Source organism: Synchiropus splendidus, chromosome 4, assembly GCF_027744825.2.
Source record: "Synchiropus splendidus isolate RoL2022-P1 chromosome 4, RoL_Sspl_1.0, whole genome shotgun sequence".
Classification (NCBI taxonomy): Eukaryota; Metazoa; Chordata; class Actinopteri; order Syngnathiformes; family Callionymidae; genus Synchiropus; species Synchiropus splendidus.
The window spans coordinates 2225450-2495203 of NC_071337.1; the positions used below are offsets into that span (position 1 = coordinate 2225450).

The following is a 269754-nucleotide window of genomic DNA, read 5'->3' on the forward strand; positions in this document are numbered from 1 at the left end:
CTTTGGGGAACTTAAGTTCATGCTTCAACCCCCAGCGCTACAGTTATCTGCGAGACGCTGGGAGAGCGCCGCGGGTTTGCGTCAGCCAAGATGGCGTCACTCCGAGCTGCAGCGTCCTGCCCAGGCTCTGCCGGATCTCCTGCATCCTGACACCGTAGATCAGTTCTACGAATATGTGCGGAGCCCTGTACGTGGCTGGCCAGCAGGCCTGTCTTCGGCGGCTGAGCTCCAAAGAGGCTGAGCAGCGGAAGATGAGGGGTGTCATACACTCTAGGCGCTGCCTTCCTGGGCAGAAGTCTCAGGCCGTTAGAGGGCTCCGCACACATTCATAGAACTGCGGTTACATGAGGTAACCAGGACCTCTACAGCTGCATCCATTCCGTGCTCAGGTCAGGCTGTAACAACTAACTGCTGCCACCTATTGGTTCCTTCACCAGCCTCCCTGAGAGAGCAGGAGAGAGCCACTGCAGAGGTCTGTGCACGGCCATGAAGCCTGGTCAGGTGTGGGACAGGTGAAGCAGATGCACCCAGGCCAAGTCCTGCTGCTGCACACTCACATGTTCATATGAAGGATGCGCTTCATGATGGATTTGTGCTACATTCATGTGACGAAGCTGCGCGACGTCATGTCCGGTTTTCACCTGCGTGGAGGAGAACATGGCGCACTTGCTGTTCCTTTAAACCATCGAGTCTCGTGCACAACGGATTCTTTTATTGTCATAGGCCTGATTGATTTTGTTTTTCAGGTGTATTTTTGTTGCATGTATCATATCGTGAGTGTTTCTCTCAATGAGTAATGGATGTGTCATCCTCTTATCTGACTTCCTGTTGTGTTCACTTGCTCGCCCTCATCACTGCGCGGATGCCAGAGAGGGACAGTTGCAGCGTCTGGTCTCTGTCAAACATCCCTGTCATTTATTGCTTGAGTTTCCAATGTGGCGTGTGTGTTGTGTGTCCAGCGTGTTGTCAGTGCTGTATCTTGTCGGCGATGTGGAGTGTAATGTGTCAGTGATGTGTGTGTGGGTGCGGTGTCCTGTGTCCGGACTTGACTCGCTTCATTCCCATTGTTGTTACTTTGGCAGGTGACTTTTCACGCCCGACTCTTATTGCTGTCACCTGAAAGGAAGAGTGTGCGACTGAGGACAGGGAAGCACAGCAGCACTTCTGCAGTGGGTTTCCAACCGCCTTGTGTCTGTGCTTGTGACGCAGCAGTCAGCCAGAATGAATGAATGGCCTGTGAACAGCTCCAGCCTGGACCTCTCTCCTCATGACGTGTCAGGGGGAGCTGATGGCTCTTGGCTCTCAGTGAGTCCATTTGATTCATCTGCTTCCAAGTGGGTCACTGTCAGGTCACCTGACCACCCTCCCACTCTCCTTCGGTGTCTGACAGTCAGGCAGCGCCCCCAGAGCATCTTCAGCGTCATCACAACTGTCCAGTGGCTTGTTCTGCCGCAGCCTCCACTGAACCAACAGGACACCGTCCTTTCTTCACCAGACATGGGACGAGGTGCAGTGTGTTCCTGCAGACGGCTCTGTTCACTCTTCAACTCCGCTCCACCACTGGATGTTGTCATCCTTGATCAAATGTGTCTTTATTGTGTTGTGCTTCAAACCAATCCTCAGCGCTGAATCGTCATCGACATCTTCAGGTTTCCAAATGACGACTTGAGGCTTGTGACGATGATGATGACGATGACGATGACGATGATGATGATGACGATGACGATGATGATGATGATGATGATGATGATAAGGACCACACACATGATATACAGATATATACACATGATATATCTATCTATCTATATATAGTGTATCTGCCGATATACAGGATCCCAGAGGCCGGAACAAGGGAGCAGCTCATACATCTGTGCTGAGTCAACGTCTGCAATTCACTGAAATCCTTCTTCTGTCAGAGCTTCTGTCTGCAGAGGCCAACAGCTGCTTCGTTCTGGAGGCAATGGCAATTGAATACACATTTATTTACTATATGACAAAAAGAAATCCCTCCATCTCTCCCTCCTCTCTCCTCACTCCTCCTCATCTTCCTCCCTCCATCTCCCCTCACCATCCCTTCCTCTCTGCTCCACTCCTTCCTACCATCTCTTCCTGTCTTCTAAACCTCCACTCTCTCCTCTCCTCTCCTCCTCCTCTCCTTTCCTCATCTCTTCCTTTGTCCTCCTGCTCTCTGTCCTCTCTCCCTCCTCACTCCTCCTACTCCTCCACTCTCTCCCTCCATCTCTTCCTCCTCCTCCTCTCCCTCACCTCTGCCTCCCTCCATCTCTCCCTCCTCTCTCCTCACTCCTCCTTCTCTCCCTCCCTCTCTCTTCTTCCTCCTCCTCCTCTCCCTTCCTCATCTCTTCCTCTGTCCTCCTCCTCTCCTCTCCTCTCTCCCTCCATTTCTTCCTTCTCTCTCCTCACTCCTCCTCATCTTCCTCCCTCCATCTCCCCTCACCATCCCTTCCTCTCTCCACCACTCCTTCCTACCATCTCTTCCTCTCTCCTTCTCCACTCCCTCCCTCCATCTTGTCCTCTCTCCTCCTCCTCTCCTTCCCTCCATCTCTTGCTTTCTCCTTCCTCCTCCTCCACTCCCTCCCTCCATCTCTTCCTCTCTCCTCCTCCTCCACCCCTTCCCTCCATCTCTTCGTCTTTCCTCCTCTCCCTCCCCCATCTCTTCCTCTATCCTCCTCTCTTTCCTCCACTCCCTCCCTCCATCTCTTCCTCCTCCTCTCCCTCACCTCTGCCTCCTCTGCCTCCCTCCATTTCTCCCTCCTCTCTCCTCACTCCTCCTTCTCTCCCTCCTCTCTCTTCTTCCTCCTCCTCCTCTCCCTCACCTCTCCCTCATCTGCCTCCCTCCATCTCTCCCTCCTCTCTCGTCACTCCTCCTCCACTCCGTCCCTGCATCTCTCCCTCCTCTCTCCTCCATCTCTCCCTCCCTCTCTCTTCTTCCTCCTCCTCCTCTCCCTCACCTCTCCCTCACCTCTGCCTCCCTCCATCTCTCCCTCCTCTCTCCTCACTCCTCCTTCTCTCCCTCCCTCTCTCTTCTTCCTCCTCCTCCTCTCCCTTCCTCATCTCTTCCTCTGTCCTCCTGCTCTCTCTCCTCTCTCCCTCCATTTCTTTCTCCTCCTCTGCTTCCCTCATCTCATCCTCTCTCTTCTTCCTCCATCTTTCCCTCCCTCCATCTCTTCCTCTCTCCTCCTCCATACATGACTGTAAACTGACCAAAAGGAAAGTGACATTTGTAGTTTTGAAAAAAGACCTTGAATGTTCCATGTCAACAACCAACGGTTCACTGAAACCTACAACAATGTAACAGTAAACAGTAGATGTTTGTCATCAACTGAATATATTCAACTCAATCTGTGGATTTTATTCCATCGCCTTCTTTTCTTTTACTTTTCTACCAGAGCCGCTGCTGTGGGCGGAGTCTGGACAACTGTTGTTTGATGTCCACGGTTCACCGTGTTTGTGATTTAGAAGGGATTGTCGGTGGTGACTTCCGTGACATAAGTCACTTGTAAAGACCAGCAACGTGTGCAGAACCTATCATTTATTCATGTCAAGCTGTAACGTCCTGGAGTGGCTGAGACGCCTGGGTCCCACAAGGACAGAGACACCAAGGTGTGTGACTGTGTGTAAGCATGTCTGACCGTACTTGTGAGGACGTTCTGAGGGTGAAAACTTCAGAATAACTGGCTCACGATCAGGACTGAAAGATTGACTCGCCGTTTATTGAGACAGCGTTGCGTTTTGGGGGGAAATGTGTCACTGAACACAGGCAGCGAGATGGTTTCCTGTCGGCAGAAACCAGATGCTATCGTCAGCGAGCGCCTCTGCCTCGACATGAGCTCCAGTGATGCCATGTGAGGCACGTGACTTCACCCAACTGGGGAAAGAAACACTGTCAATCTCTGCAGAATATCCACTTCCAGCCCGCGACACACCAGGGATCCTCCTCATTCTCCTCATTCAAATCCATCACCGCTGCAGACAGGACGCGCTCTGACGACAGCACTGCGCTCAAGCCATGACGCCAGTCTTTACGGTAGATTGCCAACGTGCGCAGCAGAAAGTGGCAGCAGGACTCGCGCGGTGGTTTCATGTCCTTGAAAGATTCCCTGATAGCTGACAGAAATGTGACTCCATGTTCATGTGCAGCAGGTCTTCTCCTCCATGTCTGCACAGTTTCATGTCACGTCAGCAGCGCAGCTTGCAGTGAAGCTCTGAGTGTGTGTCAGTGTCATGAGGGCTGTTTTTGCAATGTGATATTACAATTCAGACATAGACTGAGATCCAAAATGGGTACAAGCAACACAAACCGCCTCAGTGTTAGTGGCACCAAAAAATAAAAACAATGCGCAGCACTTCTTGTTTGGCCAAAGAAAGAGTGAAAATGAATCCAAAGTGCGTCACTGACCTTCAGCTCAAACAAGGTCAACAGTGTGCGCCTCTTACTCTCAGCTCAAAGTGACAACAGAAACAGTGTGTGAGAGTCGTAGTGCACAGGTGAGAAGAATGCAAAACATGCACTAACATGGAGCTCTGACTAACAACTCAAACCACTGAATAAAACCGAGATTAAAATGTGATTCATTCATTGCAAAAGCCGTCATTATTTTGGTTAAAATCTTGGAGTCTGCAAATGTGTAGTTTGATGCACAGATGTGCGACTGGACTTGCAAGTCAGCAGCTTCACCTCCATGAATGTGACACGTGAATAAAGAGTCCGTGTGTTGGTCTGATGCTGCGGTGCTGCCTCCGCTCTTCACACCTGATCAAGCGAACAGGAAGTGTTCCTCTCGTCACGTCCTGCTGATGGTGTTGAGATAGAGAGGATGAAGCAGCCGTTGCAGCAGAGTGTCTCACAGACGACACCATGGCTGCACTGCTGCTGCTGCTGCTGCTCTGCTCCAACATCCAGGCTCAGGTCATCAAAGAAGCAGGGGGGGAACATGAGTTCCCCCTGGACGACACCGCTGACTTCTGCTCCGTCTCCAGATGGACCACTGAGGGGACGCAGCTCCTGTTCAACTCTTCAGCCTCCTATTATGAGATACACCCTGTGAATCCTTCCCACTCGGGTCAGTACCAGGAGCAGTGCTGGACTCGGGGCAGGGTGACCCTGGACAGGAACTCCACGCTCCTGGTGTGTGACGACCAGAAGATGATACGTCATGATGATGTGGTCCTGACTGCTGGAGAGACAGTGGAGCTGAGCTGTGACGGGGTGGGACCAAACCAGAGTGTTCAGTGGGCCCATTGGACATACCATGGATTAGTCTCAGTAGAGGACAGAACACCTCACGGGCACCAACTCCAGCTGCTGCAGAACAAAGCTTCCCTCCTGGTCACTGCTGACAGACCTGCTGGTTCCACCATCACCTACTACTGTCTGGAGAAGCAGCAGCTCAGGTGCCACCTTCACAGTCGTTTCCCTGTTGAAGTCTCACTAGACTATATCCTGCGCTGGGTGGGAGAGAGTCTGGAGCTGAACTGTTCTGATGGCAGCAGGGACCAAACACACAGGTGGAGGATGTTAAATTCACTGAGGTCTGAGAGAGAGAGTCTCAACTCCACTCTAATGTTTCCATCTCTGACACTGGGCCACACAGGTTTATACACCTGTTACCTCAGTGATGCTGATCATGAGCTTTATCACCTGTTTGTGTGTCCTGAGCCTGAGCCTCCTGCTGTGCAGCTCTTCACTGAGGGGGAGGAGCTCACTCTCCACTGTGGGAACTGGAGTCAGACTGATGTGGTTCACTGGTTCATGAGGTCCAACAGAACCAGAGGACAGGTCTCTTATGTTCATGAGGATCATCAACCAGACAACGTACATCTCTCCAGCAGCAGCCTGGTGATGAGGAACGTCTCTCTGCAGGACAGTGGACAGGTCTGGTGTGTGGTTAGGAGAGACCTTCTCTGTGTGTTCAGCTCTGAGACCCTGGTGAAGCTGAGAGAGCCAGAGGAGGATCACCTCCTGCTGAGGTCCGTGCTGCTCAGTGCTGTGGTGCTGGTGCTGATGCTGTGTGTGGGGGGGGTGGTGGGGCTGGTGTGGAGGGGCAGGAGGAGAGAGCAGCTCCCAGCAGCTGTGGAGGAGATGGAGATGTCCCAGCTGTCTCCAGAGTCAGACGCGCAGGAGGAGACTCCGGTCTGAGCCGCCGCGATGCTTGTAAATAACCGCTGACCTTTGACCTCTCTGATGAGGAAAGTGTGCTCTTGATCAGCTTCAATAAACGTGACATGCTTCTGACACACTCTCTGTCTGTGTGACTCACTCACTCACACTCACACACGTGCACGAGCTCCAGGAAACTCTCCGTCCAGTCGACGTGGCAGGTCACGTGATCAACCCGTGCGTGGTTAAGGTGTGCACTGAGGAGTGGAACGGGAGTTCGTTTTTCCTGTTCTGGAAGAAAAGGACTGCTCGCTTTCCTAATCCTGACCCCTGTGTCGCTACAAGACCAACTTGGTCCAACACCTTCCACGTGTCCTCGGAGCAGGCGCTTCAGGCTTCGGAGTCACGCGCATGAATGAAGCACGCGAGAACGGAAAATAACGATATAAAACATGACAATCAAAACTGCTGAAGCCGAAATATCAGGCCTCACATGGCGACAACAGCTCGTCTGGTCTCCTCACTGCGACTGTAGCTTGATTCCAGCGGGTTACAGCAGTGTGAGTCCACAGTGTGTCTCTGTCTCCACCTTGTTACGGCCTGTTCATGAAAGGCACCGTGACTCTACACGCTTGCTGCTGTCATGTGTAGCCTTGGCTGGTCAGGCGGGGCGGAGGAGAAGCCACGACCGACTTGGTGGAGACGCTCTCCATGACATTACGGCTCCATCCTCTGAAGACAGGTGCTGCTCCCTCAGGTGAATGGGCGTCCGTGTTTGATTCTGAGCGAGGTCACGTGACTCTGGGACTTGGTTTGGATTTGTTTCCGAAGCTTTGAATGGTCTGGCTTTCACCGGTGGTACACTTAAGGTCAGCTGACCCGCTGAGAAGACGGGGCTGACTCAGCCTGTGGAAGCCTCCTCCCCAATAAAATACACTTCTGAAAACACTTCTTCTTCTTCTTTGGCTTGTATCCTGGCTCGCTGCTGATCTTGTTAGTCATTTGATCTGGGCGGCTTTCAAGTCGCTGCAGCCGAGTGTGAAGCGGCCGGCGTGAGGATCAGCACCTCCAAGTCTGAGGCCATGGTTCTCGACCGGAACAACATGGTTTGCTCTCTCTGGGTCGGTGGAGAGTTCTTGCCTCAAGTGGCGGAGTTTAAGTATCTCGGGGTCTTGTTCTCGAGTGAGGGAAAAGGGCAGCGAGAGATTGATAAACGGGTTGGTGCAGCGGCACCAGTGATGCGGTCGCTGTATCGGAGCTCTGGATTTACCGATGGATCTATGTTCCCACTCTCACCTGTGGTCACCAGCTTTGGGTCATGACCGACAGGATGAGAGCGGCTGAGATGAGTTTCCTCCGCAGGGTGGCTGGGCGTCACCCTTAGAGATCGCGTGAGGAGTTGGGTCATCCGGGAGGAGCTCGGGGTGGAGCTGCTGCTCCTCCACATCCAGAGGAACCAGCTGAGGTGGCTCGGGCATCTGATCCGGATGCCCCCTGGAGGCCTCCCTGGGGAGGTGTTCCGGGCATGTCCTACCGGGAGGAGACCCCGGTGAAGACCCAGGACTCCTGGAGAGATGATGTCTCCGCTCTGGACTGGGAACACCTCGGGATCCCCCGGGAGGAGCTGGAGGAGGTTTGTGTGGACCGAGAAGTTTGGGCTTCCCTGCTCTGAATGCTGCCTCCACGACCCGACCCCGGATAAGAGGCAGAAGAAGGTGAAGGTGAGGGGAGGAGTCACCGTTGTCAATGTGCAGAAGAAAGTAAAAAAATCACGACAACCGACAGGACACACAATAATAAAGGTCTAATAAAGGTTCTTGACAGGGAACATTTATCAGCCTGATTCAGCTCCTTATGTCTGTTCGCAGCGTACTGACCTGTACATCATCATTACAGAGCATTGGCTAGTGTCCTGCGAAGACTGACTGGATTTGACCTTGGGAGAGTCAGCGAGAGGTCACTCGAAACAACACCATAATTACCCCGTAATAACAGTAAATAAGCGTGTTATTAGTTATTATTGGGTTATGTTTCCCCCAATCTGAATCTTGAACTGTTGAAGTGAAGTGGGTGAATAATTCACGTTTTTATGTTTTAAATGTCTTTGATGTCATGTTGTTTTAAAATGGCAAATGTTGGCGATACATTTCTTCCATGTTTCAGCTGTGTTTTACGTCACCACAGTTATTCTTTTCTCGGCTCTCGAAAATCAGCTGTAGCAATAAAAGCAGTTGGCAGATGCCTGAACAGGTTCATTTGAATGTGTCCATCCCTGTCCCCCTCCCCTCTCGTGCATTGGTGAATTCTATTTGGTTTCACTTAATTCCATTTCAAGCTATGTGGCTGACTATGGATTTTGTACATTACACTAGAAAGTCTATTTGTGCTTTGTTTGTTGCTATAATAATAATAATAATAATAATAATAATAATAATAATAATAATAATAATAATAATAATAATCAATATTCCGGGTATTTTTGTTCATTCACACGGAGTGGTTGTTGAGCGCCCTCTTTTGGCTGGAACTGAATATTGTGACTTGACTCGACTCATCCGGCACAAAAATTTGGTTTGAATAAAAACAATGAAGGAATAGACGAGCAATCAAAGGCGGGAGTGTCTCCTGTTGTTACGTCAAGAAAGTCAAATATACTGAAGACGTTCGGCTCACCGGCCTGATGGATGGAGGTACAACAGGGTCAAGAGTTCTGAGTCTGAAAAGGCTTTGAGTCCTAGTGGTTGAAATTGGAAATAAATACATAATAATAATGTTTTGAAAGCGGAAAAATGTGAAGTGGAATTGAATGAGTCATGGATTTTAGTTTTTAAATCTAAAAAATGTAGACAAAGGAAAACAGAAAAGAAGTTTCAAATGGAGAGAAAAAAATGTTTTTTTTATTAAATAAGGTTTCCTGTATTTTATGTCTAAATATAATCTTTTTTTTCAGTCATGATCAAACCAGCATTTGTCTTTTGTTGCAGTTATTTTATTGACATGGAAGAAACATTTGTGAGACAAAAGCTTTGACTTCAATCCTCTTCATACTCTCATGTGACAGTTGTAAACAAACAGCAGATACTGTGTCCAGACGTGTTTGAGTCACATGAAAATGCATAAATATGTGAAGGGCCACATCAATGTTTCAAGAAAAGCAGAGAAAGTCAGTCAAATCACATGTGAACCTGTCACAGGGACCTGGCAGAACTTCATTCTCAGAGCTCAGCAGGGGGCGCCCATCCCGGCTCTGTGGTCCAGAGTTCAGTAGAAGCGCAGGATCTGCGGGCCCCTCAAGCACCTGAAGGCCCGGGAGTCCAGCCGGCCCATGTGGCTGAGGTTGTGCTCCAGCCGGACCTGGAGCAGGCCGCTCAGAGCCACCTGGCCCCAGCAGAAGGCGTCGGGGGACACGCTGTGGATCCGGTTGTGGGTGAGCGCCAGTGAGCGCAGGCCGGGAGGCAGCTGCCGAGGAACCTGCCGCAGGCGGTTGTGGCACAGCTCCAGCTGCGTCAGGCGGCTGAGAGACCTTCTGCCCACGGACCAGATGAGGTTTCCCTCCAGGTTCAAGGTCTTCAGGGACTGCGGGAGGTGTGGCGGGACCTGCTTGAGCCGGTTTCCCTCCAGGTTCAGGCTCTCCAGGTGGGTGGCGTTGAGGAGCGCCTCCCTTGGCAGACCTTTGTTGGTCAGCCTGTTGGAGCTCAGGTCCAGCAAGACCAGCTGGGAAACCCCCCTGAAGACGCCGTCCCGGAACTCCCGTATCAGGTTTGAATTTTACAAAATAGTAAACAAAAAGAGAGCTACAGGTTTTAGTTTTATTTTAGTTTTATTTACAAGTTTTATTTTCAAAGAAACTTTAAATCTGAAAATAAATTAATATTTAAATGTAAATAAATATGTAAATGTAGAAAAGTTTAAAATCTGAAAAAACATCAACAACAACAAAAAAAATCAAAACTAAAACTAAGATTTAATGCTTTTGTAGATGTTTATCTACAACAGCATTAAATCTTACTTTAAGTTACCAGCACAAAAAAAACGAATCTGAAGAAAAAAAACCTTAAATCATTCAGCGTCAAGGATGAAACGTGAGTGATGGTGCTTTCAGTGTCTGAGACAGCGGTGGGAATTTCAGCATGCAGTTTGTGGCTCACACACCGTGAGATCATGGAGTTCTTTTCTACCCTGGTGGATCCAGGACGGAGGGTTCATGTGAGCAGAGTGAGGTGCAGGAGCAACATCCCATCTTACCGTCCGTAGCAGGAGCAGTCGGGGGGGCAGTCGTCGTCTGAGAAGAAGGGGAAAGGGGCCTCTGTGGTCCGCTGGATGCTGTGGTCCGTCTGGGGCCTGCTGACCTGGACCTTCTGCCTCTGACTCCCGTCTTCTGCTCCGGCTGAGGAAGGTCGACCGACCGAGTGGTTGGAGCGCTGGGCTGCCGTTGGCTCCTCAGCCTCAGGTTGAGCCACAGTTTCAGAGGTCTGAGGTGCTGCTGTGGTCCAGGGGGCGTGTCCCGTCTGCTTCTCCACTCCCGGGTCTTCCAGGTGCTCCGGCCTGAGGAGCAGCTCTGGAAGCAGATCTTCAATGGGCTTTAATTCGGTGACTGGTGGAGTGACCTTGGCAGAGCGAGAGGTCGAGCCTCCAGGGAGGGGCGTGGCCATCACTCTCCCGGGTGCTGACAGGTCCTGCAGGTGAAGTCCAGCCACCAGCCTCCTCTGCCTCTCCTCCTGCTCTGGAGCTGTCCTCCTCTTCCTCTCCTTCTCAGGATGGACCTCCAAGTAGCTTCTCGCCTCTGGATCCCAGCTGCCCACCTTCCTCTGGAGCGCCCTCTCTGCTCCAGCTGTGGACCACGGTGAGGTCCATCATCTGCTGCCCTCTGAAGCCAGTGGCCTCCACTGCAGCAAAGTCGCTCTCCTTCCGTCCTGGAGGCTGAAGAACAGAGTTACTGACCCACGTCCCTCACAGCCACGTGTGAAGTGGCTGAAGGAACCTGTCAGGAGCTTCGCGTCCTGCTGCGGCGCCTTTCTCTGCTCAGTTGGAGACCAAGGCTGCCATCGGACCAGAACACTGAGGGTCCAGACCCGGGCCGACTCCAGAGGGTTTCATCAAGAGAAGCTCATTTTTGTTCCCCGCAGGAGCAAAAACAGTCCTGAGTATGGAACATCTTCCTGTGTTCCCACAGCTCTAGTGACAGACCGGGTCAGAACCAGGTTGAAGCCGTGTCCAGGTGATGCATCATGGAGGTCAGTGAGGCCAAAACCATCTCACCTGCTGCACCTTCAGTGTCGAACCTACACTGTCTGGCCAAACATGTGGAACATAAAACTGATGCTCTGATCTCAGTCTGGAGCTTTATTTTCACTTACCACAACTCCTGAATAAAAAAAAAAAAACCTTGAAAAAACAACAACAAAAAAAGGATAAATCTGGAGTAAAACAAGGTTTGATGATGTTAAGCAATTTGAATTCACTGTTCAGATATCATTGGATACATTTAATGTAAAAATGGAAATGGTTGATAAAAAAATCGCCACAATAAAAACACATTATTACTATTATTATTATTATTATTATTATTAGTAGTAGTAGTAGTAGTAGTAGTAATAGTAGTATTTATTATTGTACTCACTCACTCATAATTATTATTGTTGTTGTTAATAATAATAATAATTATTATTATTAATAATAATAATAATAATAATAAAAATCGGACTCAGAAAAAAGCAGACTATAAAAAGGTGAAAAATAAATAACATAATAATTTAATAATTTACTTAATGACATTGAGACTGAGAAGGGGGAAATAAAGACTGTTTAAATGTTATTTTATCATATATATATATATATTTTTTTTAATTTAGTCAAACATTTATTGTGATTATTATTATTATTATTTAGTGCTGTGTTTAAAAAATCGATTTTCCGATTCTGAATCGATTCGTACATCAAGATCGATTCGTAGGTCCAAAGATCGGATTAATTAATTTACGTTTTAACATATTCCCCGGGTGAAGTGCGCATGCGCACACCTTGGACACCAAAGTCAAAACAACATGCCTCCTCACAGTGGCAACACGAGCAACGTTCAGACGCGACCAAACCAAAAATGCGCTCGACAAAAGCATAGCAATTAGCATGTTATGCCTAATGGAGGTACTGGAAGTGTTGCAGTATTGCGGAAATACGACCCACCTCACGAGTCACGTGACGCGACATCACCCAGCGCTCCTGTCCAAGCCATCCACCGGGCCGCAACAAATGAAACTCGAGCGAACTTTACCACTAGCGGGTAATTCTGCACGCTCTGTCAAAATAACTGAAGCGATCGCGGGCTTCATTTGCAAAGATATGCGCCCGTCTTCCGTCGTTGGAAACGAGGGCTTCAGGCGGCTAATGAAAGTAACAGAGGCTCACTATGTTACGGTGTCTCGCAAACGTCTGTTATCCCAAACATGCACCAGTCAGTCAAAGAAAACGTGAAGAGTAAGCTTCAGTCAACAGTCAGGGGGGCATTACAAATGATGCGTGGACATCTTCGCAATCTTACACGAATCTGACAACTCACTATATTGATGAGGAGTGGGACCTCTTGTCGTACGTACTACAGACCACATAGAACTGTTCACATACTGAGCAATGACCGTCAGGTTGCTGTGAAGTCAGTAACCAGCACTCTGTTTACATTTTCACTGGCTGAGAATATCTTTTTTTCATTTTGGTAATAAAATAAAAATGCATTAGTATTAAACGGCAGCATCTTTTGGGTGAATTTTTCATGTCATATTTCTAATAATGCACCAGTCCCATGAGCAGTCACATCTGGATCTTTATTATCATTTACTATCAATCCTTCATTCTTTTCCTGTTGAATGTCAATATGATACTAGTATTAATACGTTGTGTAACTTGTCATGTGATCATGCCAACAGTTCAGAAAATGGTTTAAATACTAACCTGAATCGAGATCGGATCGGATCGAATCGTGATAATCGATTCTAAGTCATGAGAATCGGAATCGAATCGATTCTTGAAATTAGAATCGATACCCAGCCCTATTACAGACATAGAAATTCTGTCAAAGAAACAGTCGAAGAAAGAATCTATTTTTGAACAAAAATCATTGAGATCCAATGTTGCTGTGTGTGTGTGTCCATCGTATCCACGTCTTCTCAAACACCATTATAGCATTGGCCCCATCTATGTCTTATGTTGTTGATGACAATCCCACTGAAAGCTTTGGGGAACTTAAGTTCATGCTTCAACCCCCAGCGCTACAGTTATCTGCGAGACACTGGGAGAGCGCCGCGGGTTTGCGTCAGCCAAGATGGCGTCACTCCGAGCTGCAGCGTCCTGCCCAGGCTCTGCTGGATCTCCTGCATCCTGACACCGTAGATCAGTTCTACGAATATGTGCGGAGCCCTGTACGTGGCTGGCCAGCAGGCCTGTCTTCGGCGGCTGAGTTCCAAAGAGGCTGAGCAGCGGAAGATGAGGGGTGTCATACACTCTAGGCGCTGCCTTCCTGGGCAGAAGTCTCAGGCCGTTAGAGGGCTCCGCACACATTCGTAGAACTGCGGTCACGTGAGGTAACAAGGACCTCTACAGCTGCATCCATTCCGTGCTCAGGTCAGGCTGTAACAACTAACTGCTGCCACCTATTGGTTCCTTCACCAGCCTCCCTGAGAGAGCAGGAGAGAGCCACTGCAGAGGTCTGTGCACGGCCATGAAGCCTGGTCAGGTGTGGGACAGGTGAAGCAGATGCACCCGGGCCAAGTCCTGCTGCTACACACTCACATGTTCATATGAAGGATGCGCTTCATGATGGATTTGTGCTACATTCATGTGAGGAAGCTGCGCGACGTCATGTCCGGTTTTCACCTGCGTGGAGGAGAACATGGCGCACTTGCTGTTCCTTTAAACCATCGAGTCTCGTGCACAACGGATTCTTTTATTGTCATAGGCTTGATTGATTTTGTTTTTCATGTGTATTTTTGTTGCATGTATCATATCGTGAGTGTTTCTCTCAATGAGTAATGGATGTGTCATCCTCTTATCTGACTTCCTGTTGTGTTCACTTGCTCGCCCTCATCACTGCGCGGATGCCAGAGAGGGACAGTTGCTTACTCCTCTCTCCTCCTCATCTTCCTTCCTCCATCTCCCCCTCACCATCCCTTCCTCTCTCCTCCACTCCTTCCTACCATCTCTTCCCCTCTTCTACTCCTCCATCTCTTCCTCCTCCTCCTCTCCCTCACCTCTCCCTCATCTGCCTCCCTCCATCTCTCCCTCCTCTCTCCTCACTCCTCCTTCTCTCCCTCCCTCTCTCTTCTTCCTCCTCCTCCTCTCCCTTCCTCATCTCTTCCTCTGTCCTCCTGCTCTCTCTCCTCTCTCCCTCCATTTCTTTCTCCTCCTCTGCTTCCCTCATCTCATCCTCTCTCTTCTTCCTCCATCTTTCCCTCCCTCCATCTCTTCCTCTCTCCTCCTCCATACATGACTGTAAACTGACCAAAAGGAAAGTGACATTTGTAGTTTTTGTAGTAAAAGACCTTGAATGTTCCATGTCAACAACCAACGGTTCACTGAAACCTACAACAATGTAACAGTAAACAGTAGATGTTTGTCATCAACTGAATATATTCAACTCAATCTGTGGACTTTATTCCATCGCCTTCTTTTCTTATTTTACTTTTCTACCAGAGCCGCTGCTGTGGGCGGAGTCTGGACAACTGTTGTTTGATGTCCACGGTTGATCCGTTCACCGTGTTTGTGATTTAGAAGGGATTGTCGGTGGTGACTTCCGTGACATAAGTCACTTGTAAAGACCAGCAACGTGTGCAGAACCTATCATTTATTCATGTCAAGCTGTAACTGTCATGACTCCGCTTCCAGGCTCCGAGTCCTGGTTTTGCTTCTCTCCCTCTGTTCCTTTGGCACACGGCTGGAGCCGATCACCCCCTGATTACTGTCTTCAAAAACACCTGGGCTCCAGCAACGTGTGCCAGATCGTTGTCTTTGTTTCCTGCCACTTCTCCTAGTCCCTGTGTGTTTCCACGTTCCCTGTGATGATTCCTGTGATTTTGGACTCCTCTCGTTCCCCTGTGGTATCTCCTGGTTCTCGTATCTCTCCCTGTGTTCGGCTTCTCCTGTTCTGTTAGCTATCTTTTTGGATTTCTCTGTGTTAAACTGAAGTGCCTGAGTTAGTGTTTTCTTCCTGTTTTTTCCGTGTGCTCCCTGGTTTCTTTTGTAGTTTTCTCCCGGTTCGGTGACGCTTTCTGTTTTGACTTTTCTCATGTTTGTGCACTTCTGTTAGTTTTGTTACTGTTTTTACATTCTGCGTTTGCTCTGTTTCTTCCCGGTTCGGTGACGCTTTCCGTTGTGTTTTCTTGTTTGGTTAATTATTAAATATTATAACTCGTTCCTGCCTCAGTGTGACTTTCACCACTCGCGTTTGGGTCAGTCTCCACGTCCTCTATACGTGGCTTTAGCTCCCTCGTCCCTTTGACTCGTGACAGTAACGTCCTGGAGTGGCTGAGACGCCTGGGTCCCACAAGGACAGAGACACCAAGGTGTGTGACTGTGTGTAAGCATGTCTGACCGTACTTGTGAGGACGTTCTGAGGGTGAAAACTTCAGAATAACTGGCTCATGATCAGGACTGAAAGATTGACTTGCCGTTTATTGAGACAGCGTTGCGTTTTGGGGGGAAATGTGTCACTGAACACAGGCAGCGAGATGGTTTCCTGTCGGCAGAAACCAGATGCTATCGTCAGCGAGCGCCTCTGCCTCGACATGAGCTCCAGTGATGCCATGTGAGGCACGTGACTTCACCCAACTGGGGAAAGAAACACTGTCAATCTCTGCAGAATATCCACTTCCAGCCCGCGACACACCAGGGATCCTCCTCATTCTCCTCATTCAAATCCATCAGCGCTGCAGACAGGACGCGCTCTGACGACAGCACTGCGCTCAAGCCATGACGCCAGTCTTTACGGTAGATTGCCAACGTGCGCAGCAGAAAGTGGCAGCAGGACTCGCGCGGTGGTTTCATGTCCTTGAAAGATTCCCTGATAGCTGACAGAAATGTGACTCCATGTTCATGTGCAGCAGGTCTTCTCCTCCATGTCTGCACAGTTTCATGTCACGTCAGCAGCGCAGCTTGCAGTGAAGCTCTGAGTGTGTGTCAGTGTCATGAGGGCTGTTTTTGCAATGTGATGTTACAATTCAGACATAGACTGAGATCCAAAATGGGTACAAGCAACACAAACCGCCTCAGTGTTAGTGGCACCAAAAAATAAAAACAATGCGCAGCACTTCTTGTTTGGCCAAAGAGAGTGAAAATGAATCCAAAGTGCGTCACTGACCTTCAGCTCAAACAAGGTCAACAGTGTGCGCCTCTTACTCTCAGCTCAAAGTGACAACAGAAACAGTGTGTGAGAGTCGTAGTGCACAGGTGAGAAGAATGCAAAACATGCACTAACATGGAGCTCTGACAAACAACTCAAACCACTGAATAAAAGAAAGATTAAAATGTGATTCATTCATTGCAAAAGCCGTCATTATTTTGGTTAAAATCTTGGAGTCTGCAAATGTGTAGTTTGATGCACAGATGTGCGACTGGACTTGCAAGTCAGCAGCTTCACCTCCATGAATGTGAGACATGTGAATAAAGAGTCCGTGTGTTGGTCTGATGCTGCGGTGCTGCCTCCGCTCTTCACACCTGATCAAGCGAACAGGAAGTGTTCCTCTCGTCACGTCCTGCTGATGGTGTTGAGATCGAGAGGATGAAGCAGCCGTCGCAGCAGAGTGTCTCACAGACGACACCATGGCTGCACTGCTGCTGCTGCTGCTGCTCTGCTCCAACATCCAGGCTCAGGTCATCACAGACAGAGTCTGGAGCTGAACTGTTCTGACGGCAGCAGGGACCAAACACACAGCTGGATGATGGGGAATTCACTGTGGTCTGAGAAAGAGAGTCTCAACTCCACTGTGATGTTTCCATCTCTGACACTGGGCCACACAGGTGTATACACCTGTCTCCTCAGTGATGCTGGTCATGAGAGTTATTTCCTCTACGTGTGTCCTGAGCCTGAGCCTCCTGCTGTGCAGCTCTTCACTGAGGGGGAGGAGCTCACTCTCCACTGTGGGAACTGGAGTCAGACTGATGTGGTTCGCTGGTTCATGAGGTCCAACAGAACCAGAGGACAGGTCTCTTATGTTCATGAGCATCATCGACCAGACAACGTGCATCTCTCCGACAGCAGCCTGGTGATCAGGAACGTCTCTCTGCAGGACAGTGGACAGGTCTGGTGTGTGGTTAGGAGAGACCTTCTCTGTGTGTTCATGTCTGAGACCCTGGTGAAGCTGAGAGAGCCAGAGGTGGATCACCTCCTGCTGAGGTCCGTGCTGCTCAGTGCTGTGGTGCTGGTGCTGATGCTGTGTGTGGGGGTGGTGGTGGGGGGGCTGGTGTGGAGGGGCAGGAGGAGAGAGCAGCTCCCAGCAGCTGTGGAGGAGATGGAGATGTCCCAGCTGTCTCCAGAGTCAGACGCGCAGGAGGAGACTCCGGTCTGAGCCGCCGCGATGCTTGTAAATAACCGCTGACCTTTGACCTCTCTGATGAGGAAAGTGTGCTCTTGATCAGCTTCAATAAACGTGACATGCTTCTGACACACTCTCTGTCTGTGTGACTCACTCACTCACACTCACACACGCGCACGAGCTCCAGGAAACTCTCCGTCCAGTCGACGTGGCAGGTCACGTGATCAACCCGTGCGTGGTTAAGGTGCACACTGAGGAGTGGAACGGGAGTTCGTTTTTCCTGTTCTGGAAGAAAAGGACTGCTCGCTTTCCTAATCCTGACCCCTGTGTCGCTACAAGACCAACTTGGTCCAACACCTTCCACGTGTCCTCGGAGCAGGCGCTTCAGGCTTCGGAGTCACGCGCATGAATGAAGCACGCGAGAACGGAAAATAACGATATAAAACATGACAATCAAAACTGCTGAAGCCGAAATATCAGGCCTCACATGGCGACAACAGCTCGTCTGGTCTCCTCACTGCGACTGTAGCTTGATCCCAGCGGGTTACAGCAGTGTGAGTCCACAGTGTGTCTCTGTCTCCACCTTGTTACGGCCTGTTCATGAAAGGCACCGGACCGAATCTACACGCTTGCTGCTGTCATGTGTAGCCTTGGCTGGTCAGGCGGGGCGGAGGAGAAGCCACGACCGACTTGGTGGAGACGCTCTCCATGACATTACGGCTCCATCCTCTGAAGACAGGTGCTGCTCCCTCAGGTGAATGGGCGTCCGTGTTTGATTCTGAGCGAGGTCACGTGACTCTGGGACTTGGTTTGGATTTGTTTCTGAAGCTTTGAATGGTCTGGCTTTCACCGGTGGTACACTTAAGGTCAGCTGACCCGCTGTGGAAGCCTCCTCCCCAATAAAAACACTTCTTCTTCTTCTTTGGCTTGTATCCTGGCTCGCAGCTGATCTTGTTAGTCATTTGATCTGGGCGGCTTTCAAGTCGCTGCAGCCGAGTGTGAAACGGCCGGCGTGAGGATCAGCACCTCCAAGTCTGAGGCCATGGTTCTCGACCGGAGGGGGGAGGAGTCACCGTCGTCAATGTGCACAAGAAAGTAAAAAAATCACGACAACCGGCAGGACACACAATAATAAAGGTCTAATAAAGGTTCTTGACAGGGAACATTTATCAGCCTGATTCAGCTCCTTATGTCCGTTCGCAGCGTACTGACCTGTACATCATCATTACAGAGCATTGGCTAGTGTCCTGCGAAGACTGACTGGATTTGACCTTGGGAGAGTCAGCGAGAGGTCACTCGAAACAACACCATAATTACCCCTTAATAACAGTAAATAAGCGTGTTATTAGTCATTATTCGGTTATGTTTCCCCCAATCTGAATCTTGAACTGTTGAAGTGAAGTGGGTGAATAAGTCACGTTTTTATGTTTTAAATGTCTTTGATGTCATGTTGTTTTAAAATGGCAAATGTTGGCGATACAGTTCTTCCATGTTTCAGCTGTGTTTTACGTCACCACAGTTATTCTTTTCTCGGCTCTCGAAAATCAGCTGTAGCAATAAAAGCAGTTGGCAGATGCCTGAACAGGTTCATTTGAATGTGTCCATCCCTGTCCCCCTCCCCTCTCGTGCATTGGTGAATTCTATTTGGTTTTACTTAATTCCATTTCAAGCTATGTGGCTGACTATGGATTTTGTACATTACACTAGAAAGTCTATTTGTGCTTTGTTTGTTGCTATAATAATGATAATAATAATAGTAATAATAATAATAATAATCATCATCAATATTCCGGGTATTTTTGTTCATTCACGCGGAGTGGTTGTTGAGCGCCCTCTTTTGGCTGGAACTGAATATTGTGACTTGAGTCGACTCATCCGGCACAAAAATTTGGTTTGAATAAAAGCAATGAAGGAATAGACGAGCAATCAAAGGCGGGAGTGTCTCCTGTTGTTACGTCAAGAAAGTCAAATCTACTGAAGACGTTCGGCTCACCGGCCTGATGGATGGAGGTACAACAGGGTCAAGAGTTCTGAGTCTGAAAAGGCTTTGAGTCCTAGTGTTTGAAATTGGAAATAAATGCATAATAATAATGTTTTGAAAGCGGAAAAATGTGAAGTGGAATTGAATGAGTCATGGATTTTAGTTTTTAAATCTAAAAAATATAGACAAAGGAAAACAGAAAAGAAGTTTCAAATGGAGAGAAAAAAATGTTTTTTTATTAAATAAGGTTTCCTGTATTTTTATGTCTAAATATAATCTTTTTTTTCAGTCATGATCAAACCAGCATTTGTCTTTTGTTGCAGTTATTTTATTGACATGGAAGAAACATTTGTGAGACAAAAGCTTTGACTTCAATCCTCTTCATACTCTCGTGACAGTTGTAAACAAACAGCAGATACTGTGTCCAGACGTGTTTGAGTCACATGAAAATGCATAAATATGTGAAGGGCCACATCAATGTTTCAAGAAAAGCAGAGCAAGTCAGTCAAATCACATGTGAACCTGTCACAGGGACCTGGCAGAACTTCATTCTCAGAGCTCAGCAGGGGGCGCCCATCCCGGCTCTGTGGTCCAGAGTTCAGTAGAAGCGCAGGATCTGCGGGCCCCTCAAGCACCTGAAGGCCCGGGAGTCCAGCCGGCCCATGTGGCTGAGGTTGTGCTCCAGCCGGACCTGGAGCAGGCCGCTCAGAGCCACCTGGCCCCAGCAGAAGGCGTCGGGGGACACGCTGTGGATCTGGTTGTGGGTGAGCGCCAGTGAGCGCAGGCCGGGAGGCAGCTGCCGAGGAACCTGCCGCAGGCGGTTGTGGCACAGCTCCAGCTGCGTCAGGCAGCTGAGAGACCTTCTGCCCACGGACCAGATGAGGTTTCCCTCCAGGTTCAAGGTCTTCAGGGACTGCGGGAGGTGTGGCGGGACCTGCTTGAGCCGGTTTCCCTCCAGGTTCAGGCTCTCCAGGTGGGTGGCGTTGAGGAGCGCCTCCCTTGGCAGACCTTTGTTGGTCAGCCTGTTGGAGCTCAGGTCCAGCAAGACCAGCTGGGAAACCCCCCCGAAGACGCCGTCCCGGAACTCCCGTATCAGGTTCCCCTTCAGGTACAGCTCCTTGAGGGAGAGCGGCAGACCCAGAGGCACGGAGGAGAGTCGGTTGTGGTCCAGGTTCAGAGTCCGCAGGTGGGTCAGAGGACGGAGGACGGCCTCGGGCAGGGAGCCTGAGCTGCCCCCCAGACTGTTGTTGCTGAGGCTCAGGACCAGCAGCCCGGGGCACCGTGTCCAGGCGGCTTCTGACACGGCCCTCAGCTGGTTACCCTCCAGACGCAGCTCCTCCAGACCGGGAGACCTGCCGGGACGCTGGCCAGGAAGTTCCCGTCCAGGAAGAGGCGCTTGAGAGCGGGGGCGCCGTCAAAGGCGCCTGCGATGGCGCCGTCGGTCAGGCGGTTGTTGCTGAGCAGCAGGAACTCCAGAGAGGAGAGGTGCTTCAGGAGGTCCAGCTGGATGCCCTGGATGTGGTTGTTCATCAGGAGGATGTAGCGGGAGTTGGACGGGATGCCGTCGGGGACCTGCTCCACTCATCTGGACCACAGCACTGGACCACACTGGGAACAGGAACAGCAGAGGGAGACATTGGGGACCTGCTAGGACTGTGGAGCGGGATGTACAGAGCCACACCAGGGTCACAAAGCTTTGCCTCCGGAAACAGTCATGAATGAAATAAGATAAATAAAAAAAACAAGTTTTTCAACTGAAAAAGAGTTTCTCAAAAATATAATCTAAAAAAAAAAATAAAAGTTTGAAACTGGCAAAAATATGTTGAAGCCAGAAAAAAGAGTTTTGAATATTAAAACAGTTTTAAAATTGAAACGATATCATAGAAAGAGAAAGGAAGTTTGAATATGAAAAAAAAAAAGATTATACTTGAGTTTAAATTCAAAATAAAAACATTTCAATCTGAAAAAAAAGGTTTCAATTTAATATGCGGAGAAAAAGTCTTCAATCCAATGGTTTTTTTTTATTGAAAATAAACAAATAAAACCTTTCCACTCACAACAAAGTTTTGAAACTGAAGGACTTGTGAATTTAAAAACAGTTTTGAATTTTACACAATAGTAAACAAAAAGAGAGCTACAGGTTTTAGTTTTATTTACAAGTTTTATTTTCTAAGAAACTTTAAATCTGAAAATAAATTAATATTTAAATGTAAATAAATATGTAAATGTAAAAAGTTTAACATCTGAAAAAACATTGAAAAAAAAATCAAAACTAAAACTAAGATTTAATGCTGTTGTAGATGTTTATCTACAACAGCATTAAATCTTACTTTAAGTTACCAGCACAAAAAAAATGAATCTGAAGAAAAAAAACCTTAAATCATTCAGCGTCAAGGATGAAACGTGAGTGATGGTGCTTTCAGTGTCTGAGACAGCGGTGGGAATTTCAGCATGCAGTTTGTGGCTGTCACACACCGTGAGATCATGGAGTTCTTTTCTACCCTGGTGGATCCAGGACGGAGGGTTCATGTGAGCAGAGTGAGGTGCAGGAGCAACATCCCGTCTTACCGTCCGCAGCAGGAGCAGTCGGGGGGGCAGTCGTCGTCTGAGAAGAAGGGGAAAGGGGCCTCTGTGGTCCGCTGGATGCTGTGGTCCGTCTGGGGCCTGCTGACCTGGACCTTCTGCCTCTGACTCCCGTCTTCTGCTCCGGCTGAGGAAGGTCGACCGACCGAGTGGTTGGAGCGCTGGGCTGCCTATATTACTATTATTATTATTATTATTATTATTATTATTATTAGTAGTAGTAGTAGTAGTAGTAGTAGTAGTAGTAGTAGTAGTAGTAATAGTAGTATTTATTATTGTACTCACTCACTCATAATTATTATTGTTGTTGTTAATAATAATAATAATAATATTAATAATAATAATAATAATAATAAAAATCGGACTCAGAAAAAAGCAGACTATAAAAAGGTGAAAAATAAATAACATAATAATTTAATAATTTACTTAATGACATTGAGACTGAGAAGGGGGAAATAAAGACTGTTTAAATGTTATTTTATCATATATATATATATATTTTTTTTAATTTAGTCAAACATTTATTGTGATTATTATTATTATTATTTAGTGCTGTGTTTAAAAAATCGATTTTCCGATTCTGAATCGATTCGTACATCAAGATCGATTCGTAGGTCCAAAGATCGGATTAATTAATTTACGTTTTAACATATTCCCCGGGTGAAGTGCGCATGCGCACACCTTGGACACCAAAGTCAAAACAACATGCCTCCTCACAGTGGCAACACGAGCAACGTTCAGACGCGACCAAACCAAAAATGCGCTCGACAAAAGCATAGCAATTAGCATGTTATGCCTAATGGAGGTACTGGAAGTGTTGCAGTATTGCGGAAATACGACCCACCTCACGAGTCACGTGACGCGACATCACCCAGCGCTCCTGTCCAAGCCATCCACCGGGCCACAACAAATACCGGGTAATTCTGCACGCTCTGTCAAAATAACTGAAGCGATTGCGGGCTTCATTTGCTCGCAAACGTCTGTTATCCCAAACATGCAGCAGTCAGTCAAAGAAAACGTGAAGAGTAAGCTTCAGTCAGCAGTCAGGGTGGGCATCACAAGTGATGCGTGGACATCTGCGCATTCTTACGCAAGTCTGACAACTCACTATATTGATGAGGAGTGGGACCTCTTGTCGTACGTACTACAGACCACATAGAACTGTTTACATACTGAGCAATGACCGTCAGGTTGCTGTGAAGTCAGCAACCAGCACTCTGTTTACATTTTCAGTGGCTGAGAATATCTTTTTTTCATTTTGGTAATAAAATAAAAACGCATTAGTATTAAACGGCAGCATCTTTTGGGTGAATTTTTCATGTCATATTTCTAATAATGCACCAGTCCCATGAGCAGTCACATCTGGATCTTTATTATCATTTACTATCAATCCTTCATTCTTTTCCTGTTGAATGTCAATATGATACTAGTATTAATACGTTGTGTAACTTGTCATGTGATCATGCCAACAGCTCAGAAAATGGTTTAAATACTAACCTGAATCGAGATCGGATCGGATCGAATCGAATCGTGATAATCGATTCTAAGTCATGAGAATCGGAATCGAATCGATTCTTGAAATTAGAATCGATACCCAGCCCTATTACAGACATAGAAATTCTGTCAAAGAAACAGTCGAAGAAAGAATCTATTTTTGAACAAAAATCATTGAGATCCAATGTTGCTGTGTGTGTGTGTCCATCGTATCCACGTCTTCTCAAACACCATTATAGCATTGGCCCCATCTATGTCTTATGTTGTTGATGACAATCCCACTGAAAGCTTTGGGGAACTTAAGTTCATGCTTGCAGAAGCTTATATTGACTGTCCACAGCGCAAATGAACCCTCTAGAAGAGTCGACTCATGAGTCGAGTCAAGTCCTCTAGATGCCTCGGTGCTTCAGGACGCCTCATCTCAACATCAGAGATGGTGGCGGGGCGACCGTAAACAAGCGCCTCTCAGCCAAGATGGCGTCACTCCGAGCTGCAGCGTCCTGCCCAGGCTCTGCTGGATCTCCTGCATCCTGACACCGTAGATCAGTTCTACGAATATGTGCGGAGCCCTGTACATGGCTGGCCAGCAGGCCTGTCTTCGGCGGCTGAGTCCCAAAGAGGCTGAGCAGCGGAAGATGAGGGGTGTCATACACTCTAGGCGCTGCCTTCCTGGGCAGAAGTCTCAGGCCGTTAGAGGGCTCCGCACACATTCATAGAACTGCGGTCACGTGAGGTAACCAGGACCTCTACAGCTGCATCCATTCCGTGCTCAGGTCAGGATTCTTTTATTGTCATAGGCCTGATTGATTTTGTTTTTCATGTGTATTTTTGTTGCATGTATCATATCGTGAGTGTTTCTCTCAATGAGTAATGGATGTGTCATCCTCTTATCTGACTTCCTGTTGTGTTCACTTGCTCGCCCTCATCACTGCGCGGATGCCAGAGAGGGACAGTTGCAGCGTCTGGTCTCTGTCAAACATCCCTGTCATTTATTGCTTGAGTTTCCAATGTGGCGTGTGTGTTGTGTGTCCAGCGTGTTGTCAGTGCCGTATCTTGTCGGCGATGTGGAGTGTAATGTGTCAGTGATGTGTGTGTGGGTGCGGTGTCCTGTGTCCGGACTTGACTTGCTTCATTCCCATTGTTGTTACTTTGGCAGGTGACTTTTCACGCCCGACTCTTATTGCTGTCACCTGAAAGGAAGAGTGTGCGACTGAGGACAGGGAAGCACAGCAGCACTTCTGCAGTGGGTTTCCAACCGCCTTGTGTCTGTGCTTGTGACGCAGCAGTCAGCCAGAATGAATGAATGGCCTGTGAACAGCTCCAGCCTGGACCTCTCTCCTCATGACGTGTCAGGGGGAGCTGATGGCTCTTGGCTCTCAGTGAGTCCATTTGATTCATCTGCTTCCAAGTGGGTCACTGTCAGGTCACCTGACCACCCTCCCACTCTCCTTCGGTGTCTGACAGTCAGGCAGCGCCCCCAGAGCATCTTCAGCGTCATCACAACTGTCCAGTGGCTTGTTCTGCCGCAGCCTCCACTGAACCAACAGGACACCGTCCTTTCTTCACCAGACATGGGACGAGGTGCAGTGTGTTCCTGCAGACGTTCACTCTTCTGACAGGCTCTGTTCACTCTTCTGTCCATGAACTCTGACCTGGACAGGACCGTGTGCTGTGAGGCTGCAGTGACCTTGATGTCTGATGTTTTGACCTTGTAGAGCTCAGAACAGGGATCCACCATCCGTCGGTTTCTCCTCCACAAACCTCTGCAAATTCCTGTGGAGTTTCCATCCTGATGGTAAAACTGCTGTGTCATGGGTTTTCTTCTTTTCCTGTGTGTTTTCAGGAAAATGGACAAACCTGTTGGTCTCAGCGTCTGAACTCCGCTCCACCACTGGATGTTGTCATCCTTGATCAAATGTGTCTTTATTGTGTCGTGCTTCAAACCAATCCTCAGCGCTGAATCGTGCGTTTTACACGCTGGAATTGAAATCTTCAGGTTTCCAAATGACGACTTGAGGCTTGTGACGATGACGATGATGACGATGCCGACGACGACGGCGACCACACACATGATATACAGATATATACACATGATATATATGTCAGGAGACAAAGGGACGAGGGAGCTAAAGCCACGTATAGAGGACGTGGTGTAGGACCCAAGTGCGAGTGGTTATAGGCACAGGAGGCAGGAGGGAATTATAAATAACATTTAATAATAAAACAAAACAACTGAAAGCGTCACCGAACCGGGAGAAACAAAACTCAAATCACAGGAAACTAGAGGAGATGAAAAGCACCATGAACCGAGAGTAAATGACAAAAGAAACCAGAGAAGCACACGGAAACAGGGAGAAACTAAACACTAAACTCAAAGAAAAATCCAAAAAGCTAGCTAATAAAACAGGAGACCGAAACAATGAGAACCAGGAGTTAAATGAGCTAGCTAGCACACAAAAGAAGAAGCTGAACAGAGAGGGAGAGACACAAGAACCAGCTAGTTACCAAGGGAAAGGAGAAGTCCAAAAAGCACAGGAGCGAGTGGACACATCACCGGGAGCATGGAAAACAAAGAACAACACTGGGAACAAACCATGGGAATAAATATAACGGTCTGGCACACGTTGCTGGAGCCCAGGTGTTTTTGAAGTCAAGTCATCAGGTTAATCGGCTCCAGCCGTGTGCCAAAGGAACAGAGGGGAAAAAAGCAAAACCAGGACACTAATCCAGGAAGCGGAGTCATGACACTATATCTATATATCTATATATAGTGTATCTGCCGATATACAGGATCCCAGAGGCCGGAACAAGGGAGCAGCTCATACATCTGTGCTGAGTCAACGTCTGCAATTCACTGAAATCCTTCTTCTGTCAGAGCTTCTGTCTGCAGAGGCCAACAGCTGCTTCGTTCTGGAGGCAATGGCAATTGAATACACATTTATTTACTATATGACAAAAAGAAATCCCTCCATCTCTTCCTCTCCCTCCTCTGCCTGTCTCCATCTCTCCCTCCTCTCTCCTCACTCCTCCTCATCTTCCTCCCTCCATCTCTTCGTCTTTCCTCCTCTCTCTCCCCATCTCTTCCTCTATCCACCTCTCTTTCCTCCACTCCCTCCCTCCATCTCTCCCTCCTCTCTCCTCACTCCTCCTTCTCTCCGTCCCTCTCTCTTCTTCCTCCTCCACCACTCCCTCCGACCATCACCTCCTCACTCCTCCTACTCCTCCTCTCTCTCCCCATCGCTTCCTCTATCCACCTCTCTTTCCTCCACTGCCTCCCTCCATCTCTTCCTCCTCTCTCCTCACTCCTCCTCATCTTCCTCCCTCCATCTCTTCCTGTCGTCTGCATTTCCTTCCTCCATCTCCCCCTCACCATCCCTTCCTCTCTCCTCCACTCCTTCCTACCATCTCTTCCTCTTTTCTACTCCTCCACTCCCTCCCTCCATCTCTCCCTCCTCTCTCCTCACTCCTCCTTCTCTCCCTCCCTCCATCTCTTCCTCCTCCTCCTCTCCCTCACCTCTGCCTCCCTCCATCTCTCCGTCCTCTCTCCTCTCCTCTCCTCCTCCTCTCCTTTCCTCATCTCTTCCTTTGTCCTCCTGCTCTCTCTCCTCTCTCCCTCCATTTCTTTCTCCTCCTCTGCTTCCCTCATCTCATCCTCTCTCTTCTTCCTCCATCTTTCCCTCCCTCCATCTCTTCCTCTCTCCTCCTCCATACATGACTGTAAACTGACCAAAAGGAAAGTGACATTTGTAGTTTTGAAAAAAGACCTTGAATGTTCCATGTCAACAACCAACGGTTCACTGAAACCGACAACAATGTAACAGTAAACAGTAGATGTTTGTCATCAACTGAATATATTCAACTCAATCTGTGGACTTTATTCCATCGCATTCTTTTCTTATTTTACTTTTCTACCAGAGCCGCTGCTGTGGGCGGAGTCTGGACAACTGTTGTTTGATGTCCACGGTTGATCCGTTCACCGTGTTTGTGATTTAGAAGGGATTGTCGGTGGTGACTTCCGTGACATAAGTCACTTGTAAAGACCAGCAACGTGTGCAGAACCTATCATTTATTCATGTCAAGCTGTAACGTCCTGGAGTGGCTGAGACGCCTGGGTCCCACAAGGACAGAGACACCAAGGTGTGTGACTGTGTGTAAGCATGTCTGACCGTACTTGTGAGGACGTTCTGAGGGTGAAAACGTCAGAATAACTGGCTCATGATCAGGACTGAAAGATTATTGAGACAGCGTTGCGTTTTGGGGGGAAATGTGTCACTGAACACAGGCAGCGAGATGGTTTCCTGTCGGCAGAAACCAGATGCTATCGTCAGCGAGCGCCTCTGCCTCGACATGAGCTCCAGTGATGCCATGTGAGGCACGTGACTTCACCCAACTGGGGAAAGAAACACTGTCAATCTCTGCAGAATATCCACTTCCAGCCCGCGACACACCAGGGATCCTCCTCATTCTCCTCATTCAAATCCATCAGCGCTGCAGACAGGACGCGCTCTGACGACAGCACTGCGCTCAAGCCATGACGCCAGTCTTTACGGTAGATTGCCAACGTGCGCAGCAGAAAGTGGCAGCAGGACTCGCGCGGTGGTTTCATGTCCTTGAAAGATTCCCTGATAGCTGACAGAAATGTGACTCCATGTTCATGTGCAGCAGGTCTTCTCCTCCATGTCTGCACAGTTTCATGTCACGTCAGCAGCGCAGCTTGCAGTGAAGCTCTGAGTGTGTGTCAGTGTCATGAGGGCTGTTTTTGCAATGTGATGTTACAATTCAGACATAGACTGAGATCCAAAATGGGTACAAGCAACACAAACCGCCTCAGTGTTAGTGGCACCAAAAAATAAAAACAATGCGCAGCACTTCTTGTTTGGCCAAAGAAAGAGTGAAAATGAATCCAAAGTGCGTCACTGACCTTCAGCTCAAACAAGGTCAACAGTGTGCGCCTCTTACTCTCAGCTCAAAGTGACAACAGAAACAGTGTGTGAGAGTCGTAGTGCACAGGTGAGAAGAATGCAAAACATGCACTAACATGGAGCTCTAACAAACAACTCAAACCACTGAATAAAAGAAAGATTAAAATGTGATTCATTCATTGCAAAAGCCGTCATTATTTTGGTTAAAATCTTGGAGTCTGCAAATGTGGAGTTTGATGCACAGATGTGCGACTGGACTTGCAAGTCAGCAGCTTCACCTCCATGAATGTGAGACATGTGAATAAAGAGTCCGTGTGTTGGTCTGATGCTGCGGTGCTGCCTCCGCTCTTCACACCTGATCAAGCGAACAGGAAGTTCCTCTCGTCACGTCCTGCTGATGGTGTTGAGATAGAGAGGATGAAGCAGCCGTCGCAGCAGAGTGTCTCACAGACGACACCATGGCTGCACTGCTGCTGCTGCTGCTGCTCTGCTCCAACATCCAGGCTCAGGTCATCAAAGAAGCAGGGAGGGAACATGAGTTCCCCCTGGACCGCACCGCTGACTTCTGCTCCGTCTCCAGATGGACCACTGAGGGGACGCAGCTCCTGTTCAACTCTTCAGCCTCCTATTATGAGATAGACCCTGTGAATCCTTCCCACTCGGGTCAGTACCAGGAGCAGTGCTGGACTCGGGGCAACATGACCCTGGACAGGAACTCCACGCTCCTCGTGTGTGACGACCAGAAGATGATACGTCATGAGACTGTGGTCCTGACTGTTGGAGAGACAGTGGAGCTGAGCTGTGACGGGGTGGGACCAAACCAGAGTGTTCAGTGGGCCTATTCGACAAACTTTGGATTAGTCTCAGTAGAGGACAGAACACCTCACGGGCTCCAACACCAGCTGCTGCAGAACAAAGCTTCCCTCCTGCTCACTGCTGACAGACCTGCTGATTACTTCACCTCCTACTTCTGTCTGGAGAAGCAGCAGCTCAGGTGCCACCTTCACAGTCGTTTCTCTGTTGAACTCTCACGAGACTATATCCTGCGCTGGGTGGGAGAGAGTCTGGAGCTGAACTGTTCTGATGGCAGCAGGGACCAAACACACAGGTGGAGGATGTGGAATTCACTGTGGTCTTGGAGATACAGTCTCAACTCCACTCTGATGTTTCCATCTCTGACACTGGGCCACACAGGTTTATACGCCTGTCTCCTCAGTGATGCTGGTGATGAGAGTTATCGCCTGTACGTGTGTCCTGAGCCTGAGCCTCCTGCTGTGCAGCTCTTCACTGAGGGGGAGAACCTCACTCTCCACTGTAGGAACTGGAGTCAGACTGATGAGGTTCGCTGGTTCATGAGGTCCAACAGAACCAGAGGACAGGTCTCTTATGTTCATGAGCATCATCGACCAGACAACGTACATCTCTCCGACAGCAGCCTGGTGATGAGGAACGTCTCTCTGCAGGACAGTGGACAGGTCTGGTGTGTGAGGATGAGAGGCCTCGACAACTGTGTGTTCAGCTCTGAGACCCTGGTGAAGCTGAGAGAGCCAGAGGTGGATCACCTCCTGCTGAGGTCCGTGCTGCTCAGTGCTGTGGTGCTGGTGCTGATGCTGTGTGTGGGGGGGGTGGTGGGGGTGCTGGTGTGGAGGGGCAGGAGGAGAGAGCAGCTCCCAGCAGCTGTGGAGGAGATGGAGATGTCCCAGCTGTCTCCAGAGTCAGACGCGCAGGAGGAGACTCCGGTCTGAGCCGCCGCGATGCTTGTAAATAACCGCTGACCTTTGACCTCTCTGATGAGGAAAGTGTGCTCTTGATCAGCTTCAATAAACGTGACATGCTTCTGACACACTCTCTGTCTGTGTGACTCACTCTCACTCACACTCACACACGCGCACGAGCTCCAGGAAACTCTCCGTCCAGTCGACGTGGGACGTGATCAACCCCAAACTACACCGAGAGAATGACTTCATGAAAACAAGATCCGAGGGTTGGGCCGGATCCAGAACCGTCTCTGGTTCCGGTCCGGATTTCGAGGGAAAGGTCAGGCGTTTTGAAGGAGTCACGTGACTTCTGGGACGCGCTCAGAGGTCCGCCGGATCTGAGAAGGTCCAGGACCCAAACTTCACGCTTCCATGGCCTCAGCTGGGACTCGCGCAGGTCCTCTCTAAACTGACAACAAGCGGTCGGTGTGTTTTGTTTTTGTTTGTGGAGGTGACGTGCAGTGGCGCTCGTGCACTGAAGGACTCCCAGGGCGAACATTTCACCAAATCATCATCAAAGTGTGAAAAACGTGGAAAGACTCTGTCGCTGAACATGATTGTCCAGCATCGACATGAAGTGCAGAAGGTCACAACAGGCCACAAAAGATCAGGTTGTTTCTCTGGTGGCTTTGAGGGTCAAAGGTGAGGGGTGCGACTCAGGTGACACGGGTGACCAGGAGCGTTTCCGTGGTGTCGGACACTCCTTCACCGCAGCGGTGACTTTCATCCAGCCCCGTGTTTAGCCAGGAATGCCTCCAACACGGCCGCTCCTCGGTTTGTTATGATTGAGTCCAAACAATGTGACACGGAGAACATGGCGTCGTTACTTGAAGTAACTCCGGCCAGTCTTGTCTTGAACAGGGAGAGTTTCATACTGGGGGGGGGGTTAAGGTGCACACTGAGGAGTGGAACGGGAGTTGGTTTTTCCTGTTCTGGAAGAAAAGGACTGCTCGCTTTCCTAATCCTGACCCCTGTGTCGCTACAAGACCAACTTGGTCCAACACCTTCCACGTGTCCTCGGAGCAGGCGCTTCAGGCTTCGGAGTCACGTGCACACACATACACCGTCACATTCCACACAAGCCTCATAGTGCCCCCTACTGACTACGTGAGTTGAACACAGGTGTCCCTGTACAACATCACCGCATGAATGAAGCACGCGAGAACGGAAAATGACAATATAAAACATGACAGTCAAAACGTCACCATCCACTGGGACGCGTCTTCTTCTACGTCGCCACGCTGCCCGCCATGAGCTCACCACGCTCACGTGTGTGGCCTGTGAGTGAAGGGGTCGGAGGTCACGGACGTGCGTCCTCAGGCTGAAACAGAGGTACGGGTCGGACACCACAGTGTGGCAGAGTGCTGCACGAGGACCGGCCTCGGCTTCAGAGCAAGGTCATCAGAGGTCGCCAAAACCAGGACTGTCAATCACTGTCCTTCACTGAAATATAAATCAAAACCAAAGTCTTTCATCAACGGTTGCTGAAACTGCAGCGTCTGTTCTCAACACTGAAACTAGGAACTCAGATGCTGGTGAAACTGTCTTTGTTGAGGTGGAGGTGATGCAGAACCCATGGACCTGGGCTGGTGCCACCACAGCTGTCGAGTCCGTGACTCGTCACTGGTGTTGGCGACCTGCTGACGCTGACCTGATGCTGGTGCAGAGTTTTTACGACTGTTCTGTGACCGGTTTCCTTCTGAATTACTTTATTGAAATTTCAATACAAAGGACAAAAGGGACACATCATTACAAAAAAAATGTAAAATACAGTTTAAACCACCACATTAAAACACACAGACGCGACCAAGTGATGTTTGATATACGCAGGAACGGAGGACACAAGTGGAAAAGACTTGGCTCTGACTTGAGTCATCTGGCAGCGAGTCCATGAACAGCGCACAGAGAAAAGCTCCAGTGACGGAGATGAAGCCGGTGGAAGCCTCCAGCTGGCCGTACCATGTGACCGCTTCAGGAAGTGGATCGAGCAGTTCAATTCCAGATTTAAGCGGCAGGAAACACAACGGAGGTTCCCCGGTTTGTCACGTTTAGTGAGCAGCTGCGTGTCGATTATCGATGACTGTTGTCATGGACCCATGGAGAAGGAGAAAGTGTGATCTTATCTCTGCCAACAAGGTCAGTACGATGGGTTACAGACATAGAAATTCTGTCAAAGAAACAGTTGAAAAAAGAATCTATTTTTGAACAAAAATCATGGAGATCCAATGTTGCTGTGTGTGTGTGTCCATCGTATCCACGTCTTCTCAAACACCATTATAGCATTGGCCCCATCTATGTCTTATGTTGTTGATGACAATCCCACTGAAAGCTTTGGGGAACTTAAGTTCATGCTTGCAGAAGCTTATATTGACTGTCCACAGCGCAAATGAACCCTCTAGAAGAGTCGACTCATGAGTCGAGTCAAGTCCTCTAGATGCCTCGGTGCTTCAGGACGCCATATCTCAACATCAGAGATGGTGGCGGGGCGACCGTAAACAAGCGCCTCTCACTCCTGACTTGCATCAGCTCCAGCAACAAGCCCAGCAGAGCCCGGACCCCCAGCGCTACAGTTATCTGCGAGACGCTGGGAGAGCGCCGCGGGTTTGCGTCAGCCAAGATGGCGTCACTCCGAGCTGCAGCGTCCTGCCCAGGCTCTGCCGGATCTCCTGCATCCTGACACCGTAGATCAGTTCTACGAATATGTGCGGAGCCCTGTACGTGGCTGGCCAGCAGGCCTGTCTTCGGCGACTGAGTCCCAAAGAGGCTGAGCAGCGGAAGATGAGGGGTGTCATACACTCTAGGCGCTGCCTTCCTGGGCAGAAGTCTCAGGCCGTTAGAGGGCTCCGCACACATTCATAGAACTGCGGTTGCATGAGGTAACCAGGACCTCTACAGTTGCATCCATTCCTGCTCAGGTCAGGCTGTAACAACTAACTGCTGCCACCTATTGGTTCCTTCACCAGCCTCCCTGAGAGAGCAGGAGAGAGCCACTGCAGAGGTCTGTGCACGGCCATGAAGCCTGGTCAGGTGTGGGACAGGTGAAGCAGATGCACCCGGGCCAAGTCCTGCTGCTACACACTCACATGTTCATATGAAGGATGCGCTTCATGATGGATTTGTGCTACATTCATGTGACGAAGCTGCGCGACGTCATGTCCGGTTTTCACCTGCGTGGAGGAGAACACGGCGCACTTGCTGTTCCTTTAAACCATCGAGTCTCGTGCACAACGGATTCTTTTATTGTCATAGGCCTGATTGATTTTGTTTTTCATGTGTATTTTTGTTGCATGTATCATATCGTGAGTGTTTCTCTCAATGAGTAATGGATGTGTCATCCTCTTATCTGACTTCCTGTTGTGTTCACTTGCTCGCCCTCATCACTGCGCGGATGCCAGAGAGGGACAGTTGCAGCGTCTGGTCTCTGTCAAACATCCCTGTCATTTATTGCTTGAGTTTCCAATGTGGCGTGTGTGTTGTGTGTCCAGCGTGTTGTCAGTGCTGTATCTTGTCGGCGATGTGGAGTGTAATGTGTCAGTGATGTGTGTGTGGTGTCCTGTGTCCGGACTTGACTCGCTTCATTCCCATTGTTGTTACTTTGGCAGGTGACTTTTCACGCCCGACTCTTATTGCTGTCACCTGAAAGGAAGAGTGTGCGACTGAGGACAGGGAAGCACAGCAGCACTTCTGCAGTGGGTTTCCAACCGCCTTGTGTCTGTGCTTGTGACGCAGCAGTCAGCCAGAATGAATGAATGGCCTGTGAACAGCTCCAGCCTGGACCTCTCTCCTCATGACGTGTCAGGGGGAGCTGATGGCTCTCAGTGAGTCCATTTGATTCATCTGCTTCCAAGTGGGTCACTGTCAGGTCACCTGACCACCCTCCCACTCTCCTTCGGTGTCTGACAGCCAGGCAGCGCCCCCAGAGCATCTTCAGCGTCATCACAACTGTCCAGTGGCTTGTTCTGCCGCAGCCTCCACTGAACCGACAGGACACCGTCCTTTCTTCACCAGACATGGGACGAGGTGCAGTGTGTTCCTGCAGACGTTCACTCTTCTGACAGGCTCTGTTCACTCTTCTGTCCATGAACTCTGACCTGGACAGGACCGTGTGCTGTGAGGCTGCAGTGACCTTGATGTCTGATGTTTTGACCTTGTAGAGCTCAGAACAGGGATCCACCATCCGTCGGTTTCTCCTCCACAAACCTCTGCAAATTCCTGTGGAGTTTCCATCCTGATGCTAAAACTGCTGTGTCATGGGTTCTCTTCTTTTCCTGTGTGTTTTCAGGAAAATGGACAAACCTGTTGGTCTCAGCGTCTGAACTCCGCTCCACCACTGGATGTTGTCATCCTTGATCAAATGTGTCTTTATTGTGTCGTGCTTCAAACCAATCCTCAGCGCTGAATCGTGCGTTTTACACGCTGGAATTGAAATCTTCAGGTTTCCAAATGACGACTTGAGGCTTGTGACGATGACGACGGCGACCACACACATGATATACAGATATATATGTCAGGAGACAAAGGGACGAGGGAGCTAAAGCCACGTATAGAGGACGTGGTGTAGGACCCAAGTGCGAGTGGTTATAGGCACAGGAGGCAGGAGGGAATTATAAATAACATTTAATAATAAAACAAAACAACTGAAAGCGTCACCGAACCGGGAAAAACAAAACTCAAATCACAGGAAACTAGAGGAGATGAAAAGCACCATGAACCGAGAGTAAATGACAAAAGAAACCAGAGAAGCACACGGAAACAGGGAGAAACTAAACACTAAACTCAGAGCACCAGGGTTTTACAAAGAAAAATCCAAAAAGCTAGCTAACAAAACAGGAGACCGAAACAATGAGAACCAGGAGTTAAATGAGCTAGCTAGCACACAAAAGAAGAAGCTGAACAGAGAGGGAGAGACACAAGAACCAGCTAGTTACCAAGGGAAACGAGAAGTCCAAAAAGCACAGGAGCGAGTGGACACATCACCGGGAGCATGGAAAACAAAGAACAACACTGGGAACAAACCATGGGAATAAATATAACGGTCTGGCACACGTTGCTGGAGCCCAGGTGTTTTTGAAGTCAAGTCATCAGGTTAATCGGCTCCAGCCGTGTGCCAAAGGAACAGAGGGGAAAAAAGCAAAACCAGGACACTAATCCAGGAAGCGGAGTCATGACACTATATCTATCTATCTATATATAGTGTATCTGCCGATATACAGGATCCCAGAGGCCGGAACAAGGGAGCAGCTCATACATCTGTGCTGAGTCAACGTCTGCAATTCACTGAAATCCTTCTTCTGTCAGAGCTTCTGTCTGCAGAGGCCAACAGCTGCTTCGTTCTGGAGGCAATGGCAATTGAATACACATTTATTTACTATATGACAAAAAGAAATCCCTCCTCCTCTCCCTTCCTCTCTCCTCCACTCCCTCCCTCCTCTCTCCTCACTCCTCCTTCTCTCCCTCCATCTCTTCCTCCTCCTCCTGTACCTCACCTCTGCCTCCCTCCATCTCTCCCTCCTCTCTCCTCACTCCTCCTTCTCTCCCTCCCTCTCTCTTCTTCCTCCTCCTCCTCTCCCTTCTTCATCTCTTCCTCTGTCCACCTGCTCTCTCTCCTCTCTCCCTCCATTTCTTCCTTCTCTCTCCTCACTCCTCCTCATCTTCCTCCCTCCATCTCCCCTCACCATGCCTTCCTCTCTCCACCACTCCCTCCTACCATCACCTCCTCACTCCTCTACTCTGTCCCTTCATCTCTTCCTCTCTCCTCCTCCTCTCCCTCCCCATCTCTTCCTCTATCCTCTCTTTCCTCCACTCCCTCCCTCCATCTCTCCCTCCTCTCTCCTCACTCCTCCTTCTCTCCCTCCCTCTCTCTTCTTCCTCCTCCTCCTCTCCCTCCCTCCATCTCTTCCTCCTCCTCCTCTCCCTCACCTCTGCCTCCCTCCATCTCTCCCTCCTCTCTCCTCTCTCCTCCTTCTCTCCCTCCCTCTCTCTTCTTCCTCCTCCTCCTCTCCCTCCCTCATCTCTTCCTCTGTCCTCCTGCTCTCTCTCCTCTCTCCCTCCATTTCTTTCTCCTCCTCTGCTTCCCTCATCTCTTCCTCTCTCTTCTTCCTCCATCTTTCCCTCCCTCCATCTCTTCCTCTCTCCTCCTCCATACATGACTGTAAACTGACCAAAAGGAAAGTGACATTTGTAGTTTTGAAAAAAGACCTTGAATGTTCCATGTCAACAACCAACGGTTCACTGAAACCTACAACAATGTAACAGTAAACAGTAGATGTTTGTCATCAACTGAATATATTCAACTCAATCTGTGGACTTTATTCCATCGCCTTCTTTTCTTATTTTACTTTTCTACCAGAGCCGCTGCTGTGGGCGGAGTCTGGACAACTGTTGTTTGATGTCCACGGTTGTTCCGTTCACCGTGTTTGTGATTTAGAAGGGATTGTCGGTGGTGACTTCCGTGACATAAGTCACTTGTAAAGACCAGCAACGTGTGCAGAACCTATCATTTATTCATGTCAAGCTGTAACGTCCTGGAGTGGCTGAGACGCCTGGGTCCCACAAGGACAGAGACACCAAGGTGTGTGACTGTGTGTAAGCATGTCTGACCGTACTTGTGAGGAGGTTCTGAGGGTGAAAACTTCAGAATAACTGGCTCATGATCAGGACTGAAAGATTGACTCGCCGTTTATTGAGACAGCGTTGCGTTTTGGGGGGAAATGTGTCACTGAACACAGGCAGCGAGATGGTTTCCTGTCGGCAGAAACCAGATGCTATCGTCAGCGAGCGCCTCTGCCTCGACATGAGCTCCAGTGATGCCATGTGAGGCACGTGACTTCACCCAACTGGGGAAAGAAACACTGTCAATCTCTGCAGAATATCCACTTCCAGCCCGCGACACACCAGGGATCCTCCTCATTCTCCTCATTCAAATCCATCAGCGCTGCAGACAGGACGCGCTCTGACGACAGCACTGCGCTCAAGCCATGACGCCAGTCTTTACGGTAGATTGCCAACGTGCGCAGCAGAAAGTGGCAGCAGGACTCGCGCGGTGGTTTCATGTCCTTGAAAGATTCCCTGATAGCTGACAGAAATGTGACTCCATGTTCATGTGCAGCAGGTCTTCTCCTCCATGTCTGCACAGTTTCATGTCACGTCAGCAGCGCAGCTTGCAGTGAAGCTCTGAGTGTGTGTCAGTGTCATGAGGGCTGTTTTTGCAATGTGATATTACAATTCAGACATAGACTGAGATCCAAAATGGGTACAAGCAACACAAACCGCCTCAGTGTTAGTGGCACCAAAAAATAAAAACAATGCGCAGCACTTCTTCTTTGGCCAAAGAAAGAGTGAAAATGAATCCAAAGTGCGTCACTGACCTTCAGCTCAAACAAGGTCAACAGTGTGCGCCTCTTACTCTCAGCTCAAAGTGACAACAGAAACAGTGTGTGAGAGTCGTAGTGCACAGGTGAGAAGAATGCAAAACATGCACTGACATGGAGCTCTGACAAACAACTCAAACCACTGAATAAAAGCGAGATTAAAATGTGATTCATTCATTGCAAAAGCCGTCATTATTTTGGTTAAAATCTTTGAGTCTGCAAATGTGTCGTTTGATGCACAGATGTGCGACTGGACTTGCAAGTCAGCAGCTTCACCTCCATGAATGTGAGACATGTGAATAAAGAGTCCGTGTGTTGGTCTGATGCTGCGGTGCTGCCTCCGCTCTTCACACCTGATCAAGCGAACAGGAAGTGTTCCTCTCGTCACGTCCTGCTGATGGTGTTGAGATCGAGAGGATGAAGCAGCCGTCGCAGCAGAGTGTCTCACAGACGACACCATGGCTGCACTGCTGCTGCTGCTGCTGCTCTGCTCCAACATCCAGGCTCAGGTCATCAAAGAAGCAGGGAGGGAACATGAGTTCCCCCTGGACGGAGATGGAGCACTGAGGGGACGCAGCTCCTGTTCAACTCTTCAGCCTCCTATTATGAGATAGACCCTGTGAATCCTTCCCACTCGGGTCAGTACCAGGAGCAGTGCTGGACTCGGGGCAACATGACCCTGGACAGGAACTCCACGCTCCTCGTGTGTGACGACCAGAAGATGATACGTCATGAGACTGTGTACCTGACTGTTGGAGAGACAGTGGAGCTGAGCTGTGACGGGGTGGGACCAAACCAGAGTGTTCAGTGGGCCTATTGGACATACCATGGATTAGTCTCAGTAGAGGACAGAACACCTCACGGGCACCAACTCCAGCTGCTGCAGAACAAAGCTTCCCTCCTGCTCACTGCTGACAGACCTGCTGATTACTTCATCACCTACTTCTGTCTGGAGAAGCAGCAGCTCAGGTGCCACCTTCACAGTCGTTTCCCTGTTGAAGTCTCACTAGACTATATCCTGCGCTGGGTGGGAGAGAGTCTGGAGCTGAACTGTTCTGACGGCAGCAGGGACCAAACACACAGCTGGATGATGTTTAATTCACTGAGGTCTGAGGACGAGAGTCTCAACTCCACTCTGATGTTTCCATCTCTGACACTGGGCCACACAGGTTTATACGCCTGTCACCTCAGTGATGATGGTTTTGAGTATTATTTCCTGTACGTGTGTCCTGAGCCTGAGCCTCCTGCTGTGCAGCTCTTCACTGAGGGGGAGGAGCTCACTCTCCACTGTGGGAACTGGAGTCAGACTGATGAGGTTCACTGGTTCATGAGGTCCAACAGAACCGGAGGACAGGTCTCTTATGTTCATGAGCATCATCGACCAGACAACGTGCATCGCTCCGGCAGCAGCCTGGTGATGAGGAACGTCTCTCTGCAGGACAGTGGACAGGTCTGGTGTGTGGTGGAGAGAGGCCACTTCAACTGTGTGTTCAGGTCTGAGACCCTGGTGAAGCTGAGAGAGCCAGAGGAGGATCACCTCCTGCTGAGGTCCGTGCTGCTCAGTGCTGTGGTGCTGGTGCTGATGCTGTGTGTGGGGGGGGTGGTGGGGCTGGTGTGGAGGGGCAGGAGGAGAGAGCAGCTCCCAGCAGCTGTGGAGGAGATGGAGATGCCCCAGCTGTCTCCAGAGTCAGACGCGCAGGAGGAGACTCCGGTCTGAGCCGCCGCGATGCTTGTAAATAACCGCTGACCTTTGACCTCTCTGATGAGGAAAGTGTGCTCTTGATCAGCTTCAATAAACGTGACATGCTTCTGACACACTCTCTGTCTGTGTGACTCACTCACACTCACACTCACACACGCGCACGAGCTCCAGGAAACTCTCCGTCCAGTCGACGTGGGACGTGATCAACCCCAAACTACACCGAGAGAATGACTTCATGAAAACAAGATCCGTGGGTTGGGCCGGATCCAGAACCGTCTCTGGTTCCGGTCCGGATTTTGAGGGAAAGGTCAGGCGTTTTGAAGGAGTCACGTGACTTCTGGGTCCGTTGGATCTGAGAAGGTCCAGGACCCAAACTTCACGCTTCCATGGCCTCAGCTGGGACTCGCGCAGGTCCTCTCTAAACCGACAACAAGCGGTCGGTGTGTTTTGTTTTTGTTTGTGGAGGTGACGTGCAGTGGCGCTCGTGCACTGAAGGACTCCCGGGGCGAACATTTCACCAAATCATCATCAAAGTCTTAAAAACGTGGAAAGACTCTGTCGCTGAACATGATTGTCCAGCATCGACATGAAGTGCGGAAGGTCACAACAGGCCACAAAAGATCAGGTTGTTTCTCTGGTCGCTTTGAGGGTCAAAGGTGAGGGGTGCGACACTCCTCATCATCATCAGCTTCATCATCACCATCATCACCATCATTACAAAAAAATGTAAAATACAGTTTAAACCATCACATTAAAACGTTTGCACTAAAAAAACCTTCATAACATTAAAACATTCCACAGTCGATGCATATTTTCCCTCGTGTTTACGGACCCCTGCCTTTTCAGCTCCATATCTGTCTGGTTGGCCATGACGTCACTTGGGGTCACCCTGTTATGTAAGACCAGCATGCACCTGGTCCTCCACAACCTCAGGCAAAATGAGGACACAGTTTCATGCTCAGAGTAGAGCTGGGCCTCATCTGCGCAGGAAGCTTTCTGGCGGCCTCCCTGAGGCGGAACGTCCAGTGAACCCCTCACTTCTGGAGAGGCTCTGAGGCGGCAGGTCCGGGTGTCCTCGCCTCAGCTGCTGCCCCCACGACGCGTCAATGGGAAGGAGACATTTGGAACCACAGAGAGACCAACAGAAGAGTGGCGCAGGACGCATCACCGTGTGGTGAATCCACTCCAGGTCTTGCTGACGTCCACTTTGTACAAAACCCGCATCATTTCCAGGTTACCGTTTGAAATAATCGTCTGGAACCAGCTGTTTCTGACACGACCTTCTCACCTCAGGCGCAAACGTCTTCCATCATCCATCTAATGGAGAGCCTTCTGGCACGCATGTGACCTCAGGATGACCCCTGTGTGAGACCCGCGAGGGTTAGATGATGTCATCAGTGACTGGGGTGGGTGCGTGAGACAAGGCATCTGAGAGCTGCCGAACCGGGCCGGACGCAGAACCGGATCAGGGGATGGAGCCGTGAGCAGAACAGAAGTATAAACTCTTTATTGCCACATGACAGTGAAGCAGGAGCTGTCAGGTCGCCGACATACAGGGAGCAGACATGGAAATCTGGGGATGAAGGCAGAACAAAAAAGCATGTGACCCAGCAGGACCCAGAGGACTGAGACCTGCCGGAGCTAAAACACACACAACCCTGGTGACAGAAAAAAAAAACATGATTTGAACACGCAAAACCTTCCACTTCCCTCCGGAATACCGGACACACGACAAACACCGAACCTTCTCAGCTCAGACTCCTACATTCATATAAAGGAAGGTCATGAAAACCTTCAGAAAGTAAACCTTCACCTCCAAAGTGGCCATAGCAGGTGTGTAGTGCAAGACTGGTTCTGTCGCTTCACAGCAAGTCAGTGATCTTCAGAGTCCAGAGGATTGAAGCTTCAGAAGCTCCGAGCTGCCGGCGGGAACACAAGATCCTGGGCTCAGTGTCAGGTTCTTCTGTGATCATTGGGACCTCTTCAGACGCCACAGACTCAGGGGAATCCACGTGTGGAGGTCTGGATCAAGTCCATCAAACTTGAGACGTGTTAAGATCCCGCAGCCTCGGTCCTGCCTCCACCAGAGTGAAGACAGAAGCTGGTCTCTTAACAACATGAGCTTGTTTGGTTGGAGCTAAAACCTGCGCCGGCTCTTCGTGGATCAGCGATCATCCTTGCCCATCCTCCGGGAGGCGCTCCAACACACCTCATGTGACACACACTCTATTCCCGGCCGGGAGCTCGGACCTGCGACTTCAGTTCAGCGAGACAGAAGGCGGCGCCGGCGCGCCACTGGAGAGCCAGTTGCAGCTCTGACACGACACGTAGCTGCGCGAGTAGAAAGCAAGAAGCCTGGCGACGCCTGGCAGACGCTGGAGGTCCTTCTGATGGCAAGTGCACTTCAGGGGCAGAAGACGGGCACCAGCATGCAGCGTGATGGACCTCCCATAGCAAGGGCAACAATAGATCAACAACCTGGCCGCTGCTGCTTGGAACAGCAGGGGCGTCTCCTGCCGCGCCGGGCCGAGCCAAACAACCACAGGCTGGACGGAATCCTGGCGGCGCGGCCACCATTGGCCCCGCCGCCCCCGGTCAGGAGCCGTAGTGATCCTAAACCAGAGAGAGTGTGAACACGGGAGCCAGGACCAGCAGGTGGGAGCGGCGCACCTGGATGGTGTGGACCACGCCGCTGGCCATGACCGAGAGCTTCCCCGCCACCGAGCGCACGCCGTACTTGAGCTGGGACATGTTGGGGGCGCTGGGGAGCACGCTGCTCAGCTGGTAGGAGCTGCCTGGGAGCAGAGGTCACACAGAGGTCACGCGTGACGGCGCCTGCTGCTGGAGCTTGGTCCTACCTGCCGCCTTCTTCTCGTCCTCGAACAGGTCAGCGGAACTGATGGCCGAGTTCCCAGCGAACCTCTCCAGCCGGGTCCTGGCTTCGTACTGGACCCCACAGAGGAGGAGATGGTCAGAGCGTCTTCAGGAGGCCACACTCGACGCACCACTTCCATTCACTTCCTCCTGCTCCCAGCCTCCAGTTACACCTCTCCACAAACATCTGTCCTCAAACCTGACCCCTCCCAACCGAGCCACCCTGCTGCACTCACTTCCTCTCCTCTCTGAAACCATTTGCTCGCAGCAGATTCCAACCAAATGATGTCAGCAGGCCGACTAGCCCAGGGTCAAAGTTCAAAGAATGCAGCGACAGGAAAAACGGGTTCAGAAATTACCCCGGAGTTGTCTTGCTTCCCGAAATACATGTCGGAGGAGATGGCCTTCACGTCGCCCCCGAACTTCCTGGAGGCTTCTCCGGGTTCTGCAACTGGCAGCGGCTCAGGCTTCCTCCGGGACGCGGTTCTGCGCGGTAGCTACGGCATCAGGTGGTGTTTACAGCCGACAGGTCGGGCGCCGGCGCCGCAGACACACCTGTCATCCAGCGATGTCACAAAGAAGTCTGGTTCGGGACTCTGGGTCTCCTTCGGCCACCCGTCCGTCCACCTGGAGGCCTCGCCTGCATCCTTGCGCTGATAGCTGAAACATGTTTTGGGAATGAGGACGACCAGGACGGTCTGTCACTGCCTGATGCGGTCCGCAGGAAGTTCCAGTACTGGAACCAGGTGTTAAAAACACGTACGCACAAGGTCTACGAATTGTGTTTACTGGTTATATGGTGTAAAGTTGTGGGTTTTTTTTTTTTAATGGTTATTAAAATAGGAAATTAGGGTCCGTCTGCCTGACGTGGTCCGCAGAAATGATGGTGCTGGAGCAGGAAGTTACCAACTAACCGGTTTACCGGTGAGTGCAACGTGCAATTATGTGAATTGATTTTTTACTATTAAAATAAATAATATATTTGTACGTTTCTATCTGCTATGATATTTTTTAAATCCAGTATTACTGAATCATTCATAATTTCAAACTCCTCCAACACATTTGACCTGCGCTGTGCATTGCTTCCCATTTCTCCTAGAATTTGTTTCACATTGATTTAAGAGGAGCGGGAGTGAGCTCATCTGCCCCTGAACAGGTTTATGTTGACCGTGGTGCGGCGCTTGAGTCCGTTTATGTTGTTGGATTAAAAAAAAAACAAAACTAGAATATCATGTACAACATACAATTTCTTAATCTAGACTCTAGAAGTAAAAAAAAAAAAAAAACTTCATCGCCTGTGCGCGTCATAACCATAGACGCATGCGCTTGATCAGTAAACGTCAGTTGGTAAACCACGTGACATTTCCGGTCCCAGCACCAGAATTTCCGGCGGACCGCATCAGGCAGTGACACTGTCCACAGGAGGAGCCCCACTCACCTGGAGCTGAAGGAGCCCACGTCCTCCTCCTCCTCCTCAGCGAAGCGGCGAGCCCTGCTGGTGGCGCCCCCCTGTGGGCTTTCCTGCTGGATGATGTGCATGTCTGCCGTCACCGAGTGGGACACCCCGCTGCAGGAGGACAGGGGAAGCATGAGACGTGGCGCGGCCGCCCAGGGGACGCTCCGGCGGAGCCGCACCTCCGGCCGCCCAGGCCCATCCCCAGCCTCTCCGCCTGCCCCTTCTTCCTGTCGTCCAGCCCCCGCAGCTTCTGCTCCTCCAGCTTCCGCTGCTTCTCCAGCTCCTGATAGGCCAGCCGCATGGACGGAGCTCTGCGAGGGAGAGAGAAAGCTGACGGCCCCTGAACGCCACGCCCAACCTGCAGCTGCTCTTACACCGTCTCTGACGCGGGGGCGCTCTTCATGCAGCTCGCCGCGGCGTCTTCCTTCTCTTTCAGCCGGTCAGCAGCTTGAGCCTTCTTCTCCAGCTCGGAGAAGCTCCTGCTGCTGACCTTCTGGGCGCCCAGGCCTCCTTTCTTACTGGCCAGCTGCGACACACACACACACACACACACACACACACACACACACCGTTCAGACATTTCAAACTTGACTCAAGCTCGGAGACACCAGTGATCTGCTGAGTCGGGAGGTAGCGTGGGTCACACCGCCGCCGTCCGTGGTCTTCTCCTGAAACACACCCTGCTTCTGCTGACGACACTGGAGTTACACCCTGATATAGTGCGACTGTTGAGCCAAGCTGTGCATCCTTCATTCTGGGGTCACGGCTAGTCATTTTGGGGTCCCAGAGCCAGATCAGTTGAGAATCATAGGTTTGTTTTTCTTCCACTTAAAAAAACATTTCTACTGGACAAAACATTGGAAAACTTCCTTTTCTACCTCCCCAAGAAAAACAAACTCAGAGAGTGCAACCCTCCAGCGAGAAGCTCCGCCCCCTCCCCGTGACAAAGTAACTCCTTGATGTGGACGGTGACCCAGGTCACTCCCACAACTGGGTCACTTGTTCCACATCCCATTTGACACACTTCCAGGAAACTCCATCCAAATCCCTCCATCTAAATTTTCAGCACAGACAAACCCAAAACTTAAGCTGAAAGGCTCCATGAGCTGCAGCATGTGGCTGAGTGAGCTGGCAGACGTGTGTCACTGTCTGCTCAGATGAAGGTCCCTGGTTCAATCCCGAGTTTCTGCATTGACAAGCCCCCAGCCTTCATATCGGGGGGCTGTGTTACTGAGGCGGCTTGGCGGAGGTCTGCACTCTCCGAGTGCTCTCATTCCCAGCGAGTGGCCAGAGGGCAGCTTCAGTTCTTACCGTTTTCTTGGTGGCTGGCTTCTTCTTGAGAAGAGAAAGTGGTTCTACAGGAGAGAACAAGAGAGGGCATCACATTGCTGGTCGAGTGAAGCCGCACCGGAAGCACAAACCTGGATGAGCCTTCGGGGAGGCGCTCAGCATGTCCACGCTGGGGCCGTACTCTGGGTGACCTGAGAGAGAGAGAGAGACACGGCTACAGTGAGAGAAGCTCCAGCTGCTTGGTGCTCGTGAGCAGGAACCTTGGCTACCAGGGTCGTCGTCCTTCTCTGAGAAGCCGCTCAGACTCATCTGCGCCATGTTCAGGGAGTCGCCGTCGCCCTGCAACACAGTCAACACAGCTGACGCCCACAGAGATGAGCGCAGAAGCCGGGGCGGGCGGCTGCCTACCTGGGTGTGGATGTGGAAGAAGTCCAGCTGCTTGTCTTCAGGGGACGCGGGGGAGAGAGGACCCTGGCTGTCCAGCCACAGCTGGCAGGAGGAAGAGGGAGAGGCGTGAGCCGGGCGGCCGGCGTGACACAGGAACAAGCGAGCGAGCGGGTCACCTCTGTGCCGTGGCGCCTGGTGGCCTGCGTCGCCAGGGTCTTGACCTTGTCCCGGTACAGCTGGGCGGTGCGACTGTTGTACTTGGTGTTGGCCGCTCCAGAGGTGCAGCCATGTTGGTTGAAGAAGGAGGTCTCTCATGGGGAGGTCAGACAGAAGTCAACGGCGCTGTGTCCCACCCACAGTCCACCCACAAAAACACTCACTGCATTTGCGTTGCCTCCCACTTGCATGCACCTGAGCTGGAACCAGGACCAGTTGAAATCCAGCTCAGTGGACCTGCACGGCCAACACACCGTGGAAAACAGAGTGACTGGAGGATGCGAGAGACAGGCGCGCGCCCGGGGTGATGCTGCCGAGCCAACGGTGTCAGAGGGGGGCACCGTTTACACAGCTCCACGATCAGACAGCACACACCCAGCACAGGCCCTTTATCAGCCTCAGGCTCACGGCGACGCACGGCACAGGTTCAACACACAACACAACAGATAGGACTCCAAACCTAAACTGGTCGGTTAATAAGACCTATTTTTCAGGAGCAGAAGTAAAAAAAAACATATCATAAAGTTGCGTTTTTGGGGAGAATTTCTACAACAAAATCTGTACCATGAAGCAGTAACACCAGGTAAGTCATAGACATTTGTAAACATCGCTCCTGACTTTACCTGTGGCGTGGAACACAGCCGAGAAGCGAGTCGACAGAGAAACAAGGAAGCAAGAGGAGTTCTGACACGTACTCCGTCCGAGCCTTCAGGTATCCGGGCTGTACACTTTTGAGCTTTTAGTTTAGTTTAGAGCAGCGCTGGTCCGAATCCAGACGATCAGAACGATATTTACTCCGCTGCCAGGGCAGGAAGTGACATTTCGACCGTATATTTGAATACAGTCATTCTTCACTGCTCAGTTCCAATACATTTGCCACATATGGTGAAGTGACTTGGCAGCTGCAAATTGACGATAGTTTCCAACTATGGAGGACTTGTTGTGATAAATGTTAAAGAAAGTGCCCAACAAAACAAAAATGTATTTGTGATACTTTCATTAACACTTATTTCTTCCTTAAAAATATATATTATTTTTATTTGAAGATATTTTTTACAGTTTTATTTACTTTACCTGACTTCACTATATTTTATTCATGATGTACAGTTTTGGGTTTTTTTTTCTTCAAAGTTTCTTGACAGTTTGCATCAAGTGTATTTTCTTTCTTTTTTTTTTCTTTAGTCAACATGACTTGGTTCTACTGCTGGTTGGTCATTTCCATGACAAATATCTTTGTGATGATCGCATGGTTTCATGTCATCTAACAGGGTTCTGCTTTGTTTAGGTGTCAGTAGGTTAAATATGGTCATTGTTCACAAATGACGTCAAAAGTCATGAATCAGTTCGGTTGCTTGAATGGGTCCCGGACCATTTGTTTCAGGGAAGATGGGCCCTGAGATCCGAAAGGTTACGAACGCCCTGCTTTAATACAATAAAAGGAGCTTCCACAGTGGTTTCATCCCATCCCCACACGGACATTTGGGACCAGCTGTCGGGTCAGTAAACTTTCATGCTCAAGTTTGAACTGACTTTTAGATCCGATTCCAGCCTCACGAGCGTGAGGGGGTGAAGAGGTGCGCGCAGGGAGGCGTCTTGCTTCAGTACCTGATGAAGGACAGGTGCACCCCGAGAGAGCGGTGGGTCCCGGAGCAGTCGATGCACAGGAACACGCCGTAGGTGACGCTGGCCCAGCTGGGGTTCTTGGCCGAGCAGTCGAAACACACCTGCCGGGAACAGCGAGGTTCAGCGCCACTACAGGCAGAGTCATTCGTCTCACGAGGTCATTAAAAAAAGCCCGAACTGGGCTCGCGACTACCCCAGTGGGACGATGTTATCACACACGTGACGCCGCGTCACAACACCAACGTCACCGCGGTGACACGTGTTGCTTCACTATCATGACGACACGACAGGAGACAAGTGGCGTTAGCTCGGGGCTAAGCTAACACCACTTGTTTGCGCTGACAAACAAACAACACAGCTCCACAACTCGCCCGCCACCGTGACGCGTGAGACGACACGACAGACAAGTGGAGTGTGGTGTCGGGTTTCGGCGAAGCGACGTGTCCGATGTTGACTTCGGCGACTTCCTTGTTGTGACTCGGACACGCGCAGAAACGCACCTTATTGGTCTGAACGGAGCGCAGTCTCTTGAAGATAGCCGTGATGTCCTGCTTGCTCGGCTCCATGGTTCTCCTCCCAACACTCCGAGGAAAAGTTCCCGTAGTCCGTGTCTCGGAACTGACAGACCCACGTCAACACACTGACGTGGGCACTTTGTTGTGATTGGCCCCGGAAGAAGAGGGGTTCCATGGGTAGTGTAGTTTTCACTGTTGCACATCGGGATGGAGGAAGTCGAGCAGCGAACTTCGAGAATTATGTCTTTGTTTTTCAACCGCTTTTTACGTTCCTTCGTTTCTATAATATTGAAGGTTCTCTTTATCGCGATCCGTGAAATAAATTGGGCTCCAACTGCCTCAAAACGGATGCGTTTTGGAAAGTAAATGCATTTGTTTTTATTAGCATGCTTTTTATTAGCTACCAATGACGTCATGGGCGTGTCACAGGTGCGCCGGGTTCAGGTGAGGGGAGGGAGGGAGACGCCCCTGTCACTGCCCTATTTGCTTCTTCATCCCGTTTTGCTTCCAGGGCTCAGTTTTATGTCGTCATTTCCTGGCCGCATGCGCACATTGGAATTTCAAGACGTAATTTCCTGTCCACGTGCGCACATGGGTGTCGCTGCTTGACACATAAATTAGAATAAAATTAGCAACGTCATTGCGCCACGCCTCACTACACACTCGTATTTCATCAAGAGAAGCAGAATTTGAATTACTAAAGTACTACGCCGACGCATTAACTGTATTTTAACCTTATTTTATATATATCACTACATTTGACTTGTATTCAACAATTCGGATATTTTAACAAGATTTTGTTTTGTTTGATGAATCGTCCAAAGGAAACTTTTGTGATGGTCACCTTGTTTATTTGTTCATCTTATAGCCTGTTAGGCCTTCTTCTTGTTTATTTCTTTTTCTCTATCGACACCTAGTGGTCATTTTACAAACATCACTGATTGTCACAGATTTCAGATAAAATAATTGGATCTTTCTGCGCAATTTGCATGCAGTTTTCTATCTTGCCTACGAGGTCTCAGTGGTTCATTTGGTTTATTGCAACCAAATAAACAACAGGACAAACGTCTTTTTCATTGAATCACAACTTTTCTGAGGATTACATTTTATTAACAAAACATGAAAACACACCAACATTATTTATAAATGACTAAACTTATTTTATATACAAAACATTGTGTGTTTTCATGTTTTGTTAATAAAATGTAATCCTCAGAAAAGTTGTGATTCAATGAAAAAGACGTTTGTCCTGTTGTTTATTTGGTTGCAATAAACCAAATGAACCACTGAGACCTCGTAGGCAAGATAGAAAACTGCATGCAAATTGCGCAGAAAGATCCAATTATTTTATCTGAAATCTGTGACAATCAGTGATGTTTGTAAAATGACCACTAGGTGTCGATAGAGAAAAAGAAATAAACAAGAAGAAGGCCTAACAGGCTATAAGATGAACAAATAAACAAGGTGACCATCACAAAAGTTTCCTTTGGACGATTCATCAAACAAAACAAAATCTTGTTAAAATATCCGAATTGTTGAATACAAGTCAAATGTAGTGATATATATAAAATAAGGTTAAAATACAGTTAATGCGTCGGCGTAGTACTTTAGTAATTCAAATTCTGCTTCTCTTGATGAAATACGAGTGTGTAGTGAGGCGTGGCGCAATGACGTTGCTAATTTTATTCTAATTTATGTGTCAAGCAGCGACACCCATGTGCGCACGTGGACAGGAAATTACGTCTTGAAATTCCAATGTGCGCATGCGGCCAGGAAATGACGACATAAAACTGAGCCCTGGAAGCAAAACGGGATGAAGAAGCAAATAGGGCAGTGACAGCCCCAACTCTTCCATCAGCTTGATCTGAGTGATGGAAGAGGAGCAGAGGGAGGAACAGTTCCGCTCCGTTTGTCATTTCTTCTCTCGAAAACGTCTGTATCCGCCCGCTCTTTTGGTCCCAATACCGGGTTCAACGAACCCGTCTGGTGTCTTGAGTCGCGCTTTCACTCCGCTCACGTCATTACCGTCGATTCGCATGTCCCCAGGTGCATTCTGGGTATCAAGTGTCCGGTCAGCGAGGTCACGATTTGAAGTTGTGTAGCTTCGTTTAACTGTAACGTGATTGACAGCGCCCACTAGAGGGCGCGGTCTGCTCTAAGAGCATTGATTTGAACAACCAACTGCGCCACCTAGTGGACGGTGAAATCAGGACACCGTCTCTCGGAGATCCATCAGGATCTCACTCATCAGCACATAGCAACTGTTTGATCGCCTGCACAGTGAGACTGATGGTGGCAGCGCCTCCTGCAGGCCAGTCGCGTCACCTTCACAGTTCCAAATGATTATTTACTTCCAATTTCTTCTTATTAAAATCATCACCTGTCTGTCATATGACTTGTCAGTGACTCGCCTCATGCTTCAGATGGACTTGAAGCTAAACGCAGGAGAAGTGGATCCATTCCAGCAGGTGAACTATGAAGCCACTATGAAGCTGCAGCACCACACTATGGGAGCAGAGCCCAGTGTGAGGCCTGACACTGAGCAACGAACCAAGGTCAAACCACTGAACCCTGGCAGGGGAGGGGTGTCGACGAGCCGCTCGGTGGAGGTCTGCGCTCTATGCGCTTGCTCGTGTGCTTCTCCTGCAGCAGAGGGTTTCAGGGTGTGAGAAAGAAGTCCTGAGAGGAAAGAAAACTCCAGAGGTGGATTTGAGCTCCCAACAGAAGGAGTGGAAACTTCTATTGACTTTAGGTAAAATAATCATGTGCACAGGAGAGTTACAGATTCCAGGAGGATAAAATCTCAACAAAAGAGTTTCAGTCACATCATCATCATCATCATCAGAACAAGAGTGGCATCATAAATTAACTTTGCGTGTCTGCTGCAGATGCTCCAGTTCATCCACAGTGACCAGTGTTAGCAGACCCAGTCACAGTGGTGGTGAGGGCGGAGGTGAACGCGTGAGGCTACAGTACATTCACTTCCTCTTGATTGCAGTGGAGCGGCGGCCGGATGGATAAAAATCAAAACGTAAATCATCTGAACCAGAGGTCTCCTTCAGAGGAGCACGACAACTCATCTGCCCAGTGTTTCCGGAAATACAAACCTTTCATTCTTCAGGGAAAGTAATCGAGTGTTAATGTAACAGAAGGAGAAGGGGACGGGACGTAAGTGGCGGCACCCGCTGGTCAGACCTCGCCCTCTCTCCCGCTCAGTCCCAGCCTCGCCTCGGGCGCCGCACCTCACTGGATGTCCTCCACGTAGTTGGCAGGGTAGAGGCCCACCTGCCCGTCCTTCAGGCGACCTTTGCACCAGCCCTGGTCGTCCTCCTCGCCCGTCTTAGTGAATTCATCCCCTGCACAAGAGAGAGCGGCTTGACTTCTCTATTTCTGGACGTGGCCCCGGTCTGTGCGTGTGCGTGTGTGCGTGTGTGTCTGTGTGTGTGTGTCTGTGTGTGTGAGCCACGCTGCAGACTGGAGCGTCTCATCTTCACTCCACTGAATTCAACGGACCTCACCACCATCAACATCCCAGGCACGTTTAGTGACGAAAGTGAGTGGTGAAGTGACTCCATTGGAGTTGCAAGGCTGGTTGGGCAGTTTCCTGGGAGGCTGACTCTCTCAGTGACTGCAGACTGAGAGAGAGAGAGAGACCAACAGGCTGCTCGCTCCCACCACAGCAGCTGAAAACATCTGGACAATACACTTCAGACAAACTAAAGAATATTTGTCCAGGACTGCATATGTGTTGCAGTTATCAAGTGAAGCGGATCTCAGCTGGTTCTTACCGTGTTATAACACAGTCACAGTCATGTAGAAGAGGTTTAAGATCTTAAAGGGAAAAAGTGCTGACTCGGCTCTTTACTCAACATTCGAGGAACGGTGATCTATACTGGGTTCAAATGTTCTCGGGCAGTTATTCCTCCTCTGATTGTGAGTCTCCACCTGCCCGGTGCGTTTGGCCACCATTGGCCCACTCCGCAACACACGCAGGGTCACGTACCTGCTTTGAAGCTCAGCTCGTCCTGCTCCTGACCTTCATAGTCGTACAGGGCTCGGACCGGCACTGAAATGACCGGAGAAGTGGGCTCATCCTCAAACGGGTTCCCGTCCCCATTGGTGCTGAAGGGGTTGGCAGTGGTGTCCTCGTCGGACCAGTCAGGGGGCTTCTCCGCGCTGCTCACGCTGGACACACACACACACACACGCAGGAGAGGCGCGTCAACACCGGGCAGCCGCGCTCACACACACACACGGGTCGGAGGAAGGAAGAGTTAAGAAGCCAGAAGAGCAGAGAAGTCAGCGGCTCCTGCGACGGTGCTCCTGCGCTGCGGCGGACCTGCCAGGCTTGATTTGAGTTACGACAACACAGAGATCAAAACACAGAGCCGGAGACCCTCACTAGAACATGGCACATCATCACGAGACAGATCACTGAGGCCGACAGAGGGCACCACCTACACAAAGGCTTTGCAGTCAGACATGCCAGCAACTTGATGTGAGGAGGAGATGGACCTAATCTCAACATTCATCTGCCACATTCTGAGCACTACAGCACTACACACTGGTGCAGGTGACTAATGTGTGTGTCCTGGCTGCAGTCTGACTGTAAACAAACACATCACCGCACACATGCACCCGAAGTGTCCTGCAGGAGGTCAAGGACAGACACACACCGTGTTGGGGTGACATGCCGTTCAGTTCATGCAGAGCAACACAACCTGAGGCAGCAGAGGGTGCAGGGAAGGAGGCAGCAGCACAAGCCAAGACTAGATCCATCAACCAGAGACAGAGAGAGAGAGAGAGAGAGAGACAGACAGCCAAGGTCTTCAGGTCACCAACGTTTTTATCTCCTCTGATTTGGCACTGACGTGGTTGACCGCAGTCTCCACCCTCAGCTCCTCCTCCTCCTCCTCCTCATCTTCCTCGTCGTCTTCAAAAGGGTTGGAGCCCGCTGGTGCCTCTTTCAGCACCGACAGGCTGATAATATGGAGTAAAGCAGGACACGGTGGTTGATACATCCACACATGAACACACAGCGACACACACACCGCTGGGACGTACATCAACATCTCAGGATACTTTCAGTATCGCTCCCTTGGCTGCGCCGCCAGCTTTAACCATCACCTAACTATAACATTTGGAGAGCTTATGCATGAATAGGAAGATCTTTTCTCATGTTAAATAAAATGACATATAGTTCCTTGATGAACATTTGAAACCTTTGTTACAGAACATTTGTTATATGATCCGCATTGAGATGAGTCTGGTGAGGTGGCATCTCGGGATCCCCCAGTCGGTGAAGGCTGTTTGGAATGACCTTCTGAAGCTGCTGCCCCGACGACCCACAACGGACAAGCGGATGATAATGGATGGAGGGATGGGAAGAGGACATTTTTCTGCTTCTGCAGTGAACCATGGCAGCACAGACGACATCTTGGGTGTGAAGCCAACGCTGTCACGCTACTCAGCAGTATGGCATAGAAATGCTGGTTACCTGAATGTAACTTCAGTACTATGAATATGTGCAAGGCACTCCAGCTGGTCAGTTCAAAGGATGGCGAGTAGCGGCTGACAGGGTGTTCTATGGGGAGAGGTGGAGCCTTCCTGGGTGAAGAGCCAATCAGTCGAGTCTCAGGTGGTCAGGCGGGGCCTCAGAGTAGAGGTAACTATACAATAGCGAAGCCCATTAGAGGGCCTGACACGTATTCATAGTACTGAAGTTACATTCCGGTAACTAACACTTATCACTCTAAATAACTCTTAAGTGGGAGAACGCCATGTTGCCTGGTGTCTCTCAACAAACATCACAGCTGACCACGGTCTGCGGAGGAAGACCAGCGAGGCCTGGACCCACACGAGTGAGTACACGAGTGAGTCATCACAAGTACATGAAAGAATCTCAAGCAGCGGCTCTACTGCGAGTCTCAAGCGGACGACTCGGGCCACTTGTTTCTTTGAACGACCTGACGGTCATGACTCAGACGGGGAACTGAGAAGAACAGTGAGAGTCTTTGAATTAGCTGCAACCTCAGATGAAGAGGGTCTGCATCACTCCGCCTTTGCATCAACATCAAAGTCAATAACTAATGAAGCCATGTGTTGTGGGTAACTCGAAAAAACCTGAGTCTTTGGAGCTATTTTTGTTTTGTTGGTTTAAGCTATAGTCAAAAAAAAAAAGAACACATATCGAAGCACATCAGCAGAGGAGGGGGAGGGGTTATCCTGCCAGCCCACACTGAAGGCAAATAGTTTCCATGCCTGACATTCCCTTCGGTAACTCCTGCTCACTCCTCCAGCGCTCCATGACGCACACACATGCACACACGTGTCCACGCCAGCCAAGCTTCAAGTCCAGCTCTTTCAGCCTAAATCACACACTTTATTTATAGCTGAGATTCATGATCAGCAGCTGCTGGCTCGGTTACTCAGGCTGTTGCCACAGCAAGAGGAAGCTATCAGCTGAGGAACACACATCATCAACGCCCACGTGTATGAGTGGCAAGGTGTGAGTGAGCGTGCGTGCGTGCATGTGTGTGTGTGTGTGTGTGTGTGTGTGTGTGTGTGTGTGTGTGTGGGGGGGGGGGGGGGGGGGGGGGGGGGGGGGCACCTTTTTGTCAGTCCCCACAAGGTTAAGCTTCAATTTGAGGGTTCAAACTTCAAAATAACTGGGTGACCTCCAGTTTGGTTCAGAGACCTGGTTCAAGTTAGCCATGTGAAAGGTCCTCACAAGCTCAGAACCTGAACACAAACACTGGTCATGAAGGAAACCCAGGCGTCACACCAGGAAGTGGGATTACGTAAGCTCAAACATTCCACGCCACGAAGTGTGATGAAAGGAGACGTGGCGAGTTCTGACTCAAATGTACCTGCTGCTGGTCTTTGTGTGCGGAACGGGCTGGTCCGACCCGGTCTGGCTGATGCCCGTTAGTGTCACACCTTCTGACGGCTTCTTCTTCTCTCGCCGGCTGAGGGTCCGGTTCAGGTCTATGGACCAGTCCTGGGAGGGAAAACACAGGTCAGTCTCGAGCACGCCTATGAAAAGACACGGCAGATCAAAGCCGGCTTTTCACATCATTTCATCCAGACCGTGACGCTGACCAGAGGGACAACAACACATTTGAAAAGCCCAAAAACCTGCTCCAGAACGACCTCAGCCTCATGAGAGTTTGCAATCTGGAGAAAAGAAAGTGGTTGTGTTTGAATTGGATCAATTTTCATCCTCTACCATGTGTTGGGCACTACAGTCTCTCTTGAAACTGTTTTAGGATGAAACTCAGGAGTGAAGTTTGTGTCCAACACCATGGTTTGTTGATGTCTCAATAGAACAGTGAACTCAGCGCAGAGATGAGAAACTCCATGTTTCATGTCTCTGGTAGAAGCCGCTGGTGTCTGACAGGCTGCTCTGCCAGCTTTATTTAGGGGTTAAATGGAGCCGTCTGTCTGCTGTATCTCATGTCTCTGAACAGTTGACTTGAACTATGGAGCAGTCTGGACACATTTCCTAGATGCTATTGAAGAAATATTAGAAATAATGTGAAGAAATGACAACTTAGTCATATTCTATTCTCCAAATCATCCAAATGTCAGTCCTTTGTCTTGTGTGATGACACATGTTCAAAACACACAGAGTGCAGCGCCGTCACGGTCTGGTCCTGTTCACGTGTGCAGGTCCAATGCAACGAGTGAGCCGCATGTTTAACAAATTTATTGTGAGATGCAGAATTGTCATCGAGGAGATTGCGTTTTGGCGGGATATCATGCACAATAAGATTATCGCCCACCCTTACACCAACAACCTGTTCCTGTAATGGTGAATTTCTCCTGAGTGAGATCAATAAAGTCTATCGTATCTTATCTTGTCTCACTGGTGGGTGGTCAGGGGTTTGGGGTGGAGCCTCAGGGAACCATTTGCAAGTGCAGTTTAGTATCTATAACATCCTGGATGAGCCCCAGTCGGTGAGAGTCTTAGGGACCAGTGTCGACTGACAAGTGCTGGACACCTCGGGTTGCTGACGTGGGGTCTCCCCTCCAGCTTCACGAGCAAAGACTCTGGAACTGTGCTTCGTCAGAGACAAGCATCAATAAATATACAGAGAAGTCTTTGCAATGTGTTTTTAACAGACTGAAGGAATAAGAGCAGATTTGAAAGACTTTTGATACTGTGAGGCGTCAAGTCAGATAAAATGACATCCGTTGTCTGTGGACAGGAAACAACCCTCCACCAGAGCAAACACACACAGACGACTCAACACACACACAGACTGATGCTGAGCATCACCAAAACTGTCCTTCCCCTCACCGAGAGTCTAATGAGTCAAGATCCAAGAGTGCAAACAGACACACCTGTGCAGAGGAGTGAAAGGCTGGGGAGTCGGACTCCGGCAGCCCAGGACTCGTGAGAAACAAACGTCACAGAGCAGAAGGAAACCACAGACACACTTCAAACACACACCAAGCACAGGGTTAGCGGGAAGCCGAGCCCCTCCCCAGACGCTGCTCTGACCGAACAGCTCTCCCATGCAGAACTCACTACAATGGACCTTCTCTTAGAGGGCCGAGGATGGGACCAGTCCAAGTTCTGTCAGACGAGGAGGGGAAATGAAAGCAGTGGTGAGGGAAGCAGGTGTGAACAGCCTCAATGGAGAAGCGTGACGTTAGAGAGCAAATGTTCTGGTGAGTGTTCAGCCACACAGATGGAGAATCAGGTGACTGTGATTCTGGCTTCTGAACCTGGAAGCAACAGACTGGTGACTGTGCGAGTGCAGCTGCCATGAAACAGAAATCACAGTTGAAGCTGAAGTGAAATCAAACCATGGACCAGAGCAAGGCCTTCAGTGAGGCTCTCTGCCCCCCTCCATGATGGACGGAGAAACCAAACACATTGTTATTAAACCAAAGTGGAACAGAAGGTTGAGCAGTGATGAAGACACTGAAGCCGTCATGTGGCCGTCTTCATCACAGAGTGTCATCATGAGTCTCACTCCTGTTAGAAGTGCAGCAAATTTCTGTATTCCTCGTCTGATTCACAGAACTAACTGTTGATTCTGAATGAAGAGAGGTGTGTTGTGAGCGCGCTCTGTACCAACTCCGTCGCTGTGGAGAAGCTTAAATCAGTGCAGGTCAAGGGTCAGATACCTCAAACTGAGGCCAGTTCATGGGCATGCCGGGCCCCTGCGTGGATCGGAACCACTTCAGGTCCTCCTCTGCGTCTGTGGCTGAGATCGTGTCTTCCAGTGTGTGGTACACGGTCTGGAACCTGCGAGAGTGAAAGAGAGAACCGTCAGAGCTCCGAACAGTCAGATGGGCTGACCAACTTTAGACCTGTGGTTGGTGGACAGGTCAATGTGCTGCTTGACTTCCAGCAAAACGTCCCGGAAAAAACAAATGCGCTTGTCCTCGAACTGCTGCCACTGCTCGAACACCTGCTCCATGTTCTCCATGTACTGCGGCGTCAACTTGTCCAACTCCTCCAAGGACTTCTCGTAACGCTCTTTCGTCTGCAGGAAACATCACATCAGCCATCACCGATGGGATGCGCTCACTCACATGGCCAAGATGAACCTGCACTCTGGCATTGGATCTGCTCGACAGAAACTGGAGAATAACTCCAGTCTGAAGAAGAAGGTCTCAGCCCCTAAATCTGGCGCCTGTCATCACACTTTGAGTTTACGGACACCGTGCATCTACATTTCCCCACCTTGTGCACCTCCTGCTGACACTTCTCCACCTTCTCCTGAAGCTTCTTCTGGGCGTCAGGGTTGTTGTTGCTCTCCAGCTTGCTGTTGGTCTCCCTGCTGGCGGCCAGCTTCTCCTCTTTGCAGGCCGAGTGGTAGGCTTTCTTCTGCGTCTCCACCTGAAGGTTCATCAGCAGAAAAGAACAGTCCATGAAACCCTCCTGTTCTGCGACACAGTTGACCACCTTTATTCAGCTCAAGTCAAGAGAGATCGCATCATATATCAGAGGGTCCCTGGTTCCTGCTGTGTGAACACGTAACGGAACCCCTCCTCCACAAAATGCATCCCAGAACTGAAAACTGTGAAAGAGGCTGCAGGTTTCAGCTTCACACATTTGCCTGCAGCAAGAAGCTGTGGCAAAGTGATCCTCAGGATCCCAAGCGCCCTTCAGCGGCAAACACAGAACTGAAACACATTCAGCCAAGACCCAGGAGACTCGGGTAGACCGGTGTCATCGTTGAGACCACCCGACCTGGATCCAGAATGCTGGATCCAGAATGCTGAAGCATGAGACACACATTTGTTTCTCACGTCATGCTTTCAAAGAATCAAGAAGTGAAGTGCAGTTTGATCTGGATTCAGCTCAGTCTCCGTCTTGGCCCGGGCCCTTGGTGGACTGGTCTGGTCTGGCCTCAGGCTCACTGGTTCCCACTACATCACTTGTTTTGATGATCTGACAGTCAACCAATAAACCCTGTCATGGACTTCCTTCAGTGTTCAAACTGTACAGTGGATCACTGTGATTTGCAGGGGATCCAGTTGGAGGACAGACCGCGGGGATCAGTTAAAACCAGCCTGCCTCAGACCTCTAATGAAGACAAACAGTTTCGAGTATCATCCTATACATGTGATGAGGCGGACACGTTGATGCACCTCAGGTCTCTTGAGCAAGGTCTAAGAAAGATCTGCACCTGTGAAGTGGGGCAGCGGGCAGGTTGGCGCCGTCGCTGGGGCCGGCTTCCCTGTGGAGGATTAATCTTAATCCCAGTGGAACAGTCCCGTGACTGCGTGACTTTCCTTCATTAAAACGCGTCTAACACCTTTTTAATTAAATCGAGACTGTGATCCGCTGGGAGACCACGAAGCAGCACACACTAGTCACAACACTAGGACCGTTCACCAGACCAGCAGCAAAACAAGCTTCTCCAAGTGTTTCTGCGCAGCTTCATGAATGAGAAAAAGAGAAAATGTAGATTAGAAGCAGGGCGACTGCGACTGGATGATGGCCGGAGCAGTGACTTGCTCAGTCAGTGTGGGCGGGGCTTACAGTTAAGAGAACACACACCCACATGTTCCTCCGCAGGTGAGCGTTGTCAAGCCACGATCCAGGACCAGGTCGAATGTGTTTCAAAACTCCATCTGGTGACAGTGACACACTGAACCGCCCCCCCCTCCCTCGCTCCCGCCCTTTTTTCTGGTCCACTTGATAAAGCTCATTTCCTCCTCCGTCCTTCCTGTCTGGCTGTTGATCAATAATACATCTCCATGGCAACAGCAGTGTATCGCTCCTTCAAAACAACACAGCCCAAATGCCAGTGCCCCTCTGGTGACATCACAGGCAGGAAATGAGAGGCTGAAAGTTGCAACACACTCGTACGTGCACGCACTCCGGCAGATACTCAGAGGAATGTCCTCCTCCCTTCAGCAAGAGGATCACTTAACACCACAGAAGGACAAAGACCAGTTTTGTCGTACACAACAGCAAAAAGAGTGGACGGTAGTGAAGCTGCAGCAATGCTGAGGCAGCACTTATGGAGTCATGAGCGATGAAAAATTAAACCGATCCTCACAGCCGCTGAAGACCGTCAGTGAATTCAGTTCTCTTTACCGCCCCTTTCACATGCTATGAAGGTCTTAAACAAGGAGGTGAAAACAATAATAGTCATCAGCGGTGCCGAGAATGCAAATATACTGGGCACGTACAGCGCTAACTACAGTCTAATGTGGGTAATAATTGTCTAATAGCTACATAAGAAAGAAGGAACAAGAGTCTGTGAGCTTCCCATCCTTTGGAATGAAGGAGTGAAGCAGAGTGGTAGTTGTGTCGCCTTTAAACATGAAACTTTGGCAGAGAAACGCACCTCAATAGGACAACTGCCAGAACAATGGCAGCGAAAACTGACTACTGTCATGTTTAATGACTGAAGAAGTCATCCATTTCCGTCTGTAATGGGGCTGGACGATTATGGCAAAAATCATGGTGATTATTTTGCTTCATATCATAACCACACAGGAGACAATATTTTGAGCCAAGCTTGTGATGTTGTGAGCTGTGATTTCACATGCCAATCTTTTCCAGTCATTTGTCATGAGACCATGGGAGAAGAAGTCACTCCTTTAATTATAAACTTCCATATTTGACTCTGCAGCGTGATGAATGACAAGGTTTCATCAGCCCTGTCTGAGGTTGAACGATTGTTCTTGTGCATTTATCTACTTCCAAATAATCATTGGTTTTCGAAACATCTCCAACAAGCAGCCATCACTGCTGTTGTGACTCAGAAGGCTGGATGAGCGTCTGTTCTGATGCAGTAGTACAGACGACTGAGTCGACCAGCCAAATTTGCATCCAAAAGTGCAGAATAAGAATAACAACTGTGTTACTCTCATGCTATCAGTAACCAGCACCTGGCTGAACCAGGAAAAACGTCTTGAACTAGGCATAACTGGACCCTGCAGGACTGTTGCCAACTTTCGGTTAACTGGACTCTAGTCAGGAGAATGACTAAACGGAGCCATCCAGTGAGTCACTGTCGCTGAATCTGGTGGAGAAAAAGCTTGGATCCAAACCTCTTTTAGTTTCTTGGCCCAGGGTTTCTGAGCTTTCCTGAAGCCGTCCTCCGCCTCTTTGGTCTCCTTGAAGCCTCCAATCATCTGTTTGTGGTAAAAGTCTTTCTGCCAGTTCTTCAGCTTCTCGTAGTCTTCTCCCATCAGCGCAGCCTTCACCTCCATGTGGAGCTCGCTCACCTTCTCCGCTTCTGTGCAGAGAGCGGACCACGCTCGCTCCAGGGTGCCGTACTGGGGACCTGAGGGGACAGACGTGCTCGCTCATCACGGTTTCACGGCTGACGTCCGGATGGGGCCTGTCGTCCTCGCACCTTTGTCGATAAGCTGCCTCCATCGCTTTCCCCACTCCGTCAGCTGCTGAGCGTACGACTTCTCGATCCGCGCCCGCTCGTGAAGACAGTTCATAAGGTCGTTACAGAGTCGGTTTCCATCGTCGACTCGCTTCACCGCACGCTTGTAGTTGCCAACCTGAGAAAACAGGGACGGTATCAAGGACAGCCCTGAGTGTGGTCAGGTGGTACCTCTGACTTGTTGTGTTTTACCTCCCAAAAGCTGTCGCTGGACACGTCAAGCATGGAGCCATCGCAGGAGCCCGACATGGCTGCCTCACCCGGTGAAGAGGGCCTGAAACCAGCACAGTTCAACCAACGTCACAGTTCGCACTGAAACATGCACAACCAAACCCTCGACGTACACGTCTCACTCGCGGTGGGGAATGGCAAATACACAGCAGTTTAGTCCTAAAACAAATTGTGAATGAAAATAGTGATGAATAAGTACTTGTCAGTACAACATTTCTTCACGGTCCGGTGGATAGTTTTTCTGTCACCTCATAAGGGGCGCAAAAATGACAGACGAAAGGCTCCATGGTTTAGGAGGAACGAGGGAGACTGCTCGTCTGTCTCGATTTTTTTGTTTTTATTCAAATGTAGAATTACTTTTGCACTGATCAAGTGATCAGTGGGTGAGAAAGTTGTCTGGTTTTATCACCTTTTCCATTTAGAAACTGCAGGAGTTTCATGTGTGTCTCATATCAATGTTTAAATTTCTTTATTAAACTGTGTTTAATTACATGTCGTACCTTTAGCAAGTCTCATTTGCTCTCACCATGTGAAATACTTGTATCGCTACTTTAAGATATTCACACTAAAATCATGAATATATTTTAATAACAAAATGAATTTGAATTAATTTATGGTATAATTACACAGCTGGCAGGACCTGATCTTTTGCTCCTCGCTACATTAGTGTTCCTTTGATCACATTCACTCTTTAGGTGCTGAAGTTGCACCAGGGAGCGACGCTGCGTTTAAGCAAGCCCTGCTGCAGATATGAAGTACTTCCTACTTCACACAAGCAGGTTGTAGCACCAGCCACTTCAATCAGATTTGTCAGCGAGTTTCTATCTAAATTTGGAGTAAATCAAGAGTGAAAACAGTCCCCAGTGTAAGAGACCGGGGAGGCCGTCGTTATGTTGTAGGAGCGCATCAAAGAGTGTATTTGAGTCAGATTCTGAAGAAGAATCTTAATCCTCAGATGAAGATTTTAACCCATTCAGTGTGACAGTTGACACTCCACAGCCAGTGCAAATTTCGAGCTGACACTTAACCGTCTATCGTGAGTGAAAAAAAAATGGTGAACTAGTGGCAGATGCTGTAGAAGGCGCAGAAGAAAGTACTGCGAATAGCAGTGGATGCAGCAGAAACAACAATGATGAAGCCCAGCAATGCGGAGAAGTATCTCCAGTGGATCAGATAAACTTCTGTAAAAGTGATGCAATTAACCATGGCCATAATATACGCATCCGATGAGTTTAAGTTTAAGGCTGTGTCTCATGTCTAACCCCCTAGCACCAGCACTCAACACTAGCACTTGGTTCTGAGCGCCCTCCACTGTGAAGCTCCCTCCACTGTGAAGCTCCCTCCACTGTGAAGTGCCCTCCGACGACCAGGTCAAGTGACTGACGTCCCTAAGAATTGGGACGACACTTGATGATGTCACGCGTAAAGACAGCGTGTCATTGGCTGCCGTGCTGTGTTTTGTTTCCTGCATATCCAGTGTTGGAGACAACATTTGGGAGATGACAGCTCCAGCGTTTCCACAACCTCTTGCATCGGCGCTGATCATCTCACTTGGTTTGGTGAACCAAAGGAGAAGAAATGGGTGGAGCCTATGTTGCGGTGATAGATGTGTTAGAGGTGTGAGGATGCTAACGTTAGCCTGGATGCTAGCCCACTGTTGTTTGTTCAGAAGAAATCCAAACCTACTGTTGAACATCCATGTTGTATTGTTCATGTTGTGGGACACGGTGGAGCATTTGGCTCGCTGACGTGTGACACCAGAGAAAGTCAACAAACGGAAGAGTAGTCCTGGCTACTAACATGTCCCTGTTGTCCTTTATTTGAAATAAAGTACTTTTCTGTCCCAAACTCTGTCTCACACAGAAGACTCCCCTCTTTCTTAGCACGCTTTCATCTGTAACAGTTCTGAAGCTACAGCTTTTGAAATGGTGACATCAGAGTGGAATATTTCATGAAAAAACTGTGGTTAACACTGCATTTAATGCCCCCGTTTTGGCTTGACGGTCCTCACAAGAGTCAGAGTTTGTGGCTCCTGGGGAAGCCTGTCCCATGCAGACCAGTCGGGCGGTGACATAGCTTAGAGGAGCTCAGACAGCAGAGGGCGAATGTTGTTCACATGGGCTGAACTAGGAAAGTGGGGAAGCTGCAGTTCAGTTTGATACATTTGGAGCAGTCTGAGTCCATCTGGAGGGTCTGCATCACAATCTGAAACCACATTGGTTTATGACAGCATTGCGGTTCTTCTCTCTGTGTGTGGTGCAGTAAAAGAAGAAGCAACTACTGAGACACACACATCAAGCTGCTTCCGCTTCCTCTGGAGTGGGATCTCAGACAGGCCTCTGTTGATGCTCGTCCCCTTTCCTGTCACGTCCTTCGCCACAGCTCCCTGAAGCAGTCACTCATTCACCGTCTCCAGCATCCACATCCTTCTGCTGACTCGTCCCACATCTCTCATGAGCCTCACACATTAAACCGAGTCCTACAGAGACAGGTCCTCGACACTAAAGTTCCAGCAGCTTCACATGGTGAAGGGATGAGAATGTGTTTGTCTGCCAAACGTGAACAGAGCCTCATTCACATTATGGAGACGAGGAGCACAAGCATGTGAGTGTGTGTGTGAGTGTGTTGCTCAATGGTCAGTGGCCCATACCCTGAAGGGCAGGGCCTGGACACAGGCTCGTATTGTGGTCATCACAGGGTGGGGGGGGGCATCGAAAAATTCTTGTTTTACTCCGATGATAGTTCACAATTAGGTCAGCCACACAACAAACTCAGATGAGCAACGCTGTGTTTGTGCCCTGCACATTTGCAAACCAGACCTAATGAACTGTGAGCCAACGTCTACTGCAAGTGGAAAACCACAGTCATCAACAGCTGCGCCCTTCTGCTGGTGAAGAGTTTCTGACGGCAGGTTTGGGCAGAAACTCCTCAGCTACACCGAAAACTATCTGCTTCCTTCATCCAAAGCAGAAGTAAAATGGGGATATGAACTTTGACAACAGGACTCGACTGCACCTGAAGATCCTGGATTCCGCATCACTGAAATGCTGCTGCTTAGTTTCCCTCAAAGCTGCCAGCTGCAAAATAAGTATTGAAGTTGAATTGAAGTTACAACAAGATCGGTGCCAGTTTCAGTACTTCAGCTGGAGGAGATGGTATAAAGTAAGAGCCACAGCAGCAGGTTTGTCTCCACTTGTGCTTCAGTTGTCTAAGTCCAAAGGAGAATGGCTGTAACTCAACTTCACTGCTCAGCCTCCTAATACCAAGTAACACCTCCCATCTTCCACGTCTGGTAAATACACAGCCGTCTGCACACACATTCCTGTGACTGAAAATAGAATCCTACTGAGTCGGTGGAGTCGACTGAAGCCGATATAGAATTAGATATTGGTCTGAGGTGAAAGGTCAGCAGGTCAGCGCTGAAGTTCTTTTAACCAAATCTCCGGGTCATAAATACTTCACTTAAAACTGCTGATTCGACTCTTCCCACAGGAAGTCTGGAGGCACCAGAGTTTTTTTAAACTGTGGCAGAAGCGTTTTCATCGTCACCATTGAATTGGTGACAATAAAAATGCTCAGGTAGCCAACAAATTGATAATGTGTTGCCAAAGCCGAATAAAATGCTTTAAAGCCGAGCCGAATTTCCAATGTGCTTACGTTTTTTTACTATTTTTTTTAAATGTTGCATGTTTTACAGATGTGTTTGTCAAAGAAAGTTAGTTAAGATGATTTTTGACATTTTTTATGTGAGGGAGGGAGGACTTTCCTCTTCAAATGATAATAGTTACAATAATAATTAAAACAACATAACAGAAATTTCCCTTTATATAATAGTCTGCTAATGTAAACAGAAGGTTGCAAACTGCGAATCCATTGTCGCTCTGCAACACTTCAATACCGAATGCAGACTTTGGATCACACACGCCAAGAGTAATGATGAATTAAAGAGGAGACGTGTGAGATGAGGGTCAGACAGTCAAAATCATTTCTACTTGTGTTGAATGGCTCCTGTTCCGTCACCAGCTGACCAGGCAGCGTGCCGCAAAGTCGGTGCTGTCACTGCTGAAAATGGAGGACTCTGTTGCCAGACTGGGGGAGTGGGTTGCCAGAATTTTGTCAGCAGACTTGTAGAGTTCATATTGAAAAAAAAATAGTGAAAATGAATGATGAGGTTTTGTTTGTTTTACTGTGTGGCACGACGCGCCACACATTATCCGTTTGTTGCGATGTTCTACTTTGCGTTTGCTCACAAGAGAGTTCATCTTTAAGAAGAGGTCATTGTTCTGACGGCGTGGATCCTGATACCCAGTGTTTGCAGAAAGCAGCCAGTATCACCGTCTTCCACGTGCGAACCGTCGGGATGACTGAACTCCCTTGATATCAGGGCAGATACCTCACACACAGTGCTGTTAATGATTGTCTGCTACAGACCAGGACACAAATATCTGCCCCAAATATTCATCCCGGCTGCTCACGTCAAACATGAACTGATGCAAAAGGATTTCAGCAGAGTCGATGAACAAATGACGCCCTAATGTGTCCATAACGTTGCCACACTCTGAGCACACAGGAAGTCAGTCAGCCGTCCAAAGTGTTGGCTTGAAAACACATCAGTTCGTGGTCACACAGATGTGCGATACAGACCAGACCTGTTGTCTGTGATCACATCAACCAGGACCAGAGATGCCCACAGTACGGAGCATCTGGTCACTTCAAGTCTGTGACGGACAACTGAACCCTGTCTACATCTGCCGAACAGCTCAAAAAAACACCACCAAAGATCGAGTGGAAAGCAACGTTGAGACCAACAGCTAAAAACCATGTGGAAATCTTGGTGCTGTGGAACGTGACTGCAGTTTAACAGGTGACCCAGAAAAGCAAACACAAGTGTTGACCAAGCACAAGTCTGAAGTCCACCTGAGTCCTCCGCGCGCGCGCGCACACACACACACACACACACACACACACACACACACACACACACACACACACACACACACACACACACACACACACACACACACACACACACACACACACACACACACACACACACACACACACACACACACACACACACACACACACACACACACACACACACACACACACACACACACACACACACACACACACCAGCTGACCACAGTGGAGGATGATCAGAGACTATTGATGAGGCAATGAAAGGATTTAACCCAAGCATGTCAGGTGACACTTGATAACCACTAGCTTCCTCTGCACACACACAGCTTGCACAGGAGGTGTCGCAACTCACAGCACATTCACCTGCACTGAGAAGCCCAGAAGATTCTCGAGCAGCAGAGCAACATGCTGCTGCAGGACTGGCATATTAGCCGGTGTATGATTGGAGAGGTGCGTACAAATCACCACAAAGACCCCAGTGTTGCTCTCCCGCAGCAGCCATGACGGAGATGAGCGCATGCAGAGCTGACAGGCACATGCTTGCCTGGAAACGCGCACGGAATGACAGAGTAGCGAACAAACACGACATAAATCACATGCGCACTCGGACGGTGGGAAGAATAAACTCAGCCAGGACTGTGGCTGAGTTCACTGTGGATCAGGGTCTGGCCTGCTCAGTGGAAACTCCACCTGAAGACGATCTCCGCGGAGTTTCAGGATTACAATGACGTCTCTTTCCCTTTGGTTGTGGACTTACTTCATCCTCTTTCGTGAAATGGAGACATGGCTACTACATCACAAGCTGCTTCAACTGTGTTAGCAAGATGAAACCTGAACAGCTATTGGACAGTGAAGAACCAGGTTCATCACTAAGGAGTTATTCAGTTTTGAAATAAACCTAAAGAGTAGTCTGACATGGTTCTACAGATGTCGATGAAGCCACACAGGCTTATGGGATGGATGAAACACCTCCATCACTGCACTGACAGACCTGATGGAGCCACCTCTGCCATGTGGCTCTCCATGTTCCTGAGAGAGGAGGAAGTGTGTTGGTGACTGTGAGGGAGAGGGTCATGGCTTCCTCTCTCCTGGAGATGAAGGCGCTTCTTTCAGCTGCAGCAGGTTCCACCCAGCTCTCTCTTCACAGCTGTGATAGGAAACATCTCCATCAAGGAGCTTTTCCAACCTCTGGCCCTGGATCTGAACTTTGATGTCAGAATCTGTCCATCATCTTCCTCTGGAGCTGCTGTCACTCAAGTGAAGATGTGATTCTGCCACGCACTGAAGCACCAGCTAACTCCTCTGGGAGGAATAAGGACCAACATGGGAACTGAGGAGCAGAGAACACCTCCACAGAAGCTCCTCACTTCAGAATCTCAGTCAAGAGCTCAGCAGAGAGCTGACACACTTTTATCACACACTCAACAAGGGGCAGGTGAGGTCCTAATGTGTTCTGATCTGAGTGCCAAACTCTTGACAGAGGCTGCCTGGTGCAAAAGTGAACGGTCTCATTTGTCTCGTGGTTCGTAAAGAATCACTCAACCATCTGATGCTCTGATCTTTTCATTTCAATAACATCTGCTTAAAGCCGACAGCTCACACTAGAAGACACTCACATGAAGACAATGAAAGGAACAAACTTGGAACCTCACGAGTCACTAAGAAATGTTCTCACAGCAGTCACAAAGGAAGTTGTTGGACACAAACCACATCTCTCTTTAGAAAGAACTGTCTGATAGGGGGTGGGCGATAAGTCACCGTGCATGAAATACCACCAAAAACACTCCTCTCACAATAAATTCAATAAAAACGCCGAATTGGACTCACATACATGAATACGACAAGATGCGCCGCGCTCCCCAGCTCCACAGCCAACACCGCCGTGTGACACTTGTGGAGAGTGTGGTGGACTTTGGTTCACCACGGTAGTTTTAAACTTATTTTTAATCCAGGAAACTGACTTTGGTTGGGTCTCTGGATTGGTGTTGGTTTTATGAGACGGAGTGGTCCTCAGAGGTTTCCAGCTAACTGTGTCCAGACTGCTCCATAGTTCAAGTCAACTGTTCAGAGACATGAGATACAGCAGACAGACGGCTCCATTGAACCCCTAAATAAAGCTGGCAGAGCAGCCTGTCAGACACCAGCGGCTTCTACCAGAGACCTGAAACATTGAGTTTCTCATCTCTGCACTGAGTTCACTGTTCTATTGAAACATCAACAGATCATGATGTTGGAGACAAACTCCACTAATAAGTTTAATCACAAAACAGTTTCAGCAGACTGCAGTGTCCAACACATGGAAGAGAAATGAAAATGTCACCGAAATGACAAGATTTATCATGATTTTTTTCTGTCCATGTCACCCATCCCTAAAAACAAGCATGAGGAGCTCAGATGGGAAGCCAAAGCGAGAAGGTTAGGTTACTCGAAGGTAAAGCTGCAGCTCACTCACAGCGCCATCGTCACATGAAGATTGATGACTCAGTTTCCAGCACGCAGAGGAACCTCCGTTTCCATTTCCTTATTTTGTTACATAAAATTCCGGCGTGTTAATCTCACTTCAGTCCGGCAGTTTCACAGAAGGGCCTCACAAAAACCCCAACTGTGAGAAGAGTGCGTTCTTTCATAGAAGGTCATCGGTTTCCACGACGAGCTGAGGTCACACTCGGACAGAGTCCTGCAGTCGGTCACCTCTGGCCCGGATCCTGCGGCCGACAGCTGCGTAAGAAGAGCTCTAAAGTGGAGAGGGCTGAGCTTTGGCTCGCACTGCGGTTCATAAAAACAATCGGCCCATTAGGACCGGCCCCGGAGAAACAATGGCATTTGTTTCACTGGTTCAGGCACTTTCCACTGGACCTGCAGCAACATAATGGAGGGAAATTGGGTTTGACAGCTAAGGGAGGGAGATCCTGACATCACCAACACTGCTTCCTTTGGAAGTCCCTCTCCTGCCCGTCAGGTGATGTGGTCTAAAGGCCCAGAAGAGTCTGGGGCGTGCACACAGGCGACACATGGACCCAGGTCTTCGCTACACTGTGGAGGTGCGTAAAGCACCTGGTGACACTCCAGAGTCAGGGACACCTGTGTCCATCAGCAACTTTAACAGAGGGCCTTTTAAATTACTTAATAAAGCTTACATCTACAGTATCTTATGATTTAAAACCCACATTTCTCCCCGCAGTTCTGCTCTAACTCACCAATAATGTAATAAAGTCTTTAGATTAGGACGACCTGTTGCCATGAATAGAATGCTTTCTCATTATTCCTCTTGAAGTAAACCAAGACTGTATTTCGACCAGGCTGTTCACTAGGATTTTGAATCAGGGCGTCCAAAGCCCCGCCCCCAGCCCACCAGACACGCCATGTCAACGACTGACTTTACAACTTGCTTTTTAAAAAAACAAGCTGTAAACATCTATTTGTCGCAAAATAACTTTTTATAAAAAACACCTGAGTCAAATAATGGTTAACAGAGATGAATGAACCCAGTAACTGTTGCCACGTTAACACTCTCAGATGCAGGAGTCTCCTGGGCAGCTGTTTGACTCAGCTGACCGTGATTTATTAAAAAAAAAAAAAAAAACACCATATTTTAATCATACTTACTACAAGCTAAGTGTCTACAGTTTTGTTCATCTTCTTTCATATATTTACGCAAGCAAAGCAACAGTTGTATCGGCTGTGCATCTGTTTTCTAAACTTTCACATATTCATTCAAACCACATATTACATACTACATATGAAGGCTCTGTTTCTTGATTGAATGCATAAAACCATGTGAATTTTGATTCCTGTTCAGCTATTTTGCTCACATTTGGCACGGCATGTGCTGGTTAGCGGGGGGAGGCGCTTTGTGCCAAAAAAAAAAAACACCAATATAATTTAAAAAGCTATAAGTTAGTTTAAAGTCTGAGATTCTTTTAAGTGTGGAACTTATCTGCGGTTTCCTCCTGTCACCAGCGTCAGACATCCAACCAATCACAGCGCTTCCATGCCGGTAGTGTGGCGACTCGCCAGATCTGGATAACCACCAGATTACGCCGGTAAACAAATATGGTGGCCAAGCTACTGCTGCAAAAGGGTTGAGAATCTGCGAATTTCGATCATATTCTGCAAAATTACCCCTTTTCATGGAAACCAATGTAATGACACTAAGAGTGGGGCATTACACAGGTACTAATGATGGGAAGTGCTGAGAGAAACTGGGCGCGCTCCTTGCTAACAGCCTGATTTCCACCCTGGAAATGTCACTGAAAGCTCACTCTAAACGGCACCATAATTATGGCCATGGGTATTCACCATAAACAAGCAGGTAATGAGCTTAGTGACAGTTTAAATTTGTTCCCCATCTAAAGTGTGAATAACAGAGCTGTAAATATAATTCCAAACCAGGCGATCCGGTCCCAAATGATGTCTGAGCCAAATGAAAGTGCCTCCAGTGTCAACGGTGAATGTTGAACAGTACCATTTCCAAGAGGCACTCGTCCCGGTTAGATGGCCTTTATTAGTCCCCCAGTGGGGAAATACAAGCGTCACACAGCCAAAGTCACCTCAGCAATACCCCCTCCACACTCCTGAACATATTAGCATGAGCAAATAAGAAGAACTTGTTTGCAGCTGAGCGGTGAGAGTCGGGAACAGGCAACATGGACGCAACATACCAGAGATTATTTCATGAACGTGTTTCATCAAGCCGACCAGCGAAGCAGGCCGTGTCTCACCGGTAAACCCTTCTGAAGCTGTATTAAACTGAGCGCTCTGACACAACACACGCTTTTTTATAGAGCCAGACTTTCATCCTGATTTGGAAAGCTCTAACTTTAGCTGCAGTCTATTTCAGTTGAATCAGTCCACATGGCGCCCTGACAAAGACACTGGCAGCTATTTAACCGCTGCGTCACCATAACCTGTTTTATCTGCTCTGTGCATCAACCAGGTCCACTGATCGCCATCACTTCCCCTTCCACCAGCTCTCTTTTGAATACATGTAAAAGGGAGCCGCACCAGAGGCCACTTCCTCAACAGCTACTGACGGCACTTTCCACGACAGAACTGCATACAAGCCGGGCCACGGACTTGGCCCCGGGCCTTGAGCAGGGGACACCATATTATCATTAAAGAGGGATGTGGGGGACCGTCAAGGCAAGGGGAAAAAAAGAAGATATTTTATAAAATAGTAGCAGTGTGATAATGAAATCAAATGCTTAAAATGTGTCACTTGGTGGTTTACTATTTCCTTTTTTACACGCTTTAAGATTCTCAACACATATCTTTAACATTTGATTTTTAACTGGTGAATATCTAGTGCTACAGTGCGATTGTTTGTAAGTTAATGCTTAAAATACTTCTGTATGTAAAACAGTAAAAAAAGGAGCAGTGGTGTAACACAAAAGAAAGTTTTTATGAAAAGGCTCAAATGAAAATATTACTTTAACTATTTTGAACACATAAGATCAATGTCTGGTTATTGAGTGGTAATGATGATTTGATTAACATCAAATCATCATTACCACTGTAAAAGAACTTAACTACAGGGTATGTTTTTAATTATATTTTATTATTGTTTTTTTATAATGGATTTGTTTTGAGGGACAATTAAATAAAATGAGCACTGCAATAATACATAATAATAAAATAATCTTTATCCTTTAAGAAGAAAGGGTAAAAATAAATGACAATAATAAATAAAATTATAAATTAAATAATAAAAATATAATAAACATTTTTTTATATCAATAAAATCTTAAAATATAATCATAGTTAAGACTGTTGAGAAAACAATTTATTTTGTAGTTCTGAGGGCCGCATAAACACAGGCAAAGGGCAGCATGTGGCACCCAGGCCCTACTTTGCCCAGCGCTGGCCTAGACAGAGGTTACAGACCTCATTCCGTATTCATGGCCACTGGCCAGCAATTATTCAGATCTGAGTCTTATAAAGTTGTCGCTGTATAAAACAGAAACGAGTCAGTCAAGGTTTATGTTTTCAGTCACATGATGTTGTTGGTGTTGTAGGTGTATGATGAGACGTTTAGCAACAGAAAACCCCAGGTTCCACATATTGTCCACAGCAAAGTACTCCCACAGGATTCATGTTTTCTTATCTATACTTTACATAGCTTCAGCGGAGCAGCTGGTCTGTCGCTGGCGGCCACAATCATCGACACTTAACACCTGAATCATAACTAGCACAAGACACAATTTGACAGACGGTTTAATGGGGGAGCAAGAAAACGGCCGCACTCTGAAATATTGCAATATTTGATGATGACATTTTATGAAATGTCTAAAGACTTGAAAACTTGTTGGATGGTTAACAATACCGACGTTAACCTTCTGTACATTGGAGTTATTTTACTGTTTGAGTTTACTTTGTTGGACAGCAATATTGAAGCAACTCGTATTCATGTGCATCATATCTGAAGTCTTCTGTATCCAGTGAACAAACACAATACCTTACAGTATCGCAATACATCAAGTGTGTAATCTATCATCACTCCGGTATCGGGACGGGTATCGTTTCGTCCGATACCCGCCAATACACGGCACCAGTGTCGGACCAAAACCGTGTCATCGTCTGGAGATATAGTGTCAGCAACAGCGTTCTTTCTCTCTGACAAAGACACAAGCGTTGCCAAAGACGGAGAGCGCTTCGTTAACTCGGTGTTTCATCACAGATGTGCGCAGAGAGACTTGGCGAGCAGCTGCCACTGCGGGAGCGGAGGGACGAACCTTCCAGAGACAACAAGCCCCGGCTCACCCAGCCACTCAAGCGGGGACCCTCCGTCATGTAAGGTTATCTTTCTTAGAAAGTCAGCCCCACCCTTCTGCTGTCCGAGGACTCCAACACTGCGTGAATTGCCCGAACCGGAGACACACATGGAGCGACGGACCGAGGAGAGGACTTCACCTCCGGGACCAACTCGTGAGGTCCCCGCGGGTCCCCCCGCCTCAACACACGCGGTGGGTCCGATGGGAAACAGCGGGAAGCAACTTTCACCGCTAGCCCGGTTAGCTTCAGAGCTACTGCCACTCTGTTTTCAAAAGTGTCGAATGTTCTTCTCGAACGCGCCGGCGAGTGCTCACCTGAGCCTGGTTCACAGCTGCTGGGGTCTCGGGTGTAACACTACGGTTTATCCCTTCGGCGTCGCCAGTTCGAAATCTTTCCCGAGTTAGTGAGCAAGGCACAGCAGCGGCGCCTCCGGAGTGACACGGACGTCAAGTGCTCGCTGTTGGACGGGGCTTCCGGGAGGTGGGTTTTTCAGAATAAAACAAATCTGTCAAGTGGTGATTTTTTTTCCCCCATGCAAATAAAATCTCTTCAAGACAAAATCTAATCGTATGGTGATTCTGTTTTTCAATTTTGGGAAATACATAGCAGCCTCATTCCTAATTTTCTAATGGTTTTGATATAGTCTTTTTACATTGTTTGCACCACAGGAGTAGCGCTCAAATCTCGTTGTGCACTGTACAAGGACAATAAAGGCTATTCTATTCTATTCTAATGATCTATTTTTCAAAGTTTATTTGAAGCTACTGTATGTCGCTCTTTCTTGGGTGGGTCTGCACATCCTACAAACCTGCATCGGACCATATATAAACAAACACAAACGCTCACACCAAACACACATCAACAAGTAAGAAGTGAACACACACTTTATACCAAAGTATCTATCCAATCACTGTCACAAACAGCACACACTCACACAAACACAACTCATGCAGCCACACTGCCTTTTTACTTTGCATATCTTTACATCTGAATTTTCAGTACTTGCAGTTCTAGTTTATTTTCTGTATATCAGCGACTATATAAAATTGTTTATGTGAAGGACATTAAGAATCTCACCTTGCAATGGCCAGCGTGTACTGTGAGCGTGACTAATAAACATCTGAACATCTTAAATCTTAATAAACAATGTAAAGGACAAAGCCACATCATCTATTGCAAGCACACTGGAGCGAACACACTGATGTGGACCCACACGTGACACACATCCACTCACTCCTACACGTTTACAACCAGACACCCCCATATACACTCCTAACAAAAGACACGCCCCCCCACCCCACCTGGCAAACTTTAATAAGGTCACAACTTTTCAGGGCTAAAGGCCTGGCACCATGTAGAGAGCCACTCTGTTACCATGGTAACCACCCCCACAACAGCAACAGGTCAGTTCCCTCTCGGAAGCTTGACCTCGGATTAAATAAACTGATCACTGGATTCCATCAGAGAAGAAAGGGACAGAAGAAAACAAAGGGACAGAGTCTGAAACTGAGTGAATGAAAGCATCACTCGTCCCCCCCGAACCTGCAGCCAGCAGCTGTCACAGTCTAGAAGGTTTGTATTGGACTCAGAGCAAAGGCAGGTGCAGGAAAGCTTTTATTCAGTCGTCTACAAAATGTTTCCTACATTAAATGCTGTGTTTACATCATCATAACAACATATAAAACATTCATTTCTTAGGTAACTCTATATATAACAACCGGCACTAAACTCTTCTATGTTAACGCTGCGAGCAACACCTGGATTATCTACCTCTCCAGTGCAGTCCTGTCAGCACCAGATATGCTCATGCATCTTCTGTACGTCTCACCTTCTGGACAAAATGTCGGATGGTGGTGGTCACGGAGGCGGAGCCATATGGTAGCAGGCAACCACACCAGCAGCAGATCCAGAGAAGTGGCACCAGAGTGCGGATTTCCTCTGCTCTGCTGAGTCAAGTGTGGCTGAAACACTTTCTTCAGAGCAACAGAGACACAAGTCCAGGAACGGTAAAGGAAGCTGCAGCTTGAGTGACGCCAGCCGACTGGTCGCAGGGGTCAACTCCCAAAAAACACACAGAGAGAGTGCAAATGAGTGGCACCTGGGGGGTGAGAACCATGCAGAGCAAACCTCCACAAGAGTTTTCTGCAACAACAACACGTGTGGTTTCATTCGTCACTCCTGGTTCTTCATTTCATTCAATTTCATTCAGACGTTTTTGTGCCAATACTCAAGGAAGGTGAGGTTTTCATCTTTGCCTTTGAAAGAAAACATCACAGAGAGGCAGGACAATATTGTGAGGACACAGCAGCTGCAAAGCTGAGTTATCATCATCAGAATCCAAAGCCTGCTGCCCACTTTTCCCTGTAGCAGGGCTTCAAACTCATGAATGAGGAACAAATAAAGCCTTGGTTTCCTTCAGAGAAACACTGAAAAGGGGGAGTAGCCGCAGTTCACTTCCATGTAGTGGCAGTGGAGCGAAGGCCTGTGACCCCCTTGGTGCCCTTTGACCCCAGGGGCTGACCGGAGCGGCTGCGTAGATCCGCATTCTCGCTGTGAGCCTGCTCCTCGTCGTACCTGCGACACGTAAAACAGGACCAATGATCACAACATTTTCACCTCAGGTGGAGCATCTACGGGCGAAACTACAAAAATCAAGAAAAGTCCTTCGAGCCGGATTTGAACCAGCGACCTAAGGATGCCTGCTGAGACCGCTACAGTCCTCCGCTCTACCAACTGAGCTATCGAAGGCTTGAGCAGTGGCCTGCAGATGTGAAGGGAGACATCTAATGGCCCTAACGTGAACAGCGCTGAAACTACTACGAAACCGTCAACTTAACGTTTACACCGCAGCGTTCCATTAGTCACCTCGTTCCAATTGCACTACGGATTCCAGAAATGCTCTTCATCCAAATGACTTTCCTTACTTGAATTAAAACTCGTGCGCGGGACTAGAACCTTATATTCTGTGTCCAACAAAAGCAGAGTAGAAAATAACTTAAAACGTTTCCTTCGAGCCGGATTTGAACCAGCGACCTAAGGATGCCTGGGATCACCGCTACAGTCCTCCGCTCTACCAACTGAGCTATCGAAGGTTGTGGTCCCAACGCTCTAACAGGAAGGGAGACCTCTAAGGGTCAAAAGCGGGAACTACACAAACTTTCGATGACATGGTAGATTTTTTTTCTGGGGACAGTGGAGTTTGTGAAAGTTGTGAATTCACACTGTCAAATATGTCCAGATTCATAAAGATACATGTTACTTAATGCAACACAACCATCACATTTAAGTTGAATTTTTTTTAAGTTAGATAGAGCGTACAGAGCTACATTTATGAGCTTCAACCCTGAAGTTTTCAAACTTGAATGTCTCATTCAGACTTCTCCAGTTTGGTGATGGCATCACACTGTATAACATAATTCAGTTTTATACCCAACTAACCTGCTTGAATTGTACTTTCAAGACATGAACATTTAACGTCTATATTTTAGTAACATCATAATCTAAATTATAAAAACATCTCCAACATATGTTTTGACAGGAAGTGGCCATGTTAGTGGTCACATTCAGTGGCTACGATTTTCATACACTTGAATAATCATACAATGCGAACAGGAGTTTGATTTGTGGATTTGAAATGCGTCTCTCCGGTGTGAACATCAGTACAACAGCATCTTTAGCTGCACTCCTCCGACTCAGCTCACATCGGAGGTTGGGTTTGGCTTAGTAACTGATGGAATGTGAGAGCGGCGACACTCACAGGACTTGATAGTTTCCCAGAGCCTCTCGAGGAGGGCTGCGATTCCAGCGGCAGTCAGGGATTTCTCCGTTGGGTGTGACGATGTTGAGCGTGTCGTTGATCAGGTTGTACTTCAGGATGCGGTCGTTGGCTGTGCTGGAGGTCAGCGAGGGCGAGGCGTTGACCTGGGGTCACACAAGGGCAGAAGAAGAGTCAGCCATGACGCTTCCTCCCGCAGAGTCAGTGGTGGTACCTCGATCAGCCACGGCTTCAGCTTGTCGTCGATGATGATGTCATATCCATAGCACTCGAAACAGTGCTTGTCGTTGTTCATGACCGGCTGCAGGAAACACAAACACAAATGAAGCCGGCAAGAGAAGATTTCCAGACGACACGCAGCTGGTTGGGGTCACAGATGATGACATGACCTGTGACTAAAGAGAGAATGGAAGGTTGCATGCACTTCCTAATTTACCTTCACCACTTTCTTCAGTGTTTTCTCTTTATTTTATTTTATTGTTCATTATTGCACGATGTACCAAGGCACTTTCCTACTTGGTGAGATCCTAAAGCTGACTCTGACAAAGCCTTCACATTCATCATCTCAGCTCGCACCAGTCTGGAGCGCTTTTATTTGGAACCGCATTTAGTCTGAAGCCAGCTATTAAACATAGTTGTGAAGAATGATGCTCCACAGGTGTAAATAAAGTGAGAGGTCATGTAAAGGGAGCCACACACGATGATAATGGGGCGTTTTGCCGATCGTTCCTGACCCAAGCTGTGACGTGACTGAGAAGCGATCTGACGGAGAAACAGGAGAACTTCAGTTCTACCGGCAACAGACGAGTTCCTGTCATTCTGTAGGTTTGATTTCATGAACTTTCATGAGTGTCCGCTTGATGTGGGGTTGATGCTTTGCTTTATCACGTGTGACCTCGCAGGACTTTACGCCTGTGCTGTGATTTACTGGGTCAGTCAACAGCAGTTTTTATCTTCGCGTGTGGGTCTCTGAGGGGTAAAATATCCATCTGAGTGTTGTCTACTACCAGGCTTTAAGCTAGGACTTAGAAACAGGGCGCCCAAAGCCCCGCCCCCAACCCATTACCCTCCAAACACGCCATGTCAATGGCTGACTTTACAACTTGCTTTGTAAAAAACAAGCTATAAACATCTATTTGTAGCAAAATAACTTTTTATAAAAACAAACATCTGAGTCAAATAACGGTTAACAGAGATGAATGAACCCAGTAGCTGTTGCAACAGTAACAGTTTCAGATGCAGGAGTCTCCTGGGCAGCTGTTTTTCCTCAGCTGACTCTGATTCATTGAAAAAAAAAGTTCTTAACATCATTCTTTGTGTCTACAGTTTAATTCTTTCATGTATTTATGCAAGATAAGCAACAGCTGTATCAGCTGTGGATCTGTTTTCTAAACTTTCACACATTGTAATATTCATTCATTCAAACTAAACACAGCCTTCATGGTTGTGCCTCTTGACCAAATGCATCAGGTCAGGCCAACCAGCGGCTCCCGAGCCTCATTCGGCTCTTTCCCCAGTTTCATGCGGCTCTTCACCAAATGAGTCGTCAAACTGGCTGTGGCTTTGGTCTGTTTTTTGCTGTTGAGATGATGGTTTATACAGGAAATAAGAGGAAAAAGTAAGAGCTATTCCAGCAAAATGTTGTTCAAAATATTGTTCAAAGACTTTGACTGGAGATTAACTTTGAAACGCCCAAATCCTCCTCCCATTAAAAAGCTATGAATTAGTATTGTAAACGTTTTAACGTTTAAAATGTGGAACTTATTTTCAGTTTCCTCCAGTCACCAGCGCCAGACATCCCACCAATCACAGCGCTTCCATGCCGCGAGTGTAGACACTTGCCAGATGTGGATATCCGCCAGATTGAAAAGGGTTGAGAATCTGCAGCTCACTTACAGCCACGGCCTTCAGGGACTGCACCACGATCCAGTGGATCTGGTCGAAGAGTCTGTTGGTCACCTCCTTCCCTCGGGTGCTCTCCAGGTACAAGCGCAGGTTGCTGACCGTCCACTTCCCTCCATGGACGTGGTTGTAGTCGTCCTGGGAAACACAGAGCAAAGCGGTCACCAGCAGAGCACCGTGCCGCTCCAGAGCAGACGGGCCGAGTCTTACTCCGTGCTTCTGGATGGCAACGTTGGTGAGGTGGACGAACATGTTGTCCAGCTCACTGGTGCTGGGCGTGTACTTGACCGTGCAGAAGCGGCAGAAGCCCAGCTTGTACCTGAGGATCAGGAGGCTGGTGTGAGACACAGGCTTGACAGGGGGCCAGCCGCGGGCTTACATGTAGCACTTTAGCGGCCGATAGGTGGTCACCAGAACATAAAGGCGCAGGTCAAACTTCTTCCCTCCGATCAGCAGGGGGTTGTCGATGTACAAGGAAATGACATAAGCCTCCTTTCCACTAGAGGCAGCAACAAACCTGAGGGCAACACGCGCACACAGGAGGTCAGTGGAGGTTTCGTGGCAGAAAGTGTTTTTGTTTTTAGAAGCAAAACCCAAAGCATCACTCAGAACTTAAAGCCAAATGCCTCGCAGTTAGGGGCGCTAAGTCAGGGGCGGGCTCACGTCGAGGTGCGGCTGTCTCTGGACCACTTCTTGATCTGCGAGAGCTTGTTGATGAGGAAGATGCCTTTCCCCTGAGCCTTCCCGCAGGGCTTCATGATCCAGGTGCTGGATGGATTCTTGCGGAACTCCTCCACGAACAGGTTGTAGTCGGCAGGGAGCATGAACGTCACAGGAACGAAATCTGAAACACACGGCGGGAAGCTCATCAGCGGAGGAAGGAGGGGTCCGCCCCCCACCTCCCACGTCCCCCCTCGGTTGGACACGCACCCAGATAGATGTACTTCCCGTTCTCGTCCTTCTCGGCCAGAGGGCTTCCTTCCTTCTCCAGCTCCTTCCGGTAGCGCTTGATGTTTTTAATCATCAGGTCCTTCCTGGTCAGCTCGTAGTGGTTGGGGAAGTGGTTGACCATCTGCTCATCCGTCAGTCGATAGCCCGTGTCCACGCTGAACACGTTCCTGATGGTCTGGATGCTCATCCTGCCTCGGGTCACGTGACGATGAGGTTAGACGCCTGCAGCGCCGCGCAGTGCCCGCGACACTCACCAGTAGAAGTTCCAGTCCTCGTTCTCCGTCACCTGGATCCATTCTCTCTTCTCAAAGTTGTTGATGAGCACCGACTTCTCGATGTCTGTCACCCACTTCACCTTCCCGGCCATGGTTCCTTCTTCCAGGGACACAAGAGACAAAAGACCAGTCACGAGGAGCTGACTGAAACTACACACTAAAACGGCAGAGAAAATCTTAACAACCGTGAAATAAATGGACGATAGGGCAACTTCTGCATCTGGTTGACATGAGCGGAGAGGAGTGAGAAGAAACCTAAAGGTATGAGATCCCAGCCCTTTAACCCCCGAGGTCCATCCGTCCACCCACTCCTGTGCAGGACAGCACCATGCGACTTTGTTTTTTAAAATGCTGATCTATCAGCTACATTTAGAGACACGGCTCGCAGAGTCTTGATAGAGATATGACTACATTACGGCCATTTCAGTGAGACAACGATGGAAGGAACACAAACACATACAGAGACTGGTGCAACACCAACGTTATCTTCTATGGCTTTGTGCTGCACCTCTTTCAGTTTTCATTCGGCAAACCCCTTTAAAAGTGGCACAAGCTTGAAATTGACATTCATCATTCCTCAGAAACATTTTTTTAAATATCTGAATCAGAAAACCCAAAAGAAATTTAAATAAAAGAACCATTTTGTCAAGGAATTATTTCAGAACTTTACAATATTTTAAAGGTTTCCTATTCAGAATCCTCTGAAACTGAATTAACGGCATGGGATGTGGATTTAAAGAAGAAATGTCAATTGAAAAGTGGGAGGGCACACAGCTAACGCCAGAAAAAAAAATACGTTCAATCCCAAATGTGGGAATGTTCAAAGATTCTGGAATTCTGGGGAGATGTCACTAAAGAAACAGAGAAAATGTTAACTATTCAAAATGAACGTGACCTTTCTTTTGTGTCCGGATGATCATAAGTACAAGAAGAGTGAAATTATTTCTATCAATCTGTGTATCTCACAAGCAAAAAAATGCATCGTGTTGATATGGAAACAGACCACAAGACTTATCTAGATACAAGGACCGACTCAGTTATTTCCAATGGAATGGATAACATATACATTGAAAGACCATAAAAATATTTTTGGAAGAAATATTGGGCCTTTTTTGAACTGTCTTAAAACAAACTATTTGTTTACTCCTGGAATCAAAACAAGGACAGTAACTACAGAGCAAAGTGAGTGTTTCGCGTTTTTCTGTGTTTGTTTTTCAGATGGGGTTTTTGTCTGAATGTTTTTTGGACTTATTTTTGAAAAAGCTAATAAAAGGTTGTTTTTTTAAGTGATTCAAGCTCACGTGTTGCTCTGGTTCTGATGGGTCCATTAGAAACCTGTGCACTGAGATGTTGATCTCACTCCATCTCTCTGTGAATGAACGAGTGAATGACATTAGATGGATTTGTTACAGCTCAGCTATAATTACTGTGATACGATTCCAGGGGAAATGAATAAAAAATAAAAAATAAAAAATAAAAAAATAAAAGAAATTAAAAAAAAAATCTGAAACGGAAGATTCCGACTTTAATCAGAGAAGTTTGAGTCGTTCTCAAGAGAGAACGTTGTCCAACAACCGCGTCCCTCTACCGGAGCAATGACGTTCTATTCTCTTCTGTGCGCATGAATTCAACTGACATATTTATTTATCATTCATATCCAGGCACGGTCCCTCAGAAATACCGCCTTATTGCCACGGAATGACTTGTCCTAAAAGCTCTTCACTTACCTTGCTGAGCAGGAAAGACACAGCAGTCATCGGTCGAGCTAGCTCGGTTAGCAGTTAGCAGGTGTCACATCTGGCCCATGGCAGCTGGGTTTGGCCTCGAACACAGAGCGGTACCGAACATTGTGGCAGCGCTACATGATGCGGATCACACCGCGGGTCCATGGTCGAGGCTCCATCACTGGGAGGAGACCCCCGGTTATCCGCACAGCAGGCGACTCCCTTCCCTTCACAATAAAAGTCTCTGTTTTCTTGACCGCCCTCTTTAAGTTACGATTACGATAGAAAGCACAACACAACATAAGCAACAGTTCTAGTTGTTTATCGCTTCATGTAGTTGCAGTTCATATGATCTCAGAGTTCCGCCCAACCATACCATTTGTTTGACTTTACTTAGCAACGGCAGTGACGTCATTGCAGCAGGTCCATCCAAAACTTTATTCCAGATGAGAAAACTATGACCCAGACTCAAATAAAAAAAGGCTAAATATTATAGGTTTATCCGCGGAGACACCGAGGCTTAAGCAGGTCTGTAGTTAATATGTTCGCCGCCAAAACAGGGATAAACGTTTACGCCAAGTTTGCTTGTTTACAGGAGAATAGATGCGCTAGTGCGCCTCCTAGCGATCATATTGCTCCACTGCAGCAGAAGGCGTGGTCAGCGGCAGTTACCTGAGAAGCGAGGGGATTAAAGGACGCTGCTGTGAGTGCAGGACGAAAACTCGAAATATTTCAGTGTTTCATTTCCCTACATCTTTACAAACCATGTGTTTCTGTGTGTTTCAGGGCGGCGTCTACTTTAATCGACACACAAGGTAATTTGTTTTCGTGTTTATTGTGCAATTGCTCCAATCTAATTCACTGTTTAAATTAATTATCAGAAAGGGTTTTTGGTGCTTTAAGTATCGACTAAAACGGCGCATGTGTCGTTAATAACCCGTGGTCTTCTTCACGACCTTGTGTGCCCCAGGTCACATAGATGACGTCATCTCTCTGTTGAGAGTAACATGGAGAAAGTCGTTCACTCGGATGGAGATAGACGTTCATGCTGTGAACTTGACTTTTTGACAGCAGATAAGCGAATAACTATCAGCCTGTCCACTGTGGGGTCTTGTCGAGGGGCAGTTTATTAGATTTGATTTATGGAAATAGTTCATTTGCATCTGGCGCCGGAGAGAAGCAACAACAGGAAGTGGTGTCAGTGCCGGGGAGGTGAGAAGAGGTCCAGACAATCTGGTGGTGAAGTGAAGTTGAGGACCAGGTGCCTGTTGGAAACCCAGAAAAGCAGGTTTCCATCAACCTTGACGCTGCTCTGGGTGACACAGCAGGTCACATGACCCCCGTGTTTACACAGACAGTCTGATGGTTGAGAGACAGGCTGGTGCCACACACTAGTCAGTCACGTGGGCTGCTGCTGCTGCTTTATTTGCATTCTGCCTGACTCTCCTCAGGAAACAAGATGGTGGAACTAACCCGACGGCCCGCTGGCGTGGCGACTCCCCAGGCTGGACCTGGTGAGGCCAGCAGCAGCGCCATGTTTGATGTCAGCCTCAGGTACGGTGGCACGGTGTTGAACATCACAACACAAACCAGTGAAGGGCGTGAACCTTCTTTGACATGCGAGTTCAGGAAGTTCAGGGCGGAAGCTGCAATCATGGAGTCAATTTCATCCATTCACTCACCTGCCGTAACCGCATGAACACATGAACCACTGTGGAAAGCAGTAAAACCATGACAGTCAGAAGACTTTCAAGCAAAGTTGGGATGAAAAAAAAAATCACATTTGAAATCTGTAAATGAGAAATAATCTTTACAAAAGTACAAACAGTCAAAATGTAGTGGGATATGATGAAAGTTGCGGAAGTAGTCTTTTGAAACACTTAGTGGGTGAAAGGAAAATATTGATATGCATATGTCACTGTAATTAATACTGTAATAAACTTAACTTTACTTTAACAAACACTTTGCCCAGGTGTGAGTCTGCATTTGATCATGAAATGTGAAGAACAAAACTAAACTATGGCGCTAGAATGGGGCCACCTTACATTGGCATTGAAAACAAGAATATTGGCTGAAAAAAATCTAATTTTAATACCATTCTAATTTTAGACCTCAATACAAAAATTAAATTCCTATATTCTTTTTGAATTGAAAATTGGAACATAAACGAAACATTGGCTGAAACATTTTTGTATTGAGGTCGGAAACTAGAGTGGTATTAAAATTAATTAAGTATTTCGTTTTTCAGCCAATATCCTTTTTTTCAATGCCAATGTGAGTTGGGCTCATTCTATCCCCATACTAAACCAAATGTGTTTTTAAAATGTCACAAAAGAAAACAAACAATGAAAAACTCTTACAAAAACTTGATTTATGGCTGTCATTGAAACACGCGACTGTCTCCAGGTTCAACGACTCATCGGCGCGGCTTCTGGGTCGTCACTTGTCTGCGATCGGGGACCAGCTGGACCGAGAGTTGACCCGCCGACACACTCACTGGTTCCCACTGCACGTGCTCAGACCAGCGCGCTCGCTCACCAGCACCATCTACTGGTAGGGTGAAGCAGCTGCCACGGCCGTCTCAGGCGAAGTGACCTTCGGACTCTCTTCCAGGGACGTCCACAGCCAGCTGCGGGGCTGCCACGCTCTGCTCACCGCTGTCAGAGCCTGGGTGGCTGGCTCCGCCCCTGGGATAGGAACCACAAGATCCAAGGCCGTGGCCGTCTGGGTAACTCATTTTCAAACTCAAAACTCCGAGAAATATTGTGAAAGAACTCGACAGAACTGAATGTGTTATTATATATGTATAATAACCTGATAATGCATGAATTATTCATCCATGATTATTATGGTCCACAGGCCTCCCAGAAGTTTGGACCGATGGCTTGCACTAACAGGACCAGAGGGGCGCTCGTGACTGCCGCCCTGGTGGCTGCACTGACCGTCTTCAGCGTCTTTTGGGCGGATTAGTAGATGTCGGCTCCTCGCAGATCTTTTTCATGTTTTCATGCTTTTATATTTTAAAAGCGAGGAGCAGTGATGCGGTTTTGTTTCGGTTGTTTACTTTGATTTTTGATACGACGTTTGCGATCGGTGTTGAGTGACTGCGAGCAGCCGTGCGGGCGAAGCGGGCCGACACTCACCGGAGGCTCCGGGTCGCTCGTGGAGTTGCTGTGCAGCGCTCGCTTTATTTCCCACTGGAACGTTTCTGTCTGCAGCAGATTTTGTTTCTACTTGATGAGCTTCTTACTGGTTTAAGAGGCCCAACGACGTCTTGTGGCTTTGCTTTGTTTTGATTCAGGGGAGCTGGACTTTCTGTCGGTTCAAGTTTGTTGGCAAGTAAAAAGGTTTTGACAAAAGTGTCCAGGAAAGTCTTTATTGAAGCCAGCAACTCAGTCCCCGGGGCCCGGGTCGCAGGCCACGTCCACGTGCGAGTACAGTGCATGGGCGTTCCTGTTGCACTTCAGCAGCGTGGCCCCCAGCTGCCGGCCGGGGCCCACCTCGTACGTGTGGGGGAACCTCTCTCCCTGCAGTCTCTCGTAGATCTGGTGCAGAGTCTGCTCCCACTTCACCGGCGACACCAGCTGCTTCACCAGCTGCTTCCGGATGTGACTTTCGTTCATGTAGCGCTTCCCGTCCACGTTGGAGTAAACCTTGATCTCCGGGCGCCGAACCTGGAGCAGGGTGAAGGCAGCAGCCAGGTCAGTGTTGGAGTAAAAAGCTGACTTTTCTCAAACACCAAGCCAGGAAGGCGCTGCGTCTGTGTGTATGTGTTTACGAGTCAGAGCAACATGAAACTGACATGCAAGTCAACACACCTCGATTTGCCGGAGAACCTCCTTGAGTGGTTCAGTGGCGCCCTCCATGAGTGACGTGTGGAAGGCGCCACTGACGGACAGAGGTTTGGTCCTCATGAAGTGGAGCTGTCTGGAGTTCTGCCGTAGAAAATCCAGGGCCTGGAGGAGCAACACGGAGAAGATTCGACTCTGCACTTGACTCTTATAGTGTCTCAGCGTCTAAACATTTCCAGAAGCAGACAGAGCATGACAGAGTTTGTACTAGACACAGGCAGACAGCGCCACCACTTCAATCTGAGCAACACTGGGGGCGACTTTCTTAGTTTGGAGTAAACTGAGTTTGAAAACCAGGCGCACGCCGTAGCAGAGACAAGGGAATGTTTCCGTGAAAAAGGGTTACATCTTAACATACACGTCTGCATCTTCAATATATTCTGCTGTGACATATGGAGACCCACCTGAGGGAGGATGGAGGAGCTACCTGCTCAGAGCTGGTCAGACAGTCTTGTCTCGGATAGAAAAGGAGGCTGCACCCACCTGCGTGTGTCCCGCGATGACCCTTCCATCTGGGAACAGGTAGTTGGCCACAGAGCAGACGGGCTCCTCCACCCCGAGCCTCTCGCAGTGCTCTTTAGCCAGAACACAGGCGTGTTTGTACTGGGCCTGGGGTCGGCCGATGACTGACAGCATGCCGCTGCTGACCCGCTCCGAAGCTTCCTGCATGGCCTCGGCTCGCACCTTCACCGCATACAGAGCTGCAGGACACAGGCAACATTAAAACACCTGTTTAGAAACATGGTGGGGAAAACTGGGGTCCATTTTCACCTTCTGCAAAGTTCATGGAGCCTGAGAAAACCAGGGCAGCGAATTCTCCAACACTGAATCCTGCTGCTGCGACACAACGCTCAATGGCCTGGGAACACGATGGTAAACAAGGGATCACACAGCCGCTGTAGAACCCTCCGGAATGACCTAGAACAGTAAAGCGGCCTCCAGCAGGATCCTCCAGCAATCCAGAGTTTGTTCGACAGTAGCTTATCTGATGCAGACACGCTGGAAGTTTCATGACTTTCTAATCCTGTACTTTCAGAATAAAAGTCTTTTGAAAACGCTCATCTAGAATATTATGAATTGTTTAACGATTAGCTTCCTGGAGAGATTTAGTGTGGCTGTAACGAAACTGACATCGTCACACAGTAGACCGCGTATTGGAGACAGGAAGTTTACCTGGTACTTTCAGAATAAAAGTCTTCCGAAAACGCTCATCTAGAACACATGATACTCTTAGCAGGTACTTCAAACGACCTTTATTCTGAAATTACGAAATAGTGATTCGTGAAACTTTCTGTGTGTCTTCATCTGGAAGTCTACTGTCGGTCTACACCCGTTTCATAGCCGCCAGACTCTGGGTTTCACGCCAGACAGGCTCCTACCTGCGGGTTCTCCTCGTTCATCCTCTCCACAGCAGCCAGGGAGGAGACGAACACAGCAGGCTGACAGTGCACCGTCTTCATCAGCTCCTTCTCGGGTCCTTCCAGGCACAGCTGGAGCAGGTCATAGCCCAGGACCTCTTGCGCCACAGAGAACATCTCCCTGACGTTCGGATACCGCAACAGTCCGCGACCCATCCCCACAAACTGGCTGCCCTGGCCGGGGAAAAGCAGCACAGTCCGGCTACTCGGATCCTTCCATGGCCTCTGTCGCTCTGAGGAGTCGCTGTCCGCAGGGGGATGCGCGCTTTCACCCCAGGACCCGGCAGGACCAGCTCCGTCGCCTGGACCCGGGTGGTTCGTGACCGTCCTCGCGGTCAGGGAGAGCCGGGACCTGACTCTGCTCGTGCAAGCTGCTCTCATCATATCCGTGGCCCGTCACGTCACAAAAATACAAACCTAAACCAGTGTCAGGGGGGTCATTCCCCGCCCGGCGTGCTCACAGGCGCGGCCATGTTGTTTACATCAGCACACCGCTCGTCTATTTCCGGGTGCTTTTCTGTTCAAGCCACGAGACACCGCCCCCTTCAGACCACACGATGCACTACCGTCAACCACTACGTTGTGTTAAGCAGGTGAATATTTCAGGTGTTGTCTATTGAAATATGGATCACCCACATCGACATAACTAAAATGAAGATTCTCTCTTATGTAAATGGAACATCTTTTTCACAGAACGACCAGGCAATTCACTCACGTTTTCAACCTATTTATTGTAAAAATGTAAGAATCTCAGTCCCTTGCAGTCAAATCGTTCCATCCAGTTCACATCATCATGATCATAACTTCTCTAAGACTTCACATCCAGCCGTTAACGTTCACACTTGTCCATTTGACTTCTCCAGTGGAGCGTCTTCCAGGTTCATGGCATCGACCTGTTCGCTCAGGGTTTCGCCGTCCTCCGTCCCGCTGCCGATCTCAATTCGAGTCTTTAATTTTGTGATGAACTCGTTGCTGGCCAGCGCACCTTCTTTTTTGGGGCACATTTGTTTGGTTGAGAGTCTGAGCTCCAAGCGTTCTGAGAGACAGACAACATATTTGCTGAGAACTTCTCTCTTGTCCTGTGCATTGTTTTGTAATATTTTGGTTCCTATGAGTGGAGGCCTGAAGACTTCAGCTTCAGCCTTCTGACAAAAATCATTTGTGGAAAAACATGGTTCTTGGCAGCAGAAGGGTTAAATCTGGGGCCATACCTCCTGGGCTGATGGGCGTCATCAGGCGGTTCAGCTGGACGTTCCAGTGCCTCACGTGTTGACTGGCGTTCCTCAGCTTCTCCTGCACCTCCTGCCATGAGCAGAGGGTTGTTCAGACGTCATGAGTGGTTGAAGCCGAGCGAGGATCTCACCTCCAGATGCTGGTGGCTCCGTTGCCGAGACTCCTGCAGGTCCTGCAGTTCCTGCGAGGCGTAATGGAGGGCGGAGGGATGCTCCAAACAAGTGTTAGAAGCTTCCACGATGGGGCTGAGCTCCTGCAGAGCCCTCTGCTGCTCCTGCAGGAGCTGGAACTGCTGCTTCTTCTCCTCCTCCGCCTGCAGCAGCCTGCGACAGCACCAGCTGGGTGTGAGTCCGGCCGTGACGTGTGTGTGTGTGTGTGTCACCTCTGCAGCTCGAGCCTGGCCCTCTCCTCCTCTGTTCGAGCCTGGATCTCCATGTTGAGGGCCGTCTCCAGTTGGCGCTGGGTCATCTCCAGCTCCTGGATTCTCTTCTTCTGCTGCTCCGCCTCCTTCACTTTCTGCTGCATCTCGGCCTGCATGCTGTCTCGCATCTGCGCCGACACACCAGGACACAGCTCACTCACACCCAGCTTTGGAAGGTGGACACCCACCATCTCACACACCCGCTCACAGGCGCCTCCAGGGGCAAGACAGGTTTTGTTCCCTAGTATCACCTGCTGAAGTCAGACATCTCAGTTGGCCACCACAGCTCACCATATTGGCTTCTTTCAGTTGTCTCTCCAGCTCCATCTGCACCTCCCGCTGCCTCCTCCTCTCCTTCTCCTCCGCCTCTCGCCGACGATGCTCCAGCTCGCGAGCGTGCTGCCAGACAGGAGGAGCTGAGTGAGCTCAAGTTTCTGCCCAACTGGACGACTCCAGGGGAGGCAGCCCATTAAGAGGTGATAACTTATCATACACGATATCCCGCCAAACACAATCTCCACAATGACAATTCTGCATCTCACAATAAACTCATAAACTCGCGGCTCTCTCCCGCACATGAACATGACAAGACCATGACGCCGCTGCACTCTCCAGCTCCGCGGCGTGTGACAGTTGTGGAGAGTGTGGTGGACTGTGCTTCACCATGGTAGTTTGAAAGTGATGTTGAATCCAGGGAACCTTTGATCATGACACTGGTCGACTCTGACTCTCTGGATCCCTGTTTCTTTGATGAGATGGAGTGGTCCTCATAGGTTCTCTGACGCGCTCCTCTGCCTTGGTTCACATCAACACATGCAGGTCTCCCGCTGCGCTGGTGAAAATAGCCAGCAGCGTCTGGTTTTTCGGCTCTCTCAGTCTCAGTATAAGAAGATGCCGACCCATGCTCCAAAGAGTTCACAACCAACCGCGCTGCCCCATGTGAGTCGCAATGCCGTGACACATGGACGTACCTGGATGATACTTTCTATCTCCAGATCCTGCCTGTCTCGTTCCGGCTCCTGGGAAGCGGAGTCCTCCGACTGGCTGCTGCGGCTGCTCCTGCTGCTGCAGCTGCTGCGTGCACTCCGGCTGCGCTCCCGCTGGCTGTGCTCGCGCTGCACCCGGCGCTTCAGCTTCAGCTCCTGGTGGAGCGACGGCTTGCCCTCCCTCTGCAGGCGCAGCGCCGTCTGCACGGCTGGTGAAGCGTGTGAGCCGAGCAGCTCAGCTTCAGGGATCAGAAAGCCACTCTCGATCTACCAACCTTGAGTCCACTCCACCTTCAGCCTCTGGTCGGACGCGCTCATCTCATAGGTTTTGCTGTGAGTCTTCACACAGAAGAGACAGCGCTTCCCTTCTCTGTCGGGGATCGACTGCAAAATCAAAAGATTTTATATTCAACTGCATTGTCTGTCAACAGCTATTGAGTCAACAAGTCCCGTTCACAGTCGGGCAGTGATAACCACTGAACACAGACACTACAAGCCACTGCTGGTTCTCTGTCTTGGTTCCAGGTTACATTGGAGAACACACATATTTGTGTTTATACTCTTCAAAATCCGCATTTCTGATTCTTAACCATAGGGACATGGTCCATGGTTGGGCCGCGAGCGCCCCCTACAGGGTCGCTAGAAGTTTTTTGTTTGACACCTCTGGGCCGTGAGACACTCAGTTTGAACCCATGAGCCACGTATGGTGGCAGTAGTGAGTCACTGAATTGACTTGACAGCTGCACGTCTGTGATAGTAACCAACTGTGGAGAAGTTCTTGAAAATGAAAGAAAGCGATGGCTCCCACAACAGTAAAAACTGTTGGAGCAAATTTTAAAATTAATTTCGTGGAGATTCTTACATTTACACTTTACTTATCGTCCTGAGAGTTTCTTTATGAAAAAGAAAATATTTTATGATATTTTATTATATTTCTTTCATTCAGAATTTTATTTATGATGTACAGTTTTTCCAATTTTCTCAGCAGAACTTGCACCAGCTTCTGCTGCTGTTTGGACTTTTCCATGACAAATGTCTTTGCGCTGACCACATGGTTTCATGTCATTTGACAAGGTTTTTGTTTGTTTACATGTGTGGTTGTTGAACACAAATGAAATCAGTCATTCTGAAATCAGAAATCAGTACTCACAGTATTGAATCAGTTCTATTACTACAATGGGACCCGGACCCATCAGTTCTGGAAAAGGTGGGCCCTGAGATCCAAACGGTTAAGAACCCCTGCTTAAAACCACATTCTCATCTGCTTTATAAGTAAAATGGTCCCCATAATATGTTTTAAAGTCCAATTTCTGATCTCCAAATCACGATTTAAGAGCATCCCACAGTTTGACTCCCAGCCCCGGAACTGATGATCACTCAAACCCAAACAGGAGCCAAGGTCTCATGCAGGCAAGTTCCAACAGGATTTCATTTGATTTGTGTGCTGTTTTTGGTGCTTAGTTAGGGCCAGTAAGGACGGACCTGACCACCCCGCAACACGTAACACAAACATTAGGGTACATGTTTTTCAACTGACGGGAAGGTTAAACCGATAAATCCTGCTGGATGTTGAGCACTGTGCCTCAGACGTCTCGCTGGTTAGGAGGTGGTAAAAAAACAACTCCTCAGCAGGGAAAATATTGTCAGACATCACATGTGTCTGACGTCATTTGACTGTCCTGAATCGCGGCTGGACCTTGATCCATCAGACTGCAGTGGAATCTGAGACTTTCTGCTCAGCTGGCTGACAGCGCAGTGACCTTCAGGCACAGTGACCTTCAGGCTTGAAAAGCAGCCACCATGAGGGGAGCGTTCTGAAGCATCGCAGCTGCTCGGACCCTCAGTTGTCATCCACCTCCAGGCTGCTCAGTTTGGGTGGCAGTACAGCCTCACTCCACTGACCACAGAACAAAAGCGTGGCTGCTAACAGAGACCACAGACGTCTGTCTGAAGGCCCCACACACCACAGGATCACACATGGAGCCCCATCCTCCCACCTTTACGCCTTTTATTTTCTCTTTGGTATATTGGATAAGCACATCTTGTTCTGGTGCTGAGTGACAAAATGAGAAATAAATACATAAAGGATGTAGTAAACAGGAACGACTATTCGAAAAAAGAAATTACTTCATAAATAAACACAGAAATAAAAACATGAATGAATAAATATTACATGATTTAATTATTATTCAATTCAGTATTTTTGTTTTTTAATTGTTATCTTATTTATTTTATTTATATATTTTTGATATTTTACTAATTTTAGACTATCGCATTCCACATGTATTCATTTATTTATTTATTTTTGTATTTCCCCATTGTGGGAGGAATAAAGGCAATCTCCTCTCATCTGTTTCTGTATTTCCTCATATCTGTGTCCGCTTGACCAGAGAATGAGGACTTACATGAATGAAGTGGGCGGGTCTAACAGCACTCTGAAGCAGGATTGGTTTACAGGAGCCTCCTCTATAAATAAATAACAGATAAAAATAATGACTATGTAAACGGAAGAAAACTCTAAAAAAAATATATGCCAATGAAACTATTTGTTCTGTTGTGTTTTATTTCTGCATTTATCGAATTATTTTTTCATTTCTTATTATGCCAATATTTCCCCTCCCTCACCTGGTGCCAGTTTAAGCTTTTAGCACTTGGTTCCATGTCGAGGTTCAGGCTTTAAAAGTGCCAACAGATCAGAGTGATTTCATACCAATTGAGCTCTAATCTCTGAGATAGACAAGGTGGGGAAATCCTGATCTAAAGTAGACAGGAACCCTGAGCAGGTCAGGGGGTCGCAGACTGCAGTGGACGCAGGCAGAACTACACCTCACTTCTGAGAGATCACCCAGGAAGCTGTGGGAGTTGCACCCTCCCACCTCAGCTGCGAAGAATGTGTCATTTCACTGAAACACTCCGTGGCTTCTGCACCTGAAGGAATGGAATTTTCTGCGTGGAACCTATTGTTAAACACCGGCCGCTCTCCTTCCTCCACCACGTGACTGAACCCAGTGAACCAGCAGACGTCGGTGCACGCACCTCCACCACGCAGGTCTTGTCCAGCCGGATCTCCCCACGCTGGTCCCTCAGGTCGTCGCTCACATAGTAGGCCATGGTGGAGGGCTTCAGCACGAACCAGCGCTCGGTCCAGTTCCGCCGCACGTGGCCCTTCTTCCACATGTAGCCCTGCCCAACACAGAACGCAGGTCACACGCTGCTGTGAGACTCAGAGGGTCGGCAGCCTCACTCTCTTCAAGACGTTGTGGTACATCTCCAGGAAGACCTCGTGCAGGGCCAGGCTGAAGGCCTCCGAGCTGGAGACCCTCAGGAGGTGCCCGGCCTCCAGGTGGTGCAGGAACCTCCACACCGTCAAGCCTTCCTCCTGCACCGAAGCATCCTGCGACAGGAAGTCCTCCAGGGGTTTGGCGTCCCACTCCTGGCTCATGGCGGCTGAGATCTTCTTCAGAAGATACTCCACCTGGTGCAGTTGAAGAAAGATCAGCTCAGCGCTGGCGTGACTGAGGGCTACAGAGAGAGGACGCCGCTGGCTTGTTTCACTCGATACAGGAAGCGCAGGAAGGAAGAGACCCATTAACTGATCTTCTGTCGCGAGAGACGCTGGCTTCCTCTGCTGAGGACACTAGTCACTCACCTCCTGGAGGATCATCACCAGAGGGTAGTGGTCCTCGGACAGCAGGTTGAACAGGCAGAAGAGCTTGAAGCAGTCTCTCTCGCACAGCAGCGCCCCCTCAGGCGCGCCCCGGTAGTTCTTCTTCATGGTCATCATCCAGCAGAGGTCGTCAAACTTCTCCTTGTCGAACATCCCCTCCTCGACCTGGTCACCACAGAGCAACACAGTCACCAACCTCAGCCGGTGCTCTACTTTGTTATCGGCCTCCTGTGACTCACTGCTGCGGTGTGGCAATAAAGTCAACTTTTTATTTGAATGTCAAACAACCTTTGACCTTTGACAACCTTACACCACATTATACCAAACTAAACAACACTATAGTGTACTACACAACAGTACACTACACAACACTAAATCACACTGTAAGATACACCGCACAATACTGCACTATATTGTTACATACTCCACACTAAACTGTACGAAACAAAACAACACTTTAATATCCTACAGAACAATACACTCCACAACACGGAATTATTCTGCAAGATACACCACACTATGCTATACTAAGCAACAGTGTATTTATTCTACACTACACAACACTGTACCACCAACATAGTATACTGTACTACAAAACACTAAATCATACTGCACTATGCTGTACTACACTATACTACACTATATATTACACTATACTATAATATACATCACACTATACTATACTAAACAACACTACAGTGTACTGCACAACAATACACTATACAACACTAAATCATACTGCACTATGCTGTACTACACTATACTGCACTATATATTACACTATACTATGATATACATCACACTATACTATACTAAACAACACTACAGTGTACTGCACAACAATACACTATACAACACTAAATCATACTGCACTACGCTGTACTACACTATGCTACTCAACATTGTATTATGTTACACTACACAGCACTACACCATGTACATACTGTACTGTACTACACAACACTGCAGTATATTACACTATAGTGTATACCAGATGATGCTATACACACACCTACTTTGCACTCTTTTATACTGGCACCACTAACCTTTTTCCTTTGTGTATCTTATCCTTTTTTTAGCGCAACTATTGTATTTAACTTCTGAACTGCACTGTGTATTTCAAGTGGTTGTAATTGAAGCAGGGACATCAAGAATTTGGCCTTGTGTTACATGGTGTGTATTGTGTGTGTGTGTGTGTAAAATAATAAACGTCTTGAATCTTGAGTACAGCACACTGCAGTAACAGCAGGGTACCTTGTCCAGGATGTATTTGTTGAGGTAGGGCATGTAGCCATGGTTGGACACGGGGCCGTCGTCGTCGTCCTGGAAGTGCTCCTCCAGGGCCACAGGGTCATGAGGAATGTTGAGGACCGTGTACAGGTTATGAGAGAGTACCTGGAGCGAGGGGACAGATATGGTGCCATGGTCAATGTTCAAGTCTCTCTCTCTCACACACACACATATTTGTGGGGACCTCTCGTTGACCCTTTCCCCAGCTTCTCCCCCTAAACATATGGAGCTGAACCAGGACTCTGAACCAGACTGGAACCCAGTTTTGCTGAAGTTCTAACCCTCAAACTGCGGATTAACCTTGTGGGATCCGGTCACGTGTTCCCCAAAAAGAGATGTTTCTCCTAAAATCGGTCCTCACTGGGATAGATGAGCTCGAGCAGACACACACTCAGCATGTCAGGGCAGCTTCCTGCTATTTCCCTGGATTCTTCTGCGGGCCCCGTAGGAACCGAGCAGGAAGCAGAAACACACACTTCTGTCTGGGATCCTCAGACAAGTCCGGGACCTCTGGTCTGGACTTCGCCTTCCGACACGACTGTCCTCTCTGAGCTACAGAGACCGGGTCACCGACAGCACACGCGCGCGTTCCAGGAACGACGAGACGCGCCAAACCGCGGCGCTTTCTGAAGCCTTCTCACCTTGAGCTGCGACTTGGACACTTTGCCGCACTTCTCCACGTCCAGGGAGGTGAAGGCGTACCATATCGACTTGAGAAGTTCGGATTTCAGGTCCATTTTACTGCGTCAGTCCCGCGGAGGTGGTGAGAGCGGCTACATATCCGTGCGCGTCAGTCGAGAGCGAGCGGCGATCGACGCTGCTGTTGCCCAATCCAGAGCGTCAGAGGCGAGCTGGTGTCAAAGAGCAGGCGAAAGCAGATGTGTGGAAGCCCTGGAGAGGCGGAGATCAGGAGACAGAGCCGAGGTGCGCTCACCGCTTCATGCTCGGCTTTCGTCTGCTACATGTTTAACATTCCTCAAGCGCCTCTAGGACGACTCCTCTTCTGAGGTCCCCGAGGCTTCTGCGTGGACACACCCCAGAGTTGAAGCCTGAAGACACTGTTTTCGCAATCGGCCGTTTCCTTATCGGTTCTTCTCGACATCTGACTCGAACTGACCAACTGTTGACTCACTCTGACGGCAGGAGGCAGCAGCGATGTGAGCAGCAGGTGTCTCAGTGGCTCCTCTGGTTCTGATCGCCAGGACAGTGAGGGGTCCCCTTCTTCTGATTAGACAGTCAGCAAACCCAGAGTGGCCCGCTGACCAGTGACTTGCTGGGAGTTTGGTCCCCAAGACATATTCAGCGGGGATGTGTCGCTGCTGGTTTTCCTCCTCCAGCGTGAGGACCCATCATCATTGTCCTCATCATCATGAAGTGCAGCCTGGACTCTGACTCAAAGACTCATCGTCACCAATGTGTTATCTTAGTTTGATCAGAACAAACTGCTAATAAAGACCATGCAAATAAATGTAAACAAAATAAATCTGGACACTGAAGAACAGTGAAGTCAAGTTATCAGTTAAAATCCTTCAGTCTGCTCGCGGCTCCTTATACAGTGCACCACGCCACGTCTTCAGAAAACTGCTGAGTTAGCTAGAGTCACAGGCCGCCCACTGGGTACCATGTTCTTTTTGCCCTTGTTGAACCAACAAGGATCAGTCCTGCTCTGGTTCATATCACTATCGTGCTGCTTTGACTCCCGGAGGAGTCACATATTCTGACTGATAAGATGACTGTTTGGGAAAACTCTTCATTCCTGAAGCTTCGTCCACGAGTGATGACTGTCCTGAGAACTTGTTGCTGTCGGTTCATAACTTTATTTATCTACCAGACAGACGATCACATGACCTGAAAGCCGTGACTCAGGGCACCTTCTGGCCAGCAGATGCTGACCAGGGAGTCCAGCTCTGGAATGTTTTCCAGTGGTTTCTCTCTCTCTGGCTCGCTGCGGTCAGTGAAACGGCGGCTCCGCTGGCGGGAGCTCAGCAAGCTGGAGGCAAGGTTAAACCAGGACAGCGTCATCAGACTGGGCTCACCCCTGCGCTAATGTAATGTAGGTTGATCAATACAGTAATTATGGGTCATGAATCCGTTGTTTTGAAGCCATGGATCGTCCAGTCTAACAGTGAACTGCTGACATGTTAACCTCACGGGCTCAGCAGTGAGCTCCTGCTCTTCAGGGGGACACTGGCGCCCTCGCGCTCGCCGCTGGCGTCCCTCCTCAAGGGCACAGCAAATAGCTCTCGTGTGGGGTGTGAGGAGACCATCATTCACCATTACGCTGCCCACTGTCTGCAAGGACATGTAACTGCACGGAGCCTGGGTGCAGTCACACCTGGAGCAGACTCCATCCCTGCACTGCTGTCTCCTGCTGTGTGACGGCTCCACTCTTTACGGATGAATGAACTCTAGGATGAAGGTCAAATGACCCACGCTCTGATCGACCTTGGACATGTACAGATAGATGATTTCCTTCAAGGCAAATGGACAGAGAAGCAATGAAAAACCTCACAGGGGAATAAAGAACTCGAAGCAGGGCCGGACACTTCTATGACCTCAGGGGTCGCATTATTTTCTCTGACCTGTTAGGGACCGTCAAGTCAGAAGACCCAAGGACCAGGGGAAAACTAGAGCATAGACTTGTTTCTAAAATGCATTAAAACAAAGGAATCAGTTTTCTTAATGTTTTCAGTGAGTTATTTTTATTGATTTCAGTCAGATGTGTGTGTGAAACAAGGTGGGAAAGAGGTGATCAAATTGTGATGACATCAAAGACAACTATACAACATTTATTTCATTCGACACTCCGTGCAGAAGGATCACGACTGACCAATCGAACTGAAGTCCATCTAAGCTGCGTTATCCATGACGTGGTGTTTCATAACTAGTGAGGAAAAGACGGTGGCTGAGAAGGGCAAAACACAACGTTTCAAACAAATACATTTTTTTCCCCTGAGTTTGTAAGTGTCTCTCCATGTTCGTAAATGTGTTTGCAGTGTATGCAAATTTTCCGAAGAATCGTACGGAAAGGGAGGGGACCAAAATTCTGGAAGTAATCTGGAATGTTCCGCTTGTACCAGTCATGAGTGGGGTCACCATTGGGAGTTGAAAGATGTTAAAACAAATTCACAAACTATAAAAAGCTCTGAAAACACATGTACAAACTTGGAAATACACATACAAACTCTGGAAAAAAAATAGTTTGCTAAAGAAGTTTGTAAATCTGTTTGAAATGTTTGTAAATGTAAACAAAATACCTGACCTATGTTTTATTTCTGGCAGGTTTTGCCAGTAAGAATGATGGATTTGGGGCCACAAGTTGGGGGTTTGAATCCTGCTCACTCTGATGGAGCAACACAAAGAAAAGACTGACCCAAACCCAAGCTAACCGTCATCGAACCTGAGCTCAGCAGTGCAGACATGCTGACTTTGCTCCAAACACACAGCAAAGTAAACGCAATCGTGGTTATATTTATTTCCAACATGCTGCGAGCGCTTAGTTTGCAAGAGAAAACATTCACGATGTCACAGCTTGTTACATATAGAGTGTCAAAAGAAGGTTTGTCAAACTAGCCTAGCATGCAGCTAGCTTCACGGTCATCGCTCAGTACTATTCAAAAACATCACAGAACCGCAGTAATGAACGTTTTCTTTCCTACATTTCATTGAAACAGTTCAGAGGAAATACCCAGCCCAGACTCTCATTAGTGCTGTCAATAGATAACACGTTTAATCTCAATTCATCGCACTAAAGATGAGTGAACTCACAAATTGACCACACATTTTGAATCTGTGTAGCTCAGACCTGGGCAAAGTGCGGCCCGGGGGCCAAATGCGGCCCTTTGACTGTATTTATGTGGCCCTCCTGGAGTCAGAGCAAAACTATAAAACTGACATTGTTGTTGTCTCTGACATTTTGTCTTATGGGTTGTTTTTTGTTTATTATGATGTAACTGAAACATAACCTTTTTGTTTAATTATTTTTCTAAATCTTTTCCATTGGCTATTTTAGTAGGAGTATTTCGTGTCCCTTAAAATACATCAGAATTGAAAGTAAATTTTGAAATGTATGAGCCACATTGACAATCTTTAAATGGAATGTGGTTTAAATTAAATAAAACACAACAAACCAACAGTTTCTATGCATTTTTACAGTGTAGATTCATAATCACACATGATTTTTATTTTCAATTTTCTCTTGTCCTCCTCTCTTTGTGTTTGACGGCCCTTCTCAACGGTCACAATATATAACCCGGCCCCTTGGGATATTTAATTGCCCACCTCTGGTGTAGCTTAAAGGAAGCCGATCTCAACAGCAGAGAGACCAAAGATCTTTCCTCATGCAAACATGTGTTTCCTCCAACAAGCCAACAGAACAGACGCTGTCCAGAACATCCCACTGAAGAAGCTCAGAGGCTCTGAAGAGGCTCAGCAACACGCTAACAGTGGAAACTGCAGTGGAGAACAGCTTCCTTTAAGCACCATTTAGCACAGATGCAACATGTGCGATTACTTGAGATCAAACATTTGAATCTATCGACAGCTCCAACTCTTGTTGCCGACTACTGCATGCAAGAGGACATCAATGCAGTTACCACTTCAATCACAAACAAAACTACAGTCCGACTAGTTCAGTAAAAGTGCTTCATTTATCAGTGAGTTCCAGGGCTCTCAAGTCTCAGGCATTCAGCAGGGGGCGCCGCATTTTATGAGCAGCAGGAGATATGCTGTAACACACGAGGAAAACATGAGCAGCAGATGTGCTGTAACACACGAGGAAAACATGAGCAGCAGATGTGCTGTAACACACGAGGAAAACATGAGCAGCAGATGTGCTGTAACACACGAGGAAAACATGAGCAGCAGCAGATGTGCTGTAACACACGAGGAAAACATGAGCAGCAGCAGATGTGCTGTAACACACGAGGAAAACATGAGCGGCAGCAGATGTGCTGTAACACGCGAGGAAAACATGAGCAGCAGATGTGCTGTAACACACGAGGAAAACATGAGCAGCAGCAGATGTGCTGTAACACACGAGGAAAACATGACCATATACCTGTACAGCTATTTGACCATGTATGTTTAATTTTGGCAATTAAAAACATAAGATAAAACGTCATCATCAGTGGCCGAACCAGCCGAAACAATTTGGCACGTGTTTCTTTCTATTTCATCATGTTTCATTCATGTTTTTCCAGTAGAAGTCATGTGCTTTGTCAAAATGCACGTCAACTATGAGAAGGGGGGAAGGAGGGGGTGAGTGACGGGCGCTGCGGAGTGTCGCAGGAGAGAGAGACGAGAGCGTGACAGAACCTTACACCACTGGCTCGGAGATGACGCGATGGTCGGGTGAAGAAACAGAGAAAACGGTGAGCGTGTAGCCGGTGAAAGACACGTATTCCTCACTCCACGTTTATATTAGAGCAAAGCAGCAAGGAGCACTACGGTGGCCCGTGGAGGACATCAAGCACGTTTCATATTGGATACCTTAACTCACTCGGATAAAGGATACATATTTATAAAAGTTTGTTAATATCCACCGCCTTCAAAGGTGTAATTTGACTTCAGCATGTTACAGCAGTGGCAGTTTACTTCACATATGTGAAGATTACTCAAACATTCTACTCATGTTTTCAATATAAACCATCTACTTGCTCCTGTATTTAACAGATCTATACAGGACAATTGAAAGACTGTTTTAGACTATGCTGGTTGCTAATTTCCTACTGGTACTTGTAATGTTTTAAGAACCATCACAGCCACGGTCCTACAGGGGGCGCCACAGCCGCCATGTCACGGCACACCTGGCCGTCGATCTCACAGGACGAGCGGAGATGGAGACTTGAGAGCGCTGTTATTCAAACCACAACATCAAGAAGACTCCTCCTGGTCACTGAGCGAACACACTGATTCACTTTGAGTCACGTTCATGCACATCACACAAGTCCTCGCACAGTTGCCGACAGAAAATCCAGACACATTGACTCTAATCTATCTGTTGAAAAAGCTTTTGCTTCAGTTCAGCATCCTGCTGGGAATGGGCTTCATGCACCAGTGGACCGCTCCAAACTCGGGCGTCATCTCTCAATGGGCCACCACTCGTCCGTGCTGTCGCGGCGCTAGCCTGTTCGCTAGCAGACAGGCCAGAGCGATGCCTCCGATCTGCGTCAGTGCCAGGCCCAGCACGGCCGCGGCGATGTGGAAGACGTTGTCGTTGACCAGACTGAAGACTTTCCGGAAGCAGCCGTGCGGATGGATCCCAGCGGCGACGACGGCGTCACTGTCGTTGGACGGCAGCGCTCGGTTCTTGCAGCCCTTCCGCCTCATGCAGCAGCTGTCGGGCAGAGACACCAGAGTGCTGTTCTCCAGGACGGACACGTGCTGAGCGGCCCAGTCCGAGGACAGCCAGTCACGCCAGTTCTCCGCCCCGCAGCACTTGAGCGCCCTCTGAAGGGTGTCCAACGCGTCGGCGCGCCCTTCGTCCTCCGTGTAGCCCGACACTGCTCCGTGTAGCCCGCTACGGAACCCTCCGGCGATGTCCTCACGGTAAAAGAGGCCAGAGAGACCAGCCGCCAGTCCGGCCACCAGGGCGGCGAGCTGAAAGAAGCCGTAGGCCCGTAGAACCCCCGGGAGATTGGCAGCCACACCCAGGCACCCGAGGAAGCCCCACGCCGTCACAGCGCCCCCGGTGAACAGGAGGATGAGCGGGGCGTTGGGATACCTGTTGGTGGACAGCAGCATGTAGTCGGCCAAGGAGATCTGAGCCCAGATGCCCAGCGTGAAGAGCGCCAGGCCCGCGGCCCAGAACACGCAGCTGAAGGCCAGGAGCGCCAGACGCAGCAGGTGCATGACTCCCACCGGGCGGCAGCAGGGTGGGCTCCCACCCACAGGGGGGTCTACAGGGGGCGCCAGGGAGGCCTCTGCACAGACGGACGAGGAGAAACGCCGCAGCTCCTCTCGCTCCTGATACGGAGGGAGTAGGTATCCAGGTATGGCCGACGTTCGCCGTGGAGGCGGAGTTGGACGGTTGAGACCTCGTGGAGAGGACAGACGCCTCGCCGCCAGCAGCTCCCGCTCCAAGTCACGACTGGCAGGACTCTGTCCAGCTGACAGGGAGTCGTACGACAGTGACGACCTCATCCTCATGGACGCGGGTTTATCTCCTCTCTCTGCTCCACAAAAGCTCTCTCGCCTCCTCCGTTCCGGTCCCGCAACACTCAGCCCCTCGTCTTTATGACAGGTTGTTAACCCGCCACACCGCTGCACAGTAAATCCTAATAAAATGCTCCGTGTTGGCTGTTATCTGCATCCACAGACCTCCTCCATATTTGTCTGTTTACTGTTTACCCGAGTCCTGCCCGCCATCGCTCCTGGTCTCCGCCTCACGTGGCGCTGCGTCCAGCTCGGGGGTTCGGGCCAGAGGGGACAGAGAAAAGAGCCCGCGCTCTCCCTCTTCTGGCGCGGAGGAGACTTCAGGTCCACATCACCACCAGCTGCTGTTCAGGGACGGCATCTGCGGTCGTGGATAAAATCTCCAGTCCAGTCTTGCTGTTCCACAACGCCACATTTCAGTTCTAAATTGGCTCTAAGAGCGAGCATAACGGTGCTGCTGGCATTTCTTTGGCCCATTTGCACACAGACGATTAAACCTAGCCAAATGCTCCGTTTACAGCCGCCGCCGTTTACGATGCAGTGGAGTCAGCGCGGATCCGCTTTGATTGACCGGTGCTGAGCTCAACTTTGCACCGGGGTGAAGCCAGAAATGAGGAGCTGTATATAGATGGATTGAGCATGACGGGCGTCGCAGTTCAGAGCTGCCATCTTGTTTCTAAAACCATGTAGCAAACAAGAAACCGACACCTTTCTTTTCTGTCATTAAAGCGGTAAAGTAAAAAAAAAAGATTGACACGTGACTCGCTAGCAACGCTGTGGAGGTTAGCAACAGTAATGGGGCAACAACATCAACATGCAGTGGATTTATTCTCTTATCTTACACACGCAATATGAAGCACACTGTTTCCACTCAAGATCAAAGGAGAGTGCGAGGTCCAGAAGGAACTCGCGGGAAACCTTAACTGGGTTTGGAGGCGAGTGAGTGCGGTGCCATGCCTGAGCCCTCGCACTGCTCCACGTGTCTCCTCAGCTTGACCCTGGAAGGAAACGTCTGCCGGCACTTCTCACACAGCAGCTTTGCCGGCTTCAGCCCCGAGTGGACGCGCTTGTGTCGGGCCAGCTCCGACGAGCTCTTGAACTGGAGCTCACAGGAGGAGCAGCGGTACGGTCTCTCCCCGGTGTGGACGCGCTGGTGCAGCTGGGCCTCGCTCAGCGTCAGGAAGGTCTTGTGGCAGTGGCCGCAGGGGAACGGCCGCTCGCCCGTGTGGATGAGGTTGTGCCTGACCAGCGCGTAAGGCTTGGAGAAGCACTTCCCGCAGTGGCTGCAGGGGTATGGCCGCGCCCCGCTGTGGGAGGCCACGTGCTCCTGCTGGGTCTTCTTGCTCTTGAAGCGCTTGTCGCACAGAGAACAGGGGAAGGGTCTGTCCTCCACGTGAGACCTGTAGTGTTTGGAGAGCTCGCCCTGCGTCAGAAAGCTCTTGCCACACTGAGAGCAGAGGAAAGGTTTCTCTCCTGTGTGCATCCTCTCGTGTCGGGTCAGAACCGATGCCAGAGTGAACCTCTTGGGGCAGTGGGAGCACTGGAAGGGTCTCTCTCCCGTGTGTATGTGGAGGTGCTTCAGCAGCATGAAGCGCAGCGAGAAGCTCTTGCTACACTGGGTGCAGCGGTACGGCCGCTCGCCCGTGTGGCTGCTCAGGTGCCGCTTCACGTCCGACCTGCGCGTGTACGTCTTGTCGCAGTGTGGACACTGGTGCAGCGACTTGACGTGGTGCGCCTGCCGGTGCTGGGAGCGAGCCAGCAGCGAGTCGAAGGCTTCGCCGCACAGCTGGCACACGTACTGCTTGGTGGCCACGTGGGACCGCCGGTGCTCCAGCAGCTCCGAGGCCGAGCCGAAGCTCTGACTGCAGATGGAGCAGATGTGAGCCAGCCGGGTCGCCCCGGAGTGGGCCTTCTTGTGGTGAACCGTCAAGGCTCGCAGGTTGAGGAACAGCCTCCCACACACCTGGCAGCTGAAGGAGACGGACGCGTGGTGGTGCCTCCGCTCGTGCTTGGCCAGGTCCCAGGAGTGCTGGAAGGTCCGGTCACACTGCGAGCAGCAGAAGGGCCGCTCCCCCGTGTGCGTCAGCTGGTGCCGCTTCACGTCAGAACTGCGCGTGAACGTGCGGCCACACGTCTCGCACGTCAGCGACTTCTGTCTGCTCTGACTTTCGGCGACTGGCCCCTCCCCCCTCAGTCCTTTGGGGACCAGAGTGATGGAGGTGAAGATCTGGTCAGTGCTGGACGGGGTCGGCGTGAATTTCTCCCCCTGCAGATCCCTGTACTGCTCAGTGGGGACGCTCTTCATGTGGAAGTGAGGAGGACTGTTGTGGTCGGCGGGGTGGAACGGACACTGCGAGCAGGTGAAGATGACGTCAGTCGCTTCATCTGCGGAACAAACGCCCAGTTAGTCTCGGGTACGGGACGGGTCCTTCATGCTGGCGCCTCACCTGTCTCGCTTGGTTTGACGGCGATGACTGAAGCCTCCTCCGCGCTGTTGTTCCTGCAAACACACTTTACATTTAATCCTGGGAATCGCGCTGTCAACCTGAGTTCAAAACTTTCATCACTGCAGGAGCACTGAGGGAGTGTAGACCGTCGCCAACCACCACTACTATCTTTAGTTCAATTCCTATTTTAGCATTTGAAATATCATTGATATCAGGTGTCACTGTTCTCTTAGCGCAATCTGTCAGAGGAGAAAACGGATGAGGTTCCGGGACCATGGCGACTCCAGACAGTGACAGTTTGGAGCAAACACACATCAAAGGACAGATCAGAGGACACGCACCTTTCACACCATATCCTGAGCTATTACAATTCAGATATAGTTTCAAAACATCTAACACTAAACAAGCGTCCAGTCGATTAACTGTTAAGGTGGTCGGGGACTAGTCGACTGTTGAAATAGTCGTGAGCTGCAGCCCTACAGTCTACAGGCGGCAGCAGCGACAGCCTCCGTGACAGAGGGCAGAAAGACACTTTCAAATATCAGAACTATCATTTATAGTTTGGACCGGCGACGAGTGGGCTGAGCCTTGAGGAGGCTAAAGATACTGGCCGACTCATTTCATCTCTACTATGAGTTTCTTACAAAAGGACGGTGAAGACTCTTTCATTTCTCACGTGTTGTCAGAGATGCAGTGATACGTACGTGAGAGAGGCGTCTGCGCCACGGCTCCTGAGCGTGAACTCCTCCTCAGACCTGCTGGGTGTGAACGTGGTCATAGGTCCGGCGATGCTCTCTGAGGACGCTGGAGTGCAGGTGGTGAGCTGCTGAGGAGAGTCCTCGTGGTCTCTCGCCTCACGCTCCTCAGCCTCTTCTGGTCCATCGGTCTTCTCATGTTCAGTCTCGCTGCTGGGTTTCTTCTCACTCACAGGGTAGAAGGTCTCCTTGGTGAGAGCGAAGGCTTTAGACAAGGTCTCCACCGCTCGGCTCACGTCCACAGCTTCGCTCTCGGCCCGGGTGGTCTCCTCGGTCGCCGCCTCCTCATAGGTCTCAGCTGCTGGCGGTGTTCCTGCTTCCTCCGCTCCTGAAGCTCCAACCTCCACCTCGGTGTAGACGGTGACGATGTCAAACTGCTCGCCCTCCACCATGGCCACCGGGTAGATGACTCCGCTGTAGCTCTGGACAGAGTCCAGTCCGATCGAGGCATGGGGTTTGTGGGATGGAGGGATGGACAGAGCAGACATGATGCAGCTGCTGCCGGCAGACGACGGACCTTCTGGAGAGACGCCCCTGGGCCGGACTCCTCCTCCACATCCCGACTCTGGAGGCACTTTCAGAAGACCCGAATCCCTGTAGTGCCGGACCACGAAGCACAGCTCCTCAGATGTCGCCGGAACCCAGGCCTCCAGCATCCGGTAGGAAGAGCCCATCCAGGCTGCCGTCTGTGATCACAGAGTCACGACACTGGAGTGTCTCCCTGGTTAGAGCTGGGCTGGGTCAGTACCTGTCTGAGGTCCGGGATGGGAAACAGCTTCTCCAGCTTACACAGCAGCTCCTCCAGCAGCTGGTAGAGAGCAGCGTCGTACGCAGGACCGTACTGCACCGGAAACACCTCCTGCAGGCCAGGAACACACGTCACTCCCCGCCTCCCTGAGCCTTGCACCTGACAAGACGCTCACCTGAAAGAAGTAGGCTCTTTCAGACGGGTCCTTCATGAGACTCTGGACCAGCGCCGTGAAAGTGGACTCTGTCATCCTCAGCTCTGCGTCCACGTCCTGCCACACACAGCCATTTAGAAGCCCTCCCCCGTGGCGTCTGGACGGTGGGTCGTGGACTTACGCTGATGCCCGGTGAGGTCACTGGGAGTCTCTCCAGGTGCTCCTGGACCTGCTGAGAGTCTGGAACGGAACCTTGTCTGGAGTCCCTGCAGAGCTCCAGCACCACCTGAGACATGGGAATAATGTGAGCCAACACAGACGCTGGCGGCCTGTGCAGCTGCACCTACTCTGGCCCGCAGGCCCAGGATGAGTTGGGCTCGGTCCTTGTGGGTCATCAGTCCCGGCACCGCTTCGGTCACCATCAACACAAAGCGCTCCAGCTCACCGTAGTGCGTCACGTCTTTGTGTTTCAGCAGCTGCAACATGGCAGCCGAGTGCAGCTGCAGCGGAGGCACCAGGAGGCGCAGGCTGGAGCGCGGCAGGTCTGGAACACCAGGCACAGCAGGTGGGAAAACCCGGGTCAGTCTTGGGTGCAGGGTCACTTGGGTCAATCAGGAGGCCGCCCACCTGACTTTGACAAACACCGTACTCACGAGATTAAAATTAACTCTGAGATAGGACCAAACTTGAGTCACAAATGTTATGGACTGTAACCGTTGACGACCTCGCTGCTGATTTAAGATCACCACACGGTGGCGCCAGTGAACTCACGAGCGCTATGAACGTGTGGACTCGCGCGAATAACTTGGGCGGAACTAACAACTTCAGAGCTCTTAGTTTACCATCGACTGTTACAGTGACTTCGTCTGCATTGATTCTTTATCCAACTGCACCACGACGAGGCTGCTATAGAAGTCGCGACTCTGATCACACCGGGAAATAGACGGATCCGGCTAACATAAACAAGAATCGATGCGGGATTACAAGCTTAAAAGAATGGCAAAAATACGAACCATCCATTTTTTCTTTCTTTCAGAAGTCGTTCAGGTCCACCATTAAACTTTCTTTGCGTCAGGAAACGGGTGTTTTACGAAGTTTTACTTTAATGGCTAACATGCGCTAACACGACGCAAGCGTCAGTTCCTTCAACGCTCCCCTTAGTTTTCCTTTTTTCAAAATAAAAGCCTTTGGACGACTATGCGCAAAACACTGAATGTTGCTATCAAATAAACATATATACATATTTAATCGCATCCGCAAGATATATTTATGCTAGAGATGACATTATTATTGTAAATCTGGAAGCAACAAACAAAAGCAATGTAAACTTTATAATGATACTGCGAATGATTGATAAAAGAATGGGGCAGAAAATCCTACTTACATTTACACTCCTACCTCCTATATTCTCTACATTTATTGACTTCAATTGCAATATGAGAAACCATATAGATTATGGCGATAAATAGGAAATGGCTCGTTAACAAAATATTGGATGGCGTCATTTTAACTTGAATATATAGGGATGTGCAGCCCCTTCCGTTTTAGATCATTCTACACATATGTAATATGCTTCATAATAAAAAGTGGTAAAAATGCAGTAAAATAAAAATGTATTCTCCGTGTAAATCCCGTGATTTCAAGTCTCGCGTGACTTACGTGTGACGTCACTGCCCACTTCCTTGTCACGTGAAATGTCTTGCAGCATCAGTTTTTGTTGCAGTTTTCGTGTTTTGAGGATAAAAGTTCGTCAAATGATAAGAGCGTCTACACGGAACTAGAACCCTTTTTACCATGGACGAGGACGGACTGCCGATTGTCGGTTCTGGTGTCGATCTGACGAAGGTTAGTTGAATTTCAGATGAGCGTATGACGATAATAACGATGGTTTCCGAAACCTCTAGGTAGTTTTGAGAGGTCGGTGACCTCAGCTAGCAACGTGCAGGTTATGCGTCAGCTTGTATGGCAATATTCCCTTATTTCTACCTCGTGAACTTTGACTTGTTTGACGGTGAAACGTCCCTGACATGAGGTCTGCTTTTCTCCTCCAGGTTCCAGCGATTCAGCAGAGAAGAATCGTGGCTTATCTGAACCAGTTTATTGTGCACACCGTCCGGTTCCTCAACAACTTCTCCACAGTGTGTGAGGAGGTGAGAGGTGAAGTGTGATGTGAAGCCTGCTTGCTGCTGTGCTCACCTCTTCCATCTGCCCACAGAAGCTTTCCAGCGTCTCTCTTCGTATCCAGCAGATCGAGACGACCCTGTGTATCCTGGAGGCCAAGGTGGGTCGGGCCTCCCACCGCCCCCGTCTCTGTGTGCGTTCATCAACTCACGTCTGCCAAACATTGTCTCGCAGCTCTCCTCCATTCCTGGCCTGGAGGACGTCACAGTGGATGGAGGTGGAAAGTCCAGAGCGGTTCTGAACAATGGGTCTGTCCCAGCTGCTCAGAACCAGGCGGACGGTCCAGCGGGGGGCAGCCTTCCTGCCCCTGAGGTAGCGATGATGTTGTTGGTAGTGATGCCTTCAGAACCTGATTGATTTCTGTGCGACAGCCCGTCCCCAGTGCCCAGGAGCCCGTGACTCAGCTCCAACCCGAGGCAGAAGACTCCAACGTCCTGACTGTGTCCAAGGACCCGCGATACGCCAGATACTTGAAAATGGTTCAAGTGGTGAGGAGAGTCGTGACGTGTCTGACACCCGGGCTTAGTTCTATCTCACCCGGGGTGGTCTCTGTCCAACAGGGTGTCCCGGCGATGGCGATCCGGAATAAGATGGTCATGGAAGGCCTGGATCCAAACCTGCTAGAGTACGTTGCGCCCGACACCCTCCCTCTGAGCTCCGGGTTCTGACAGTGATTCTCTGACCGTTGTGTTGCAGCACGCCTGACGCTCCGGTGCCGGACGGAGGAGCGCAGGCCGTCGAGGACCCAGACGTGGGCGGCGCCAGCTCAGACAGCGAATCGTCCTTCAGTGACTGATCCAGGCTCTCGGAAAAAGCTGTGGACTTGATTGTAATTTCAGTGTCCGGGAGCCGAAATGTTCCTGCTGGTTTTTCTGTGAACCTTCATGTGATCATTTAGCTCAGTCAGGAGGTTCACACGATCATTGGTCTGTGGTGGTCACAGGAGGTGGAGTCACATGATCAACATTTGATCCAGAGTCGGGCGAGCTTGTACCGTTTATCACGTTGATTCTTCAGATGTGTCTCAACAAGATGATGGTAAAAAAGGTTCTTGCTTTTATTTCTGAGAAAGTAGCCACTAGGTGGCGTCCTCGCCCTGTAGTCATGACATCACAAGTGTGGCATCCAAACTGGAGAGCAAAGGTGGGTTGGTTCCAGTCCCAGGTGTGAAAGCAGCTGAGGCGCTGGCTCCGCCTCCGACGGTGGGCGTGTCTTGAGAGCTGGGAGACTTTATGTCCTCCTCTTGTGGACGCTTTCAAAGGCCATCCCTGCGGTGGCCCCAAAGGGCAAACGACAAACACAAAAGACAAGTACGACTACAAACCAAAAATCACATTGACAAAAACAGAATCGCAATTACAAAAACAGAATTGTAATAACTTGGATGCAAACCGTAGGAAGGGGGGAACCTGCTATAAAGCCTGTTGTTGCTTGGACAAATTGCGGTTGCGATTTTGTTTTTGTTTTGTGTTTTGCCCTTCGTGGCCACCGTACATCCCTGCGGATCTGTCCTCACATCTCACACGCTCCTCACTCGTCCCAGGTTTGACCAGCATCAACAGATCAAGACGTTGGCAAACTCTCAGTGTTTCATGGAGCGTGTTCGGGTTCATTACAGCTCTTCTCCGGACAGGTTTCCTCTACCTCTGTTCACTGCCACCAACAGGCCGTTACCGTGATCACACGCTAACTCATGAGCGCCTGTTGAAGATCATCGCTGTGACTCGCAACGGCCTCCAGAAGTTCAAGGCTCTGTTGAAACTCTCTGTCCTGCTGTGGATCCACTTCCGCTCCTTGGACCGACCTGCTGCTGCTTCGTCCGCGACCGGGACACCAGGGACCTTAAGAGTTCAGATGCCAAACAGGAAAAGCCTCAAGGTCAAGTGAGCGCCCTCGTCTGAGCGGTCAGACAAACAACTTCTCTGCCAGGAACAACAGGAACTAAAAATAGTTGGGCAGAACTGAACCTCCGGAAACTGACGATGAAGAGTGTTCCGTGTGAAAGTAGATTCGAGAAGAAATGATGGTCATGACTCAGATACTGTCAACGAACGTCGACCATGAAAACACCCGACACCAGCGTGACAGCACTGGGTCGAGTGTGAACCGTTGGTGATGTCAGATGTTATATATATAAACAGTGCAATTTATATATATATATGTATATCTATATATATTAGTGGTGGGACGTTAACGCGTTAATCATGATTAATTAATTGCAATTCGTTAAAATATTTTTAATCACATTTAATCATTTTAATTTAATTGAACAGTTTTCTCTCCAGACAACAAGGACCCTTTGTCAGTGCAGGAGTTCCAGCTCCACTGATCCCACTGATGCACCAGACACGTGGCAGCTAGGATGAGAACAACAACAACAAACATGGAGGAATCCTCCCTGAACCAAAGCAAACAAAAGCTTCTGTTTGCTTTGGTTCAGGGAGGTTTTTCACTACACAATGACCAGAGTTTCCACCACTCTGGATGGACTTGAAATTCTTAAAAAAATTGAAATTCTTATAGAAATATTTTCAAGACATTAAAAGAGCTTCAGTTGAACTCAGGTGATATAAAAACTTGAATATAGTCACCATGGTGATTTATTGTGCTGTTGTCAAACTGATGCAAAATAAACAATATTTTGTTGTTTAAATGTATGTGTGGTTGAAAAGTTGGCTTGTGAGTGCAGACAAAACACAGTGTTTTAATTAAATCCATTTTTTATTAAATCATTTTCACTTTATTTAGGGGGTTTCGTGACAGATTACGTTCAGTATCAAAGCTTTGTGTCTTTAAATATACAGTAGCTACTCACAGCGTCATGTTGTTGACATTTCACTTTCCCGGCTGCACTTCCTCTTATCAAAACACCCTTCCCTTTGTGATGAAGAATGTTTGTTCGTCTCTCTTTATCTATCTAGCAAGTCTAGGCGACAATTCACCCCGAGGACTGACCCTGCTTTTAAAGATGACCTCAAATGGGGCGCACCTCGCGGCTCTCGCGGTTCTGACCAAACGGCTGCGCAAGAGGAGGCGCGCCGCGGTGTGTTTCACAAAAAACCCAAACTTCCTGTTTAACGAGGGGATTACAGAAGAGTTGTGACGGTTCCTGGCCGCAGCGATCATGAGACCTCGGTGATCAACTTCTCATATTAATGACTGCAAGTCACATGGTGCCTGAAGGATCTCAGGCTGCAGCGTGAAGCGTTTCGATACAGAAATCTACAGTCACGACAACAACTGAACAATCTGTCACATAAAAAAGTTACATACAAAGGTATAAAAATAGTTTGTGATTGTTGCGACGCTCTTTTTGTGGACGGCAGGTCACCTCTGGTCAGGCAGGTCACTGTACATACAAGTTGTGGAGCCTCTTCCCTCAGAGTTCCGCAGCGAGTCCTCATCCAGCAGAGGTTTTATGAAGAGCCACTGGTCCCTGCGTGAGTGGATACTCCTCCACTCTCTCCATCTTTTCTGTGCCTCCCGTTTGTCAGCGAATCACTTCCTGTGGCGTGTCCAGCGAGAAAGTAAGTACCTGCTGAGTCCTGGGCTCACTGGACCCCAGGTGAGACCACAGCTCTGAACCGTCTACATAAGATCATGAATCATCTGGTAGTTTAGATCAATTCATTGAGTTGATTTCCCTCACGTTAGTTCCACTAAGACGATCTGAGTTTGATGACCTCGCTCCTCCACATCAACCCTTCCTGTCTCTGTCGTGACTTTTTTTTAGAGATATACAAAAAGAAAGGAGCCAGAGAAGCACTTGCATCCTGTTGGCTGTGATGGGGGCGTGGACGGTCAGGACCGCTACATGTACTCCACTCTCACCAGCAGGCTGAAGAGCTGTCAGAGAGCCAGACTCAGAGGCCGGGAGACAGTCCAGCTGTGCACCCAGGGTTCCACTCACCTTGAACTCGTTGATGAAGGTGAGGAAGAAGCAGACGAAACTGAAGGCCAGGATCCATTCACAGGCAGCGCTGGCCACATGGAGCGGGTCGCTCTGCAAGAGAGCGCAGGACTGAGGCGGCCGCTCAAGAGCAGAGCCAAGTATCGAGAGACTTGTGGATCAAACGTGCTCGTCCTGGCGCCTGATGATGACGTCACGCTTTTACCTTCCTTTATTAGAGCAATGTTTTTCCACCCGTGTCAAGCAACGGTGCACTGAATAAATCCTAAACTCACCACCCAAGGAACCTCGGCCAAACTGTGCTCAGTCCAAAGTCCTGCAGAAAATCCCTTGAAATCTGTGAGATATAGCTACTGACACTCTGAAACAAATAGCACAAAATGTATTTGTTTAAAATGTCCCCCGAAAGATGTGGGCAATATGGCAAAAATAGATGATGATTTGTTTATTCATTTATATTAAACCAGTGTTTTGATTTCATCACAATTTCTTTTACATGATTTTATTCGAGTTTGAGAGTTTACGGATTTCATATTCTTTGTCTCAACTTGCTTCATATCAACAATCTGTCTTTCTCTCTTCACATTGTGGAGCACATTTGTTTGGTTCTGCAGTTCGTTTTTAGCCAACTGTGCCGTTAGCTCTCTCAGCGTTGTCAGCCGTTAGCTCTGTTAGCCGTTAGCTCTGTCAGCAGTTAGCGCTGTCAGTCGTTAGCTCTGTTAGCCGTTAGCTCTGTCAGCAGTTAGCGCTGTTAGTCGTTAGCTCTGTTAGCTGTTAGCTCTGTTAGTCGTTAGTTCTGTCAGCCGTTAGCTCTGTTAGCCGTTAGCTCTGTTAGCTTTGCACTGCAGGCAGTCTTTGGCGACTTTGTAGTAGCCTGAGGTCAAGTCCCTGTTTGGAAAGAAATGTTTTAACAAAAAGTTTGGCTTCATTTGTTAAAAATCCCTGAGAGAAAATGGCATGGTGTGACATCATCATCAGGCGCCAGGACAAGCACAGCTCTTGAAAATCCTCTTTAAAATGGACCAGAACAATGATCAGGAAAACAAAATCATGATTTACAGAAGCAAATGCACACGTCAACTTTATCTGTGTTGTCAAAGATCCCAGTGTTTTATTAAGCCAGTGAAGGCGAGCCTCCTACCTGGGGGGTGGGGTCTCGACTGGGGTCGGTGGGTCTCTGCAGTGAGCCGCAAATGATGGCTGAGGAGCAGTGAAGGACAGCACCTGACGTGAGGCAGCCGTGAATCTGCTTCGCTTTGAAAGGATACCAGAAACAAGCGCCAGGATCGCCACGGCGACGAGGCTGGAGCGGATCCAGCACAGGGACGACCTGTACGGAGCCAGCTGACAGCCCATCACCGTCTGCAGGAGGATGTAGCCCACGCCAGACACGAAGAAGAGGAAGGCTCCGATGTCGTGAACCACCAGGACGGTGGACTCCTGCAAACACAGGCGGTCAGGGGAAGCACCGGTGGGCGAGGGGCCGCTGCGCGCAGGTACCCACCGGGAAGGAGCCCACCACACACATGCCCAGACACGAACACATCCCGAGCAGCAGGGAGGCAGAGTTCAGCCGGGGACTCACGCGCGACGTCTCCTCCAGCAGCCGCTCCATGAACTTGTAGCGAGCGTACATGGTGGCTAACGCTGCATAGCCAAGAACAGCAGTCAGAGTGAGGCGCTTCAACTGAAAGATCAGGGATGTCAGACTTTTTTGGAAGGATACTTAGACTGGAAACTGAAACCTTTTGTCTCTGACATTAGCTGCCATGTTGGACCAGAACCAGAGTTGTCGTCACGCTGCCAGTCATTGGAACACACAAAACTAAACTAAGTATTGAAGTATTAAAAAAACTGGAAACCTACTCTAAAAACTCAGTAAAACTAACAGACTTTCAGGGACAAAAAGTCGGATCGAAATAAAGAGTGAAACTAATGAAAATCCCTAAACTACTGATTTAAATGTAGAAATGTAGAATAGAGGGAAGTCAAAAGCAGAAGTGACTAGTGCACCCGAACACCATACGGGTCGGACGTAAACAATAATGGCCGACCTCCAGATCCATCTCTCTCCAGCTGTTTCTGAGCCTCTACATCAACAGAGCAGCAGCTCACACACACCTTGACCTCTCAGACTCCGCCCCCATCCAGACCTCCGTCAGGCTCCGCCCTTGTGAGGAGCTCCGGAACAAAAAAACAATCGCTCACTAGACTCTGTTGGTCGAAAGTACTCACAGAATATCATCATAAAAAGATGGACTCTTTTAGCATTGTTTACTTTGCATTCATTTAGCACATTTCCTTATTTTTGTCTTTGTGTGTTCTTTTCACTTTAAATACTTTTTTGCTAAAATCATTGCAGTCTGGAGCTTTATTAGACACTTATTTTTCACAAAGGTCCTCATTTCCCATCATGTTCTTCCAGAACCAGAACTTCACCACAATTTCTTCAACATTTCTGCCGTCCAAATCCTGGAGCAAGTGACTCATCATAGTCCTTCAAACCGAACAAAAATCCACTTTTCGCAATGTTTTGCTAAAATCATTGCAGTCTGGAGCTTTATTAGACACTTATTTTTCACAAAGGTCCTCATTTCCCATCATGTTCTTCCAGAATCAGAATTTCACCACAATTTCTTCAACATTTCTGCCGTCCAAATCCTGGAGCAAGTGACTCATCATAGTCCTTCAAACCGAACAAAAATCCACTTTTCGCAATGTTTTGCTAAAATCATTGCAGCCTGACTCTTTTTTAGACATTTTTTTACAAGTTCATTTGCAAAGGTCCTCGTTTCCCATCAGGTTCTTCCAGAACCAGAATTTCACCGCAATTTCTGCCACAAAATCAGCTATTTTTGGCCGCCATGATGAAAAAACGTCAACCAAATCCTGGAGCAAGTGACTAATAATAGTCCTTCAAACTGAACAAAAATCCATTTCAATCGCAAATCGGGTCCCTGAGAATCGAATGAGGGAAATCTTGAACAGACATCTCGTCGCTAACGTTACGGTGTTACCATCCCGTGTTTTCTTCAGCTCAGGCATGACGTCACTGATAACGAGCGCTGTATTATGACGTGCTTTTCTCTGTCAAAGTCCTGGGGACACAGAATCTAGCACGAGGGCGCCTGCAGTTGGACTCTCGTTTTGCCGAAAGTGAAAGTAAGAGCCGTCCCCACGGACCCGGTGCAGCCCCCCGTCTGACTCTCTCCCAACTCTCCAGGCGCGCATCACTTTCATTTACCCTGAAAACGGAAGTAGAGGAGCAGTACCTGCGCAGGCGGTGATGACGGCCATCAGTCCGAAGATGCAGCTCTCCGGAGGGGTGGCCCCAGCGGTGCTGAAGAAACACGTCACCAAGCGTGGGTTCGAGCAAAGCGAGCCCTAAAAGTGCGCAGAGACAGCGGGGACCTACCTGATGTACGGGAAGATCACGCTGACGTCATGGCGACACACCGCAATGATGTAAGGGATGATGAAGTTGCTGGCCGACCAGGCCACCAGGAACACTGGTAACCAGCACAAGCCCTGGCGCAGTCCGGACATGCTCGGAACCAGAGAGAGGACTGGAGCCCTGAACGCCTCCTGAACTTAACGCAGCTCGCCTCCTGTCGGCCCGCCCACGCGGACCCACTATCTGTCGCTCATCACATTGTACTCTTCCTTCCGCTTCACCCTCATGAGTTCACGGTCTCGTGAACAGAGCTGACTCTCTTCAAGAGTTCCTCTGAGGTGTAAACTCGTCTGATCTGAGTCGTCGGTGAAAGCGGTGAGGGTTCGCTGCGTTCACGGACAGTTGGAGAAGTGTCTCGTGTGCCGCCAAATCTCTTGAAAGTATCCTTGCTTTGAGAGCCACAGTTTTGGAGTCATCTGGTCGTGACTCAAGGAAAGATGAATAGCACCTGCATTCTTTTCACGAAAAGTTTACGAGATTAAAAGCAACCTTTTAGTTGCACTTGGACGGACGTATGAGACAGTAGCGCCCAAGTTTGTAATTGTAAATATATTAATATCAATATGTCTCAAATGATATAGAGTTCGGCTTGTTATGATTTATTAATGATTTACTATGTTGAAGTTTTAATACTGTTTTTCCTGTGGCGCCACCCCGTGGTCATTATATAAAGTCAGCTAAAAAAAACAGTCGTGTTTAAATATATAATTGTTTTCCGCGTTCTTTGGCGTCTTTCGCTTCACAGGGAAAGTTACTTTGTGTTTTCTTTGTGCTTTATTTGTTCTTTTAATCTGCCAATGCATAAACTGTCTAGACAAAAAGTCATGATCTAGAACTGAACTGTTATAACGTGGAACGTTATATTTTGATTCGTCCAGATAATACATTCAAGAACCTAAAAGCCAAAAAAGCCTAAAAGCTTCCAAATAACCAAACGTCTGAAATACACTTCAGAGAAGTGTACTTCAGAGAAGTGTATTTCAGACAGAATGTCCAGTGCTTTGTGTGATAATAGCCTGCACTTCCTGTTTTCATGTAACATTGACTATATAAAAAAAGAGAACCCTTTAGTTATATGTTTATATTTTATTCAGTGAAATTTTAGACGGATGTCAGAAACGCAAACATGTGCACTTGGGTTCTGTTTCTGTATCTAAACTATAGAAAATCAGTTTCCAGTCTAAACATCTAGAGCCTCAACAGCGTACTCCAGTGAGGATCAGCAAGTTTATTGACACGAAGACTTTCCATTCAGTTGCAGGTGAAGCAGTTCTGTACTCGACAAGAGTCCTGGAGTTCTGTGAATCCCTGCAGGTGTTGAAACCAGATGACCCGGTTAGACAAACGTGTCTGGGTCTACTGATCAAGCCTGATGGTGCAGTGGAGCAGTCCAATGTTTAAATATTAGCCGACGTTGTAAAGTAAAATGTCAACATTATAATATAATATAATATAATATAATATAATATAATATAATATAATATAATTGGAGAGACAGAGGAGAGATAGCCAGTACATTGGTAGATGAAGATGTTGAGATGTTGGAACTGGCAGGCAGAAGGTGGAGAGGAAGGCCACAGAGGAGATTGATGGAGGTGGTGAAGGAGGACATGAGGTTTGGAGGTTTGAGAGAAGAGGAAGCAGAGGACAGGGGGAGATGGAGGAAGAGGATCTGCTGTGGCTACCACTGAAGGGAGAAGCCCAAAGAGAAAGAGGAATAATATAATATAATATAATATAATATAATATAATATAATATAATATAATATAATATAATATAATATAATATAATATAATATAATATAATATAATATAATATAATATAATATAATATAATATAATATAATATAATATAATATTAATTTTAAAGGAAGGAAGGAAAGGAAGGATAATATAATATAAAAATTCAGCTAAAAAAGGAATTTGAAAACATATGTGTAAAATAACACCAACACCATATCCATGTGGATATTTGTGACTGCAATCATTCAATTTTTATTTTTCAACATTATTGGTGTCAAAAGGGGAAAAAACAACGTGTTGGAATAATTTCAATAACAATACACGCTTCCAGGAAAGGAATGCAAATTTCAACCACAGAAGACAAGCGCTACACCACAAGATGAAGACATGAAGTTAAAAATAAATAATACAGTTAGGGTGTGCCTCTCTAGGAGGAAATTTGTGTTGAAAGTGTTGACTTGAAACCTTTCACGAAAAGACAAATATTGTATCGTCACTCAATTAATGTGTGTTCTTGCGCTTGTATTTTATGGTGAATAATAGTTCCTTCACAGGAGAAGCGACATTTGCAATTTTACTCCTCACCACTAGATGGCGATACAGGCTGCAGTAGGAGCTTGTGCACTGACCGAAGAAGTTGGTTACGGTGAGTCACGTGTCCTGCAGTTCGGCTGGCGTCACCTGACAAGTCGTACTGTTTTGTTTACCTGCGGTTTCGGTGGCGTTTCCACGGATGAATGAATGCAGCGCTATGGTTCAGCTCGGAGAAACATGGTAGTGGTCAACTCGGTGCTGAAGCTGCTGCAGAGGCAGACCTACACCTGTCTGTCCCACAGATACGGACTCTACCTGTGCTTCGGCGGCATCGTCCTCATGATCGTGTCCGCCTTCCAGTTCGGCGAGGTGAGTCCGAGTCTCTTCCTGGAGCGGCTTCCCGGGCGCACTGCCGGGTTAGCTCGCTGTCGCGCGACCAGAGCGCGTTTGAAACGCTCACCTTTTTAGAAACAACCCCGGGAAAACACCGAATCCCCTCTCCATATGCCAAACTTTGCTAACTGGCGAATGTGTAATATCTCCGGAGCAGTTCGGCTGTTAGCTATGACAAGCTTTCATTCAAAATGTCGGTCTAAATCTCGTGTTTTCTTGTCTGGTCCAGCAGGTTTTCTCACGTCAAAATGCTCTTATGAAACTCGTTTGTAAGTGCTCGCTTCCTATTGTGAAAACTCTCTCTACAGGTGGTGGTGGAGTGGAGCCGGGACCAGTACCATGTTTTGTTTGACTCCTACAGGGATAATTTGGGTGGGAAATCCTTTCAAAGCAGGTAAGATTGATTGCTGTGTAGTGACACGGGACACTCCCTCAGCTATCAAAATATACTGTGTCAACTGGCTGCGTCGCTCCAAGGCGAGTGCACCCAGTTCTGCCGAGCGGAAGACACATATTCCATCAACACGCTTGTAGTCTGCGGTTGATGGGGCAGGTCACATGGTCCAGTCACCCGGTGAGCGCGCCGCCACTCATTTTGGTCGAGGGCGTCTGTTGAAGGAGTCACAGAAGAGACTGCTGACCCATTTCAGAGACTGTGACCAACGGATTCGCTGAACTGGCTCACAAACTTGCTGCCCGAGGCGCCAACCCTGAGACTCAGATCATCCTTTGTACAGCTCTACATTTTCTCCAGTTGTTAACAAGATCGATCAGGTGTTAGGGACCTGGGGAGCGTGTGCTACCCCTCAGAACTTACGTGTGGATTCCATTCAGGGGCCTCCTGCCTGGTGATGCCCGCAGTAACCTCAGACTCCAGGCTCTACCTGGTCCACCAAGTCATTTAACTGGCCCGGAAAGAGTATATGAAGTTGACTGTACATGGAAACCTGTGCTGCTTTATTGAAAGTTTCCAGGAAATGTCTATATCATGACCAACAAAGGTGACCATGTGATGTGCATGATACTAATAAGTGTTAGTGCTAATTCTGCACCGTCGATGAATGAAAAAGACATTGTCAAATAATCAAATTTGATGGGAAACTGATGTTGCGATCCTCAAATGGTCAGGTGTGGGTGCAGGATTCAGCATCAACCAACCAGGAGGGTTAAACCCAATCACCTGTCTGAAGATGACCGTCAGCCAATGCTGGTTACGGGTGGAAGATAAACCTACAACCTGACCTGCCAGTTGGAGGCCCCTGGTTGAGACTACTTCCTGTTTCTTGACCAGTTACAGACCGTTATAAACAGACAATTTATTCAGCCTGGAACAGCCCTGACAGCTGTGTCCCCCAGAGCTGTTCCTGTTGGAGCCACACCGTCCGGTGCTGCACATGGAGTGTGTCACGTCAAAGCATGTGGATCACAGTCATAGGCGACTCCAGGATCCTCCGTATGGAAACACAAATGATGCTGGGTTAACTGTGTGAACGGTCTTCCTTGAGGGGAAGTATTTTAGATCCTATTTTTTGTCCTCAGCTGCGTCATTTCCTTCCGAAGTTTCCGAACACCGCACCGACTGTAGCGTGTTGTGCTCAGGTTCACATGATCGTGCTTGGTCCCGGCAGGCTGCTGATCACCATGTCCCGTGTCTCTCACACAGACTCTGCCTGCCCATGCCGATAGACGTGGTGTACACGTGGGTCAACGGCACGGACACGGCTCTGCTGCGGCAGCTGAAGGTGGTCAAGGAGCGGCTGGAGGAGGAACAGAGGCTTCTGAGGTAGCTGTGCAGACACCACGGTGATTGATCTGTTTGCCTGCTCTCCAGGAAGGAATCACTCAGCCTTTCTTTCATCTCTGTCTCAGAGAAATACTCTTGTGTTTGTCCATCAAGTCAAGGCAGAGTTAGACGCAATACAGTCGTAGGGAAGCCAAAAAGCAGCTCAAGTGACGAGGAGTTATTGATTGATCCTCAGGAATAAATTATTTGGAGCCATGCGACACTTCCTGGTTGCAGCGGTTAAAGTTTTACCACTTTAATGAGTCAGTGTCTTATCTCCTTTCCTGTTGTCTAGAACAGTGATTCTTAACCACAGGGCCGAGGCCCATCGTGGGGCCGTGAGCGACCCCTGGAGGGCTGCTAGATGTGTTTGTTTCAGCACCTCTGGGCCCTCAGTTTTAATACAGCAGCCACATAGGGTGGCAGTAGTGTGTCATTAAATTGGCTTGACAGCTGCGAATTTGATGGAGAAGTTCTTGAAAAGGAAAAACAACAAAAGCGATGCACCCCCAACAGTAAAAACTGTTTACCTGTTGGAGCAGTTTTTAAAATAGTTTAGAACGTTTTATGGTGATACTTTAATTTCCACTTATCTTCTTTTGAGTTTATTTATGAAAAAGGAAATGTTTTATGGCATTTAGATGTTTTATTATATTTATTTTATTCAGAATGTTCAATTCATGACGTACAGTTTTTCCAGTTGTCTCAACCGTTTGCATCAAGTGTATTTTTTCGATGACAAATATCTTTGCACTGATCACATGGTTTCATGTCATTTGACAAGGTTTTGGTTTGTTGACATGATGGTTATTGAACACAGATGAAATCGGTAATTCTGAAATCAAAAATCAGCAATCACAGTAATTAATCGGTTCTGTTACTTGAATGGGCTCCGGACCCATTTGTTGTGGAAAAGGTGGGCCCTGAGATCAGAAAGGTGAAGAACCCCTGGTCCAGAATGCAGTCCACAAGCTCCAGTTGCTGAACCAGTAGATATTCCCGCACTGTGTGTCTTTCTCTGTGTGAGTTTGATGAGGAGCGTCTGCTGCTAACAAGTTGGCTGCTTTCACCAGGGAACGTTTGGGAAAGAATTCCAGCGCCACGACCGAGGCTCCTAAGAACAGGTGAGAGTCGTGATCGTGCATCGAATGATCCGTCTTCTCTTTTTTTTTCTATCAAAACCTGAGGATTAGAGGAGATTTAATGGTGCAATACTCAATACAATAAACCTGTGTGAACATTAACATGCAGCTTGACCTTTTATCACTGCATTTCCTCGCTATTTTATTCCAAGTTTAATTAAATAGTGATTTGAAATAGTTTTAAATATATTTTTGTAACAAACGTGTGGAGTCTAGTAAATAGTCTTAGTTCCTCAGAGTGTTTGCAGGAACGAAAGAACTCTTATCTTTCTGTTCCTGCCCGGGTTGGTTGGCGGTTTCCAGTTCGCTTGCGTCCTTAGTAGTGGCAACATGTGACCATCAGGGGGCGACACACACCTGTGAAACTCAATCAAAACTCCTGACATTGATGTGGTCGATAGAGTTGAGGAGCACTGACACTGGTGAGCTCTGACACTGCTGTCGGTGTGTCCTCAGTGTGAAGCCAGAATGCCTGCTGTCCCACTGCATCGTGGCCCCCATGCTGGCCCTGGATCCAGCCCTCTCAGCCAACGTCACCGCCAAAGACCTGGCTTCAATATCGCCGTCTTTCTCTGCTGCCAAGGAGCTCCTCACCATGAACAAGCCCTTCCACCCGTCCACCAGCGTCTCGCTGCTGGTCTTCTCCTCGCAGACTGAAGGTTAGCTGACACCCAGGCATGCGGCGCCATGATTTCAGACGGAGGGGAAACTAGGGCATCAATAACAATAGATGATGATGAGTGAAGTGTCCCGTGGCCGGTTGCTCAGCTCATCATATGCTTTGTCCTCCAGCTGTCCGAGCCTTTTCTGACGTTTCGAAGGAGCATCACAAGTTTTCCGTGTCCAGGTGTTACTTGGTGAGTTGACTGACAGATCAAGCACCCCCTTTTGGAACTGTACCCAGCAGTAAAAGCGGTACGACTGAGCTCCTTTTCTGCTGAAGCACAGCAGAGAAATCCATTCGCAAAGAAGTGACCCGATTCTCTGTTGTGTGTCAGCGTGAGTTTGTTCATGGCTTCAGATTGAGTGTGTGTTCACACTTGGCTGGTCGCCGCACCTGTGTTTTTGTGTTCACCTGTGTGTGTTTGTGTGTCCAGACTACAGACAAAGATGCTCCGGGTCTGATCCGGATGCAGACCTTCGCCTACCTCAGCGGCTTCCCTGCCACCTTTAAAGAAACGGAGTCACTGCGAGTCAAACTGCCCTCCGGCATCACTGACAGGATCAAGCAGGTACTGCTGGCTATATCCTTCTGCTTCAGCCGCCGTTGTTTTTGTTAGTTGCTGGAGACAAACACAGCTCCCTCTGATGCTGTTGGACCCGTGGCCTTTATCAGGCTCGTAATGACGTGTTGTCGGTTCTGAAACACAACAGTACATGCAGGTGACAGTGACCTGCTGATTCATAGAGTCATTAGTTTTCTGTAAATGATCTGACATTAGTACCTGTGTTGTTACCTGCAGGCGCAGTGAGGCCCGTTCATCTAGCAAATATAACATGGTAACATGGTCTGATAACATTCATGAAAATTCTGCTCATTCCGTGTGTCAAATCGTCCGATATGCTTGGATTTATTCTGCTCACTGCCAGCAGGGGGTGCTGTTGTAGCGCTGATGACATGACCTTTTGGCCTTCTCGTTGTCTGTAGTTCACATATGCTTCCACATGAAGAGTCACAGTCTAGCTTTTGTAGCTGCGAGGTAGAAGGAGGAGTGATGTGGAACAGAGAGGCCTGCCTGCTGTACGGCTCGGAGGTGTGTGACTGGGCCAGGTCAGGAGAAACGGGTCGACTGGTCTCAACCCATAATAGACTGAATGAAGCTACGAGATTTGTGAAAGTGCTCTGCTTGCCGATGATTCTTTGGTTCAGAGATTGACTTAATTTATTAAATATTATAACTATTTCTGATCATTTTTGTCACTTGATGCTTTTGGTCCTAAACGCAAGATTCGTGACTCTTCATGCCTCCTCATTGCTTATGTCAAACCCAAATCTGGCCTGAGAAGCCATTCTTTTGGGCCCAACTAGTGTAGTTACCTCTGCATTTAATTCAGTACTTGTTTGCACCAAGAACTCGGTCACCAGCAGAAGTTCTGTGTGAGCAGCTTTCACTGCAAACTTTGCATGGAAAAAAAAGATAATTAATAATGAAAATGTATTATCATCATCAGAGAGAAGCTCAGCATCTTCATCTCTGCTACCTCCAGCTCTGCCTCCTGTCTTTTCCTCAGTGCCACTGTTTCCAAATCATACAACGTTGCTGGCCTCACCACCCTTTTGGACACTTTCCCTTTCATCCTTGCCCACACCCTTAAATAACCAGTAAAAATCCAATTCTTTCTGCAGCCCTAACCTACCATGTCGACATCTTGGCTGACTAAAATCACACTGAGTCAGTTTGGTTGTTCGACAGGTCCTTTTCTAACAAGAGAGCTTTTGATAAAGATGGGGGAGGCGTCGATAGTTGGGCAGGGAACTTCCCAAATGAAGGAAATCATGCGGCCCTCACAAGGTCAGGGCGAAGCTACTTCCCCATAGCTATTAATAGTCATATTACAATGTTAAATTGGATTACACTTTGGACTGTTTTCTCCTTATTTTATTCTATTTTACTGTTCAATTTTATCAAAACTGATGTTCAATTTAAGAACCTTTTTCTGTCCTTTTCGCTCGTGGCCCCTCGAAATTGTACATAATGTGGCCCTGTGAAATTTTACTTCTCACCCTAGATTTAGGATTGAAGAAGTGTAAGTAGTGTTTTGACGTTGACCACTTATTTGCTCTGATTGTGTTGCAGTTTGACTGAATAGTGATAAATAATAGATAATACAGGTTCAGTTCGGCCCTGACTTGAACGGTGTTCCACTCAGTCCAGGGTCCTTCACTGAGGCTGAGGGACACCTGTTGCGTAGCCCCGCCCCCATCCATGACAGTGACTCTAAATGTGACGCGTATCCACCCAGAACATCGTCCAGCGACCAGACTTGCTGAAGCGAGTCAGGATGTCAGTGTGAGTCCCTGTAACAGGGAGTCCTGACCAGTGCTGAAGTCACAACCAACACGTGAACACTTTGCTGTATAGAAGCCGCAGCAGGAGGTTGATGTCACTGTCCATGGGAAATGTAGGTCAGTGGTGTTTAACCTACATGTCATCACTAAGCCCAGTTGTCGCACCGGTCGACTCCAGGTTGTCGCTGCGCGAGCGCTCATGTGATAAGTGGCGGTATTTGAGCTGTAACCCAAGCTGGAGGTTCGGGGGTTAACAGGGGAGCAACTGTTTGGCGCGGCGCCAGACGGCTGTCCAGAAAGGTCAACGAGATTTTGCTGACCTCCCTCGTACCCCGAGACTCACCGTCTACCTGTCGCACTGGTGACCAGAGGAACCTCAAACATGGCGCCCTGCAGCCTCACATTTCAGGGCATTTCCTGGTTTCATCACTGGTTTCTGTGAAAGATGGCTGATGTCCATGGGGAGGAGCCACTGCTGAGGGATGGGTGCTAAATATAGCCCATGTTACTGCCATTAACATGACAAGGAAAGCTGCCCCACGACCCGACCACCTGCCCCTCTGCTCATGTGCATCAAGGGTTGGTTCCAGTGCCGTCATCGTGACGCTACAGCGAAGAACAGCAGACTGGTGTTCTTCCCTGAAGACGAGGGTTCAACCCCCGCGAACCCTGCTGCGCTGGCCTCGGGCTTAAAGTCTGCAAGACACATATTAGCCGCATATTTGGTGAGCTTTCAGTGCCTTGAATAGTATTCACAGATCAACATTTTGAGTCATTGCAAATGAAAGACTCTTAAAAGAGGACGGTACATCGGTGTGATGGAGCAGGGCGTGGCCAGGGGAGATGATGACGATGGTGGAGGAAGAGGAGGCTAACTTGCTGAGCGTCATCCAACCTCATTCAGTCATTTTGGTATGCTGCGTGAGACCAACACACGTAGGTCGTGTGGACTGGGAATGTGATCTTTAAATTCGCAGGAAGTGTTACGTAAATGAATAATAAATAGTCATTTGCAGACGTGGGTTTCTGATGCAGTTATGAACCGTATGATCTTCAGGTTTGATCTGTGCCACAGGTGACGGCAGCCAACCGCCATGTTGGCAGCGGCCACACGCTGTCTTCACAGGTCCGTGATTGACAGGTGTGTCCAACGCGGCAGCATGGTTTTATTGTGTTTGTCTTTATTATGTATGGTCTTCCAGATCCAGGGAGTAGGTTTGAAATGTCCTCACACTGTCTTCAGATTTGGTCTCAGACATACTGTATGAGCATCAGATGTGAAAAACAAAACAGAAGAGTACTGCAGGAGCACGTCAGCTGTTCCACTCACAAAGAAGTTGTGAGCGGCGTCAGTCTTGTGTCGGTGTTTTTAGAATCCACTTCCTCACGTCCGTGGCTGTTGATCTGCAGCTCTGATTACTGGTCCATTTGTCAGCCATTACAGGCCCTCAGTGCTTGACCGTCACCAACTACACGTGTCGGTCGTCCCACTTCATCTCGTCACTCACGTCCTCTTCCACATCAGAGTCCTTCTCCAGGCTCCTCCATATGTCCAAATGATTGACATGTTTCTGCGATTCGTCCTGTGGAGTTTACGAGTGGACAGTTGCGAGCCACAGAGATTTCCACCCGCCGCTCCTCAACACTAAAATTATCTCTTCATTTCGAGGAGCTGTGTTTAGTGGGAGACGCTCTCCGTGTCAGCTGCAGTTGACAGTGTTTACATTGACAGGCAGTGTCACAATGAGACCGTAAACACGACCACAAGGCGTGACTCTGCCTGGAGCGGCGGCTGGAGAGCCTCGCGGTCTTCAGATTGTGGCTTCATTTAGCTCAACCACAAGCTTCCGGCCACAGCAGGCCCAGTGAGCAGTGTATTTCAGACACCTCTTCATATTCAGAGCTCTGCGCTGACTCAGCTGAAGCTAGCATGCAACGCGACACAAACCCAGGGACAACAGAGCGAAGTGACTTGCTGTCATCTTTAGGGTGAAGTTATGTGAAGGAGGACTGTATCTTCATGATTCAACTGAGCCTCTGAATCAGGGGTCACCAAATGGTTCCAGACCGGGCTGCGGTGGGGGCAGGTTTTGTTGATAGTCAGCCGTTACAGGCCCTCAGTGACTGTCACCAACGACACGTGTTGGTCGTCCCACTTCACATATCAGCAATGACCACATGGTTTCATGTCATTTCACACGGTTTTGGCACTGACTGTCAGAGGAGCTGCAGAGAGAGTTCTAGATGTGGAGACACAAACTAACACTGATCCGTTTTTTCATTTTCTCGCCTACTTGGAATCTTGATTCTGAACAGCCTACCTTTTATTCACTGATCATTTTATAAGCCTGCTCTTTTATTGTTGGGCATTTTCATCACCGGCCCCTTCGACCCTTGATCTGTTGCCCTGTCAGTGCCGTGCTGTCATCACCCACCGGGGTCAGTCGTGTCCTGGCTGACGCCGGTCGATGACGTCGGTCAGTATGGCTCATCGATTTTAACACACTTCTAACACACAAATTCACTTTGTGACACTCCAACCCCTATAATGTAGAGAAAATAGATGGCGTTTGTTCTCAGCTCCTGATCCTCCTGGAGCCGCATTACAGTCCCAAGAAACTCGGCCTTTGTTGGAGTAAAATATTCTTCCAAACATTTGAATTTTTCAACAGAGAAAAAGTCAATGGAAAAAAAGGGTGACATCATCAGCAAGTGCCAGCCCGGCCATATGTTGCAGAGATACTGGTGTGGTCCCTCTGCTCTGTGGGAGGCCTCCACACACGTCCTGCAGCCTGCGTTGCCTTGCTCTGACCTTTATACGCTCCATCTTTTCAACATTCTAGTTTCCTGTGTTGGAAAGTTCTCCGTGGCCCAGGAGTGATTTGTTGATGTAGAGAAGATGACGTTGCACTCGTGTCCTCTTGCCTGCGTGTGTGTGTGTGTGTGTGTGTGTGTGTGTGTGCGTTTCATTCTCTGCCCCCCGCCGAGACCCCGCAGCACACACACCTCTGCCTTGTGTGCGGGCATTATCAGGGATCTAACCAGAGCTATAATAGAGACGGGACATGATCCGGGGCTCCAGGTTTCCTGGCCTGACCCCACTGGGTTTATGAGACCTGGTTAATCCTCACCTAAAACAGGGGCGAGTCTGGGCACCGGCTCTGTGGTGGGCGTCGGCCTCACATGATGGAGCGAGGCAGGTTTTCCTGGGAAGCTTAGAGGCGGGAGGGATGGTGGGTTTGGAGCGCAGCGCGGACAGGGATATCTCTCACATGCATCACATAAACACCGCCCTTGCCCACGCATTCATGCCGCCCCCGGGGGGATGACATCACAGAATTTTCCAAACTCTCACCTGTCAACCCCTCACAGCTGTTTGGTACCCCACATCCCTGTCAGAGGTCAGAGGTCATCCAGTTCTCTGCCTCTGTCCCAGTAGCCTAATTCAGCGTTTTTCAACAGGTGTGTGTCGAGAGAAATGATTCAGTTTCACCTCACTTGTCCGGAGATGGAGGCGGACGATATGGTCATGAAATCATGAACAATTTGAACGTGTTGATGATCTACCAACGTGAGATTCACTCACATTCTTTCTATACACTGTAGATCTCTGTTGATGAGTCATCGACTCCGTCACTCGCAACATCTTCTCACACACCGCAACGAAGCTGTTCAAATGCTCGTGTTTCTAAACCTGATGCTCCTCTATGGTGACCACACACCTTCACCACAGAACCATGGAGCGTTGCTTGTGGGACCCGCGACGCCAAAGACTGATGATGTTTCTGCAAATAAAATGTAATATAAAATGATGTAGTCTGACGTAGTTGAGGAGTTAGTGATGCTGCTGTGGTTAAAACTCAAGGCCTGAGGGCTAATTCTAACACTGTCTGTGGCCCACAGGAGCTTCAAATACCTGAGGTTGCCTTGTTATTGAGATCTGATTTACAGTTCAACACAACTCGATCTGCTTTGTTTGGATTAGAACCGTTGATGAGTCTGGAAATGCAGAGGGGAGTTGGTTTTGACTCGAACCAGAGAAGCTTTGTGCTCAGACGCGATCGCTGTGGTCAGACTGCGTTTAAATGTCAGCCCTTTGTGTGGCTGAGTTGGACCTCCTGATTCGACTGAGCAGGTTCCGATCACCTTCATTCTCAGGTCGAAGATTTTTTTAATCGCGTCTTCATTTACTGAGCTACAACAATCCAAAACTGCGACATGACATGACGCAGTGTTTCTTCTCCCCTCAGTTCGAGCTGTACTCCGAGGCCAGCATCGCTCTGCTCCACCTGAAGAGCCAGCAGGACTTCACAGATCTGAGCCAGCAGGCCCGGAAAAATCTGACTCTGGACGGGAAGGAGCTGAGCGTCAGCCCCGCCTACCTGTTCTGGGACCTCGCCGCCATCTCACAGGTGCCTCCTCCCTCTGTCTCGCTGACCAGTGTGGTGGAGAAGGGCGTTTGGATGGATGGATGGATGGATGGATAGATGGATGGTCTTCTCCTGCCCATCCAGCCAGAAACATTTGTCACCCCAACTGTTTCTTAGCTGGTTATTCTCTCGAGCTGTCTTATTGTTTGCGTGTGGCGAGCGCTCATCAGTGCGACATGTGACAGTCCAAGCAGGATGAGGACGTGTCCGCCAGTCGCTTCGAGGACAACGAGGAGCTGCGCTACTCCCTGCGCTCGGTGGAGAAGCACGCCCCCTGGGTGCGGCACATCTTCATCGTCACCAACGGGCAGATCCCCTCCTGGCTCAACCTGGATAACCCTCGCGTCACGGTGGTCACTCACCAGGTGAGAGGGAAGTGGAAGGCCGGAAGCGCTGGGTCCAAGTCCCTGCTCAGGCGGCTGGGTGCTCTCTCTCTCAGGACGTCTTCAGGAACCTCAGCCACCTGCCCACCTTCAGCTCCCCGGCCATCGAGACTCACATCCATCGCATCCCAGGCCTCTCACAGAAGTTCATCTACCTCAACGATGACGTGATGTTTGGTAAAGACGTGTGGCCAGACGACTTCTACAGCCACTCCAAGGGTCAGAAGGTCAGTCACGGGGAGGTTCTTTTGTTGCTCCTTTATCAGGCGGTTCTTGACTGACTTGAGGCAGCTAAAGGACAGTGTCGATTTCAATATGATCAATATGTTTTAAGAAACAGACCTTTGGGGAAACCACCTGATAATGGCCTTGACTTTCAGTTGCTGATGGAACTGTTCTCATCATTTCGGAAGTGTTTTTTTCTCCGGTTTTTTATTTGATTCTTTCAACCTGTAACAAGAGCAATATACAAATGGAGAAAATGTTAAAATTTTTCTCCCCTAAAGTAAAAGAAAACATAACACAATGAACCCCACAAAAAAATCAAAACAAAAAACAACACAAAAGAAGACACATAACAAAACTTAAACCACTAACAAACAAAAATACACCAGTCTGTAGTAATGATAAAAGGATAACTCAAAATATTAGCAACTACAATTTCATACTAATCCGGTATAAAGGTAAAGGAGAGTCTTGCCAGTAGGTTGGAAAATGAGCCCCATGAATTTCTGAGAGAAAGTCTAATCTTTTTCAATTTAAGGAAAAACATAACATGTCTCACTCTTCCATTTTACTAGAATTATTCTCCTGGTAAGCAGTGTCCCAAAAGCCAGTCTTTTAGAGTCTTTTACAGACTGAGATGGTCACGTCACGTCATGTCACTTCCTGTTTGTGTCGGTCTTTGAACGAATCCAGAGTCACTCCAGTCCCAGTCGCTGAACCTGAACCAGCGTGAGACTTTGTTACCACCAGTTTAGGACAGGACCCAAAAACAGCAGACAGAGTGAGAGCTCTGATTCATGAGGAGAACAATGGAGAGGGAACGAAACGCTTCTAGACTTGGAGCAGTCATTGAAGGAGCTTCGGGGAGACACAGACCAGGCAAGAGGAAATAAAACAGGACAGACTGAAACTGAAATGCTGACTGGCATGACTGATGTGTGACAGCTCAGATCTAGGCTTTTAGCTAGGAGGGCATCTGGGCGTCTGGGCAGCATGAAAAAATGGAGGCCAGATTCTCGACCAGGGCTTGGCTGCAAGATTCTGCCATATACCAGTAATCTGGCAGCCCAGCTACGGTCAAGAGTTGGACGTCCATTTTTTTCATGTTTTGCAGACGTCCAGATGCCCTCCTCACCCTAAAAGCCTGCTCATCTCATGCCCTCTGTTAGCATGGACCTGATGACCCCCTCCACCCCACCCCACCTTCCACACTCTCCTCAGGTGTATTTGACATGGCCTGTGCCCAACTGTGCTGAGGGCTGCCCCGGATCCTGGATCAAAGACGGTTACTGTGACAAAGCATGCAACAACTCGGCCTGCGACTGGGACGGAGGAGACTGCACAGGTACTCACCAGTGGGCGTGACCTCAGCCCTCGGTCCTCGTAACGCGCTCCGTCATGACTTGACAGGAGCGGCAGCCAACAGCCGCTTCCCGGCCGCAGGGGGCGCCGGCGCTCTGGCTGGAGCCGGAGCTCAGATGTGGCAGTTCGGTGGAGGTCTGGGGGGTGTGTCCTACTGTAACCAGGGCTGCGCCAACTCCTGGTTAGCTGACAAGTTCTGTGACCAGGCCTGCAACGTACTCAACTGTGGCTTCGACGTGGGAGACTGTGGCCAAGGTAACTACAGTAGACCGTGAGACCCCAGCCCTGCCTCATGGGGCCCGATCCTGGGGCAGTTTCCTTTAAAAATACTGTAGAAAATGATAATTGTTGTGGCTTTTAATCTGGTAGTTTTGGTCCTTACCAGTTGCTAGAAAATGATTTTAAACTGTTTCACTATTGTTAAGGTTTATTTTCAATGTAAATGTTTGTTCATGTATGCGTCTCATGACTAAACCACACGCGCCGAACTGAAGGCCCGGGGTCAAATCCTATGCGGCCCTCCACGTCTATAGCAGAAGTTACATTAGGAGTTATCGTGCTGCAAACACTAAACCCACAGAGTCACTTCTTCAACCCAATAGAGTCACTTCTGCTAAGATGTGTGGAAACTGGACAGTCATTCTGTTTTGATTCATACTTCCTGTGAAAGAAGTTCCAGCTAGAGACTTTTCAGTTTTCATGAGCGGTCATGTCAACTCAGCCCTCAAAGGGCCGGCGTGGTGCAGGACTGAGGTGAAGACTCTCTCACACTACCTATTCATTCATTCATTGTCCCATAATCATTTAGTGCTTTTCACCATTTACTTTATGAATAATGTGATTTTTATAATATTTTTGTACTTGTAGAACAGAGAAGGGAGAAGTGCACTTGTGAGCAAATCAGCAACTGATATTGTGCGTTTGTCATCGTTCTTGACTTCAAGTTCTGGATGGAAACCCTTTAGTTTTTGGGTCTTTAGTTCCCTTTCCTCCTTCTAACTTGGATATGAACTGGCTTTTGTCCTTCACGAACATCATTAGAAGTGTTGGTTTGAAGTGTCTTTATATGATTTTGTTCTAGCCATAGTTCCTAAGTTATTCACCGCAATGTTGCATGTCTTTATGTATTTTATCATAGTGGAGTGGGAAAAGTCAAGTTAGCTTTCCTCCAGTGTTTCTTGTGTCACTTGGCTGTGTGGCTCCTGACACTGGTCTCAGGGGAGCTGAGTTGTCCTCCCCTGCTCCAGACTGTGTTCATGATGACCCAAAGTGCTACATTTCTGTCTGCCTTGCTCAAGAGATGTTGGGTTTGCAACCAGCGTCATGACTCGGGTGCTGCTGCAACAGTCTGACGAACATCTCCCAGGGCTCGACCAGCTCATTATTTTGCAGCATGCAATGGTTGACCCGTCTGTTCTGCATCTATTCCAGATCACTTCGGGGAGCTGCACCGAGTCACCCTGCTGGAGCACCAGGACCTCTACACACTCCCGGTGGGAGAGCTGCGGCCGTATTTTAGCTTCAGCCAGCTGGCGCGCAGGATTTCCCAGGCCCACGTCAGCGACAACCCGGTGGTGCGGCACACGTCGGTGGCCAACAAGTGGAAGACCGTCCACCTGCTGCTGCTCCCCGGCTACAACTCCACCCAGGTCCAGTACAACTTCACCTTCCAGAGGGAGGACGACACAGAGTTCACGAAGAGGATCACCGTGGTGGTGGACACGCGCGCGCTGCCCAAGGCCAACGCCACTCACGCTCCCAAGGAGCCGGAGCCGACCCCCACCCTGGAGCCCGCCTTCGTCTTCCCCGAGGTCCCGGAGGCCCGCAGAGGTCCGAAGGTGGTCCGGAGTCAGATCGCTGATGCGGCTGTGGTCCAGGTTCCCGCTCTGAATGAGTCGCTGCTGCCCGACGTGGTTCGGGTGGAGCTGCGCAAGCTGCAGGAGAAGCTTCGGAGTGGCGACATCACATTGAAGGGTTTCAACCTCACCAAGGCAGAGCTGCTCAGGTCCTACAGCGCAGCGCCACGACCTCCCTCAGACCCGGCTCCTCCCCGGCAGTTCACTGTCAACCCCGTCATCGTGAGGCCTCGAGCCTTCAAGTTCCTGAGCAACATTTCCAAAGTCAAGAGTGCAGAGAGCCACCCGGGAGCGGCGCCGGTGGGGAGGAGGCTCCAGCACTACGTCTCTGCTGACCGCGGCTTCCTGCCTTGGGAGAGGAGGAAGCTCTTCCAGCAGCTCCTGGACGTGGGTACCGCCGCTGTGTTGCTAGCTAACAACCACGCCTCTGCAGCTCTCAGCCCGTCTCCATGGTAACCCTTGCAGGAGGAAGAGCACCTGAAGCGGGAGCTCCAGTACCGGAGTGACGGCGCCGCCACGGCACGCCGCCTGAAAGACACTTTCGCCGACTCACTGCGCTACGTCAACAAGTTGCTCAACGGCCAGTTTGGCTTCACGTCCCGGAAGGTCCCGGCCCACATGCCGCACATGATCGACAGGCTCATCATGCAGGAGCTGCAGGACACGTGAGTGCTGGCTGCCGCCGGCCCGCCCGGATCCACACTCTCTCTGACCGCGTCGGTGTCCGCAGGTTCCCAGAGGAGTTCGACAAGACGTCGGCACACCGCGTGCGCCATCCCGAGGACATGCAGTTCGCCTTCTCCTACTTCTACTTCCTGATGAGCACGCAGCAGCTGCTCAACGTCTCCGACGTCTTCGAGGAGATCGACACGGACCGCTCGGGGATCCTGTCGGACCGGGAGATCCGGACTCTGGCCACCAGGATTCACGAGCTGCCGCTCAGCCTGCAGGTGCGTCATTGGAGGCGAGGCTTGATTCAGAACTGTGTCTCACTCGCGAGAGGTTTTTTAGGTTTTGCACAATCAAACTCCAGAATGATGGAGCTTCAGTTGAACCTGTCCACTTCAGCTCTAACATCAGGGTCATCAGAGTCATGAAACGGGGTTGAGAGACTCAGATAGTGACCAATGTTCCCTCTAAGCTGTGTGCATGCGCAATTGCACATAGCTGATACGATGTCAGGGCATAAAAATATCTACGCTGCGCAACAATAATTTCCTGAATTGAATGTGAATCACTGCGATTTCCAGACTACGGGGCTTCTTGCCGTCCAGACAAAAAGCCTTGTGACATCAGACCAATTTAGTGAAGCGCTTGCTGCGCTGTTCGACCGTGTGCATCCTTCCTCGCCGGCAGTTTCTACCTTTCCTCCGGTGCAGCGGTGCTTAAGAGTGTCCGCCGCGTGACACCACTACATAGACACCGTGGAAGGAAGAGCAACTAGAAGAGCTGCTGGCTGATGTTGAGGAGCCGGTTTCTCTTCAAGTGGCTGGTGCTTGGTCCAAATGTGCGCAAGCACTGAGCCAATTGGAGGGCAGAGTTACGCAGAGGAGAGAGAATGGTTGCAGCGCAGGTTTCAGACGACAATCCACAGAGAGTAGACGCTAGTCAGGTGAGGAGATGAAGTGTGGAGTCAGTGAAAGAAACCTGTTCCTTCTTCATTGGAGCCTGATCCACACAGGTCACTGTTCCATGAGGAGCGCTCACAGAAGATGGTGGCCTCAAGTGGACAAAACTCACTCTCACAACAGGCAGATTCAGGAGCCTCATCCATCCGTTTGAGAAAGGAGCGATGTTTGTCAAAGTTTCTTGAAGTTCTTTGATATCCAGCGCCATCAATAGTGTCCTGTGACTTCACTGACAGGAGTTAGTTTACTTGTTATATTGGAAGATTCTTGATTTATCCCTATAAATCAAGAATCTTTAGCCCAGATCCCTCCCACGGCGATGGCCCGTCCGATCAAAGGGTCTTAGGGGGCGACAGGCGTGAGGTGAGACAGGAGGTGAACGGCGTGTGACGCGGTGGCTTGTGCTCCTCAGGATCTGACTGGTCTGGAGCAGATGCTGATCAACTGCTCCAAAACGCTCCCCGCCAACCTGACCGAGCTCCACCTCTTCAACCCCACCCAGGAGGCCTACTACGACCCCAGCATGGTGAGGTCAGGTGTGGAGGTGCCCCCGGGGGCTCCAGTGGCTCTGACTGCTCTGATGTGTCCGCAGCCTCCTGTCACCAAGGGCCTCATCCTCAACTGCAAGCCCATCACTGAGCGCATCCAGAAGGCCTTCCGAGACCAGAACAAATACCAGTGAGCGCTCAAGCTAGCGTTGCCGCACTCGCCCGCTGCCGCTAACACCTGCTGTGTCTGCCAGGTTCGAGATCATGGGCGAGGAGGAGATCGCCTTCAAGATGGTGAGGACCAACGTGTCCCACGTGGTGGGCCAGCTGGACGACATCAGGAAGAACCCAAGGTGAGGTGCGGCGTGCGCCACCGCGGCTCCGCCCATCTAACGTCCCGCTGCTCCGCAGGAAGTTCATCTGCCTGAACGACAACATCGACCACAGCCACAAGGACGCGGCCACCGTCAAGGCCGTGCTCAGGGACTTCTACGAGTCCATGTTCCCGCTGCCCTCGCAGTTCGAGCTCCCCAGAGAGTACCGCAACCGCTTCCTGCACATGGACGAGCTCCAGGAGTGGTACGCACACACGCCGTCGCTCTCGCTGCACAGCTCTCCTTCACCAAAGTGCACCAAACCAAACCTACACCGACTTGTAGCCATATATGAGAGGTGTTCAGTGCGGTGTGTCACTCAAAGATTTCAACTGGTCTGTTTGAGAAACTATTTTTTGCTGTATTTTCCTATCGCCAGTCAATTACAAATCTGATTTTTGATCAATTCTGAGATGTGTGGTGACTTTTCTAGGGTTTTAAAGGTGTAGAATTCATGTTTGCCATTTCCAAAGCACCGCCGCCACTTCCTCCTGGTTTGCATCACTGAAGCGCCGTCTGTGTGTTGTAGGCGACTGTACCGGGACAAGCTCAAGTTCTGGACCCACTGTGTCCTGGTGACCCTGGTGGTCTTCACCGTCATGTCCTTTTTTGCAGAGCAGGTGAGTGTCAAACACGCACACGCAAACGCACACACACACACACACACACACACACACACACACACACACACACACACACACACACACACACACACACACACACACACACACACACACACACACACACACACACACGCACGCACGTCCGTCCGTGTGACCACCGCGGCCAGGACCTGACTGCACAGAAATCAAAGACCCCCTGGGGTGCGGCGTGATAAACCCTGCTGCCTCTTTATAACCGTTGCCTGTCCGTCACGGGGTAAAAATACTGACTCTCTGAGCTGCTCTCCTGGAAGAGGTCGGCTCTTCCTCGTGGTCTGTCTCCGCCCTTTTCTCACCTCCGTCCAGTGGGGGGGGGGGCTGGAGCATCTGAGCTGGAGCTGCTCAGTCACAGTTCCACTCTCTTGTCTTTGGCATTTGAAATGTCATTAACGGTCAGAAGTGAGTGAGCTGAGTGGGTCAGCAGGGGGCAGCAGTGTTCGATGCTCCTGACTCCACCACAATAAGAAGAAAAGCTCGTTCTGCTGATCCTGGAGGCTCTGACACAGTTTCAGACGCTTCTGAAGACCTTTCAAAATATAGGTCTCCTGAGAGTCTTCCTGTCATGTGACCTCTCAGCAGGAGTCTCTTGGATCCCCCTGAATTTGGCACGGCCGATGGAGAAACTCCTGAATCTATCCAGGAAGTGACATGATTCCTCTTTATCAGAGGGCTTTTATTGTGAAAGCTCAGGCTGGAATCTCGGGAAACTTCCTGGATGTAGCCAGTGGATGAGTCTTGTTGATGCCAGACTCAGGAGGTTTCATGAGCCTCCTAATGGACCTCCCACATTATGAGCCATGTTAACATGCAGAGGGCGTTTATTTTGAAAATACGCTCACGAGGATGTGACCTTGAGGTGGATTCAGAGACTTGGCGAGGGTTTTAAGACTTTGAGGGCCCGAGACCAAGCTGAATCCAGAACTGATGTCAAGACTGAATCACTTTCATTCGGTCTGGTCCGGGGCTGGACTTTGCTCTGGGTCCAGGTGGTCTCCTCTTCCTTCCTCTCGGAGCCTCCTGACCCGACCCAGGCCCGGGTTTGTGGCCCCACGTCCCTCATTATGACCCCTGTGTTTGCCCTCGGCAGCTGGCGATGCTGAAGAGGAAGCTGTTTCCTCGACGGAGGGCGACCCAGGACCACCACCCGGAGCGAGTGTGAGGAGGAGGCCGTCCCCCTGTCGATGTTCGCTCCCGTGTCTTTGTGTTGAGGGCGAGACGGCGAAGACACTCGACCGTGGACGACCAGCAGCGACTCCGTCACCTGCGCTGGACTCCTACTGACCCCGCAGTGGCGGGTCCTGCCGGCGGGCTGCGAGCCGGCCTCAGAAATGAAGACAGTCCTGTGGTCGCCGGTCCGGTCCGGTGGGCGAGCGGCGCCAGACGCTCCTCGCTTTTCTTACAGTCGGACAGAATCATTTTTGTCACTCGTGTACGAATCCGGAAACTTGAAGTGCCTTCCTTTCTAAGATCCGCTGTCGATGCCTCCGTGTCGTGTCCTCGCGCGGGCGGGACTTTTACTCGCGTGGTCCTCGGACCCACTTCTGTCTGAAATTCAGACCCGTCTTCTAATTTATTCTTGTCGTGGTGAAGAAATAAAAGTCACTCGAAGTGCTCCGCTCTGTCTCTGGTGGGGGGTCGGAGTGCAGCAGGATCCTGATCTAGAGCTGCTCAAGTGAGTCTCAGGTCGCCAGGAGGAAGTGGCCTCTGGTCTCCTTCCAGACCCCACACCCTTGAGGACAGCTGGCGGTTTTGGGCAGGCGCCGGCGGGTGTTTTCAGGAGGCACCTTGAGGACGGTGCGGCCGTCCTGAGTGGGCCGAGGGGAGGACGGGCCTGCCAGCGGAGGGCGCCGCCGCTCCCAGAGGGACGGAGCAGCGCGGCAGGCCGACAGCTCAAGGCCGGGAATGCACTCGCTCTGCCAAACCAGCCTCGCGACCTTCCGGAGTCCAGTTCCGTCTGCAGGCTTCTGAGTATCTGAACCCCCGGAACAGACAGGAGACCGAAGAACAGGTCTCAAGAGTTTGGGATTGAAACATCCTGAAATAGGCGTGTGACCACACCCTCGGCCGCTCGGCCTCAGCTTGCCTGGTTATTATTTAAAGATCCTCAGGATAAATTGGGCGAATATCATTAAACATGTAAATACTAGGGGTGGGATTCGATTAAAAAAATTCTAGTTAATTAGAGAATCTGTAATGAATTAATCTCAATTAATTGCAGTTTAATGGTATCAGAATATTTGCCACATTTTTCAAATTGACTGAATCCAATGATGGATCCATCCATACATTTAAACAACAACATATTGTTTATTTTGCATCAGTTTGACAACAGCACAATAAATCACCATGGTGACTATATTCAAGTTTTTATATCACCTGAGTTCAACTGAAGCTCTTCTCAAGTCTTGAAAATATTTACATAACAATTTCAATGTTATAAGAATCTCAAGTCCATCCAGAGTGGTGGAAACACTGGACATTGTGTAGTGAAAATCCTCCCTGAACCAAAGCAAACAGATGCTTTTGTTAGCTTTGGTCCAGGGAGGATTCCTCCATGTTTGTTGTTGTTGTTCTCATCCTAGCTGCCACATGCAGCAGCATGCATCAGTGGAGCAGGAACTCCTGCACTGACAGAGGTTCCCTGTTGTCTGGAGAGCAAACAGTTCCATTAAATTACATTATTTTTTGTTGTAATTAATTAATTGTAATTAACTCGTTTAAGTCCCACCACGAGTAAATATTTATTACAATGTATTTTTTCTTCATTAGTTTACTTTCCTCATTGAAGAACCATGACAACAATGCTGCTGAAATAATCATGAATTGTCGGAAAGAAAAACTAAAGTTTTATTTCAGATTCTTCTTGCAAGTTAGCGACGAAGGGCCTGGCGCTCCTCCTCCTCACCAAGCACCGACCTTCACCCACAGAGGCAACGGACAGCTGAGTGAAAAATAATTTCTTTATTACAATCACTTCCACTGGTTAGTAAAAAGGTGATTCCAGTTTGGACAGTGCAACTGCATAGTTCCTCCGCTGGGTTCTGCGCCCGAGGCACATCAGCCGGTAGAAACGCCACTAGAAAAGAGCTGGTGGGAGCAGCGCGACACGCGGACAGACGCTCCACACGACAGGTTTAAGGCGACTTGAATTCTGTACAATCACGCAGCGTTTTTAGCCCTTTAGGGAGAAGAAGACGGAAAGCAGAGGCGGCGCCGGCGCTTCTCCGGGTCGGGCCCCTCGGCGCCGGTGCCACCTGCGGCGACAAACTGCGAGCCTCACGTTACACACCTCAGATTAGACCTGGTTAGATTGGATTCCCTGATTCACGCCAGATTCACATTCGACCAATAAATATAAGGATTTTTTTTTCTTTTTTTAAGAAAACGGCAGTTTTTGACAACATCAAAGATGAGTTACCGGCCATGACCACTAGGGCGCGCTCCACCCCCAAAGTTTATTTCTCTTCGTCATGTCTTCGACTGAAGCATCTTTGATGTCAGCAAAAACCTCCATCTGGAGACATTTTTGGTGTTTTGGCTGGCAACAGGACGTGACGTCAGCCGAGCTCCTGCGGCCGTGGGCCTCAGGAACCTTTGGATTCTCTTGGTTTGGACTGGTCTCGTGGGTGGTTCACTCCCGGGTGGTCACTCCCTCCAGGCTGCAGTGGTCCGGGCTCGTCGGCCCCTCCTCTTTGTCGTCTGCTTTCAGAAGCGGGGCCACGTCGGCGTCCCCCGCTTCCTCCTCCCGCCGGGCAAGCTGTCAGTCACGGTGGGCGGGGCCCGGCGCCGTGATGCTGAAGACCCGGATCCTCAGGTGGGAGGCGATCTGGAGGCAGACGCCGGTGCAGTAGCGGCTCAGGTCCAGGAGAGACAGCACCTGCGGAGCAGCAAGGGACTTGGCTCAAGTGACGGCCACAGCAGCGCCGCGATGCCCCGCCCTCTCTCCCCGAGAGGTGGAGCTGATTCCCAGATTGGACTGCAACAGTCGCAGCTCTCAGTTTAAGTGTTTTGGAGGTCCAGCTCCTCGACACATCAACTTGACTCTAGTAGATTCGATTACAGAGGACTCAACTCAAATACAGGGGACTGGACTGAACACCCAATTCGATTAGTCGACTCGACTACAGAGGTCTCGACTCTCGAATCGACTACAGAAGACTCGACTCTTCACACGACTGCAGAGGACTCAACTCCTGATTCGACTCGACTACAGAGGAGTCGACTCCTGATTCAACTACTCGACTTGACTTCAGAGGACCGCACTCAGCTAGACTTGACTACAAAGGACTCGACTCGACAAAAGAGCACTCAACTCCTGATTCGACTACAGAGGACTGGACTGGACTCCTGATTCTACTCGACTACAGAGAACTGGACTCAACTGGACTTGACTCGACTCCTGATTCGATTTTACTCCAGTGCTCTGGACTTGACTACAGAGGACTGGACTGTACTGTAGTGGACTCGATTTGATTCGACACCATAGGACTCGACTGGCCTCCAGAGGACTGGACTGGACTCCCGATTTCACTCCAGTGGACTCAAGTCGACTACAGTGGACTCGACTGTAGAGGACTTGACTGCAGAGGACTCAACTCCCGACTCGACTACTGAGGACTCGACTACAGAGGAGTCGACTACAGAGGAGTCGACTCCCGACTCGACTACTCTACTCGACTTCAGAGGACTTGACTAGAGAGGACTGCACTCAACTGGACGTACAGAGGATCCGACTTGTGATTCGACTCAACTACTCGACTGAACTTGACAAAGGAGGACTGGACTGGACTCCTGATTCGACTCGACTCCAGAGTACTGGACTCGACTCCAGAGCACTGGATGACCCCGGGGCTCCTCAGAGGCTCAGCAGCTCCAGCACCACCTGCTGATCTTATCAGTCCTGGTTGGACTCTGGCTGATGAAGCCGATTAGATCCAAGACAGAAGGGCATCAGTGCGGACTCTGACCCGGACCATGGAGGAGCCGGCTCTTATCAGTACCAGGGGCGGATCAACGTGACAGAGCCACACGCTCCCTACAGAGTTTCGCTTCCTGCTGCCATGTCATGTGACCGTCTGGTGCCCCAGCCTCACCCTCCACACAGAGAGGGACTGAACCCTCAGACGCCCGGCTGCGACTTCACTCTGACTGGGGAACACGGCTGAGGACCCGCTGCCAGCAGCCGGTCGCTGAGCGGCGTGACTCGTGACACTGACCATGGCGACCCAGAGGACGAGGTGCTCCTCCATGAAGCTGTTGAAGTACTGGTTGAGGACCAGGAGTCCCGGGCCCACGAAGGCCGTGTCCGGCAGGTGCAGCTCGCTCTTGGTCATGTGGGCCACCTGAACACACACAGACAGGTGAGAGATGAGGGCGACCTGCAGGGGGCGCCGAGCCCCCGGCCCTCCTGCCCACTCACCACCAGCTTGTTGGAGATCTTGGAGATGACCATGCCGAAGGCCAGCAGGTAGAGGCAGGGGTGGCGCTCGAACAGCTGGCTGGACGACTTCTTGAAGATGATGAAGGCCACAGTGAGGATGAGGCTGATGTGCAGGCCGGGACTCAGCACGCTGGTGTCCTACACACACACACACAGGCATGAGGCTGGGCCCCTCGCAGCCGCTCCGCACCGCCGACTGACTCACCGCCACTGTGGAGCCGTTCTTGCCGACGCCTCCGTTCATGATGACGTAGAAGTAGTTGTGGCAGGAGTAGAGCGCCCCCCCGACGATGCCCAGGATGGGGAAGACGTAGAGCTTCAGGCCGACCACGGGCAGCTGTGGGGGCCGACAGTGTCAGAACCGGACCCGGGTCCTTCTCTTACAGACCAGCGCGGACGCAGCGCTGCCCACAGAGACCGACCTCCAGGGGCAGCAGAGAGTCAAACACCAGCCCTGATCAGAGGCGGCTAAACTCTGAGGGAGCTTCCCGAGTCAGAGTCAGTGTGTGTGTGAGTGTGTGTGTGTGAGGGACGTTACCGTGCACTGCCACAGGCCGACCCCTCCGAACGCTGACATCAAGTACATGACGATGATGGCGATCTGCACCTCAGTGACGTCCACCCTGGACACACCACGCTCCGGGTCAGGGAGAGTTTATACTTGGCTTGTTTATACTAGTTTATGGGGACCCGTTCTTGACAAAACACTATCCTTGTGAGGACCGTATGCCTTTGTGGGGACATTTGGCCGGAAGTTTGAGGGTTCAAACTTCAGCATAACTGGGTGATTCTAACTGGGTTCCAGTCTGGTTCAGAGTCCGGGTTCAGGTGAGCCATGTGTTTTGTATGGTTTGGTTTAGAGGGGGAGGCTGGGGAAAGGGTGATGGCCAGGAGAGGTCCTCACAAGGGTAGAGAGAGACAAGAGTGTGTGTGAGGGGTTATACTACTTTGTGGGGACCAGTTCTTGACCTTATGCTGACCATATTGACTTTGTGGAGGTATTTTGCCGGTCCCCACAAGGTTAAGCCTGATATTGGAGGGTTAAAATAACTGGGTTCCAGTTTGGTCCTGGTACAGGTGAGCCATGTGTTTTGGATGGTTAGGTTAAGAGGGAGAGGCTGGGGAAAGGTGTGTCAATAAGAGGTCCTCACAAAAATACCAAGCGTGTGTGTGGGCGTGTCGCTCACAGGCCGAAGCGAAGCGTCCCGGAGACGTAGGTCTGCCAGTGGGCGCAGAAGAACATGAACATCCCGATGAAGCCGCAGAAGAACATCCAGTCGGGGTAGAGGCCGATGCCGCAGGAGATGCAGGTTCCCACGGCGACGAAGACTGCAGACAGAAGCAGCGTGAGCCAGGTTCCCACTCTAGCGAACAGCGCGACGCACCTGTGGAGACCGCGTCGCAGCCGTGGTCGAACAACTCCCCGAGGGCGGAGCTGCTGTTGGTCCTGCGGGCCTGCTTCCCGTCGATGGCATCCAGAGACTGGTACACAAACAGGCCCAGGGCACTGAGGATGAAGGCCCACGACGGCGCCTGCAGACAGGAGGGCGGAGTCAGCTCCCACCGCACCACATCAGCACGCGATCCTGCACCGCCACAGGAGGCAAAGCAGCAGACTGTTGCAGTGCATTATGGGACAGGCCGAACAGCCTATACAGCTGGAATAGTCAGAGCATTTATGAGGAAGCCCCACTGTCCTGCTAACATCTATCAGTGTGCGGACGCTCGCCTCATCGGCGAGTCTTTGCGGCGCCACCCTCATTCATAAGACATGGGCGAGCCTCGCTCTCAGCCGGGTCACTGGCTGCACATTGCTCTCATACACACGCTCCTCCATCCAGATAAGGAGGTCAAACTAACAACACGCACTTGCTCATTGATCTATGGAAACACGCACACGTGTTTGTCTCTCTCTATCCTTCTGAGGGCCTCTCATGGCCATCACCCTTTCCCCAGCCTCTCCCCCTAAACCTAACCTGAACCAGGACTCTGAACCAGACTGGAACACAGTTAGAAGAACCAAGTTATTTTTAGTTTTAACCCTGAAACTGAGGCTTAACCTTGCAGGGACCAGCAAAGTAGAAGTACAAGAACACACATCCTCACGCGTTTGTCTCCCTCTATCCTAGTGAGGACCTCTCCTGGCTGGGGAAAGGGTGGTGGCCATGGGAGGTCCCCACAAAACATAAAAGCAAGATATGGGCGTGTGAGTTCCCACACATTCGTATTGAAAGAATCAACTCTACTCTGAGCGAGTCACATGACAGTGAAGGAGATCAATCTGTGCTGTGTCAACGTTACTCTCAGACAGGGCCCTATGAAGGCATCACTCACACCCCCTGCTGCTTCCTCTGGGTACTCCAGTTTACTCCCCCACTGACACAGAGAGCGGGCTATCTTTCAGACTGAACCGTAACGACTGACTCAGCAGTTTTTAGAGCGGATGTTGGAGCGACGCTTCATTCAGCTTCTAGAATAACTGGGCTCCTGCACACCGACTTTAAACATTATTTATCATGAGATACAGAATCAAATGTTCCATCCTTTCTGACTACAGTCGCTCTTCATATGCTGTTATTATGTTATACTTAAAGCTCAAGTTTTTGCTTCTAACTTGTGAAACAAGTGAACAAAACAGTGCTCAGGGGAACACAGAGAGAGCAGGGAAGCGTGGGAATATAGGGCTGTGATGGGAGAGTCGTCACATTCAGAAATCATCTGGTGAACAGTGTTACGATTTTTTTCCCCAAATACTAAACAGAAACTCATTGGCTATTTTCTGGGTCTTCATTTCATTTTCCAATTGGATTCTTCCAACGGCTGCTGCTCAATTTTACACTTCCTGTCTCTCAAAAATAAATATAAAGTAAATGCACCTTGAAATAAGAGCCAACATAGTCAATAGTTTTACCTATAGTTTCCTAGAAATATATATTTTTTTCAATCAGTATATAAGAAATAAGATATGTGAAGTGAATATTGTCAGCCTACACTTCTACTGACGTACCTTTAAGAATCTTGTTCTTGGTCTTTTGAGGGCCCCTCGGACTAGTCTCACCTAATAATGTGGCCCTCCATGTTGTGTATTTTGTTCACCCATAACTGAACTCTAGATGAGGATATTTTGCGACTGGTGAGTCAACTGTTAACCAATAAACTCATTGTCGGCTTCTCGGCTTGACCTTTGACCTTCACGGTGTCAAAGCCTCTCTGTCTCCGGTGGCTTCCCAGCAAACAAGCGCCCCGCTGTGCGCCAACCACCCCTCCACTTGTCAGCAACTGTCCAACCCTTCCAGACGCCCGACCTCTCGCCAACTTAAGCCCATCCGAGCGTCATGACAGAGGATTAGTGGTAGAGGCCTGTAATGACTGTCTAATAGACGGAGTTGGACTTGGGATCAGAACTTGGGGAATATTGTTATAATATGGAAGAGTTTTGAAGAATACTTTTACATCATTCAATTGTGTGACAGAAGACCGCAGCCTGGCGTGTGGTGTATATTTAGCGCGCTGCGAGCCGAGGGGCCCCATATCGCTGCTGTATTGGAGCGGAGTTTCCGCGTTCCACGGCGGGGCGGCGGGTCACGGCTAGCGTCAACTTCTGCCGACCGAGCTTGACTCACCTCCTCTGTTGCCGTGGGACAGTAATACACGAGCACCAGCGTAGACACGATGTTAACCAGCAGCCCCACGATAGTCAGGGTGTTGGGGGCGACCCAGGTCGGAATCTGCTGGACCAGCCAGTTCCAGTAGAGCTGAAACGGAGGCTCCAACAGGGAGCGTCCGCTGGCCGAGTATTTGTGCTCCTCCAGCCGCCGGAGCTGCGCGGCTGACAGCGGCTCCGAGCGCAGGAGCTGGGCCAGCATTCCTCTGCCTGCTCGCGCCTCTGGTTGCCGGTAGAAAGACCCGAATAATCCCGGGTAAAGGTCCGAGGACGGCTATCTCCGCTTGACCCGCTCCAAAATAAAGCAGCTCATTTGGCCTACATGGAGCCGCGAGCGCCAGGCCGTTTCCTCAGCGGAACCATTGGTGTCTGTGTTTCACGTCGACCCCCGTCAGGAACGGACTTCCGGAAGTCGTAGCAATCTGACTGTCGCCGGGTAATTTAAATAAAGTTTGACCACCCATCACGTAAGCTCAATAAATTCCATAAATTCTTCAGTAAATTCCATACGTTCTGCTTCTACCCTTTAATGATTAGATAAAGTGACTTGAAGTTCACCCCCAAAACATGTAAGTTACACAAATCTTGAAACGTTTGTTTTGTAAGTTGCCTGAGTAAGTTTTGACACGTTTTCTTGAGCTTAGCGGTTCGTTTAAGCCAAAGTGTACGTTTTTAGATTAGTGCTAGTGGTAGTAGCACTGTGTCGGAAGGTTTATGAATGTTTAATGCAATGACTCTGCATTGAATCGAATAACGTTGTCGAACCTTTTGCCTCATTTCTGTTGCGCCATGTATATCAGCCCGATACGTTTCGTTTATCATAAAAGTATAAACCTGAATTTGTTGTTGTTTCTTGTTTAATTTCATCATTTCATTTCAAACATTTTGTTTCATATATTTGGAAAAACTGTTGACGTGGCAGAGACAACTGGTTTTGTGAGTCAGGCACACTTTTATTAAGATATCAATATTCTTGGCTAATGAAACAAACAATTCTGTTTTATCCACATATCCTTTTTTTCAACTCAGTCAATGAAGCATTTAAACCCTGTGTCACCTGGATTAAGATAAACATGTAAACCCTCTAGAGAGTTAAGAAACAACATTATAAAGTCTTTGGTGAAACTTTTATTCAAATAAAATGTCATAATTACAAAGGCATGCGCAGAAGGCAAAGCCTGAAATCCAAACAGGGAACCAAAATGTTTCACGCCAACTAAGGACACTTCAGTCCTGAACAGAAACTCGCTGGTGGATTACGTAGATGTGCATCAAGTGAGAGCAGCAGAGCAGTTTGCACTTTCATTTGCCCGATGTTGCCTTGTAAGTTGTTTCATCAAACCAGCCAAACTAAAACAGTGTTTGTACATTCCCATTATCCTCCGGACGGACCCTTTCAAAGCACGTTCACTTAAAAGTAAATACTGTATGCGTGCGTGTGTGTGTGTGGGTGAGGGTGGGGTTGGATGTGCGTGTGTCACCGCCTGTGCTACACTTATGTTTACACACTGAAGGAACCAAAAGCAATTCCCGACATGCACCCGAACTGACAAACAAAAGGGTGACAAAGAAGATAATGATTTCTACAGTAACTAGATCCAAATTAGCACACAGCACGCCACACCACAGTCCACCTTCATCCATCCCATCATCCATCTTGATTGTCTGCCCTCCTCCTGTGAAAAAGAGGCTGGCTGAGCTAAAATGTCTTTGGTTTCATTTCTCGTGCTCCACGACCTTCGTCTCACTCATGTACTTGTCAATCAGGTGTAGGGGGACGCCACGCTGCATGAGCTCGTAGAAGGTGAAGCCACCTAGGAGGCAAGAGGACACTGGTGATGTCACAGGGTTGGAAGAGAGCAAAGTGTGCAAGGAGAAGAAGAGGAAGGCAACAGGCTCATCAAGCACACCGGGATCCTCATTTGGCAACAGTGAGAGGTGAGTCAGCGACCGTCCGCTGAATTGTTGCTAGAGCAATCGCTGTGTTTCATCTAATGCTGGTGCTGGAGCCAGTGCCAGTTTGAGACGGTGCTGAAGCTGCGTGACCAAGGCTGGGTCAGCGATCTAGAGCAGGAACGCAGAGAGCCACTCACAAACAGAGACAGACCAAAAGGATACCGATACATGCATCTGCTTGCTTCATCTGACCCTGGGTCTTGGTGTTTCAAACATCCCAGCTTCAGTAGGAAAAAGGGGGGAACAGCCAATCTCAAATCAGATAAAAAGGCTGACAGTCATGCACCCAACCTGAGGTCGGCCTCCTTCATCTCGACCCCTCTTCACAATCCTCTCTGTCGCACACTAGGATGCACACAAGCTCCACACCACAGGACTCACAGCCCATCCAATTTAAGTTCTGCACCGATGCGCTGAGCTGCTGGGTGTTTCAGTGGTAAATCCGTGAGCTAGTACTACTACAGCACAACTGCTGTCATGCCTACTACTGCACTTTCGTCATTTTCTCTTTTCCATGTTTCTCTGTTGAACGGAATTGCTGGTAGAGTGTGGCTACTGTGGAACACGGTGTGACGTGTCGTGTTGTTGTGTGTTTGAGATCCTGTGTGCTCTGTTGATACGGCTGCTTTGTTCTAAGACTCACTAGCTTCAGATTACAGATTAAATGATTTCATAACGTGAAAAAAAACTCAGAGGCAAAAAACACACCCAACACACACACACAGGATACACGTGAACAGCTCTAATCCACAGCTGTAAATCGCATCATGGGATTGTTTTGATAACAGATGTTCACAGCCTAAATACACGCTAACACAGCTGGATATACGCAGATACACAAGCATACTCTCCGCAGTACACCAACAGATAGAGACACAGAGTAACCAGAAATGAGCAAAATGAGCAAAGACATTAAAAGTTAGTCACACACACACACTCGTATCTCTATCCTTGTGAGGACCTCACCCTTTCCCCAGCCTCTCCCCCTTAACCTAACCATCTAAAACACATGGCTCACCTGAGCCAGGACTCTGAACAAGAGTGAGACATCACAGGCTTCAAATATGAGGCTTAACCTCATGGGGTGGGCACAATTGTCCGCACAGAGCATGAGGTCCCCACAATGAGGTGTTTTCCCCAAAATTGTGCCTCACTACGATATATAAGCGTAAACATACACACACACACTCGATGTTGAGATTACGGCTGACAGACAGGTACATTAGAATACATGACACACAAAGAGAAATATAAATGTATTTCAGTACAAACATAAATGTTGGTGCTTTATCATTTGAAATGTGGCAATATAGTGAATATGGTGGGCACGATGAGCGGTGTTGTGAGAGGAGAGGAGCCACCATTGAGGGGCCGACTGAATGTGAGGTCTATTTCGATAAAACCAGTTGCTTCAGTGAAAGGTAGCGTTTCTGTCGTGAACAAATCCAGAATTTTCGGACTTATTTGGGCCTAATGCATATGCGATTGAACGTAAATCCTGTTTCCTTCAGGATCCAAATCATTTGAGGGCAGCTACAGTCAAACAGGAGAAGAGCAAGTTTTCACTCACACACTGTTGAGAAATGAGGCAATGATTTGAAAACTCTGTAGAACTCGTGCCGCTATAATCCGGCCGCACAAACAAGAACATCACAGATCAGATTAGATGGCTTCATGCACAGAGCAGGCATCATGCACCCACCACACACACGACACCTCCACCTCTACGTGACTTTCAAACCCATAGATGATGTTGTTGTAGTTGTGAACGACTCCACAGCAGTGTTGGGGTAGTGGATAAACAACAAAGAAATATGCCATCAGGCAGCCATTACTCCTTAAAGTTCGTTGATGAGGACGTTATCACGTCAGCCATTTCACAGAGCACGAGACAAGTAGACCACGCAACACCAAGTTTCCCATCTGCTTCAGCAGGTCACTGTCCTCCCCCTTATCCTCCGCCCTCCTCCCTCCCAGTCATCACGTCTCCTGCAACGCTCTCCTCACTGGCATCAACAAGAACTCTCGCTCGCGCCTCCCACTGGTTCAGAACCCAGCTGCCGGGCTTGAGACTGGCTCTATCAGATGACACTGCCCCAGTAAGCCTCACTGCACCGGCTCCTGTCCACTTTAGACCCGCTCTAAGACTGGTCACTTTTAAAGTTGTCGTGGCCCGGCCCCTGAGTACACTGTTGAAATGCTGAGCCCCCTTCTTACTTCTGTTTTCACAGAGACGCGAGCCAACCACGCTCATGTCTCAGTGTGACGCTCTGTTCTCAGCCTGTTCTGGTTTAACTTCTGCGTTTCTGTAAGGCACCTCGGGAACAGCTTTCTTAAAGGGCACATATCAATAGTTTCATTATTAATCATTATTATTTTGCCCTCGTTTAGCTGGCACCTTCAACTGCATGCGTCCAAACCTGTGTTCTTTCTAGTCACTCCCAATGACACCCCCTTTATCTCTGTCTCCCGAGTGAATAAGTGATTCAGGAGTCTCATCAAGGCAGGTCTCACTACTGTCCTGTGAGGCTTCTCCTTCTCTCCTACACTCCTTCACTCCTCTCCTTCATTTCTTCTCTCCTCCACTCCTTCTCTCCTCCACTCCTTCACTCCTCTCCTTCATTTGTTCTCTCCTCCACTTCTTCTCTCCTTCTCTCCTCCACTCCTTCACTCCTCTCCTTCATTTGTTCTCTCCTCCACTTCTTCTCTCCTTCTCTCCTGCACTCCTTCACTCCTCTCCTTCATTTCTTCTCTCCTCCACTTCTCTCCCTCTCTCCTACACTCCTTCACTCCTCTCCTTCATTTCTTCTCTCCTCCACTCCTTCTCTCCTCCACTCCTTCACTCCTCTCCTTCATTTCTTCTCTCCTTCACTCCTTCACTCCTTCACTCCTCTCCTTCACTCCTTCTCTCCTACACTCCTTCACTCCTCTCCTTCTCTCCTTCACTCCTCCAATCCTCTCCTTCACTCCTCCAATCCTTCTCTCCTTCACTCCTTCTCTCCTCTCCTTCTCTCCTTCTCTACTCCACTCCTTCTCTCCTTCACTCCTCTCCTTCTCTCCTTCTCTCCTTCACTCCTCCAATCCTCTCCTTCACTCCTCTCCTTCTCTCCTTCACTCCTTCCACCCTGGAGGTGCCTCCACTGATACTTAAGAACCCAGCTTGTGTCGGCCCCAAACCTGGGGAAATAGAGGTTCTGTATCGGGTTTTTAAAACCAAATGAAATTGAATCCAGGATCTTCTTCAGTCTCCATAGCACTGATGTGATGAACTAAGCTGCTCCACAAGCAACCAGACGTACCACACACCTCATCGTCTCACCGGTCCGCTGCTGTATAACTAACAATCACAAGAATCTCTTCTTTATGAGTAATTATACATGTGTATTTAAATGCAAATATGCACACTCCCCAGCACTGGAACAGTGGGACTCACAGTATCAGGTCCAGAGTCCTTTCACCTGGCCCCTCTGTGTGCGTGTGTGTGTTGTGTTTCATGTTTCAATGCTTCATTTTGCTCTAGTTTTTGTTGTTCCCACCCATCAGTCCTCTAAAGCGGCAGAAAGCTGATGGTTCCCCTCGAAGTGTAAGATCTACGCAGGTGTCCTGCTGGTTCCGTGCACCATCATCGTGATTCCCATTCTCCATCTCGCTCGGCGTTTGAAGTCCAATTGTTAGAACATGTACTCACCTGTTTATGTCAGACACATTACACTGAGGTACATCCCACACCAACCAAAACCCAAAATCAACAGTCACAGCTGGCCGCCGACAGAGTCATGCACAAGACTTAAATCCAAGATGAGACTTTTCTCTGCCTCCTTTTGAAGCGCAGGCTTACTGGACGATGCATAATGAATGAAATAAGCTTCATATGCCAAATCCATATGAAAGCTTACCTTATATGAGAACATACATTCACAATTCTTGAGTTTGGACTGGGGGAGAGAGAAGAGAATCAGGGGTTAACAAAATGTTTACATGGAGTTATATGTGTGTGTGCGTGACAATTACTGAACTCTTTAAATGAGGAGTTAACTGAGTAGAGATTCGTTACTGCTCTACGTGTTACGTCTACTGACGTGTGTGTGTGTGTGTGGAGGAGTTGTGTGGCGAAGATGGCAGGATGGTTGGACGGGGGGTGGACCTCTGCATGTGTGATGGTCGCCAGATATTACATGAACTCATGAACAGATTAATGTGTATGCTCTTTGAGGTCAGACGTCGCACTCTGCTCATAAATTCAAGACTTTATTGGCTGCTACACACTGGAGCTGAGTAGCATGGAGCACATAGGAGATAACTGTCAGCTGGGTAGGAACAAACTAGACATGGGATTCTCTAACCATCTTGAAGATGAATTTATGAACGATGAGTGCGACTCAGACCTGATACTTACACGTCCACAGCTGCCACAGTCATCTCTGGTCTTCTCCTTTACCACAACACTCAGTGTTGGCTTCCCACAGTCATGTTAACAGAGCGCATTAAAGTAAAGCTGAGGAAATCCGGTGTCAACCTTGGGAGATATTGGGATTTTACGAAATACTCGACCTGCCCAGGGCTCTCTCTGGACTTCGCACGGCAAAAGCTTGTTGTGGAGATTATTCTGTATTATCAAATACTCCAGTTATGATCTATGGTAAAATATGCATTCTTCACTCCTGCTGGGGTTTATTAGGAGCCTTGTCAATAATAATAATTATTGAGTGATATTGGTGATAGATCTGATAGGGGTATGAGGATGCTAACGTTAGCCTGGATGCTAGCCCACTGTTGTTTGTTCAGAAGAAATCCAAACCTACTGTTGAACATCCATGTTGTATTGTTCATGTTGTGGGACACGGTGGAGCATTTGGCTCGCTGACGTGTGACGCCAGCGAAAGTCAACAAAGGGAAGAGTGGTCCTGGCTACTAACATGTCCCTGTTGTCCTGTCCAACACTGTTTTAAAATAAAGTCCTTTGGTCTCCTTGACATCTCTCCACACTTCATATTCCCACTTGGTTTCAAGTCAGCTCCGGTGCTCCCTGGGTTTGAAGGGTTCATTTCAAGTGGTGAACGGCTAGTGCCCTCACTCTGAGGAGGATTGGGACACACTACACTGACACGTGACGTGCAAAGTCCAGTGTTAGGGTGAGAAATGGGACACAGCTTAACTCACGCCAACATTTCTCTGGAGTTAAGGAGCACAAGTTAACAGTGTTGTATTGACTACCATCCTGCCAAAATGTGATGGTCCTATACAAGGTTTTGGACGATACGTACAGCACCTATTTTAGTGTGTTCTCTGATTGTGAAATCAAAATACACGCCTAAACTCTGTGATACACCGCCATGTTGCGTACTTCTGTCCTCAGCTTGACTTTAACTGCTCACTGGTTTCCGTTACATTCACATGAAAACAACCAGATACAGGCTGACCAGTTCTGGCGACCTACATCGTGGTTCGGACTGACCTTTGACCTCCAGCTTGCACTCCACTTGGGCTTCCCCCAAATCGTTGATGGCTTTACAGGTGTACACGCCACCATCATATGGACTGGGCTTCCGGATCTCCAGAGTGCAAACTCCTTGGTTGCTGAACATGCGGTAGCGCGGGTCGTCCAAGATGATGATCTTGTTCTTCATCCAGATCACCTTGGGCTGCGGGCAGACCAGGAGACGTGAGAGCCGAACTCGGATTTGACTTCACATCTGAGTTTCAATGCACCTTTGGATTGGCTCGGACGCTGCAGTTGAGCGTGGTATTGTAGCCTGCGACGGCGAAGGTGTTGATCAGTGGCTGGGTGAACTTGGGCGCCTCCTTAAAGTCATGGTCATTGTACTCGGGGATTTTCACCTGCATGCCTGTTGGGGGAAGGGTAAAGGAATGGGGTTGTGCATGATACGGTCGCAGAGCGGTATCATGGAGGGAATTGCCTATGTGATGAGGGGAAGACAACGTTGCTTTATTTATCAACTGCAGAATGTGTGACACCAGTGTGGAAGGGCCTGTCAGTCACACACCAACCCGTGAGAGCCACTGGTCTCATGTAGGTGCAGTGCATCACTGACAGTTCCTTTCAGCTGGTCAGAAAAAAATTGAAAGTAAAAGTAGAACCAGCACCAAAAAAACTGATCATGATAAAGAAAAAAAGACGTGTTACTTGCTATGCTCAGATAAAATACCAAAAACTAACAATGCAATTGAAATAATTATAGAAAAGTAACTGTACTGTTTGTATGTAGTACTTGCAGTACTTGATACAGTCAATACAAAAAAACGTAAGGCTACTTGATACAAAAATCTGGTCCCTGCTGTTCAACATGGCCTAGTCACAGTTGCCAGCAGCACAGTCAGCTGTACCTTCCTTGACGATGAGGGCGCTCTTTTTGGTCTGAGTGGCAGTTTCACTGAGACCACACATGTTCTCTGAGTAGACTCGGAAGAAGTACTCGTTCCCGACCACCAGTTCTGTGATGGCAATGCAGGTGCGATGGTAGTGCTCAATGCATGTGTACCATTCCTGCAGATCGCAGCCACACATGTTAGCAAGCACATGACTTCCTTGTGGTTGTGCGTACAATGCTACGTTGTGAATCACCCACCATTGTCTTCTTGTCTGCCTTTTGAATTGTGTAGCCGATAATAGGAGCATTGCCGTTGTCCTTTGGTGGAGTCCAGGCCAGGGCCACATTTCCTCCCCAAACATCTTCAATGGTCACAGTCTGAGGAGGTCCAGGGAGATCTTTAAAGTTAAAATATAATGATGAGACACTTCATCAACATTGATCGGTGGGACAGCAGGGCTGTGACTGAACGCTGGTAAACGTTGCTCACCTACTATCTGTATGTCGATGATGGCTGTGTCCACATGGTTCTCCACCTGCACTGTCATCTCATAGTTCCCAGAGTGACTGCGTTCGGCTTTACGAATGAAGATGATGCTGTCATTGTCTGTGTTGCGAATGCTTACATGGGTCGGCTCAATGGGCTTGCCCTCCTTCAGCCAGTTCACCTTGGGCCTTGGTTTGCCCTGAAGAGGTTTGTGAGAGAGGTCAGGGAGTAGGCGCGGGTGTGAGGTTCAGACCGATGTTTCGGACCTACCATGAATGGCACCACCAGGTTGACGGCCTCTCCAACCCTGCGCGTGTACGTTTGCTTCAGGTGTCTCGGGACACGAATCTTTGGCGGCTCTGTGGTGACACATGACGGAGTGTAATTCTCAGAGGTGACGTGTTTGATTCTCCTGTTTCTCCATGAACTCACCAATGACTTCTTTTACAAGGATGGAGTGCTGAATTGTTCGGGGGGCACTGGGTCCAGCCGCGTTGATGGCCTTCACACGGACCAAGATTTTGGACCCAGGAGACAGCCCTGTGATGGTGTGCTTGGTTTTCTCCGTCAGCTCTTTGTTGGAGGTGATCCATTCGTCAGCTGGAATAGGAAAAAACACCTGAGATCAGGAGAGCGGGATACTTGACTCTTAATGACATTCACGGGAACGATCTTTTTCAAGGTCTGGATGCTTAAAAAAAGTGTACGTCAAATCATATTGACATATTTATTCTGTTTCCACTAGTTTCAGTCAGGGAAATGAGGTAAAGTCAAAATCACTAGAGATTTCACTTCAGTCCGAGTACACTACGACAGTGATCTTTCTACCACAATGCCAGTCCATACTTGGGACTTTAGCCTTCAGTGGAAAAGGTTCAGGATCCTACTTATCCAACCAGCGGTTAATGTGTAGATTTAAAGTACCTCTTGCCGAATTCTGTGATTGTGAACCACGTTATTGAACTGAGTTAGAAACCCGTGTGTTCCCGTCGGACCCAAGACACCAAAGTTTTCCTTCCATCTGCATGGTTTACTAAACCAAGATGGTGGTACTCCGTCTGAATCAGTCCCTCTCCAACCCAGGGTTCGGCAGAAATGGATGGTCCTATGGTATAGAGCTGCGGACTCTGTTGACAGTTCAGTGAATTGAGCAAGAAAAAGTACAAGAACAACTTACTTCCTTCGATGCAGTACTCTACCAAGTAACCGTCCAGACCAGCAGCACCAATGGTTTCAGGGGGGCGCCACTTCACCGTCACTGTTGTGTCAGTCACATCGTCCACAACCAGCATCGTGGGCTCACTGGTCACGGCTATGAGAATGAGCAGACAAATTGTTTTTTTTTTTGTTTTTTTGACAAGCATCAACCAGAGACATCGGTCAGCCAACACAAAGGAGTGCGGCGCCACTCTCACTCAGTTGGAATGCTATGAGCCTCCCTGTCAGAGCTCATTAGTCCGCTCTACAGCCATCTATTCTTATATTCCGCATTATATTTAACACCCTCTCAAAGAGCTAATCTCTCAAAGGTCTAATCCGCAGATGGTTTGGCAGCCGTTATAAAGACATATTTAATATCTACCAAAGCTCCTGCATGATCCATGGAGGTCAGATTCAAAATATTTGGGATGGACGGTATGGACTGAACAGCTGTGTCGCTAGGGTACGGAGGGCAGATCAGTAATGCGTGATTGAGGAGCTACCTTTTTACATCATCTGTGTTGTTATGAACGTGTTGTTAGACAAGATCAAAGGCTCATCTGGCAACGTCAGTAACAGCCCGGGACTCGCAAAGTTGGTGTAGACAAACAGTCAGCTCACCCAGGGGCGTAAAGGCTTTGGATGGTTCACTTGGTTTGGACACCCCAATAGCGTTGACTGCAAAGATCCGCAATTCGTAAGGCACGCCCTCGATCATTTTCTTGGGTTCAAATGAGGTTTCCTTAATCAGATCAAAATTCAGCCTCATCCACCTTGAGCTTTGCTTCTTCTTCCTCTCAATAAAGTAGCCTGAAAAGACAAATATTTCCACACATTTTTCCTGTCTTTACAAGTCTGAAATCAAATGTTTACCTAATATAGGTGAACCTCCATCATATTTTGGGGGCTCCCATGTCATGGAGCACCAATCTCCCCCCACCACCGGTACCAAGGGAGCGTCCGGGGCATCAGGGATGTCTGCAGACCACAGCGTGGGGTGAAAAGGGCGCGGTGATACGAACCTTTGTTCACCACTTCATTTATATCTTACCCACAACTTTTATTTTTACAGAAGCCGAATCCTCGCCAGCCTCGTTTTGGAGCACTATCTTGTAGTTGCCCGTGTCGTCTCGCTCAGTCACATCAATGGTCAGGCTGGTTTGATCACCGTAAGTCTCAGCTCGAACACGGTGACCGGAGTCCAGAATTACCTGAAGGAAAAAAAATGGTATTTTTAACAGGAGGTGGTGACGAAGGAAGCTGAGAGTCCGGGCTTTTCTAATGGTGTTTTAAAGGTGTCATGCACCCAAAGGTTTTCCTCCTCACGTCGTGTGCGGGTGATGAATGCGAGCTTACCCTCTCTCCCTTCATCCACACCACCCTGGGCGCTGGCTCTCCGCTGATGGGGATTTCCAAGCGAAGCTTATTTCCTGCTACAATGGTTACAGTGTTGTCCGGGAAATTCAAGCTCTCCAAGTGAACCCTTGGAGGGTCTATGACACAACATTACGATTTAGGCAGGTGTAGAGAAGGACAGTGGTTCTAAAGAAGTGATCCCAGTGAAGAACGTACCAATAATGTGAACCTTAGCAGAGAGGCTCTGGGAATATCCCTCAGGTACGAAAGTATAATCCCCCGAGTCATGGAGGGAGCTGGTCCCAATTTCAAGTCGATGGTTTCTGAAATGGGAAGGTATGTCAGCGGTGGGTTTGTTGAGTGGCAACATTGATCAGGAAGTACTTGTTTCTGTGGAGGATGTTGATGCGATCGTTCGGCTGGATCAGCTGACCGTTCCTGTACCAACGACCCGGAACGTTTCCGGGGTAGATCTCGCAGTGAAGCTTGATTGGTTCACCCAGCAACACCTTAATATCTTGTAGGTCCTGGTAGATCTTCAGTGGTTTCACTGGTGAGACAGATGAAGTGTTTTCCTCAAAACGGTTTTGACAAAAACACTTCGATATAAAAGGTGTTCTTACAGTCAACCTGTACATGAGCCTCAGTAGTGCCTCCGGTGGCCATGAGCGAGTACGTGCCGGTATCCTCCCGTGAGGCATCATCAATCACCAGGAAATGTTTGGTTCCCTCACTCTTGACTCGATATCTGGAGCGCACTCCTGTAGGAACCTCCACACCATTCTTCATCCTGAAAGAGAAGCGACTCTGGTGAGAAGGGTGACACGACCGAGGCACGCCCTCCTTTGGAGCCATGCAAGTGCTCCTCCAGGAGGGTATGATATTCACTCACCATTTAACCTGAGCTCCTTCCTCTGAGACCTCACACTCCAGCTCGATCCTTTCATTCACTGTAGTTTTAACTGGCTCTATGTTTTTGATGATCTTCACCGGCAGCTCTGCAAGAAGAGGCGGTGTCAGGCCGACTTGGTGTGTTGCTTCAGCAGCAGTGTGCTGATACCTTTGACGAACAACTCTGTGGTGCATTTCTCGTCGCCCGCTGCGACAGAGTAGGCAGCATCATCGTTGAGGGAGCAGTTGTTGATGACCATGATCCTTTGTGTTCCCTTGTGCTCAAAAATGTACCTGCACAGGGAGTGGGTCACGAGAGAATATGAGCATGTGGTCAGGTGGATGACATTCGGTAAAAATAAGGTGCACTGGCTGACTCCAAAATATGGTCACGTGGACTAATGTTGACGTCCCAACATGCTGGACATGCACTGGGATTATAAACACACATTAGCTGTAGAGCCGTCGCTGCTTTTGTACTGTAGGAACCTTTTCAGTTCTGACAACCTTATACAGTTCTCAGTACCTTCAGTAGGACTTGTTAGGTCAGCGCTGCGTTACGGCAGCGCTGAGACTCATAACCACCTAACAGCAGTGAGCGAAGAGGCAGCAGGGTTTAAGTTCTGCACTGGGGTCTGTCGCCGACATGACAGCTGCTGTGATTCATTTGAATCTCTCATCTGTTGACTTCAAATCCCAATTATGCTTCTTGTACCATTAAAGTACCATTAATAGGCCACAAGTGAAGTAAATATTAAGAGCCTTGACTGTGAGCGTCAAGTTAGCTCTGAATGCAGCACCAATGTAATATGTAGTTACCTTCATCACTCATGGAGGTTGTGTATCAGGGATCATTCTGTCCATTTGGAAACAGAATGACTCCTGGCTGGAGGTGGACTGACTCTGAAGGGCTTTGATTTCCCTGGTGTTCTGAGATTGGTTTGGATTTCAACAGGCAAACAGACGACTGTGTTCTATATTCAGTTCTGGTCTAGAACCTGTTTAAGACTACAAAGACAAACAAGAAGAAAAGTCCTCCAGACTCTCCAGGTTGCTTTAGTTTGGTGTGTGGTCGAGGGGAGAAGATGGTTCCCGTTGGAACCGTCACAAAGACCCAGCTCCAGAGTTGGAGTTTAGAATGTTCTATTTGATTTGGTTCCTGCTTTCCCTGCTGTGTTCAGTCTGCAAAATGCTTTCTGGAACTAAGAAAAGGTTCCTACAGTGTGGGAGCGGCTATTGAAAACGGAGTGGAGGGATGAACTTACTTCCTTTGACTTAAGGCCAGCAGCAAAGTCAGAATGGCGCCGGAGCACGAGGTGTATACAGGAAGTAATTATGGCAGACAGGAAGGAACGTCATGATGTGACAAACAAAGACAGAGACAGGTCATGCAGGTACAGCAACACTGTTACAACACTGATGATAAAGAGAGAGACTTTTAGACAGGGTGTCCTGGAATATCAGCCACAGGAAACCCAACCAGGAAACAGCAGTAACCTCCCAAATGGCTTTAACCTCACGTGGCTTTGAACTGAAATCTAAAGGGTGAGTTGCAGCCTCATTCTTACTCAACAAACTGCAAACAAGTGAGACACTCTGAGGTGCGTTCATGAATGGAGATCTGCTTCTTTCCAGGTGGTCTGCAGGAGAGACCCACCACATAGACTCACTAAACTAAACTGACAAACGTTCTTTTGCTTTCATCTGATAAGAAGCTGATGATGATGGTTTACTGTTATATTATAGAGCTCACGCTCTATTAGAAAATATCTGATGCTGTATTTGACACATAGCAGATATGTGTAAAGTAAAATGATTCCCTCGTCTGAACCTTCAAGGATAGACTCTTAAGTCCCCCTCAGTGTTCATATTGGTGTTGCCTAGCTCATTCACAAATCTCTCTTCTTCCACTCCTCAAACACTGATGAAGTGTTGGTACGTCAAGAGCCACACGTGATTAAAGACCTGTGAAGGAGTTACCACATTTTTTCCTGCACAGAAAATGACATAAACAATGGCTTAAATGTCAACACTCATCGTTGTTACAGAAATGTACATCCAGAGTCGTGAAGCAAGTGTGAGCGTTTTTAAGAGTCCCACATGTAGCCTGTCCCATAACAAAGTCGCAGAACCCTCTGCATGTCAGCAGTGGAGTTTGTCCACAGTTACAGACGACCCATACATCTTTGACTGGGTTTCATTCTCACTTTAGCTTCAGTGATCGACTTTACCCGCTGTGCTCTCAAGGCTGGTTGAAAAAAAATAATGAAACATGTTTTCTTGACTTCCATGTGTGCACCAGCGACACACAGAGAGTGGTTTCAGCACATACTTGGGAGTGGGCCTTATTTCCTGGCCGTTCTTGTACCACTTGAGGTCGACAGTGGGGTCTGCCAGGTCCACCACCAGGCGGATCTTTCCTCCTTTGTCCACCTGATAGGCCGGATCCAGCTTCTTTGCAAACGCTACAATCAGAGGAAAAGGGCTCAAGCGAGGCCAGTAGGTTTCAAATGTCGTGTCAAAACCTGCCTTCGCTCTTTTTCTCCTCCTTCGGAATCTTCTTCATCCTCCGCAGCAGACCCCTCAGATCGGTGATGCCATACATGAAGGCAATCTTTTCGTACTCATCGGGCCGAGCGTTCTTCAAGATCTCCCACACATCCACCTCAGGGGTGTCATCCTGCTGTTTAGGCTCCCTATTTGCAGCAGACACGTGTTAGGTGCCTTCCATGTTTGCAGTTTGTGACATGTTCTGAGGAGCTACTGATGACTGCTCAGGCGTGTTGGGTGGAAATAACAGCAACAAAACACACCTGTTCAGCCCGTCGCCTCAAACTGTTCCTCAGGACACGTCACACAAAGGGATGGGCACAGTGGACTATACGGTGACCATAACACAGGATGCGAAGGGTTAATATGACCAATGTGGTTGAACCAGATTTGAAATTATTATAACTGTTAGCATGATGGAGCTATAAGGCGACTTGGACAAAGCACAAGTTTCACTGGAATTGGTTTGGGGACCCCAAAAGTGAGACTCGATTGGGGGTTTTCTTCTGAAGTCCTCAGATTTCTTCTGAATTCGCGTGTTGCAGAAGATTGTTCTGAGGCCCAGACCTCTGAGGTGTTGTATCCAGGACTGCCTCTTGAGTGTCCTTTGTGGTGCCGCTCTGCAGAGTGAACGATCAGAGGGAGCCTGGTGGACTTTAGATGAGGGGTGTCTTCGGAGATATGTCAGTAAATGTTATGTGGCAGCGTGAAGAATCGTGGTCATCAGAGAAATCTTTTAGGGTTGAGCGAGGACGATGACAATGGTGGTGCCTAATAACGTTATGATGAGATTTATCTAAAAACTGATGAACCTTCTTGGTGACATGAAAGTTAAAATCATTATTAAACTGAAGAAATGTGATTTTAATTGATGATGAGTGGACAGAAGGGGCGGCACGGACTTCTCATGGCTACTCAGTGGTGATGGGACAAGCTTGTGTGAAGGCTTCACGTCACTTCTTTTTTCTAATCCTTTACTGTGGTCTGACTTTGTTGGAAGCGCCTTGCTGTGGTCGTGCCTTCCAATAAAAATGAAAGCGCTATGTGAAACACAGTTTGTGAATAAACAAGTGGCCGGAGGTCTGCGCTCTCTCAGTGCTTTAGATGTTATTGGAAAGGGTGTTGCTGCTAAATTATTGTTTGAGTGATTGTTCTCGTCCTGTGTGTGACCTGAGTTATGGCCAAACACTTCCCTTCACCACTGGATTTTGAAGTTGCTAACTTCTGTTCAACGTTGAGGACTTAAAAAAAGTCTTGTGGACACCTGAGAGATGTAGATGATGCCCTTCAAATGCCGTCTAGTTCATGAATCATGTGTGATGTTAGAGCAAGGTTCTAAAGCTGTCCTTCCTGTATTGATCATTGGACTTTGCCCATCCCTTTGGAAGCTGTTAGCTCAGTCGTCACGTCAGAGATGCTGTTAGATCACTTTAATGGGATGAGTGACATACCCAGGTTAAAAAAAACAATAACAGATATTCCAGTCAACACTTTCTTTCACTGACATTTTCCCAAATGTCTGAAAGTTTCTGAGTAAATAGCATAAACCATTATTCCATTATTTGCTTGTCATTTTCAGCTGTTTGTTTTCAAGCAACCAGGAAATAAATGATGGTATTTCTGTGTATTCCTTGTTTCAAAAAGTGTAGCGATAACACTATTTTACAGCATCATTTCTGTTTGGCCCGCTGGCACTTCGTCAATGATCCAATGGCGCCCTTGGTCTCATAAAGCAGCAGAGTTTATGGGCCAAGGCCCATTTCATCATTCAGAGTGCTGCCCAAGCTGCTAGGAATGCTGCCTTCAAATGAAGTGTTACCGTGCTACAGGAGGCCAACACTCTTGTGTGTCCCACTCCGAGAGCTACAAGTCATGCTGGGAAGTCTACGGGATTACAGTACTCACCGTAGTAAGGTTTAACGGGTTTAAAATACCTATGGTTGTCTGTCTACTAACCTTTGATTTCTGAATATGTTGGGGAGAAGAAGAGACAAGCCCAAAAATAAATGTATAATAGAGCTAGTAAACAAATTTCACCACCAAGCTAGAACAACTCCTGGAGGAACCCTCACACAAGTATAGCAGAGGTTTGCATGATAGACAAGTCAAATCCACTCGCCAAAAGTCAGGATGGGACTCTCACCTATGTTTAAGGAGCCCACTAAAGTCAAGCTCTCCTGCATCTTCTTGTCCTTCACTGCTGTTGTTAACAAGAGAGTCAGAAATCAGACACTTACAAGCAACTAGACAACAATGCTGAAAGAGAAACACAAGGCAAAAGCTCTGATGCTCAATCAGTGTGTTAGCTCCCTGCTAACCAATGATTGTTGCTTACACAAGCGTCGCATCGCGTCCTTCTGTCTCACGAAGACTGAAATGAGTTCGCTTGTGTAAGGCGCATCAGGGCTGGTCCCAGTTGGGATTGCCACGCTGTGACAACAACGTGGTTCTGGGATGCTTTGTGTCGCTTTTGTGCACATTGTTTAAAGGGGAGCTCAAATGCAAGTGTTGGCCTTTTTGTAACACAACATGGCTTCTACATACTGTACCTGCAAGAGACGTTAATCAATCACGCGTCTCAGTTAAAAACAGATCACTTAAAAAGATTGTCCTTCAGATGACGCACACGTATCTGCGGCAACCTACAAGATCGGTCAACCCATCCTCACTCCCATGGCATCATACATTGATGTCTTTTGTCTATTGATGTACTATGTTGCATGTCGACGTGTTTTTCAGTTGAAGCACATGACACGCCTTCAGCAGGGAGCGTGACAAGTACAAAAAAATGGAGGGTAGGGTTAGGTAAGCCGTTTATTCTACGTGTAACAACATGTCCGTCGAACGGGCTTATGAATAGCAACTGACATCCAATATGATTCATTGAAACAAGCTTCCGCATGTCCCCTCCCCATGCTCCCCCGGCGAGAACGCTTTACGGGAGGTTTTTTTTTCTCTCCCCACGCCTCAGGCTCCTCCCAGCGCTATGCCCATCAAGCTCCCAACACCCTCCTTAATCCCCCGAAAACCTTCATTGAAACACCTATGAGGACGTGTCAACATGCAACGCAGAAGGCTGCCTTTATCGTCAGTATAGATCGCAAAGGTCCATTTTCCCATTGTCTGTATATGACGCCATGAGGAGTGAGGATGGGTTGGATAGGTAGCTGTTGAAATGACCTCAAACAGGCTGAGAGATGTGGCATAACCGAGACGGCTCATCTTCACTTTCTATGTCACATAAGAAAGATTCAAATTTGCTGATGTGCTCAGACTTTCAGGGTCCATTTTGGGACCTCACTGACGGTGTTGCCCTTCTTTTGGAACACCAAGTCAGAGTGTGGCTCACAGTGGAAGCTGGCTCCTTATTTAAGACATAGGTGGTCTGTGTTTAAGGACTCGTGAGAGACATGCTGATACGAAGTTGTTGCATTGTTGTGGAATGTGTAAAGCTAGGAGGCCGTCATGTAGGACACTAGTATGTTGAATTGTGCCCAGGATATCAGTGTCAAGAGCTTTGCCAAAGGGCCTTTGTTTCTCTTTGTCTCTCGGTGTCATCTCAGCACTCGTCTCTTACCTTCTCTTGAAGGCCGATCGAATGTCGATGTTCTGCGAGCCTTGCACCGTTTCTGTCAGTGTGAACACAAAGGTTTTCAGGGTGACACACCTTCACGACTGTTCAACACTGTCAACAGGCTGGCCGACCTTTCACTTCCAGGTCGAAGGAGCAGCTGTCAAACTTGTCCTTGTAGGTGACCTCACACCTGTAGTTCCCGGCGTAGTTCTCTTTGGCTTTGATGATGTGCATCTCAAATGTGTGTATCTGCCGAGAATGATTCACGAATGAAGATTTCTGCCCCCGGTGGCGAGGAGAGGTCTTGCTGTACCTTAGTCTGACGGTCAAAGGTCTCCTTGAGCTGTAAGTGCTTTCCTGTTTTGCTGGCCAGATCCATCCATTTCCCTTTGAACCACTTAATGGTAGGTTTGCGGAGAAGATCTTTGGCTTCCACCTTAGCCACAAAGGTGATATCACCCCCTGAATGAAGAATGAGTGATGGGTTTGTTCAGGTTCTGTCTAACCAGGTCCAAGAGGCATTTTTGTTTGGAGGTCTCAGAGTGTTTCAAGATGCTATTGCTGGCGTGGTCTGTGTAGTCAAAGAAGTATATTGAGCAAACGATTGAATATGGCTCATAGGCCAGAGGTGGACGCTGAAGTTCAAGTCGGTGTCAGCACCTGCTACAGATGACACCAGTCTGTTGAATGGCTGTTTTCATAGCACTTGTCAGTCCAGTCACATGGGCCACTGTAGCGCCTACCGTGCCTTCGAGTTGGTACAACAACAACAGTATTTCTCCAACTTTTAGCATCTTATTTTCTCTTGTTCTTTATTCTTTGTTCAAAATTTTAAATGACAAAACATGTGGCCAGAGACTATGAGTCTAGAATTATTCTTATTATGTTGGTTCTGACATGTGATGTTAACACACTGGAGGTCGACCTAAACCGTGTGTCTCATATTTAATCCTCAAGAACCCCAGCCTTTCTTAGAACTCCACTCAAAGCCGATGGTCATGTGATCTTGGTGTGCACTGCTGTAGCTTAAATGTTCAGAAGGAGTCGATTGGTCCATTTGAATGGTCAATATGTACTATGGAATCCGGCCATTCAATACTGATAACATTTAGCTGTACCTCAAGTCAAAGTGAAAATTTGTATTCTGAACAAAGCAAACTAAATCAATCACTCGTAATGTAATGTATTTAACATTAGTAAATAACGGGAGTAAATAAATGTGATTATTCTAGATTAGATCTGATCTTTTTCCAAGTGCAGTCAAGGCCAATGAAGAGGTTTTCAGCTGACCTTGAAACAGCTTTGGGCTGTCTAATGCTGCCCTCATCCCTGTTGCCACTGGCCACAATTGACGACCCACTTTGACCATGGCAGTTACTCTAGAGTCTCTAATCCTGTTATTAACTCAAACATGTTGTTATTGTTCCACATTAATCCATTAATCATTCTATCGTTACACAAAGTGAGCTTCTTCTAAGCGACCATCAGTCTCCATCTGTCCCGTCAGCGTGCGGCGCAGCGACTCACCTACAGACACAGTGCCACCCAGTGGTTTCTCGATCAGCAGGATGGACAGTGGAGGGGTTTCGATGGGTTTATCCAGTTCCTCCGGGGGCTGACCTTCTCCCAAAGACCACACTGCTCGTTCAGGAGAAAGACAGGCATGACGCAGCGCTCTGACTCCGTTTTGTGAAGACAGGATTCATGACAGGGTCAAATTCCAAGCACCCACCTTCCGACTCCCTCTCAGAGTTCTAGTCTGACCACCACTGGTACACAGACAAAAGACACACACACATACACACTTCCTCACATTCAGCTGCAGGGTCAAAGCTCCTTGCAACAGCAGTAGCATAAAGCGGGGTATGACTCTCCTGCTCATCGTGATTCTTAACAACCTGGTTACCTTGATAATGCCCATGTCCAGGAAGTGGATTTTAATTTTGCATATGAAAGTCAAGGATGGAATTCTGAGACAAGATTGTGACACTGATCTTGGACCCTGAATTAGTTGGGTGGTTGAAACGTTAAGCAATATCAACATACTGTTTAACTACCGCTGAATTACCTGAGTCTTTCCTCCCCATGGCTGGGACGCTATCATCTAAACAAAGACAGAGAGAGATTTACAGCATATTGTGAAGAATAATACTGTAAAGTCCACTGAAGCAAACACACGCATCGATCAGTGAGAACAACAGGTGAGGTTAGTGGGTGTGGCAGGTGAGTGTTGCTTCACTGTGACCACAACTGGGTTAGGCCCGCACATAAATATACCCATTTATGTGGACAGAACAAAGAGTAGTAGTCTGTGACAGAGTGGCTGGGATTACGATGTGGCTTTACATGTGTATTATTGAGTTAGCGAGAGATTGTAAGCAACCCACTTCTTCTTAATGTAGAGCTAACTTCCAAACACACCAAAACATGTCTCCAGCATGTTTTCTACACAGACGGTCACTGAAAGACGGGCAGCCAGTTTGGCACTAAAATGGTGAAAGTTTAACAGAAGGGTCTTACGAGGAAGCTCAATTGAGAGTTTCTTGAGTGAATTGGCATCCTCTGTGAAAGAAACACAGTCATTATTTAAAGTTTATTATCCTGCTCCTACTCCTAGGACCGCGAACAGCGCAATGTCCAGGTTGAGTTAGACATCATGGAAAAGCTGGGATTTGTGTGTTGAGACGGTGAGTTCTAGAGGTGCTCTACAAGTATGCCGGTGTTCTGGCTACTCAAGACACCTCAGCAGATTTGAAACAATCTCCTGTTAGTCCATCCTCTACCTGGAAGTTAGCGGGTGGTTATTAGGTGAGAAATCTACTCGCTCCCACCCTGATCTGCCAAAAGAACCTCCACTGTACGGTCACAGTCCTTCACTTGACAAAGCAAAGAGAGTCTTGCTCTGGTCATATAAGAGGGTCTATATACAGGTCCGACACCCCATACTCTGGGTGCTCCCAACAAACAGTTGCCCTAGCAACACAGTCAACTGTTGTCCATAAGACAAGATTCTCAGGCTCATCCTTGGGCAGACCATGTGAGAAGAGTCCTTCCTGAGCATAGACTCCTGATACCGATCACCGACTCGATGCCTTCTCTATCTGCATTGAAGGTTTGCCACAAACACCGTCTTGGACGTCCAGGAGCACTCGCCACCAAGTACTTCCCACCAGGGGTAGCCACTAGTAGTCAGACTCCATCTCCCTCACCTAACTTTGTCACCCTCACTGGTCACGTCATGTCCATCATGCCCAGTACGTCCATTTCTAACTTTCTCCGTCCAAGATATTCCCTCTCTCTTCCGAAGTAAGTCAAAGAGAGGCTGCACTCACTGTTCTTGAGAGGTACAGTGTCTGAGTTGGAGCAGTGTGTTGAGGTGTTTATAGCTATCCAGTTCCTCCAAGCCTCGCACAGCAGCTTGAGTTCTGTTCCTACCCCCGGCTGACATGGCAGAGTGTCGGCCACCGCCCAGCTTGCTCAGCGTTGGCCAGTTCAGATCCACACAACTCATTTGGGCTGCTCCCAACTGAGACTCAGGGATGAAAGCTGAGGTTTGTTTCTGTGAATCTTCATCTGGGATCTGAGAGCAACTACCACTTGACTTGGGTCTTGCTCCAACCCCGACCGAACACGCCTACTTATATGTCAACCTTCTTAGTCTGTACTTTTTTCATTGTCATGTTGTGGTTCTGACGGTGGGTGTAGTTGATGTCCCTTAAATACCAGGTTGCAACCCATTCTCTCTCCCTTGGCATCACATATTGACATTGGGAAAGTGGACATTTGCGTCCTCTACCAACGCCGAAGGCAGCCTTCAGCATTGCATGTTGATGCATTAGGTTTTCAGTTGTAGCTTATCCTGGTCCTGTGGGCAAATATGGAGGTTGGGGTCCTTTCGTTCCACATGTAACAACATGTTAATTCATATTTAAAGCCCCTCAAATGGCCATGAGTTTCAGAACGTCTCCCCTGCGCCTCATGCTGCCCCACGTGTCAACATGCAACACAGGAGGCTGCCTTTGGCGTCAGTATAGGACACAAAAGTCCGCTTTCCCAACGTCACTAAATGACGCCATGGGAGTGAGGATGGACTGTAAATATGGATTGACACTGCAAAATTGTGTCTATTATCCAAAATGATCCATTAAAACTTACATTATCATAATGTTGTTTACGTTCTGTGATGGTCCACCATTCTTGTTCTAGCTGAAGTAGAACTGTTATGTCAGGATTTGTAACCAAATGGAATAACCATGATGATGTCAGTAGAGTCAATATTACTTCTACGGTTTGTTCATGTCAAATAGTCACATTATGTGTGACGGTGGTCAGTGAATCTGAATGAAGGCAGTTGTGTTGTTCTCAGCAGTCATATATATCAAGAAACAAAGATATAAACCAGCAGCAATATGTTTCTAACAAGATAGCTCGCATGTCCTAATGTATTCTGGATGAATCCCTTCCCAGCTAAAGCCATGGGTGCAAGTTTTAGTACAAACCTGATGGGGGTGTTGGGGAGGGGCTAGTGGCTGCAGCATCATCATCTGCAATAAAGGTGTCATTGACAAATGGACCCACCCTTGAAATGGTTTCAATTGCAACACGAGCAAGTCAATGGTTCCAACATGCGCGACAAGTCCAGAAGGCAACAAGCTGCCGTAGCTCAAGCAGTGCTCATCCAGTGGGCAGTGGGAAATACATATGCAGGAAATAGTCAGGTCCAGTACGGCGGTCAGTAGTTATAGTCAAAGATACCGAATGTTCTCCTCACAGGAAGTCAGTGACCCATGTGGTGGCTTCAGGGACTCACCTTGCAAGGATCTATCTCACTGACACCACATGACTTGAGTCAGGGACACGTTGTTTTTATTGGTTAATGGAGAGGTTACTTTGAATGGCTTGATTTTGCTGCTGACTGTTTCTGGGTTTCCATTACAGTTACGACATGACAGTCGTGAAATAGCAGGGATGTTTCTAAGATTCCAACAATTGATTACGGAGTGTTTGGGCAGATATTGTGAAATCCCACCCTCCTCCTGTAGGACCCTCAAAATCTGTTGTGGGTTGCTATGGTTACTGATGGAAGAATGAAGGAGGCTTTTGTGTTTCAGTATTACAGGATCAAAGCACCTGAATCTTCCGGATGAAACCCTTTCACCAATATTTGCATTATTTTTTTAAAAACCAGATGTTTCCGTGAAGCACTTTTAAAGTACTGCTTCCTCAGGTAATGGAAACCCAGCTAACACTGATGAACCTTCCATGTTCCACGTCAAAGTACGTCGAGGACACAGCAGTTCGTCGCCCAAATAGGGACCACTTCACTTTTGTGCTCTCCTTCGGGTGTATGTGCTCGAGATGTGGTGCAGTGGGGTCTTTAGGTCTGAGATGGTCAACTATGAGTTAGAGGTTCAAACTGTGGAAACTCTACTCTGCTAGCCACTGAAACTATGTTGCTGAGAAGATGTAGGGAGAGTTAGCTCTGCTAGTATGAGCTCTCGATGAAGTCAGGCTGACAACTTACTTACCCGGAGGTGGGGTTGAGCAAGGCACCTCTTCTCGCACCGTAACACAAGCAGGCTGTGCTTGCTCTTTCACCCCAGCCTCTTCAGGCTGTGGTTGGTTTGAGCCGTTCTCAGTAATGCTTGGCTCCTGGGCCACTACTTTATCACACTCTTGGGATCCTGCTTTCTTCTCATCAGCCTTTGCTGCCTCTGTACAGCAGACAAAGCAGCAAGCTGGAGCCGCAGGCAACAAGCACCCACACTGACGTTAGTACTCGGAGCTGATGACCAAACAGACTGGCTCCTTGTTTCTAAGCTTCATTTCAGTTTTAAAATGCCATGCCATTCGCCAAATAATCAGGATCAGGATATTTGGTCATCGCTTCCCAACACTGTCAAATCCTAAATGAGGCCAGTTGGTTATATTAGAGTCACTAGTTGGAACCACTTCATCTGTCCTGAGAGGAACATTTGAAACTGGAGTGTATGTTCGTCCTCTGTGGATTCCACTGGGCACTCTGGTTTCCTCCCACAGTCCAAAAGGTGACTCTAAGGGCGGTTTCACACTGCGCTTTGTCTGGAGACAAAGTGCGTTCGCCTCAGACGTCCGAGATGTGAACACAAGCGAGTCAGGTTTTGGCCGTGGACTTGATCCCGGCTGGAAAGCTGCACCTTGTCTCTGGAAAGTCTCCGGGGGGGTGAGCTTCTCTCAGCTTCTCAACTCGGTGGTAGATGCTGGAAACTATGTGAACAGTGTGACCCCACACAAACATGATAGATGCAGGAGAATGGTGCTGGGGAACGGGAGCGCAGCAGTCCAGTGTGCGGGTGTTTGATAACTCGCATGTTTTCGCCTTTATTAGGCTGATAAACACCTGATTTGCGTAAATGAATAATGCTGCACTCTGCAGGAACCGTTTTCACTGCTGTGATCTTCAGCTGTCTGCATGAGGACAGCAGTGAGGAGGAAAGACGCTGATTTTTCCCAGGTTACTCAAGATCACCAGACTATTGATTGATCATTTCTGACGTCTGGATCTGAACTTCACTGATAAAAACCTTCTCCATCCTCAGTCATCTCTCTCACTGTGTTCAACGTGTTGTGAGAGCAGTGTGGATCAGTCAAGACGCTCTGTATTACGCATCTTGTTTCCACTGTTTCCTTGTAAAATAAACATGACAAGACTCGTCCATGTTTAGTTTTGGCTGTGAAACGCCACATTCTGTGATCGTCGGTTCATATCTGAGGTGACGACGACTCATAGTGTTAAGAAGTGACAGAGAAATAAGGAGGTCAAGCTGATGGTGGTGAATCGGTTGTCATTCGTCGTGGGTCACAAACCAGCTATTTTACGCAGAGTGCCCCAGCTGGGAAGAAAAAAGGGACATAGCGTGAGGCGCAGAGGTGCTAAGCTACATGGCAGGGGGCGGATCGGACTCAGGCCACTGAGACAGAACCCGCAGTGTGAAACCGCCCTAAAATGGTAGAGACTAGTAGTAAGGAATTAATATTTGCCCTATGGCAACCTGTACAGGGTGTCCCCCCTGCTAGCTGGGACAGGTGCCGCAAACCATTCAGGTATAATCTATGCTCGGTTTGTAACGGATGAGCTCTGTGATAGTCATATCTACTGTATTTTGTGGTTCCATGCCGTCTGTCTTAGCGGCTAATATGAAGGCGGGTCTTCAGAGGTGACAGCTCGTCGACATGCCACACGTAAAACATGCAAACATCGTCACGGTGCGATGCAGTGCTGGTGAATGCACTCCAGGTGGGCACCTCACCCCTGGCCAACACCACACAGTGCGTCTGTGCTGCAAGTCATACCTTTCACAACAACAGTGCCGTTGCAGACCTCTGACGTTGAAATACCAAACTCGTGACGGCACACGCCAAACCAATGTGACGGGTGTCAGAGGGAGGCATGTCAGGTACCTACCTGGGAGAGAGACCTCCAGGCAAATCTCAGGTAAGGGACGGGCGTCTTTACTGTCTGAGTGTGTGACAAACACTATTGGTGGAAGGAACAGCTGCTTTCATCAGCACAAAGCTCCAACATGGCCTCGCACTCCAGCACGCACACATGGCACAGGACCACACACACACACCTGGGCTCATCCGCACCAACTGACCTGCTTCTGTGAGCTCGTGGCTCACAGTTACACATGTCAGAGTTCCTACACCGTCATAGAAACACGCTTTGGTTTAAATGTTCGTGTTAAATGTCAAAATTAGCATTTTAATTGAGATGTTGAGTCAGAGGGGTGTAACGGTTTATTCGATATAAATCAATTAAAATGACACTTTCTATCGTGATCGTTGTCACGATAGAAAGTTGTTCTGAGTGGTGAAGCCCCCTGAGCCCGTGAGAGCTGTCTGAACCATCCCCAACTTGCCAGGATGTTCTGAGGTCCGTACGGTGCTGAACTCTCCTGGAACTGCTGCAACCGCTACACCCCCCGTCATTAGTACAGTGATGCACTGTGTTCTGTGTGTTACGCTTTCATTAAATCTTGAGTTTCACATTTTATCTCACAATGCCGAATGGTTGTTATAGTTTAGAAGACATGAGCGCTTTTATTCCAAACATATTTTTAGGCTCGATACGCCCGACCACATTGCGCCAGCGAGATGATGCGCCTCCAAGGTCAAAGCCCATTGTCGGCAAAATGCCTGCAGCGTGACAGCACCTTACTCACACGGGACGGTCGGGTGTCAGCTGAATCAACACGGAGGGATCAGCTGGCTGGCCAGAGGAATGTCAGCGCTGCCCATCACTCTTGACCACGGCAGCACCGCCGCACCACGGTTCTGACTAACATGGTTCTATCGTGGTAGTCGGGCAACTATCATCGGGAATAAACAAGAGCTAGGAGCTTGAACCTGGTCCACTTACCTTCTGGTTGCCCGTTTGGCATCTCATCTGAGAAACAAAAGAAGAAGTATTGTTAGGAGATTATTCACAGATTCTTGCTGTGTCTCTGTGTAGTTTTGTCTTGTGATTTGTCGGCACTGTGACTCTGTACTCTCAGAGATTAAGACCGAGGGCCTGGCCACACACCACTTGTTTGCCCTTTGCCTTGTCTGGATGGATGAAACTAACAGAACTAACAGAAACGGGTTCGAAATCGCTGAGACCAGACGTTCGCACATCAGAGTTGTGTTGCTTCTGAAATGATTCTGCCTTGCGGATGAAGAGGGAGTGAGGCGTGTTTCGAAGTTCACATGGATCAAGTGTTTTCAAGTCGTGTCACATGGGCAAACCAAAGGGTCCAGAACCTTTTTGAGTGTCTCTGAGCTGCTTCAAGGTCATGTTCATTGGAAAATCGTCCTCCAGTCAAGCTCCTCCCACTGGAGCTGACCTTCTGACTTCCAGCTGTGAAGGGAGTGTTGGGAATCTTTGCTGGAAGAGACTCTCCAGTGGGTTCCCAGCTTCCACCCAGCATTAGTGGAAGTGAGGTCAAGTTTATCTCTGGTTGGAAACCCGTCTCATCCGAGTAGACCGAGCTTACCCAGCTCTGACCAGCTGGTGTGAAGAATCACTCACCGACCAGCCAAACGCTCCCCTTGGACTCACTTGCTCCAGACCTGTTCTAGTTCTCCTTCAACGGCCCATGCTCTGGAGATCATTCCTCATGGTTGCTTTGACTCGTTCAGATGACACAAGAGTTTCAGCAGCTATTTGGATTACGCCTACAAGAGAGCCATGCTGCTTGTGTCATGACATAGTCTGCATCTTTTCTATTGTCACCGCGGCTATTTATGGAATCTGACTCCAACCCTGACCTTCACTGAGGTCCCCCAGTATGTTCTAGTATTGATCTTCTATACGGCTGGAATCCGTCTCTTGAATCGTGACCAGATCCAAGATGGCGAACGTCACGTTCTGTCTTCAGTCCATGTGGGGAGACAGACCACAGCAGCGGATGCTCCAGCTGAGAGAGAGTTTTTCACCCTCACTGTCATGATGACCTGGATCATCACAGAAGATGTGGCGTTAAAGAAGTTGGAACGTCTCAGTCGCAGAGCCATTCAGTCTTCTCTAACTTCCCAGCAAGCAGAATGTTTTCCCCGAAACACTCCTGCTCCAAATTAACTTCAACCTCACTGCCTAACAATCCCACTCTGGCCAGTGGGCCGCGATCCTGACAGGTCACACTTCGCTCCAGTCCGGCTCTGTCTCTGCACATAATGAGAGCACAGAGAGGTTTTGTTTTACCTCGGCGCGCTCACAGCACAGCTGACAGAGCTGCAGGTATTTTCAGCTGTCGTCCTTGCTGGCGTGCAGACAGACAGGGCTAATGCAGGCTCCATCGCGAGCCAGCAGCCCCTCTCTTCCTCCAAATATAGATTTTTATTGTGTAAAATAAAATGGACTGGACGCAGTGGTGTGAATGACTTTGGTTCGGATGCTTGAAGAAGACTGCAGGTGCCGACGCTTGAGACGTCTGGGGTCAATTGGCGGCTGACAGGTGTCACCCTAGCTCCTCACCGCTGTGATTTATAGGGCGTGTTGTGTAACGCCAAACAACAGTGTCAAAGGACAGATCCCAAAGAGAGTGATGGACCTTGGTGACAATAAATACCAAGAGGTGAAGACAGGAGCTTGTCTACAAGTGAAACCAGAGACCCACAGTAAAGATGGCCTGACTGAGGGAAAAGTACTGTAAAAGAGGTGCAAAAAGGTCCTCGACCCTGAAGTGATGCCTCCTGGAAGGAAAGTGGCCGGGAGGAAGGAGGCAGGGAGGGGGATGGCAGTGAACAAGGAGCAGGGATTAGGAGAGTGCTCTTCTGAACTATTCCAGGGAATAGAATCCCGGTCCCCGGAGGTTTCAGAGGGTTCATCTCCCCGTCAGACATCCTGATGTCTGCAACAACAGCCTCCTCCTTCTTCAGCTGTTCAGATTCATTTAAAGAACAATACATTTCAGCTCTCACTGAGCTGCTCCGCCGGGCTTTGCTGCTATTTGCGGAGGGTCTTTGGGCCACGCTGGAATCTGCTGCTTCTATTTCTCCATTGAGTCGTCTATGAAGGGCTCAGGCACCGGCGCACACGGTTCATGTGCAGTACAAGATGCATACTGTGTGAGGCCAAGCCGGCCATGAACCTCACATTAGTTCAGCACTTAAGCTGGGCCTGGCCGCGCCAGCCGCTCTGCGCTGCCCACATGAGACCACCTGAGGGACCCAGCTGACACATGAGGCTGACAAATGAGCTTTTGGAAATAATGCTTTTCTAAACTCAAAACAATGACGCCATCTCAGCGGTCACAAGTTCAGATGGGACCATGGGGGGCGGTGTGATACTCGTCCAACTTTCCTGGCACGACCAGAGTATTTTCAGTTTTTTGGAATGCCTATTGTTCGTGACTTGCTTGGGACAATAACTGCAGAGAGGTTGTCGGTTTTCCCTCAAACATCTGCTGGACGCAACACTCCCTGAGTCATTTTGAGGTGGTGATCAAAGGCAAATGTTTGTACCTGGTGCATTTCCCTGTTAGTCCTGCTGTAATTCCACTTCATGGTGCACGTTCTCAGAAACTTGGAAGTGAAGTCAGAAGTGAATTTGAATCCAAATGGCTTTGGACGGTGTGAGGCGTTATGTTTAGAGCCAATGTTGCCGGGCTAGCGACACCTCGGGCTCCCTGGGGTGTGTTTATTAAAACACATATCAGTTCTAATGAGGCAGGCCTCCAAGTGCCCAAAAAAGTTTCATTTCCTCTACATGGGCATGTCTGCTGGCCTGGGGAGCCAGGCTGGATGCAAGTGTGACCCCTCATGACAGACAGAGGGGGATTAGCGAGGTATGCTGATGGACACGGCGCTGCAGATGACAGTCATGTGGGCTGGAGCCAGAGAAGCCTCTGTGGAGCTGGAATATCGTTTCATTAATCATGTCTGACTACAATCGTAATGACTTGTTTAATGTCTTTAAATTTAGCCTGATGGAGCTCAGGTTACGCCGCTGCTGTGGTGGTGTTTTTTTCACTCGGCTAAGTCATGTTTTACTACCCACATGGAACAATCCCTCCTAAACCCTGTCGTAAACCTTGCACCCACTGTCTTCACTGATCCACGCCACGGTCAAAGTCACTTTGGCTCTGATATCAACAAGCAGATGGGCACAGCTGAGGTTCAACTCTAGGTTCATCGCTGCAACACAAAACTCAAATCCAACATTGGCTGTATGGAATGGAAGCAGCTGTGTCTGATCCGGATCCCGTCCTCCTACCTTTCTTGGTGGGCTCTGGCATCTTGAGCCGCGTCCCAGCGAAAACTTCTGGAGGTCAAAAGAAGAGACGTAGTTGGAGGAGAAGGAAGACCAGGGCCACCTTAAGTCCAGCAGGAGGAGTGTTGGAGATGAGGAGGAGAAGGAGGAGGATGAGCACAGGATCCAACTCTGGGAGCCCTTGGACCAGAGTGATGGGAGATGAGGAGGGCAGCGGGATACAGTGTGGAAATCTTAGTGGGGGCTGAGGAGGGGGTGTGGGAGGGGGACACATCGATGGGGCACAGGATTTCAGGCCTTATATAGAGGGGTGGCTTGCCACACCTCTGTCTGCTCCTCATTGTAGCATCACAATGCCAACTTTGTCACGATGGATGTTTTTCAGTGGCCAGTTTGAGCTGTAACTTGTGCCGAACGATCTGGTGCACCTGCTGTGTAGATATGAGCTTGGTGAGGGGGGGACCGCTCCAACGTGAGTCCTTTCTCTAACCTCATCAACCTGTGTGATCATTTGTGCAACTTCCATCCCGTACCTGCAGGGGCTCCTGGTTGGCGGAGGTGGGCGGAACAAGGAGGCGAGCGGCTCTGACCTGTGATTCTGAGCGTGGTCCTGCTGGTTCTAAAACCTCAGTGCGCGTCGCTGTGTCCAGGTGGCAGATATCTGACAACAGCTGGCGAATAAGACGCCTGGCCTATAGTTAGACAGCCGGCACAAACCTTGACATTCGACAGGTGTATCTGACAAGAAACAGGGGGTTTGAACGGTGATTGTGTTATTGATGTGGTGACTTTGATCCAGATTAATCCCTTTATCACGTCCAGCCAAGTGCTAAATCGCGTGCCGTCTGAGCTGGGGCCGCCCAGATTATGCTGCCAGACCTGAAAGCTCCTGGCTTTAGCAGCAACAGCACAGTGTTTCTCAGCTACCTCTGACGCTCCTCTCCATGTTGCGTGAAGTTAGTTGTTGGTGAACGAGAACTTGGGGTGTGATGCCGGGTGGAAGTGTTTCATTTGCCGCCGCCTTGCCTCACGCCAAACATTCTGTGCTGTGTGACCTTTCTTGGTCACAGGACAGACTCAGTTGGCCCATTTATAACCCACAGTGGGCTCCAGCAGTAAATACTAGGCTTAGATGAGTATCATGTGGGTCTGCTACAAAGAACACAAAACCATTTAGCACAGTCTGAAATGGCCAGGAGTTCACATCATCGTGGGGATTTAGCCATGAGGTCACAGCACACAGGGAGGCATTCTGATGGAGTCTAGTGACACCCACAGGTTCACAATGAAAGTGATAACTCCAGTTCAGTCCACAGGACACATCAAGGGGTTACTGACTGATGTGTTGAGTAGGGAAGATCGATAACTTATCATACACAATATCCCGCCAAACCCTATCTCCACGATGACAATTCTGCATCTCACGATAAACTGGATAAACACACGACTCACTTGCTGCATTGGACCTGCACGCAGGAACACGATGAGACAGTGATGGCGCCGCACCGACACCAGCGTGTGACAGTTGTGGAGAGTATGGTGGGTTATGGTTCACCATGGTAGTTTGAAAGTGATTTTGAATCCAGGGAACCTTTGATCATGACACTGGTCGACTCTGAGTCTCTGGATCCCTGTTTCTTTGATGAGATGGAGTGGTCCTCATAGGTTCTCTGAGGCGCTCCTCTGCCTTGGTTCACATCAACACATGCAGCTCTCCCGCTGCCAAGGTGACAACACTTGGATATTGGCGGCCACGTCCCCATTAGGGTTCACTGATGGAGGACACACTCTCACAGGCAGCGCTAATGCTACGAGCCGCCATCAGTTAGGGACCATCAACAAATTCTAAAGCCTCAAAGTGTGTGTGACATCTTCAATAAGGTCATGGAAAACAAGCATTTTAGGAGAGAGAATTGTGACAAGGTTTTTCAACAGCTGTAGCGTCCAGCTCTCTGATTGTGGAGTCCATGAATCACTTGAACAGACTTCAGACCTGTTTACTGTGTTGTGTCACTCAGTCAAATCAAAGTCAAACCACTCATCGGATCACTGTGAGAAAGGAAGCAGACGCAGAATTTGGTCTCATCTGGTTGCTAGTATTAAGATGCTCTATACATTTTTTTGAACTTCAGCTGAGATTCGAAGGTTGTGACAGGTCGGTGCGCCTGTTGTCCTCAACATTCTTTAATGATGGAAGTCGTGCTTGCACTGGCAGCTGGCTTCACTGTGAGAGCGTGGAACGTTTCAGCCTGTGTGGCTACGGTGATTCATGGCTGTCCCTCAGACTGTCCTGTCTCCGTCGCTCTGAACCTTGGTTCAGCTAACGCATCAAGTCACACCACTGGCCGTGTTCGGAATCAACCCCGCAGCTTTGGCTGCAGCCGTCAGTGAAGGCAGCGTTTGTTGCTGAGTGATTTATCTGTGGCACCAGGAGGGCAGCCAACATCAATGAAAAGGCACCCACAAGATAAACACGGCGGAGAGCCAAATCTACTGACTGACTTCTTGCCCACGCTCACGTCCCCAAACTGTTCTTAATTGGATTCCAAAAGGGTCAGCGCTTTGGTTTTATAATTTGTGGGCAGATTGAGTTGCAGGCACTGCTTCCAAGCAGAGATGTCGGCAGGAACACGTCGCTCAGTGTGGGGCACAGGGGACCACCAACACACACTCACACTGACTTGGTGTGTATTTTATTGGACTTTTATTGGAAAGGTAAAAAAGCACAGGATAGAAAAGCTTAAAAATATATATATATATAAAGTTTCAAGACACAAACATCAGGACTCTCCTCGGTGACACTGGTGGAGCAACATCAAGGTGCTCTCGCTGAACTTGTAGGTCAGCTTCTTCTTCACCTTGAAGATTTCTCCTGAGCGGGCGTAGTTCCTCAGGGCTCGCGACATCTTCTGGTAGGTCATGGGCCTCTTGTTGCCCTTCCTCTGACCCCACAGCGCAGCCAGCTGATCCTTGTTCCTGGAGGAGAAGCGGAAGACCCCCGCCGAGGCCGGGACCCAGGACACACAGTGGGCCATGGTCGGGTCCTCCAGCATCTCAAACAAGAAGTGAAAGAGACGCACTTTTCCACCTGCAACAAAGGAAGCTCAGCTGCATGACCTGGCGTGAAAGCAGAGCTTGTTCAGTCAAAGAACAAAAGCAAGAGCTGTAAGAAGGAAAGTATGTTCATACTCTGCCTCTTCCCGCCTCTCAAGCTGCAAGTCCCATAATGCACTGCAACAGTGAACGCTACACTGCTGATCAGTGGACAGGATGGACACTCATAGCTCAGCACCTTTTTGCTTCTACTATGTAGGCCGTGTGAGAACGCTGCTGCCACCTGCTGTCCCATTGTGTCCATTGCTATCAAACATAGTGCAAGTTATGTGAAGACAAAAATGAATGTGTGAAGGCGCTTCAGGACTCTGAGCGCTGCTCTCCTTTGTCCTGACATCTGTATTCTCCCTTGATTTCATTACGTGTCTGCTGTGGCCATTCAACAACACAAAAGCTAAGTGATTCCTAACGATCCGCTGTGGCTCTTTATGAGGCGTTTGACAGCGCCACCCACTGTATAACGGGGAGAACTGTTCAACTTAAAGCTAAAAGCGTTTGTGTGAGACTCGTGTCGCCCTCTGCTGGCCGTTTTTCAGTCGTGCGTTAGTATTTGTGTGTCGGTAACTCTTTATCCTTCCTTTGTGGGGACCGATTCGCCTGTCCTCACAAGGTTAAGTGTCAATTTGGGGGGCTAAAACTTCAAAATAACTGGGTTCAGAGTCCTGGTTCAGGTGAGCCATGTGTTTTGGATGGTTAGGTTTAGGGGCAGAGGCTGGGGAAAGGGTGATGGCCAGGAGAGGTCCCCACAAGGATAGCGATACAAGTCTGTGTGTGTGTGTCGGGGGGTTGTCCATAGGCGGATCATATGACTATGTGGGGGCATTTTGCCGGTCCCCATAAGGTAAAGCCTCAATTTAAGGTATCTCCGCACAAGGAAATACAGCGTGGGCTTGTGTGTGCGTGTGTGTGTGTGTGTGTGTTCAAACACAGCACTTATCTCCCAGATATGTAAATCCAGCGGGTCCTGACAGTAAAAGGAAGGGCTGGTGTTTGCTCTCTGAATGGTGCTTCCCTCTGGCAGTGAACCTAAAAGGAGAACTCACCTCTGGCCCCAGTGTTTGCCGGGTGTTTGGAGGCTGTTGCTGTCGATGGCTGAGCGTGTGAGTCGCTCAGGCCTCGGGGTGATGCCAGTAAAGCCTGCGGATCCGGCTTGACGTCCTCCTGAAACACCACAGGGTTTTCAACCTTCCACATTGGTTCACACAGAGCGAGGTCAGAGAGGTCACTCACAGGCGGTGTCCAGAGCGGGCCGCAGTCACCTGACCAGACGCTGCCGTCATGAGTGCAGGCATCTTCAGTCCAGTACACTGGAGACACCACACACAAGCACCAGCACAGCGTGAGAGTTCTGCATCCTTCTGCCATATCTTCTGCCATATCCAGCATGAGTGTTGGTGTTGTGACGTCACGTGTGCTCTGGAGTTCTTTATAAGGTCTTGTTTTGAAGTTGTTTTCTTCCTGAAGCTACACTTCAACCATGCGCTCGTCGTATTTCAAGCGGTTTCATCACTGTTTTTGAGGAGATTTATTCATTTTTCTTTGCAATATTCCATTATTGTTGGATGGGTTCATTCAGTTTGCATTAGCTTTCACTGTATCATCATCATCATCTGTAATTTTAAAAAACGTCGACTGTCTGTCAAGCGGCTCTCCTCGTGGTCGCGCGTCCACTCACCAGAGTCTTCGGCCTTCTGACTGTAATACTCCCCCAGGAACTCCAAGATGACCTCCAGGTCGGACTGGCAGGACTCCTGGCTCGCCATCCTGGACCTCTGTGCTTGCGTCTGGGCCTGAGCTGAGTGGAGCTGCTATTATACCCCTGCGGCGGCGCTGGCTCTTCATAACTCACGGCTCTGTGCTCCACAGGAACAATGAGCCGCCGCACAGCTCCAGTGTGACGATTAACGCCGCGTCCCAGCGCTGACCACATCCTCCCCGCTGCGGCAGATAAGCCCGGGCCCGAGAGCAACGTCCGCGCTGCAGGAAAACAACACTTGCTGCCACATTTTTCCTCTCAGGATGTGTCTTCATGTCTCGTGTTGTAACTGCTGCAGTATTTCACCGCCGCAGCGCTGACAACTGCGCGCGACTGTTGAGCTCCCGCCGAACAAAACAACTCCACTTTTTCGACTCCAGTGACGGACCTGCACTGACCCACATTATCGCAGGCCACAGTTTAGATATGAGAAGTGCTGAGTCAACAGCTTTAGTCTCGTCATCTGTGATCTGTGCATCTAGTCATGAAGTCGTACTGCGACAGGTTAAAAAAGTAACTTTGAAAGGAGGGTGTGGTGAAATAGCAGGAGGAAAACACAAGCTCAGACAGAAACGGCCTCCGAATGCTGGCGCTGGTGTCGGGGCTCTTCCACAGTCACGTGATGATGTGGAGGCCCGGACTCCCAGAATGCACCGCGCCAGGCGCCAGAGCGTCCCTCAGCCTCAGCACTTCATAGCGCTTGTTTGAGATGAGTCCCTTTGAGATTTGTTTTTATTTTATTTTATTTGTTTGAGGTAACACTTTTATGACGGTTGTTCCTGAGAGAAGCCGCTGCGTGCGCGTCACAGTGCCAGGCTTCAGACATGTGACTTACTTCATCCTGAGACCACATGATGTCGTCCACACCTCTGAGTTCATCTGTCAAACCAAGTAAAGGCCCATCGGAACAACACCATTCCTGACCAAAGAACTTGTGAAATACAAAGGACGATTAGTTTTGTGGGTCGACTGAAGCAGGACAAGAGCCAGAAGATGCTAGAGAGAAACCTGCTGAGCTCCTCAGCGAGGTTGGAAAAACCCTCCTCTAAACTTTAAAGTAAAGCGATGAAACCAGCCGTGTACTGCGTTACGACCCGGGACATGAACTGTAACAGAATTTCTCTTCATCTTAGAGAGGACAAGTGGCTCCTGACGCTCACCCTGACACTTCCTGTGCTGCAGGAGCTCGAGCCAGCAGGAACTGGAGCTCTGGGTTCTGAAGCAACACGTCTGTGAGGAAATGTGAGGCATGTTTGCAACCAAGGTGCACTTCTCCACACCACCATCAACTTGCTTGCAGAAACTTCAGTGTTTCCCACTCAGATGTGTTTAGAAATGCTTTTTAGTTTTGGGATTTTTTGGAATTAGTGAATTTCCAAACTTGCGTTTTCAACTTTTAAACCATTTTCATCTCTTAAACCAGCGGTTTTCAACCTCTTTCAAGCCATACTTTGTTCATTGACAAAGTCCAGAGGCTCACCACCAGAGGAACCTCGGCCAAAATGTAATGGTGCTTAGTTGAAAGTCCTGTAGAAAATCCCTTTGGTCCCTTTTTTGTGAAAATTTTGTGGTATTTGCAGGAACAAATTGCAGAAAACCTATATATTTAAAAGTGTCTCCAGAAAGGGCTGGGCAATATGGCAAATTGACGTCATGAAACAATTGTTTATTTTAAATAATAATTGTATTTCCTCTGCTTTGGAGAGTTTCCAGACAAACCTTTAACATTCTTTGCCTCAGCTTCATAACAACAGTGATTCTTTCTCCCTTCACATTGTCGAGCGCATTTATTTGGTTCTGCATTTAGTTTTTTATGGGACAGCTGAAAAAAATATTGGCTGAAAAACAGAATATAGGCATTGATAAAAACGAATATTGGCTCAAAAAATAATATAGAAATATTTTTTATTTATAATTTTAATACAATTCTAGTTTTCAACCTCAATTCAAAAACGTTTCAGCCAATATTCCATTTTTCAATTGCTATATTCTTTTTGTCAGCCAATATATTTTTTTTCAATGCCAATGTAAGCTGTCCCTGTTTTAGCCCCATAGTTTATAGCCAACTTTTAAACGACGCAGCAAACTGTGCGAGTTGTTGCTGGTGGTGACGACTAAGAGCAGCACCTTCCGTGGTCACCTCTGATGCTGATGAAACCTCTGTTTCCTGCCTGCTGGCTTCCACTTTTCCCTGCAGAGGGCGCAAGAGAGCCTCTAGGAGAGGGGACACCCTGGACAGGCATCTGCAGTCACCCAGGTAGTTTGTGATGAGTCCAGTCTCCATCTACACCTTTATATCAGCAGTAATTCAGAGCCCGACTCTCTGGTGTCAGTATGAATGAGAAGTGAGAATGTTCAGAAGTCACTGCTGCTTTTTGTACATGTATTTTGTCCATATTGCTGCTGAGACTTGAGGAAGAAGTCGTTCATTCAGTTGAAAACTGATCTGCTTATCGTCTCACACATTCACATAGAAGCTTCAGAATAGATAAAAACGTTTATTATATGTGTATTTAACAAGTTTTCAAAATGGCCGTCTCACTGGAAAGATCTGTTCTACCTCGTAACAAGGACTACAAAAATGGCCGACACCTCAGCTGGAAACGCGTAACATCACTCTGACTCTCGACTGAGACTCTGAAGTGAGGCGCTTCTGTGGAGGTGTTGTCTGCTTCTCACTTCACATGATGGTCCTCATTCCTCCAAGAGGAGTTAGCTGGTGCTTCACTGCATGGCGGAATCAGGTCTTCACCTGAGTGACAGCAGCTCCAGAGGAAGATGATGGACAGATTCTGACATCAAAGTTCAGATCCAGGACCAGAGGTTGGAGATGTCTCCTGTCACGGCTGTGAAGACAGAGCTGGGTGGAACCTGCTGCAGCTGGAAGAAGCACCTTCATCTTCAGGGGAGAGGATGTCCCTCCCTGACTTGAGTTCATGTTGGTTGCTGCTCCAAACGCTCAGGACTTTTGAAAAGCAGAAGCAGTGTGAGCCCCGGGACACATGGACTGCACACACGACACCGAGGGAGGTTTCACCAGTGGTGTTTAAACAGAGGCTCATGATGGACCTGGGTGCTCCAGCTCCAGAGCGGTCTGCAGGAGAGACAAACCCATGTCCCTCCCCATCACCAGCACTCTTCCTCCTCTGTCAGGAACATGCAGAACTGCAATGAAGAAGTGTTCAACCTGAATGACTCCTCAATGGAGCAGCAAGCTTCTGTCAGTGGCAGTTCAAGCTCCATCTCCTCACTCTGGAGGTGGCTCTGAACATGGAGAAGCTTGAAGCGACACAGGAACAATCTCTCATCTCTCAGAGGCAAGAGGCGTACAGACAGACACAGATAGACAGTTAAAAGGTGACAGTACCACGACAACAATGACACAGTTTCTAACAGACACGTCTCCTCCCTTCGGCACAGGCGTCTCCTCACAGCTTGGTGGTGGTGAAGCTGGTGGCCAGGTCGTAGTCCTCCTGCAGCTGGTAGTGGCTGTACCAGCTGTGCCAGTCCGGACCTGCCGACCCACAGTAGCCGTGCTGAGCCGGGCTCTCTTGCAGCGGGTGTGCCTCCTCTTGGGCGGCTGGGTAGGACAGCGCCGCTGCCGCCGCTCCCCCGCCGGAGCCCAGCCGGTGCAGGATCTCGGCGTTGAACTGGTAAGTGAGCTTGCGGCGCACCTTGATGATCTCGCCGGTGCGGCTGTAGTTCCGCAGGGCCCGCGCCATCTTCTGGTAGGTCATGGTCTTGCGGTTGCCCTTGCGTTGACCCCAACACTCGGCCAGCTTCTCCTTGTTCTTGGAGATGAAGTGAAAGATGCCGCTGCCGCTGTCCGTCCACTGGATGGAGTCGCTCATGTTGGGGTCGTTCAGGGCCTCGTGCAGGTACTCGTAGAGTCGCAGCTTCTTCCGACCTGAGAGCAGGAACACCCAGCCGGGTGGGTGGGGTCAGACCCGGGTGGGAGTCAGAGGGCGAGACACTTCCTTTTCATTACCTTTGCTGCTTCTGGGCGAGGAGATGACGGAGAAGTAGCGGGGCGACTCTGTCTGCACCGAGTGAGCCGCCGGGGTGTCGGGGAGCCAGTGAGCCCAGGAGCCCTGCAGCGGAGGGAGACAAAGTCAGTCCAGGGCTGACACAGACCAAGGTGTGGCGGAGCTCACCGCCGCCTCGTGCCACTCGTACGAGGGCGGTGGGGCGTCGGCTGGGTGGGAGGCCAGACAGCAGGGGTAGGAGTCATAGTAGGCGTGGCTGGAGTGCTGCTGGATGACGTCGATGGCGTCCTGGAAGTGCTGGTTGATGTCGTTGTCTGTGCAGCTCTGGACGACAGACAGACAGACGGACAGCAGAGTCAGAGCGCGTGCATGAGAGCAGGGGTGGTGCAGGTCCTTGTTCCACCACTCAGGCGTCTGGTGACTGTAAGACCTCGTAACCATTCGCCACTAAAAATGATGCTGCTTCAATGAGATTATTCTATTGTCTACCTTACGCTTTGGAAGACTTGATTGACTTCATGTGAATATATATATAATATATAAAATATAATTTTTAATAAAGTTTTATTTCACAAATATGAACTCGGACTCATGACAAAGCATTTTACTGCACAGATGTTTCATTCAGGATGGAGTGTTGTTAAGTTACACACACATACACATATTATTTGTGGTTATTATTATTTACAAAAAAAAAGGTAAAATATAATAACGAAAAATGTTTAGTTTAATGTAACTAAGTGATCATGGATTCATGGTTTGAAGATTTTAAATTTAATTCAATAAATGTGATTTAACATGAGAAAAAACAGCAGTAAATAAGCAACAGAATAATCTCTGGGGGAAAAAGTCATGTGATTATTTCCAAACGAAAAGTGGATGAATGACAATATCAAATGTGTATTTTTGCCATGTTAAACCAATAGAAAACTCCTTTTTATATGCTGAATCAATTCAGGAATATGATACTGAACAATGAATTACAAATCCACTAGCAGCAGTCTCTATCTTCCAATATAAGGTTTGACCTTGTGGGGTCCAGCAACAGCTATAAGGTATAAGGTGTTTTCCCCAAATTTGGTCCTCACTAGGATAGATATGGTTAAATACACCTGCTCATGCACACACACATACACAGACATTTGTTTTGCTATCCTTGTGAGGACCTCTCTTAGCCATCACCCCTGAACCTAACCTGAACCAAGACTCTGAATCAGACTGGAACCCAGTTATTTTGAAGTTTTAACCCTCAAATTGTGGCTTGTGTGTTTCCAAGAATCGGTCCCCACAGGCATCGCTGTACGAGCACGCACACACACACACACACACACACACACACACACACACACACAACATGAGAAGTCGAAGGCAGTAAATAAATAAATACAGATAAACGTGCGTAGTTTGTTTGAAGGCTGCATTTTGTTGGATAAACAAAAGTTGAGAAAACCATCCAAAAAAAAATCAATAAATTCAATATACAGCCTGAATGATAAACACTTCTGAGCCCAGCAGGTCGTCCAGAATCAAAGCCATGATCAGCAAACAATATCCACATCTCAAGTTCTTCTTTTGTCTACATTGTAGCTTTTCCGTTTTCGTGGTCAAATCCAAAATGTGTCGGTATTTGGTTTTTAAGTGTTAAGGAGCCGGCGTGGTGGCTTTACTGAGGTCTACTGCGTCGCTCAGCTTTTTTCACACTCAAGCTTTTAAATTCATTCATTCAATTCCAATCCTGACCTACGAAGAGCTTGGACCAGAGTGAACATCTGAGCCTTGAAGCTGAGGAGGCTCATGGCTCCTGCCATGTGACCAAGTTGTCTCCCCGTATCGTGTCGGTCCCAGAAAAGCAAGGAGGCTGCGGACTCACCATCATCTGCGTCCCTCGGCTGCTGCACCTGGGCAGGGCAGTGGCGGGGCCTTTATATAGCCAGGAGCCGCGGGGCCTGGTCACGGCCACACACAGGTAGAGCTTCCTGTCAGGCTGACGCAGGTCCGACCTGAGCCCAGCTCACCCCGTCATTTGAATAACGGCGAGATACCGTGCGGGGTGTCCACATGAAAGCAGCCGAGCTGCTGCCTCCAGGTTTGTTCTCCAAAGTAGAAAAACTGGGGGTGTTTAGTGTGGTTGACCGCGGCTCCTGAACAGGTGAATAAAATAAAGCTGAACACTTGAGGAGTCAGGTGACAGGTCGGTCCTGATCACGGCAGGGAGACTGAAGCCCCCTTCTCCCTCTGTTTTGCTCTCCTTTGACTCTTCCCGAGGAGAAAACTCTCCGTCTCCCAGCGCCCCTCTAAACTCCATGTATTTTGGGGAGAGTTTGGTGGCGCCCTACTGCGCCGCCACTGTTTGCTCAGCACACACTTATCTGCGAATTATTTTATGATCAGGCTCTAAATGGGCCATTTGAATTTCAAATTGGGGTGAAAGCTGTTATAACACACACAGTTAAGGTTAATGTTTAAGTTCTGCTGGAGTGGGGGGTTGGGGAGTGTGGGGACGCTGCTCACTCTTTGATAAATGCTCACTCTTTTATCCATCCATCTGAAGCCGTACAGTTTTAAATATCAACCGACTTGGTGCTGAAGTTCCTCTTTCCGTGTGCACAAGTGGAGCAGCAGTTAGACCTGGCTACTGTTAAAGTGCTCCACTGACTGATAAAGTGTGTGTGTTCAAGCATGACTACCCTAGTGAGGTCCACTTTTGCCGGGCCCCACTTGAGGGTGAAGACTTCAAAATAACTAGGTTCCAGTCTGGTCCTGGTTCAGGTGAGCCATGTGTTTTGGACGGTTAGGTTTAGAGGGAGAGGCTGGGGAAAGGGTGATGGCCATCAGAGGTCCTCACAAGGGTAGAGAGACAAACGTGTGTGTGTGTGTTCTTGGACTTCTATCTTTGAGAGAACCTGTATCAGTTTTTGTACAACAGAGTGAGGGTTTTCGCGGGTCCCCACAAGGTTAAGCCTCAATTTGAGGGTTAAAACTACAAAATAGCTCGGTGATCCTAACTGCGCTCAGACTGAAGGTGAAGTTTAGCCATGTGTTTTGGTTGGTTAGGTTCAGGGGGAGAGGCCGGGGAAAGGGTGGTGACCAGGAGAGAGATGTGTGTGTCCGCGCTTGTGTGTGGCGTCCACATGTATGTTTCCTGCGAGTGCAGCTGACTGATAACACTCATAACAAAGACCTCAAACCTGCTCCGCAGCCCACCACCAATTTGGCCATTTGGGTGGACCCCACAAGGTCAAGCCTCAATGTTAGGGTTCAAACTTCAAAATAGCTCAGTGATTCTAGCTGGGTTCCACTTTGGTTCAGAGTCCTAGTTCATGTGTTTTGGATGGTTAGGTTCAGGGGGAGAGGCTGGGGAAAGGGTGATGGCCAGGAGAGGTCCTCACAAGGATGGAGATACAGGTGTGCATGTGTGTGTGTGTGTGTGTTCTCTATTCATTTCAAGAATGCACATTTGATATAGTCATACATTCAGTTTACAGTCATTTTTTGCCAGAATTATACAACTTTTTCCTCAGAGATTGTTCTTAATTTTAAATGTTGAATGTTGATTTCAAATCTTCAAACTATTAACCTATTAAATAGTAAAAAAAAAAAAATGAAGAAACTGTTAAACTATAAATTTAATTACTATTAACATTTTTCGTTATTATATTTTACCTTTTTTGTTGATTAAATAATAATAATATAACCACAAATAATAAAAGAGCGTGTTCCTTGTATTGCTACATTCATGGAAACGCACCTCTTTTTAGGACCCTTTTGCCAGACCCCACAAGGTTAAGCCTCAATTTTAGGGTGAAAAGGTCAAAATAACTGCGTCTAGAGTCCTGGTTCAGGTGAGCCATGTGTTTTGGATGGTTAGGTTTAGGAGGAGAGGCTGGGGAAAGGGGTGATGGCCAGGAGAGGTCCCCACAAGGATGGAGATTCACACACGTGTGTGTGTGTGTGTCTGATGACAAAGGGCTTTTGTGTCACCAATTCTGAGTGATTACAGTTAACACGCCCTTTGAGTGGAGACAAAGAATTGACTGTGTAGAAGTGGACACACACACATACATGCACACGCACTCGCACATGTGTGGGATGATGCTGACAGGTGACCTGTTTGGTTTTTGTTTTGGGGGTTTGTGGATCTGAATGAAGTACACAGTGTCAATAATATTGGATAACCAGGCAGTAGTGACAGAACTGAGACTGAAGCAGTGTCTTCTTCACTGGACCCACAGCAGCAGTCAGTATCTCAAGGTCAGGTCAGTCTGACCCGCTGCGCCTCACCATCACCTCCTGACTGATGTGAGTGAAGGCTGACGCTTGCTTCTCTCCACTGTTTTTACCAGTCCAAACAAAGCCGCCGGTTCTTTCCTCTTCTGGATTCAATAGCCATGTGATGGCTGGGACTGATGTGTGACCGCAGCTCAGTCAACCTGATTCTACTTCTTTATTTACTGGCACTGGACAAAAATCAAGAAGTTGTAAAGCGCTGACTGATAATGGAGCGCAGCGGCAGCGACCGCAGAACCAACATGACTCAGAGACACACACACACACACACAGGAGGGTTTTGTCACACTGGCTGGTACACTCACAGGTTTGGATCTCTGTCCTCCTGGGGACCTCTGATCTCGACGTCTTCATCCTCAAATTGTGGCTTGGATTCGTGGGGACCAGCCAAATGTTCCCCACGTTGGCAGGAGGTGCTCACAAGGATGGTGTTTTTCAAGAATTAGTCCCCACGAGTGAGGATCAACCAGACGTGCACACACACGCTAACTTGTATCTCCGTCCTTGTGAGGACCTCACTCTGAACCTGGACTCTGAGCCTAACTGGAACCTGGGTAGAATCACCCGGTTATTTTGACCTTTTCATCCTCCAAACTCTATGTGGACCGGCCAAGATGTCCTCATAAGATCAGTGTCATGTCAAAGATTGGCCCACACAAGACTGTTAATACATGTGTTTGAAACACACCTCCCGTGTACCGTGTGAGAATGACGACCAAGAAAGTGGCATCCAAGAAATGAATCCGGTCCGGTAGAGCGACGACAGCGACAATGATATATATAGATATATATATACATACATACACCCAGGTTTCTCTCTGGGTGCAGGTTCTTCCTTTTTTAGTAAGTTAAGTTCTTTTAACTTCCTTGCAGGCCTCTGACCTCTGCAGTGTTGGATGTCCTGACACATCCAAGCCACTGTGACCTCCTGGCTGACCTCAGGTCTCCCTCTTCTTCCACTTGACAGCCTTTCAGGCGGAAGCTGCAGCAGAAGCATCAACAAAACACCCGCTGAGGAGGTGTCGTGCAGGAGCCAGAGAAAACGGAGGCCCCTGAGGCAGCAAGCCTCTGTACCTCAGGTGAGTGTGAAGGGATGCGTGACTCCTCCCTCCAGGTCCGGTCAGCCCCAGCTGCTGCTGACTTCTCCTCACCACTGTCTCAGAGTCGACCATCAGAGACCCTGGGTACAGCTGCTGCCTCTCTTTGGACCTGGTTCAGGGGTGAAAACCAGGTCCGGTAGAAACTCAAGCTATGGACTGATGTTATGTTGTTGTTTGTATTTACCTGGATTTCATGCCGTCACTTCAGTCATTGCAGGAAGTACTTCCAGGACGTGAAGTCACCTGCGCTTCAGTTCCGCTTTAAATGAATGACACACGTCATTAGACCCGGTGTCCAGACGGGGGCGTTGTTCTCGTCTTCAGAACTCAGAAAATGGCGAACTTGCTGTGTTTAGCTTGGATTTCTATCTTGTGTCTGGCATTGTTTCAGCTGCTCACATCCAGAGTCAGTTGTATTAAAGTATTTAGTGACCCAAATCCTACAACTAGTTTGAGAAAAACACACCCGAGTTCATTGAAACAATAACCATGCCATGAATGCTCTGAATGATGAATCATTTTAATTGAATACTTGCAGAGCTGTGATACTCTAAAACCACCACTTTCTTCCTGAATAGATCCCAGACTCACCTCCAGCAAGAAGAAAGCCCCCGGTCTTCACCCTTGGCCTGGTATTAGGTGGACTCAAGGGGTCACCGGGGGTGAACCAGGCTCGGGTCTCGGGTGAGTTTGGAAAATGTTCACTGTGACACCAGAGAGTACAGGTGATCCTGACCAGCACAGGTCAGAGGTCACCCCCCCCCCACCCCCCCCCCCCCCCCCCCCCCCATCCCCCCCACCCCCTTCTCAGCAGTGGCACACCATTCTGGACATTTTGATGGTTGATCATCAAGAAGTAGGGTTGACCTTTGACCTCTGCTACTCAGGGTCATCCACACATGTATCTCCACTACATTGTCCAGGTGATATCATCTGCTTCAGCTCTGTTGTTTCTTCACAAAGCTGTGATAACCTGAGTCGCTCTCTGTGTATGTGGAAGTGAAGCACAGTAGGTTGCGTGACGCTGGACAGTAGCAGAGTGTGTCGCCTTCTGATGACATCACTGCGCAGCTCCACTGTCACTGCCCTATTTGCTTCTTCATCCCGTTTTGCTTCCAGGGCTCAGTTTTATGACGTCATTTCCTGGCCGCATGCGCACATTGGAATTTCAAGACGTAAATTCCTGTCCACATGCGCACATGGGTGTCGCTGCTTGACACATAAATTAGAATAAAATTTGCAACGTCATTGCGCCACGCCTCACTACACACTCGTATTTCATCAAGAGAAGCAGAATTTGAATTACTAAAGTACTACGCCGACGCATTAACTGTATTTTAACCTTATTTTATATATATCACTACATTTGACTTGTATTCAACAATTCGGATATTTTAACAAGATTTTGTTTTGTTTGATGAATCGTCCAAAGGAAACTTTTGTGATGGTCACCTTGTTTATTTGTTCATCTTATAGCCTGTTAGGCCTTCTTCTTGTTTATTTCTTTTTCTCTATCGACACCTAGTGGTCATTTTACAAACATCACTGATTGTCACAGATTTCAGATAAAATAATTGGATCTTTCTGCGCAATCTGCATGCAGGTCTCAGTGGTTCATTTGGTTTATTGCAACCAAATAAACAACAGGACAAACGTCTTTTTCATTGAATCACAACTTTTCTGAGGATTACATTTTATTAACAAAACATGAAAACACACCAACATTATTTATAAATGACTAAACTTATTTTATATACAAAACATTGTAGGCAAGATAGAAAACGGCGTGCAAATTGCACAGAAAGATCCAATTATTTCATCTGAAATCTGTGACAATCAGTGATGTTTGTAAAATGACCACTAGGTGTCGATAGAGAAAAAGAAATAAACAAGAAGAAGGCCTAACAGGCTATAAGATGAACAAATAAACAGGGTAACCATCACAAAAGTTTCCTTTGGACGATTCATCAAACAAAACAAAATCTTGTTAAAATATCCGAATTGTTGAATACAAGTCAAATGTAGTGATATATATAAAATACGGTTTAAATACAGTTAATGCGTCGGCGTAGTACTTTAGTAATTCAAATTCTGCTTCTCTTGATGAAATACCAGTGTGTAGTGAGGCGTGGCGTAATGACGTTGCTAATTTTATTCTAATTTATGTGTCAAGCAGCTACACCCATGTGCGCATGTGGACAGGAAATAACGTCTTGAAATTCCAATGTGCGCATGCGGCCAGGAAATGACGTCATAAAATTGAGCCCTGGAAGCAAAACGGGATGAAGAAGCAAATAGGGCAGTGACATCCACTTCAACTGAAGGTTTTCCATCCACAGATAAACACTGTGGGTGAAGACATGTCGCTTGTTGATGACATCATGGCGCAGAGCCACTTCAACTCAAGGTTTTAAAAGCGACTGGAAACATTTCTATCACAAACAGATGAACCCTGTGGGTGAAGACATGTCACTTGTTGATGACATCCTTCCCTGCTTCAGTCCATTTCCACACAGTAGCGTGGACAGAGACTGGGTGGACCCCGTGCAGTGACCGTCCAGTCCTGGTCAGCAGCTTCCTGGACTGAGCTGAACGGGCTGGTTCCAACACTGGAAACAGCAGGGTCCAGTTCTCCACCTCGGGAGAGTCAGCTCCGCTGGGTTCACCAGGTCGGTCTGGACTCTTTCAGAGGAGGACGGTGGTGGAGCCATGATGAAGGTCCATGTCATGAGGTCGGTCTCAGTGGCCTTAAGGTCCCGATGAGTCAGTGTTAGCGACTCGCTTCCGATGGGAGGCTGGTCATGTGTTTGTGGTGCGATGTCGGTCTGGAGAGAGATTTACGGCAGTAAAAGAAGAAACGAATCCTGGGAAACGATTTCTGGATTTATTGACGTCCCACCCACATAAAAGGCCACGAGCTGGACTGGACTGAGGTAGAAGGCCAATGGCTGCGGCCGTGGCACCTACTTCCTGCAGTAGGCCAGGGCTGCGGCCGTGACCACGCCCACCACAGCCACCAGCAGCGCCCCGCCACACAGCAGCGCCGGCAGCTCGCTCCTGGGCTGGGACGGGGCCTGGGAGAACCTGGGCTCCGGCACAGTTTCAACCTGGGCTTTTGCTGAGAGGATGGACGGGGGCTGCAGGCCAGACGGGGGGTGAAGGTCCTCCACCTCGGAGGATGTCGAAGGGTCCGGGGTGGAGGTGGTGGACGGCGGGTCCAGCAGGACCACGGGTAGAGGAGGCAGGGCCATTGGAGGAAGCACTTGCCTGAACTCCTCACGCTGCTTCTCCCTCTGAGCCTCCAGATGCTCCTCCTGCCTGATGGCCTGCAGGTCCTTCTCAGTTCCCAACACACTCAGCACACTGCTCTGCATCTGCTCCTGCTCCTCCTCCGCCCTCGCTCCGACCTCCAGCATCTCCACGTGGACCATGTCGTTCCCGTGCGTGGACAGGCCCGGCAGGTCACCAGCTTCCAGGCTCTTGGCATCTTCAGGGTCCCCCACGGTGGACCAGGACTCTGCCAGCAGGCTCTCGCTCTGCCACAGCTCTGGACTCTCGGGGATGACCTGGGAGCTGTGGGGGTCCAGGTCAGCACCTCTCCCTCCCCGTCCCCGGCTGGACTCCAGTGGCTCCAGGATGAAGGCCCTGGAAGACACATTGAATTCATCGGTTAAACCAGCCGAGACACGCAGACAAGTGGAACTCACAAATCGTCTGAGCTGTGTGTGGCAAACGAAGCGACTCATTTGAACGGGGTGTTTTTCCTCCTCCTGGGACACGGCAGTGGAAAATCTCTCTCTCCAGCAGCAGCAGTTATTTATAGCCTGAGCCTGCTAACACGCTCAAATGTGGCTGTCGCTCAAGGTCTTGACGTACTTCATCACAATTCCACTCTCCAAGTGAGCGGGAGGATCTTCAGCTCCCAGTCACCGTCAGACTCGCCCGCCTCTGAATCCAAGCCGCTCTGGTATTGACCTGTCATTGGTGACATCAGGAAGCACTGGTGAAGCTGACTCGCAACGTGCGTGAGGATCAGCTCCTCCTGAGCACCTGCTTCTTGACAGTGAGAATGAAGAGCGGTTCTATATGATCATCAGCTTGCTAGGTAACTGAAACACAGTGGCGCATAGTGGCGGCCTCCGGGACACTGCTGCCCCCTGCTGTTTGAAGAGCTAAAACCCTTGAAGGAGAGGCCAGGTGAAGCTGTGCGGGGACTCGGGTCTGTATCCACCTGCTCTGGCCTCCTTGGTGCTGTCACTCACAGATCCAGTGAGTTTGGGTCTGCAGAAGGCTTCAGCCTGAAGCTCAGTTCAGTCCTGCAACACCACCATGTTGAGCCTCTCCACTGTCGCTCCACCACCACCGGCACTATGTCACGCCGAGCACTCGAGCTGGTGCTCCACAGCCAGAGGCTCCAGGGCTTCCTCTGAGCTGCTCCTGAGGCTGGAGCCTGGAGGGGACCGAGCCAGCTGCTTTAAATCCAAGCTCCTACTGCTGCAGCGTCAGTTCAAACTGCGCAGCTCTTTAGTCTCCTCTTCCTGGAGTATGTGCCTCTGTCGTGCTCTTCTCATCTGGCTGATCGTCGGCAGTAGGTCTGTTTTCCATGTGACAGTGAAGCGCTGGGTCAGCAGCCGGCAGTGGACGTGTGCTGTCTAAATAAACTTGACCTCGACCTTGACTTTGCTGTTGTCGCCTCATAAAACCATTCAGATGTGTCCAGGTGTGTGAGAGAGACACAGCCACGTTCCAACTGGATCCAGGACACGCTCACTGCGCTTCAAAAAGCATGGCCCGGGGGCCACATGTGGCCCTCTGCCTCTGTATGTCCGGCCCTCTTCAGGTCAGTGCGAAAACATATCGATTTATTCTGTAGGAAACCAGCTGCTAATGGATTTGTGATTCATTATTCAGTATCATGTTCCTGTATTGATTCAACATATAAAAAGGAGTTTTCTATTGATTTAACATGGTAAAAATACACATTTGATATCGCCTTTCATCCAGTTTTCAATCATTTTTAGCTACATGACTTTATTTCCTCAGAGATTATTCTGTTGCTTATTTAGTGCAATGTTTTTGCAGATTTTGAGTCACGTTTATTGAATTTAAAATCCTCAAACCATTAACTGATTAAATATTTTTAAAAACCTATGAAACTGTTGAACTATAAATTAAACATTTTTCGTTATTATATTTTACCTTTGTTTGTCAATTCAATAATGATAATAATGACCACAAATAATAAAAGTGTGTGTTCCTTGTATTGCTATATTCATGGAGACCAATTCGTGGAAACACATCTCCTCGTGGGACCGGACCCCACAAGGTCAAGGCTCAAGGGTTGAAACTTCAGAATGGGTTCCAGTCTGGTTCAGAGTCCTGGTTCAGGTGAGCCATGTGTTTGTGGATGGTTAGGTTTAGAGGGAGAGGGTCACTGAGAGGTCCTCACAAGCCCATCCATCTGACTGACGTCCTGCAGCAGCTCCTTCATATTAATGGAGCAGCCGCTCTGCGCTCTTCTCCTGTCTATTGATCTGTCCTGAGTGGAAGAAGAATGCCCCCTCCACACTGGGCCTCACTTGTTGGTCACCTGACGCGCTGACGGCGGTTCGATCCCGGCCTAGTCTGCTTAATTGGATTGCGAGCCTGATCCCAGAACAAACCCAGTGTGAGGACCATCACAGAAGGAGGCGACCTCTGCCCCGACCTGCTCAGAGATAACGCCCCTGACGCACAGAGCGGGGAGATAGTGACCCCGGGATGAAATCAGCTCAGTTATCAGGGGAGAAGAAGGCGCCTCCTACCTGCGCTGAGGACTCCTGAGGTCACTGACACACTCGCACATCACACGCTGAAGCGCTGGAGTGGCGAGACGCCCGTCTCTCTCTCGCGCGCGCTGCCTCTCCGATGCACGATGCTCGGCTGTGGACTCGCGCCTCCCTCCGCTACTCCTCACTGACACCGCTGCTGTCCAGCAGCTCCCTCCTCTCAGCCTCAAGTTCTTGGTCCAAACCTGGAGAAGCACGGAGACCATGTGACACAGGGGAAAACCATGACCCCAGCGCCACCTCCTGGTGACACACGGAGTGAAAACGGAGTCGCGAAAATCCTTGTCCCGTTTTCCAGTCTGTACGGAACCATAACTTTCAGAGGCCGGACTCCTCCCTCTGAGCGCCACCTAGTGTCCACGGGCTTCAGTGTAATAACCGTATTGACGTCAACATTGTGTTGTTTCATGTGAACACACTGTAAATATGTTCAGATGGTTCGTCTGTTCTGTTCTACTCTCAGCACTTAATCTGTATTTGTATGTTTTTTGAGTAACATATTGTATTGTCTCTATGTCTTTATTAATAATTTATCTTGAGTAGGAGTTTTTGTAACGAAAAGTAATTATAAAATGTAAATAAATAAAGTAATTCTGATTCTGACGATCGAATTCAGGCGCCACCTCGTATTTTTGTGCGCTAGTCAGCGTCGCGTTCATTAAAAATATTACTACATTTGAGTTTGCAGGGAAGTAATCTAGTGTTCCTGAGAGATTCATACTTTTGTTGGATTGATTCATACTTTTATTTAGCGTTGATGCCCAAGATAGTGCGGCTCGGCCTCCCTCCATCTGATTGGCTATGAACCCGGCAGTAAATATCACGTGACGTGGAGCAGTCAGCTGATCCTTCGCGGACATCTTTAGTCACGACTGCGGGGATTAATTCATTCCTCCTTCTCGACGGTTTTCAGGTGAGTGTCGGTCCGTCCGCCCCCGCGGCTGCGTGAGACGGAGCGACTTGTTCCTGGGGCGGTTTGAGTTGCTGAGCCGCGAGTGTGTGTGTTTGTGTGCGCGACAGGTCGAAGCGGATCTCTGACGGACTGCGGCCATCATGGCGCTCAGCGATGCCGACGTGCAGAAACAGGTAATAAACGCCTTTATTCTTCTCGCACATCGCCTCGGAGCACGCGCGCAGGTGCTACCGTCCACGGTCACGTGAAAGCATCGTCACGCCGCGCTTTCTGGCGGTGAAATTCCATTCAGGAGGGTGTAAATGTCGGGTGACATTGAAGGGACTCGCGTCGCGCACGGGACCAAAGCAGCGACGTTTAGTGTCGGATTCTGCCTTGAATCGCAGGGTTGTGTTTAGGCTCACATCGCGGGGGAAACGCGTCTGACCCGGAGAGGAAGCTGCTTCAGGCTGGTCACATGACTGACGCATGCCAGGCCCGATGAGGAACCTGAACATCCCGTGTTCCTGTCCCAGTCCCGGGCACCGTCCGCTCCTGCGCGTGAAACATGCGCTTATAAGACCCATAACGGCTCCCCCGCTCATGAGGTGACAGTTTCAACATTTGATTTTTGGGATGATGACGGCGGTCCCTGAGTTCACTAAAGCCAACCATCGTCCGGTAGCTCATTATAGTCCAGTTCATCTTTCACCTCTCACATCTGTCATATGAGAGGTTATGATGAGCACATTTGCCCAGGACCTCTGGACTTGGTCTGATGTTTGACCTTTGACGCCGATTCTTTCACTCTGTTTGATTCTGTCACGCGGTTCTTCTGGTCCTAGTTTATCACCAAGCCAAGACTCCAGCCGCCGTTTCTTCCTGGACAACAGCTGCTGCTGGGGTTTCTCTCCGAGATAAATGAAATGTATCCATCCGTCCGTGTTTCCCTGCGGAATATCAGCGCTTATTTGCACCATCTAGTGGTGACGCGGGGGAACTGCACGCTGCTGCTGTTTACTTCAGAACGAGTTATCCGTTCCAACCATTCGGATCCTGATGGGGCAGTTAGCGCTGCGGACGGTGCCGTTGCAGATCTGCTCACTATTAACAGGAGCTGACGGAGATGTCGCTTTACCAGTCGAGTGTTTGCAGTTCGCCTCAGCATATAGAATCATGCAAATATTGGTTTATTAAACGCCAATATCGACGCCAGCACGGTGAGGTTCCAGTCTCTGTGTTTTCCTGCTCCCTACGTCTTCCTCACCACTGTTTTTGGGAGGGTTTGACCACTTCAGCTGTGATTTCAAATTTCAAAGCAAACTCCTTCAGTGGTGCTAAAATGAACTGAAAGATGATAAGTGTTTGGCTCCAAGCAGCGCAGCGGCTGATGCCCGTCTCTCCTCCACAGATCAAACACATGATGGCCTTCATCGAGCAGGAGGCCAACGAGAAGGCGGAGGAAATCGATGCCAAGGTGTGTGTGAGCTTCAGATCAGTGTCGACAGTGGTGGGGCCCAGTGTTTTTCCATGTTTGGGGTCATTTTTTTCAGCACATTCTCGCTTACATGACTGTTCAGTCAATGTGTTACATTCACACTCTTGAACCCATTGGAGTGAAAATCACACACAAAAAGTATGGTAAAGTGATATATGACCATTTATTTCGTAAAAATATAAGAAATGCTGCATTATCGTTATTATTTTTATTAATTTTTTGCTAAGACACAAGTTAACCAAGTCTGAGTGTCACATCTCCTGTTGGCCACCAGGAGGCAGTAGCTGCACCTAAGTGAGTCGCGCTGGAGGAGCATTTTATTTCTAACTTTCGAGAGACAGCAGAGCATCTCGCCAGCATTTCTTCCCGCACCAAAGACAAAAGAATCAGTAAAAGTCTAAAAATCGATCATAAGTGTCGTGTAACCGTGTAGCTTGACACGCGCATGACGTCACGCCCAAAGACGCAGTTGCAGAAAGCCCATGTTGTGACTTGGATAAGCAACTTGACTCTGACTGCTGGTTTGAAATAGTGGCGTTAGATTATTGCTCACTGCAAAAGGTGGTTCTATAAGAGGTGACAGGCGTCACTGCACCTCAGTGTCGGGGCTCAACCATGTCACGGTTGGACGGAAGAAAATGTGGTTGTACCAAGGAGAAACACTGACCTGACAGGGAGGGACTGAATGTGGACTTTGTCGGCCCCTGCAGGCGGAGGAGGAGTTCAACATCGAGAAGGGGCGGCTGGTGCAGACGCAGAGGCTGAAGATCATGGAGTACTACGAGAAGAAGGAGAAGCAGATCGAGCAGCAGAAGAAAATGTGAGTCACGTCCCCACGTGCGCTTCCTGAATGGGCTCCTCAGAGAAACAAAGCAGCGAGTGTGTGTGTGTACTAACTGAGTTTGGGAGCCCCCTCCCACCGAGGTGCTCTCCTCAACACAAGCCTTGTGTCTCCGCTCCTCAGTCAGATGTCCAACCTGATGAACCAGGCCCGGCTGAAGGTGCTGAAGGCTCGCGACGACATGATCGCGGTGCGTTGGCTGGCAGCGCCGACAGAGGCGCCGTGACACCTGCTAATGTGGTGCATCACTTTTTCAGGAAATGCTGAACGATGCGCGTCAGCGGCTCTGCAACATCGCCAAAGACCAGTCCAGGTATGCAGCGCTGATGGACGGCCTGCTGCTCCAGGTCAGCAACGCACGCGCACACACACACACACACACACACACACATTTGTATCTCTATCCTTGTAGGGACATTGTTTCTCCATCACCCTTTCCCCAGCCGTTCCTCCTAAACCTAACTCTCCAAAACACATGGCTCACCTGAACCAGGACTCTGTACCAGACTGAGACCCTGCTGTTCTGAAGTTTTAACCCTCAAATCGAGGCTTAACCCTCAAATTGAGGCTTAATCTTGTGGGGACGGAAGCCAAAGGTCCTCACAAGGAGGTGTTTTTCCAAGAGACGGTCCCCTCAAGAATAGATAAACCAATCACACACAGATGCACACACACAATTGTCTCTCTATCCTTGTGAGGACCTCTCCTGGCCATCACCCTTTCCCCAGCCTCTCCTCCTAAACCTAACCCTCCAAAACGCATGACTCACCTGAACCAGGACTCTGAACCAAACTAGAACCCAGTAAGAATCACCCAGTTATTTGGAAGTTTGAATCCTCAATTTGAGGCTTGACCTCATGGGGTCCAGCTAAATGGTCCCCACAAAGTGATACGGTCCACACAAGGATAGTGTTTAGTCAATAATTGCTCCCCACAAAGTAGGATAAACAAGTCTCACATGCACACAAGTCTGGTGACCAAAGGGTCTTCTCATCTCTCGCCAGGGTTTCTATCAGCTCCTGGAGACCAAAGTGACGGTGCGCTGCCGGAAACAGGACGTGCAGCTGGTCCAGGTGAGTGGTCACGTGACTGACTTCTGACAGCTCGTGCTCAGCCACAGCCGTGTCCCTTGCCAGGCCTCCATCCAGAGGAACATTCCCATCTACAAAGCAGCGGTGAAGAACAACCTGGAAGTACGCATCGACCAGGAGAACTTCCTGTCTCCTGACGTGTGAGTGCCGGGCCTGTCGGGTCAGCATCTTGGCCTGGGGCCTTGCCAACCCTCACTGCTGCTTTGGTTCTGGTCCAGGTCCGGGGGTATCGAGCTCTACAACGGTGACGGCAAGATCAAGGTGTCCAACACTCTGGAGAGCCGACTGGACCTCATGGCTCAGCAGGTACCGACTGTCTGATGACTATGAGTGTGTTAGGCTGGAGGACTCCTCCAAAACCTTCCGTCATCTCTGCAACACTTGGGTTGCTTCTGGAGTTAAAGACGGAAGCATCACTCAAACGTTTATACCAGTCCAGCTATAAAGTTTAGGAAGGAAGCTGTGAGCTGCTCAGTCGTCTGGGAGAGACTCAGAGTAGAACTCCTGCTCCTCCACACCGAGAGAGGAGCAGCAGGAGGTACGGACCCAGGACAGCCTGGAGAGACTCTGCTCACTGTTGGCCTGGGACCACCTCCATGTTCCTTCTGAAGTGCTGAGGAGAGGAGGAAGTCTGGGCCTCTTCACGGCAGCTGCTGCCCCCACGACCTTATGTTGAATCTTTAGAACATGATCCACAGTGAGTCATGGATAAGGATCATGATGGAGCTGACATCATCATTATCAGTCTTCACTCAGAGCCTCTGCGGTGGGCGGAGCCTGTGGTTTTGCTCTCAGAAAACGGATTCATGACTCGTTTCTTCATGCAAGAGCTTGACTTCTTGCTCGACTGCAGTGGTGTTGGAGCATCGGTGACCAGCTCATTCAGCTGCACCTTGGTTTTTGGAGCGTCCACCTGACTCGCGTGCCCTGACCACGTCTCCCCTCTGTGTGCCATGTTTGCAGATGATGCCCGACATCCGAGTCTCCCTCTTTGGTGCCAACCCCAACCGCAAGTTCATGGACTGAGCAGTGCCGCCGTGACTCCGCCTCCTTTTTTTGTTTTGTTTGTCATATGAAGGACGTCGTCCATCTTGTCTGTAAACAAGGGTGAAGCGCTTGTTTTGTGGTGCAGTGATTTGTGTATCTCTCCGTGAGTAGAGGGCGCTGTCCGTCAGCGGCGCCGTTGACAGTGGGGTTCATGCAAGAGTGTGAAGAGTCCCACCGCCTGAGAGCAGCACAAGTGCAGCCTGAAGAGTTGATGTGTCGATGTTTCCCCGCCTGCCTGAGAGTGTGCGACCGTCCCAGTGCTGTGTGTAAATGAGGGTTAAATTATCTCTGTGTGTGTGTGTGTGGAAGCTGATTTTGTTCTCTCCATCGTCTCCAACTGTTCCATTGTGGAAACGTAATAAAGTGTAATCTAATGAGGTCCCTGTCCTGTAATGACCCGCACGCCCACCTCCCGCTCCAGGCTGAGGCGGCGCGGCCGCCGCCATTCATGCTTCCTTCATTAGTTCATCACATGGTAGTTGTCAGACACAATTGCCCCGACTGTCCCGGCGACAGCAGTCACTGGTGGAAGACGGGAGCGGGCGGCTTCTTTCCTTCTGTCGTCTGGAGGCTTGGCAGCGATCGACCCTCAGACATGCTTGTGTTTCGGGGGATTCCAGGGTCGTGTGTCGGTCTCATCTGGCTCCAGGCGGACGAGGATTGCAGTTCATGAGCGGCTCTCCTGGGTGGAGGCAGGAGTCCTGGGAATACAGTTGTTTATTTCTCATTTTCCAGGGTGAGACGCGTCAAAATGGTTGGATTTTTTCAATCCTTTTCTTGCAGTTCTTGCTACATATTTAGTTATTTTTTATCTTCATTCATCCTGCTATTTATCCAGTTTATTCTGTTTATTTTCTTCTCCCTGTTGCTACAATGAAAGGACCTTTAATTTTTAAATGATCGTCACTTCAGTTTGTTTATCTTCGCTCGTCTCTTTCGTGTAAAACGAGCCACAAAGTGACGAACTTCTTGTTGACGGCGCCTGAAGAGATGATCAATGTTCTAGGCGGAACAACAGCGCCCTCGTGTGGCTGGCGCGGACATGCCCCTGCAGCAGGCCTTGCTCACCGCCGCGTCCCTCCTGTGGTGGGTGGCGGGCGCCGGGGCGATGCCTGACCCGGCTCAGAGGGACCTGCTGATGCGGCAGGAGGCCTCGCGGCAGACCGGCGGGCGGGTGGCCTTGAGCAAGGCGGAGCAGAAGCTGGACTCGTACCTGCACCAGCTGAAGGAGCAGGAGATGGCGGGCGCCCTCTTCCCGCCGGCGCTCCACTTCTTCAAAGCCAAGCCGCTCATCCAGAGGAGCCGGATCTTCCAGCTGCTGCAGAAGATGCCCAAAGGTGAAGCCACTTCCTTGACTTGACTCTGCTCCTCTGACTGACTGACTCGGCAGAGGAGACGCCTCAGAGGGTCAACACCAGGCAGCAGGCGGCTCCACTCCTTTGACAACTGTTGCAGTACATTATGGGCCGTGTTGTTTGACAGTATGGAACAGAGACCTGACTGGGGTCATGGTCTTGAGCACACAGCTTAGCGACGGTGTCTTTGGTCCAAGACTGGCGTCTGAGGGGGACAGGAAATGACATCACTGTCCACATTATCACACGGTTTCCCTCCACCAGGTGCCGCCCTCCACATCCACAGCTCATCGCTGGTCAGTGCAGAGTGGCTGGTGAAGAACGCCACCTACAGGCCAAACTGCTACATCTGCTTCACCTGGGACAGCTCGGTCCGGTTCCTGTTCTCGGACCGCCAGCCCTTCCCCCGCTGGGACTGCTTCTACTGGCAGCTGCTGCAGAACCTGCGGTCCAAACTCCCAGACCCGGCCAGTTTTGACGACAGGTGAGTGGAAACGCTGGGACGCAGGGAGTCCGGGTTCACTCGGGTCCCGTCTGCCCAGTCTCCTGCAGCATCTGACCCTGGTGACGGAGGACCCGGACGGTCAGTACCCCAGTCAGGATGTGGTGTGGGACAAGTTTGAGAAGGCCTTCATCGCGGCGGCAGGTCTGGTCACCCATGCTCCTGTGCTTCGTGACTACCTGTACCGAGGCCTGGAGGAGCTGCACCTCGACAACATCTTGTACCTGGAGCTGCGGAGTGGACTGTCCCGGGTCGGTGTCGCGCCCGCATCACGGTCACAGACGGGGCCCCGAGTCTGAATCCTACACTGTGTTTCAGACGTACGAGCTGGACGGAACCATCCACGACAAGGTCTGGACTCTGCGCTTGTTTCAGGAGGTGACCAGGAAGTTTGTCCAGGACCATCCAGATTTCCTTGGGGCCCGGATCATCATCTCAGTCCACAGGTATTGTCAAGGCCAGGGTCCACTGCGGCCCAGAGCTTCCCTCGCAGTCCAGAAATCCTACACTCCCTCCCACAAGTCGTATTCTCGGTTACTGGCTTCCACCCTCCTTTAAGGCGACTGTTTGTCTGCAACTTAATTCAGACATAATTGAATATATTCAGTTTAATGAGGTCCGTTTCACAGATATGAATCGCATTTCTCGCCCCCGTCACACAGAGCACCAGTTGTTCCCCTGCGGTTTTACATTCCTGAAGCATTAAAGTGCGGTTCTGATGCAGAGGCAGAGTCTGAGTCTCCTCTGTGTGGCTGAGCAGGCTCGCCTCTCTGCTGACCCCTAGTGTCCAGCAAATCTGAACCACCAATCTTATGGCTTATGGACGGTGCAGCAGGAACTTTGCTCACGAAGGATACAGAGACGTTCCAGCTCAGTGTGGGACCAGAGACACACCAGCTTCATGTTTTCTGAGGGGTTCAGCAGCTTGTCCCACAAAGGTCCACCATGTTAGAGTCTTCCTTGCACAAAGGAGCATCAGAGGTCCTGACCCTGGAGAACTGAAGCTCTAACTTGGACAGGCCGAACATCTCACAGCAGGACAATAGTTTTCCCAGATGATTCCCTTCCATTTGCATCCATAATTTGGAGGCTTCCAGGTGAACTGTTGGCATCTATACCCTCGATCGATGTAATGGAGCACACTGATGTCGTCGTGGGTCATGATATCAACCTGCACTGGATCTTGACCCTGTTTGAAGCGGCTCAGTTTAGTGTGGACCTTATAAAATGACATGGCAGGCTTGTTTTGGCCCCCAGACCTGGAGTTTAACCCCAGCTGGCCAGTGAAGGTTTTCCCTGGACCTCGTCCAGCAGTTGGTTCAGCTTCATGCTCCTCCCCAGAGCCACTGGTGTGGCTTCCACTTTCTGAGGAACGGTCTGGACTGTGGACTTCATGCTGGTAGGGTGATGCACCCCTCCATGGAGATGAGGGAGGCAGAAGCTCCAGCAGATGTCCTCAGGTTCAGATCACAGTGAAGGTGTGAAGGCCATCCATCCGAATGGACACTAGGCCATGAGAAGCAACATACTGAGTCACTGAGACTCCATCCATCGACCCAGAGAACTGAGGCGAGATGCCTCCTCTGGTTCTCTCCAGCCTTCTTCACTCATGTTTGGCTCCTCATCCACAGCTGTGCTCTGCGTTCCTGTCGTCCACACGTGTCCCCTCACAGATGTTTTCGGCTTGAAGTCCATGTTTGTGCGGAAACATGAAGGGGGTTAATCTCATGAGTCGGATCATCCGTGGCTTGAATGTCTCCAACCTCAGATGACTATTTGATATTTAATAAGGAGGACAAAACATCCCTTCTGATTACAGATGGTCTAATGTCATTAACATTGCTGCTCATAACTTGGTTTTCTTCTCTCAGAGCTCTGAGCGTCCCTGAAGTCAAAACGGCCGTGATGGAGGCCATCCAGCTGCAGAAGACCTTCCCGGATGTCGTGGCAGGATTCGACATGGTGAGAAGCTCCTCTTTGTCTTAGCTTTGTGTAGCTCGGTGACACGGAGCTCCAGACCACCAGCAGCCACTTCTGTGTTCTGGACTGAAGGTCGGCAGGGAGGACGCAGGGAGGACTCTGTGGTACTTCAGGGAGGCCCTCTCACTGCCCGCCGAACTGGGCGACAAGCTCCCGTACTTTTTCCACGCAGGAGAGACAGGTAACGTGGACACCTCAGAAGCTACTTCAGAGTCAGTCCTCATCTCCTTCTTTCCCTTCTCTGACGATGGTCCTGACTTCAGACACCGAGGGCACCGACGTGGACCAGAACATCCTGGACGCTCTGATCTTCAACACCTCACGCATCGGGCATGGCTACGCTCTGGCGCACCACCCGCTCGCCAGAGAACTCTCCCGGAAAAGGAACGTGGCCGTGGAGCTGTGTCCCATCTCCAACCAGGTCAGCGGTCACTCCTCCTGAGGTCCCTCAGTTCTCTTTACAACCTTGGCCCCTGGTACACCGAGGTTGGATGGAAGCCTCTGGAGTTGCGGGACCTTCAGGCAAGCATGTGACCTGAAGCAGCTGTCTGATTGGTTTCTCCCTGGCAAAATGAAGACTGCTCTCATGAAGGAGGTTTTCATTCTGTGTAAATCCAGATCTTCTTTTTCAGGTTTTGAAGCTGGTGTTGGACCTTCGGAACCACCCTGCCGCCGTGCTGATGTCAGAGGGTCACCCGATGGTCATCAGCTCGGACGACCCGTCCATGTTCGGCAACACGGGTCTGTCCTACGACTTCTACCAGGCCTTCGTGGGCATCGGCGGGTTGAAGGCAAACCTGGGCACCCTGAAGGAGCTGGCAGCCAACTCCATCAGGTCAGCTGACCGGTCTCTCCCACACGTTCACAGATGTCTCCTTGTTTCTGGACGGGTTCTAGTTTTCATCATCATTCGGACTAATCTAATCACAGCTGTCTATTTATTGAATTAGTTCATCGTGAACCACTGTGTGCCTGCAGGTTCAGCTCGCTGCCAGAGCGGCTCAAGGAAGCAGGCCGGGTCATGTGGCAGCGCAAGTGGGAGAGCTTTGTTTCCGATAATACGTGATCAGGATCTGGCAGTGCCCGAGGAATGTTGTTTTGAGTTGACACGAGCTCATGACTGGACCGAGTCAAATCACTCAAGACATGCTCCATTTTACATTTGTCTTTGCTCTTTTCTATATTAAAGTTCAAACACAAATCCTCTGAATCCTAAATGCTTCTCCGCCGTAACATTACAACCACCTGCGACCAGACTCCAGTACAAATGGAAGCCAAGAAATGACGACTCACATTGGTTCTGACGGTGCAGGAACCGTTTGTTGTCAGGACTGGTTGTCGGTCCAACTGGACCACACGGGTCAGCCCTGCCCGGTACTGACCCCTTCTGACCAGGAAGAAGAACAGCCGCTCTGTCCACACAAAGTGGCGGGTGGTCGTAATGAAGTGTGTATCGAGGACAATATTCTTGTACTCATTTACAAATCTGTGCTCGGGGTCCCACAAGAACAGGTCAGGGTCAAGTGTGAACTGAAATCTGAAGTCAGTCCATTAGATTCAGAGGAAAAAAGCAGAGGGAGACATCACCCCCTGGTTTTAAAGATCCACACGACAATTCCTCCTGAAGTCACACACCTGAGCTGAGGTCCAATAATGGAGGTTCTGATGGTCCTTTCTGGCCTCACGTGAAGTGTTTCATAGTTGGAGTCCGGCTGTAGCCTCAGCATGATGCAAGTCTGGTACCTGAGATCCACCGATGACTGTATTGAACCTTTATTCCTCATATGTACACAATATACAACGTCACAGGGGGAAACGGCTGAGTCTTAAAACCTAAACTCTGACTTCCCAGTCTGCAGTGGTCAGTACCCAACAAACAAGGTTCACAGAGCATGTGGTGTGATGCGCACAGGTACTGACCACTGCCGGCCAGAGTGGCTCAGAGGCACCGTGTAGGAGCAGGAGGTGGACCTGATGTAGCACTAGTGACTTGCCACGCCGGGGTGAAGGGGCTTGACTCGGACCAGTCGGGACAGTCCCAGTCGCAGGCCCTGACCTGGAGACTTCACTGCTGGACCTGGTGACGCTGAAGCGGGACTTTTACCAATCTGACCTGTGAACCAAGAGCAGAAACACGTTAGTACCTTCAGACACAGACGTTCCTGGCCCTGCCATGGAGATGCCACTGACCTGGAGGGGTCCACTTGGGTATCCTGGCTGCAGCTGGGCTCACAGGTAACAGGGGTTTGGATGAGGACGCTGTGGTGGAGGGGGCGGGCCTCTTGGCTGCTGGTGGACTTCTGACCGGCGCAGAGGCTGGCGACACACAGTCAGGATTTACAACGAGTGAGCAAAGAGCGGTCAAAAACATCCCTCGTCTTCTCCACTTCATTGTTATTGAAGAGAGACTTTCTTTCATATGCTGTGGTGAACATTACTGCATGACTCGATCAGAACAAACCTGCTGTGTGAGGTTTCCTCGGCTGCTTTCCTTTCTTCGACGCCGTGGGCTGTTTTGGCTTGTGATTCTTCACCGTCTCCTTCTTGGAAGTTTTCTTCACCTTCTTCGTGGTGAACTCTTCATCCTCGCTCTCTTCCGGCTCGCTAAAGTCCTCCTCACTCTCAGAATCTGTCATGAAAGTAGCGTCAGTGTACCGAAGCCGCAGCACCGACGTGAGCCGAACCTGGGGTTGGTTTGGGGGTGTAGTCGTCGTCATCTTCTTCTTCTTTATGAACCGGTTTGAGGATGTGGGGTGCTAGTTTATCATCTCTCTCTGATGGATCTTCAGCCGCAACACAGAAACACCTCAGCCCAAAGCGGAGAGCAAACATTTCCAGGATAATCAGAAAGAAAAAGGGAAAAGATTTACCAACAACTGGTGTTTCTTCCCAAAACTTGGAGAGGACTGGAGGTAGTAGTTCAGAGCTCTTGTCCTTCAGCGGTTTCGTAGCACTGCCTGAAGATATTTAAAATCAAATGAACAAAAGTTTCAAAACCCTGCCAGTTAAACACTGCAGATGAATGGATGCCACTCGTCCGTCTCTCCTGACGCCACAACATACCTTCTCCATGTGACGCTTGTTCCTTCACGTCCGTCTTGTTGAGCAGTGACAGAGCGAGAGCTGCCTCCAGATCTCTATCAAGCAGCTTCTCATCCAAAGACTTTCTGTGAAGGTATCGAGGCAATGTTAGACAGACAACTGTGGCCAAGGACGGACCGCAGCTACGGCATGTTGAACACCTCACCACCAGGCTATTTATTCTCAATAAGCATGCAAAACCATACTGTTCTGGAAGAAGCCTCAACCGGGTCAAACTACGGCTAGTGGACAACATTCCTCAGTCTTTCATTTCTGTGATCATTTATTGAACTTGTTATGGTTTAAAGAACAGCTCAAAAAATCACGTTTGTATGAGGTGAAAAGCATCAACAAATAACTGATCACTGATGAGAAGCTTGTTGGATGAAATGAAAAAGAATGGTTTCCTCATCTAGGAACACAAGTGGCGAGACGCTGTGTCCTCAGCAAACTAGTAAACCAGACGTGCAGATGGCTGAACAGCTCGCACACCCCTCACCTAGTTTTGTGGCTTTGCACCGGCTGGGAGTCGGAGTCCTGACTCGACGACTTGCTTGAGGATTTCTTTGAATCTGCATGTTTAGTGCTGTCTCTTATCTTCTTGCTGGGAGGAGCCCTCACACAGGCAAAGTCATCCTCGTCTGTTGAGTTGAAGCATTACAAAGTAAGCCTTTGTGTCGTCCTTTATTAACGCTATCACTATTAACATCGACACGTAACAGCGTATACTTTCATTTAATGGGTGTCAAAATGCATTTGTACAGAGCCTGGAAGTGACATGCATGTGTTTTTTTTTTGGATGTGGTGTGCATTACTTACTACTTTTTTGCCCGAGATAGCAATTATCTCGAGATCATTTTTATCTCAAGATACAATCATGAACGTCAGCGCATGCGTAACTGCCTCTCTGGCAAAGCATTTTGTACACATCCTCCTGTAACCACTGTGTCTCCCACGGCTTCGTAACTGTTTGTCAACGTTGTCATTCACTGTGCGTTTTTAACACCCTGATCAAGTGCCTTCTACTCAAAATAATACCATATGTGGCTAAGCTATACGTGTTACACCTCCCTGGAAGCTACATGCATGACTTTATTTATTTTTTTATCCCGAGATAACAGTTATCTCGAGATACAAATGATCTCGAGATAACTGTTATCTCGGCAGGAAAAAAATAAAGTCATGCATGTAGCTTCCAGCCACATGTGGTATCATTTTGAGTAGAATCCACTTGATCATCTTGAGTGTTAAAAGCGCACAGACTTTGCCGCCAGCAATATTCTGACTTGCAGACAGTGACTGGCAACGTTGACGAACAGTTACGAAGCACCGTACATTTGTTATGATTATCGCCTTCTGTTGTGTGTTGTCAGCTTCCCGTATGAAGCTTCACAGTCTTGAACTCACCGTCGTCAAAGTCCTTGGCGTCGCAATAGTTTATCGCCTTCGTCTTCCTGGAAAAGGCATAAAACCGTTATGAGACTACAAAACAAAACATTCAGTATGTCAGTTGTAAATCTCGCCAACGTATATTGTCAGACCTCGACGGTCGGTCCATAGTGGTAGTTAGTAGTCTTTAGCTGAATCGAGCTAATCCGAGCATCAGTCCGCAACGGCGACTCTGTCTGACGTAAACTCGCGAGTGAAAGACGCTATGTGTAGCCAACCACGTCTATTAAAACAATGTATAATACTGGGTGTTAAAACGACGGCAACACTACAATAAAACAATAATAAAACGAGAAACGTGGCTAACGTTGCGGAGCTGCGGAACAGTTAAACTGCCCGCCTGAACCGATGAGAAATGACGCATTGTTGACGCATCTGACGTACACCACTAGCAGATTCGCTAAATCAGAATCTTTGGAACCTAATTAATCACAAGGGAAAATGTGTAACAAAAACGTGTTAAAAACATAATGAAAGACACGACCAGGTAAAAGTAAGAAAAAACAGGAGTGTGAGAAAAAAAAGCTTGAGTTGAGTTGAGACGGAGCGCTGTTACAGGCAGCGATGCACCTCGGCGCATGCGCACTACTGAAAACCAAATGAACTAAATAAATAAATAAACACAAAGTGTTAAGCACGTTCTTCCACAGTCGATTATTTAGACAACAAATGTAAACACGCTAATGATTAGGTATAAGATATATATTTGTATGCTTGTATTTGTTTCCTAACGAATCTACGTTTACGAAACGCGAGAGCCGGTGCTGGCAATTGTTCTAGAAACCAAGTAAAATAGAACACGCTGTTTGGAGTTGGTAACGCGATGAAGTGAGTGTTTCTTAGAGTCGACAATGTGCACTGAGATGAGTGAGTTTATTAGTTGGATGTAATGTATTTATGCAACTCGTGAGTGTCGCTCATCAGAAGAAAACGTCAACATTAAACTCATAAATTCACGGTAACAAAAAGCAGGAATAACAAGGGATGAATCTAATTTTACAAATGTAGTTCCATGGTCATGTGTGGAAATGTTTCCTGTCTGTCTTGCTACTGCTACCTTGAAGAACATCAAGAATTGTCATCAAAATTTGTGTAATATAAGTATATAATTCTGTCCACGCTATTTGCAGAGATGGTGCTGACCTGTGATCAGCAAGTGATGTTCCACCTGTCGTGCAGTAGATGGCAGTATCACCCGAGGCTTCTTCCACAGACGAAAAGAGGTACTATTTGATCTCATTTTCATGTTCTCCATGTCTCCAAATATTCAGGTGTAGAGCTGGAAACGCTTGCAAAAGTGTCCTATGTTTCTAGAAAAACAAACCGCTTGTGTTTACAATGTAAAGTCACAAAGGTTTAGGGTTAAACACAGTGATTTAGAAATATGCATAAAGTTGTAGAATGGAATTTTACATTTTTATTTCCCAGAAAAGTTCAAAGGACTGGAACAATAGAGCAGTTAAACATATCGAAAGTTTTCAAAGTCGCCGTTCTGTCATCAGACACGTCTGCACTGCTGTTAGACATGAACCTGCCATGTCTTTAGTCACCCACGCTTTGGGTGGAAACAATCACGGATCCCTCTGAAATGCAGCGGAGGAGAGAACGGCTCGGTCATTACCATTCCACTCGGAGAGCAGCAGCTGTCTCCAGGGTTGTCATTTTCCAGTTGGTGAGTGGGTGGTTGTCGACTGTGGTTTGTCACACACTGGACCTGGAGGAGACGTTCCAGGATGCGATGTGTCCGAGTCTTTGTACCCAGACAGGCAGAGATGGGGCCAGTGTGGTCGCGCATTCCTGAACTCCTCCAGCGCTGCCTACAGCCGTGACTAAAATATCAGGTCCAGTCATGCAAACAGTGTGGTCACAGCACACTTCCATTCATGCTTTCACGTTTGCCACCCTGAGGTCTCATTAATCCGAGGAGCTTCACCCAAAAACACTTTACTATTTACAGGACGTGACTCAGATGTGTACAGCGGCAGCAGGAACTGCACTCCTACACGTATGTGTAAAAACAAAGACACGTGAACACAGCGACAGTGAAATGTAAACAAACACAAATGTAAAGAAACACGTGGCAGTGGTGAGACGGCCCTATGCTTCCGCCTGGTGTTGTTTGTTGCACCAAAATCTCCCGTGATGAAATATACTCGAATTCAGTCTGACAAAACATGCCTCCTTATGTCAGCCATTTAAAGGATCAACTTGTGAAGTGCGACAGGTTCATCAGTACCATTTCGATTTGTTTTTGTAGAGGTTTATTGTCGTGTGCTGCGTTTCTCTGGCACTCCATTTTCCTCCCCCAGTCCAAGTGCATGTTGTGTTTATTTATGACACGCGACCACTCCAGGGTGTCCCGACGTCTCAGCTCGAGCCTCTGGGATGGACTCCAGCCAGCCTCACACCTGCTGAGTGACAGATGATGAGTAAAGTCAGGTGCGTTACTGGATTTTTGTCGAGTCAAAACACCTATGATGATGAAGGTTTAAACCTTAGATCGCCTCATTCTTCCCATGATGGGGAAATTCCACTTGTCACCAGAAGCACCTCAGTCCAAAGCTGAGAGCAAGCATGAAGTCACGCAGCAAGTCATGAAAGTTAGTAAGAAGAGAAATAAAAGACAAGAAAGACCAGTCAGTTGGTTAGTGTTGACTAGTCTTTCTGACTGACACTAACTTTACAAACATTATGACAAATTAATATTATTATGATGACAAATGGACTAGACAATAATAATATAATCTTATAAAGTAAAGCTTTATTTATATAGCACTTTTTAGTGCTTTTACACAAGCAAAACAGCGAAGAAAGTTTGCATTTACTTGACCACGAAGGTGGACAGCTCGGCCTTCAGTGAGCGAGAACTAAGGAAAAGTTTGGATGATATTCCATTAGTGGAAGCCTATAAAAATGATGGTTTCAGCAGGGATCTAAAGGTGGCGGTGCATGTTGGGTTTGTGTCTCCTCTGGCGCAACATGTTCCAGAGTGGAGGAGCCTTGACAGAAAAGGCTCTGTCAGATTTATGTCTAGACTTATGGGCCAACTAGCAGAGACCCATCCGAGGGTCCAGGCTGGCTTGTAGGGGGTCAGCAGTTCTGCAGTGTAGTCGGGGTCCAGACCCAGATGGGCTTTAAAAGTAAAAGTAAAATCTTGAAGTGGATTCTAAAGTGGACCAGAGAAATCTAACCATAATAATAAAAAAAATCCTGTTGTGCAACCTGACAGCAGTGGGCAGGAAGGAACCATGGAACCGTCCATGTAAACAATATCATCATTGTTTACATGGATCTTGACATGGATTACAACAGGCTCAGGCTCTCAAACGTTTTCTGCTGAAACCTAGCGTCAGAGCAACTCCGGCGGCCGAAAGTGTCCCGCTGTGCGTCGGCACGTGCTATTTTCAAACAGGACATTCTGCTGCGTTTCTGCGCTGGCCGGCCGTCACTGAACATAATTTGAGCGTGTCAATTGGAAGTGGTCAGGAGGCAGTTTCCCCCTCAACCACCGACGTGAATACCGTCCCTGTGTCCGGCTCAGAGTGGTAGTTTGAGTGGGGTTCTGTCAGTCTGTCCTTCTATGGTTTTTCCGGAGAGTGCACTCTTGTTATTTATGATGTGTTTTTCCCCACGTAGCTGAAGAAGCAGGTAAAGGAGTGCAGGCAGAAGGAGCGTCCTCGCAGACGTGTGTTGACTCTGCAGCGCGGAGCGGGTCAGGCGTCTGCGACCGCAGTTACTGACACGTCCTGACGGGCTGTTGCGGATATCCGGTGGGGCAGTAGTGTCAGTGTGGTGCTGTTATTCTAACCTAGAAATGGCCTTGAGCCAGACGTCTTCAGCCGCGACCTCAGAAACCACAGCTTCGGCCGCTCGACCAGAGTGGGCAGACACATCTGTCAGTCTCAGGCTTCCGGGGGAGTTTGTTTTTCGGGGACTTTGTCTTCTTAAATGCACGTTATCACTGGCATGTTTCTTTTTTGGAGCAGACACACGGCAGCCACGCGGCTAATTGCTAGGGAGATGAGACCCTGAGCACGAGGCTGTGTCGCTCCAACATGGTGAATTTCCACCATTCGCTTTGTTCAATGATCTCATCTGCAGCAGGTTCCTTTTACTATATTGAATGACTTCTTCATATCTAAGCAGCTTCATCACATATTTTCCTTTCGTTGCACATGATTCTATCTGAGAAATGTTTATTATTAGACAATGACATGTATGTCCACTGGGGATGGATGACAACTTATCATACACGACATCCCGCCAAACACAAGCTCCGCTATTGGCGGTGGCATCCTCTTCCACGTCCCCATGAGGCTTCACTGATGGAGGACACACTCTCACAGGCAGCGCTAATGCTAGGAGCCGCCATCAGTTAGGGACCATCAACAAATTCTAAAGCCTCAAAGTCTGAGTGACATCTTCAATAAGGCCATGGAAAACAAGCATTTTAGGAGAGAGAATTGTGACAAGGTTTTCCATCACACAAGACAAAGGACTGACAGTTTGGATCATGATCTGGAGAATAGAATCTGACTCCATGATCATTTCTTCACCTGATTTCTAATGTTTCTTCAGTAGCATCTAGGAAATGTGTCCAGACTGCTCCATAGTTCAAGTCAACTGTTCAGAGACATGAGATACAGCAGACAGACGGCTCCATTTAACCCCTAAATAAAGCTGGCAGAGCAGCCTGTCAGACAGCAGCGGCTTCTACCAGAGACCTGAAACATTGAGTTTCTCATCTCAGCAATGAGTTCACTCTTCTATTGAGACATCAACAAACCATGATGCTGGAGACAAACTCCACTGATAAGTTTCATCCTAAAACAGTTTCCAGAGAGACTGCAGTGTTCACATGCAATAGAATGAAAATGGATTTATCCTGATCATTATCATTATCGCAGAAGTTACAACATTTATCGTGATTACTTTTTTCACCCAACACTAATGTCCACCTTCTGCCACCTTTCTGTTGTGAGCCACAACCTTGGTCACTAGTCAGTCAGTCTTTGTTAGTGCTGCACGTTTCACACGTTAAATGCTGAGATGGAGAGGGAACAGCGAAACATTTTCAATAGAAAAGCACTCTGTGAGGGCAGATCTCCACCAGGGGGCAGCATCCGCGCAGACGAGCGCATGACCGAGGTGGTGGCGTGAAGACTGGATTCTAAGAGACAGACTCATTAGACACTTGCTGGTCGCCAAGATGGCGGGAGCAGATCAGGTAGCGCGAGCGGCCACACAGGGTCCGCAGTCAGACACCACCATAGGTCAAAGGGCAGCTGAGGAACATTCCATTCTTCTGTGGGAGACTGTGCACCTGACTGAGATGGGGTCACGCAGAACAGCCGCTGAAGATCAGGGAGGTGCTGTTCACGGGCCATGCACCTCACCATGAAAGGAACCGTAACTCTGGACTCCATCTCAGGCTCAGTCCGTCTGATCGAGGCTTGACTTCATCCCCTCAACCTTCCCACTGCAGCGCTGAGTTCTAACATGCTGACAGCCAACTGGTTGTGACTCTGGCCCAGTTCTGGGTCAAGAAGAATCTGTGACATGATTATACGTCAGGATAAAAACGGATCAAAGGCGACGGCAATAATTCAGAGCTGCCACTCTTGCAGCGCCACACTATTCAAAACAGCAGAGCCACGCAGCATTGTGTCCTGCGCAGGGCCGCGCTCTCAGAGGCTCATTAGAGCGGCCTCTTAACACCGGGGTCAGCAGAAAAAAGCACCGCAGCACATGAGACCCCGCTGACTTCCGTGGCCTCATGCCTGGGATACATGGCTGTGGCACTTGTTGACTGACTCCATATATCAGGTTCTGCGTCCCTGCCTGGCGGAGCGTCCTCGCACCCCACTCCTTCCTGTCTTTTTAAAGCTCTTCTTTCCAAAGGAAAGTCCTGCTGGCATCAGCTGAAGAGAGGCTCTGCCAGCGACAGGACCGATGCTGAAGCTTGATCCTGACCTGGTGCTGAAGACGGCCCACAATACCGGACCTGCCACTTCCTCAACGCATTCCCCACTAGACTGGAGTCAAGGTCATGTCTTGACTCCAGTCGACTCCGTCTTGACCAGTCACGACGTGACCAAGATGGACCAAGAGCAGGAGCTTTCAAGGTCGTTCTGACTAAAGATAAAAATAAAAGAGCATTGTCATGTTTCCCAGGAAATGTGTGGCCTGGAGTGAGAGTCAGGATGAGCTGAGCTTTGTCCTGCACTGAATGATGTGGAAAAGAAGATCTGCTGAGCACTTGCTTCTGAGTTGGAGTGACTCGCGTGTCTCCCTGTGATCTCCTTTAGTCCGAACCCTCCCGAGCGTTACACATGGGTCGATAAACTGAAGGCGTGTTTGGCTGCTCTTCGACGACCAAGTGAAGTGACTGACGTCCCTCAGAATTGGGACGACACTTGCTGAGGTCACGCGTAAAGACAGCGTGTCATTGGCTGCCGTGCTGTGTTTTGTTTCCTGCATATCGAGTGGTTTGGCAGATAACAGCTCCAACGTTTCTGCAACCTCTTGCATCGGCGCTGATCATCTCACTTGGTTTGGTGAACCAGCGGAGAAGAAATGGGCGGAGCCTATCTTGCGGTGATAGATGTGTTAGAGGTGTGAGGATGCTAACATTAGCCTGGATGCTAGCCCACTGTTGCTTGTTCAGAAGAAATCCAAACCTACTGTTGAACATCCATGTTGTATTGTTCATGTTGTGGGACACGGTGGAGCATTTGGCTCGCTGACGTGTGACACCAGAGAGAGTCAACAAAGGGAAGAGTGGTCCTGGCTACTAACATGTTCCTGTTGTCCTGTTGTGAAATCAAGTCCTTTGGTCTCCTGGAAATCTGCGAGTGCCCTCGCTCTGAGGAGGATTGGGACGCACGACACTGACATGTGAACGCACAAAACCCAGTGTTAGGGTGAGAAATGGGTCACAGCCTAATAGCGGTGGTTTCAGCAGCAGACTTGACCAGGTGTCGTGTTATTGTCTTCGTTCTTCTGTCGTGTTTGTTCCAGTTGAGCTGTATTTTTTTGTCCTCAGCTGAAGCGCCTGTCGCTAGCTGCCACATCAAAGCGGACGGTGGACGTCCTCCTGAGTCAGTGCTGCAATGCAGTGATTTATGCTGCTGACAGACCCTGTGGATGTTTTAGCCTGAATTTGACACCAGAGGGGGGTGTCTGCATGTGAGTCAGGCCCGAGGGCTGCTGCGCTCCCTGACACAGCTTACAGTTTGCTCTAGTGTTGGAGTCATTCCTTGGTTGAATCTGTCTCTGTCTGCGACGCAGTGAACTCTTCTCTGTGTGATGAGTTCAATCACAGGTGTTGCAGGGCTGAGCAGCAGGTGCAGCGAGTGGAGGGTGTGAGCTGCAATGTTGTCTCAGTCCTGACAGAGCGCAGAGTGTGGCGACACTAACACTGAGTAAATATTGGACAGAGCTGGGCATTCCTGTTCTTCTGAGGAAGTCCAGGTCCTTTAAGGTGAGCAGAACACGTGCCACCGCTCTGAGCTGACTGGAGCTGGTGTGCTGGGGGCAGGGCGGCTTGAGGACGGCAGATCTTCGGATATAGATATCTTCATCACAACATGCAAGAAGGGCAGACCTCCTCCCAGCAGCTCACTTGCATCCATATTGTTATTACTGTATAACATCAATCCCTTTTTTTAGCTCCCTTCTCTGGCAATTTGAAATGTTGTTGGTAGCAATGAGCTCAGTGAGGCAGCAGGTGGCAGTAGCCTCGTGGAACATGTTAGCTTTACGTTGGCACAGGCAGGAAGGTGAGATGGCACCGTCACTGTCACACACAAGTGTTGCAAATAAAGTGTTTAGTTTTCCTCTTGGGATGTGTAGCATAAGGGAAAAGCTTATATTCATATGAATATATGTCATAAACTGATGAAACAACTGACATTTAGTAGAGAGTGGAGAAACAGTTCAGCTCACAATAACCCATTTTCATAACCAAAATAACAGCAGTCAGACTGGGAGGAAACAAGTGTGACGGCTGGATTATTGCTCTTTCTGAGGTTCAAATGTTTTGGCATTAGATAATACATGGTTCAAGTAACACTCTCATCTTGATAAATGAAAGTCATCAACCAACTAAATCTGCTATTTTTTCTACATTCCAGCGCCTTGAACACCTCTAACAAAGTTAATGTGAATTATAAATCTGTTAATACCACAGAGTGAAACTACTGAAATAGAATGTGAAACGTCGTTCAACAGCTCGTGACAGTCAGTTGGTTCGAGCCAGTTTTGAGTCCAGATCCGCATCCACAGTTCCTGTCTGATCACCCGAGGACACAAACTGAAGCTTGCAGGTTCCCTTTCAACTCTGGGAAGCACCTGAAGATCATGAACCAATGAAGGACAAATATGCCTGTGACCGTCCTTTCACCAGTCTGTTGGGTCATGTGACCTGAATGCTGTGCGGTTTTTTCCTCACTAAAGTGAGGCGAATGCCACCATGGTGGAGCGTGTGAAACTGTAAACTCTTTCCCAGGGATATATCTGCCTTTGACTTCCAAACGCAGGAGTTATTTTGGATTCTGATGACTTCACTGAATCCTGCGGATCATCTAGAATATCGTTTGTTATCAGTTCCCCCCGTGGAAGCAGGCGGACGTGCCTCAGCCTTTGATCAACTCCTTGTGGAGATAGATTTCATCCAGCCAAGCCTTGACCAAAATAACTGATCTGATCTTTGTTGTGTTGGCTCCGAGACAGGATCCGCGTCCAGGATGACTCACTCCCTCCGCAGCAGGTCATTCCTGACACTCTCCTCGCCAGCCAGATTGTTGTCTTCGCTTATTGCTGCCTCCGGCCCACCCTCTGGGAGGCAAGGTGGCAGCAGCCTCAGGGTGGCGGTGTGGGTTTCATCATATCGGGGTGAGAACGTGCAAAGCAATGAGCAAATGTGCGAGCGGATTCCGCGCATTCTCCGGGTTGGTAGTGCAGGCTGGCTGGGTGTTGGGTTCCTGGGAGAGAGGGAAAAGGAGCCAGAGGAATCGGCTGCAGACTCAGCAGCTGACACCTCCTGTGATCTCCGTCTCTTCCTGCAGCCATAAAGCAAAATGTCTGACTTCACAGGGGCCAAGTAAACAGAGGTGTTCTCGTACTTGAGGTTTTCAGGTTCTATATGTGCCGTTATAATCCGGTCAGCCGCGGGTTGTTGTGACGTGGAGGTAGATGATAGAAGGATGATGATTTGTGGGCGACAGCGATCCTGTCGCCGCTTGTCTTAGCCAGGATTTCAGTAGAGAGGCTGTCATCGGTGCCACAGCCTCAGAGCAGTTCCAGTTTGAAGCCGCCGTGTTAGGTTCTGGACTGGGCCTGGTCCAGGACCTGTGCCGGTGATCCACAGAAGTGTGGCTGGTGGTGCTGGGGGTCGCCTCCCCGCAGGAGGGATTCTTAGAAAGAAAGAGAAATAATCTTCACAAAGAAAAAAGATTTATTTGAGACAAGCAAGGGACAAGAGATGCATAGCCCAGTCCTGGAAGAGTCACGCAAAGGCTCAGGGGACTGACTTTCTGTGTAGCCCTGGAAAGGATCAGTTATTTCACAAATTTGACAATGGAATTTGTCAAAGGATTTGGCAAGGAATTTGTTGATTTTTGATGATTTTCTGAAACATAGTGGCATGTCATCAGAGGTTTGGTCGGAACCCAGCCGAACAGTTTATTTACATTGTCTTTTCTCTATTATATCTGATTTATTTTCTTTCTTTAGTATATACAGATGTTTTTCAAATTATTTTTGAAAAATAATTTCAAAAATTAATTTCAATAAATATTTTGAAATCAAAATAATCAATAAATAAATGTTTTTTAATTGCATAAACAGCATCTTAATTTAAAAAATATTTTAGAAGTGAAATGTCCTTACGATTTCATTGAGGAGCAGGTTGATTCTCAGTTGGAAGCTTCTGCCGACACGCCGGTCTCTGTGGTGGGGGAGAACCACAGCTCTGCTTCCCCAGTGTCACCCTTGAGAAAACAGGCTTGTCTTGATGCTCACGCAGCTCCCCACTGCCCCAGGAAGAACACGGTCCCCTCACATGCATGCTGCTTGTTCACTCGGATAGTAATAAATAGATAATAGCAGAGGGAAAACGATGGCGACTGACACTCACAGAGGCGCCTTACTACTTCCACATAGGAGGAAATGTTTTACAGTGTTGGTTTGTCTGTCTGTCTGTGTGCATAGTAACTTGACAGATTTGGATGGAATTTTCAGGAAATGGGATGATGAACAAGTGATTCATGTAGCCTGGTCATTTCAGGAGTTCTATGCACCAGATAGACACTTGTTGAAGGTCTCTATCCTCCCTCAGAGATAGGATTCCACACGCTCACCACCGTGACAAGGGTTCAATTCCTGCCTAGGAATCAAGCTTTACGTCTTTAATGCATTCTATGTTGGGTCACCCCTATTTGAAACCCACCGTACTAGCAGGTAGTGATGGGTAAATGAGGCATCATAAAGCGTTTCGACACACTGTGCTGATACTGTGTGTGTCACTGAACTGATTGATTGATTTGATGTCATTTAAGATTTTGCCTTCATTATTAATCCATATCTTTAAAGAATGTGAACATGTATCGTATTGTGAAAATGACGTGAATGCTGTGGACTCTTTCTTTTTACAATTCTTTTCTAAATTAAATTATGCCTTGAAATTCAGTTGCATGAGAATGGAACCAGACGAGTGGAAAATCTGAGACAAACTGGGTAAAGATTGAAATAAATCCATTATTCTCCGGTAGGAGATCAAACTGCTCCCACACAGCAGGGAACTTGCATTTCCCTTGGAGCTGCCCCCTAGATCCACGAGGACATTCACAAGGACCTGTGAGGTTAGATGGTTTCAGCAGTTGCATCTTGGTGACAGATGCGCTGCCTTATAAACAGTTTGCCGCGTTTTTGACGAGTCGACACAGTCACATGATTGAGGGATTGCTCTGTGAGCTCGGTGTTGCGGGACCCATCACTACCAGCAGGGTGGTGACAGGCCTGGGTTTGCATTCAGGGAACCGGGAGGAAGAGCTGGACTGGGTGTTAGAGCCAGCCAGGGTTTCTAGGTTTGTGATTGGCAGATTGCCAAAGCGAGGAGGGTCTGACTGCAGACCTCATAGTCTGTGTTTCACCAGTTAAGTCAGTGTTTGTAAGTCCTGCCAGCTTCAGGAAGGCAGTGACGCCGGACAGTTCCAGCCTCTGCAGAGTCATGGTCACCTCCTCAAACACACTTCCAGTGAGGAACAGAAGCAAAAGCTCCCAAAAAGGAAAACCATTGCTGAGAGAGAGAGGCCAGTCCCGGAAGCTAAAGAAGGACTTTGAGAACCTGAAAACCATCGTGTCCTGGATCGGCGCACTTGTGGTGCACCCATGGCCCCAGGACCAGTGGTTTGGATCCAGCGTTTGTATCACCTAGAAACAAGTGTTGAAGTCACCTCTGCCGACTCCTGGACAGATTTAGCAGCAGGCACATCTTTCTCTGCAGCCGTTCCCAGGAAAAGAGGTTTATATTTGGGTCACTCTCGTGCAGAACCTTTTGTCTGCTCCCCGCCGTGGCTCATCATATATTTAAGATTCAGAGCGTGTCCTGGTGGTGCGCTGGCTTCACCTCCCTGTGTCACACTTCCACGCGGCAGCAGTTTGGGCTGCTGCATTATGCATCCGCTGCTTCAGCAAGAATCCCCACGTCACGTCACGCTGCCATCGGGCCGTTTTACGAGAGCTCGCTTTCGTGGATGGAAACCCAATTATTCTCAATCGATCCAACTTCTCTGCAGTCGGCTGGACGGCATGTCGTCGATCCTCAAGTGGGTGGAACCATCTGCTGACTCTGAAGGGCGGGGGGCGGTTGGAGTGACGCGGCAGAATCGTATTCTAGCTGTCACTTTCGCTGCTCCAGTCCGACCCTCTCCTCAGAAGGGAACCTTCATGGAGCTCAGACTGAGCCATAGAGGGGCCAGTCTGAGATACCTGTTCAGGTTGGGGGAACTGAGGAGCCACTTTCTTCTGGGCTGGAAAGTCAAAACAAGTGGCAAAGACCCGACTGCTGTCATGCGTGGGGCGGTAGGTCATGTCACTTGGGAATGTTTCTGCTGGTGGGCTAGTCACACTAGCTAGTTGACCCACAGCATTCTACTGTGTGAGAGGGACCTTCAGTGGAGCTGTGGAGAACAAGACCCACACATCCTCCAATAGAGTGCTGTCAGCTGTCTGTCTGGAGATGTTGATGGTGACCTCAGGACTTGTTGAATCAAACAAGTTGTTTTATCGACTTGTGTTCTGCTTGGCGGAGGTCTGCGCTCTCCCAGTGCTCCTCTGGTTCTTCTTGTCTTGACCTGAGGCCCAACTGGAGTCAGCGCGGGGGGTGAGGGGTCTGTTATGCAATGCGCCTCTGAACATGGTATTTTGGGCCAGTGGTTTCAGACCGTCCCGTCAGACGTTCTAAAGTCATTCCTCAGAAATCCCCGTCCACGGTGCGCTCTCCCCCAGCTGCTGCCTCAGCGCTGCGCCTGTAACCCCCTGTTAATAAAAGTGTAATTGGAAGAGCTTTACATTCTCTGGATCCGGTTACTGACACTGTTTAAATATGTCCAAAAAGCCGTTCTGTCTGAGCCATGTTTCCGTGAGCAGAGGAGACTCACATGACGTCACCATCAAGTTTGGTGAAAGTAACTTGTGGGAGATGTTGGTTTAGCTACGCTGGTGATGCTCACTGGTCTGTGTCTATGAAAAAGCAGCCTCAGCGTGACATCGCTGGGCGACCATCATGTCAGCAGCTCCGTGGCGTCTCATTAATGGTGCCCCCTCTCTATCGATCCTCATCGGTCGATGAAGCCGGAGTTTCGTTTATTCAGGCTCATCGCCACTGACGCAGCAAATCCAGAGCCTGCCTTGTTGCACTTCACCTTCACCTGGAACATGTCGGCCACGTGCGAGAAACTTTGAGGGAAGAAGCCAGCGACAGTTGGTCCTCACAGTGGAAGGATTTTCATGAATAAAGAAAGTGGGGAGTTTGAAGTACTGAGGCTCAACTGAGGCCATGGAGAGTGTGAGAAGGTGGTGAAGAAGCAGGTGCAGGCAGGATGGAATCATTGGAGAAATGTGTCAGGTGTGATGTGTGACAAAAGGGTGTCGGCAACGATGAAAGGGAAAGTGTCCAAAAGGGTGGTGAGGCCAGCAACGTTGTATGGTTTGGAAACAGTGGCACTGAGGAGAAGACAGGAGACAGAGCTGGAGGTAGCAGAGATGAAGTTGCTGAGCTTCTCTCTGGGAGTGAGAGCAGGATGATAATAGGATCAGAGGGACAGCACATGTGCTCAGGTGTTTAGGAGACCAAGTCAGAGAGGCTGGATGGAGATGGTTTGGACTTGTACAGAGGAGAGAGAGAGAGCCAGTACATTGGTAGATGAAGATGTTGAGATGTTGGAACTGCCAGGCAGAAGGTGGAGAGGAAGGCCACAGAGGAGCTTGATGGAGGTGGTGAAGGAGGACATGAGGTTTGGAGGTTTGAGAGAAGAGGAAGCAGAGGACTGATGGAGGAGGATGATCCGCTGTGGCCACCACTGAAGGGAGAAGCCCAGAGAGAAAGAAGAAGAACTATGAGTGATGTCATCAAGGTGCACAGCATATAAAACATCACGGCCAGTTTGCTTTAAATGATTGACAGGAAATGACTGAGGAAGTGTTTCTGAAGAGTCGCACAGAAGCTGTGCACTTGACTTTACACTGCTGTCTCCCTGCTGCAACAAGTTTGACCCAAGTTCACTTGAAAATCATCATCATTTCATCCATCCTCCTTCCTCAGATGTCACCGAACCTCTGAGCACAGTTCGTCTATCCGCCACGGGCTTGTGCTGCTTTCCAGCTCACTCCGGAGTTGGAGCTGGGAATGACGTTGATGATGAGTTCAGAGCGTTCTAGTGACAGAATCAGAGGGAACTAGACCCATTTGCTGCTAGAAAACAATCGCGGCGTGAAGAGCGTGTTTGTTTCTTTGATCGTAGTTCTTTGATTCAAAACTTCTACTTCCTGTTTACATTCGGAGGAAGACATCTTGGACCCACTTTCCGACCTGGACGTCCTGGTCTCACCTGGTGACGTCACCAGGGGGCGTAGCTGGTGATCTCCCACTTCTGACCACAACTGGCTCTGGAGCACGGTCCACCTGGACAAACAGCCTTTAACACCTCAAACGTCTTCCAATTCCCCTTTTATCTAATGACGCTCTGTGTTTGTCAAGGTCCCAGTAAGCTGCTGCTGCTGCTGTTGTCCACATGTGTTCACTTTGAATGCTGTGAAGTTGGGGTGTCACAGCTTCCTGGTTCGCAGGCTCATCTCAAATTGCCCAGATCAACACGATCTGCCTGCCTTTTTAGTGGTCATACTGCTAACTCTGGTTTCCTCCCACTGCCCAGAAACATACTGGGGTTGATTATGACTCAAAACAGTCTGTTTTTGTCTCTCACCCTGAGTAGCTGGGACACCCTCCTTTCATGTGTCTCCACTCTTGACCCATTAGCATGCTAGCTTGAGTTGCCTTTATTTTTGTCGCTGTCAAAATGAAATTTTTAATGGAAAACAACACTGATCTGTGTGAAGCAGCATGCAACTTGATATCGCACTGCATTTGAACCGTTTATCTCTGTAACTGAATGTAGTTTGATATGTAAACACAGTTGCTATGTGCGTTTTTTTCCCTTTTCCCTCCTACAGTCGGGCGACACATGCGTCACGCTCTCACGTAAAAAGCCCGTCATCTGTTCTGTCTAAGTGGATCAGGTTTTTCGGGCTGCTCTTTCATCTCTGTAGTCTGAACTGTACACCTCAGTCACGGTGAAACAGGCGTCTTGTTTTCCTGCTGTTGATCAGCAACAAGCTCTCTCCAGTTGCTAAGGTGGTCCAGAGGCTCCCTGGCAGCGCCGCGGCCCCGCGGGCCTGCAGCTCTGTGACGTTCCGGGAATTCCCCCCGGCCTGTGTCACCGAGCGCCACTCGGATGCTAGTGTCGAGCCTGAACCGGCGACCTCCACTGTCACCACAAATCCTGTGAATGTGGAGAATCTACTGCAAGGAGCCGCAGGAAACGTTGATACCAACTGAATTAAAGTTCTACTTTGAATGTGCTGGTGTCAAGCAAGGGGGCGTGGCTCGGACTCCTGCTCGGGCGGCTGTCAGGTACACGGTCGGTTCTCACCATAACACGCAATCTGACCAGGCAGAATGTTTGGTTGTGTAAACTTCCTGAACAAACAGCTAAGGAAGTGTCAGACGTCGGGCCACTTGCTCTCCTGTGACTGACTGGGACTGTTTTTACACCTTCCCTCTAAATAAGGCCGCAGGCTGCCAGGACATATGACCAGCGTCCCGATTTGGTTCCTGGACACAGTATCCATCCATCCATCCCACGATTGCTCAACGCCAATGAAAGTCAAACTCTCTCACCCCCCCTCCCCTCGAGCAGGTCTCCCATGTGAGGAAGGGCAGCAGCAGCAGTGCTGTGAGAGCAGCAGCCGGATATTGAAGCGCCTTTTCAAAATAAGAGCCGGGACCCTCGGCAGGTTGATCTTCTCACATCCGTGAGACCATGTGTTCAAGTCGCATGACACCAAAACACTTTTTCATTTGTGCTTCTGAGCCAAGTCCCAGCATTCAGATCTCAGCTGAGCAGGTCGGCTGAGGTGGAAGGATCCAGAGTTCAGAGGTGTGCGTCAAAAACCCAACCAAAACACTGGAAGCAGGTCGGGATGGTGCCACAAGTAACTGAATTACAACATGACTGGTGGCTGTTCTTCTTTGAAGAGGACGGATGTCATTCATGCTAGTGGTCAGAGGCGACTCAGCACATGCTGCAGGAGCTGCTGCCACCGCTGGATCCACGGCTCTGCTTCCAGGAGAGACTCAGAGGAGAGCCACTGCTCCTCTGCACCACCAGACATCAGGAGACTGTATCTCAGTTTCCCCCGTGGGGGAGCGAGAGATGCTCCGCCAGCTGCCCCCGTGATGTTGGATAAACCTGGTTGTCTTGTTGTTCAAACCATTCGGCGCAGGAGAACTCAGACCAAACAAGGAGGGTTCTTCTTTCTTGATATGTAACCATCAGGTGGGTGTTCTTCCTCTTGGCAGGGTTGTAAACAAGACTGGTCACAGAGACAACTACCAGCCACTTGCAACAAAAGCTGATTTGTTTCCATTTATTATTTCTTCTGAACAGTGAATTCATGGAGTCTTTATGTTCTTATGGTCTGGACTGGGACTCGGTCCTACAAAGTCTTGGTGGAAGAAAGTTTGGTGGCCGCCGTGCGTGCTGAATATTCATGTGATGATGACACCCTGAGAACTTAAGACTGAAACTCTCAGGTGTTTAGTTCAGTTAGTTTTTCTTCCAAACAGTATATGTATGGAGTCTTTATGCTCTTATGGTCTTGGTCTGGACCGGGCCTCGGGCCTACAAAGTCTTGACGGTGGACTTGGTCTCTACATCCCCGCAGAAGCAGCAGGAAAGGAGCTGGTATTTTTAGGTGGCGTCTTTTATTTTGAAAGGCCTCGCAGGAAGCGGCAGCCACGGCGTGCGTCTTGCCTGTCAGCGGTGTGAAGGTGCAGCACCCCCCATCACTCTGACCAGTGCTGCCGCCGCTGCCGCCGCTGGACTCCCTCCTCTCCCTCCTCTCCCACCTGGGGGGTGTCGCAGCAGTGAAGTCACAGTGATGTCACGCTAGGATGGGAGCGCGCGGGCCAAGGTGAGCTGCTTCTGCGCTGAAGAGGTGTCCGAGCGCGAAAGATGGTCATCGCCAGCGGCCCCACTTGCAGCTCGCTCCGTCCCTCTCCTCCTGCTGTCTGCCCGGGCCGCGGGGCCTCGACCCTCCTGCCCCACCATGCCAAAGGACTAACCCGAAGAAGAGTTGTGTTTTCTGGGCAGGTGACTCTGCGCCCCGCACGAATCTTGGATGGCCGCGGCGCGAAGCATGTCGGGGTGCCGGACGGCGGCGCTGGTGCTGTGGACCTGCCTGCTCGGGCTCGGGCTCGCCTCGGCCGCCCCGCTCCCCGGCAGGACTAACGGGACTGTGCTGGAGCGCAAGTGGGAGACGCTCTTCTCCCGCTCCTATCTGGGGCTCTCCGGCGGCCGCTCGGAGCTCAGCTGGGAAAGTGACTATTTGCAGGGTATCAAGCGAGTGCGGCGGCTCTACTGCAACGTGGGCATCGGGTTTCACCTGCAGGTGGCCCCGGGTGGCAGGATCGGCGGCTCGCACAGTGAGAACCAATACAGTGAGTGGGCGCGCAAAGTTGGAGCGGCAATGGAAGTTTGTGCGAGCAGAAAAACACTGAGCTGCGCCAAACCCCAAAACATGTGACGAATGCCTGAAGCCGCTTCAGTCCAGCGCTTATTTTTACACACTCACACATGCACGCACGCACGCACACGCTCGTGTCGGAGAGGTGAAGGTCCAGGCGCAGTGCACCTGCATGGTTCCACCCACCAGTGGTGCAGAGGCCGCGCGCTAAACTCTGGCTCTCCGCAGGTCTGATCGAGATCTCCACCGTGGAGCGAGGAGTCATCAGCCTGTTCGGGGTGAGGAGCGAGATGTTTGTCGCAATGAACCGCAGGGGGAGGTTGTACGGGACGGTAGGTTCCGAGTGCTGCATGCTCCGAGAGCCGGTCTGCATCAATGACTTGCACATTTGTTCCACGCGCCGCGGTGGAAGAAAGTTCGGGGCCGCTGAATATTCATGCTGATGATGATGACGCCGACTGAAACTCTCAGGTGTTTCGTTCGTAGATAGTTTTTCTTCTAAACAGTAAAAATCATTGTGTCTGTTTGAAGCAGCCGCAGCTTTGGAACACAAAGATTTTCATGATAATAACTGAGGTTGTGTCAGACTCTAACGGCGCCCCAGGACTTTTTCCCACCGCTGTATCACAGCTATGCCGCGCGACTGTTTCACTGAATCCACTAGCCTGAGTTCAGGTGACGTGTCAAAGACTGTGAAGGGATTTTTCCCTGGTGTCCAGCTGCTCTGTGCTTCAGTCCTGATCAGACTTGTCTGTCACAGTGAGTTGGCACTTTCGTCATCTCCATCTGCATCATGGCCCTTGGTATTGTTTAAGCTCAGACGAAGCCTGGAGAGAAGAGTGAAGCCGAGGCGGCTGAGTTGGGATATCAGAGGGTGAAAACGAGTGTGTGCGACTGTCGAGTCCTCAGAGGACTGGAAGTTTATTCTGGCGCTTCCCTCTGAAGACACCAAACCCTGGTGTCATGTTTGCTGTGGTGTTGTTAGCAAGTGGCTCAGAAGACTGGTCCCATGTCCTGTTTACCTGAGAGCATCTTGCAGAATCTGAAACACTTGATCTGCAGGCAAATTGCTTTTTGTTACAACCACAACTCCTGCTCAAAATAAAAGAGTCATGAAGGAGAAACAGAGAGAGTGGGTGGAATGTTACTCAAACTAACAGGCCGGATAAAAATAAAAACAAAGACATATACTACTAAGGGCAAATAAAAAGAACCATCTAAACAGTATTTACACTGTGTTCACATATAAAAATAATGACATAATATATACTACTAAGCGCGAAATAAAAAAGAACATTCCTTGCCTTGCTCAAGGGCCCTGGAAATCCATCCACCAGGATGAGAACCTTTAGTTCCGGAGCCTCTCTCTTGGTGTGTCACACGTCGTTCATGTCTGCTTCAGTTGTCGGGTGCAGACACTGCCTTCCTGTGGTGGAGTCACATCTCCGTCTGACTCAAATCAACACCCTTTGGTTTGAGGGAGGAAAGCAGAGTTTCTGAAGCGTTCACAGACATTTCAGCTGCTGCCTCCTCGACGTGTCTTGCTGCTCCACAGGACGATGCCAGAGTCCCAGTCTGGCTGTCTCCGTTTGCTCAGAGAAACCAGTCAGTGCAGCCAGTTTCAGTGTCCGGACGGCTCAAGGATTGCTCCGTCGTCTTGCACTCTTCTGAGGGTGGGTCGCGGGGGCAGCAGCCCAACCAAGGGGCCTGGTCTCTGAACTGTTGGGTCGCGACCTGAAAGTGGGTCACGGGCCTTTTCCCAGGCAAACAAAGCACTGCAGTGAAGCTGTTATGAGAGGGTTCTTTCCTGGACATATGCTTCGATATAGTGGGTTTGTCTCTTGATTCGGGTCACGGCAGGTCCAGACCGGTCCAGAACCACTGGTCCCGTGTGTCTGCCTGCAGCCTCTCTCCAGTGCTGACTGAGCAGCAGCCTTCAGAGCATGTTGAAGGTCACGGTGAGCTCAGAACTGACCGACTGACCCTCGGATCTTTGTCCCCATCGTGCCCTTCACCTTTCCCCGACCCCAGACTTGGAGGAGCTGATCCTCGTCCCGCCTGTTTTGACTCTGGCTCTGTGTCTTTCAGAGGGTCTTCAACGACGAGTGCAAGTTCAAGGAGAAGCTGCTGCCCAACAACTACAACGCCTACGAGTCTTTTGTTTACAAGGGCTTCTACATCGCCCTCAGCAAGCATGGCCGCGTGAAGAGGGGCAACAGAGCCTCCCCCGCCATGACCGTCACTCACTTCCTCCCCAGACTTTGAGGCAATAATCTTCATTTGCACACGTGAATGTTCTTCCAGGTAACGCCGCCCCCGGACTGCGAGAGGGAGAGATATTTATTCTGTTTATATCTGATATCTGTATATTTGGAGAGCTATCTTTGTACGTGTCCTGTGCTGCTTGTGACTGGAATGGTGCGAGCTGCTGTCACGGAGGACGCGAGGACGAGCTTTATTCTCAGCTTTACAGAGTGAAACCAACCCTTTTGATTACCTCAAACCACTTCACGAGCTGTCGGGGTGCATGGCTGGCGTCGCTGCTCTTTCCTCATTTCTTGAAAAGAACTGAAGCCTGTCGGACAGAGGCAGGAAAACACGGACTCCAATGCACTACCTTTTGCTGCACGATTGAAAGGTGCCTTCCCACTCGTGGCCCCCTTTAACTTGCATGTAAGAGACACCCGCCGGAGTCAGAAATAGAGAGGGCCTCCGAGGGGGGGCCGAATATCTGGTTTATTTTCTTTACTTTAATTAGATCGATTAAGTCATTTACAATCTGCGCTGGAGACCCGAGAGGGCGCGCTCGCCTCGGAGCTGGGGAGGTTCTGGTGCTGCTCCGTCGGCGACATGTGTGTGTGCGTGTGAGAGAGAGCCCTGCAGCTGCACTGCAGTGGCGGCCATGACACTTACCAGTCAGTCATGTGACCAGAGGGAGTCAAGGACAGTGCAGTTCAGGATGAAGCCACCACTTCCTCTGGGTCCTGGTGGTGGGTCGCTCCCCGCAGTTCTCCAGGTCCGGAGGCAAGTTCCCAGAGGCAGTATGCTGGTGCAGATAGGGTCAGGTCAGCTGATATGTGCTTCCCTCCGTTTCATGCTCTGCAGGCCTCCAAGTCAGTCACTGGAGCAGAGCTGAAGCGCTGGATTTCCCCGCTCCCGGATCCAGAACCTAAACCCCTCTGAGCAGGCTCTGAGCTGATGATAGATCTGATGTGATTGGTCCCCTGATGGGTCTGGACTCATGCCAGGATCATGAGAGACGCTGTGGTGAGGAGGAAAACCACTAAGTTGCTCAGCAGAGCAACACTGTCATGGCTGATTCATCGCAGTGAGGATGTAGGTGAACTGGAGTTCTGGTCTCAGGTGTCAGATGGACCTGATTCTGGGTCACTGGAGTCTCTCTGACCCTGAGGCCCAGGAGAGGTGGTGTAGGTCTTGTCTCTGAATGAGACCAGAAAGCTTTCCCTGCAGATTTCCGCCGACCCTGCGGTCAGTTGCTAGCGTCGATGCTTTGGAACTTGGGCAGAGTTGGACGTGCTTCCCGATCTCTGAGCTTAGTGCCGGGGTGGCGGCCTCTCCTGAGGCGAAGGTTCGAGACGCTGAATGTTTCTGTGGGGGCAGCTGTCGGCGTGCACTATTTTAGCCGGAGCCCGGCGTGCGCCATGAAGCTCCTGTCTTTGGTAGTTTGTTTGGAGGAATGTGGATCTGTCAGGATGACAAGCATCCTTCCACATACCTGAGCTGCATCCCGGCCCACGCCGCCGGAACCCACCGGCTCCTTTTTTAGTACAAGGTCAGAGTCGTCCTGGACGGTGGGACGGAGCCCAGACGCGGGCGGCGCTGCGGCGGCGGCAGCTAGAGCTGGAAGCCTTTTTTGCTCCACCTCCATGTTAGTGAGATGAAATCTAGTTCATGTTGGAGCGACAGCTGCGGCTCCCCTCACTTCTGCTGAGTCATCGCTTGGAGCTCACGGTTCATTGTTGCTCATGACGTCGCTCTGATCCTGGACCTGCTCAGTCTCCTCTGTTTGGAAGTCAAACATTGTCTTTCAGGGCCAGACTATGCTCTGCAAGCTTCCCTGGGGGTCACTGAAGGTCGCCAACTCAATGTCACACTGTCAGAGGTCGCCTCAGTTTTCCGTTTCGCCCCGTAACATCTGGTTGACTTGGCAGCTGTGCGAGGATGTTCGCGTGTGTTTGTCCATGTGGCAACCTCTCCGGAGCTCCAGCTCTCCTCAGATGCTCCTCCACATCCCTCGCCCGCTTGTGTCCAGACTAAGTAGCACCTTACACTTCCTCACCAGGAGAAAAAAAACAAAGTGAAGGAAAAGAATTCAACCTGTCTTTGACCAAAACTGTTCGTGCACACTTGTCCTTCCAGATCAGATGGAAGAGTTTCTGGAGGTGAGCCACAGGGCGATCCATCAGCATGAGCGGGTCCCAGGTTCTGGTTCTCTCATCTCTGTCCTCATATACCTCACCTGCTGCCTTAGACTTTCATTTGCTGTAACTGTAGAGGAAACACTCGTCTCAGACAGGAGAGGCTATTTTCCCTTTTATTTTTGTACGTATGTGCTGTGCACAGCAGACTGGAGTCATGAGATGATGATAATAAAGGTGTTTTTTTAACATGCCGCCGAGTCCTTCATCTGGCTTCAGGCCCCTGGAACTGTGCGGGGTTTCACTGGCCTCATGATCCAGGTTGTTCGGTCCATGTTCGGGGACTGGACCTGACCACGCTGCAGTGGGAGTTCTGCTGCAGAATGGAGCGAAGAGCAGAAGCCAGTGTCCAGCTCCATCAGACGTCAATATGGGACACGTGCTCTCCATCGCTGTAATAACCAAGTAATAATCACATTCTGGGTTTCTTTTTTAAAAATTCTCTACACAGACAGATTTGAGCTCTGATGTCTGTGAGGTCCTCCTGATCCCAGATGGTATGGAAGATCAAGCCGGACCAAAGCTGGGCTCTCGGCAGGTTCTGCCCCCTTTTTTACATAATAAAACTTTGTTTCTATGGCATCATTCTTTTTTTTAAATTGCGTGAAATAAATAAATGTAGATGCTAACATGCTAACTACTGATGCTAAAACAAGTCCATCTCTTTCATGCTGATGTTCCGTGAGTCGTTTCTGGGCTGTTCTGTTCCGGAGCTCCTGACAAGGGGCGGAGCCTGGCGGGGGTGTGGATGGGGGCGAAGTCTGAGAGGTCAAGGTGTGTGTGAGCTGCTGCTCTGTTGATGTAGAAACAGAAACAGCCTGCAGAGAGATGGAGCTGGAGGTCAGCCATGTTGGTTTATAGTGTTGGGCTGACGCTGCACCACTCACTTCCGCTTCTGACTTCCCTCTGTTCTACATTTCAATTGTGGGAATTAAGCAGTAAAGTCGCTGTGATTGGTCGACATGAATGAAATTTGTTTTATTTAAATTCCACCATTGTGTTATTATTTTTATTTAATTTTTTCTGAGAAACAATGTTTGTTTCTATTTCATTTATCGCACATAAAATCGTGCCATTCAAATAGTTAATGATCGTAGAGTTGTATTTTAAATCGCAAATGAATACGTTTTTTTCCTTCGTCGAGCACTTTTTCTTACGTTTTAACACAATTTCCCGTGTAACGTGTGAAACAGGCGACTCGTCGGTCTTCCCACAGTGAGGAATGAATCCGAACCAAAAACCCATTTGAACCTCAGCAAGCGCGAAGGCGCTCTGCTCGGTGGTTGGCTCCCTCTGGTGGCTGGACGCGGAAGCTGCAGCTGGACCGGTGAGACGGGACCTGTTGCTTCTACTTAGTTCATTGCTGGGATCCGCTGTGACGTCACCAGCTGCTTGCTCACCTGCCGCGCCGCGCTCTGTCCTCTTTATTGAGCAACGATTTTAGAAAGACATCGACACCACTTGTCATTTCTGTAAGTCGTCCTCTGAATCAGCTTTAAAGAGGTGAAGATTTTATGGCGGGAGATCGTCAGTAATAACAGCGTAATAACTCATTTTTAACCATTTAGAATGTTGTCCTTATGTGAAGAGCATTTGCCTCCATCTTATTTTATCATCCATTTCATTCGAAACTCAGCCAAGTTCCACATCCCTAAATCTGAGATGCCCACAGATCCCCTTCCTCAATTGGTGTCTGCATTGAAACACAAACAATATTTCAATTCCACCAAACAAAAAGCATAAACATTAATAACTACCTGCTCTCAATTTTAAATCTCCATTTAAATGAGTTTACCCCCTCGCGTCAATATGTATATTTTATTTTACATCCTGTTTTATTTATCTATTTTTTATTTTTGTTTAGTTTTGGAATTTCTTTTTTTATTGTCATCTTCATTTATATGTTTCTGATGCTTATATCGTCCATCCACATAAACCTGTGCAGTGATTTGACATTGTATTGGGCGTCTTCATAACTATATGTTTCATTTTGGCCAAAAAAACAAAACAAAACTGTCGCGCCGCGCGGCCGTCTGCAGGCGTGACGTCACGGAGGTGACCAGCAGCAGCGAGTGGAAACATCCAGATGTGGCCCTTCCGCTGTTTGGGGGCGTCGCGGGTGAGCGGGGGGGCGCGCGCGCTCCTTAAATAGGGCCCGGATCCGAACTCTGGGACAAGAGCGTCCGGAACCGTACCCGCCGCCAGCTGCAGTGAGAGTGAGACCAGAACCAGGATGCTTCGGGACTTGGTTCTGCCCGCGCTGATCGCGCTCGTTCACGGACACCCGCTGTCCGGCTCGGTCCAGAACCCGTCGCCTCTGGTCGGGTCCAACTGGGGGAACCCGAGAAGATACATCCACCTGCAGACTTCCACCGAGCTGCACAACTTCTACCTGGAGATCCGGCTGGATGGAAGCGTCCGCAGGGGAAGCAGCCGCAGCTCCTACAGTAGGTTCCGCCGCGCGGTCCACTTGCGCTGGTGCCGACTCTGATCGCTGTTGTCCGGCAGGTGTGTTGGTCCTGAAGGCGGAGAGCCGGGACCGCATGGCCATATTCGGGGTGAAGAGCAGTCGCTTCCTCTGCCTGGACCTGGAGGGGAACCCGTTCACGTCGGTAAGAACCGAACCCGGACCTTCCTTTCGCCCACTTTTTTTCTCTTCAAAAAAAAAAAAAAAAATCCTCAAAATTAACTTAAAAACTATTTCATGAGACAGAATTGATGGGTTTAAACAAATATTGTTTTGTCCTTTGTTTTGCTCATTTATTGCTCCTCTTTATTTTCTGGTCCAGTACCTTGGTTCTGATGGAACCGATTTTTGGAAGACTAACCATTTAGTTAAGTCCCTAATAAAACTGAAATATATTCAATATTCAACATTCACCAGCTTCATGGGTTCAAAGTAGAAACCAGCAAATCATTTGTTAAAAAAAAAACCCTCTTAATAAAATATTTATGGCCAATAACTGGGATATGATTTTAGAAAAAAATGTCATTAAAACAATATACTTTTGTCATTTTGACAGTGAAATAATATTTAAAATCGAGTTAAAGTTTTTATTGCCCCTTAAACAACCAGGTATTTATTCAGTTTCATAACATAATACAAAATCGTATTATTATTGTCATTTCCTTACATTTTTAAATATTTTTTTCCTGGTTCGGTGTCTCAGTTCTGGTGGTGTTTTTGTGACTTTCAAAACATGGTAATAAAAACTGAAATATTAGAGTCTTTCAAACTTTTTTTTTCTCAAATGAAACTCAATGAAACGTTTATTGGACTCAATAACATGAAGTGACCCAAGTGAGTTTCATGTTCTCAGGAACGTTTCATTATGATTTCACTGCTCTTCACCAGCTTCAGTTTTATAAAATAGTAACTATTATTATTATTATTATTATTATTGGGGTTTAAGAAAAATATAATATAAAAAATATTTATTGATATTATTTATTCATTATTTTGACAGTGAAATAGTATTTACAATTGATTTTAAGTTAACATGCACCTTTCTTCTTTGTTGCCCCTGAGGGTTAGCATTAGGGTTAGGGTTAGGATTAGGGTTAGGGTTAGGGTTAGGGTTAGGGTTGTGGTTAGGGTTGGGTTAGGGTTAGGGTTGTAGTTAGGGTTAAGGTTAGGGTTAGGGTTAGGGTTAGGGTTGTAGATAGGGTTAAGGTTAGGGTTAGGGTTAGGGTTAGGGTTGTAGATAGGGTTAGGGTTAGGGTTAGGGTTAGGGTTGTAGTTAGGGTTAGGGTTATGTCAGCGCAAATGTCATAAAATATTTTTGCCAAATAAATGAGATGTGATTTTAGGAAAAATATAATATAAAATTCTTTTTTTATATTATTTATTAATTATTTTGACAGTGAAATTGTATTTAACATTGATTTAAAATTGACGTGCATCTTTCTTCTTTTTTGCCGCTGAAATATCTAGGTGTTTCTTCTCTTTTATAAAATAATAACTATTATTATTATTATTATTAATAAATCCTGTTTCAATGTCTTGGTTCTGGTGGTGTTTTTGTAACTCCGAATACAAGGTCATTAAAACTGCAATACTCTGTTTTTAAACTTATCGTGGGGTTAGGGTTAGGGTTAGGGTTGTAGTTAGGGTTAAGGTTAGGGTTAGGGTTAGGGTTAAGGTTGTAGTTAGGGTTAAGGTTAGGGTTGTGGTTAGGGTTAGGGTTAGGGTTAGGGTTGTAGTTAGGGTTAAGGTTAGGGTTAGGGTTAGGGTTAGGGTTAGGGTTGTAGTTAGGGTTAAGGTTAGGGTTGTAGTTAGGGTTAAGGTTAGGGTTGTAGTTAGGGTTAAGGTTAGGGTTAGGGTTGTGGTTGTAGATAGGGTTAGGGTTAGAGTTGTAGTTAGGGTTAGGGTTAGGGTTAGGGTTGTAGTTAGGGTTAGGGTTAGGGTTAGGGTTAGGGTTGTAGTTAGGGTTGTGGTTAGGGTTAGGGTTGTGGTTAGGGTTAGGGTTAGGGTTATGTCAGCGCGAATGTCATAAAATATTTTTGCCAAATAAATGAGATGTGATTTTAGGAAAAATATAATATAAATTTCTTTTTTTATATTATTTATATTATTTATAAACTTATAGTGGGGTTAGGGTTGTAGATAGGGTTAGGGTTGTATTTAGGGTTAGGGTTAGGGTTAGGGTTAGGGTTGTGGTTAGGGTTAGGGTTAGGGTTAGGGTTAGTATATAATATATAATAAAATATATTATATTTTAGGAAAACTATAATATAAAATTCTATTTTTATATTATTTATTAATTATTTTGACAGTGAAATTGTATTTAACATTGATTTAAAATTGATGTGCATCTTTCTTCTTTTTTGCCGCTGAAATATCTAGGTGTTTCTTCTCTTTTATAAAATAATTACTATTATTATTATTATTATTAATAAATCCTGTTTCAATGTCTTGGTTCTGGTGGTGTTTTTGTAACTCCGAATACAAGGTCATTAAAACTGCAATACTCTGTTTTTAAACTTATAGTGGGGTTAGGGTTAGGGTTAGGGTTAGGGTTAGGCTTGTAGTTAGGGTTAGGGTTAGGGTTAGGGTTAGGGTTAGGGTTAGGGTTAGGGTTAGGGTTAGGGTTGTGGTTAGGGTTAGGGTTAGGGTTAGGCTTGTAGTTAGGGTTAGGGTTAGGGTTAGGGTTAGGGTTAGGGTTATGTCAGCGCGAATGTCATAAAATATTTTTGCCAAATAAATGAGATGTGATTTTCGGAAAAATATAATATAATTTTTTTTTTAATATTATTTATTAATTATTTTGACAGTGAAATTGTATTTAACATTGATTTAAAATTGACGTGCATCTTTTCTTTTTTTTTTTTGAAATATCTAGGTGTTTCTTCTCTTTTATAAAATAATAACTATTATGATTATTATTATTATTAAATCCTGTTTCACTGTCTTGGTTCTGGTGGTGTTTTTGTAACTCCGAATACAAGGTCATTAAAACTGCAATACTCTGTTTTTAAACTTATAGTGGGGTTAGGGTTAGGGTTAGGGTTGGGTTAGGGTTAAGGTTAGGGTTAGGGTTAGGGTTGGGTTAGGGTTAGGGTTAGGGTTAGGGTTGTAGTTAGGGTTAGGGTTAGGGTTAGGGTTGTAGTTAGGGTTAGGGTTAGGGTTGTAGATAGAGTTAGGGTTAGGGTTAGGGTTGTAGTTAGGGTTAAGGTTAGGGTTAGGGTTAGGGTTGTAGATAGAGTTAGGGTTAGGGTTAGGGTTGTAGTTAGGGTTAGGGTTAGGGTTAGGGTTGTAGTTAGGGTTAAGGTTAGGGTTAGGGTTGTAGTTAGGGTTAGGGTTAGGGTTAGGGTTGTAGTTAGGGTTAAGGTTAGGGTTAGGGTTAGGGTTGTAGATAGAGTTAGGGTTAGGGTTAGGGTTAGAGGGTTAGGGTTGTGGTTAGGGTTAGGGTTAGGGTTAGGGTTAGGGTTATGTCAGCGCGAATGTCATAAAATATTTTTGCCAAATAAATGAGATGTGATTTTCGGAAAAATATAATATAATTTTTTTTAAATATTATTTATTAATTATTTTGACAGTGAAATTGTATTTAACATTGATTTTAAATTGACGTGCATCTTTCTTCTTTTTTGCCGCTGAAATATCTAGGTGTTTCTTCTCTTCTATAAAATAATAACTATTATTATTATTATTATTAATGAATCCTGTTTCAATGTCTTGGTTCTGGTGGTATTTTTGTAACTCCGAATACAAGGTCATTAAAACTGCAATACTCTGTTTTTAAACTTATCGTGGGGTTAGGGTTAGGGTTAGGGTTGTAGTTAGGGTTAAGGTTAGGGTTAGGGTTAGGGTTAGGGTTAGGGTTAAGGTTGTAGTTAGGGTTAAGGTTAGGGTTGTGGTTAGGGTTAGGGTTAGGGTTAGGGTTGTAGTTAGGGTTAAGGTTAGGGTTAGGGTTAGGGTTAGGGTTAGGGTTAGGGTTGTAGTTAGGGTTAAGGTTAGGGTTGTAGTTAGGGTTAAGGTTAGGGTTGTAGTTAGGGTTAAGGTTAGGGTTAGGGTTGTGGTTGTAGATAGGGTTAGGGTTAGAGTTGTAGTTAGGGTTAGGGTTAGGGTTAGGGTTGTAGTTAGGGTTAGGGTTAGGGTTAGGGTTAGGGTTGTAGTTAGGGTTGTGGTTAGGGTTAGGGTTGTGGTTAGGGTTAGGGTTAGGGTTATGTCAGCGCGAATGTCATAAAATATTTTTGCCAAATAAATGAGATGTGATTTTAGGAAAAATATAATATAAATTTCTTTTTTTATATTATTTATATTATTTATAAACTTATAGTGGGGTTAGGGTTGTAGATAGGGTTAGGGTTGTATTTAGGGTTAGGGTTAGGGTTAGGGTTAGGGTTGTGGTTAGGGTTAGGGTTAGGGTTAGGGTTAGTATATAATATATAATAAAATATATTATATTTTAGGAAAACTATAATATAAAATTCTATTTTTATATTATTTATTAATTATTTTGACAGTGAAATTGTATTTAACATTGATTTAAAATTGATGTGCATCTTTCTTCTTTTTTGCCGCTGAAATATCTAGGTGTTTCTTCTCTTTTATAAAATAATTACTATTATTATTATTATTATTAATAAATCCTGTTTCAATGTCTTGGTTCTGGTGGTGTTTTTGTAACTCCGAATACAAGGTCATTAAAACTGCAATACTCTGTTTTTAAACTTATAGTGGGGTTAGGGTTAGGGTTAGGGTTAGGGTTAGGCTTGTAGTTAGGGTTAGGGTTAGGGTTAGGGTTAGGGTTAGGGTTAGGGTTAGGGTTGTGGTTAGGGTTAGGGTTAGGGTTAGGGTTGTAGTTAGGGTTAGGGTTAGGGTTAGGGTTAGGGTTAGGGTTATGTCAGCGCGAATGTCGTAAAATATTTTTGCCAAATAAATGAGATGTGATTTTCGGAAAAATATAATATAATTTTTTTTAAAATATTATTTATTAATTATTTTGACAGTGAAATTGTATTTAACATTGATTTAAAATTGATGTGCATCTTTCTTCTTTTTTGCCGCTGAAATATCTAGGTGTTTCTTCTCTTTTATAAAATAATAACTATTATTATTATTATTATTAATAAATCCTGTTTCAATGTCTTGGTTCTGGTGGTATTTTTGTAACTCCGAATACAAGGTCATTAAAACTGCAATACTCTGTTTTTAAACTTATAGTGGGGTTAGGGTTAGGGTTAGGGTTAGGCTTGTAGATAGAGTTAGGGTTAGGGTTAGGGTTGTAGTTAGGGTTAGGGTTAGGGTTAGGGTTAGGGTTGTTGTTAGGGTTAGGGTTGTAGATAGAGTTAGGGTTAGGGTTAGGGTTGTAGTTAGGGTTAGGGTTAGGGTTGTAGATAGAGTTAGGGTTAGGGTTAGGGTTGTAGTTAGGGTTAGGGTTGTAGATAGAGTTAGGGTTAGGGTTAGGGTTGTAGATAGAGTTAGGGTTAGGGTTAGGGTTGTAGTTAGGGTTAGGGTTAGAGTTAGGGTTAGGGTTGTTGTTAGGGTTGTAGTTAGGGTTAGGGTTAGGGTTGTAGTTAGGGTTAGGGTTAGGGTTAGGGTTGTAGATAGAGTTAGGGTTAGGGTTAGGGTTGTAGTTAGGGTTAGGGTTAGGGTTAGGGTTGTAGATAGAGTTAGGGTTAGGGTTAGGGTTGTAGTTAGGGTTAGGGTTAGGGTTAGGGTTAGGGTTAGGGTTGTAGATAGAGTTAGGGTTAGGGTTAGGGTTAGGGTTGTAGTTAGGGTTAGGGTTAGGGTTAGGGTTAGGGTTAGGGTTATGTCAGCGCGAATGTCGTAAAATATTTTTGCCAAATAAATGAGATGTGATTTTCGGAAAAATATAATATAATTTTTTTTAAAATATTATTTATTAATTATTTTGACAGTGAAATTGTATTTAACATTGATTTAAAATTGACGTGCATCTTTCTTCTTTTTTGCCGCTGAAATATCTAGGTGTTTCTTCTCTTTTATAAAATAATAACTATTATTATTATTATTATTAATAAATCCTGTTTCAATGTCTTGGTTCTGGTGGTATTTTTGTAACTCCGAATACAAGGTCATTAAAACTGCAATACTCTGTTTTTAAACTTATAGTGGGGTTAGGGTTAGGGTTAGGGTTAGGCTTGTAGATAGAGTTAGGGTTAGGGTTAGGGTTGTAGTTAGGGTTAGGGTTAGGGTTAGGGTTAGGGTTGTTGTTAGGGTTAAGGTTAGGGTTAGGGTTAGGGTTGTAGTTAGGGTTAGGGTTAGGGTTAGGGTTGTAGATAGAGTTAGGGTTAGGGTTAGGGTTGTAGTTAGGGTTAAGGTTAGGGTTAGGGTTAGGGTTGTAGTTAGGGTTAGGGTTAGGGTTAGGGTTGTGGTTAGGGTTAGGGTTAGGGTTAGGCTTGTAGATAGAGTTAGGGTTAGGGTTAGGGTTGTAGTTAGGGTTCGGGTTAGGGCTAAGGTTAGGGTTAGGGTTAGGGTTGTAGTTAGGGTTAGGGTTGTAGATAGAGTTAGGGTTAGGGTTAGGGTTGTAGTTAGGGTTAAGGTTAGGGTTAGGGTTGTAGATAGAGTTAGGGTTAGGGTTAGGGTTGTAGTTAGGGTTAGGGTTAGGGTTGTAGTTAGGGTTAGGGTTAGGGTTAGGGTTGTAGTTAGGGTTAGGGTTAGGGTTAGGGCTAGGGTTAGAGTTAGGGTTAGGGTTAGGGTTAGGGTTAGGGTTGTAGATAGAGTTAGGGTTAGGGTTAGGGTTGTAGTTAGGGTTGTGGTTAGGGTTAGGGTTAGGGTTGTAGTTAGGGTTAGGGTTAGGGTTAGGGTTGTAGATAGAGTTAGGGTTAGGGTTAGGGTTGTGGTTAGGGTTAGGGTTAGGGTTAGGGTTAGGGTTAGGGTTATGTCAGCGCGAATGTCATAAAATATTTTTGCCAAATAAATGAGATGTGATTTTCGGAAAAATATAATATAATTTTTTTTTAATATTATTTATTAATTATTTTGACAGTGAAATTGTATTTAACATTGATTTAAAATTGACGTGCATCTTTTCTTTTTTTTTTGAAATATCTAGGTGTTTCTTCTCTTTTATAAAATAATAACTATTATTATTATTATTATTATTAATAAATCCTGTTTCACTGTCTTGGTTCTGGTGGTGTTTTTGTAACTCTGAATACAAGGTCATTAAAACTGCAATAATCTGTTTTTAAACTTATCCTGGGGTTAGGGTTAGGGTTAGGGTTAGGGTTAGGGTTAAGGTTAGGGTTGTAGTTAGGGTTAGGGTTGTAGATAGAGTTAGGGTTAGGGTTAGGGTTGTAGTTAGGGTTAGGGTTAGGGTTAGGGTTAAGGTTAGGGTTAGGGTTGTAGTTAGGGTTAGGGTTAGGGTTAAGGTTAGGGTTAGGGTTAGGGTTAGGGTTAGGGTTAGAGTTATGTCAGCGCAAATGTCATAAAATATTTTTGCCAAATAAATGAGATGTGATTTTAGGAAAAATATAATATAAATTTCTTTTTTTATATTATTTATTAATTTTTTGACAGTGAAATTGTATTTAACATTGATTTAAAATTGACGTGCATCTTTCTTCTTTTTTGCCGCTGAAATATCTAGGTGTTTCTTCTCTTTTATAAAATAATAACTATTATTATTATTATTATTAATAAATCCTGTTTCAATGTCTTGGTTCTAGTGGTGTTTTTGTAACTCTGAATACAAGGTCATTAAAACTGCAATACTTTTAAACTTATATTGGGGTCAGTTAAAAGGTATGTTTCCGAGAGGCTTTGATTATTACGTTTTGGAAAGTTTCAGGGTTAAAATAGAAAACTACGTTGAAAAACAACTCAGGTTTAAGCTCAGGAAACCGTTTTTTATTTTAAGGTTGAATTTACTTTTTCAGAGAATACTTCTTCTTTTCTGGATTTATTGGTTGCATGAACGTGAATGAAACCGATTGGTCTGCTGCGCCTGTAACTGGACGGGAAGGTCGGCGTTGCGTTTCTGACGGTTTGCTCCGCCTCTCCTCAGCCCACCTGCCTGAGAGACGACTGCCTCTTCAACCACAAGCTTCTGGAGAACAACCGGGACGTCTTCTACTCCAGCAGGACCGGCATCCTCTTCAACCTGGAGGGCTCCCGGCAGGTCTTCCTGGTGGGTCAGAACCTGCCCGCCACCGCACTCTTCCTCCCCAAGAAGAACACGGTGCCACTGGAGCGCCTCCTGCTGCACCGTGAGAAGAGGAACCAGGTGGTGGACCCGTCCGACCCGCACCGGGTTTACCTGGGTCAGACCGAGGACGGCTCGGACTCACAGGCCGTGCCCGAGGACGACGCCGACCTGGACCTGGAGACGGAGCCGGGGGACGTGGAGCGGAATGTGTCCCGCGAGACTGTGGCGGAGCCCGACCCGCAGGACCCCTGGAGCGCCCACTCGGCCCATCTGGCGAGCCCCCGCAGCGCCGGCACTGTGGGCTGACCTGCTGACCCTGCAGTCACATGGACAGTCCTTATTAGCACTGTGGCGTTAGCCGACTGAAGTAGCGTGTGAGAGCACTAGTTTAGCGCCACATCCACACACGTTAGAACTCGTAGCTACCCTGTTAACATTTACACACACATTTAAAGGCTCAATAACGTCACACGCGTCGCCTTGTTAGCATATGCGTTGCGCAGCATGTTTCTGTTTCCCTGAGCAAATCACCAGCACTCTCGTGTTAGCATGAGCTCGCGCTACCTGGCTAGCATGTGCCTCTTCCCTTTTTTGATCCAAAAGCAGCGCCTCACATGACTCGGTCCATGTTAGCTCAGTGGCTAGAACTGAGTGTAAAAGTTAGCATCAAACGTGATGAACCATGGTCCTACAGTGTTAGCTTACAGCTTCACCTGGTGATTCTTCTGCATTAGCTGTGGCCGCTACATTGCTAGCCAGTCGCTCAGCGATTCAACAGGTGCCTTTCGTTCTTTGCTAGCTGCAGCTGCCTGAGGCTAATTAGCGCCATTAGCTTATGACCTGCTAATCACAACAAGAATGAGTGTACAAATCATATCGCAGTAGTTTTAAGAGTTTTATACTTTTTATTGTTGTAATCTTGTTTCTGTGTTTTTAGGGAAATGGTTCAGGAAAGACGGACTTTTATTCTCGTCTCGTGGCTCAGTAAAATGCTGTTTTGTGTTGTTCAAACGTTGTTGTTTCCAAATATCAAAGACCTGTCTTCCCTCGTTCAGTTCCCAGCCGGTCTGAGGAACAGAACACGAGTCCAGTCCGGATCAGGTGCTGGTCCCGGTGGTCGCCGCCAGCCAAAGCCCGACACCATTCCAGCACTATTTATTTATTTAAATCCCGCCCACGACTTTTATTTATGATATTTATGAAGAGGTGGAGCCGCGGATGTGAAGTGGAAATAAAGGTGATGGAAAACCCAGCTGGTCTCTCCGTCTCTCTTTCTCTCCGCCTGAACCGCCGCGCAAGACCTCACCAGGCGGGCCGGAAGTCTGAGGAGGAGGAGCCTCAGCAGGAGCCAAGACTCCAACCTACGACCTCTCCGACGCAGTGAGGACAGCGAGCGGACAGCAGGTGGCAGTAGCGTCGCCACGTCGATTTATATCAGTGGTTTGATCATGTATTGTTTTATGAAGTCAGAATTTGTGGCTTGTTTTTAAGCAGAGCAGGTCACACTCACACTATTGCTATTCTTGTGAGGACCTCTCCTGGCCATCACCCTTTCCCCAGCCTCTCCTCCTAAACCTAACCATCCGAAACACATGGCTCACCTGACGTTTTCATCCTCATATTAAGGCTTAACCTTGTGAGGTCCAGCCAAATGTTCCCACTGAGTAGGATAAACAAGCCTACACAGACATGCACACTTGTCTTTCTCTATCCTTGTGAGGGTCTCTCCTGGCCATCACACTTTCCCCAGCCTCTCCCTCTAAACCTAACCATCCAAAACACATGGCTCACCTAAACCGGGACCAGACTGAAAGTTTTAAGCCTCAAACTGAAGTTAGGACCTGTGGGTACCGTCCAAAAGTCCCCACGAAGGCATGAGGTCCCCACAAGGATCGTGTTTTGTCAGGCATTGGTCCCCACTAGTTTGGATAAACAAGCCCCCACACACAGATTGCGCTTGTGTTTCTGTCTTTCTTGGAGACTGAAGCTGGTGCCCAAGTGTCAGGAGGAGGCAGAGGCAGGTTCAGAGGCGGGTTCTGAGCTCCGGATCTAAAGCAGCGGAGACGTGACTCAGACACAGAAGCGCTTTGACCTGGACACGTCTGGGCTCTTTATTTCAAGAACCGAGGTTTACACCAGACGCGCGGCCATATTGCACATCCCACACGAGAAACTTAGACGCTGTAGAAAAATAAAAGCTGGCGCTGAGGAGCCGTGTCAGGAGCGGCCGTCCCTGGGTTACAGCCGGTCCAGGTGGCCTTTCCTGTTGACGAAGACGCAGCGAGCGGCGTCCAGCGCCGGCGTGGACTCCGCCTGGCTGACGCTGAGAACGAAGCGGCTGATTCCCGTGTTGGGACTGGGCGACAGCAGCTGCGACATCTTGGCTCCCGAGGGCAGCGAGCACTTCAGGTCCTCGATCAGGTGTCGCACCGCCACGCGGATGTAGGCGCCGTGGCTGACCAGCAGCACGTGGACCGGCACCCCCTGGAGGCCGTCGTCGGGGAGGCCGGCCGCCGCTCCCCCCTCCTCCTCCTCCTCGCCGGCCGAGAGCGGAGCCCCGCGCGTGTCCGACGCCTCCTGGCTGTGAGCGTCCAGCAGCTGTCGGAACAGACTCCGGAGGAACTTTTTAAATCGCACCAACACCTGCAACAAGAGCCACGGCACCATCAGCAGAGCAGCAGGTCACACACACAGGAGAAACTACCACCAGGGGTTGCTGCTTCTACAGCGCCCTGCCGTAGGTGGCGCTCAGAATGGAACACTGCAGCTATGATACCAGACAGATTTAGACTGAGTCACTCCACCGAGGCAGGAGCCCTTCCACACCCGGTTCTGCTCCATCAGTCGAAGAGCAACACCTACTGGAATTGCACGAGCGCACTCTTTTCAGAGCACCCCCTTGAGGGTCCACCTGAGAGGCCCACCTCTGCAGAGGACCCTCCCAAACACGGAGCAGAGAGTCACCAGTGAGGGCTCAAGGTTCAAGACACAGGCTTCTCAAAGCAGCAACTCCTGAGAGAGACCACCTGGCTGCTCAGTGCCCCCACGGTAGCCACGTGTTCCTGGCTGAAACACTGAGGAGCAGAAGCCCATGGGGGAAGGTTTGCTGCAGTGAATGTGTGGGGAGGTTGAGGCATGTCGTCGCGTCATTTCAGAGGTTTTACCAGCGTTCATTTCCATGGCCAAGATGGAAGAAACACCTTTCATATAAACTAGACAAAATATAAACACTCCCCCCGGAGTCAGAGCAGGAGGGTCCCAGGGCAGGAGGGTCTCAGGCAGCATCACATCATGTCATAGCAGCAGGAGGGCGAGCGGCAGGCCTCACCTGCTCCAGAGTTTCCCCCCCTGGTGGCGTGTACTGCCGAACAGACTGACCACAGGCGTTGGCCATGTTCTTCAGGTCCTCCTTGGGTCGTCCCTCGGCGACACCGAAGCTCTGAAAGGGTGGACAGCTTTAGGAGGGCGGTGCCCCTGAGGTCCTGCGTGTGTGTGTGTGTGTGTGTGGGTCTCACCCGCTCTCTGAGCAGTGGCTCCAGAACCATCTCAGCCCCAGAGCAGAGCGAGTTGTTCCTCAGGATGAGCTCAGCTGTCTGAGGAAAGCAACACAAGTCGGGTGACGGAAACACTTTGAGGACCACTTCCTCCTTCCTTCCTGTCACATGACCAGCTGACTGAGAGGACAGGCTCGTACCTGAACCGTGCGCTGCAGGTTACTAACGTACACATGATGGAAGTGGAGACCCGACAGGTACTGACCCACCGCCTCACCCTGCTGAACCCCAACCTCGGACAGAGTGGTGTCCACGCCCTGACCTGGGAGAGAGAGAGACACGTGATCTCACACGTCTCACACATCCTAGTGAGGACCTCTCAAGGTCATCACCCTTTCCCCAGCCTCTCCCCCTGAATCAAACCATCCAAAACACATGGCTCACCTGAACCAGGACTCTGGACCAGACTGGGACCCAGATATTTTGATGTTTGAACCCTCACACTGAGGCTTGGATTTGTGGGGACCAGCAAAACGGTCCTTTTGCTCACAAGGGTAGATGAGCTAATTCCACACACACACACTCGGACACACCTCACTCGCACACCCAGGCTAAAGGTAGCATCATAAACGGCTACTAACATAACTAACATGGCCGCAGCGTTATAACGAGATACTTTGATGACGTCAGCGAGGGACAGGTAAAAACGGACGCACCTTGCAGCAGCTTGTCCTTGTTGTACTGCGTCTCTCCGCTGTGAAGACACAACAACCAGGGCTGAGAAGCAGAACTCGGTCGCAGACAAGTGTCTCCGAGCTGCGGCAGGTCACTGAGTCGCGACGCCAATTGTGTTTGAGGAACAACACGCACACACACACACGAGCGCACCAACACAATAGGACTTACTGTCGCACGAGCGTCAGACTGAACGTCAACATGTTCACGCACGAGCTTTTCTCCCGGCGAAGTCCGACCCGGCGATGCAGTTTGTTCACGTGACCGGTAGCGCGATGACGTCACATAGCATGCGTATCAGCAGTAAAGACTAACGTGTACTATTTAGACGTCAATTGCGCTTTCATTTTTTTTGTATTATCGTTTTCATGGTGGGTGAGGAGGAAATGAGCAGGTTGAATTTAAACTTCTTTAAATCTGCGGTAAATAAAAGCGCCACCGGAAGTGGAGTCTGAGAGGAAGTAGATTAAAGCTTGAGCTGGTTTCATGAATGTCATTGCTCTTATGAAAGTTGTATGTCTTATAAAGCCGCTGGGTGTCAGTAACTCATAACGGAACGCTACAGGGCTTGGACAAAATAATGGAAACGTTTTTTTAAGTGTTGTTGTTTTAACCACCTCCCGCACTTCAATATCAATGCGTTTTCTGTGGAACCGTTTTACATAATGAATATAATTTCAGTGCGCAATATCGCTCGTGTGACGCATCTCTCCAAGAACACGAAAATGAACTTGATGGATGAACAACGCAAATTTTAATTTCACCACTAGATGGCGTTATCGAACCACCGTCGCAGTGGAATGAAGAGGTTTCAGAGCAGAGGACAAGCGACTGGTCCAACCACCGCGCACTTGGAAGTGAAGGTGGAAGCCGACCACATATTCCCTTTGATTCAAGGAAGTTCAGTCGAGATTGTTAGTGCAGCTGGGAGCGGGAGCTCAGAGAAACGGTGCTACTTGAATGACACACACAGGAAACCTCACCTTTCCAACGACCATACGTGTGGTTTAGAGACGACACAAAGACAGGAAGCAGGTTAAAAGGGGGTGAGAGGTGAAGATGCTGAGGTGTTCTCCCGGGGAGGGGCCAGGAAGGACAAGAGAGACAACTCCAGGAGCAACACAACCAAAACCAGCCAAGTGTTTTTAGCCAATTTATTGTGAAATGGTGGAGGTACACGGCGGTTGCTCTCGGGGCAAAGTTTGGAACAACAACCACGCTGAACATTTTGATGGGTTCACCCACGACGGTACCTCACGATGGAAGCGTTTTTAAACATGTTTAAATAAACAATTAATGCAACCAGGGGTGAATTTTCAGGCACCTCAATGGAATCTGCTGGCAGAGAAAAGCACCGTGCTCCAACCCTCTCAAAAAAAAAAAAAAAAAAAAAAAAAGAAAATAAACCCGTCCAAACTTGAGTGAAGATGAGTGACGTGTGATGAGGTAATGCGAGATGGCATCCCGCTCTTCTCCAATTAACCTGAGGTACACAAACGACATGACGACAGAAGCAGCACGGATACGTCGGGATATATATATATATATATCGGATTACACATGAAAAGGATGAAAAGGATGACAAGAACTTCCAGTCCTGCACCAAACGCTTCACTCCTGAACACACATGCAGAGATTTAAAAAAAACAAAAAGCAACGACCTGTTACACGTACAGAGCATCATAGCAGCACACGAGTGGATCACAATAAGGCATCTTTGTGTGTAAGACTAGAAAAGTGAATACAACGCTTCATAGCAGCAAGAAAATGATGTGTCACTTTGGATTTTGCTCACACAAAACATTTACATTGTTTAAAGCACTTTAGACATTTTTGGTTTCTGCACAACAGAAGGAGCTCAGACACGGATTAGGCCCAACTCTGACAGGCTTTTTCTGTCCCTGACCTCGGCCTAACCCAGCGCGAGACAAAAGCGCAAAACACCAGACAAGTCACCATTTGGAAGGTTCGGGAATGGATTAACAAAATTCAAGTATGATTAAATAAAGACACTGAATTCCAACAAATTCTAGGTCTGATTTTGCTTTTCCTGGCGAGCGCGCCAAGAGAACATGAAATATTCTAACATCACCCGTCTGGGCGCAGCGGTCAAGGTATATACCCCCGTGGGAATCCAGCCCCCATAAAAAGAAAATCAAATAACTTAAACAAAAAAATGAGGGGGAAAAAAAAAACACCCACTGAACTCTCCCCGACAACCACGACCCCCTTTCCACGGTGAAGGAGTGTGTTTTAAAAGTGCATCAACATTGTTCATAGCAACTCCTGCTCACTGGCGACGGGTCGACAGGCGCGTTCACTCCACTCCCTCCGGCGAGTGGTCTGGCGCCAACAGCTTCAAAACAGCATCCCTCCGTGTCCATCCTCTCACTGTCCACTTGCACTTACTTTACCATCCAAACTGGTTCCGGACGATCCAGCACCTCCTCCCTCCTTCTAGGTAACACCTACCACAGTCCCCCTTGCCTGTGTGAGCGGGCCCAGCCCGCTCCTGACCACAACTCCTCTGCCGCTGCCGCCGCTCTGCTCCCAGTTTAAACGCCGTGTCATGCATCATCAGCACATCCATCACAAGACTCCAGACCAGTCCCCACTGAGGAAACCCCCAAAATCTGAACTGCTCGCTAAAGCTGGAAAAAGAACTACACACAGCTAAATATACCTTAGATCATGGTATTTAACTAGGTGGTATCAAAAGAAATATATTTAATATATTTATATATATATATATATAGAATGCTATTTCTCTTCAAGTATGAAAATATATTCAGGTTTGCACGGAGGGAAACCTAAAGGCACTATCAAGTCTCGACAGCAATCATCTTAAATACCTTGCTTGATTACATAGAAAGGCGTGGAAGCTTGGGGAGCCCACCCTTCACCTGAGGGGCCGCTGGGTGAGCCCACATCCAGCAGGCGGCGCTCACAAGTTGACGTCGCGCACGTCTGTGGGGGTGGTGGCCTGGTCCTGCTGCTCCCGGGCCTTGTGGCCGGCGCTGGCCCCGGGCTCCGGCGGGCAGTGCTGGCCCCGCTGCAGGCTGGCGGCCAGCACTTGCTCGATCTGCTCCTGGCAGGCCCTCAGGCAGTCCTGCGGGGACAAGAGGCGGCGGTTGGCTGGATGTATGAGGCGCCGGCGGCCCGGGTCACATGCGTGAAATACCAACGGGGACTTAAAGTGTCTTGAGGTAGGTGGTCCGGTCTGCATCGGGACCAGAACAATGAGTGCCAGCGCACGCTAGTACGGGCCGGGCAGCGCTGGGATGAGGCTGCGAGGAGTCGCGGCGGCAGGAGCGAGCCGCGGCGGCCTTTCTTCAGTCAACAGCTCACAGTGTGGTCAGTCACAAGGGAAGTCGAGAGGAAACAGTTTTGACCTGCTGCCCTCCGGCCGGCGGCGTGGAGGTGAAAACACTTAGGGACGAGGATGTTTGGGCTCCCGGTGACGCAGAAGCTCTGACTGGAGCTGTGGGAGGTCTGGCGCGGTGGACCAGTGGCGGGGCGCTGCAGGAACGCTCCTTTGAAACGTATGGATAATTGGAACCCGATGAGCTGCGGTCGCAGCGCCTGTTGTGACGGCTGCGTTTGTGGGGCCCACGTTCCCATGGCAACGCCGCCACAAGCTCAGTGGCAACCGGAGTTATTGGCTGCAGCCGTCTGAGGCTTTGCAAGATACTGTGACGGTGGAGGCCTGAGCTACTCTGTGAGCCTCACTTCCCTCCCACAGAAGAGCAGGTCGGGACCAAAACTGAGGGGTCCGAGTGCACCACGGTCGGCCGGTGCTGTCATGATTACCTACGGCAACGGGGGGTTTCTGAGCAGATCCAGTGTGCTTTGAAAATGAGGACAGTTTCACGACGCCTCACCAGCCTGTCACTGGTCGTCACCTGAAGAAAACCTGATCAGGTGACACCATCATGAACCTCGTCGCCAGAAGCCAAGAGTAAACAAAGTAGTTATCAAAGCAAAAGCTGGCCGTTTTGAAGAATCTAAAATCTAAAACATGTTTTGAGTCTTTGTTTACTACACAGTTCCATATGTCTTCATTCATGGTTCTGACGCCTTCAGTGGGAATCTACCATGGAAACGCACTGAAAGAGAGGCGGGTCCAAGCTTTTGGCCTGAACTGTACATGTTTTCATAAAGAACTGGGCGACCAGGTGAAAATGGCATCCAGATTTTTAAAAATTCTATTTCAGTATTTTTCACATTACACACACCACAGCGTGGTAGAGATGGACACACTGTTGGTGTGTCGTTCTGAGCCGCTTCATATGGGCACAAAGGTCTGAGATCTGCTGGACCCCTTGGGTTCTGCTGGCCGTTAAAGGCCCTTCATTCCACGAATATATCTGTGAATATATTGTACATGGAGGGACAAGACGTACGATGAGAGGAAGGGAAAATCTTAGCTGGTTATACGTGTACTGAACAGCAGTACCAGTCAGCGGTCTGAAACATTTCCACATGATCAGTTTCACGTTGACCTCATGAGAGCTGAGTCATTTCTTTAGCAGATCTGGACTCATTAAATTCCTTCTGCAGCTGAAGAAGGTCGCCAGCACATGAAAAGCTTTTTGTTTTGAAGAGCCGTCAGTGCAGAACATCGACCAGGAGGGGCCCACTGCTGGAGCCATGTGAAGAAATTGCATGTGCACGACCACAAAAATGCGAGCTCCGGGTTTGTAGGAGATATTCCATCTGCCACTGCCCTTTATAGCAGCAGTCTGGCTCCCTGAGCTGCTTCCTCCTCCTCCTCTCCATCAAAGCAACTGGCTTCAGACTGCGCCCAGGGAGTCCTAGTTTACTGAGGAGCTGCGATCCTAAACACTCACCACCTCGGTGTTGGTGATCTTGGCCAGCAGGACAGTCAGGTTGTCCTGACTCAGCCTTTGGTCAGCGTGGTCCAGCTGCAGGCCGCAGATGGCGGCCCCCACGCTGCCGCTGGCGATCATGGAAGGAGGGTTCATCGCCAGACGGTCGTCTGAAAGACATGGCACAGGGGTACTGTTACGGAGAGCCACCGATAAAGGCACGAGGTGCAAACATCCAGAGCATGTTGAAGAGGAAGAGCAGAGTTTCCCACAGTCCGTCCGGAGGCCTGTGCTGTGATGAGAAAAGCAGAGTCCTCCCACTCGCACAGCACAGATCCAAGTATGACTGCACCGTCTTAAGTGACTGCAGACACGCCGGGTGGGAGGCGGAAGAGGAGACAGAGGACTTCACACCACCGGAGCCACTTTCTCATGGACCTCACTGAACCATCCCAGGCACCCGCTTCGCGACTTTCATGACACTTCACCTCCATTTCTCCCTTTACTTTGCCCTCCAACATCCGAGAGTGGAAGCCGTTTGATTGGCTTATCCTTTCACGGTCCTGCACAGAGCTCATTGCCTCTGTGGTGGTGCACTTTTCCACTCACCAGAACAACAAAACTGACTCTCTCTCACTCCTTCTTGTTTCCCTATCAGGCATCAGTAGCAGGAAACAGCCCAGTTTATAAGTTCAGGTTCTCTGATGCAGGCATCGCACTCTAAATGACAGAGGGATGGAGCCACCGCACTCCCCCAGCTGTCTATAGTGCTCTGTCAAAGGAGCAACATCTCAGCTCCATATAAAGCTCGCAACGTTTACATTTCTGCACGACCACACAGGGCCCACTTCACTTGTGGTGGCTTTGTGTTCCATCAGAAGCAGCCATATTCCCAACAGGCGCAGCCACTGGAGCGCTCGGACCCTACGAGGTGAGGGGCCCGAAGAGCTCCTGTGGCTTCAGCAGGAATCATCGAAGGAGCGGGTCTACGACAAACCAGCATCTGTGAAGGACGGTTCTGTCCAGGATATGAAAATATTAGAAGGCTCCAAAGCACAGGCCTAGGAATGCCGTGGAAACTCGCAGAAGAGGAGGCCGGAGGGGAAATCCGAGTTTGTCATTCTCCAGAACCTCTGAAGTTTATTTTGGACGTGAGGCTAAGATGGGAGGGAGGAAGGAAGGTCGTTGGATCAGTGTCCTGACTTTCTAAACCAGGAAGTTCCTCTGTCACCAAACAATACCGGGAAAGAGCTGGCGCTGTCCGGCAAAGCCACGTCTCAGCAGAAGGCTGTTGTGGGCAATAGAATGGTTCTTCACACTGAAATTTACCCATGTTCACTCTGAGGCTGCAGCACTGAAGAGCTCACCACTGCAGACACTTCCCTCTGGTGTTGCATGATGGGAAACAAGCTGAGTTTGGTGCTAAAGACATCAGACCTGACACGACTCGCTCGCCCTCTGAGAAAGCAGAACAGTTTCCATTGGTCTTGCAAACCCCACCCGACCAGCGTTTCAAATCCGCTGCTGATATTTTGGCTCCAATGAAAACAACCACGACAAACACACAAGAAGATGCTGTAACAAGTGACAGCCATTGAGAAAAATTAGCCACGCAGGGAAGTGAGAAAGACATGTGATCACTATACACGGTCTGTGAATGACACTTCACACGGCACACTTCCACAAGTCTCAATGAGTGACATTCTGGCGGGAAAGAAAAGACATGGTCAGTTCAGTCCTTTGCTCCAACATTAGCTGAAAAACTCTTGAAAAGACATCGGTGTTGATGAGAACTATGTCAGGATAAGATCAAGCATTTATTGATCTTTAGGATGAAAGACTCTATAACAGTTGCCGTCCAACAACACTCAAGAATGGAACACACAGAGTAGAATGCGGCAAACTGTTTAGATATGACAATGCTGCCGGCTCCTGCTTCTCTAAAAGTCAAACCAAGAAAATGTTGTAAATTAAAACAGATTTTGTTGTGCAGCTTCTTTTGCTTGTTGCGACTCCACCCTGGTTACGAAGCATCTTGCGGCATTTCAGTGTCAATGTGGGAAAAGAGCTGTTGGACGGCCGGTCATCACTCTCAACATTTCAACACTGAAAACGGCTGCTTCTGCAAACACATGAGACAGCCGTCCTTTGTCGGAGTTATATTGGTGGAAAAGACGACCCATTTTCACTCCGTGGTGTCACATAGACATTTGCAAGCAGAGTCTGGCGGCCTATCTTCACGACAGGACATTGAATGTCACGACATACCAAGCGACAGTGTTACACAAGGAATGTCTTTCACGCGACCCACAACCTGCACTGTCATGAGACGCACGGTTTCTGCTACATATAAACAATTGTGGTGGTGGCTTAAATGAGAGCCTTCAGAAAAACTCTCTTTAAAGATGAAATCTCACGTGAGCAAATGTATGGAAATGAAGTAGAAACATTGAAACAGATATCACATAACACATCATGGAGGTGATCATGAATATGATGTTTTCCGGCCGTGTATTTTTGCAGAAAAATCCTAGAAGAGACACCGTAATAATGAAGTCCATTGCTTGCGGAACTCGCTTGTTCCGGCCAGATATATAGAGAGACAGACCACGTGTGGACAGCCACTGACTAGAGAGAGATTTACTTCTCATGACTAAAAACTTCAGTAAATTTCAAAACGTTCCCCTCTGCTTCATTGTTTCTCTGTCGTGTTCTTAATGGCTGCGCCATGTTTTTGTGGCTTCTAAAAAACCTGGCGGGAACCTTGCTAAGCCGTGGATGGAGGAACATGAGCTTCAGTTGAATGGGTGACACGCCAACACGCAACACGCGACACTGAAGGCTGACGCCGTCAACATAGGACGTGAGAGTCGACTTCCCATCCCAATATATCACCCCACGGGAGTGAGACTGTGGCGGAAAAGGTGAAAGCGACGCCCCTTGAGTCTGGTGATGTGTTCAATCTGAGTGTTCTGACTGCAGGTCGTGGATGTGACCTACATCTGGTAGAGTTTGAGGAGTGTGATTGGACGACCTAGTGACGCCTGCAGGGCGACTGCGGTGTTGAACATCCCATCACAGAAAACAAGAGCGAAGCACGAGAACCCCTTCACAGGGAGCACGGACAGAGGAAGGGTCGATGAGACGAGGTATTCCACGAGCAGCGCCGTACCTGCTGCACATCTGTGCGCATTTCAAAGCACCAAACAAATGCGGCGGGATTTCATGAGTCAAAATACACTGCTATTAACATTGCTGTGGTGACGCTGAGAGAAAGGCCTCACATAGTGCGAGTGCCACAACTTGACATTGTGACGATCGCTTAAAGGCAATAAAAAATAACACATCTGCTGCCTCCCTTTGAAGCAGCCAGGAAGACAAGCTTGAAAGAAAGAGATTCAGGAGGGCAGCTAGAGGTTGTTGTGACAAGAAATAGGTCAGACTCACAGATGACTCATGACAGGGGAATACTTGTGCGTGTGTGGGAAGACTCGGGTGGACGTGGGAAGGGGTTTAGCAGCAGAGTAAAGAAGCACGGGTTACCTGTGGCACACAGCGCGATGAACGTCTGCGTGTGTTTCCGGATGATGGCCAGCTTGTCCTTGGGCAGCGGCAGGCTGCGGATGATGTGCTCGATAAAATCATTGGGGATGACTGAGGCCATATCCCACTTCAACTTGCAAAGCACGACGAGTTCCCAGTCCTGCAAGACGGAAGGGAAGTGTTAAAGCATTTCAAACCAAGCCTGCTGGAGAAAACAGCCCTCACAGGGTCGAATGGCAAAACGCCACGAGGGCAGTGCCCATGAAAGCAGATTAGCAGGCGTCGCTTCCCAAAGGAAGTACTTGTCAACGGAGCAACATTTTTCTCTTTATCACCATCCTCACTGTATCTCATTATCTGCATGCCTCTCTCATTCCTCGCATCCTTTGTGTTTTATTCACTGCCGGCATGTGACGGGCTTCGCTGCTCGCAGGTCCCGCTGAATAGACAAGTCACCGCTTCCTTCCTGTCACAAGCCTCGCTCAGCCATAGACAGCTCCTCCGACCCAGCACGCGCCACCGAGCCCCAGACACATGACACCTCTGGTGGCTCTGCACTCACTTTCCACGAGAATTTCATAAGCACTTGTCGACACACGCCACAACGTTTAACGGGCCCTAAAATGCAGGCGACTTAGACAAAAGGCTTTTAAACACTGAAATAATGAGAGGAAAACTCAAACAGACAAAGTGCTCAAAACTGTCATGTGATTCAGAAGAACTAGAGTCTCTGTGGAGGATACTCTGAGCACGTCAACGCACTGAATTAAAATGCTCGACAGGACCAAAAGGCTGAACAACATCGTGCAATTGATCAGGCTATCGACTTGTTCTCATCTGCGAGAGACATTTACCAACTAAAAATGGCAAAGAACTGAAAAGAGCAATCCAGCAAATGATCAGTTCCAAGGAGTGTTTGACAATGAAAGTCGAGAGTTCAGGGGACACACTTGATGTTTTAGACATCTGTAACAACTGCTTATTACCTGTTGTTACTTGCAACATTAGTCCAAAGACTCGCTGTCAACCACATCAGAGGGCAGCATATATATGTCCACGAACATCTGTCCGAGTTCCACACATGGAAACATCACGGCATGAAAGACACAGCTGAAGGAAGAACATTTCTTCCATCATCATCAGCCCCATTTGATTATAAAATCCCACGAAACCATGCCAGACATGTCCACCATCCAAAACCAACAAACCCCCAATAAGATCTGATTTTATTCACTGCTGGGCAAATGCTGGAAGCTCGAGTGTCACAACAACATGTTGGGTAACAACTTATGAGCTTGGTCGGTTAGTCAAGTCTGAAGTGAAGGGACGGACCTGAAGTCAAGAAGCCAGGCTCCAAATGATAAAATCTGGGAGGAAAACGAGCAAAATCAGATCAGCCTTGAGATCAAATGTAACATGGCGTGATTGGTAACTATTAGTTTAAACGTGGGTCATTTATTCATCCCAAAATAGTAAGCTAAATGAGATCTTTAACTTGATCTGAGTCTCTCACAGAGCCTGTGGAGTGACCCACATTCTCTAGCGTGGTGTGCAGTACCTCCTCTGCCACACACATGCTTGCATTTAAACTATTCTTCCCTGTGGGGGACGCTGCTGAGCAGGGTGGAGGGTGTGCGCTCACTTCCTGGACAGCTGCTGCCGCATATTGCTTCTCTGCTCCAGCTGAGGGGCCAGCAGCAGCAGCAGCAGCGCACGTTTGCCCGAGTCCTGCTGCCTTCCCTGTACATCCTGTGAGGATATCCAGGAATCTGAGGCCTGAGACAATATAGAGGATCAAGAGGGACAAATGCAATATCCCTCAACAGCTGCGGGCAAAACAGTGGGGTGTTCAGAAAGCACATGGAGACAACTGGTGGCTACCAAGTGCGTGAGCAGTTTAGGTACATTGATTACTGCTATTAAAGCATCCCTACACACAATCATCCTTCTATCCCCACAGTCTAAGAACCATGGAGGCTAGTCTTGTATGAAGAAACATCTCAGAGAGGGGATCATTGTTCACTGAGGGGGGGAAGCAGTTGCAGAAGGACTTCACCATCAATAGTCACACCAACAACATATTTATTTCAAAACATGAGAACACGAGCTGGCAAGTCCATGTGGACGTAAATACTGTATATAGGTCATCATGTTTGTATTGGAGCGTGTTTCATGAACACCTGATCTTTGACAAGGTATTATCGTTCATGCCAACATCAGGCTTAAAGGCACGTCAAAGTTCTCTGAGGGTTGCACAAGTTACGCTTGCAAACTTGACTGTGAGCTCTTCATTTCCTCTCTGTGCATGGCTTCCTCTGTCTCCCACTGTCAACACAGACTCACATCACGGTAGAGCGACCATCATCCGAGAGCAATGTCACAACTGGACCAAGGTCTCCACTTGAGCACAAAAACAGCCAAGTGGATTGTTTGAGTTTGGGGAGAGCAATATTGAATATCAACATTCTGAAAGAGTGATGTCTTGATACCAATACCAGTATCGGGACTCGCACCGATACTCCGCAAATACTGGCTAATGACAGCACCTGATACCAACTATACGTAAACCCCATGATTTGCGTGATCAGCAAATGGTGGGCGGCTCTACCGTTTCACACTGAATAGAGCGGAATTTGCCATAACGTGGGTGTTTCCATGTGGAAGAGGGGCATGCAGCTCTCACTTGCTCCACCCTCTGTTTACACAAAGTGGGGGACGCTAGTATTATCCACAGTTCAGTTTTCAACCAGAAATGATCCAGTTTCACCTCATTTGTCCTGTGATTGAGGTGGGTGATATGATGACATGAACTCATGGACAATTAGAACCTGTTGACCATCTACCAATGTGAGCAGATCAAATGGATTCAGTCACATTCTTTCTATACACTATAGATCAATGCTGACTCGTCCTTCAGTCGTCCTCTTCTTCCCACACACACAATCAACTTCCAGCTGTTTTCAAACCTGATGCTCCTCTAACGTGACCACACACCTTCAAGACAGAACCACGGAGTGTTGCTTGTGGGACCAGCAACACCAAAGAAAAATTAATTTTTCACAAATTAAAAAGGATTTTCTACAAATGTGCTTTGACCAAGGCACTTTTGCTGGTCAGCCGTGGTTTTTTTTCAAAGAACCAAGTGGCTTAAAAAAGGTTGAAAAACTGCTCAGGACAACACTGGCAGGAGCAAACGCTCAAACTGAGACAGAGGTGGTTAAACCAAGCGCTCCTTCTGTCATTCAACGGGCTGAAGCGAAACTCTGGAGAGATGCAAAAGAGCACCCAAGTATAGAGGTTTTATAATCAGAGGAGCGTCTCAGGAAAAAGGACCAAAAACGCTTCTTACATCAGAGCCACCTGACAGTACAGATGTGGGGTCTTGACTTCAATATAAAACTGTCAGGTGAACTGAGAGAACTGAAGAGGAAGTGTGCTGAAAGAAAAAAAAAATTGTTGTCATGCTACTGTTGATGAGGTGGAATGGCTCAGTACCCAAAGGTCAGCACTCAAGGATCAGGACATGCTATGCTGGCTGGAGGTGTGCAAAGCATCATGTGGCACTAGAGGGCATCACACCCCTCCAGCATGGATCCCAAAAATGTCGTGGTGGCATACAGCATTTCATACTTTCTGAAGTACGCCATCATCCCAACAAGTGGCTTTCACATGGCTTATTGTTCCTACCAGAAGCTCCCGCGGGGTGATGGAGTTGTCTGTGTACATGCAGAGCTTCTCTGCGGAGATGGGCCTGCTGTCCTTTAACTTGGAGGCCAGGAACATGCACACGGCCCCCAGCAGCTGCAGGACGCTCTTCCTGGTGGGCATCACAGCGAGGAAGCGGTCCATGTAGTTGATGGCGAGTGGGAAGACGTCCTCGTTGCTCTTCGCCTCTTCACACACCTGAAAACCAAAACCATCCATTTCACCTCACATTCAAACAAGTTTGAAGCTGCGTGCGCACAGACGTGTCCAGGATTTCTGCGCGAGAGCTACGACATAAACACGGACGAGCATGACGTGTGCAGTCCCGGGTTTGGAATAAAGGCAGAACTTTTCAGCGCTAACTTCAGAGCTAAGGCTAACTCCACTGTTCCTCGGGCAGGAAACCAAACGTCTCCACGCCTTTGTTGAGTCACTCCTCTGCAACTGGGAGGCTAAACGGCTGCACCGGGAACCCTCGGTGGGAGAGTTACGAACAACGGCGTTGCATTTTCAAAGCCCAATGTTAGCGCTAGCGTGACGAGCTCGCGCGGGTTAGCCGGGTGAAAAGAGCAGCCACCGACCTCATGCATCCAGCCCGCGACCATCCGCCTCATGTAGGGCTGGATGTCCTGCTGGACCCGCTGGAAGTAGGAGCACCGAGGCAAGAAGCGCTCCTCGATGGTGAGCAGGCTCTGCAGGACCCTGCTATCACACAGGATGTTGGGGTCCACCTGGGCTCTCACCACTGGGTCCGACTCGAAGCAGTAAAGCTCCATGACGCCTCCTCTCCTCCCTCCTTCTGTGGCCTCTGCTGTATCAAAGTCGACAAATAAATAGGACGACTACAACGACGAGCGCGGAGAGGAGGAGAAGCGGCCGGAGCGAAGCATGAGGCGGCTGGCTCTGGTTCTGCCTCGCCTGGCTTCTGCTTCTCGCTCGACCCCTTCGCACACCAACATCCGGTGACGCCCGACAAAGTAAAAGACGCTCGCTTCCAAAAACCAGCCGAGCGTGATACTGTATGTACAGCGTATTATCCATGGTTTGTCCGTGTTGAAAATAACACGTAAAGTTATGGTGCAATTTGGATTGAAATGGAATTTCCAGGAAATATGTGAAATGGGACAACCATTTTCGGCACCTGTGCCAGAATGGCGTTTGGATCCACAAATAGTTTTCTAAGGCTATTTTGTCACGAGGAGACCTTTCTCAGGATGATCTTTTCAAGCTTGCACTCTTTATTTGTCATACACTGTACGCACCACTTCGCCATGAGTCTAGTTTGAGTCTTGAGTCCGTCCACCATGCAACTGCCTTGTGTTGGCCCCTCTTCCTGCTTCCAAACAACAGCGTCCACCCCAAACCCACCGACTTCATCACCATCTCGTTTTGTTTAAAGGAAGAAAGGGTTCAAATGTATGGCTCTTTGTCTTTGTTCCGGTTACTCTGCTGTTCATTTCCAAACCTTGCCTCCTATCTCCTGCACACGGAACCTACACTTCATGGCAGAAATTGAATTTTGAACAGCATTTTCAACAACTTGCTAGTTAGTTTTGACAGCAAAGCCGATTCCTCAATGCTGGAACCTTCTGTCAAGTGTTCACCAGTTTCCACTTCATCACCTCAGACTGAAAAATAACCACAGAGGAGCTACATAAACACTGGAAGAAGCTAGCAAAACAGCTACTGAGCAGGTTACCCCGCCAGGCTAGCCTAGCCGCTAATTCTCCAGAGGGGATCAAATACCAAAATAACTATTTCAGTTTTGAAATTAGAGGCAGCGATCAAACGTTTTGTTGCGCAGATGACTGTGATACTGATATATCGATCCACCACATGAAGATGAGAGACAAATGTTGGAAAACCTCAGCCAACGCTGGATTCCTGTGGGAAGAAACAGGATCAAACCGCGCTGCTCTCACTTTCATGGAGCAGGATTAGATGACCTACAGTGTGACGCATCCTTTTGGAACACGGAAAATCAAACTTCCTGAAAAGGAAGTCCTTTTGGATTAGTCATGCAAAGCTAGCGAGGGTGTGCGGTTCCCGCCGGATGTCTAAACACGATTGTTATTCGTCCTTCAGAAACAGGATCTGTCAGACTGGAGCAGTTATGATTAGAGGGGAAGAAGCTGTCGAAGGGCACTGTGTTGCTACGCCAACCGTGTGCGAGGCAGCCTGGTTCGGGAGTCGCACTTTTGAGGGAGGATTCCTCAAACTCACCACTCCACCACCTTGTGTAGATGAAGTCTGGAGGCATTTGTAAAAACTTTGTTTGTGCAGTAAACAATCAGCGTCATCACATCGGCTTTATACCCCGTGATCCGAAGGAAGTTCACGCACTTTTGCCCTGAATGAAACAAAAAAAACAATATCTTTGTTGATATTTTCTCTGAGGGAGACTCATTCTTCATGTCTAACATGTGCATGATAAAGAGGCGGGATTTTTACCGATGCGACTGGTTCAGATGGAAGAAAACCCTGTGCTACGCTCTCAGGAAAAGATCGGCCTTCAGCAGGTGAAATTTCAAATACGAAGCTGTGAATGGATTGAACAAGAATGTTGTGAAAAGGGACAGGTAGATTGTTGCATGCACAGGGAGCAGAAACAACCTTAAAGGGTGCACGCAGGCAGAACTTTTCTAAATATGACGCCAACAACAACAATACCAGCAACCGCTTTTTAGGAGTTTTCCTCGGCCATCCTGGACATTTGAGCTGCGTCCCAGCATCTCACCTTCGATTCTGCTCATTCATGTTCGGGGGTACAGCGCTCCAGGGGGCGACGCGGGGTGCCCTTAAAATCAACCCTCAAAATGTGGTGAGGTTGAATGCGGACATGACAGAGTGCTAGTTGTCATTTTGCTAATGTTGACGTTAGATGTCCATTGTTTTTTATATTCAAGTCAACAAACCTCAAACAAAGCTGCGAGGCAACACGTGTTTCTTCTCTCAAAGAGAAACACACAGAGCCAGCAGCAGGCAACACAGCAGCATGAATGAAAACAGTGGTCCGCTGGGTTGACATTAACACGTTCACTACGCTCCCATTGTGTCCCATTTTCACTGGGAAAGATCTCCCCTGGCGCCGGGACTGAACCGTCGTGGGCACCTAAAACCAAGTGGGGGAGAAATGGGGCCTCAGAAGTGCCTTGAGTCTTTGTTGGTCAAGACATCGACTTGCTCTGTTGCTCATCCAGTTCAGCCACATTACATTGGATTTGATTTCAACGCCATAAGCTCTTCACTGAACTTGAGGAGCAGGCCGGGGGTTGGACCCCGGAATCTTGAGTTCAACATGAGAAGGTGTCTGTTTTTAACTTGCTGGGAGGACTGCAGAGATGCTGGTCCAAAGGTCCTCCTGCACCCTCGACGGTAAAGTTTATGGTGAGAGCAATCTTCAGGCTGAATGGCAGGAGTGGAAGTGAACTAGTTCTCAGCTCAAGGCCCCTCCCTTCTTCGCCTGAATGAGATATGGAGTTTCATTGAGGAAAAAAAGAGCCAGAACCGCGGCACTGCTGCGAGCAGCTTCTGAGGAGAAAGTGGTCTGTCCCAGGAGGCCAAAGAAGCCGAGCAAAGTCGGGGGAAACAGAGGCGTTGAGCAGATAAAGCCCGTCACTGTTTGTGCTTGCGTCCTGTGATAACACATGTCAGCCACTATCACACACCGCGGGCTGCACTGAGGTAACAGAGAGCGCCAGAAGCCCTGGGAAAACCTGGAGGAGCGTGAAATCACCTTGATCCAAAGATTCCTGCTGCATACCAGTCCAGTGAACCCACCCGAGCGCTGGGGCCGGGCGTCAGACAAAGAGGGAGAGGTGAAGGTGGATGGCCAGGAGCTCTGATCAGGGAGATCATGGGCAAGCTCAGAACCATCTCATGCATTTCCTGTCCCGGCTCCGAGAGGGCGGCCCGTCTCAGACGAACGGCAGATTGACTTTCTCATGTCGGGAGGAAAGTGATTACAGGGTGCTGCTGTAATCTGAGATCTTCGGCTTTGCTCTGGTTCCTGTGTGAACAGCGACGCGCTGGTGGACGTAGAAAACAAGGTTAGCGGCGCCGTCACACGTCTGCTTCCAGGTTAACTGATTCCCCTGACAGAAATGAGCCACTTCATGGTTCTGGTCTGGTCATGCTGCGAGGAATGCTTTCCAGAAGCTCCGCAGCTTCCTCCTGCCAGCACCAAACAATCGTATTTTTGGATCTTTGAATTCCTCATTGTATCTCCAGTTACACCCACCCGTGGATGCAGACTGGAGCTGAGTGTGAATTTGTGTAACCGCATTAGGAAAAGTCAGAGAGCGGAGGAACAAGAGGGCGGGACCCGCTCTGTCTCTGAGGGATGTTTGGGCTCAACGACAGAGCGGCATTCAAACCAAAACGCCAACATTGGAGAGGACAATGACGGAGGAGTCGGCAGCTTCCGGGCTCACCCTCAACACAAAGGGGGTTTCTTTCCCACAAGCGTGCGCCGGGGTCAAGGCGGGTCCGGCCGCTCGCATCAGAACCAGAGCGAGGACATTGGCCCTTTCTCCTGCTGGCAGAGCCGGAGCAGGCGAGGAGGGGAGAGGAAGAGGGCCCGGCCCCAACAAACACGCTTCTATGAGGTGTCAGAACAGATACAATGCTCGGAGCTCGGAGCTTGTAAGTCAAACTGTTAGTGGAGGGGGCGAAATTCCTGAAGCATGAGGTCACATCCTCTTTCTTTAATCCTTCACCAACTTGATCGATCGATAAGAGCTCCGGCCCGGCTGTGAATCGAAAGGGTCACAGGTTCGCAAGAGAGGTCGGGTTTGAGTTATATAACTGGGCTGTGGGGGCCCCCCGACTCCTGCTCTGAGGTTCCCCTGCCCCACTCAGCACACGTGTCAGGATGTGGAAGCGTGTGTGGTCAGTGACGGACGAGCTCCGGCGGTCACAGCTGGCCTTCAGAGAGGGAGGCAGGGTGGCACTCGGGGCCACACGTCCATGTGCAGTTTACCTGTTACTCCAGCACCAAGCCATCAGAGGAGATGGAGCCTTTATTCCGCCGCTGGGCCCACAGTTTCCAGTAAGTTGTTTGGGGCAGGTTTATTTTAAAGCAGCAGGCCTCAACTGTTCCACAAATAGCCAGGGCTTTCTTCGTCCGTTCACATCTCCGACTTGGCAGCGCTTACACTCCTGCACACTTACATTTCCCTCCAGAGAGCAGGGAGGAAATGGAGGGGCCTCACGATGAGGACGTCGACTCTTTGAAGGCGGCCCTGGTGAGGCACTGTGGGCTTCATAAACAGCATGTGTGGAGCCCTGACGCTCCTGTGACCAGCTGCATGCCGTGTTCCTGACCTGCTCACGGTGGGCACCGGAATCAAGGGGCCTCTGTACGGCTGCGTCAGCCCCAGCCCTGGTCCACCTCAGCGCGGTGAGCCTGAGAGAGGGCCCCACGGGCCCCCAACCTGCTCAAACCTATGCATGAGGCCCTTTGTCCTGGCCCTCACCCGACCTGAGGCAAACTGTTATGTTTCTATGGACCACATTTCATTACATTTTTCACCAAATAGATATTTATTTTTCACCAAGTTTGATCCTTCTATGATGTTCCTTCCATCATGTGACAGAAGTTAATAGTCATGATTTTATCCTGGAATCCACTTCAGTTTGAAGAGATTGTGTTTTTGCAGTATTGTTCATTTTGTTTTCTCTTTTTCATTGATCATATGATTTTTGCTACGTTTACTTCATTTACTATTATTACTATCAAATATATATTTATTTTCTTTTTCGTGTTTAATGCTTTTTAAGCAGTTCTCATTTAAAAACATTTGAATCCTGGAGTACATATAACTTTTTGTGTTTTTTTCAGCATAATAATAAGTAGACTGAATGATTTTTATTTATTTATTTTAATAATACGTGATAAATAAAATAAAAATAAACAATATATATATAATAAAATAATAAAATACAATTTTTGAAAAGAATCAGCTGAAGGAGTTTGACGACGTGAGACTCAGTGTCTCTTCTCATGACGGCTGGTTTACACAAGAAAAATATTCTGACCAAAAACAGGTCTTCATCTTGAAGGTTTTCCTGCAGTTTCTCCTGGTCACAGTCCAGATCCTGACCTCCCGCTCCTCTCCCTGGGATGACCTGGTTCAGTCTCTCAGCAGCAGACAGGGGTTGGGAAGTGAGTTTAAATAGCTGTTCATCTAAGTGACTGCAGTTCAGCGCTCCGCCCGCTCTGAGCCTCCTCACTGGCTGAAATGTTCTTGAGCATTCCAGAGGAGACGCACACCAGCATTCCGACATCTATCTACAGGAAGCGCTGTGATGTGAAGTGAGTCAGAAGAGCCACGGTGGCGGGGCCCGCGCCGCTCGAGCCCGCCACTGATCTGGTCGCGAGCGGCGAAAGGAGGAGGGGTAACCCCAGGGGGGCATTTTTCTGTCAGACGGCGCTAAGTGATTTAACACACTCGCAGAGCAAACCCCGGTGAGGCCCAGCTATCTCCGCCGGTTTGGAGCTGCTCTGAGAAACAGCTCGGAAAGCTCCAAATAAGATAAGAAGTGCTGAGTCAGCCTTCTCCAACGCCATCGTGCACGCGGCCCAAATCCAAGTCTGTGTGTTGAGCATTCACAGCCAGGTTGCAGCAGGAAGCCTCTTCACCACCAGCAGACCACACTTTCTCTCCTTGATGTGACGCTCTCTCTCCACTCTTTCATCAACTTCTTCCTCCAACTTTTTTACACTCTTTTTGGATATTTGCTGACACTTGTTCTCACCTAGAGCCTGGAGCTGAAAAACTGTGTTCTAGTGAGAGCAGGGAAGAGGTCGTGGGACGGGCACACGAGGAGATCTGCATCTTCCGTTTGTTTGGGGAGAGGCTGTCACCTGCACGTCAGTCATGAAACAGGAAGTCCAAACTCACGGGATCAGAAGAGACTTAGGAGCGGCAGTGAGAGCGACGGCGACGTTCCTCCAGTAGGTACTTGATAGATGTTTGATGGCTGAGGTGATCATGAAGCCCTCCAACGTGGTCCAGGGCGGCGCTCTCGCTGCGTCTGTATGTCCATGATTAAACGATAAATTAAAAAACAATAAATGCGTTTTTAATAACAGTTTATGTCACTGACTCACCCACTAGCGTTAGCTTAGCCAATGACATCGGGGCCGAGCGGCTAGGCGCCTCTAATGCAGTTAAAAAATGGCGGCCCCCGGTCCACCTAAAGCCCCCACACCTGGTCACACCTGGTAATTGACTTGAAAGTAGACCTGGACGAGGCGCAGCCCGGGGGCCACGCGCGGCCCTTTGCCTGAAGTTGAGTGAAACTATGAAACTGGCGATGGACAAACGTTTCCAACAGATGAAGCCTTGTTCTAATGGTCTCCAGTGATATTAGTTATTCCTGTCTCACTTCTTTAGTTCCATTTTGTGTGTGGATTATATGATACTATACTGTTGTTTGAAAAGTATTGGCTTTAACCAACCAACTAACCTTTTGTAAAAATGCATTGTCCTTCAAAAAATGTCAAAAAGTTAGTTTTCGGATGGGGCTGGTCTGTGCCACGGTTGTGCTTCGTCTCCAATCCTGTTTTTGGTTTACAGGATTTGGAGGTGCAGTTCTGGTGTTGGAGGGTTTGGTGGATCCAGTCACTGCTAATGATTTGGCGGTGCGACCTTCAACAATAGCTGGATCGGTTTGCATCTGAGTGTGAAGCGGCTGGAATGAGGATCAGCACCTTTAAGTCTGAGGCCATGGTTCTCAACCAGAAATTGTCCCTGCCTCAAGTGGAGAAGTTGGGGTCCTGTTCTCGAGTGGAGTGAGGAGTTCTGTCACTTGGGAGAGACTCGGAGTAGAGCTGCTGCTTCTCCCCGCTGAGATGAGTCTGGTGAGGTGGCACCTCATGAGGACGCCCCCTGGAGGCCTCCCTCTGAAGGTGTTTCAGGTACGGCCAGCTGGGAGGAGACCCAGGACCAGGTGGAGGGATGAGATTACTTCACTGGCCTGCGAGCGTCTCAGGACCCCCCCAGTTTGAGCTAGTGGATTTTGCCAGGGAGAAGGGTGTTTGACGTTGGGCTTCTGAAGCTGCTGCGACCCGGCAACAGATAAGCGGATGAGGAAGGATGGATAGTTTTCACACAGCTCTTTTCAAACTTAGATTGAGCCTCACATATGGATGATTTAAATCAAATGAAGCATTAAATAACCCTGGAACCAATTTTGAACACGTTTGTATTAGCAGCATTTGATGACTATTTTTATTTATTTTATTTTTACTCACTCCGGTTTCCTCCCACAGTCCAAAACTCTTTGAACCATCTGCAGGTGTGAGAGTGTGTGTGAATGTCTCTGTGTCCCCTGCCTCTTGCCCAAAGTAGCTGGGATAGGCTCCGCCCCATTCGACCCTAACCAGGGAACAAACAGGCCCCTGCTTCAGAGAGCGTCGCAGTGACAGTGCTGTCTGAATGCTCCTGCAGAACCAGCTACCACGGCTGTGAGGGCCGCCTGACGGATCATGACATGACATGCCAGTCACAAAGCAAATCATTCCTCACTCGTCAAAACCTGTCACTTGATCTGGCCCAATCTTCCCACCGGTGCGTGCAGCCCGCCTGTATCCGGCCTCGTGAGAGGCCTCACCGCCCAGAAGCCATGTTTCCCTTTAAAGTCAACTCACTGGTCTTCCCACCGAAAGTGCAGAGTATTCCGGATATCTGCTGGGAAAGAAGGGGGGTCACGGCCGCGATGGCCCGCAGAGGCTTCCACGGTTCCGAGGGTCAAAAGACCACAACTTTCCAGGACCAAAGTCCGGTCCCTTGGGGACGGCGCTGCTGCTGTGACGGCAGATCACCAGGGACTCGCCCCACGGTGGCGACCTCCGTGAGCAGCTCGACAAGCACGGCACACACCAGCAGCCAGGTCTGTGCTGAAGTCTCTCCGAGGTGGAGACTCACGGCTTCATCACGACCAGGTTGCTTCCTTCAGCTGGGGGTCGGGGGTCGCTCTGCCTCCAGAACCCTTATGTAATCGCTGGAACAGGAAGTACAGAGCCAAATGTGTGGGCGTGGCAGGCTCATCGGCGCTCAGGGTTCCCAGTGTCAGGGAGGAAATGGTAGCACAGGGAGCTTCTCTTTTCGCTTCGGCCATGAAGACGGCGATACTGTGGTGGAGGCAAGGCTTTGAGTCGGGCTGCTGGAAAAAGTGATGAGTGAGCAGAGTTGCTCAAGACGACGGGCCGAAACTGACAACAGCCTTGAAGTCATTCTCCTGACCCACTTAGAAGAGAGCAAACATTCTGGAGGAATGTGTGAAATGTGAAGCGTGGGAGTCGAGCCTTGACGCATGTGGCTGTTCGGAGACATGAGAAAGTGCCAGGACTTTCAAGGTGCGGCTCCCCCCGCCCTCTCAGCCTCGCGCCTGTCACGCTGATGTGTGCTGCTCGACGTGGAACAGAGGGCTGGAATGCCAGGAGGACCGCGGCCTCAAACACATCACGCGTACTGACGCCAGCCACTGGCATCTGACAGATGTCACTTTCACGTCTCATCCACTTCTGCAGCTGCATTCACTCATGACGCAACAAGAGGAAGAGCTGGCTGCTAAGCTACTGCCTGCCTTCTCCTCTGGTGCTGCCCTGAAGTCCTGACTCAGATGATCTCCCCTTATGCTCCACTGGTCTGTTTTCAACTGCAACTCACCAGAGGAAGGCCCGCCGGGCCGGCCTTTAGCTTAGCCTCTAACAGTAACGCCACACCTCTCAGAGTCCTTCAAAGACTTCAACAGTAAGTACTCCTCACTATGCACCAGGAGTCACGTTCACACACACGGAGCAGTCGGGTGAAGACAACTGCTCTGGTTCCATAAACATCTCCATAGAGAGAGACGAGAGAGCTGAGCCAAAAGGCAAAGCTCTCTATTTACTGATCAGGCTTCACCCCGACTGTGGTCATGAGCTGTGGGTCATGACCGAAAGAACCAGATCTCAGAATTGAAATGAGTTTTCTCTGAAGGGTGGCAGGTGTCTCCCTTAGAAACGGGGTGAGGAGCTCTGTCACTCAGGAGAGACTCGGAGTAGAGCTGCTGCTTCTCTGTGTTGAGAGGAGTCAGTTAAGGTGGCACCTCACGAAGACACCCCCTCCCTCTCGGAGGTGTTTCAGGCACGGCCAGCTGGGAGGAGACCCAGGGGTTGATCCAGGACCAGGTGGAGGGATGACACCTCTTCTCTGGCCTGGGAGCATCTCTGGATCCCTCAGTCGGAGCTGGTGGATGTTGTTCTGGAAGAGGGCGTTTGGCCCGACCTTCTGAAGCTGCTGCCCCTGCGACCCGGTTACGGATAAGCAGATAAATGGATATGGATGGATGGAGGTATGGATGGATGGATAGCGTAAACATGCAGGTGGAGAGAGTCGAATCATTCAGGAGCAACGTCCTCTCATCTTCGGTAGGTGGCGCCATGCTTGGCACTTCCATTTCAGTGAGCTGTGACGTCATATGCAGGTGAGCTTTTTGTATTTCAAGTATTAAGAACTGAAGAAAAAAATGGGTTCGAGATGAGGCACTTTTCTCCTGCAGGGATGCGGGGCTGGAGTTTGATCACCACTAGGGGCTTATCAGCGCGTCCCATTGTGTCAGGGACGCAGCACCACGCCCTCTTTTTAACTAGGAGCTAACCCAGCTAGCGCCAGGTCCGATCTTCATGGTGCTTCATGTCGGCCTCATCCAGGAATACTTGGGTCTGAAGAGAGAATTCTAATGTCTCTAATGTGCATTTCGATGACTGGCTTTTCCAGACTGGAGCAGCTCAACACAACAGATGCACTCACTGTTGCTCAACTCTGTAATAAAGAGTCCAGCACAAGCTTCAGGAGGTAAAAAGAATTTCAAGCGCCACCATAAACACATCATCTGAAGCACCTGCTGTGTCTCAGCCCTCAACAATACAAGAGTAGCATACTTGAAGTTCACATTATCAAGTACACTTGAGTGTAAGTACAGCAAGTCTACCACCGGCCATGTACTTCTAGTTTACTATAAGTACACACATTTACTACTTCTTCATAGTAAGTTGGAACCTTATAAGTTTACAAAAGTTCACTTTCAAGTATACTCCAAAGCATTTACTAGAAGTTTACCAGAAAGTCTGCTAGTCTTATAGTTCATCTGATGAAAATTAAATTAGTATCTTATAATAACAACCTCAAACAACAGTTATCCCATGATCCCATGATGCTTTGCAAAGTTTGCTTCTGGATCGCGTCAACAACACACTTAAGAGTTGAAGTTAACTTTATCAAGTATACTCAAGTATACGGGTGGTGAGTATAAGTATACTTCAGTGTGTTGATTTTAAGTATTTCAAATGGAGTATGTCAAAAGCATACTTCCTCAGTTTTAGTATAAAATACTCATAGTACACTTTTATTTTGCAAAGGTAGTGCATGAAGGTGGTCGGCCACTGTAACTTCTGTGAGTCATGAGCCCCCTGAACGACCCCCCCGACCAGGCAGTTGACATGCCAGCCAACATTTAAGAAGCTGTCCGAAGCGTTTCTGCTGAAGGAAGAATGAGGAAGGAAGTCCTCTCTACAGGAGATAGGGGCTGGTCAGGAGTGAGCAGCTGACGGTGTCACCAGCTGGACCTGCTTCCTCCCGACAGCAGCCTGACGTCTGGGGATCTGACCGCAGTGACGGAGCGTGTTTCAGCATGAGTGACATGACGTGACGACGGTTCCAGTGCAGGGAGGGGGAGCGTGATAAGACATTCCCTGATGCTGGAATCACCTCCTTCCTCCGGCACGGCCTCTGCTCCGCTCCAGCCTGGGAAGAACGTCCACTGATGACTGGCTTGAACAAGCTAAAAAAGGAGCAGCAGTCGTCTTGAATCCCGTGCTGCATCTCCTTATCTGGCGCCATGAGGGTGGAGACTTCAGTCCATCAAGGTTCTGGAGCATGGCTTTTAAAAAGTGGGCGGAGCCAGCACCGAAGCCGACCGACAAACATGGCGACGATGAGCTCAAATGTGTGACTTTGTCATCGGGTCAGAGGGGATGTGTTCAGGGGCAGGAATAGAGATATGAATGTTGAAAATGAAAAAACTCCTGCCAGGTTTGGGTCAGGGGCAGTAGATTTCTGGCTGACACCACCAAACCCAAGACCAAGGAGGGGAGACCGAGTCAATGACAGGGACCAAAGTGAAGATCACATCCCACCCTGGGTTCATCCAGCCATTCCTGGAGGCTCTTTTGAGCTACATTTGTCCACTTTACTGTGCTTCTCTTGCCCCCTAAAACATGACGTCCGTGGTTGTTGGAGGTAATTCCATGAGCACTGCATGCGGAGCAGCTTCGGTCTCCGTCCCCCTCGTCCCAGCGGTGCACAGGCTCCAGCGGTGAGCATGAAGGGAGCACTTTAAGAAGCGGCCAGACCTGAGATTAATATAGAGTCAGGTCCTGAGAAGTTCTGCAACATTAGCGCAGTGCACAGTGGTCAGCGCTGCGGCCTCAGTCTGAGAAGCTCCCAGGTCTGAGTTCACCGTGAAGAGGGACCAACTGTTGATGTTTGTCAGGCTTTTCCTTCTGTTTCTGCCTGAGAACAACAGCTGCATTGTTGCGACATGAAACAGTCCACGCCTGTTAGAGCTGCGTGACGGGTCCGTGACGGGTCCGTAGCGCTGGATGAGAGATTTCATCAAAAGGCTCCAAAGGCTCAGGTTCTGAGCCGCGGTTCTGTGTCGTCTGCTCCACAGTTCCCAGAGTCTCCAGACGGAAGACACGCTCCAAGTTTCATCACCAGAGGCAGAACAACAGCATGAGCGAGAGAATTCTGGAAGATCAAAATGCGTCTCGCATTTTTGGCAGCGATGAAACACACAATTATATTGTAAAAGAGACGTAGTTCTCTTGGCTAGTAGCTGCATGTTGCAGAGAACACGAGCTGCAGATGACACATTTCCTCAGCGGTGCCAAACTGAAGTCGAAGCTGCTGGAAACGGTTTAGTGATTGAGATTGAGGATCTGAAACTGACTCACAGGTTCACCCGCCATATTTGTAGTCCTTGTCTGGGACTCAACGTGAACAGAGCGCCTGCGCCCTAGTGACCCCCAGGAGGTCAGCGTCTAACTCCTTGTTTTCTTATATTCCTGGGACGTTTGTGTTCAATGTGAAGGCCTTTTTTCTTGTCCCTGCCAGCCCCTCATGACT

The 269754-nt window shown here is 48.8% G+C and overlaps 22 protein-coding genes, 1 long non-coding RNA gene and 2 other non-coding genes across 41 annotated transcripts; 7 read left to right on the plus strand and 18 right to left on the minus strand.

Moving 5' to 3' along the window:
* Positions 1–39821: 39821 nt before the first annotated feature.
* arfgap3 (ADP-ribosylation factor GTPase activating protein 3) lies at positions 39822–47974 on the minus strand. The gene is made up of 16 exons (XM_053863569.1): positions 47793–47974; positions 47275–47393; positions 45834–45906; positions 45630–45761; positions 45475–45555; positions 45336–45405; positions 45198–45257; positions 45088–45131; positions 44151–44302; positions 43956–44087; positions 43759–43887; positions 42876–42980; positions 42680–42806; positions 42305–42392; positions 42117–42241; positions 39822–42059 (listed from the first exon to the last, which is right to left on the minus strand). The coding sequence occupies exons 1-16, from the start codon at positions 47856–47858 to the stop codon at positions 42042–42044; spliced, it is 1521 nt and encodes a 506-aa protein (XP_053719544.1). The 5' UTR covers positions 47859–47974; the 3' UTR covers positions 39822–42041.
* A 1139-nt stretch (positions 47975–49113) lies between these two features.
* pacsin2 (protein kinase C and casein kinase substrate in neurons 2) lies at positions 49114–73065 on the minus strand. Of its 5 annotated transcripts, XR_008414365.1 has the most exons (13): positions 72922–73065; positions 60875–60956; positions 60644–60800; positions 60336–60571; positions 57508–57663; positions 57132–57307; positions 56946–57066; positions 56341–56388; positions 54677–54807; positions 52650–52787; positions 51811–51992; positions 50915–51163; positions 49114–50794 (listed from the first exon to the last, which is right to left on the minus strand). XR_008414365.1 is itself a non-coding variant. In XM_053862380.1 (12 exons), exons 2-12 carry the CDS (start codon positions 60929–60931, stop codon positions 51051–51053), a joined length of 1515 nt encoding a protein of 504 aa, XP_053718355.1. In that variant the 5' UTR covers positions 60932–60956; positions 72922–73065; the 3' UTR covers positions 49118–51050. The 5 variants fall into 5 exon arrangements, 4 of the variants coding, with proteins under 4 accessions (XP_053718355.1, XP_053718357.1, XP_053718356.1 ...); XM_053862380.1 differs by having other exon boundaries at positions 49118–51163; XM_053862382.1 differs by lacking the exon at positions 52650–52787 and having other exon boundaries at positions 49118–51163.
* A 1154-nt stretch (positions 73066–74219) lies between these two features.
* Positions 74220–81707, minus strand: ttll1 (tubulin tyrosine ligase-like family, member 1). Its single transcript, XM_053862830.1, has 10 exons — positions 81238–81707; positions 79490–79610; positions 79215–79423; positions 78948–79128; positions 78664–78801; positions 78495–78603; positions 78279–78422; positions 76597–76683; positions 76365–76528; positions 74220–75181 (listed from the first exon to the last, which is right to left on the minus strand). Exons 2-10 carry the CDS (start codon positions 79600–79602, stop codon positions 75058–75060), a joined length of 1269 nt encoding a protein of 422 aa, XP_053718805.1. The 5' UTR covers positions 79603–79610; positions 81238–81707; the 3' UTR covers positions 74220–75057.
* On the minus strand, positions 75269–75355 carry trnay-gua (transfer RNA tyrosine (anticodon GUA)). Its single transcript is given in 2 exon segments — positions 75269–75304; positions 75319–75355. It is a non-coding gene; the product is annotated as a tRNA-Tyr (tRNA).
* On the minus strand, positions 75613–75699 carry trnay-gua (transfer RNA tyrosine (anticodon GUA)). The gene is given in 2 exon segments: positions 75613–75648; positions 75663–75699. It is a non-coding gene; the product is annotated as a tRNA-Tyr (tRNA).
* A 2897-nt stretch (positions 81708–84604) lies between the features above and the next one.
* Positions 84605–86985, minus strand: mcat (malonyl CoA:ACP acyltransferase (mitochondrial)). Its single transcript, XM_053862972.1, has 5 exons — positions 86465–86985; positions 85857–85944; positions 85569–85786; positions 85053–85190; positions 84605–84908 (listed from the first exon to the last, which is right to left on the minus strand). The coding sequence occupies exons 1-5, from the start codon at positions 86885–86887 to the stop codon at positions 84627–84629; spliced, it is 1149 nt and encodes a 382-aa protein (XP_053718947.1). The 5' UTR covers positions 86888–86985; the 3' UTR covers positions 84605–84626.
* A 236-nt stretch (positions 86986–87221) lies between these two features.
* Positions 87222–95120, minus strand: def6c (DEF6 guanine nucleotide exchange factor c). Its single transcript, XM_053862443.1, has 12 exons — positions 94742–95120; positions 94065–94205; positions 92793–92975; positions 92388–92618; positions 92180–92326; positions 89419–89527; positions 89129–89352; positions 88449–88556; positions 88119–88285; positions 87867–88059; positions 87715–87805; positions 87222–87539 (listed from the first exon to the last, which is right to left on the minus strand). The coding sequence occupies exons 1-12, from the start codon at positions 94835–94837 to the stop codon at positions 87340–87342; spliced, it is 1890 nt and encodes a 629-aa protein (XP_053718418.1). The 5' UTR covers positions 94838–95120; the 3' UTR covers positions 87222–87339.
* Positions 95121–100187: 5067 nt separating this feature from the next.
* LOC128758114 (tetraspanin-7-like) lies at positions 100188–101243 on the minus strand. The gene has a single exon (XM_053863950.1). It carries the CDS (start codon positions 101241–101243, stop codon positions 100188–100190), a length of 1056 nt encoding a protein of 351 aa, XP_053719925.1.
* Positions 101244–102174: 931 nt separating this feature from the next.
* si:zfos-932h1.3 (zinc finger protein 271) lies at positions 102175–106514 on the minus strand. The gene is made up of 8 exons (XM_053863358.1): positions 106373–106514; positions 105707–105903; positions 105541–105645; positions 105381–105476; positions 105206–105316; positions 104407–105143; positions 103703–103755; positions 102175–103640 (listed from the first exon to the last, which is right to left on the minus strand). The coding sequence occupies exons 1-8, from the start codon at positions 106377–106379 to the stop codon at positions 102175–102177; spliced, it is 2772 nt and encodes a 923-aa protein (XP_053719333.1). The 5' UTR covers positions 106380–106514.
* Positions 106515–107042: 528 nt separating this feature from the next.
* On the plus strand, positions 107043–108938 carry washc3 (WASH complex subunit 3). The gene is made up of 7 exons (XM_053863243.1): positions 107043–107204; positions 107411–107509; positions 107575–107640; positions 107715–107852; positions 107912–108028; positions 108101–108165; positions 108237–108938. The coding sequence occupies exons 1-7, from the start codon at positions 107154–107156 to the stop codon at positions 108334–108336; spliced, it is 636 nt and encodes a 211-aa protein (XP_053719218.1). The 5' UTR covers positions 107043–107153; the 3' UTR covers positions 108337–108938.
* A 1323-nt stretch (positions 108939–110261) lies between these two features.
* On the minus strand, positions 110262–115204 carry dram1 (DNA-damage regulated autophagy modulator 1). Its single transcript, XM_053862492.1, has 7 exons — positions 114866–115204; positions 114723–114790; positions 112955–113097; positions 112719–112890; positions 112592–112650; positions 111451–111543; positions 110262–111386 (listed from the first exon to the last, which is right to left on the minus strand). The coding sequence occupies exons 1-7, from the start codon at positions 114994–114996 to the stop codon at positions 111351–111353; spliced, it is 702 nt and encodes a 233-aa protein (XP_053718467.1). The 5' UTR covers positions 114997–115204; the 3' UTR covers positions 110262–111350.
* Positions 115205–117289: 2085 nt separating this feature from the next.
* Positions 117290–136514, plus strand: gnptab (N-acetylglucosamine-1-phosphate transferase subunits alpha and beta). 2 transcript variants are annotated; one of them, XM_053864075.1, is made up of 22 exons: positions 117329–117421; positions 117484–117550; positions 117883–117968; positions 119238–119357; positions 120431–120481; positions 120956–121158; positions 121292–121356; positions 121597–121731; positions 127760–127921; positions 128125–128304; positions 128379–128549; positions 129769–129892; positions 129958–130164; positions 131341–132152; positions 132231–132430; positions 132496–132715; positions 133806–133919; positions 133986–134071; positions 134136–134234; positions 134293–134460; positions 134785–134875; positions 136005–136514. In XM_053864075.1, exons 2-22 carry the CDS (start codon positions 117521–117523, stop codon positions 136074–136076), a joined length of 3396 nt encoding a protein of 1131 aa, XP_053720050.1. In that variant the 5' UTR covers positions 117329–117421; positions 117484–117520; the 3' UTR covers positions 136077–136514. The 2 variants fall into 2 exon arrangements, with proteins under 2 accessions (XP_053720049.1, XP_053720050.1); XM_053864074.1 differs by having other exon boundaries at positions 117290–117550.
* A 1112-nt stretch (positions 136515–137626) lies between these two features.
* chpt1 (choline phosphotransferase 1) lies at positions 137627–144402 on the minus strand. Its single transcript, XM_053863033.1, has 8 exons — positions 143981–144402; positions 141743–141890; positions 141545–141686; positions 140896–140980; positions 140563–140694; positions 140337–140495; positions 140134–140259; positions 137627–138794 (listed from the first exon to the last, which is right to left on the minus strand). Exons 1-8 carry the CDS (start codon positions 144221–144223, stop codon positions 138678–138680), a joined length of 1152 nt encoding a protein of 383 aa, XP_053719008.1. The 5' UTR covers positions 144224–144402; the 3' UTR covers positions 137627–138677.
* Positions 144403–144487: 85 nt separating this feature from the next.
* On the plus strand, positions 144488–182625 carry LOC128757608 (uncharacterized). The gene is made up of 3 exons (XR_008414390.1): positions 144488–144590; positions 145789–145959; positions 178925–182625. It is a non-coding gene; the product is annotated as an uncharacterized LOC128757608 (long non-coding RNA).
* On the minus strand, positions 145019–174350 carry mybpc1 (myosin binding protein C1). 7 transcript variants are annotated; one of them, XM_053863026.1, is made up of 33 exons: positions 174102–174350; positions 170766–170792; positions 169809–169862; positions 167893–168078; positions 166864–166908; positions 164885–164926; positions 164433–164468; positions 163892–164002; positions 162678–162826; positions 162496–162613; positions 162368–162419; positions 160934–160990; positions 158770–158936; positions 158573–158705; positions 156410–156534; positions 156242–156347; positions 155973–156139; positions 155734–155899; positions 155566–155672; positions 155350–155486; positions 155045–155204; positions 154867–154971; positions 154615–154803; positions 153971–154105; positions 153226–153393; positions 153064–153152; positions 152797–152992; positions 152565–152704; positions 152323–152482; positions 151687–151823; positions 151433–151619; positions 149874–149912; positions 145019–145835 (listed from the first exon to the last, which is right to left on the minus strand). In XM_053863026.1, the coding sequence occupies exons 1-32, from the start codon at positions 174121–174123 to the stop codon at positions 149893–149895; spliced, it is 3693 nt and encodes a 1230-aa protein (XP_053719001.1). In that variant the 5' UTR covers positions 174124–174350; the 3' UTR covers positions 145019–145835; positions 149874–149892. The 7 variants fall into 7 exon arrangements, with proteins under 7 accessions (XP_053719001.1, XP_053718998.1, XP_053719000.1 ...); XM_053863023.1 differs by lacking the exon at positions 149874–149912 and adding an exon at positions 157506–157514; XM_053863025.1 differs by lacking the exons at positions 149874–149912; positions 169809–169862 and adding an exon at positions 157506–157514.
* Positions 176822–179082, minus strand: spi2 (Spi-2 proto-oncogene). 2 transcript variants are annotated; one of them, XM_053863038.1, is made up of 4 exons: positions 178888–179082; positions 178443–178519; positions 178256–178373; positions 176822–177186 (listed from the first exon to the last, which is right to left on the minus strand). In XM_053863038.1, exons 1-4 carry the CDS (start codon positions 178973–178975, stop codon positions 176879–176881), a joined length of 591 nt encoding a protein of 196 aa, XP_053719013.1. In that variant the 5' UTR covers positions 178976–179082; the 3' UTR covers positions 176822–176878. The 2 variants fall into 2 exon arrangements, with proteins under 2 accessions (XP_053719013.1, XP_053719012.1); XM_053863037.1 differs by lacking the exon at positions 178888–179082 and having other exon boundaries at positions 178256–178800.
* Positions 181481–184839, minus strand: spic (Spi-C transcription factor (Spi-1/PU.1 related)). Its single transcript, XM_053863035.1, has 4 exons — positions 184825–184839; positions 183123–183278; positions 182957–183059; positions 181481–182875 (listed from the first exon to the last, which is right to left on the minus strand). The coding sequence occupies exons 1-4, from the start codon at positions 184828–184830 to the stop codon at positions 182397–182399; spliced, it is 744 nt and encodes a 247-aa protein (XP_053719010.1). The 5' UTR covers positions 184831–184839; the 3' UTR covers positions 181481–182396.
* Positions 184840–190027: 5188 nt separating this feature from the next.
* On the minus strand, positions 190028–194505 carry LOC128757603 (cyclin-dependent kinase 12-like). Its single transcript, XM_053863034.1, has 2 exons — positions 194146–194505; positions 190028–191986 (listed from the first exon to the last, which is right to left on the minus strand). Exons 1-2 carry the CDS (start codon positions 194373–194375, stop codon positions 191305–191307), a joined length of 912 nt encoding a protein of 303 aa, XP_053719009.1. The 5' UTR covers positions 194376–194505; the 3' UTR covers positions 190028–191304.
* Positions 194506–194927: 422 nt separating this feature from the next.
* On the plus strand, positions 194928–199916 carry atp6v1e1b (ATPase H+ transporting V1 subunit E1b). Its single transcript, XM_053863036.1, has 10 exons — positions 194928–195082; positions 195190–195255; positions 196473–196538; positions 197270–197379; positions 197524–197590; positions 197658–197747; positions 198405–198473; positions 198537–198631; positions 198710–198797; positions 199455–199916. The coding sequence occupies exons 2-10, from the start codon at positions 195223–195225 to the stop codon at positions 199515–199517; spliced, it is 681 nt and encodes a 226-aa protein (XP_053719011.1). The 5' UTR covers positions 194928–195082; positions 195190–195222; the 3' UTR covers positions 199518–199916.
* Positions 199917–200059: 143 nt separating this feature from the next.
* Positions 200060–204518, plus strand: ada2b (adenosine deaminase 2b). 2 transcript variants are annotated; one of them, XM_053863032.1, is made up of 11 exons: positions 200060–200274; positions 200545–200875; positions 201158–201377; positions 201436–201476; positions 201540–201646; positions 201714–201841; positions 203267–203357; positions 203448–203556; positions 203639–203796; positions 204008–204210; positions 204354–204518. In XM_053863032.1, the coding sequence occupies exons 2-11, from the start codon at positions 200581–200583 to the stop codon at positions 204439–204441; spliced, it is 1440 nt and encodes a 479-aa protein (XP_053719007.1). In that variant the 5' UTR covers positions 200060–200274; positions 200545–200580; the 3' UTR covers positions 204442–204518. The 2 variants fall into 2 exon arrangements, with proteins under 2 accessions (XP_053719007.1, XP_053719006.1); XM_053863031.1 differs by having other exon boundaries at positions 201436–201646.
* A 624-nt stretch (positions 204519–205142) lies between these two features.
* Positions 205143–208247, minus strand: rad51ap1 (RAD51 associated protein 1). The gene is made up of 9 exons (XM_053863505.1): positions 207998–208247; positions 207864–207910; positions 206956–207097; positions 206439–206542; positions 206246–206332; positions 206060–206158; positions 205837–206004; positions 205566–205691; positions 205143–205488 (listed from the first exon to the last, which is right to left on the minus strand). The coding sequence occupies exons 1-9, from the start codon at positions 208012–208014 to the stop codon at positions 205358–205360; spliced, it is 921 nt and encodes a 306-aa protein (XP_053719480.1). The 5' UTR covers positions 208015–208247; the 3' UTR covers positions 205143–205357.
* Positions 208248–224520: 16273 nt separating this feature from the next.
* On the plus strand, positions 224521–229842 carry LOC128758201 (fibroblast growth factor 4B-like). Of its 2 annotated transcripts, XM_053864110.1 has the most exons (4): positions 224521–225186; positions 225441–225544; positions 227301–227516; positions 229593–229842. In XM_053864110.1, exons 1-3 carry the CDS (start codon positions 224868–224870, stop codon positions 227475–227477), a joined length of 600 nt encoding a protein of 199 aa, XP_053720085.1. In that variant the 5' UTR covers positions 224521–224867; the 3' UTR covers positions 227478–227516; positions 229593–229842. The 2 variants fall into 2 exon arrangements, with proteins under 2 accessions (XP_053720085.1, XP_053720084.1); XM_053864109.1 differs by having other exon boundaries at positions 224523–225186; positions 227301–229842.
* Positions 229843–231840: 1998 nt separating this feature from the next.
* On the plus strand, positions 231841–241505 carry fgf23 (fibroblast growth factor 23). Its single transcript, XM_053863290.1, has 3 exons — positions 231841–232098; positions 232160–232263; positions 240130–241505. The coding sequence occupies exons 1-3, from the start codon at positions 231885–231887 to the stop codon at positions 240574–240576; spliced, it is 765 nt and encodes a 254-aa protein (XP_053719265.1). The 5' UTR covers positions 231841–231884; the 3' UTR covers positions 240577–241505.
* Positions 241506–242367: 862 nt separating this feature from the next.
* On the minus strand, positions 242368–244873 carry tigarb (TP53 induced glycolysis regulatory phosphatase b). 2 transcript variants are annotated; one of them, XM_053863261.1, is made up of 6 exons: positions 244671–244873; positions 244481–244518; positions 243965–244086; positions 243786–243863; positions 243599–243709; positions 242378–242913 (listed from the first exon to the last, which is right to left on the minus strand). In XM_053863261.1, the coding sequence occupies exons 1-6, from the start codon at positions 244700–244702 to the stop codon at positions 242509–242511; spliced, it is 786 nt and encodes a 261-aa protein (XP_053719236.1). In that variant the 5' UTR covers positions 244703–244873; the 3' UTR covers positions 242378–242508. The 2 variants fall into 2 exon arrangements, with proteins under 2 accessions (XP_053719235.1, XP_053719236.1); XM_053863260.1 differs by lacking the exons at positions 244481–244518; positions 244671–244873 and adding an exon at positions 244209–244472 and having other exon boundaries at positions 242368–242913.
* A 768-nt stretch (positions 244874–245641) lies between these two features.
* LOC128758069 (G1/S-specific cyclin-D2-like) lies at positions 245642–257536 on the minus strand. Of its 2 annotated transcripts, XM_053863854.1 has the most exons (6): positions 257158–257536; positions 256559–256774; positions 252872–253031; positions 249350–249498; positions 247420–247608; positions 245642–247387 (listed from the first exon to the last, which is right to left on the minus strand). In XM_053863854.1, the coding sequence occupies exons 1-5, from the start codon at positions 257350–257352 to the stop codon at positions 247444–247446; spliced, it is 885 nt and encodes a 294-aa protein (XP_053719829.1). In that variant the 5' UTR covers positions 257353–257536; the 3' UTR covers positions 245642–247387; positions 247420–247443. The 2 variants fall into 2 exon arrangements, with proteins under 2 accessions (XP_053719829.1, XP_053719828.1); XM_053863853.1 differs by having other exon boundaries at positions 245642–247608.
* Positions 257537–269754: the final 12218 nt, after the last annotated feature.

What these genes read in the sequence shown, in the direction of transcription:
- arfgap3 (XM_053863569.1), bottom strand. Translation starts at nt 47,858, where the DNA reads ATGGAGCCGAGCAAGCAGGACATCACGGCTATCTTCAAGAGACTGCGC. An exon ending in AGCCAGCCACCAAGAAAACG is followed by an intron (nt 44,303 to 45,087) that starts GTAAGAACTGAA and finishes TGTGTGTCGCAG; the next exon opens with CTGGCCAGTAAGAAAGGAGG. An exon ending in GTGGGCTCCTTCAGCTCCAG is followed by an intron (nt 42,981 to 43,758) that starts GTGAGTGGGGCT and finishes AACATGTTTCAG; the next exon opens with CTATCAGCGCAAGGATGCAG.
- pacsin2 (XM_053862380.1), bottom strand. Translation starts at nt 60,931, where the DNA reads ATGTCGGGCTCCTGCGATGGCTCCATGCTTGACGTGTCCAGCGACAGC. An exon ending in GAGGCAGCTTATCGACAAAG is followed by an intron (nt 60,572 to 60,643) that starts GTGCGAGGACGA and finishes CTGTCCCCTCAG; the next exon opens with GTCCCCAGTACGGCACCCTG. An exon ending in GGGCCAAGAAACTAAAAGAG is followed by an intron (nt 57,664 to 60,335) that starts GTTTGGATCCAA and finishes ATGAACCTTCAG; the next exon opens with GTGGAGACGCAGAAGAAAGC.
- ttll1 (XM_053862830.1), bottom strand. Translation starts at nt 79,602, where the DNA reads ATGGCCGGGAAGGTGAAGTGGGTGACAGACATCGAGAAGTCGGTGCTC. An exon ending in GAGGACTGGAACTTCTACTG is followed by an intron (nt 79,424 to 79,489) that starts GTGAGTGTCGCG and finishes GACCCGAGGCAG; the next exon opens with GATGAGCATCCAGACCATCA. An exon ending in CGGGAAGTACATCTATCTGG is followed by an intron (nt 79,129 to 79,214) that starts GTGCGTGTCCAA and finishes CGTGTGTTTCAG; the next exon opens with ATTTCGTTCCTGTGACGTTC.
- mcat (XM_053862972.1), bottom strand. Translation starts at nt 86,887, where the DNA reads ATGATGAGAGCAGCTTGCACGAGCAGAGTCAGGTCCCGGCTCTCCCTG. An exon ending in TGAACGAGGAGAACCCGCAG is followed by an intron (nt 85,945 to 86,464) that starts GTAGGAGCCTGT and finishes TCGTGTTCCCAG; the next exon opens with GCCATTGAGCGTTGTGTCGC. An exon ending in TCATCGCGGGACACACGCAG is followed by an intron (nt 85,191 to 85,568) that starts GTGGGTGCAGCC and finishes TTGCTCCTCCAG; the next exon opens with GCCCTGGATTTTCTACGGCA.
- def6c (XM_053862443.1), bottom strand. Translation starts at nt 94,837, where the DNA reads ATGGACCTGAAATCCGAACTTCTCAAGTCGATATGGTACGCCTTCACC. An exon ending in ACCACAACGTCTTGAAGAGA is followed by an intron (nt 92,327 to 92,387) that starts GTGAGGCTGCCG and finishes TGTGTTGGGCAG; the next exon opens with GGCTACATGTGGAAGAAGGG. An exon ending in GCCAGGCTCGAGCTGCAGAG is followed by an intron (nt 88,060 to 88,118) that starts GTGACACACACA and finishes GTGCTGTCGCAG; the next exon opens with GCTGCTGCAGGCGGAGGAGG.
- LOC128758114 (XM_053863950.1), bottom strand. Translation starts at nt 101,243, where the DNA reads ATGAGGTCGTCACTGTCGTACGACTCCCTGTCAGCTGGACAGAGTCCT.
- si:zfos-932h1.3 (XM_053863358.1), bottom strand. An exon ending in TCCTGGGCCTGCGGGCCAGA is followed by an intron (nt 105,646 to 105,706) that starts GTAGGTGCAGCT and finishes CCCATGTCTCAG; the next exon opens with GTGGTGCTGGAGCTCTGCAG. An exon ending in TGACCTCACCGGGCATCAGC is followed by an intron (nt 105,477 to 105,540) that starts GTAAGTCCACGA and finishes TGTGTGTGGCAG; the next exon opens with GACGTGGACGCAGAGCTGAG.
- washc3 (XM_053863243.1), top strand. Translation starts at nt 107,154, where the DNA reads ATGGACGAGGACGGACTGCCGATTGTCGGTTCTGGTGTCGATCTGACG. An exon ending in TCTCCACAGTGTGTGAGGAG is followed by an intron (nt 107,510 to 107,574) that starts GTGAGAGGTGAA and finishes ATCTGCCCACAG; the next exon opens with AAGCTTTCCAGCGTCTCTCT. An exon ending in ACTTGAAAATGGTTCAAGTG is followed by an intron (nt 108,029 to 108,100) that starts GTGAGGAGAGTC and finishes TCTGTCCAACAG; the next exon opens with GGTGTCCCGGCGATGGCGAT.
- dram1 (XM_053862492.1), bottom strand. Translation starts at nt 114,996, where the DNA reads ATGTCCGGACTGCGCCAGGGCTTGTGCTGGTTACCAGTGTTCCTGGTG. An exon ending in GTGTGGTGGGCTCCTTCCCG is followed by an intron (nt 112,891 to 112,954) that starts GTGGGTACCTGC and finishes CTGTGTTTGCAG; the next exon opens with GAGTCCACCGTCCTGGTGGT. An exon ending in GATCCTGGCGCTTGTTTCTG is followed by an intron (nt 112,651 to 112,718) that starts GTATCCTTTCAA and finishes ACTGCTCCTCAG; the next exon opens with CCATCATTTGCGGCTCACTG.
- gnptab (XM_053864074.1), top strand. Translation starts at nt 117,389, where the DNA reads ATGCAGCGCTATGGTTCAGCTCGGAGAAACATGGTAGTGGTCAACTCG. An exon ending in ACCGAGGCTCCTAAGAACAG is followed by an intron (nt 120,482 to 120,955) that starts GTGAGAGTCGTG and finishes GTGTGTCCTCAG; the next exon opens with TGTGAAGCCAGAATGCCTGC. An exon ending in CCGTGTCCAGGTGTTACTTG is followed by an intron (nt 121,357 to 121,596) that starts GTGAGTTGACTG and finishes TTGTGTGTCCAG; the next exon opens with ACTACAGACAAAGATGCTCC.
- chpt1 (XM_053863033.1), bottom strand. Translation starts at nt 144,223, where the DNA reads ATGCTGGCCCAGCTCCTGCGCTCGGAGCCGCTGTCAGCCGCGCAGCTC. An exon ending in TCGGCCTGTGGCAGTGCACG is followed by an intron (nt 140,695 to 140,895) that starts GTAACGTCCCTC and finishes CGGCCCCCACAG; the next exon opens with CTGCCCGTGGTCGGCCTGAA. An exon ending in TCGTCCTCTGGGTCGCCATG is followed by an intron (nt 138,795 to 140,133) that starts GTCAGTGTCACG and finishes GCTGCTCCGCAG; the next exon opens with GTGCTGTCTCTCCTGGACCT.
- mybpc1 (XM_053863023.1), bottom strand. Translation starts at nt 174,123, where the DNA reads ATGCCAGAGCCCACCAAGAAAG. An exon ending in CAAAGCCTTTACGCCCCTGG is followed by an intron (nt 154,106 to 154,614) that starts GTGAGCTGACTG and finishes TCATTCTCATAG; the next exon opens with CCGTGACCAGTGAGCCCACG. An exon ending in CCTTGTAAAAGAAGTCATTG is followed by an intron (nt 153,153 to 153,225) that starts GTGAGTTCATGG and finishes GTGTCACCACAG; the next exon opens with AGCCGCCAAAGATTCGTGTC.
- spi2 (XM_053863037.1), bottom strand. Translation starts at nt 178,598, where the DNA reads ATGCTGGATATGGCAGAAGATATGGCAGAAGGATGCAGAACTCTCACG. An exon ending in GGCAAACACTGGGGCCAGAG is followed by an intron (nt 177,187 to 178,255) that starts GTGAGTTCTCCT and finishes CCTTTGTTGCAG; the next exon opens with GTGGAAAAGTGCGTCTCTTT.
- spic (XM_053863035.1), bottom strand. An exon ending in ACGAGTGGCACGAGGCGGCG is followed by an intron (nt 183,060 to 183,122) that starts GTGAGCTCCGCC and finishes CCTCCGCTGCAG; the next exon opens with GGCTCCTGGGCTCACTGGCT. An exon ending in CTCGCCCAGAAGCAGCAAAG is followed by an intron (nt 182,876 to 182,956) that starts GTAATGAAAAGG and finishes TCCTGCTCTCAG; the next exon opens with GTCGGAAGAAGCTGCGACTC.
- LOC128757603 (XM_053863034.1), bottom strand. Translation starts at nt 194,375, where the DNA reads ATGGTCTCCGTGCTTCTCCAGGTTTGGACCAAGAACTTGAGGCTGAGA. An exon ending in CTCAGGAGTCCTCAGCGCAG is followed by an intron (nt 191,987 to 194,145) that starts GTAGGAGGCGCC and finishes TGTGTCTTCCAG; the next exon opens with GGCCTTCATCCTGGAGCCAC.
- atp6v1e1b (XM_053863036.1), top strand. Translation starts at nt 195,223, where the DNA reads ATGGCGCTCAGCGATGCCGACGTGCAGAAACAG. An exon ending in CTCGCGACGACATGATCGCG is followed by an intron (nt 197,591 to 197,657) that starts GTGCGTTGGCTG and finishes TCACTTTTTCAG; the next exon opens with GAAATGCTGAACGATGCGCG. An exon ending in TGGACCTCATGGCTCAGCAG is followed by an intron (nt 198,798 to 199,454) that starts GTACCGACTGTC and finishes CCATGTTTGCAG; the next exon opens with ATGATGCCCGACATCCGAGT.
- ada2b (XM_053863031.1), top strand. Translation starts at nt 200,581, where the DNA reads ATGCCCCTGCAGCAGGCCTTGCTCACCGCCGCGTCCCTCCTGTGGTGG. An exon ending in CCGGCCAGTTTTGACGACAG is followed by an intron (nt 201,378 to 201,435) that starts GTGAGTGGAAAC and finishes CCGTCTGCCCAG; the next exon opens with TCTCCTGCAGCATCTGACCC. An exon ending in TTTCCACGCAGGAGAGACAG is followed by an intron (nt 203,557 to 203,638) that starts GTAACGTGGACA and finishes TCCTGACTTCAG; the next exon opens with ACACCGAGGGCACCGACGTG.
- rad51ap1 (XM_053863505.1), bottom strand. An exon ending in GGAAGAAACACCAGTTGTTG is followed by an intron (nt 206,159 to 206,245) that starts GTAAATCTTTTC and finishes TTGCGGCTGAAG; the next exon opens with ATCCATCAGAGAGAGATGAT. An exon ending in GAGGAAACCTCACACAGCAG is followed by an intron (nt 205,692 to 205,836) that starts GTTTGTTCTGAT and finishes GTGTGTCGCCAG; the next exon opens with CCTCTGCGCCGGTCAGAAGT.
- LOC128758201 (XM_053864110.1), top strand. Translation starts at nt 224,868, where the DNA reads ATGGCCGCGGCGCGAAGCATGTCGGGGTGCCGGACGGCGGCGCTGGTG. An exon ending in GCACAGTGAGAACCAATACA is followed by an intron (nt 225,187 to 225,440) that starts GTGAGTGGGCGC and finishes GGCTCTCCGCAG; the next exon opens with GTCTGATCGAGATCTCCACC. An exon ending in GGGGGAGGTTGTACGGGACG is followed by an intron (nt 225,545 to 227,300) that starts GTAGGTTCCGAG and finishes TGTGTCTTTCAG; the next exon opens with AGGGTCTTCAACGACGAGTG.
- fgf23 (XM_053863290.1), top strand. Translation starts at nt 231,885, where the DNA reads ATGCTTCGGGACTTGGTTCTGCCCGCGCTGATCGCGCTCGTTCACGGA. An exon ending in AAGCAGCCGCAGCTCCTACA is followed by an intron (nt 232,099 to 232,159) that starts GTAGGTTCCGCC and finishes GTTGTCCGGCAG; the next exon opens with GTGTGTTGGTCCTGAAGGCG. An exon ending in AGGGGAACCCGTTCACGTCG is followed by an intron (nt 232,264 to 240,129) that starts GTAAGAACCGAA and finishes GCCTCTCCTCAG; the next exon opens with CCCACCTGCCTGAGAGACGA.
- tigarb (XM_053863260.1), bottom strand. Translation starts at nt 244,416, where the DNA reads ATGTTAGTTATGTTAGTAGCCGTTTATGATGCTACCTTTAGCCTGGGT. An exon ending in GGTCCAGAGTCCTGGTTCAG is followed by an intron (nt 244,087 to 244,208) that starts GTGAGCCATGTG and finishes TCTCTCTCCCAG; the next exon opens with GTCAGGGCGTGGACACCACT. An exon ending in AGCCACTGCTCAGAGAGCGG is followed by an intron (nt 243,710 to 243,785) that starts GTGAGACCCACA and finishes CCACCCTTTCAG; the next exon opens with AGCTTCGGTGTCGCCGAGGG.
- LOC128758069 (XM_053863854.1), bottom strand. Translation starts at nt 257,352, where the DNA reads ATGGAGCTTTACTGCTTCGAGTCGGACCCAGTGGTGAGAGCCCAGGTG. An exon ending in TCGCGGGCTGGATGCATGAG is followed by an intron (nt 256,775 to 257,157) that starts GTCGGTGGCTGC and finishes TTTGGTTTTCAG; the next exon opens with GTGTGTGAAGAGGCGAAGAG. An exon ending in TCACCCCGCGGGAGCTTCTG is followed by an intron (nt 253,032 to 256,558) that starts GTAGGAACAATA and finishes TCCGTCTTGCAG; the next exon opens with GACTGGGAACTCGTCGTGCT.